The sequence below is a fragment of the Aquila chrysaetos genome, chromosome 7 (assembly GCF_900496995.4).
Source record: "Aquila chrysaetos chrysaetos chromosome 7, bAquChr1.4, whole genome shotgun sequence".
NCBI classification, from domain to species: Eukaryota; Metazoa; Chordata; class Aves; order Accipitriformes; family Accipitridae; genus Aquila; species Aquila chrysaetos.
The window spans coordinates 16,357,495-16,597,686 of NC_044010.1; the positions used below are offsets into that span (position 1 = coordinate 16,357,495).

Here is a 240,192-nt window from a genome sequence, read left to right on the forward strand (position 1 = left end):
CAAGCGTAAAAATCTGCGCGTGGGTCTTCAGTAAAAAGGAGAATTGAGGAACACCACTTTAAGATGGATAAAACAGACCCAAAGGAGTTGGCATGACCTTTCATGATAGGCCAGGTGCATCTGAGGTCAGTCTGTGGTGTTGAAGCTACATGTCAAGTGAGGAGATTTTGATGGCCAGGATTAATGGGTGTTTGTAAGGAGCCCAGGACAAAAATGGAGAGGCTGCAAATGAGAGCTTTTCAGCTAGCATGGGACTTATCAAACATGGTTTTGTGAAGTACCCAGAGGGTACACCAGCAGTACAGGCAGCCCCCACCTCAACTGGGGAGCTATTCTGCAGGAGCTGCCAGGGATGGGGCTCACAGCTGCCTGCAGCTAAGCGTGGCTGAAATTTGGTAGCAGAGCCGCAGAAGCAACGAGGGGCAGGCATCTGGGGAAGACAGGGACCTCCTTGATCTGGTTTCCTTTGCTTTCCTCTTGTCCCTCCTTGTTCAGTGGTGCAGCCTCTGGCAGACCTCCACCTCACCTCGCTGTCACTGGTGTTGGGCAGGGACCCAGGGGGTAAAGGGTATGTGGCTTTTCCTTACTGAGCCCAGCCCAGAACAGGTTAGCTGAAGAGCCATGCTGTTTCTGTTGGGATGTTTCAGCTGAACGAGTTGGGGCCCTATCTGACCTCCCAAAACAAGAAATTGAGGCAAATTACCTGGTTTCTCTCCCCCTTCTCCTCAGGTAGCCTGTATGAATTCTTAAAAATTCATGGTAACTGTTGAAGATTGAGAGAAAAGTGGTAAGAAGATAACCTATAGAAACAGTAGGGGAGAGAAACTCAAACTAGCTTGGGGCCTCACTTTTTTTTTTTTTTCTCTTTTACTCCAGAGTCAACTGTTTTGTCTAGGATCTGCTCATCCCCACCGCTGCTGAACTTCATCCTCTACTTACCGCTGGTTCTGATCCTTCTCCTGGCCCTTGTTGTCTTCTGCTTGTACTTCAAATTCGGAAAAAGCAAGAAGGGCAAGGTCACAGGAGACCAGCTGATGGAACTGCAAGGAGCTGGAGGGGTCAAGAAAACTTAGCTGATCTATAATGGCAGATGTAACTTGAAGGAGTAGAGCGGGACACCTGAGAAGGACTGAGTACTGGGAGAGGTGCTTTTTATTGTTTTGTAGTAGCTCTTGCAATGAATCCTTAAAACTGCGTGTTTACTTGCAGTGGAATGAAGTGGCTTTGAATTACTAAGCAAATAGTTTTTTCATAACAGGTGTTCCTGTCTTTTATGTTAGGTGCCCACCTATTTCACACTCTGGTCATTGTGGTATATTTGAGGTCCTTGCAGTAGTATGTGTCTTCCACTGTGGATGGAAGTGGTGTTACTCTCTACAGGTATAAGGGGAAAAAAAACAGCTCTCTTTGCACTGCAACACAAAGGTATCAAATTGCTACTCATTTTAGGCGACTTGAAAAAAATCTATGTGGTGTGCAGGCTAAAAAAAAGCGGCAGAGCTGGAAACAGAGTATTGGTGTCCAATTTAAGTCATTGCACTTGCCTTTGTCCACCCTTTGCTGGAGAAGCTCTCAGACACTGCTGTCCCCTCATTCTGGGAGCACCTGTGCCCAAAATGCATCTTCTCTGAAAGGAAATGGATCACAAAACCTGTCACAGGAATATGAGGACTGAGCAAGGCTGGCTGGGGCTGAAGAAAGTTCAAAGCAGGGGTACCATAGCCATCCACAAACACTGAATCCTGTTGACCCAGTAAGGGACTTGCATGGAGTCTTGGATCCCAGAAGGAAGAAGCGGACACCAAGCCATCTTGGAGATGAGTGTACAAAGACTTTCCAGCTCCTTCCTTTGCTGGGACTGCTGTAGAAGACAGCATCCAGCCCCTCATGCCGAAGCTGCATGGCTGGGACCTGGTATTAGACACCTCTCAATTGTACCATGTAATAAAAAAGCCATGTGTGCGCTTGCAGGGCAGCTCCTCTATGCTCTGGAATCCAACTCAGGCTCACCTTTTCAAGGCTGAGGAGCTCTGCTACCTGAAGGCTGGCTGGCTGATGCATTAGAGGAAAGGAGATTTCCATCCCATCTCTATGAGTCAAGGGATACTCAAGCCCTAATTGTGCAAAGTGGGATGTGGTCCCAGCAAGTTGTAAGGTCAGGCATCAGGGTGATGATCAAAGCACTGTCCTCAGATAAAAGCAGCTGTGTGGAAATCATGGCAGACACTTATGAACTTGCTTCCTTTGACTGGAGGGAGGGTTGGAGACACCACAGCCCCTCTAGATGAACTGTTCAAGTCCTTCACTTTCCTTACAATTAGAAAAGCTGCCTGCCCTGTATCCCGAGGAACTAGGAGGTGCTTCCTTCCCTTTCTCCTTGAAAAAACACTTTTTGCATAATTTTGAAGACTACTGCTCTTGTTTCCCTGCTCAGCCTCCTCTGTCTGCACTGGCTGGCTCCAGTTTGCTCAGCCTTTCCCTGTGGGTTATGTTTCCTGGACCTCGTGCAGCTTTTCTCTTTGTTGCCCTGACCCCAGCTGTCTCTCCTGTGGCATGAGTGCTCAGAGCCGCACGTGGGGCTCTCTGCAGAGGTTTCCTCCCCGCCTTGTGGGTTATGTCCCGTTTACATATCCCAGTAGGATGTTTGATTTTCTGTGTGCGTGTGACAACGTGGCACTGTTTGCGCTTGGCTCACAGTTGGCAGGCTCCTTTCCTGCAGATTCCCTGTCTAGCAAGTTGTTTCTCCGCTGTGTGTTCAGGCTGTTGACTTTTCCTATCTAACTGAAGCACTGTTTGCATGGGCCTGTTGAACAGCTTTCTGCACCAGTTTGCAAAAGATCCTGCTGTCTGTTTGTCTTAGTCCTGTCTCAGTAATGGTTTAATTCGTGGACCAGTTTCAGTCTGTTTTGACAGAGAAGCAGATGCTCCCAGGACATTAAACTCCTACATGTTTTGTGGAAAGTGGTAGCCGGATGAAGGAGAGGAGGCAGGCGAGCTGTCCCACCAAGGGAAGGCTGCAATGTGAGTTGCCTGACAGCCAGCCCTGAGCCAGTCATACACTGGCTGCCTGGCATCCAGCTCGTAATTAGGGGACACAGAAAGGAGATGTAGGTGTGTTAGGGTGTGAGAAAGGAAAGAAGGAACCATTTTTGACCATAAACTATTAACAATTAATCTCTGCATGTAGTTTATCTATCAATTTTGTGCTGTCCTCCTGTGTTTTTGTTTGGATTGTTTCCTTAGCTTCCCATAGGACTACTTCTTGCAGGGGAGATTAGGTAGGTCTGACATGCTCTGTTTTTGTTCAGAACAAACCAAAAAAAGTTTATTTTCTTTTTTTTCTTGCATTCTTCTAGGTGCTTGTAATTACTTTGTCCCTGCATCTCCCTGAGGATTGCAGTTAAGAAGATGCAGGTGTTCAGTTTCCCCTTCTTTTTAAAAATAATTTTGCCCTTTTCTTGTTACTCGGTTTCTCGCACTCCTCAGGTGTTACCACAGCAAACCACTAACAGATGGCTTGACAGCCCATTCTTTATGTGTCTTAGGATGAACCTCATCAAGACCAGCCTTCTGCTCAAAAATCAAACTTATTTAGGTTGCTACTCATTACCAGACTGCTGGGGTGGTGGCGTGGGACAGCCCCTACCCTGCTGCCATGGTCACGTGTGCGGGTCAGTCTCCGTAAGCTGTGCAGGCTCTGAGAGTGACCTGGTTGGGTTTGGTGCATCCCCCAAGCCCGCGCTGGCCCCTTGCTCGGCCACCTCGGCACTGCGTTGCAAGTCTGTGGAGGCATCTTTGCTGCCACCTGATCTTCATGTAAAAAACTGCAGACTCTACTGCAACACGAGATTTTTGTGTCTGGTAGACTGGGGGAAGAAAGTGGGCAGAGAGAGGGAGGTCTCCCCATCAACAGGGTGCTTTCTTCTTCTGTCCCGTTTTCGCTCAGTTAACCAGAGGCCCATGGAAGTAGCAGCTTTCTATTCACACAGGTTTAGAGGTTTTAATATAAGTTTGTAAAGCATGTCTAGGGCCTTGATAAAAGGGTCTGCAAGAAAAATGTGTGGTTTTGCAGTGGCGGGGTTTTTTCCTCTCTATTTTTTTTCTGGCTTTGGTGGGTCACTGCCAAACCTTTCGGCTATATGTTTTAAGATGTATTTTTTTCCGTGAGTGAACTTAGAAAGAGTTGTAACTTATCACAGCAAAAGCTCCAAACCAGTCCTATTTTTAAAGAGAACATTTCACTCAGCTGAGGTAAATGTATGAGAGGGAGAGAGACGTGTGTATGTGGTGGGTCAGGGGATGGTGTTGATTTTGCTGTTGGGGCTCTTGGCCACCTTCACCCACCCCCGTTGCCACCTTTTTTCCAAGTCCAGCCTCTGATGTAAATTAGAACAGCTGATAAAATATATATTTAGCTGTTACAGCCCCGTGGGGGAAAACAGTGCGATAGCGCAGACCCTGCGGCACAGCAGTGCCCCTGTTGCACCCCGTCCCCCAGATACACCCTTGCCCGGGGAACGTCCTGTGTGAGGGCAGCGTGCGGTGGGAAGGTCCAGGGTCCTTTCATAGGTTTTAAAGCAGCTTGAAGGGGCTACAGGGCAATGCAGAGCTGGCTCCGAGAAGAATTAATCCACTGGGAAGCAGTTGAATGGGGCTATAGAAACACGAGAGCTGTGTTGTGCTCTTGTGTTTCTATAGGAAGGTATGGAAACTATAAGGCAAGGGGAGAGCAGCGCTGCCTCCCAGGCAAGCCAGCACAACCTTGCAGCTTGGCAGACCCCCACTGTTCAGAAGATGGATGATGCGAGGGCAGGACGGGTGGGAATATAACCCCGGTGTTGCGTTGCCTTCCTGGAATGCTTTTATGGCACCTGCCTCTGGGCAGGAGCAAAGCCAGTGCTCAGTGACCACTGGGGCAGCTCACCCAACACGCAGTGGGACAAAGGATCACACCAGTGACTCTCACCTGAAGATGGGTGTACTGAGGACCTTTTGCTGCAAGGCTCCTCTATCCTGCGAGGTGGGAGGGTGGGTGATGAGTTAGTAGCTGTGGAGGAGCTGTGGGAAGTGGCTTGCAAGCAAGGAGGTACTTTGCATCCTCTGGCAGCCGATGGCTCAGGGTTTCCTGGCCTGCCCCACTGCCTGGGAGCAGAGGGCACAGCAGCAGCGTGCTGTCCTGTACTGCCAGGGCAAGGTTGTTGAGGAAGGTTGCCAAACTTTCAAGGAATGCTTCCAAACAAATGACTTGGATTTCTCCTGGGATGTCCCCTCTCAAGCAGCATCTCTTCATTCCTCCCTATTAAGTCTAAGTTGGTTTTGAAATTTGACATTCAGTTTTCTTCCTGTGATACAATATTTAAAAACTGGAAATAAAAGATGCAGTTTTGACATGTGCTTTGGTCTCACTTGGTGCTATTTTGCATTCCAGCTGGTTCCCGCAGCCCCTGCTTGTTTCGCGTGTCCTTCGGCCTTGGGCTTTGGCACCTAAGACAAAGCAGAACCTCTCCTAGGACTCTAAACCTTCCTTAACACCAAGAAACTGCTGTATCATATCTGCCTACTGCTGTTTTTTTGGTCCTTCTCCTCCAATCCTCTGCCTCCTCCCTCTTTTCTTCCAGCAGATATTATGGGATTACAGTGTTGTTACAAAGGGCAGGAAGAAGCAGTCCTTGCCCTAGAGCGATGCTTTCCAAGGCAGAAGCAGTACAAACCATGGGGCTCAAGGTGGGAAGGATGTGTGAGAGGTAATGTGGTATCTGGCTTGCTTTGCTACCGCAGCAAGCAGGAGGGACCAGCTCAGCGTCCTTTCAGCCAGCTGCACTCACCAGCAAAGAGGCTGGTTGTGGGACTGACAAGATTAATAGTCCCCTACCTGCTCGGGCATTTAAAAGAAAAACCCAAACCCCCAAAAATCCCTTTGTGGGCATCATTTAAACCAAACACAAACATGTTTCCCTAGCAGCTCCTATTTAGAAACGCAAACTGGAAAGTACCAGACACTACTTGCTTCTGCAATCCAGACAGGAAACAGAATACCACAAGCAACAAATTTGAGCATGTGCTCATCTGGGCTTGCTTTCATTCATTCATTCATTACATTTTTTCCTGTATGTTTCTAAGGAGAGTTATATGTTTATAAGTGATGCTGGCAGGGAGCTGAGCCCTCCTCTACAGCCAGTGCTAGCGAGCTCTCCAGGGACGCGTGGGCGCAAGCTCACTACTGCCATTGCAAACTTCTCACCTCCATCAGCAGCTTTATTTAAAAAGAATAATCCAAGCAAGGGCTATTTTGTCTTTTAATTGACACTGTGCTCATTCCCCTGCAGGCACTGGGTGCAGGTTGTGTGCCTGGGCTGCTGGGCAAAGTGAGGGGAGAGGGAAGGGAGCTGCTCCTCCGGCATCCCTGGAACCTGCCCTCATGATGGGTGCTGTCCTCAGACTCCTCCTTGGGGACCATCATGAAGGCAAAGCGTGGTGGAGGCGGCTGCGAAGCAGGGGGTGACCTGGTCTCCGGTCTTCTGCGTGCTGTTACCTGCTGCTTGTAGGGTTGGGAGGAGCATTCGTTGCTGGGACTGTCGACTAAATGTGAAAATTCACCAGCAGGAGGGAAAACATTGGTTTTATCGTTATTTTAAGTGTGAGGGAATGAATGGGTGAATGCGTGAATGCTGGGAGTAGTACGGCAAACCACGAGGGGCTGTGACTCCTCGCAGCCCCCTCATGGGATGCTAATAGGGAGGAGAGGCCCACTGTCCCATTTGAAAAAGAAGGGCCATGACCAATCGCTGTTAAATGTGACAGTAATGCCTCCTGCGGTGGCCGCAGGATAAAAGGCAGAGGCAGCCTGAACTGTAAAGATGTTTCATTTCCCTGGTAATGAAGGAGACACACTGTGGCAATGAAACCAGGGAGAAAGAGACCGTGAGATGCTAATTTCTGTTCATGCTGCCACTACCACTTTGATCTGAAGCAAATGCCCATTTTAAATTGCAAACGGATGCAAGTCAGATATCATCCAACCAGTGGCTTACAGGCTTAATGAAGTGGGATGTACACTTCTGCCTGATAATGTTAGGAGAGGCAGGCAATTCAGAGAGGAATTACTGAAGGTCTAAAGAGATGGGGAGGAAGGATGGGGATGTCACGGGGTAACTTTCACCACCATCGGTGTGGCACAAGGTCCCCGGTATTCTGTCCTTGGGAAGCTATGCCTGTGGCTAAGCCCCTAGCCCCTCTGTGCCTAGAGAGAAAGCTATCAACATACATGTCTATGTAAGGCACACATCCTGTACAGGCAATGCAAGGTCATCCTGCTCTTTGGTCTCAGAATGTGACCATCAATTTGGTGCATTCCCCAGGTGACGCAAAGGTGTGGGAGGCTAAGTAGCTCATTTTGTGCTATCATTTGGGCATTTAATTGGACTTGAACAAGACAAAACTTGTTGTGACTTGACTGATGAGGCAGTTCTGGGGCAGACTCTGGAGCCATCAAACCAGAAGCAGGGATCTGGGAGCCTGGTAGCTCGCACTGGACAACTGCATCTTCTTGAGACTCTGTTTTGGGCAAAGATCTGATCTGTTTTGAAGAATGAATGTCTACAGGGATATTTATTACACTCTTCACTAACACAAGGCTCTTGGGTCCTAGGATCAGGCCAGAGTTTGTTGTGTGTCTCATGTGGGTATTCAGAGGCTTGGATGGCTCTGCAAGTTGCTACGCTAGACTAGCCAGACGGGAAGGCTGAGGGACCTGCAGGCAGCTGGGAAGATTGAACTCTGCACCAAGCAAGGAAGAAATGGTCTGGCTATTGAAAAAGGCAGGTGTGGCTCACAAATCTAAGGTTCTTTGAAGGAGTCAGTAAGCATGTGGATGAGAAAAATTTCGTGGATGTAGTCTGTGCAGAGCTAAAAGAGTCCCCACAATGTCCATCACCGAAGGATCTTATGGAAACTAAGTAATGATGGGATAAAACTAGCAGGTCCTTGCATGGATAAACTATTTGTTAAAAATACAAAGCAGAAAAGAAAGTAAGTAGTTCCGACAGAAAAGGGAGGTCACCAGTGATGAGATCTGTGCTGCTCAACGAACACACAAATGGTCTGGAAAAGAGGATGACTACTAAGCAAAGAAAGATAATATTAAGTTAGTCAAGGCATTAGGAACAAGGGCTGGCTTTGATGAAATGCACAGGGGCATTGTGAGACTGAGTGACTGGGTAATGAAACAGCAGGTGACATTCTGTGTAGGTGACTGTAAAGTGAGACACGGTGGCAAAAAAGTCAGTCTCAGCTTCACATATAAAATGACGGGCTCTGACCTGACTGTTATCATTCGGAAGCAAGATCTTGATGTGAGAATAGCCAGATGTATGTAACATCCGCGTGGTGTTCTGAGCAGCCAAGATCGCAAACAAGAAGTTGTGAGTTATCAGGAAATATAGACTGAAACAGACAGCATCATTTTGCTGCTGTGTATACCTGCAGTGCACCCACACCTTCCATGCAGGCCATTCCTCCTCCTCCACCCTCCACTAGGCAAGATGAAGTTTTTAGATTATCCTTTCTTTTTCTACAGCATCCTCCATTCAAGGACTTCACACCATCACAGTAGCATAGTTGAGAATTTTCTCTGCTTAACAAATGAGGGAACTTAGACACAGCAGTTTGCTGTGAAACAGGCAAAGAAATCAGAAATCTGCTTTTTAAGAACATCTCTAGAGAAGGAGACAGGAGGAAAGACTGGCTCTAAAACTGAGAATCAAAGGGAAAAAAATCTCTCTGCTAGACCCAAAATAAGTTTCCATAGTAACAGATTTTTCTGAAAATGAATTACTGCAGTATGAAATGAAGATTGTGGATCTAATTCTGCAAAATATTTAAGCATGTTCTTTGCTTATCCCTATTCAGCTCAGGATGCAAGCATGTGATTTCCATGGAGGCTTATGTGCTTTATTTGATGGAGGTAGAAATAAGGATAAGCTATGTTGAATTGAGATCCGGGCTTTCTTGTGCTTCCTCGCCCCTGACAAACTTGCAACTTATTTTTTTATGACAGCATGTGTTGCTTTGCTGCTAAAAGTACAGACCCCAGCACATAGACCCCTGTGCTTCAATCTGGGAGTTCAGCACAAAGTTCCAGCAGACTCTTCCTGCTAATGGCGAGTGGAGTCAGCAGAGTGTTTACATTGCTGGGTACTTTATTGTTTCCTTAATTAACTCTTTTTCTATTTACATGCGGATTTAAATTTACATGGGATATTTATTCAGTAAATGAACGCCATGGTGATTATCAGATAATTAACTTGAGAATTGATGGCGTAAGAGGTTGAGATTTGTTCCTAATCTATCTTTTGTGCACCTCTATTTGTGGCCTATAGACATTTTAAAGATGGGATAGGTTCTTAATATCTTGCATGCTAATTGCTTTTATTGTGACTGTGTGCTGATAAATGATTTGGTTTAGTTTAAGCTATTTAAGGCTGTTTTGTGTATCTTTTTTTTTTTCTTTTTTCCCCTCTGTTGTGACTTTATGCTCAGCCAAATTAATAGGACAAATAAGGTCTGACTCAGAGTTTTATTCCCATTTGCTATACTTGGAATAGATGAAGCTTTTGTATAGCCAAGCTGCGGCTACCCATCTTCACACAAACTTTCCATGTTCTTATTCCCTCTTTATTTCACATTGGCTTTCAACTTTTTATTTGGTGAGGTGTCTATTTGTAGACCCCCCCAAGCACTTCCCAGCAGCACTATAGAGCCCCACATAATGAATTTAAGCCTACTGATGATAGCGCTTTGGGACTCTTTTTCAGATGCTGAAGAACAAATAATCCTCATGCAAATTCTATCGAGTGTTCTTGTTCCCTCCCCTGAGCCTGTGTGCCTGTCCCAGCCAAAATAAACTCTCAAGGCATTTAAACAACCCATCTTAATGTAATGTTCCACATGGAAGCTATCAACTTGCTGTTGAGTCCATATGAACAGTCCCCCCCCGCTGGTCAGCCATCAGGCACTGGGCTCTTGCACACACTGGGGTGGTGACGGTCACTGAGGTGAAGCCGGTGCTGGAGCCTGGGGGCAGCAGCTGAAACTGTCCCCTGGCACTGCTGGGCTTCGGTGTTCTGTTACAGCTGGAAACTGTTCTTTCTCAAAATTTTCTCTGGCAGGGCGATGGAAGACACGCTTCATCTCCTGGAGTTTCAGTTGTTTCTTAGTGCTTGCTGAGAGCCACACTGGCTTTGCAGGCATCCTCCCATCCTCCTCCCTGCTTTGGGACAGATTTTGTGTTTTGTCAGCGCCTGCCGTGCTGTTACCATCGAAAGCACACACTAGTGATGGCAGCAGTTATGTCTCTCCTTTGGTGGTGGTTTTCACCTCCAAGCTTTTGAAGGTATGAGGAAAGGATGCTGTCAAAGGAAATTACAACCCTCCAGCAAGACCAATGAGGGGATCTGCAGGTGCCTGACGGACAGTCTTTCTCCTCAGATGCTTTCAAATCCCTGAGGACGCCCGTGACCTATGTCAGCGTATGAAGCATTGAACAGATTTACATGGGAATAGCAACTTTTGTCACCCTTTTGCTGCCTCCTCAGCTCCGAGCAGGGCCCCTGATCCCACGTGCCCAGCAGCGAGGGCCACCCAGCACAGACGCTTAACCCTGCCCGCTCCCCAGCTGGTCTTGCCCAGGTCCCCCCTGGGAGCTATCCCAGGCCCACAAAACAAGCCGTGCTGCTGCACACACCTTCCTCCACGCTGCCGTGCACACCTTCCTCCATGCTGCAGGCGTGAGCTGGGGGTGTGCATCTCCACGCAGGCTATCTCTGCCGGCCTCTTAGCCAAGCGCATTTCTCTTCTGAGCTTGCAAAGCCTGCCGTTTGCATGCCAAATTGAAGTCATGAGAATTGAATAAAAACAATCTATTTTTAATCCAGTGTGAGATCTCTTACTCTCGGCTGTTTTTTTCGTAATTGGTTCTGTTTTCTGCTAATGATCTGAAATTCCTGCCTCGGAGTGTTACTTTGATAACCGGTGTGAAGGGATAAGATTAAGACTGTTGTTAGCAGTGGAGGCTGCAGGACATATGGGTGCTGCAGACCTGTTAGTGATAGACAGAAAGTTGTTTTGAGGCAGAGGGACAGATTGTCCGGGAATCCTGGCTTAGTAGCAATGAAAGGCTGATGAGGTAAGTAGTGCTGGGAAAATCCTGTTAGGGAAGGAAAAGAGCAGACTGGAACTGTGTGATCACAGGATGCCCGGTATTGAATATGCAGTTTCTCTACAAAATTGAATTAACTTTTGGCACAGAAATGGGCTCCTGTGCATTCTATTGCACTTGCTTCATTAGCAGGCTTGTAAGGCACTCTGAACTTTCCAGCATTTAGTAATGGATTAGGACCAGAAACTCATTCTGAACCTTTGAGGCAGTTGGTTCAGGTTTGGATCAGACATTTCCACCTCCGTCTCATTTGCAGATGCTGTGGAGCAGGATGAAGGCTTCGGGACAGCATCCCCAGATCTGGTCTCTGTTGATGTGGTGGAGGTTAGAAGCTCCAGTGTAGAAACGTTCCTTGCTGAGCTGGAGAGGAGCTATTTCTGAATTCAGGCAGGGCAGCATGGGCAATAGAGATGTGTACACACACGTATGGTGAAACCTTTGGGTAACTGTCAGCATCATCTCTCCGTCGCTGGGAGCTGGGGAGCTGCTGTGTAGCTGGAGTCTGTTTCCATGTTGGGCGTGTTTTGCAGCACTCTTTCTAAAGCACTTCCCTGGCTCTGTTTGGTCAGTGGGTGATTTGTTCCCTGTTCCTCTACAATAGGTAGATTAGCCTGATTTATTTGGGACAGGATTGGGACTGGTGATTTGTGTGCTGCTGTGGGTGTAGGAGTTGTGTGATCTCATGGTGAAGGGTGATTGCTGTGAAGCACAAGGGGACAGATTAGTATAAATGACACAAAGGAGTCTGGATCCAGCAGCTGAATGAGTATGCGGGTGGGACATCAAAAATCCTTCAGGTAAGTTCCTAAATACAGCCTCTTCCACTCCCTGCACCCTTCTGATTAGGGGCAACAAAGTGGCAGGCTTGTCTCCCTTTTTATTGTCTGCTTTTTCAGGAGGAGATGGGAGGATGACCAAGGCAACAAATTCTTCTGAAGAAGAAAAGCAGCAGTGAGGGGTCTGCAAGCAGAGACAACGCTTCTCCTATCAAGGGCACATGGTGTCTGGGCACATCGCAGTCATGGTTCCTCCTTGTAAGAGGCAGGGGAGGGGACCCTGGGAGGGATGGCTGGAGGCAGTGTCCCTGGGTAGCAGGGGAAATGCCCAGGAGAGGGGCTGCACAGGGGCCAGAAGGTGCACAGACCTGGAGGGAGGCTGGGGTCTGGAGATGGGACAGGTCTCATAGAAGCATAGAATAGCCCAGGTTGGAAGGGACCTCGAAAGATCATCTGTTCCAACCTTTCATGGGAAAGAGAGCCTAGATGAGATTATCTGGCACCCTGTCCAGTTGTGTCTTGAAAACCTCCAGCGATGAGGACTCCACCACAACCCTGGAGAGGTTGTGCCAGTGATTGATTGTTCTCACTGTAAAAAATTTATTTCTTGTATCAAGATGAAATCTCTCCTGGTGCAACCTGTACCCGTTGCCCCTTGCCTTCTCCGTGTGGCTCCTTGTGAAGAGAGAGCCTCTGTCTAGTTGTAGCTACCCTTTAGGTACCGGAAAACTGTGATGAGCTTTCTCTAGGGACAAAAGACTGAACTCCTTCAGTCTTTCCTCATAGGGCAGGTTCTCCAGCCCTTTGATCAATTTTGTGGCCCTCCTTTGGACCCTGTCCAGTCTGTCCACATCTTTTTTGAATTGTGGTGACCAGAACCGGACACAGCATGCTAGATGTGACCTGACAAGCACTGAGTGGGATGATCGCGTCTCTATCTCTGCTAGTAGTGTCCCTGTGGATGCAGCCCAGGATCCGATTTGCCTTTGTTGCTGCAGCAGTGCGCTGCCGACTCGTGTTCAGCTTGTCCATCAGGACCTCGTGGTCCTTGAGTCCCTCCATGCAACCAAAGTCAGGAGAGCCCTGGGGGGCAGATCGTTTGTCTGCAGGGTTTGTGTTTCTGCAGGGGGGGTACTACTCAACTTGGCTGGCTGCCACGCTGCAGTGCTTTGCCATCCCCCCAGGCAGAGGGCAGCTGGACACCAGCATGGGTGGCAGGGGTTGTTCATATGCTGAGGGTGGATAAAGTAATTGCAACATCGGTCAGGAAGTCTTTGATGCAACAGGAACCCCAAGGTGCTGTGATACGTGGCCTCCCCACCCCTGCAGAGCAGCAGCTTCTCCTTTCTCATGGGAAGTGCTGAGGCCTGGGGCTGGGGGAGGCCACCAGTGCCCACGCTGCGGCTCCTGCCTTGCAGATCTGCTGCCCGCCACTTCATGTTCTGTGCATACGCATCTTCCAGGCGAGGCTCTGTCCAGCTGGCATGGGCATTTGGAAAGTATTTTCTTGATGCTTGTGTGGAAACTGCTTACGTTTATTTCTGTAAAATGCCATTTTTCTTTTCAAAATCTCCATCTTCCACAGCTCTGAGTTGCAGAGCTGACCCTCAGCATCCCAAGTCTCCATATGGAGCCATCGCTTCCCTGCCTGCCTGGCTATTTCTTAGCTTTTCATGCATCATGGGAGTGAGCTGAACAAGAGCCTTCTTGTTTCTCTTGCTGCAACTCAGCACTCTGTCAGCCACAGCAAAACCGCAAGCATCTTGTCAACTTTTTGCTACTCTTGGTAAAAGCTCTGAACCTCTGTGAAAATCTAGCAGCTGCATGAGCTACAGACTCAGCAAGGTGAGCAATATCTGGCAGTAGATGAATCAGGTTGGAAAGACAACCTGGAAAATTAGAAGGGCCATACAGAGCTGTGGGAACACAGGCCTGTCCCACAGCACCTGGCAGGTTGCGGTCGAATGGGAAGCTAACTTTCTCCTCTTCTGCAGACAGAGGGGAAGCGGAGTCCATTGGACACCTATCATCTGGTGGAAGCAATGCTTGACCTCTTCTGCTAGATTTTGGGGAGTTCAACCTGTCTCATCCTCCCCACAAAGAGGTACAGTGGTGGGCAGGGAGGAGTGCCAGACTTCCACCTGAAGCCCGTTAGCTGTTATCAGCTCTGTTGGCTGTTGAATCCTGTTTTTTATTTTGCAATCCAACTCTGGGTTAGGATGAGCCTCTGTTTTTGAATCCTGTTCAGGAGGCATTGAAGAAGGGTGGCTTGGAGACCTGTGACACTGGCCCCAGAGCCATGGCCCACAGAGCAGTAAGGAGTGATCCAAGGAAGTGAGAGGCCTTGTGGGTTTTCTCGTTAAGAGACAGAGAAGGTGGCTGCAGGGAGGTCTCCAAGAAAGTCAAATTAAAAACAATGATTTGTTGCTTCAGAACGTTGAGAATCACCAAACCATGGCAACTCTGGAAGAAATCACCACGGCCTTTTGTTTTGGTGGTCAAAACCAATATTATTACCAGCAGAATCCTGCCTCATAAGCAATAGCTGGAGAGAGAAGTATCTTGCTGGCCTTGCGAGGGGCTCTGCTTGGCCCTGGAAGAGCACCTGCTCAGCTTTGAGCTCAGCAAGGTGACACTAGGCCAGGAGGGGCATGCCGCAAGATGCAGGCTCTCTCCCGCAGCGCAGCCCCTGGCTCTCACGGTGGCTCGGCTGACGTGTCTGGGCACCGGCAGCACTGCTCAGGCCACCTCCCCGGCGGGGCCTGGCGCTGCGGGGGGCTCACGGCCCCACCGCCGGGCAGACCAGCCTCAGCAGCTGCGCGTGCCGGGAGGCGAAGCGCGGCTGACCGCTGCCACGTGGAGCCGCCGGCTGCCACCGCCACCGGCTCGGTCTCTGGTGGCGTGACTTGTGGCTGTCACCTGGCAGACAGCTCAGCGCCGTGGTGGTTTTCCCACCCCCTTACCAGGCCACACGTCACACCTCTCTTAGTCACCTCTTAAAAGTTTTTACAGCAGACTGGTGGCTTGTGGGTCTCCGTTAGCCCTGCCTGCACATCATCTGGCCTCTGACGACAGGGACCCATGAGGGACCCCTTGCACCAGGACGGTGGCAGGGGACACCTTGCCTGCCCCAATTCAGCTCCTTTCGGGGGGGGTATAGGAGAGTGAGAGGCCCTGGGCAGGTGCTGTGTGGCCACTAGTCACGTTGCACAGCTGCTCCCCGTGGCTGGTCTGGCTGGTGTCTTGGAGGGAGCGGGGGCCAAGTGTGGCAATGTGCACCGGGGGGGCTACGCGTGGGATTTGGAGTCAGGAAGGCCGCCAGAGCATTTTGGCTGACCTCGGTCGGGACAGAGCTTTTCACCCAGGTATCTTGTGTTAGGTCTGAATAATGTTGCTGTGATGAAGACATCAAGATGGAGAGACTCCAGCCCTCCCCTTGGAGTCAACTACAGTGGATAATTATCTTCAAGATAAGAGCACGTGGCTTTTTTTCCTGATAGGGCTTGTCTGGCTCTAACTTTCAGCCATTGACTCCTTTACCTTTCTCCACTGAATTATTAAAGACTCTTGTTAAGGTACTAGCTTAAAGCATCTCACAAGTGTTTTTGGACAATCCAGACTAAGTTCTTCATGCCCTTTACTGGACAGCATTTTTCCCAGTCTTAGAAGATCAAAATTGGTTTACGTGTGCAGAAGCCTAGAGGTGTGAAAGCATTGATTTCCCAAGTAACCCACACCAGGAGGATTGAGTCACCTATACTTAAAAGAGAGCAATTAAGGAAACTAAAGGTGTTCTTGAAGGGCTGAATAATTCCTTCACATCAGTTTCCACTACAAAGGTGGCTCTAGAGGTGCTTACGCAGACCTTGCTCTTTTCTGGACCAAGGTGAGATAACATCAGAGACTGAGAGAGGAGGAGCTGGAACAACCAGACTGTATAAGTATCAGTAAGCTGCCAGGTCACGATGGCGTACAGCCAAGAGGTCTCAGGGAACACAAGGATGAAAGGGCTGCATCTTGAAAAGAAATGTTTCTTCTCTCATTGAAGAAAAAACCAAAACCACACACACACAAGAACCAGGCTCCCCCCCCCCCGCCCCCGAAACCCAGAAGAAAAAGCAGTGTTTGATAAGGATGGAGAATGTTGTACTCACATTTTTTAACAGCTCTTAGGATGATCTGGAGAATTACAGGCCTGTTCAACATGCATGCAAATGAATGCAATACCTAGCAAATTAGGAGAATTGGCCGTGAAGCTTACACGGGTAAGACTGCTCGGAGGTGCAACCTGCAGAGATTCTGCAAAAGGAAACCACATTTCCTGAACTCTTGCAAGTCTTTGAACAAACCAGTGAATTAGCTGAGAAAGAAGAACTGTCTGACATCATTTATTCAGCTTTTTCAGCAGGCTTTTTGCAAGGGCACGTTCAAGACGTGACTGCAGACATCCAGATAATAGTGGAGGAAGTGCCTTATCACTATGGCTCCAACACCGGCTAGGAGTTGAGCGAGTCAGCAGTGGTGGCATGGGGGATGAGGTGTCAGTGCAGCGCCTTGATCAGCCATGGTGTGGTAGCCTCTGGGACAGGGAAGAAACATGCTGAAGCTGCAGTGAAGCTTAGGTCGCTCAAGAAGGAGGAGGAGAGGTGGATGGAAGACCTGAAGGGGGAAGCGATGGATTCACTTGGAGGGTAGAAGGAAAAGGGGTTCATGGGAAGGGGTATCTATGCCAAGGATGGTGCCAGGAAGAGGTACTGAGGGGTGAAAGTCATTTTCCTCAGCATTGCATGTTTATGTCCCTGATATTGAAGATCTGGGTGTGTAGGACACCAGCAGGCTGGCAGCAGGGACAAAGCTGCTTCACTGGGTAATTTCAGGTGTCTATGTTAGACCAGACCCTGGGGGAAAGTTGAAAGAAACCCAGAATAGGTGACGATCCAAAAAGGGAGTATGTAGGAAGAAGAGAGGACCCCCTCCTTGGTAACATCTAAGTCGATAACCTCTAGGCATGGAGGACTGGGCTCTTGCTGAGCCACCGAAGCACATCTGATCAATAACTCAAAGTCCTGACTTGCACATTAGCAGAGTCAATTACCAGCTCTGCTCTCTGCTTCCTTGATTATTATTTCAGCATGTAGCAGCTGCTTCGCAAGCGTTATGGCCCATCACACTCTGAAGGGACTGAGTTAAATGCAGATTATTGACCGATGAGGCCATAAGAATGTACTGTAAAATATACAGTCATGTTCACCCATAAATCCCCATCGAGAGTGCTTTTTAAAGAAATGCCTCTTGCAGTGGGAGTGCTCTGGGTCACTGTGGAGGCCCTGAAAAATATTTTTTCCACCTGATTCCTGCCATCTCCTCTGTGGCATTGTTGTCTCTCTTGGCATTGCATCTTCATGTGAATGAGTGGTTCTCCCTCCCTCAAGCTGCTCATCAGGACCCCATGACTTCAGCAGGGATGCCTTGGTTACGGTTGATTCTGCACACAGGCGAGGTGAACTGTATTTAATGTTTCTGCTTTGGCCCTGGGTTTTCTGCTGCTTCTGAGTTTCTCAAACTGCTTCATGTTCCTCAGTTTTGGCTGAGGTTGTGGGCTTATGGTTTGAAGCAGCCTAAATTCTGGTGAGCACGAGCAGGCTAAATTGTGAGCTGTTTGAACACCAGGTAACGACAGCTTTCCCTCCTCTGCCAGTCTGATATACTGCTGGCCATCAGCCGCGTGGTTTATGGAGGCAGCCAGAAGTGCCCCAGTTGTTTTGCTTTGCAAATCTCCTCAGCTTCAGGATTCAAACCCATTTCAAGGGAAGGGGTGCGTGTCTTTATGGTTATGAATTGGGAATGCTGTGCATCTACACTGAAAACTTCGCTCTATTTAAGATGCTGGTACCTAGGCCAACAGTGATGAGGTGCTCAGCAGTTCATTAGCTCGGTGGTGCCCTTTGTCCAAAACCTTAGAGGAGTCTGGGCTCATCCCAGGCAGGTTGTTGGTCATTGCAAGCATAGCACATGCTGTGTATAAATACATGTCCCTCTTCTGCTCTAGCAGCTAGGCATTGAAGAGATCGCTGGTTTTGATCAATGCCCCCAAGCTGAGAGACCTAGTGTTTTAGCCCAGGCAGTGAAGTTTCGTGCCCTTGAAGCTGGGTCCCTGCTTCTGGCAGTCCGTTGAGGCTTCCTTAGTGCTTCTAAGGATTCTTGATCTCCTTCTCCCTGTGGTGCTCCCCTTCCAAGGACAGGAGAGGATTTCACGTGCTTGAACTGGAGCCCGAAGAGATGGCTAATTTAGAGCTTGATGCATTATGGAAGTATATATATTGATTTTTTTGGATGTTTTTTTTTCCTAAGCTTTCTCAAGTGCAGCATCCTGGCCACAGTTCTGGTTGCAAGTGTTTTTAAAACCTTTACTGTTGGAGCAACTTTGATACTCGGGGCCAAACCCTCACGAGTTCCCAGGGAGGCCTGAATCTATTGGACTGGTGCCAACAGCTGTAGGGGTGTCCTGCTGGTCACAACTCCCGGGACCTGGTGCTGAGTCCCAGCTACTGCAGCATCTTCATGTCATGCAGATAAAAGCACTACAAGAAGCAAGGGGACAGAGAATGCTCCCAGCTGTGGCAGGGACACCACAGCAACTTTGCGGACATTTCTTGGGTGTGAAGAATAAAGTTTCTGCTGTCTTCTACCCTGGCGTTTACTGCTGTGAGAGCTGCCTGTCCTTCAGAAAGGACCGTGATGGCTCACTGATGTGTGCTGGGCAGCAGAGCTGGCCAGAGGAGTAACCAGAGTTGCTTCATGTCACAGGAGGTGGAAGAGGAAGGGATGTGCTGCCCCATGGGGTAGAAGTGCCGTGAGAGTCCAGGCAGGATGGCCAGGGTCCAGGGAAGTGGGAACCCAGTTCCCAGCCTTGCTCCCCACAGTGGGGAGACTGTTCTGTTCTCAGCAGTGTCTGTGTCCAGATCTGGTCTTTTTACTTTCACAGGGGAAGGAGTCAAATGTCGCGAGGGCAGCCGACAAGGGTGCCAAGGTGGCTGAGTGTGAGACCACTGTGGGAACGGCAGCACAAGGGGAGGAGGCACGGCTGTAGAGCTTGTGACTACTTTTCCAAGGATATCTCATGTTAGGGGTAATGCTGGGTGGTCTTTCCCTGCTGTGGGCAAGGAGACCCAGCACAGACACATACTCCAGGGTACATTTGTGCTGTTGGTCTGATGCTCCCTCAGCTTGCCTTTCCCATCACAGGGAAAATTTCTATCTGTACCTCAAACATACCTTGAGCCTAAACTGATGCGGTGGTGTTATCTGCAACCTACTGACGCTCACTCTCTGTGTCTCAGGCTGGGGAGTGAAGAAAAAGGTGGTCAGGACCAGGGCAAGGGAGGCAGCAAAAATCTGAGTCAGGAATCCTGGATTTATCATAGGCCCTTTTGCAGGCCACCGCAGTAAACCCACTGGCTGGCTTGCTGGCTCATCCATAATTTGGATGGGGGTTGGCAGCTGCCACCACGTTTTGTTTCTCTCCCTCCTGGCTGGCTTATCAAGCAATGTCTCATGCTGCTCAGCAGCTCTCACTGAGGTCACCTGGACATGTGATGTTTTAGCCTTGAAGGCTAAATGCAGTGGTTGGGGGTGGGTGGCAGGAGGGCTCATCATGTGTGGCCGGGAGGCTGATGGTCATGCTGTGTGTTCGTGTCTCACCCCAGCTACCTGTAAAGCAGTTAACACAGCTGTACTGCCTGGTCCATGTCCTGTCCCTTGTCCCACCCACACTCCGCAGCATGTTGTCCCCCACTGTAAACTTTGTCCCAGGAAGGGCTGCGCACAGCAGCACACGGCATGGCCACAGACGTGCAGCTGGTGGAGCGGCTGCAATAGGATCACACCATGTCTTTGAGTGGTATGAATTCCTTGGTGTTTGCTTTCTTTAGCTCCCTTTTCATCTTATTTTGTGTTTGTGGGGGTGTTCGTTAACACACATGCTCGCCTTCAGCTGTGTCATGCACATTTAATTTCACTGCCAGGGTAAATCTCTCATATCTTCTCTGCCAGGGTAAAGGTCCCATATCAGCCCTGCATAAACTCCTCTCCTTTCCCCCTCTCTTTCACACCCTGCATATGCTTGAAACACCTTTGTTTAAATATCAGCCTGGAAAGAGAGGTTTGCTGGTGATGAAATTGGCCTCCTTATCAAGGACATCATTGCAGCGGGGCTGAACTCATCAAGGAGGAACAAAAACTTTTGGACAAGAGCATCCAGGAAAGGATTATTGTGAAGTGACCTCTGTCCCTTCAAAGACCTGAGGTATGTGGAAAAGCCAATGAGCTACTGAATTTTTTTTCTTGCTTGTCATTGTTGTAGAAGTCTAGCCAGCTTGAAGTCTCATAACTGCCTCATGCAACCCATCTGGAGATCCAGATAATATCTCCAGCACTTGTTATGTATGCACTGATGTTCATTGCTGCCTTTGCTTGCTCTAGAAATGTCAGGCTACACACGATGAGAGTCCCATGGTGTGATATGAAACCTCTACACAAACTGCGAGCAACTGAAACCACACTGCACCAGCACAGACTGTTCGTGCGACACTTCCAGTCCTGCAGCAGTTTTCAGAATGGCTTTTTCTCACTTCTCTTAAAACCTTCCATGTCCCCACATCAAAGAGTCATGGGCTAGACCTATAGCTGTCACCTGGTTAAAGTTGATGGGCACATGCCAGATCTACATCCGTTTATACACTGGTCTTCAGGTTGAGTCCTCCCACAGCTCCTCAGATGTCTCTCACTGGTCCCCTTTGGACACGTCCTTGGCTTCAGCATGGGGCAATTACCTGAATACCAAGGCAGGTATGGAATTAGATGTGGTTGCATTGGCTCTTTCAGGGATGCAGGTTAGGCTCCCATAGCCCTAACTGTGTCCTTTGATGTCTGAGGGATGTGAAAAAACTTCAGTATTTGGAAAGGAGGAGGCTGGTAGGGAATACAAATGAGGTTTGCTAAACCACAGAGGCACTGAACAGGGAGTTGTTGTTCACCCAGCCCTGCAACACAGCCACTGTGTGACACTTGCTGAAACTCCCTCACCTCTTTGGAAAAAGCATGTCTTCGTGCAGCAGGTCCTGGAGGTCTGGCCTTTGCTGGCCCCGGGGAGGCAGGCAGCACCGACAGGCTCGGGCAGGGTGAGAGGCATTTGAGGACAGCAGGCTCTGGAGTGGGGTACTTGAAGGGATGGGAAGTGCCCTCTCCCACCCTTGGCTCTGCGACGATGGGCGCTGTGGGAGGATGGTGGGGACGGACCCCAGGAGTGTTCGACCTGGTGTGCTCTCTCCCATGGCCATGGTGTGAGACCAGGCTAGACTAGCCCATCAGTGTGTCCCGGACAGGCATTTCCTGGGTGTCTAATCCCAAGAATTAAAACCTTGAGAGAAATCTCCCTCTCTCTGAGCAAAACTAAGGATTTGGAAGCTGAGAGGTAATTCTGACAGAGGGAATTATCAGGAGGTTAAGTACGTGAAATCTCACCAGTGTCCTCGATTTTTCTGCTCCTGATTTCTCTGCAATGTTCAAACTCGAGCGTGTCCTGCTGGCTGATGTCTCATCTTTTCTTGCTGCAACATGGAGGTCGTGGTTTGTCGGTGAGGGCCCCACTGGTGGCAGCGACCCAGCAAGAACTGAACAAGTTAAAGCTTCTGATTAAAAATGCCCCTGTGGGGAGGACATACCTAACCATGCCCCAGCGAGCCATAACTGCCTGGTGGCAGCCGAGCAAAGGCCAGCGTGCTGACAGGGTCTCAATCCTCTATCTGCTCACCTACATTTGTGGAAATGTAGGATATAAGTGAAGGAGACCTTAATATAGCTGAGACTGCTACCCTCTCAATCAAATTTCATTGCAACTTGAAGAGAGGGCAGTGAGTGCACACCCATGGGGATGGGCAAAACGCTCTTAGGCCTCTTTGCCGTGGAAACTGGTCTGGAAATAAACCTTGGCTGGAGTGAGGCTTCATCCAGGGATGATTTTGAGGCTGGCAGCTGCAGAGTGGCTGCTAACACCTCACAGCACTGCTGGGGTGGCACTGCCTGCTGTCAGATCCCTGCCAGACAGGCTAGTGATTGCGCTGACACACACATATGCATGCAGGCTGCAAGGAGCAGCGCAGAGAGGATGCTTTAGCTGCCCAGCACTTGGTTAGATGTGTCAGCTAGAGGAGGAGCGTGGGGAGGAGAGCCCCGGCAGCCAGAGGCACCATTGGCCCAGCCTCAGCAGAGACACAGATGTTTATAAAGCAAGGCTGAAACACCTTCAATCCTCAAATAAGCAGGAAAGTTATGCATGCTCGTGCCTGTAGGTTGCAAGGCAGGGGCAGGGGAGAGGTAAGGTGGCCACATCCCGAGGACGTGGCTGGGGGGACTGGGAACACAGAGTTGGGCTCCCTGCTGGAGGAGGAGGTTGGGATGGTGCTGCTCAGGGAGTGCTTACAGGGAGGAGAGAGGGGCACAGCTCATATGTGTATGAGAGGGCCAGGGCTGTGCACTCCCTGGCCATTCAGGCAGCAGTAACAGCTCAGGAATCAGACTGGGGAAGGTCTCCAGCATGCAAAGCCACCCGGTCCAGCTGACAGGCTTGGGAAAAGCCCTCAGAGTAGAGGGCAGGGTTTGGTGATGCAATGCCCTGTATGAGCACCTGGACTGGAGGGAAGGTGAAGGCACTTGCTAGGTGGGGGGGAAGCAAAGCTGAGTGGGCAGCTCTCTGCCGGACAGCTCCCACATTCAAGCTCAAGCAGTAAGTCTACTCCTGGGGCGCTGGGCTGTTGGTCCCAGTCCTGCTTTCCAGAGGGGCTCTGCTTGCTCAGCTCTCCCAGGCTCCAGGTCACAGTGGTGTGCCTGGAACAGTGGTGTCATGGTTTTAAATAACGTGGATGAGCTCAGCTGTTGGGCATAGATGAGAAATGGGTGGGCTCTCTACTCTGTAATTTAGAAGCTGACTTTTGTTTAGCTGTGACTGCATCACCACCAGCTGGGAGCACCAAAGCCTGTGTGGTTGTTCCTAGGTCAGCAGTTTTCTGTCCTTGCTGTGCGGCTCCCTGGGGATGCCTGTCCTGCTCTTTGGGGTCTGAGGTATGTGAGTCTGCTGGCAGTCCTGCTGACACAAGGGCATGTGCCCTCCACTGGAAAGCACTCTGGGTTCCCCAAGCAATTGGAAACCTTTAGCTTAGTGGGGAAATGCCTAGTGCTTGCTGTGTGGCATGGACCCACCCTCAGTGAGGGATGGACCCCATGTCACCCTGGGTCACGCATCAATGTATTTTTACTTAGAAGGTCTACCCAGGTCAAGCGGACTCTCTTCTCTTTTGCCCAGTGCACTGCTTTCCCCCCGCCCCCCAGCCCACAAGCCCGAGGAGGAGGAGGAGGAGGAGGAGGAGGAGGAGGAGGAGGACGGTTGAGCTGCCTGCTCCTCTGCCTGCCTGCCTGCCCACCTCTGCACCTTGGGATGCTGCATTTCCAGGCCAGCCCAGCAGTGCTGGCTATTGAGTTACCCCCTCAGGCTGTCACTGAAACACCTTGGTGTGGCTTCCCAGGCAGCTGGTCCTTGAGATGACATGGCCTCCTGCATCTTCACCAATCTCTGGCACAGTCCTGCTCAGAGAGAGGTTTGAGAGAGGATCGCTGCTGTGGGGGCCCCAGGCATCTGTGGAGAGCCTGGGGAGCCCTGCGGTCAGCAGGAAGGGTCCATTATCCCTGTGCTTGAGCACAGGAGAAAGTCTCCTAACTTGCTGAACTGCCATCAGCACTGAAACTCCCCTTCCCTGCTCTGGTGCTCCTCTGCTGGCATTCGACATGGAAATGATCCTGATTTATTCTGGAATAATAGGATGAAGTGGTGCAAAGGAAAATTTTACACTGAGGATCAAGATAAATTGCCCAGAGCAAAGTCAGCCAAGAGAAGGGAGGGGGGAAACTCCATTGCTGTGGTCACTCAGAGGACCAAACGACGCACTGGAAAATAAAATGTTGGAAACAATGGGATGCTGGCCAAGGAGTGCTGGCTGAATTAAAAGGGCTGGGTGCTGACCGTCTCACAGCCTCTGGGGTTTTACTAGCGGTTAATGCAGGGCCTCCCAAAATCTCACACCCCTACTTGTCCCCCTTGCCCCCAACTGCCAGCCAGGAGGGGGGAGGCAGGCGGCAGCTCCCGGGGCCCCCAGCGGAGCTGGAGCCGGGGCCGGGCTCCCGGAGGGTTTCTGACAGTCTGGCACCATCTGCTGGGGTTTCCCGGGAAATAAACGGGTTTTGGGGAGGAGGCTGCGCCCCGGGGTAGCAGTCTGAGGGCTGGGGACAGCGAGGCAGCAGTGGTTCCCGGGGGCTTGCCTCCACGCTGGCTCTGCTGGGGAGACAGAGATCACCCTCTCCTCCTCCTCCTGGTCTCTGCTTTGCAGTCAATGTGTCCTTGGTAGCATGGTGGCAAAGGTGACTGATGGCCCATCTTTACAGACCCGGGGCCAGCTTCCAGCTTGGGCCAACCCAGTGACACATCACTGGTTAGCCTGGTTTAGCCAAGGGGCTGGGGCCCAGCCACATGTAGCCCCTTTTGGAGAACGATGCCTGCCTTTTCTTGGACCTGGCAAGGTCAACTTTCTTGCTGCTGAGTTTCCCTTCTATCGTTTCCCTTTCTCCTGTCCCTCCTTGCCCAAAGGTGGTGGTTGCGCCTGTCCCAGTACCTGGTTTGCCGCTCAAGCACTCTTGATCTGTGCTCTGAGGCTGCGCTGGTGATGGGAAAACATCCCAGGGCCACTGGGAGGAGGGTCCTGGGATGGATGGAGGTGCGCAGAGGCAAGCGCTTTCTCTTCCAGATGAGCCCCTGTTGGGGAGTGCTGGGGCTTGCATTGCTCCCTCCAAGAGAGCTGAGAAGGAGCAGCAGCGAAGCGAGCACGTTTCGAGGCCCCTTGCTGGGCAGGTCCTGGGAGCAGCCCCCTGCCCTGCCACTTGCAGGCAGGAGGAACCCACCCCTGCCTGCGCGATCCGGCAGCATGGGTCTGGGCATGGCTGTGTTTGCGGAAGCCACCGTCATCTCCACTGCCTTCACCCTGAGGTAGCTGGGCAGCAAAGGCGGCTCCCTGTTGCAGCTACGCTGCCCCTTTCTGATTTTGTCCACAGCTCTTGGATGAAGCTGTGCCCGGTGTCAGCCCCTGCCCCATGCAAGCAATAGGCAAGAGACGTCCCAGATTCACATGAGCTTCTCCTTATTAGGGGCTCCAGCAGAGGAGGGAGAGAGGGAGGGAGATGGAGAAAGGCAGAAATCTGCCTCCAGCAAGACGGTCTGCACAAATGGACTGGCTTATAAATGAATTTATAAGTTGAAATTGGCCTATAATGAGAGAGTTACTGAGAAAAAAAGGACTGTGCACTGCAAACCACTTAGGAATCTGAGATCTCAGTGCATTAACGCAAAGCCAGAGGGGAAATGCTGGGTCCTGTGAGCAAAGGCATCACAGTTTGCTCCAAGTAGTGACGGGCAAGCTAAGGCCGGTTATGTTGCCTACCCCACAGTTCTTCACTGGCCCTGGGTGCCTTCCCCAAAAAGCATTCCCCTCCTCTGATAAAATTGCAAGAGTATTGGGCTCTTGAAACTGCCACTAAATGCTATCATGAAAAATGGTTTTATTTCAAAACAGTTTTTACTAGTAATGGTTCTAGAGTTAGTTATCCAGAAAAATATGGTAGTTTTGAGGTTTTTCTTTCTAAAAATAAAGCAGTCTCCCAAGCCCACTGCTGTGGTTGGGCTTGGTGCTTACAGGCTTCTGTTGACAGGTTGGTTAATAAATGAAGATGTGAGGGAAGAAAAGCTTTTCAATGAGGAGGCCATGTGTTCCAAGGGCTGGAATGGTAAACAAGACGTAAGCAGTGATTGAAAATATGACATCCTCCTCTCAGTACTCCCTAACACATGCAGAATCAGTTTCACCTTTAGAATTCCTTGAAACTGAAGAAGAAGTTGGTGTGCCTCCATGCATGTAACCCATGAGTTATCTGTTTGAGAAGCACACAAAGATTCAGGCTTGTCTGAGTTATGTACAGCCAGTAGGTGTGGGGAAAGTTCAGCCTATGATCTTCGTTCTCGCAACAGTAATCTGACCAACAAAGCTGTCCAGAAACGTGTTGCCTCTGATTTCATCCTCCCCCAGCAGCTAACATCCACCTTAGTGCTGCCTTTCTGAAGTGCAGGGAATAAACATTTCTCTCCAGGTACCATCCCCAGCTGTGAACACGAGGTATTCACACTATCCTGTCACTAGTTGTGCCTCACTGGTACCTACAGCCAGGGGGATGAGGGATAGAGTCCAGGCAAGTTCACCAGGACGGTCTGTGGTTCCCCTGTGTCTCCCCACTGCCTCATTCCACAGTAAATCCACTCTTTGCATGAGGGAAAGCCAACCTTCTCTTGAAAAGCTCAGTAAGCCTGGCCCCTTCCTAGCCCGACGTGCCACTGGCCTGCTCTCCTTGCCTGTGCAGAGCTACTTCTCCTTGCAGGGCTGCTGTCTCTGGGAAGCTGCTGCCTTTCCCACAGTCTGACCTGACGTTTCTCTTCCCGTATTGGGAGCATATTAGCATATTTTCTCTCCTTACTGTCACATGCAGCAATAAAATATGTTCTCAAACAATTGGCCTGGGAGCTTCCAGAGACCACTAATAGAGAGAAAAACAGCATCTATATAAAGAAAATCAGCCTCAATAGTCAGCTGGCATCGCTCAAAGCCAAAAGGCTTACAAATCTCCTCTACAATAGGGAAGAAAAATCTTAGGCAATGGGAAGAAATACCAAGCAAGGAGTAAGAGTCAGGAGGTACTGCTCTAATGTCTGTGCAAGCGATAGCCCGTGAAGATCCAGCGCAGCTCCTATGTGCAAGAGGCACTGAGTGCTCCCACTCCTGAGTGCTCCCACTCCCCAGTGCTCACTGGCACCGCTCCTGTCCCTCCACAGCACCAGGCTTGCAGGGCAGCAGCAAGCCTCCTGGCACATCTGCTGGGGCCCGTTTCCCTTGGGGGGTACAGTGTACAGACAGAGATCAGCTTTCTGGAGTCAGTTTTAAATGAGTTCTCCTGTCAGAAATGGTTGTCCAGCTCATGCAGGATAAAAGGGGACCTGGAGGACGTTAGTGTGCATTAACCCAAAAATGCACATCAAAGAGAATGCATTTGGTATCAGCCAGAAACCCAACAGAAATGTCTTTGTGGACACAAACCTCCTATCACGTGGATAGACGTGAACAACCAAATTTCTTTGGCTATTACCTCTCCTGGGAATATCTGAGATAACACTGAGGCATGATTTTTTTTTTTTTCCTAGAAGTGCAGCACATCTTTGTTTTCTGCTGAGGTCAATTAGAGCTATGGGAGATCAGAGGTTGATGAAAAATGAGTGCCTTGCTATTGTCTTGCCTCCTGAAGTAGCAATTCTTTGATTTCTGGGTTATGGTAAAGCACTTCGGAGTCACATGAAGAGCTCTTGTCTGCTCCTGCCTCTTCCCCAGGGCAAGGAGGCAACCAGCTGGCTAGAACCCCTCCTGCAGGAAGACAAAAGGATGGCAGCTGGTTTGGTTGGCCACCTTTCCTCCATCCCATTCCCTATGCAGCAGCATGTCCTAGAGGGCATGATCCTGTCAGTTGCCGGGGCTTGCTTGCCCCATGGGTGCTTGCCCCTTTCTTAGCATCTGCAGATGCAACTGGAGGCCCATGCATTGGTGCAGAAAGCACTGGTGCTGCACTGGTGTCCTGGTTTCAGCCGGGATAGAGTTAATTTCCTTTCTAGTAGCTAGTATAGTGTTATGTTTTGGATTTAGGATGAGAGGAATGTTGGTAACACACTGATGTTTTCAGTTGTTGCTGAGCAGTGTTCATACTAAGTCAAGGATTTTTCAGCTTCTCATGCCCAGCCAGCAAGAAGACTGGAGGGGCACAAGAAGCTGGGAGGGGACACAGCCAGGGCAGCTGACCCAAACTGGCCAAAGGGGTATTCCATACCATGTGATGTCATGCCCAGTATATAAACTGGGGGGATTTGGCAGGAGGGGGCGAATCACTGCTTGGGAACTAAATGGGCATTGGTCAGTGAGTGGTGAGCAATTACATTGTGCATCACTTGTTTTGTATATTCCAGTTCTTTTATTATTATCATTGTCATTTTAGTATTGTTATTATTATCATTATTATTTTCTTCCTTTCTGTCCTATTTAACTGTCTTTATCTCAACCCACGAGTTCTACTTTTTTTCAATTCTCTCCCCAATCCCACTGGGTGGGGGGGAAGTGAGTGAGCGGCTGCGTGGTGCTTAGTTGCTGGCTGGGGTTAAACCACGACAACTGGTATTTCCACTGGGTTTTTTGTACAGGAGCTAATGCCCAGGCTGACTTTCTCATTAAATGACTTGACCCCCCCGGGAGCACTGCCCCCATCTCTCCTGACTATTCTCACAAGGGCTGCCTGCTTCTCTGCAAGGCTTGTCAGTGCTGTGGCGGGGGAGGAGGGAGGGAGGGATGGAGTCGCCTCACTGCTGATGTGACTCCGCTCTCAGGGATACAGCTAGGCACTGCTCCGATCCACCTCCCGCTCTGCGGTGCAGCAGCACCTGGAAGAGCACGGTCCTCCTCCCCCCAGACACCAAGGACCAAGCAATGCTTGGCACTCAGCTTACGCCGCATTCTCCTGCTCCTCGTACTGAGGCTGCTGCGTTTTTGTCACTGGGGAGAGCCAGCCAGCTGTTTGCTGTACGACAGCGCCTGGCTGACATCCCAAAGTGTTTTGCTGCTATCTGTCCCCTCCCTACAGACAGATGAGTGGGATTATTTGGCTGAAGGAGGTTTTTCCCAGCACTGGCCTCTCTGGTGGCAGCCTTAGAAAGAGGTCGTCTGTTTGGCAGTGAAAGAAATGCACCATGTTCCCTAGCACTGGTACATCCAACAGGGCAGTCCCTTGGCTGGCATCGACCTCCCAAATTCCACCAAAATCGGAGAGGACCCTGGACTGATGCCAAGTTGGGAGCTGCCAGCTTTCTGCTCAAGGACGGATGTGGTGTGTGCTGAGGGCCTGTCACGGTGGTGCAGAGAGCTTGGTGCTCTGCCTCTGCCAGACAGGCAGGAGGTCTCCTGCGGGCAGCGGGGAGCCCCTGGCAGCTAGGGGCAGGTGGGACCCAGAACTTCTGGGGCACCCGAGAGAGGCAGGTCCCCTGCTGCTGTGCTCTGCCTCTGCCTGGCGTGAGAAAGCAAGTCGCTGGGAGGTCACTCAAACCTCAGCGGAAAAGGGGTCCCTGAAACGCCAGAGTCAGCACTGGGGGAACTAAACACTCGATAAGCATTTCTGAGAAGTTCCTCTGCTTGGTGTCGTGCAAGAAAAAAGTCTGGAGGATGTGTAAGAGGGCTGGTTTGGCTACAGCCATGTATGGAAAGCTGGAGCCCTGGCTGCTACAGTTAAACCCAAGAGACAGGAGAGAATGTCTGTGTGGTTTGGGGGCATTTTAGGCAGGTTTTGTCCTATTCTGTCTGCAAGTTTAGCGACTGCAGTATCTGCAGGCATGGAAGGAGAGCAAAGCCCTTTTCCTGCACGTACAGTGCTGGCAGGGACTGTGCTCCTCTGCGCTGGCCCCGTGAAGCGTGCCCACACCCCTCTCCAGAGAGAAAGGGGCCCCTGCGCGTCAAGAAAGAACTGACTGCATCTGCGAGCCATTGGTGGTGCATGGTCTCGGCTGGACCCCCCTCTGCTGCACGGGGTGCCAGTAGGAAACTTAACGAATGACTCCGCCTGTGAGCTGGCTTGTGTCACCTCAGCATCATGGCACGGGGGGAGCTGCCAGGGCACCAGGGCTTGGCTCCTTCCTCCTGCTTTTGCTTGCAGTGGCTGGAGGATGATACCAGCGTATGACAAGCTGATGCAAATGGCCATAGATTGGACAGGTTTCAACATGTTTTCGATGCTTCACAAATCCTCCCCTTCACCATGCTCTAGCCACAGCTGCCTGACAGGCTTGCCTTCTACAGATCCACTGAGACTTGCCCATCTCATCTTTGCCCAGGGAGCCCAAAGCATGTGACTAGAAGAAGCAGCAGACCAGTTTTTTTGCTCTCAAATGCAAATGAACAACAGCAACACTATTAGTAGCAGGCAGTCTCTCTGTGGCTTAGCTCTCCCTCGCAATCCTCCAGCTGACGCATGAGACGAACACCTGGTGAGGGATGCTGGAGGTTGGACACCTGCTTGGCCCTGCTGCAGCCTGCTCCTCTGCAGCCTTTCCCTTGCGCCACCGCTCCACAGCTTGCACCCAGAAATGGCCATAAAAATGGATAAAGATGTATTGTTTCTGTGCTGGGGACAAGAGGCAGGGCCATTTCCAGGGAGCACGCGGCACAGTCTGTCACACGTTGCTGTCTCCCCGTGCTGCACTAGCCACGTGTCAGCCTGGTTTCCCTCTGAATGACAGTGTTCAGACAACAGAGATCCAGAGGACAATTTCACCTGCTGGCAGGGTCTTTCCGGGGCTTTTTGCACAGGGTTTAGGGGCTGTACCTGCTCCTGACTGGCCAGGGCGCCTGTTAATCTCTGGAGATGTGTCCCCTTTATCTATGTTCTGCTGGCACGGTGGCAGCGTGGCTGGGCTGGGCCGTGGTGCTGTGCAGCACTGTGATGTGGGGTAAGGGCAGCGCTCTGTGTTTGCTTTTGGGGTAAAAGCAGGAAAGGGGGAAATACTGTGAAATATTGACTGCTCAAGGTTAGTTAGGTAGGACAAAGGAATCCCTGCCTCAGCTGTGGGTGCTAGGTGTGGCAGTACCCCAGCCCTTTTTTCGAAAACCCTGACCTCTCCAGCAGCCTCTGATCAAGCTAAAGGGTATTTGGGCTTGCAGCCTGATTGGGGGCAGAGCACGTGCCTGCTGATGGTTTAAAGCTGCACCAGCGGAGGTTTAGACTGGACATTAGGAAGCATTTCTTTACTGAGAAGGTGGTCAAACACTGGAACTGGCTTCCTGGGGAGATGGTTGATTCCCCAAGCCTGTCAGTGTTTAAGAGGCATTTGGACAATGCCCTTAATAAAGTGCTTTAACTTTTGGTCAGCCCTGAATTGGTCAGGCAGTTGGACTAGATGATTGTCATAGGTCCCTTTCAGCTGAAATATTCTATTCTATTCTGCTCATGCACAGAGAGAGTAATGGCTCCCTCCTGGCAGAAGGCACTCTTTTCCTGCAGTGGTCTGGGGGGGGCTCCCTGTACGCCCGATAATTAAAATAGCACCCCTGAGCTGGTGCAAGGGCTTGCTTGCTGGCCATCTCACATGGCATCCACCCCTCTCCATGGGGCAGCACCTGAGCCAGAGCTGGTGCAGAAGTGGGGCTGTGACAAGGTAAGTCACATTGCTTTTGGCTTACTGGCGTTGGAGTTCATCCTCTTTCGGTTTTGTTGATAGGTACTGTGGTTGCCAAATGCTTGCTGTGGGTGCTTGGAAAGGTGCCCTGCCCGCTCCAGCAGGTCTGGAGTGGGTAGGAAGATGCTCAAGGGTGAGAAAAAAAGCTTTAGCTAGTCAAGTGGGTCTGCCCTAAAAAAGAGCAGGTACTCTGAATACCACACAATGGGTATCAACAGGGTGAGTATGGGAAAAGGAGTTTTATTACATTTGTCACTCGCCATATTATAAATGTTTCTCACTGCTCTGCTGTTCAGGCAACTCACGGGATGCTCTAAGCAGGGCAGTCAGAGTACAGGGGAGCTTCCTCCTTGTGCTAGATGGGTTGCTTATCAGCCCCAGCTACTTCTCATCCTTCTTGTGTTGCTGTTTCTTCCCCACCTCTTTTCCTTTGGAGGAGACCAGAATTAAGGGTAGGGTTTATCAGAGCCTGCCTTTGGGAATGGTAGATTTGTAGGAAGATTCCTTATGCTGTAAAAGGTAATCACATCTAAATAGCAAAAGAAGAAGACTTAGTTCTTCCCAGCTATCACCAGGGTGAGGTCTAGGAGAGCCGACAGCCTGGGGTGAGAAAGGTGTGGAGAGGAAAAGATGGCTTCTGGAAGGAGGAATGGCCTCCTGTCTTATTTTGGCATGGCTTTTATGCTAGTGTGGAAGAGCAGGCCTTGCAGCCCCAAATCTTGACCTTGTTATTAAAGCCTAATGTACACAGCACTTCACAAAATAAGAGGATGCCCATGCTGCATTGTCAGGGATGAGGTTTGGAGGCTCCCATAGCACTGCTCCCAGGGGAGGAAGGTCTCTGTGTGTCTCTTTGCCCTTGTCCTCTGCTGAGCCCCAGAAAAAAAAAAAAACAAAACCTCCAGCAGTGGGGGAAGGCTTTCTTGCAACAGTCCTTATCCGTGGGGACCAGGATTAAGCTACAGTGCTCTGCGACTCATTTACCACACTCCACCAAACAGCCTTTGGTGGGTAATAATTTTCACTTGCTGCCGTTTTGTGTTTGGAGAATTAATTGCTTTAATAAGGAGCTTAATTAGAAGTGCAAAAGTAGGATAAACAGCAGAAATCTTGGATAAGTGCTGAAGACCATTTCCATAAAGAAAGGTGCTGCCCTAGGCCGCCCTCCCGGTAGGAAGGGGTATTGGGGCAGGGGGATTGCATCGGCATACCCTGCAGCTGTGTTTCATACTTTGCTGCTGCTTCTCCTAACAAAAGCTGCCCAGCTGAGTACTATGGTGTTGTACAGGGGGCCTGTGCCAAGGCAAGCTCTGATGAGATATTCTGTGCTGAGGCGAGATCTGATGAGATATTCTGTTTGGAAACAGCATGTTTTTGCAACACTTGTGGCAAAACAGCATTGCCAGGGAGCTCCAGCTCCCCAGAGGCTTTCCCGACAGGTCTCCATGTGCAGTCCCAAATTTTGTAATGTCCTGGGATGTTAGGACGCCGGAGCAAAAGCAGGGGCTGCAGCCCTCCCCGTGCCAGAGTGTAGTGCAAGGAGCCGCATCGCGGAGATGCACCTTTGTCACCCCTTGCCTCCAGGCTGATTTCGCAGCCTGGTCATTCCCAGAGTGAAGATGAACATTTCTGACTCCAGCTGAGTTAAAGAGTTTCAAGAACAAATGAACTCCAAGGCAGAAATAGGTTATTTTCCCTCCACCCCCTGAAGCAGCTATCAGCAAGGAAAAAAAACCCTCAATTTTCAGGGCAACTGAATCCATTTGCAAATGCATGTCAAGTTCAACAAATAGTTTGGGCTTAAATAATGGAGGGTGGCTTTTTTTCAATCTAAATGTTTTATTCCCACAGTTTCTAAACAAAACATTTCACTTTTTCATTTTGAAATAATGTTCCATTGTGAAATACAATTTTTTTTAAAAAAGCATAAAGCAAAACACAAGCCCTGAAAATGAAGTAAATGGCACTGAATTTTTGTGTCAAAAGCAAGGATTTAGCCAACCCACAGTGTTTATTTTATCCATGGTAGGTGTCAGCAAGCAAACTGGAAAATCTGCATTTCTGGACAACCTGAAATTATTCTTTTTTTCCACCCCTAACAGCGAGCTCAGAAATCAATTTTCACAGGTCCATTTTCTGAGCAGTCTCATTGCCACTGTCAAAATGATCTCTCTACTCTTATTTGTACCCAAAACGGACAGATAAAGAAGATTCCCGAAGTAGAGGTATAGAGGTGCAATTCCTCTTCCTGCGCCAGTCAAGCCCATTGGCATCGCTCTGATCTAAATAAGATGAATCTTTTTCTCCCCCTTCCCCCCAGGGCAGCTCACATTGCACGTGGTGGTGGTTGCAGGATCGCTGCCATCACCTTGCTCTCCTGTAGCACCTGAACTTCCCAGGGCCCTTATTGATTAATTAAGCCTTGCAGTGATGCCGTGAGGTACATGTAGCTCACACAGCGATTGCTTTCCCTGCTGTCAAAACCCTCATCTGTCAATTCGACGTCTTTTCTCCATTCTTTTTCTCTCTCTGCCTCACTCTGCACTTGGGCTTTTCCAGCCATGGCTGCCTGGCTCCTTTCTGCCTCCTTGGGCAAATTGGCTGATGGCATATCTATCCCATGCGGTCAGACAAATCACACTGGTGCAAATTATTTGGTCCCCTAAGCATTCCTTGATTAACTTGGCTGGCTGGCGCTGTGGGGTTGTCTCACCAGCAGACAGAGGGAGCTGATGACCCAAGTTACTTTAATTTGTGGTATCCCTTGCAAGCCTGGGGTAGCTTCTGTGGAAAACTGCCCAGGATAAATCTCTGATGGAAGCCCAGCCACCAGTGAGCTGCCGTACAGCTCTCGATCCAGTCGCCAGCAGGTCCCAGCCTGAGTGGTAGCAGGGCTTTGCTTGGACAGCCTGGGGTTTTAATTGTAGCACGCAGACCGTTCCAGCGGGTAAGTGTCAGCCGGTACCACGGTGCACTAGCCCTGCTTTACAGGGGAAGCAGCTTATGAAACCCTTTGCTGACTTCAGAATGAGCAAGAGTCCTTCCCCTTTCTCAACATTTTCCTCAGAGGCTCCCTAGCCAGCTGCGAGGGTCTAATCCTTTGCTATCGAGCGCCCGCCGCACAGCTCCTCCGCCTGCTGCTGGGGGGTGTCCACCGCCCTGCGCACTGTACAAGTGTAAATGTCCTGTCCCACGCGCAGAGGAGGGGAAAACGCGGGTCCGTGTCCTCTTCTCTTTGTTACTGACACTTAGCCATCAGCTGTCAGCAAAGGCCCCCGCATCTTCCCACCCTCTGCCTGGCTGGTTTTGTATTTGTTTCTCTTCTCCATGGTCCTCGCTGCTGGTCCCGGCAAGCATCCCTGCCCGTCTCTTACAGTAAGAGCCGCTGGCTCCCACAGGCAGAGGAGCTGAAACGATGGAAATGCAAATGCAGCTGCCAAGAGAGGGCGTTGAGGCACTGTCAGTGGCGAGGCCGGCTGTGGACGAGCCGGAGGTCCTCCACGGGCAGCCCCGGCCGGTGGCCCTGCCAGCATAGGGGCTGCTGGCCGCTGCGCTCTGAGCTGCTCCAGCACACGTGGCTGTTCGTTTTGCCTGTAATTTCTGCTCTGGAGACACAGGGAAAGAGTTGGTGCTTTTGTGAAGGGCTCAGCAGCGCTTCACAGCTAAGACAGCTGCACAGCCTGGTCTGCTGCAACATCCCACCCAAGCGGGGTATGAGAGGACCCACCTGGGCACCTGCCTACCTGCAGCTGAAATGGTGGGGAAAGATGTGCTCTCTTTCTCCATACACCCCAAACACACGTGGGTGCTCCCCGAATGCGTGTGTGGAGCAGGCTGCTGGTGGAGGGGCAGGAAGGGTGGTTGTCCTCCCATACTCCCTGCTCCCCGCTGGCTTTCTAACACTTGCAGGGAGAGTGTGGAGCGGCGTCCAGGGACAGCAGACCCAGTATGTAGGTCGATGATGATAGGTCTGGGTTCTCCTTGCCTTTCTCTCCTCCAGCCTCAGAGTCAGCGGATGTCCATGTCCTAAATTGCTCTCTGCCTGTGAGCCATGCGAGTGAATGCCTGAGGCAGCTCCCTTTCTGTGGAGGTGGGCCTCACGCCAGCTCCACCTGCACCTTCAAGGAGGAGGGCAGGAGCTGTCACCAGCCGAAGCGCCCATCCACCTCCTAGGCTCTCGTCAGCCATGCTGGTGTTGCTTCCTAATGGAGCAAAACCAGCCAGCAGCTCTTTAAGCAGCTATCTGCACCACTGAGATGAACAGCAACATTTATGGAAATGTATATATTATTTAAGGTGAAGCCAAGGTCAGCGTGTACCTCAGAGGAGAATCTCAGCCAGAGCATGAAAAGCATTTCCTGTTGATTTCTGAAATCTTTAACTGTCTTTTCCTTAAGAGAGATGCCGTATTTGAAAGTGCACATTCAAAAGTAGAGAGGCAGGCTTTGCATTTGGGGAAAGTAAGGGCCAGGGTTTGCAAAACCAACTTGTTCTGGATCCCCCAGAAAGCCACTGAGCTCTGGGGCTCTGCCTTCCTCTTTGGTAAGGGGTGACATTAATACTGACCTAGACGCTGGGGAAGAATGGTAGAGCAGGCAAATCTCTGGACTCTTGTCAGTAAATGACAATAGGCAATCACATGGTAGTATCATTTCAAATGCCAGAGTAAGGAATTTATGTTGGGAAAACTGTTCTGAGCTCATTCTTTGGATACAAGCTCTTGCTGGTTTGTAAATGGCTTTTGACCAGTGGCATATACCCACGGTGGTGTGATGTCCCCTGTGTTTGAGTGACAGCATCTGGATGTACATTTGCCTGGTGAAAATTTACTGCTTTGTTTTTTGGCCTGGTTTTCGCGTTTTGGAGGCTATGGGTGCCTGTGGGACAGAGGGAGAGAAATGTGAGCTAGACCAATGCAATGAGGAAGGAGTCAAAACAAAGGCAGCTGTATTTGTTGCAAGGAAAATGGATGGAGGCTGCGGAAAGCAATCACTGTTAGGAGCAAGAGAGTGATGGTATCCAATCAGGAGACAAGGAAAGAGCACATTTTGGAGCAGTAACTGGTGTTAGCTTCCCGTTAACCATAATAATAACTATATCCTGGAGTGATCGCTGAGTTCATTTAGACCCAGATACAATTATTGCATTGTGTGCAACAAGCACCCTCAATTTGCTGTGCAATATTGAGCTGGAGTCAGCTCCCTTATGGGCTCTGGTTTCCAGAGGCTGGGATGCTAACAAAGTGTCCTCTCGCTCTCACGTGCCATCACTCACCACGCATTCACACACATCTATATTCTCTGATAAAATCAGGGTCTTTGCAGCTAAATGCCAAGCAGTATTTCTTTCAGAAAATTCTCTGTCATCCTGGCAGCAGCCTGGGAGTCCCTCATTGTGGACTCAAAGTGCTCTGTGCTTGGAAATAAAGCAGCCTGTTTGTCCAGTCCCCAGCTCACCAGTCCCTGGTTTGGGACTGGGGCAGCTGGGCTCTGTTGCAGGTGCATTTTGGCCAGAGAGTCTCAGAAAGCATGATGCAGGGTGCTCATCAGCCATTGGAAATGCTCTCGTTAACCTCAGCAGCCTTGGTGTTGGCTCTGCCAGACACAACAGAAGCCTTTGGGAGTAATAAGGCTGACACACCCCAAACTTAAATTTGGGCAAGCTTTTTAATACCCAGCTGAAGAGATTACAGGAATGACCTACTTGTTTATATGTGGCAGATCTGTGAAACATGCAGAAGGCTTTGCTCATTAGGAGAAGCAGTCTGCAGGGTGGAGTTGCCCCAGCAGCGCCAGGGCTGCAGCCAAGTGTGCAGATTAGACAGTGCCTCCAAGGAGCTGGGCTCTTGCGTGTGTTTGGAAATTCCCCATGCTGCCCCTAATTCTTAGACAAAATGCTTTGTGCTGTGAGTCAGGGGCGGCTAATCCCAGCCTCTAAGGCCACTAGAGGTTTGCAAGCAGTTCAGGCTCATCTGCAAAGCCAGTGCTACCTTGTGCAGTGGGCCTGGGATGTACAGGCCGGGCAATGGCATGCCGTGCCCTACAAGCCACTCTGAGTGGGTTTTGTGAGTGCCGAGGCATGCACTGTAATCTGGGATCCACCACTCCTGCGTCCTGATCTTCCATATTGGCATTCATTAAAAGTGTTTTGGACACATGCAACATCCTCTCTTTTCTACTACACAGTAACTTCTGTGCGCCCTGACTCACAGCCTCAAGGTGCTCGAGTTCTGGATGACTGAATTCCTGCTCATCGCCTGGCTCCTTGGAGATGGGAAAATGCAACTTGGTACAAAGGCAACTTCCTTAAGAGAAGAGTTTGTCCGATCTTCTGGCTGAAAGTGCAAACACCTCAGGAGCATTACTATTACCCAGGGACTTACCCATATCTGGATTTTGAGGACTTCCTAAAATGGGATCCAGTGAAGGAGCTGGAAGGTGTGTTATAACTTGATGAATATGATAACTGAGGTTTTCTGTGCAGTGATCAGCCTCTCCCACAGCATGCCAGGCTGGAAGGTGCGGGAAAAGGGCATCTGTGGCTCAGGTGATGGGAGCAGGTTGCCCAGCTCATCCTGAGAGCCTTGAATATCCAGAGCCTCTTTGACAAGCAGAGCAGAGTCAGAGGTGTGATTTCCCTCTACATTCACCATTTGCTGGGGTGCTGCAAAGTGCATTGTTCATGGCTATTGCAGTGACTCTCAAACCTCTCATGGTCTTGTGACTTTAAGGAGGATGGAGACATGCAGCTGGGACCTGTCTGGAGAGATAAGTGTTCAGCTTGGTGAGTCTCTCAGCAGGGAAGGAAGGTTGGTGTGAACCCTTCATGCTGTTAGTCACCCAAAGCACGCAACCATCTGCGTGACTGTATTGACGCTTGGTCCTGGTGTCACCCAAGACACGACCCCTGTGCTGTCCTTGTTTGGGGCAGCCTGACCCCAAATTCCTCTGTGCCTGCTCTCTGTCAGGGATGGACCCCCGGCTGTCCTGTTGCTCCAATACCTCTGCGTGGGGAGATAGGACAGGCCTGCTGGTGCATGGGTGGCACCTACAAGGGTTCCTCCACGCTCTCACTGCTCCTCCTGCATCCCAGCCGAGTGAACCCAAAGCCATCCCAGCCAGCACTCAGCAGGCAGGCAGGCGGCATGGGCAAGCAACAACCCGGGGGTCACAGCAGTGCAGGTACAGCCGCTGCGTCCTTGCACCAGTGACAAGGAGAAAAAGTGTGTTGTTATAAATCTACAGCCTGGTCTTAATAGCTTTGGGCTACAGGCACGTAGATTAAATTTCAGCCCTATATTTCACGGAAGTCACACAGTGGCATGTCAAGGCGCTATAACTGAGTAGCCCTCTGATGGGGTGTTGGACATCTGGCAGGTGGACTAACTAGAGCAATGAAATAAAGCATAACAACATGTAGGCTAAAGAACAGGAGAATTTCTTAGTGGTGAGATCAGGGCTGAAAACGGCATCTTGGGGAAATGATGGAAGCTTCTCCATGATTGGGTTATTCAAAAAAAAAAAGATTGTTAGATGGTGTATATTAACCTAGTGGTGTGAAAATCGTGGCAATTTAGTCAGAAAAAAGGATGACAAAAGGGTGTGCTGTTCCATTTTCAGCAACTTTACTCTGAATGCTGTTTACTTTTCTTTGGAGAGTTAGGAGGAAGGTGGGTTTGTTATTTTTTTGTTCAGGAAGGGAAGGTTTCTTTTGTTGCTGATCCTATAGAAAAAGAGATATTTTCATTCTGAAGTTTTTTCTTGTGCACTTTCTTGTAGACACACGAGGGACTGGAGGAAGGTCACTTGCACCCCACAAGGATAACCTCCCACGACACAGGTTTAGACGCGCTCTGTGCTAGTTGTGCAAAAGGATGCCTCTGCAGTTGTCAGATGCGGGGAAGGTGAGAGGGAGAAGGGCACAGATCAGATACCCATCAGCTGGTGCATGGCGCAAGAGTGGGTACCACCTTCCTGGATGCTGCTTGTGGCAGCTTCCTTTTAGGCTGCCGTTTTCCCCATGCATGGCCGTACTGGAAAGCTGCAGCACAGCAGCAGGGCTGCTCTCTGCAGCCGTGCACAGTGGACAAGGGAAGCGCCAGCCCAGCAGTTAGGATCTCCCAGCCTTGTTCCCCTGTGAAGCCGTCCCTTAATCGCATCAGCCTTACCCCTTCCTACCTGCCCCTGTTTCTCAGATAGTCCCAGCATGGCGCTTCCCAGCCTGTGCACGGTGCTGCCTGCTGTCATCAGTTCAGCCAGGAGGAGAGGCCGGCAGCAAGCGTTTGGCCAGCGAGCAAAGGCAGCCCTTACCCTAGCGCTGGAAATGAAGGGTCTTTCTCTCCAGCAATAGCCTCCTTCAGTCCACAGCCTGCTGCAGACTCTGCTCCCCTGTGTGATGGCAGCAAGGCCAGTGGTGGGACACGAGACCTCTGGGGTGGCAGCTGGTCAGACCCAGGCGGGAAGGGGCCAGCCCCGCAGAACCTGCCGGGGCACGCGCAGTGAGTGCAGTTTTGGCCCTCTCTTTTGGACAAATGTTTTTTCCCCTCTGTGAATCCAGGGGACTGCCTGTGGGGCCATGGCGGGGCGGAGGAAGGTGCCCCTCACCCCAAGAAGCCTGTCTGGGTGTGCGTGTTGGGGGGAGCTCAGTCCTCGGTGCAAAATGATGAGCTGGTAATAAATATTCAACTTATTTAGAATTGCAAATACCAGGGGAAGGAAAACAGTAAACAAAGGGGGCCGCAATCAGCATCCTGGCTAAAAATCAGGAATGCTGAACTGCAGAAGGCGGCGAGTGGCCAGCCAGGCCTGTGCGCTAGCAATTAGACCAAATTCAAGTCTGAGAAAGCAAAAAATCAAAAGGAAGCTGCTTAAGTTAGGCTCTTAATGAGAGACAAATACACTAGAAAATACTGCCTGCTAACAGTATTCATAAGCTGCTCCCAAGATGTTTTGATTAAACCACTGTTGTCTTTCTAGTGTACTAATGGTTTTTAATCTCTCTTGATGCCTTGGGGCGAAGGGGTCTACTGATTCACAGCAGCTTGGTGAGCTAAAACTTGTCCCTGGTGAATGCATCTCTCATGCCAGAATCACGGCTTTTAATTTTTAAAAATGTGAGTTTTTAGCAAAGGGAGAACCCTTAGCATGTGAGCGGGATGTTACTGCTGTGGTGCCACGTGCCTGAATATGAAGGGAGCTCCTGTGGGAGAGAGACACGTACTTCTCCCCCTTCTCCTTGGGGTACACTGAATTACAATGCTGACACTATTTCACTGCTGGGCAAAATCTAATTGCACTCTCCTGCCTGGCCGATGTGGTGGGGAGGAGCAGGGAGCCATGTTACCTGCTGCTCCCGTGCCGACCTGCCAGAAGTGGGCACAGACCCGTAGGGGTTGCACAAGGCAAGTGGCAAAGGAAGGTCAAGCCTCATCTTGGGGGGGTTCACACCTCTCCGACAGCCATAGGGAGTGATGCTGGGGTGGTGGGTGGTGCTGGGGGACCACCGCTACCTCTTCCCTTGTGCAAGGACTGTCCTAAGTGGAGGGGTTCCGCTTTGCTTGCCAAAGCATCGGGGGCAGAGGCACCGCACGGGGAAGTGTGGGGACACAGTCGCAGCTATGCCACAGCCGGGATCGCCGTGGGAGTGAACTGCAGGTGTTTAGCACAGAGGCTTTGTGCCGATCCTTCCCCTTTATACTTCCCTTTTTGCTGACAGTTATGGGATGGACCCAAGCCTTAACAGGGCTTCTCATGTCTCAGAAGTTCGGCTTCATCTTCCCTGTGAGCATCATCTGGTTGTGCCACCCAGGTTCACAGGCAGTGTTCTGACTATTGCAGTTTTTAGTTAGGAGATGGGACATATAAGGGCTGATTTATGCTGTTTGGTGGCCTTCATGTCACACAAGACTGCTGGGAGATGAGGGCAGCGAGTTGGGTTTGATTCTTGAGGAACTGCTGTCCTTGAGCTGGGGAAGCAACCCCTTTTGTGCCCTAAAGCCGTGCTCTGGGCTTATACCAAATTCAGAGCACACCTACCTGCCTCCCAGTGGGCAGTGCCTTTTCAGTGCTCAACCTTCTACAGGGGTGTCCATACCCGCCTCCTTTTTACAGCCCCCCCCCCCCCCATTTTACGTTCAGTATACCTGGCCACCCTCCCTGCCACATTGCTCCGCTGACAGTGGGCAGTCAGGGCTCGCCACCAGCTGTGACCCCTCTTTCCCAACTCATCCCAAAGCCCACAGCCAGCTCACCGTTCCCCCTCCATGCAATTTTCTGGCTCCTCAGTTTCTTCCCCCAGCCTCACGTTAGTGGCTTTTACAGAAAAATAGCCAGGATGGGCTGGGAAGGGAGGAAAGGCTTTTCCGTCAGCAGGTATGAGGGGAAAGCTCTGCCTTGCAGGGGCTTGCCCAGCACACGGCGTGGGCTTGCCGCCTGTCTGGGCTGGGCACCAGGGAGCATCCCTGATGAGAGCAGACAGTTCCTCTGTCCTCTGGGTACAGTAGCTGCTTGTTGCTTGCGGAGGACGAAAACATATTAAAGTATGAAACTGCTGCACTAGTCATTTTCCAATTCCCCACTCGGAGAACTGGCTTCCCTGGAAAATAGGTCACTTACATAAAAAGCACCTTATTATCACACCACAGCGGTGAAGAAAGAGATGGCTCGAGAGACACTTTCATTTTGAGCCCCTGTTCCTGGGTACTTAGATATTTCTGGAAAATTGACCCTTTGGGCTGCAATTTTTCATGCTCATATTCAGCACTTAAGGTGAATTTCAGGACCTCGTTCCCTCCACTGAGCTGGATGAAGCTAGGGAAGAAAATGTATTACATCGTAACCTTTGGGAGGGCGGTCCATCCAAACTCAATACTTTCCATGGGGATTGGGGTGAGCCATTATCCCTGATTTTTTTATCAAGGGTGGGGAAGACTCCCAGAGACAAGTAGACTTGTGTCCTCCCACCTCCTCCTGCAGTAACCCCCTGCCTCCCACCCTCCCCAGATATTAATTTGCTTTTCTCCTCTAACTCATAGGTGTGCTTTGCACTCCCCAGGTTGGGAAACAGTCAGTGAAGGGCAACTGGAGGAGGAGGGATGGGGAGAAGAGTTTATGCTGAGCCTGGGGGTGTTTGAGATGTGGAAGAGGTCAAAGGGACCATAGGGACATGCCCTTGTGAGGAAGGGAGAAGGCATCCAGTTTTCATTAAAGGCACCAGAGCTGAGAGAGGGTAAATGAGTGAGTGGAGAGAAAGGGGGGACTTAATGAGGGCATATGTGTGTGGTTGGCCTTGGAGTCAGGTCTTCTTGAGAGGGAAAGGGGAGGTCTTTGGCGAACAGCTTTGGCTTGGCTCACTTCAAAGCAGTGACATTAGCAAAATGCTCAGCTCTCCTCTGAAAGAAAGAAGCTCTGGCTTTGGTGAACAGGCTGACTGATTGAGTCCAAAAGGCAATGCCCACCTCCTTGGTCCTGGGCTGGGTGCTATGTTCTGCCTCCATTTCAACTGGGAGATTCAAATGCTGTAAACCTGACAAGAGAAAGCACAGAGGATTTCCTCGGCCTCTCTATTTTAATGTTGCTGACTCCAGCCTTGGCTAGCATCTGTTTCCCCTCACTATGTTGTTCAGGCTGTGGAATAAGGCACCTTCCTGCCAGACTTGTACTCAGCTAGGCAGGCAGAAAGGGGCCAGGGTGTGAAGAAGCCCCCAGAAGAGGAGGATGAGGAGTGGGAAGTGGAAGGAGGAGCAGGATGGAGGTGGACGGGAAGGAGAGGATGCAATAATGTGGGCGGACGGGATGGGAGGACCGAGGGTAACAGCACAGTGAGAAGCTTGTGGAGAGTCCTGGAAGCCAGTGGGGGCAGATGGAGAATGGGCCAACCAAAGAGCAGGTTGCCGGCCTCCCACCCTTACCAGTGCTGCTGCCCCATCCCGAGGAGGAGCTCGCTGCACTGGCACGCTGTGGACAGCATGGATCCCATGCAGTGGGGGTCATCCCTGCCACCGACACCACTGCAAGAGGGGGGCAGAAGGCCTGGTGTCTTGGCACAGAGGAGGCGCTTCCAAAAAATATTAGTAATTACCTCCGCAGCAGCAGCAGCCAGTGAGCAGGAGTAATTTACATAGTAAGAGCTGGGAGATAGATGTGTCTTTAAACCAGATCTGTCATTCCCAGCTCTCTCCCTGTCTCTGGTGCTTTGATGTTCCTCTTTGAAGAGCTCTCCTCGCTTGGTATTCCTCGCTCCCTTGGTGCCGCTCCAGCTCTCCAAATGTTTTTCTCTGTCTTTCTGCCTGTGTGCCTTTGCTGCTGCACTGGTACGCCTGTGTCTCAGCAGGAAGGATGCAGAGTGAGTGACAGCTGGCACCCTGAAAGCCAGTGCTGGCAGGGGGCTGCAGGGAGGGAAAGCCAGCTTCGGCAGGCACCGAGGCATTTGTTCGGCATGAGATCTAATGCGCCATCAAGGAGGGCAATGTGAAAAAATAATAGCAATAACATCAAGCAGCTTTCAATCACTGCGTTGGCATCTCATGGGGGATCCGAGCATTCAACCCAAAGGTACAAAAAGAGGGAGGTGAGTGAAGGGCTGGAGCCCAGGAGTTCCTGGTTCTCCAGCCCTTCAAGGGCACCGTGGGCTTCCCAGTATTTCAGTGCGTATGGCATCTTTCGCTCCACCTGTGTCCCTGGTAGGTTCAAGTCCCTGGAAAGTGAAGGAAAGGAAGAATAGACTCATGTGAGAAAAATGTTTTTTGGGTAGTTGACGTTTTAGGACGGCTGGACGCTTGGTGAAACAGGACAGAGGCTCTTCCAAGCAGCAACAGACATCAAGAAGTCTGCCACAGCAACAAGGACCAGATGAGAGGACCCTACCTGTGAATGAGGCATAGGGGAACAGAGAGGGGCAGATGGGTTAGAAGAGGTAAGTCTGGGACGGTTTTATATATGTCAAACTAGAGGCTAAGTGTGGCATGGGAGACCATGCAACTGGGGGGGATAAGCCTGTGCTGAAACTAAGTAGCAGTAGTTTTACCAGATACTAAGGTATAGCTACTCAGGTGGGGTTTTACCTTGCGGCAACCCATGTCCCGCCCTGAGCTTTTACATCCCAGGGTGCCAGTGACTGAGGGTTTGGGTTTCTTCAGTTTAGCAAAAAGCCCTTCACAAACTGCATAAGCTAAACCAAAAAAAGGCACTCTAATACCAGAATTAGTGTCTATTCGGGTTCTTATTAAGGGATAAAAGCTGAAAGAGGTAACAGCAGTGCTTTAGTTTCACCATTTACATTGGTGAAGGGGTAAAGGAGCCTCAGTATAACTCTTCTCATGTAAAGGAGATCCCTTGTGTGTTAACTTCGTAGCCCAATGGTGTGTTACACCTCAGGATCACCTAACAGGTAAAGCTGGAGAACAAACCACTGTCACAGAAGCATGGACACATACAAATGCCCTGCTGCTGGATATCTCACCTGTAAAATATTTTGAAAGGTTTGTGCTTTTGAAATAAAAATTATTGTGGTGTATGCCCTGTACATGCAGAAATCCTGGCTCTGTCTACTACTTTTAGAGATACTTAGGTCTATGTTGCCTTTGAGAGCTGCACTTGATTTGGGCTCAAGGTCCCAGGGCCAAGAGGCGTGAAGCCGGTGTTTTGACTGCAGGGACTAAACAAGAGTTTCTGTTTCTAGTGCCGACTGGACAGTGCCAATCCAGCCCAAATACCCACCTGCCTAGGAGAGTGCGTGTCTCCTTGCATCCCTGTCAAGAGCCTCAGTCTTTTTTGGCATCACAGCCCACATTTCCAAAAGTGGGCTCTGTCTTTCTAAGGCCACTTAGAAGTATGCTAAAGATCTGCTTTTTTTTTTTTTTTTTTTTTTTTTAGTTCCTGAGACAGGACAGAGAGCTGCTTGGTAGCTTTTAAAAAATAAATGCATCCCTTGCAGACGAATTGCCCTGAACTGGAGACGGCCTTTGAAAACACTGGGCAGTATCAGGAAATGTTGTGAGCAGCCTGTAGTTTATAAGCAACGATCTCAGCCCTACACAGGGGACTTGGGAACACGGATCCCTCGGGGTGAACAGAGCCAGGTGGAGGTAGTCCATGTCTCATCTCCCTCCCCAGCCACACTCACAAGTAGGATTTTTGTTTCTGCTCTCTGATATAAGCAGCTTGAACGGTTTCACTATACCCCTGGGTTCACCAGCTTGGAGGGATAAAACCCCAGTTGCACTCTGGATGCTCTGGCTGTATTCCCTGCTGTTAGCCATGCTGCAGGGTGCCATCGTTATTTCTTAGACTCAGGTTTGTGTAGTTTGCTGGCTAAGCTGTGCTTGAAAATGCAGCAGAAGGGCTGTTTCCCCTTCTGACTCTTTCTTCTGTGCCCCTTCTGGCACAAAAACATGCTGCTTGACCACACTTGGTTAGGCACAGTACAGCCAGTCACTGTGGAGGTCACTGTAGTGGTTTGTGGAGGTGGGTGAGGAGCACAGGCGCTAAGAATCAGGAGGCTTTGAGTTCTTCGAGTTTCCTTTTTATTTTCTACATAAGGACTGTTGCAAGAAAAGGGGGTGGCGGTTGTTTAAGTGTGTGGCTGTCATCATTAGCACAAAAACCTGCCATGCTCAGAGGCTGCTTCAATCAAAAAACATGTCAGGTTTCACCCACAGGTTAGGGACCCTCCGTCTGTTGCTGGCACTGCAAATTAACTCCAGACTGGTACCCAGGGTAACCTGTTCTCCAGCAGTATAGGTATCCGCATGGCAGAGCAGCCAGTAGCAGGGGAAGTGGCCCTTGGTTTATCTTGCACAAGCCATTAGCCTCAGGAACTTGATTTTCTCTGCTGCGGTGTTGGAGCATGACGAGGGCAGAATCTGGCCTTGTGGTTTCACCCTGGAGAGCAAAGGCAAGCTGCAGCATCGATAACGCAGCATCTCCTATTTTCACCGTGACACCTTGAGGCCAAATAACATTGTCTATGTGCAGGTTTGTGTTAGGAGCAACGCTATGGCTCGTTATCTCTTTCCTTTGGGTTGCAGAAGACTAGGGAGTTGTGCTTGGTGGGAAATGAACCTCCGTGTCCTGGACTCCTGGTGCTGCCTGTGAAGCAGAAGGCTAGTCCCTTCCTGATGTGTGCCTGATGCTTCATGTGCCCACAGTCACTCACGCTCAGGTTAAGGAAAGGAGATGGCTTGCTATAAACAGGTTGGTGAGGGAAAAGGATTATCCTTCCTCTTGTGAGTATTAGTGAGTAAACGGGCTGTGAGGACTGCCAAGTAAATCTACAATTTTTAGAAAAACAAGCACTCAGACATTGTCACCTCACTTTAATCTCCTCTTGCCTTTAGTGATTATTTTGTCCTTGGCCATTGCAGACTATCTGACTAGCAATAAGTACGGCTTACTCCACTGTTCTGGCTCAACATTAACTGTTAATGATGTAAAGCTGTATTAAGCCTGAGCTACTCTGATCATCTCATTCAAAACATCCTTTGAATGCCATGGAACAAATTTTTCTGTAACAAGCTGTTGGTCAGTGGATTCATGCCTGCTGTGTCTTGCTGGTTTTGTCTTGAAAAGAAATTTTTGAGCTGAAAACTGTAGCAGTGTATGTGTTGCAGGAACAGAAAATGCCCGAGACGCACACTGACCTTCACTGCACAAAGTGTTTTCACAAAGCTTGCCTAGTCTTTAGAGGTCATCCTGCATTTTCAGTAAGGACAGAGGGCCAGGACCCCAGTTGGCATAAATCAATTCGGCCTGCCCGAGAAGGGCTGAATTCTTCAGCTGAGTATTTGCTGAATAGTTTTTGATAGAGGTCTATATAATCAGAAGTGGCACAGAGAGGGCAAGCAAGGAACATCCATTCCCTAACTGTTGTCCTTATTAAAAGGACATGTCCTTATTCTTATTAAAAGAATAAAGGGGCACCAGCTGAAGCTAGCATGCTGGATGTTCAAAGCAACAGGGAGTGATTCCTAATACAAGGCACCGTTCATCTGGGGAACTCCTTGCCACAGTATGCTATGGGTTTATGTTTATGTGGTTCAAAAAGCATTTGGACAACCTTATGGAAAAAAACCTCCTAGGGCTATTAAACACAAGAAAAACACTTTCTTGCTCAGAAAGCCCCTGAGCCGCAGGTTATGAGAAACCAGGGAGGAATACATTAAAAGGGGGATCTTGGGCTAGCCAGAGCACAGAAAAGCAGGTTAGCAAAACCAGTGTGGGCCTTCTAGTGTGTGGCAGAAAGTGACACAGTAGAAGAATAACCTTCCTGCCCTTCCAAATTTTAGGATGATTTTAAGGAGACACTGGCACCATACAGCTAAAGCAGCCAGAAATTTCTCTCCCACTCCCTGAGATGGATTACTCAGGCAAAGACCAGCTGTGTTATCAGGGGCTAGTCCCTCACAGAGACCTAGGAGAGCATCCCTGGCCACAGCGAAGATTTCTTGCAGGCTTGCTGGGGAGGTGATGAAGTTCAAGCCATCCAGACTCCCTCACTTCCTTCTGGAAGAGGACAGCAGGAGGGAGTGTTGATACAACAGTGGAGGAGAGAGGAACAGTAAGGCAACAAGTGCAATGGCAAGGCAAAGTCATCCTAGGCAGGGACTGCAAGAGGGAATGAGCCACTGGCCTGCCTGTGATCTCGCTCTCCTCCTGAGCGGAGTGTTGAGAAATCTTAGCACCCAGCGGGCCAGAAAGCAGCAGCCTGATGTTAAGGGGTGAAGAGGCAGGGCTGTGCGCAAGGACAGGCTCTACACTTATTGTCACTCTGTCATGAACTATCCAGAAATGAAGCTTCTCCTGGGGCAAAAGAAAGGTGAGAAAACAGAGGTGTTCTCTCTTCCGGAGCAGGTCCAACCACCAGATGGTGGTAAGAATTATTGTCACCATAATTAATTCCTTTTTGACATTGCTCTGGCAGATGTCCTCAGGTCTGCAGGAGCAGGGCTGTCTTAGCAGCTGCAAAGAAGTGGAGTAAGAAATAAGTGGCAGGGAGGTTTCCTTCTGTTTTGCAGGCTAGCTGAGCTTGCATGAGAAAGCATCATCTCTCAGAAGCTGAACAGACTCTTCAGTCTCTGGCCCTGCAGGCTTTCTGAGGGACAGGGACTCACTTTACCCCTGCTGTCAGTCCATCCTGGATTACCCCAAGACTGCTGAAGTTGACACTGTCATGTGAAGCAACTTATGCATTGCAACAAGGAAAGTAAGCCAAAGCAGAGCACCAATCTCATGCAAACATGACCTTGGTGTCCAGCAGCCATTTGACACTCTCCATTAAAACAACTCTACCTGCAATTAAAGTAATCTGAAGTGAGGGTTTTGAACTGCTGGACCCTAGAATTACAGCTCTGGAGGGACTAGTAAATGCATATGTTTTTCCCTTCTTGCATTCTTTTGTATCCCCCTATAAAGAAGGGTTCTGCATGAGATTGAAGGAGGGAATAAGAGGCACTTTTTGATAGTTTAACCTTTCTGTTTCTAGTGTAGCATAACTATCAACCCCCATCTCTGGATTTCTGTGTACCGCCGTGGTCCTTACTCCCTGTGCTGTGTAGTACATGGGGAGCCAGAGAGTCACATGGGCTGCGACTATAGACATTTCTGCTGGGATTTCCATTCCATGGCTCTGGTACGTCATGGGGACATGTTCTGTAATTGTGTGTTGATTTGGGGCTGGTTTCTGCTACAACCCAGACTTCTGATACAGCTGCTATAGGCCTGGAAATCCTGAGTGCACACAGCAAACTAACCTCTTCAAGGCACATACAGGAGATCAGGAGTAGTCTGGTGATCAGAGAGCCTGGCTTGGGATATGTTGGTCATCCCGTGGCAATGGCTTCTCCCTACATGTGGGCACAACTAGCTCTTGCTCTCTCTGCCGGCAGGTGCCCCTATCTGAGAGGGCTCCAACGGCTTCTGACATGCAGGAGATGTTAAGGGATGCTATGGGACTCTGAGTCTATCCAGAGTGATACTGCTCACCTTCCTGTATGTTGCCAATAGCAAAGTCTTGCCTTGGCTGAGCTATCATTATATAGGATTTCTGAGAAATGATAGGTGAGATGGATTACTGATGCTTCTTAAAAACAGCCAGTTCTTTAAAAGGGTCCAGCTTTCTAATACAGAGGATTTCACTTTTATGAATTGAATTAGGGATTTTATTTTCCCTTCCCTTCATGTAATTCCTGTTTATTATACAACCTCTCCTTATTGACGTAGTATCTTAGCTCATGCATCATTTATTGTTATCTGAACAGTTACTGGAAAGTGTCCCTGGGTAAGCTCTAGGGAGGAACGGTTGCCTCACTAATGGAGGAAAAGCCTAACTACTTCCTAAATCAATTAACCTGAAAGGCCAGAAGACATGTCCAGGCTGCTCTAAGCACGTGCACATGCTCACACTCGCACACCACAGTGGTCTCTGCTGTGGGTAGCGGTGCAGTACCCACAGACGTGCTTGTTACTCCCCGTGTGGTCCCAGCCTGCTGAACAACATTTCCTACTCAGCACGTATACATTCACTCCATACATCCCTACTGCTGCATGTGCGCTCCTAACTCACAGCTCAGCAGCTGCTGGTTCCCTGCCTGCAGCTGACCCACAGGGGATGTGTGCCTGTTCGCTAGCAGGCAGCCCAGCTTTCAGGCTCGAGCCATAAAAATTCATGCTGTTTGACTCTAGAAGTCCTCAAGGTAATGGTCACCTCATGCACGCACATATCCATATAATGTCTTTTTGTTCCTGCTCACTGCATGGAGGATAAGGCTAACTGCCTGCTGACAGACACCACTGCCATTGAAAGTAAAGGGGAATTTGGCAGAAGTCATTATTGCTAATCACTGACATTCATCCTGGGGAGAGGCAGGGGTGTTGGACTGCAGGGGAGCACATCTGAACGTAGCGCTGCCCGTTGGCAAGCCATGAGAGCGTCCAGTACTGAGCACTGGCAGAGACCAGCACAACGCCTCCGCGCTTCGGGAAGAAGTGGGGCAGGACACAGCGCGTTTGTCCCCCGAGACCCTCGTACATCCTGCAGGAGGGGGAGAGATGGCACGGATGCTGCGGTGGAAAGGGTTGAGAAGGGCAAATGGACAACGGATGAAGAAGATGCAAGAGAGAATATGGTCTGGTAAGTGGGGTGAAGTACAAAGGAAAGAGACATTGTGGGTTTTTAGAGCATAGGTTATGAACAAATTTGCAGTAAGAAAGACAGTACAGGTGCTCAGTGGAAAAGCAAGAGAAAGGGCTGAGCAGAGAAGCAGGTGGGAAAGAAGGTGACAAAATGAAGCCAAGACAGCACGCTCATCTAGAAAGGATGAAGACAAGCAGGAATTACTGGTTGGAGCTGGACTGCACAATCCTTCTTCCAAGAGAGTGTCAACACTGTGACTCCAAAGCTGGAACACCTGGAGGCTGGTGAATGAAGGGGAGCAAAGTGTTGGTGGCACGAGAAATTCTCTGTTCAGGAGGAGGAACACTGCTTGGAAGGAAAGAAAGAAAGAAAAGAGTAGAGCAAGAGTGGGATGGTGGGAGAGAGGGTGTTTGGCAGATGTTTATTCCATAGAGAATGCCATGCTAGTGGGAGAGGGAAAGTGGTTAACAGAACGGCGGCAAACTGGGGATAAGAGTGTGAGGTTGGTGCAGCCTGGAGGTGAAGAGAGAGAAGGGGAAACATGGGGTTGCATGTCTGTTGGTGTGAAAGCCAAAAGAAAGAGGACCAGGGCAGGGCAGAGAGTGAGGTGTCAGGGGCCAGCCACGGGCACTGGGGGACAAGAAGGAAATTTCCTCATGACTTTGCAGCTCTGCCATTGTACTACAAAGAAGGAAATGTAGGCTGTAACTTGTGTGTAACCTGCAGAGGCTATGTTTTCAGAAGGCAAATCTTTGAGCTACAAGTCAATCCCTGATGGGGCCCTGAGAGCTTCTCAGGAGACAGGTCTAAGCATCAGCTTTGGGTGAGTCCCAGCCCCGACACAGCCAGTGCATGAGGCTTTGGGAAGGGGACGGAGCACTGGGACTCCAGCTGGCACATCCCCTGTCACCTCCCAGGCTCTTCAGCTCAAACACCCTCCAGCAAATCCACATGCATGTGCCCAGCAAGGAATAACATGCTCTGGACCTGGTGTGTTGTGTCCTGTGACTGTGCAGTGGGCCTTGGCCAACCCCAGGAGCTCCTGGGGAAGTTCCTCTCCTTGCTACCTGTGATAGGAAGAAGGTCTCCAGCCTCATGGTGTGAGCAAAGGGGTTGCTGCAGACCAGGCTGAGAAAACCAGCAAGCCCTATTTCCAGGCTTGCGCCGCTGACTCTTGGCAGACATGAAAGGAAGCTGAATCACCGTATTATAATTTCAAGCTCCATTAAAGAAACATGGGCATGGGGATAGCAGAGGGAAGGAGAGGGCAGGGAGGGATGAAGAGAAAATTGAACAGAGCAGAGTAGCACTTGAAGGGGAAAGAAACGTTGCTCATAGGCTCAGAAGGGGGAATTGCAAACAGAGATGAGATTAAAAGGGAACCCTTGAGACCATCTCTTTAAATACAGCAAGATTCACTTACTCCATGCTGAGCCAGGCTTGTTGAATGCTGGAGGCACGGTCCCCGCTGAGGTTTGCCAGCTGATCGAGTGGTGGAAACCTGTCTCTCCCCATATACCAGCAAGTTGCCCTCTTCCACCTATGTTAGCTAGGAAGTCCCATTGCTAATAAATTTACTGCTGAGTGAGCCTAGTGGGGAAGCTTTTTACTTGACTACCCTTCAGCACTGAGCATTTTAAATGATCTTTTATCCAGGGGCATACAGTCACAGCAGACTTAGTACCGTGTGTCTGAGAGCGCAGCATGGGGGTAGCTGGGTGGAGCTTCTCTTGTGTAGGGAGGGCTGTGTTCACTTGCTGGCCCTAAAGGTAGGGAGGAGACCTACAGGTGGAAGAGGAAAAAGAGAGTCTTGAGAGCACTGCCCATGGCAGCTGATCATGGAAGAAGTTACCCCCTCTCAGAGCCGGGGACAGAGTGCATGGGGCAGCTTTGGTGCAGAGGGAAGCAAAATGTCCAACCCCATTAGCTAGATCCTGACCACTTCAGTTTGCTCAGGGGCAGCTGCAAGGACGTTCACATTGCAAGTGTTGGTCTGACTGTGACCTGGAACCAGTCTGGAAAGTCTTTGCTAGGTTCAGCCCCTTATCTCCCATAGGTATAATTTCAGCAGATTTTTTAACAGCTCACAAGGGTTGGCCAGGCTCAGGGTTTGGGTGGGAGGCAGATGCTGAATTGCTTGTTGCTGCAGTTGTCCCACAGGGGCTACAGGTTTCTTTCGTCTGCTCTGTACCCAGCTGAGGTCCTGTCTGCTGTGAGGAGTGGCAGTGCTGCTGACTAAATGAAGGCTTTAATGGCGTACAGCTGGAGAAATGATGACCCAAATGAGACCTGGTCACCAGAGATGCTCTTGTTGGTGTTTGAAGCATAGTGGTGTTCAGTCTGATGTCCTAGTCAGATTTAATGTGTGTAATGACATTCACGTTACACCAGATCTCCTCACCCCATTCAGCTGTGATTTCAGCTCTTATCCCTCCATCCCATACCTTGAATTTTTATGGCCTCACAATTGAAAGAGACTGAATTCCTTGGGACAGTGACCTGTTTCCATTTGCTCTGACAAATGCTAATAGGGCTGAATAAATAGCAAAAAGTGGTCATAATGCAACAAGGCAATCATTACTGCATTTCTTAAGCTGTTGCCTGGCGCTGCTATGTGCCGTTAGCTATCTGCCACATTATGCCTTAGGAGCTCCTGGGTCTTTGGGGTGTTTGCTTTGTGGAAATGAGAACAACTGTCGAGCTCTTCTGGCTTCGTTTTTGTCCGTACAGCCCACGTGGAGGCTTGGGAGATGGGCAGCAGCCAAGGCAGACCACGCTCTCTCCACATTCTTCTCCTTCCCCACGGCCATGCTGAGAGCCAAGCAGTTTGGCCGGGAACCCACGGGCTGACCTGCAAGAGAAGAGCTGTTCCCCACCAGCCATGCTCACCACCTTCCTTCTGCGGTGCCAGGGCAGAGAGGTGCTGCCAACCCGAGCACGAGTGCAGCTCTTCTTTGGGTTTGGGGATCCTGGCAGACTTTATGAGGTGTCTCCTTGGTTTCTGGACTGCCTTTTAATCCTGGGCATGGTGAGGGAACAGTCAGGATCTTCTGTTAATCAGAAATAAAAGCACTCGTGCTTGGCCTCTAAGGCTGGTGGATCTCAGGAGGTGCCATGTTGAGAAGTGGAAATGTTAAGGCAGTAGGAAAGACTAAAACCCACTGGGCTAGAAACTCTTTTGCATTCATAGCAGCGCTTTTCCAAGGCAGTTTAAGCACACACCTTGTTCCCAGCTGCGAGTCTCCAGCTCAATATTCCCTGCACCCAGGACAACTGTGTCCTAATCCTAACAGAGGCCCCAGGGCACTGTTGTAATGCAAATAATGATAAATAACAGTAATAATAAAACACCACCAGCACTTGTGCCAGCTCCCTAGCAATCCCAAACCACCCATAGCAAGTTTCATGTCACCCAGGTTATGTAAAGGAGCGTGAGCATTAAGACTGGAGCTGCCAGGGAGGCGACCAATTAGCCGGCGTAGCTGCCTCCTGCAGGCAGTAAATCTGCGGGCGTGCGGGTCGCTGCCGAGGCCGGCGTGCCTTCGGGCAAAGGGCTCGCCGCGCTGGCTCCCAGGGCTGCTCTGCAGGTGCCGGGTCGTAACTCAGCCCACGCTAGGGACCATGCGTGGATGGATGGCCCTGTGCCGCCACGGTGGAGAGGAGCCTGGGGAGAGCCTGGGGGGGAACGTGCCTCCCGGTGGTACCTGCACATAGGCAGAAGCATGCGGTGTAATTAAGCCACCTGTGATGAAGCACCTGTTCAAAGAGCAGTAGTGCACGCTGATGTCATTTAAAATTACTCCAGATTAAAATCTTCTATTCCTGGTTTTTTTGACAGGCAGCTCTTCACGAGGGATGTGAAGGGGGCTGCTGATATACAGCCAGGGCTGGCAGCGGTGGCTGGGTGGGCGTGGGAGAATCGAGGGGGCCTCTCTGGTGCTAATGTGAAGGCTGGAGTCAGCATGCAGCCTGGCACAGGAGCTGTGGGTGCTGTGACCTACGCTGGCCACCCGGGCTCTCCTTGGCCTTTGGCCAAGCACTCCTACCACACCGTGGTCTCTCTCGTTGGGCTGGTTGCATTTGCAGAAGGAAGCTTAGCGCAGCACCTGGTTGAGGTTGGAGGTGATGGTAGTGTCACGTGTGGAGAGCCACCTCCCAGGTATATTCCAGGAGTTTATGACTGTCAGTGGAAATATCCCACTGTGCTGCCTTTTCTTCCCTGGAGTCCCAGATCCTGATCCTGTGCTCTTCAGACCCCATCTTTTATACTGAGCTGATGAGTATACGGAGGTTGGTGTTTTTATTTGGTAGCATTTTTATATTCTACTTATCTCTGTTGCTTTTAGCCGTTGCTCTGGCTTGGCTGTCAAGCATAAAGTAATAAGAAATTGTGCTTTGGAGTCTGAGTGCCTCCTTGAGAGAAAGGGGTAGATTAAGAGAAACTAGTATCCTAAAATTTTGCCCTTTGGCCACTGAAATCTACTCTTACAGCTTTAGGCAAGTTCAGCCTTCTTCCATCTATTCAGTATAGAGCAGCAGAAGACCACAGAAGGGAGCAGACAGGTGGAGGCAATTATTAATAATCAGGCTTCTTGCTTGCAGTTTGTTATAGCCCTACTTAAAAGAACATGCAAATGGGCATACTGGGATCCACTAAACCAGCATCCTGCATTAGCTGTGGTGTACTGTCAAGGGCTAATACGAAATGCTTGGGGAAGGAGCATAGGGAGAGGGCAAAAACAGACTGATGTGTCCTCAGCTAAACCTTCCCATCTTTGGGCAATAACCAGTTCAAAGGCTTCCTGAGCAAATGGATGTGCCTAGATGCTCTACTGGAATAGCTACACATAGGTTCAGCTTCCATGAATTTGTCTAGCACCTTTGAGCCCATTCGTATTTCAGAACAAGAAACTGAATTATTTCTGCAAGGTACTATAAAATCAAAACCTGAGAAGAAGTTTCCTGCCATGGAGTGCCTACATAGTATATGGGAGAAGTAAGAGAGGACTCCAGGCAGAGGAGGAAGAAGTGCAAGAAGGCAAGAGGACTGTGCTGGTCAGCATGATATGTGGTAGCCTCAGCACAGCAGCAGCCTGGGGCTTGTGAAGTATTTTGCAGTCCTCAGGTGTGCTATAGTAGGGATTTAGAGGAGAAGGAGGAGGCAATTTTTCAGATGTTTATGGGAAGTCTTCTCCAGTGTGAGGGACAACAAGGCAGAAAGCACCAGTAAGCGTGTCTGAAAATATGACACACGAGCTGATGGAGGTAGGAGTTGGTATCTCTCTGGTGAAAGAGATGAGACGTAGGAGCAGAGGAGGTGTAGATTCCCTCTATCTCAGATATTCGGGGGAGAGGTTTTTGGAAACTGTGTGGGTGTGAGTGTCTCTCCACTCTGGAAAAGAGTCAAGTGCTTTGGGGACTGGGTAGGAGAGAACTAGAAAATCAAACTGCATCTCCTTCCACCACCACCATCACCCAAAATCATCACATCGAGGCCTCCCAGCAAAGGGAAGTGGGCTTCTGCTGTATTTTATTGTACGTGATTAAACGGGACCCTTTAAGTCTGAAATCAGGATGAGGTGTGAAACTCATTCAAATAACTGGCAAAGGAGGTATCGCGCATGTGGGCTCGAGAACAACTTGCCAGGGCCAAGGCGCTGGGGTGGCACGGCGCCAGGTTAAGGCTGGGTGGCTGGGCAGGCAGGGAGACATGTGAGCCAGGATGCCCCTGCTGAGACTCGGCTGACACCCGTTATGGGTGGGAAGAGCATGTGCCTGGAGGGGGGTTGTTCTGACTCACCCCCAGCTGCTCAGCTGTGGCCTCTTTTGTGGTCCTCTCTTGCTCCCAGGCTGGGGATTTCATTCCTGGGACCTGCCCATCAGTACCATCAGAAACCATAATGTAGTGTGATTGGTAAAATGTATCTCAGCCATCTTCCCATTCAAATGAAGAAAACACATGAAGACACAAACAAACTATATATAGAGATCTGCTGTTACCAAGATGTCTGGAAACAAGGTGCGCCCCGTGCACACCCTTGCACCAAGTGTGGTAATTGAGACGGGGAGGGCTGCGTCTATTAGAGGCAGCAAGCTGAAGGCTTTTAAGTCTCCTCTTTGACTGGGTTTCCTCCCTAGGGGCAGCCCCACTTTGCGTGCTCGGCTCCACCACAGGCTGAGGTGTAGCTGTGTGCCTTTAGGATAAAGGTAAGAGAAGACTATCAGCCCCCGGGACAGTTCGGTGTGGTTGCCCGTAGGCTGCCTGGGCACCCACAGAGTGCATGCAGCAGAGACCCTGGGTCACTTCTTTCCCTATGGTCCCTGTTTCCTAACAGTATTATTTAATTTTCCCCAGGGGCTAAAGTCCCTCTACTTATAAATAGGTGAGCCTTGCAAGGAATGTGAGTACTCAAAATACACATTTTATAACACCATTCCCAGAATTTTTGTTCTCTTACTTACCCTGGCCAAGTCTCGTGGTTTAACCCCAGCCAGCAACTAAGCACCACGCAGCCGCTCACTCACTCGTCCCCCACCCAGTGGGATGGGGGAGAAAACCAGGAAAAGAAGCAAAACCCGCGGGTTGAGATAAGAACAGAAAAGAAGAAACTAACAATGATAACAATAACACTAATAAAATGACAACAGCAATAATGAAAGGATTGGAATGTACAAATGATGCGCAGTGCAATTGCTCACCACCCGCCGACCGGCACCCAGCTAGTCCCTGAGCGGCGATTCCCCGCCCCCACTCCCCAGTTCCTATACTGGATGGGACGTCCCATGGTATGGAATACCCCGTTGGCCAGTTTGGGTCAGCTGCCCTGGCTGTGTCCTGTGCCAACTTCTTGTGCCCCTCCAGCTTTCTCGCTGGCTGGGCATGAGAAGCTGAAAGATCCTTGACATTAGTCTAAACACTACTAGCAGCAACTGAAAACATCAGTGTTATCGACATTCTTCTCATACTGAACTCAAAACATAGCACCGTACCAGCTACTAGGAAGACAGTTAACTCTATCACAGCTGAAACCAGGACACCAAGCAATTCAGGCCCCAGAGAGGTGTCCCTCTGTTCGCAAGTCTCTGCATCGCACCCCAGTCCTTTTTTTTCTGTCTGGTGAACAGCATTTTGGGGTCCCACTGGCACAGTGTGACTTGAGGAGACCTTGTGGGCTCAGGTACAGGTTTGTGCCTGGGAAGCTGTCAGCCCTGGTGAGGATCCTGGGAGCTGTGGGGGGCCCTGGGATGCCCACCTCACACAGGAGAGCTCCTGTGCTCCCACCTGAATGCAGAGAGGGGTGGGCAGCCTTGCAGTCATGGGGCTCCTGTCACATGCTGAAGTTAAAATGCCTGGAAGGACAATATAGCTGTAGCTTTTCTTTATCCTTTTTTTTTTTTTTTTTCCTTTTCCACACTTCAAATAATTCGATGTTGAATATTTAAGACTGTTTTGTTGTCTTCATTTCACCTCATCTGACCTCATGATCTTCAGGATAATTGCAGATGATGAGGAGGATGATAATATTCTGCAGTTTTACAGTGCCACTTTTCAAGGCTCCGCGAGCCCTTTAGCAATGGTTACTTGTTAATGCCTGCAAGCCATCTAAAGTACGTTAATTTATTACTCCCGCTCTGCGTATGGTGAGAAGTTGTGACTTGTTCAAGTGAGCTGGAAGGAGATGCAGGACTTGTGGGCTTGAACCACGGGGCAGGCTTCCTCCCTGGGGCAGGAAAGGGACTCTGCACTCTCTCAGCATGTAGTGTGGTTTGTATAGCTACGTGTCCTGAGAAAGGGCTCTGCCTGGAGTAATTGGCATGAGGGCACGCAGGAGGCTAGGCTAAACGGAGAGGACAGAAGGTCCCCGAGGAGCTGAAGAAAAAAGCTACAACTGTAATAGTAGATAACAAGCTCCCAGACTTTATCAACCAAAGATTTGTATCGACTGCTGTGAAAAGGATGGTGATGGAGTAGTATATGGATTAGAGATGAAGATGGTGAGTAGGAGGCTGGATGAGCTACCAGGGCTCCCACTTCGGGGGGCAAAATCCTCCACTCCTAAAATAAATGAGGTCTTCCAGTTACCAGCGTGGCCACCCCTCCAGCGCAGCCAGCTCTTGTCGGCTCCAGGGCTACAAACCCCTGACGGTGAGAGCCCCATCCCTGTGTGGGGCAAGAGGCAGGGACCACACGGCTGGGCAGGAGAGGATACCCTGGGCTGCCAGCAGCCCGAAGGGAACGGCAAGGCTGCGGGGAGAGGGCAGGCTACTCGTATTTCCTCTGGGATGCTGGAGGTGAGAGGCGCTATGCATGGGAAGAGAAGAGCAGCAAAATGGTTCCCATGACCGAGCATGGAGCGATCTGATTCTGCCCCAGCTGCGTGGCAATGATGCCTGTGCTGTGGTGTCGGAGGCTGCTGCCTACCAGGCCGCTGGTGGGGACCGGGGGGCTGCCAGCTGCGTGGCTCTCCGGGGGGCTGTATACTTGTTTTTCTTCTCTGTGACATTACATAATGTGAGGTAGAAAATGTTTGCACAGTAGCTGTATCGGTCCTTGGGGCGAGGGGGGAAAGGAAGGAGGCGGCAGATAATTTGAGGTTCTTTATTAGACCAATAAATCATTTATAATGCACTAGCTTTCAGGCTGGTCCCTTATTGCTCATGTCAGCCACAGTATGCTACATGGTGACTGAAGCTAGCAGAGCACGTGCCGCCTCCCCTAAATCAGAGGGGCAAAGGCAAGCTGCATGGGGCGGGCAAGGCACCAGTGCTGGAGGCAGGACCAGGGCTCGCTGTGCTGAGGCACGGGGGAGAGGATAGCTTGTCCTTCACGGGTCTGGGGGACAAATCCAGCACAGCTGGTGACAGGCACTTGGCCTTGCGTGAAGCATGTTGGAGTAGCCCTGGTCCCCCTGGGGTAAAGGTGAAGCATCAGGAACTAGTCATAACTGAGGGACCAAGTAGTGGCAGCGGGCACCTGAGGGCAGGCGGCATTGGGCACATCACCTAGCCTTCCCCACGTTACCTGCAAGCAGAGATAGCTGGCACGATATAGGGGTAATATACCCTAGCGCCTCTGAGCCTTGACTGGTGGGGAGCAGAGGGCAAGGCAGGTTCTCCTGGTGGCACTGCATTACAAAAGCAATGGGGGTGTTCTAGACCTGTTCTCTTTGTATTTTGGGGTTTTGGTGGAGCTTAGTCCCTGAGGTGCTCTGCGTGCCAGTGAGGTTGCTGAGGAGGAATGTCACCCAGTTGGGAAGGACTGTGCACTCACCTAGTTACAAGTGGGTGTTTTTTTGGTGGGTTGGGGGGGGGGGGGGGGGGGGGTGTGGAAGTCCCTTGTTTGCCACATTTCACAGTTGTGTCTCGTTCAATTTGAAATCATCAAGTTCTGCAAAACAACACCTTTCAATAGCCTGCCTGCATTCCCAAGTGCTTCAGAAGGCATCAGTTGGTCTAATGTTTTGACAAATGATACCCGTATCGATTTCTCCCCTCCTCCTCCTTTCCTCCTCTCTGTCCTCCCCCAGCAAAGAAACCGCTTTTGATAGCTTATCTCTGGAGCTAGGCAAACACAACAGAGGAGACAAATAAACTCTCCTTTCAGATGAGTTCACACCAGGGTGGGCTCCCAGGGCATCTGAACAAACATGCCTCCCTGTTAAGCAACCAAATGCTTTTGAAAGGGGGACTACTGAATCGGCCAAGCACATATCCTGCCAGTGTGCTGGGATTTGAAACCGCCCCCCCCAAAAAATCTGAGCGGCTTCAAAGGAACCTAATGTGGAGAGGTAAATGTAAAAATCCTAACAAATACCATTCCCTGTTATGAAATACATGTTTGGGGTGGAAGGGAATTGCATGGCACGACTGTTTCTGTGGGATCTGATTTAACTGTAAGCTCTTTAGTATGTTCTTTGCATCCTCGTGGACTGTCTGATGGAAGCAGCACCTAAAAGCAAATCATAAGGTGAGAGGGCGAGTCTTGCTGGCAAAAATTAGTAGTGTCAGGAGAGAAATATCGCACACCTAACTGACTGAATTATGCATTATGCTGCAAAATCCCTGATGTCAATACACAAATGCTATTCCTATTGTTTTGCCTGTGGTGATTGGCAGCAAAAGAATTCAAACCACATCCACACAGCAATTGTCCTGCTGTAACTAAGTCTCCCCTATCCAGGCGGGTACACTTGTGCAGGCAAAATCTACGCAGTATACTAGGTGCTTTAGGAAGAGGTTAAAAAAGGATGCTGAAAACATTTTCATATGTTCAACAATACAAAATGTTGTCAGGTTAGCCTGTACTCACTGTGGCACCTTCTCCTTTTTCTCATGGGCACTATAGGCTAGATGTTACCCCAGACCTTGGGAGGAGTAAGCGAAGAAGTCCATACCCAGGCAATGAAAGTGATTTGAGGCACACACCCCCATGGAAGGACTTTTGTCTCTCCAAACAAGATAGGAGGATGGGAAGCAGAGCCAAACAAAATGTCATCCCAATACAAAGGAGCAGTGGGGTCAGCAGTGTACCCTCTCCATGTTGCAGGACTAAGAGGACTGTGAAATTATCTGTAATAAATGGTAAGAAAATTATTATTTTAATGAACATAAGACTGTTAAAATTCCCTGCTATTAGATCTTGCTAGTGTGTTTGCAGAAGAGCAGATAAAGCTAGCAAACAGAATCTGCTTTTATTTGCTGCCTAAGTTGCCTTTGCCCTGCTATAAGAAGATATAAATCAGTTACTAATCGCATTCCCAGTTTGAGGTGCTGTGAGTGTTCATATGTTTAATCTGTCCTGAATGCTTCTAGAAAGAATTGCACTAAGGTGAGGATGTGAGTTGCACAGAATTGTCTTGCCCCTGTTAATACCTTACCTTTCATAGAATAAGGCTGTGTGAAAATCTCATTTTTTGCTTCTTCTCTTTGGTGACCAAATTAAAAATTTGCCTTGAAGAAAAGTTGGTATCTATGGTTTAAAATAACATTTTGTTTGCATTCTTTGGATGTCTCTCTCTTTCAGAACAGAACTTCATCTTGAAACACCACCTCCTCAAGATGTTTGGGAAACAACTAAACAAATCAGAAAATGTTTTACCAGTGAACTGCTGAATTAGAATAGTTGCTGCAAAATACCCCCCCCCCCCCCCGCCAAGTGGAATAACCTTTCTGCCTAAGGAATGTATCCCGTCCCAGGTTATGAGCTCCTTAAAGGATTGTGTTACAGAAGACAAAACATGGATTTGATTAGATCGAGAGTGAGACCTCAGACCCTTGTGCCACCACCGCTGCCTGCCTCCCAGGCACCTGAGCCCGAGGGGACAGGGATGCCAGGGCTCAGGGGGGAGCTGCGAGAAAACGCGGCAGCCTTTCTCTTTGGGGATGGTGGGTCTGCCTCCCGTCATCCCCACAGGGACGGCAGGACCCCTCTGCCGCTCCAGACCTGCCTCGGTGTTGGCCCTGCTCCCCACGGAGGGGAACGGCTGCCAAGATGGGGCACAAGCTGGTCCATGGTGAGGGGGCTAGGGTGTAGACAAGGTGGGAGAGCAGGGAAGGTGAGGGAAAGGAGGACTGTAGGTCTGAAGAGGAAACTAAAAGGAAAGGACAGGGAGAGTGGAAAAGATGCCCTCTTGTACCCATCCCCAGGTGCTGGGGGAGCCAAGCTAACAGAGGACAGGAGAGGGTGCTTGCTGTCCAGAGGAGTTTGGGTACCATTAGCACTGTCACACAGGCAACTTAAAACGAGCCTTCTGTTGGGAAGAAAGAGTTAAAACAATTTTGAGCCTTGCAAGACTCCCAATCTCAAACCATAGCTGTTGAAGACCAGCGGCCGAGGATTATAAAGATAAGAGCAAGGAAAACACACAAGAAGGAGCTGGTGGAGGATCAGACCACAGAGGAATAACAACTCCTCCCAGGGCGAAAAAGTAGGAGATAATCCCTGGGCCAAGGAGCATGGAAATCGCCCAGTGCCTTTGCTCGGACAGAGAGCACCGTCAGTCTCCTTTCTACCCTGAAGCTGTGAGTGTTAGCTGTTGGGACGACGCCGGAGCTAGGAGAAGCCCCTCTGGGGCTGCCCTCGCAGGGCTTGGTGCAGAAGCGGCAGTGGAGTCACTGGCCCCCCTGGCATCAGGCAGCAGCTCGCCGCCGGCGCTGCGCGGCGTGGTCGCTGCCCGCAGCGCAGGCAGCTGCGACCTGGCAGCCTCTCACGCGCGCACGTGCTCCCCGGCTGCTCCGGGTCAGAGCTGTCTCCTCTCATTTCAGCTGCTTCGCTGCACGTCAGGCACGCTGCAAGGCCAGGAAAAAATGGGGTAATCCAGGTTCACCTACCGGCTTCCCGCCTCAAACGCTCTCACTGGTCCTCAGCCATCGCTGCTTCGGTGAGCGCTCTGCCATGTCCCTGCCACTTGGCTGCCCTGGAGCTAACCAAGGGGTCCTGCTGGCTAGCAGGTCCTGCAAGTGGGCAGTGATGAGCTGAGGGCATGCTTCAGGTCTGTGTAAGCAGGAGGTGATTACAAAAAGTGGAGCTCCAGACATGGTTGTTCCTGGGCAAAGCGACCTCTGTGTTCGTGCTGGCTTCTTCCAAAAGTGCCAGTGCTGCAGGTGTGCCACTGCAGACTTTCCAGCTCATTTTTCAGTCCTTGAGCTGGACCCTGTCTTCACCTTTTGCAAGGCAGTTTTTGACTCTGTAGGCAACCTGATCTCACTGTAAGGATTTGTGCAAGGAGTCCTGTGGCTTAAATAGGCTGCAAAGTAACTGACTGCATTTAACCAGTCTAATTCAGGATCTGACTTCTGCTGTTAAAAGCTAAGGGGTTACATGGACATTCACATGGGCCAGCAAGAGAAACCTGTCAGGCTTCTCAGGATCTGGACTGACTTTCCTGTACCTTTCAGACACAACATTAAAGACTCCATTATGGAAAGCTTGGAAGATGGCTCTGAGCAGAAGCAAATCTCCAGGTCTAATCTGGCCATCTGCCACAGTCACAGTAAGGTGGAATCACTTCCCATTCCCCAGGACCTGACAGATTTGTGACTTTGATAGCTCCTGGAAAGTAAAGGAAAGCCAGATCCAGGCCTGTGCTCACGGGCAAAGGAAGAAACAACCAGAGCCGAGTTTTAGGCAGTTCAAGGAAGGAGAAGGGATGAGTGGCATAATCTGCCCTCTGCTGCAGGCTGGCATGCTCACACATGCTATTCCCTCTCCAAACTGCAGGGTGCTTGGTCCCCTTGTTTTCTCACCAGGAGAGACGAGCCCAAAGGGAGCGAGGCTTGCTGGGCTGCAAAAAGCGGGTAGTGCTGGTGGACCTGTCCTGCTGACCATGGAGACTTGTGAGATCTGCTGAGTCTGGGCCAGGAAGAGGGCAGGCACTCTGGGAAGAGGGTGCCTCATCCCTGCATCATACACCAGGAACAGCAAGGGATTTGTGCTCTAGCCCTGGAGCATCCAAGGTCTGGAGCTTTCAAGCAAGCTTAGGGTAGCAGTCCCCTCTGTTGCCTGCTAGGCACTAGTGTAGATAGAATATGTCAAAATCATGGGGCAATCCCCTGGATTTCTGACTCCATCGCTTCTTGTTAGGAGCGTTTTTTTTCTCTAGTGACAGTCACGCTACATCCAGAAATGTATGTTGTGTAGGTGAGTCAGGGGCATGGTAAATGCTGGAAGGGGCAATGTGGATGTGTTTGGGAAGAGCTGGAAAGGCCAGAATTGTGGACATAGCTGGGATGCTTTGATCCAGGTGTTTAGTGGAACAGCCCTCGGGGGCTGTCACACAAAACAGCACAGAACATAGATGCATATCGAGAGCCTTTTCCAGCAATCCCTTTGTGGAAAGGCTAAAACGATAAAATACTTCCCCGTGACTGTGATCTTGCAGCAAGGATTTGCTCTACACCACTTCTCTTTTGCAATGTGCTTTTTTTGTCTTCACAAAAGGCTTCCTTGGCAAAAGGGAGCTGCCAGCTGGCCAGATCTGGCCAAGGGGCTAATGGAAGTATTCAGCTCTACCCAGTTGCACCAGCAAAATTGTCTATTCAAAAAAAAGTCATAGTTTTGACTCTGGTTTTTCATCAGGGTTTATTACTCTAGGACCACTGCCAATATAATTTTTTTTTTTTTTTTTTTTTAGCTAAAATGAAAAAAAAATCCTAGTGTGTTCAAGTCATACACTTTGAAAGCATCCCTCATCCTGCCTGGTACCACTGCTGATTCCCCTCTCTTCACTCTTTTTGGTCCAAGTGGTCACCATCTTCTCAGTGTCACTTTCCTCCTTTCATCCCAGGAGTGGAGACAAATGGTGACTTACCCATTTCATTAAATTCTTATTTTTAAATGATGAAAGCATTTTAATTCCTGATGGCTTTAATAACATCCCTGCCTCCCTTCCTCTTTCCTTTTTTAAACCACCTCTAAACCTTGGGGATGGAACTGGCTGACAGGATTCCTTTAATTATCCTCGCTCCCAATGCTCATCTCTTCCACAGTGCCTTCAAGGGACACCACTATGAAAGGTGCTATACACACAAGCAGCACATCCAAAGTGAAGCAGAGAATAAAAACAAAATGTCAAAAAATCCACCCTTAAAGAAATTAATAACAAATACAACCAGGCGCATTTCATAGGTCCCATTAGTCAGTAGTGCTCAGATACCATGGTGATGAGCCTCCTATAAATATTTCCACAGCAGCAAAACTGTCTTAAAGGGACCACATATCAGCTCATGTGCACCTGGACAGAGCGCTTCTCCAGAGGCACCTCTTGTCCTGTCCAGACCGCATGGCTGGCACCTGAGCCACACGCCTAAGGAGGAAGGCAGCACCATCTGCTTTTCTTTTGCCTGTCACAAGCACCAAGAGCAGCACAGCCCTGGCATTATGCCCATAATTCTGCAATTTGACCCCAACACATTGCTGGGGACAAGGGTGGTCTACACTTCACTGTTCAGCAGTCTCTCAAAGCCAACAAGGCGCCAGGTGAACGCCGCATCCTTTAGGTGCAAATCCTCAGCATCACCCAGCCTGAGCCTTCACACGGCACAACCACAGACAGCAGCTTGAAGATATGGCTCGTGTGGAGCCAGATGTATGCTTGTTTATCCTCCCAGAGGCAAATGTTTGTGAAGCAGAATAACACCTGATCAGGTCGTTAGGCATTTGGGAGCTCCTGTTCACAGATCCTCCAGAACAAAAAGGAGCAGAGCAAGACGGATGGGGAGGGAGGGGAAAGAAACACGCTCAGATGTTTAGGTTGCAGCAGCCAACTTCTGCCCACGCTCCAGGAGAGCTTTGAGTTTCTTGCCCTTGATGTAACCACCACGAGAAGATTGTTTTCACAAACCGTTCTTGTCTTGAAAGCTACAACTCACACCTCAGTACCTCATCTGAGAAGAAACGCTTAACCCTGTTATTAAGCTGTGGGCAGCATCACCTGGAGGGTGATTCTTCACACACCTGCCACTGTTCAGAAATAGATGGGAAACTTCATATTGCAAAATAATTTTCAAGGGACAGCAGCTCCAGTGGAATATGCGGCATAAAAACAGACAGAAATGACCCTGTGAAAAAAAAGCTGACCTAGCCTTGACGCTGAGGGCCCAATGCACGGTTGTGCTGAGGGCCCATACAAAGGAGCTGGAAACCACTTGGAGCTGCTACCTTACAAACGTTCCCAGCAGAAAGGCTAGGGGTAGGAAGAAAAAAATGCTATTTCTTGCCTATTCTTTACTGCACCCCTTGCAGCCAGAATTGGAAAGGGGTGGGAGCATGAGTTGATTGGCCTTGTGCCCTCCCACGACAGCTGCAGCTAGTCACAAGATAAGGCAGAGAAGGGCAATGCAAAGGATATGTATATACGCCTTGGTGCCTATCTTGACTTTGTTTCTGATATAGTCCTACAAGAGCACTTGGGGTGGGGATCAAACTCTTTTGGTGGAAGTATGGCAGTAGCTGGTTGGACTTGCTATAGGATGGGTGGAGATGCAGAGACCTTCAGCCCTAATCAAGGAGCTGCTGCTCATTGATTCCATTGCTGCAGGCAAGTCTTCATCCCCTACCGCATCCTGCACTCTTTCTGGCTTTCTAGCCTGGTGTTTGATGGTAGCTCCTGAGTGTGTCCTGGGTGTATTTTGTTTCCCTTAATTACACTTTTTAAATGATGTCTTGAGGTCCTCAATAGATGGTGGCTGCCTGGGTGTGCAAGCAGTATGGAAACATAGTGCTAACCCCCAGGTGCTGGGGCATGTTGATAAGTTACTTGTCTGCCCTATTTACATAGAGGCTAATCAGCTCTCAGTGGAGTTTCTTTTTGATCCTTTGGCCTATCTCAAGGGAAGCACAGCACTAACTGACAAAATATGTATATTTTGGCTTTCAAAAACTATTACACTTTGCAACTGTCACCCAGACCTTGAGCTTTTTCGTTGCCAGGGAAACATTGCGGGAGATAACCTGATCGCAGCTGCAAACTGCATCCCTTCCTCTCCGGGTGCTCAACCTGCGCTTCCAGAAATACTCGCTCTTAGCTTGGGGTATTTCATCTTTAAAAAGCAGGGGCTTGAAAAATAAGGTTATTTACAGCCCAGAAGATATTTCTTTCTGAAATGAAACTATCTGGGAGGTCTTGTTTTTTGGGCTCAAAGCACGTGCGAGGCAGTGGTTCAGCAGCAGAGGGTTTTGTTGTGCTTCAATAATATCGGTGGCTGCTGGAGCAACCGTGACCCTGTCCAGATAATGTGGGATACAGTCAATGAGGGTTTTGTACCATGTCAGCCCCAGTTTGAAAAACTCGGGCTCTCCAGGGCCATCAGCTCAGAGCATCACAAGCTTGAGTCAGCGCTGTACCCTCCAGATAAGATAAATGGAGCCTCCTCTCTAAGACCTGCCATAAGAAGGGGTGTGCTGAGTTGTCCCAGAGGGCTTCTTGCCACAGGGGAGCCTCGTGCTGCTGTTCTCATCAGAAACATTTCTTATTCTCCCCTTATATGTTATGTGATGTGTCATCAGGTGGAGGTGGGATGTTGGAGAATCTCACTCCGATTTTCTCTCTGTGACAGCCAGGGCCAAGCGAGTAGGGAAGGCAAAAGCTCATGCTGCATTATAAGTGATGGTAGCACCAAGCATCCCTGTTTGTTTCTCCATCCCTTGAATAGGTGCAGTGCCCCTGGATGCAACTGGTGGTGAGCTTTCCGTTGGGGTCAGACCAAGGAGAAACAAGACAGCCTGGGGCTGAGCAGCCGGGGGGACGCCGGCCGTGGGTCTGCCATGTGCGCTGGCAGCAGCTCTGGTGAGGGAGAAGGGGGGACGGGCACGTGGCCCCAGGGAAGCCAGGTGTGTGTCTTCGCCTTCTGGTGTGGCAAAACAGCACTTTAAAGATGTGAGATGCAGCTCTTTTTCCTGACACTCAAAGAACAGGTTGACAAGCTGCTGTCAGGGAAATGCTGTCTAACTCCCTTTCCCCCAATAATTTCCCTGGTAAAACTGCAGTGCAGTGGAATCAAATGGTGACAGAAACCGAGGGGGAATAGATGTGTTTTTCATTTTCCTTTTCTTCCCCCCATCTGCCGCCTCAAGTGTGCTTCTTTATTGCCATGTGCACACCGGTAAATCTCACCAGTTCAAAGAAATGTTTTTAGCATTCAAATTCAACCTTTAGTGCTTCACCCTCTGCTTATGAAACAACAAAGCCTTAAAGATGCTCCCAGCTTGCATAGTATTAAAAAGGCATCTTGGCTGAAGTGGAAAATAGCATCTCATGTTTTCCTTTGGGTTACATGTGCAGAAAGCCCCTTTGCTACTGTTTTAGGTAGTGTCATGAAAAGTCCCCTCTGCTGAGGAAAGGTAAACTGTAGGTAGAGGAGGGGGAGCAGGAGGGAGAAGGCGGCTAGGATTATAAAACTACCTCGCACGCAGACAGCTTGTGTCCTGCGTTGTGCCAAAATAACTGGGAGCAGACCTGGGAGTGGGACTGGCAATGTCGGAGAGCTGCTGTGCACTTGGGCATGAGAGTGAAGTCTGGCCCTTGATGGACACATTACCATTGAAACCACCTGGGAGCCTGCTTGCCCTAGTCATTTTCCTCAGGTGGTTGACTGAGGTTCATTGATGGTTCCTCTCTTCATCTCCATAAACAGGAGAGGATTTCCTGGGTGTGCAGGGAGAGGGAAGGAGTAAGAAGGCTGCAGCTTCCCATCGGCTCTGTGCCGTGTGGCTGATGAGTCTCCTCATCACCTGATGCTGGAGTGGACTTGTGGCTCTTCCCCTCATGCAGTACTTGAGCTGTCTTTCCTCTCTAAGGAAAGTTTTAATTATTTGATTTTTGTTTGAACCTTTTACTCTAAGAGCCCATGTTTGCCAACCTAACTGCTGCCAGGCTTCAATGAGGGTCCCGGTAAGAGTTTTTAAAAGGGGCTTTCCCCACTTCTCAGTCTTTAGTCTAAGCCCAGCAGAGCAGAGGAAGAGCTACTCGCATGCCTCAGAGCTGTAGCCATGACAGGCTGGCCAGCCCTTTGTTAATATTCAAAGCAGAGTGTTTTACTGTTAGGATGGATGTAAATTGTTTTAAGACAAATCCTTGGGGTTTCATTTTGCTTTCCAAAATGTAACAGCTGCTCAGGCTATGTTTGCTCAAGAGCTGGAAACCCTACAAGGGTTTGTCCATGAGTTCTGGCTTGGGTCATTAGGATTAATCTAAGCAATTGCCTCGCCCTTTACTTCAAAGGGCTTAGGTCCATTTCACTCAGAGATGACTTTGGCCCCAAAATTTATGTATCTGCTTCTTTTGTACTTCCCATCCTCAAAGAAAAAAAAAGAAAAATCAGATGCCCTTTGGTAGAAGGGTGCCAGACTTTCTGCATAGAGGAAATAAAGCAGAGGGACTTAAAATACATTAAATGCTCCTGCTTTTTTTTTTTTTTTTTTTTTTATAAATAAGCTACAACAAATTCCTTATCACTCAGTCCTTAGGAGCTGCCTTAGCACAGTGGAAGAATTGATTGCATAAATGCCAGCTGTAACTCTCTTATTTTTGGTAACAAGGCATTACTAAAGGCAGATTAACTCAGTGCCATGCTTCAATGAGACCAGTGTCCTTTTGTCTGGGAGTGGCTTAGGAACCCTCTGCTACCTAGTTTTTGTTTGCAGTCACGTACATGGGGAGTCTAGTAGTGGTTCAAAACACACACCTGTATCGCAGCAAGAAGTCATGATGAGTGCGCACATATAGGTTAATTGTCAAGGGACACTGACTTCAAGTACCATCAGACTGTTTTCAAATGTAATCGTGACATCTAAGAGGATGATCTTTGGGAGATCAGAGAGAGGAAATTATTCTCTTGCTTTGCACATCTGAGTGCAGTTTGGCTACAGTCAAATTAGCTGTTTCAGCCTACACTGTCAGTTTGCTCTTATCTCTTTCCTCTTGTTGTATTATTAATAATAATAAAAAAAGCTAAAGGCAGCGGTAAAGACCTATCTGCGTGAGGCAGGGCTGGAGCCACCGATTGCCCGTAAGTAATTGTGGACAGTGACCATCATTTGAGCATCCCTCAAAGGGACGTGCGGGCCCTGGGGATGGCAGGAAGCTCTTTGCCACGCTGCCTGGGGGTGTTTGAAAGGCACGACCACTGGATTTGAGCTAACTCGTTTGCTTCGTCTTCCCTGCCTGCCAACCATCCCTCTCTCCCCTTGCACAGCTGCATTTAGTAATGAAGCTGGCAGCAGTAGAAAGTCACTAGAAGTAACCCAGCTGCTTCCGTCGGTTCACGGGGAGAATGACTTTGTAGCTGCTCTCAGTCAGTCCATTAATTGCACATAATAAGGCTTTTAGTGACAGAAGGATAGTTGATGGGCCTTAGCTGAAATAACAAGGGCCTGCCAAGAGCTGCGTTTCCTTTGTCAGGGAGGAGTGTGGAGGGTCCTAGGGCTGAAGTGCGGAGTTCCAGTCGTGCAGCCATAAGAGCAGTGGGAACCTGCCGATCCCTGATCCGGAGGGCGCACGGGTGGCCTGGTGCTGAGCAGGGGAGAGCAGCCCTGCACGCTGAAGCACTAGCGTGGCCGATCTGCCCGGGGTGAGCCCGTCCCTGCGTTTCCAGCTTATGCAGCAGTGCTCGCCTGGTGAAAGCCATGGGGAGCTGCCCCCCTGCCAGGGGGGCAACCGCTGGCTGCTGGCTGCACCGCCAAGTACCTGACAAGAGATGAGTTGCTCAAAAAGGGCTGGACGCGGGACCTCCCTCCCTGCGTGAAGGAGCAGGGCAGGTTGCTCAGAAATCAGTGTGGACTGGGAAGCTCAGGCTCTCTAGTTACCATGATAGTCCTGTTGGGTTTGATGGGAAAATTAGTAATGGGTTGGGGTGGATGCTGGCCCCAGCTGTCAGACGGATTCTTCAAGTGCTGCCGGTAGCCCAGAGAGGAGAAGGAGGAGGAGGTGGGGGGATGCACTTGGCGGCTGTCCCTGCAGGGAGGAGTGCGAGGAGCGTCTTTGCAAGGCAGGCTTGAGCGGGGCAGCTCAGCTCCCTCATTAATAAAGCAGCTGTTCCTGCAGCGGCAAGCCGTCTCGCCAGCCTCAGCTCCCGGTGTTATGGGGCTCCCTACACCTCATTGCCAGCTCAGCTCTGTGAGGAAGCAGGTCAAAGAGCTGTCACACGAGAGCCATGCAGCTCCTGTTGGTCTCAGTAGGGAAACAGATAGCGACAGCATGCATGCTGGCAGAAACCAGCCCGTGGAGGCACTGAGGAGCCCAGGGTGATTCCCCGCAGCCAGGGAGCAGGCGATGCGTATCTGAGCACACAAACCGCTGCTGCAGTGCCTCTCTTGCCTGCAGTGAGGGTCACCCTGTAAGGGAAGGTGTGTGTCTCCCCAAAACAGCCAACCAAACTTCACGGTGGGCATATGCAGGTGGTCCCTCAAGGCCTGCAGCTGGAGCATCTGCCTTAGTTTTTGTCTGTGCAGCCACCTGACTGGTTGGCACGTCCCTCACCTGCAAGAAGGTCTGTGCTAATGGTTGGCAGGAGGTGTTTCTTTGTCTGAATGAGCACTTGGGAATGTCAACATTTCTCCAGGCTAGTTTACTGTTCTCCTTACCTATTTATTTTGTTTTAATGTCTCAGTCCTGAGCAGTACTACTTCTTCTAGAGGATCTGGATGTTTCACAAAGGGATGTAAATATTACCCCTGCATGGAGAAACAGACACACAGCACAAATGGTTTGAGCACAGGTTTTCCAGCCCCGAACTCTCACCCCGTCCGGCAAGGTCCAGAAGGAGCAGGAGGCAGGTCTGGCACAGAAGCCCACCTGCCGCCGGGAGGGAGGGTGGGCGGGCAGCGTGCAGCTGCACAGCAGTGTGAAGGAAGAGAGGGAACAACAGTTTTCTGGGTCAGGCTACAGAGGTGGATTTTGGCTTGCATGAAAGGTCCTGGGAAATGCGGAAGACTGGCAGGTCTGCTGGCTGTGAGACCCGCATAGGTCTTTCACGCACCCCTTTGCAGTGGTTGAAGGGGACGTTACCTGTCCCTCTGCTCAGACGGGCACATCCTGGGCAGATTGGGGTAGCTGCCCCATGAGCTGAGCGATGCCGTCCGCTCTGAGGAGTGGGTGTTACTGCTACCACCTTTGTTACTATTTTTAATTAACACCTTGTCATGACTTCGCAACCTTCCCAGCAGCCCTACACCTCAGGATGTCTGGCCGAGAGCTGGCTCCCTTCCTCCCCAGGGCATCCCTGGCAGGAAGCCCAGGGCTCGGAGGCAGACGGCTCCTCCATGCCACAATATCGAAGCACACTCTTAAACAGCTGCTCCTGCCTGTGCTCGGCTCTGGTGCTGGCCTTGTCCCCTCCTGTGTCCCCCCAAGGAGAGAGGCAAGGACCTGGGCACAGCTGGCATGTCCCGCTGCTGGCAGCAAGCCTTGTGCTGATGCTTTGGCAGGGAGGAGTGGGGCAGCCTTGCTTTGCTGGTATGCTGTGCTTGTTGTAAAACTGAAGTGAAGGGAGAGGACATGGGCTGATGTCAGGTCCTGACCACCTACCCACAGCTTTTATGTTTTTGCTCTGCTTGCTTCCATCTGGAAGGAAGGCTGGAAATCTCTCCCTCTTTCTCTCTCCCCCTCTCCCTCCCTAAAGGCTTCCACTTCCCTCTTCTACTCACCTAGTCTAGACACCCTTGCTTTTATAGGATTTTTGAGGTTTTGCCTTAAGCTTTTCAAAAGCTGGAGACCTGAGGTATGCACCGCTCATAAGAGTGAGATGTTCTGTGGCTGGAGCCCATGAGTTTCGTTTCCTTTTTTGCACAGGGAAACATGCCTGCAAATCACCTCACAGCAGAGGGCCTGGGTAGATCTTAGCAGATCTTTGGTGGGATGCAGGGGAGAGAAATGTATTTATTCGCAGAAAAATGCAACTTTAGCTGGCAAATTATTTTGGTCCCTTCCAAACAAAGTGTTGCATTTGGTTTGGGTTGGTTTGTTGGTTTTGGGGGGCTTTTTTTGAAAGTTTGGGTGAAAGACGGAGATTTGTCACACTTCTGCTGGCTAGAATTAGAGGGATAGGTCTTGGCCTCACTTCCAATATGGGGAAAAAAAGAAACATCGAGCTGGCTCCTCCTAGTCTTGCACTTGACCCCCTTGACATCCTGCCTTGGCTGGACGCAGCATGTGTAGAGAGACCAGTTACATTGCAGCCATGTGGTTGGAGGCTTTGGCTTGGGAGGTAGCAATCTAGCTGGCTTTCTGGGCATGTACTGCCATCCTGGCTTTCCCACCTCTGCTGGGTAGAGGAAGAGCTCCCCCAAACACAGCAGTGGCTCAGTGAAGCCCTCAATCTCCAAACTTTGACCATGCTCCTCCCAAAAGGGAGACCAGACATGACTGTGAATCACAGCCACATGGGTATCATTTAAAAAAAAAAAAAAAAAAAAAAAAAAAAAAAAAAAAAAAAAAACCAAAAAACAGCATTCTGCCTTGGAAACCATTCCAAAAGGGCTTTGCCGCTCCTGCCCCCAGCAGCACAGACTGCTGAGCAAATGCCTGCCCCCAGGCATGCACAAGCAACCTCCTGGGTCCCCCTCACCACTCCACCTCCTGCGTGCCCAGGAGGCAGGGGAGGAGAGCACTGCACCCCCGGCTGTACACAGCATCCTCGCCCCGGTGCGTCGGGGCAACGTGCTCTCCCACACTGCTGTGTGCTACTGTACAGTCTGAGTTTAAAAAGTGAAGGCTGGCCAGAACAATGCTAAAAGCTCTGGAAATTCAGATCCTAATGCCTGTGTCTGGACTCCAGAAGTTCCTGGTGGGAGGCCCCTCGCCATAGGATAGGTCCATTACGGAGAACTAGCTCTTGGACAGGGATCACTGGAGCGAACTCCTCCGGGAAACGGCCTTAATCCAATAAGTAGCTCTTACCTCCCACACAATGCCAGACCTCTGCCCCCTTGCAGCCATGTTGCTGGAAATGCCATTATTGGGGCAGAAGGCAATGCCGATGCTCTGACAGCTCTGGTCTCAGCCAAGGGGCACAAACGGGCGAGTGAGCCTCTGGGCTTGCAGCGGCCGCACGGCCCTGGTGGCACTGAGCCGCTCCTCTGGGCAGGTCTGGGGGTGCCCCCATTAATGCCAGAGACAGACACTGCTGACCCAGGCCTTCCTTTCAGTCGCTCGTAGTATTGTCAGACCCTGAGTGTTGCAGCTGAATATTTCCAAGCCAAATGTCTGCCCCAGGCTAATTTTTTTTTTTCCTTTAAACGGAAGCTTCAGCAAAATTGGTTCAGATGTTTCTCAGAGCGAGACTAAGGAAAAATATGTTCATAAAAATTCTTGCTATGCTTGAGAAATGTAAGCGCCTCCAGCCCCAGTGGAGACCTCCAGTCAGCCCTGCACCTACTTCCCACACGGACTCGTGAAGTGATGCCCAGCTGGCCACCTCTGCTGCATGTGCTGCATGTTCCTCATGTTTTGGATACTGTGAGGTGCTGGGGTCTCCTTTGGAGGAGTACAGAGCTGTCTGAGCATATCAAGTGTTAGGTAACAAAACTCATTACCTGGGCATTTTGTACTAAAAAAACTAGTAGATATCTCTGTGTCTTAGTCTCACCCCTCTCTCCCTCTGCTCTATTTTACAGGGCTGCAGTGAAAATCAACTCATTAATATATGACGTGAATCCAGATGCTGTAAGCATGATCTCAAGAGAATAGCCCATGAAGAGATTACTCAGTTTTTGGGGAGACTACAGGACAGCATGCAGAAGGCAAGGGATACGGCCTCACTCTTGCGAATAGCAAAGTTAAACCAATGTTATACCTGCACTTGTCAGGCAGTCCCATCCAGTCCAGCACTAAGTCAGGTAGGAAACCAGGGGGGTAAAAGCATGCTAAGGAGCCCAAGTCTCTCTCCCTCTCTTTTTTTTTTTTTTTTTTTTCTCCCACCTCCAGTTTCAGTTGCTATTCTTCTAGTGAGTGAGAGGAATTCAAGCTATTTGTTCCTGGCTGCCAGACCTTAGCTTCTGGGCTGTTGTCTCTTATTTGTTTTTAGTTGCCAGGCTCCTCACAGTGATCTATTCCTTCCTGCATATTTCAGTATTCCACCCTATGGGCAATGATCTCCCCTTTGTCACCAAAATATTGCATTAGCATACCCCTAGTTTTTCTGTGCTAAGGTTGTTTAAAAAAACACGAAACAAGAAAACCAGCAGACTGAAAGGAGCTTCATCCTGTCCTCCTTTCAGCGCTGCCTGCTACCAGCTCCTTTCTAGTCCGGCTGCTACTCATCTTCCAGTGCTTGCACTAATCCTCAGCTTTGCTGGCTTAACTGTTAATTTTCCACTAGCAGACGTGTTCTGTGAAGTCCAGATAGATGAGATCTACTGCCATACCTTTGTCTAGGAAAGTATTTCACCAAAGCAGTGAGTGTCATTTGTGCAGAACATGACTTACCTATTGTAAAATCCACCTTGTGTTTGATTTTTATTTACCTTTTTCTTCCATCTAGGCCTTCCCTTCACATGAGGTATGCAAAGCTTTAGTGATTATGTGCTGCCTGTGTGCACATGTCTGTGTACCCATCACAGGGTGTTCTTCAGCCTTCTAGTACCATACTTCTTCCTCCTCCCCCACTTGCTAAATCCTTTAGAAACCTCTGCTACCAGCCCCTTGTTTTATTCTGACAGCTCCCTCTGAATTTTGGTCTGGAGCTTGTCTGGCTGTCCCCTTCGCCCAGCTAAGCCTTTCACTGGAAATGTTGATGTCCAGGTTCTCAGCCCTATTAACCTTTGCACATTTCCTCTTTCATTCCCCATCCTCCTCCTCACTGAGAACTCAACCTGGTATTTCTTTCCTTCAAGGTCAACTCTCTATTTTTGATAAACAAAATAATTTTGAGTGCTTTACATGTCTGCTGGAAAGCTTTGGGTATTTTCCCCCAGAGCACTGAGATCATTTGGTTCCTTTCTATACCCTCTTCTTCTAGCAATCTTTTCAGTGTGTTGTCACCACACTAGAGGCAGTGAGCTGGGATTTGTCTTCCTAACGTGCATCAAAGGTGTATATGACTCGCTTACTCGTTATCCCAGAGCGTACGTCCATTATCACACTCTTGCTACAGCTTTATGCTGTTAGTTCGTATTCCACCATGATCTCCAAAGCCCTTTGTAGGGCCTCTGCTTGCCAGACATGGCACCCTAGGAGTCTGCCTGGCATTCCTTATGACGGGAACATTTTTTTGTAGTAAAATGCCATTTGTTTAAGTGGGCTTTGCTCACTGAGCTGTAGAGATTGCTTTGCATGCTTGCCCTGTGCTCCTCATTGTTCATCACTTTGAATCTCTTTGTCATTTATGCACTGTAACAGCACTGAGATTTGCATTTTCTTCCCAGTGATGAAAATTCTGGAAGGTCTCAGGCCTCAAGCAGCTCCCCGAAGAACCATGCTAGAAACACTCCCATCTGAAGGTGATTCACTACTATTAGTTGTTGAGATCTGCCAGCCAGCGCTTAATCCAGTTAACGTTTATTGATATTATATACTGCTGACTTTTTAATCAGAATGTTGTGCAGTCGAATGTCAAATGCCTTACAGCAGTCCTCCCTAAAGTTGAGTTGGAGTCAGCCTTGGAGTCAAGTGGTAGGTGTGATATGTGTTAAGTAAATGTGTCATCTCATCAGAGAAGGCCCACAAACTAGCAGAGCCAGTTGTTAAACATATTCCTAACCTCTGATTTGCCATCATTTGAGACCCACCATGAAATTCTCAGGAACTTCATTCCAGTCTCGCTGGGCTTGTTGTTGCGTGTGCCCCGCACGTCCTTTGGTGCAGAAGGAGCTTTGCTGCCCTCTGAATGAAGGTTTCCCTTTCTGCGGCTTTCCTCCACGCAGTGTTAGTGTGTGGCCATCTTCAGTCAGGGAGCATACCTGATACTCAAGCCTGGGCAGTGCCCAGGGAAAATTGGATATGTGGTGTATGGTCCTCAATATCCTCTGTCTCCAAAGGCAGTTGAATGTGTAGTTATTCGTCTAATCCCCCTGCTCCTTCTGGTGTGTGCAAGGTGGAAACCTGGGCCCTGGGGGAGCAGAGAGGACACTGCAGAGCACTCAGTCCTACCGGAGATGTTCACTCATCCCCAGACTAAACCTCAGACTGATGCACCCAAGCAAACATTTCCCCTCTGAAAAGACCAGCGATGCCATGTGCTTCTCTGGTCCATGGTGGAGCCTGGAGAGACCATGCTCTGGGGGCCTGGTGATGCTCTGAGGGCCCATCCCCTCCTCTCTACATCGCCATCGAACTTGTCGTAACTCTGACGCGCTCAGCTTAAGTCGGCTGGTAATAGCATACAGTGATAAATAGTAACAGACAGGAGTTTGTCACAAACAAATGAGCCTCAACTAACCTCATTTCCTTTTTTGACAGGATAACAAGCTTAGAGGATAAATTCTCCTTTGCCAGAATTTGTTTCTCTGCTGCCAGCCACCTCGGCAATTAGCAAAACCCCATCCTTCCTCTTTGCTAACTTCCAGGCTGCTTAAAACAAAGGCAGGTTCAGACCACCCTCCTCAAGTTTTGGATTCAGTCCCACAAGCTTTTTCCCCACAGGCTGATGTAGTTGTTCCCTATCCTCCCACCCTCTCCTCTGGAGATGCTCAAACCTCCCCACAACCCGCAGCTTCCAGGAGCACCGGGATCCTGTGCTGTCAGGTACGTCGGGCTCTCCTACTCATTACCGGACTGGCTGGGTAAACTCAGGCAAACTCAGCCTGAAGTTTGAAATCTCTTGGATTTCTCTCTGGGCACAGTAGGGTAAGGTGGGAATGCTGAGCTGAGTGGCGGTGCTAGGGAGGAGATAGCCTAAACTTTGTTCGGGGAAGGCTGCAGCAAAGGAGTTGCTCAGGTGTGCATGCTCCTAACCAGGGTGGCAGTGAGCTGCTTTGGCTGGAGGTCACCCGCTGTCTCTCCTTGTGGGCCCTTGGGAATGCCTCTGCAAGGGTGCTTCATCCCATAGCTGTGGCCCCACTTTTTGGCTGCATGTTCCTTCTATAGCTTATCCAAGAGGACAGTCCAAAGTCCCTCCAGCCCTGTCTAGGACAGTGTCATTCGAAAGTCCTTCCCAATAGCCTTGACTGCCTCTGCCAGCTTAAGAGCACTAACAGGGACAGAGCTGGGAGCAGACCCAGCGGCAGCCTTCTTTCTTCCCAGGGCCAAAAGAGCTCTTGAGAACTGAGCCCAGCTCGCCGATGGCACGAGGGGCCACACGCCCTCAATCAAAGCTTTGCATTTCACATCCTCTGCTGCGGCCAGCCTGGTGCTTAGAGATACTCCAAGGTGGTTTTTGCTGGGCCAGGAGCAGGCAGTTGTACAGCACAGTACGCAGTGCCAGGGTCACGTTTCTACTCCTGGCAGCAGCTCCTCTCAGGGAGAGCAAGAACAGGGAAGTCCCTCGCTGCCAGCTAAAACTGAGAAACCCTGTCTTAGCAGGCGAACCTGTTTGGGTTTCAACAAGGAGTCTGGGAGCGCTCTGGGGCAATGCCAGGGAAGGACAGCATGGAGCCCACATTTACCTGAGACCCCGTGGCAGAACTGCTGCCTGCTGGGGTGGGGAAAGCCAGTTGGGTACATCAGCAGCAAGGAGGCTTTTTCTTATGAACCCTTGCAAGGTGTCTGAAGAGACTGCTCCCAGGGAGCTCAGCAGCACCCGTAAGTAAATTAGCAAGAGAATGATGGTGCTTGGGAACTTCACGTGTCTGTCGGGTGTCGCTTGGTTTTGACACAGCTTGTTGGTGTTGGACACTTTGGAAGTGGCTTTCCTACCCCTCTGGAAGCCATGAAGGCTCTCAGTTGTGCGCTGTGTCTCTCGTTAAAGGAGCTTTCTCTCAGCAGAACTTAGGGGGCTACTGAGAGTCCAGAAATACCCAGAAATATTTAACATACTTCACAAGAGAGGCCAGGTTTGCAGAAATCCAGGAAGACTAGTCGGTGGCTAAGGGGCTTGTAATGCTCTGCGTGTGACTCGGAGAGGTTCTCGAGTGCTCTGGACATCCAGCACCTCTAAAAAATCCAGCCACGAGATGCAGAGCAGCAGGTACACCAGTGTAATGCTCCAGTAACATCCTGTTTAGCAACAGCCTGAAAAGACCTTCTTCTCCAGGCTTCAGGTGCTGGGCATGATGCTCATCTTCTCTGGCAGCCCTTTTCACAGTACCTTCGTGCAAATAAGAGCCTGGACCCTTACCTCTTTGGTGAAAGCACCATGTAAGAGGATGTATTTAAATAATTTAAAAGCGCTTTTCTCCATTCATTGTCGTTGTGTCGTGCCCTTGCTGAGCACAGTTATGTGTGCGGTGCTAAATGGAGCCCTTTGCCAATTTCTCCCAATTGGTCAAGGGCTTGAAGAGTGAAATCAGCAGCATTCAAAATGAAGCAAAACTCTGCCAGCATTAGGTTTTGCTACAAAGTCAAATTTGCCCATGGTTTATATTGAGGATTTGTTAAGGTGTGCAACCTGGGCCCAGAGCCAAGTGGTGCTGGCAGAACAAAAATCCTCCCTGTGCCACGAAGGCATATGTTTCTGGGGCACCATTTGCAACGTGGTGGTCCCTCTGCATAAGGAAGATAGCTGGCCATTTCAACATAGGCTGACCTACTGCCTGCTTAGAGACTTACACAGCCTGCCTCTCTTTCTCCAGAAGTCCCAAACACGTATGATTCCTACTGACCCCTTTGTGGGCAAGCTGTGGGTTTGACAGGTTAGATCCATAGTTTGAGGGATTTTTATCACATTTAGTGACATCTGAAAAATGGCAGATTAAAACACAGTTCAATCTTAACCCTGTCTGCAGATTAGCATTTTAACCAAGTTCCCACTGCGCTGGATGAACTGCATCAGAGCGCCTTTCCTTATAAGAAACTACCGTTTGAGTGCAACTCTGATGCAAGAGCAGATCAATCTGCCCCTTTAGATTGTGGTTGCTCTGAAGTTTTGGACTTGTTCTGAATACAAAATTCAAAACAAAGCTTAAGAGCCTGAAAACCTGTGCGGACTGAGAATAAGGTTTGTGCAGACCCCTGCCAAGCGATAAGGCAGCTCCCCCTGGCTCTGAAAACAACTTTCCTCCCCGGCGATGCTCAGGTGTGAGGGGAAGATGGTGCTTCTGTGAAAATGCTCAGTCCTGCAGCTCTGGGTGAAGTGGAGGCTCTCGCAAAGTGCTGCGCTTGGTGTCTTTCACCTGCAGTTTTCCAGTGGGAGGGGAGGCAAATCAACAATTTGCTCAAGAAAATATCTTTACAGTTCAGCACATTGGTTATCAAATGTGTAACTACAAGATGCCGGGTCCACTGCTTGGCAGGTATCTGGGTTTTACGTGTCTCGGTTTGGATTCTGGCTCCACAGACGCAATCTGGTTTTCCCGAAGCTTTTTCCTGCTGTGTGTTTGCCTCGGGCTTAGATGGGTCGCTAGTGCTTCAGATTGCAAAAATCAGATCGGATGCTCCTATCTTTGTTTTCAAACAACAGGGACAAACTTTGCCCTTTGCAGTGCCTGCAGGGCAGCGAGTAATGAATGTTTGTGGGAATATCAGTTAGTTCTGATAATAACCTGCCCGACCTTGCTGGGGAGAATCCCTTCTGCCCTTGCAAGACAGAAGTGAGTCCCCATCTCTGTAGCTGGGAGTCACCTGCCTTCAAGGCCTTTCACAGCAGAGAGCATGGGGAGATGGTGCAGGTGGGGGAGGCTCTTCCCTGCCTGCCTGCTCTGAGGGTACAGATATGTAAGCTCTGGCAGGCTTGCCTGCTGCTCACATGCTGCTGTGAGTATAGGCATGACACTCCACAGCCTGTTAGCCTTACAGAAGTTTACCTTCACCCAGGTAAACTTCCTTGTACGGCTAGGAAAAAGTTGTGCTCTATCCTGCTGTACTGCTACCCGAGCTACCTGCTTTCAAACGTGCTCCTAGCTGGTGCCTATCTTGTTGTTCCTTCTGCTCCCCTGCTCAGCTGAATGCTGCCCTTCTCCTGGCTTTGGTGGTGCTGTCCCTTCTGCAGTGAATAGCCTCTTGTCATCCCTGCAAACATGGACCTCAAGGCCCTCAGCTTCTGGGCACAGGCTCTTCACAACGGGTCTGAGGGACTGGGGACAGCTCGGCTCCTGCCTCCATATTCACTGGGCGTACCGAGGGCTTTTTCTGCAGGAGGGGTGGGGAAAGCCATAGGTGACTGGCAAGGGTGCTCGGGCCTCGCCAGCATTGGAAAGAGCATAGCACTTGCTGGGAGAAGAGAAAAATCCAGTGTGTGCTTCCTATTTGTCTCTCAAGGCAGGGCTGCCATCCCATTACCTCTGCTACCTCTCTGCCTCTTCCACCTTCTGCATTGAGTAGTGCCTTTATGTTCACCGGATGGGTACTTCAGCATATCTCCTCATCTTCAGAGGCTGTTGGGAGGCTCCCATGGAAGGAGAGGTGTTTGCACCTGGACCCCATTTTCTCATTCTGAGTTGCTCAACATCTCCCCACTGGCAGAGAAGGTAAGAACCAGTTTCACAGACTGCACATGTTTATTTCCTACTAGCCCTTGGGCTTTAATTTTAGGATTCCCTTCAGGTACCTTGCTTTCCCTGTCCATCTCCACAGGACAATGTCACACTGCACCAGTAGCTAAGGCAAGATGAGTGACAACAGGCAACAGAGCTGGTGACCTCTCTTGTGGAGTCCCAGCCACTTGACTATCACAAAGTAGTTAATCAGATAATCAGAGCTGACACATGAACAAAATACTACCCTCCAAAAAATCCTCCCCTTGTCATCTTCCTGCATGTCTCGGTGCTCTTTGCAGTTTTCTGCCACCACACGCTGCTTGTGCGCAGCAGCCTGTATAACTGAGTACACTTCTTCTGGTATGGTTTGTCCTCTATTCTTCTTGATTAGCTCTCCCTCATTGAATCTGATTGACTCTGAGAATATTGATTTTAAATAAAGTCTTGGGGGAAGGTCTGAAGGGTTTTGCTCTGGTTTTACGCAGCAGGTTTTGAGTTCTGGTTGGGAGCCATCAAGCATTGCTGCTGTATTAAATGATGGTCAGTGATAGGAATGCAGTCACCGCTTAATACCCCAAATTGCAGCTTTTAAGTGGGCAGGGTTTGGCTTTCGGCCAGATCTCTGTGCTCCTGGCAGAATGATTCATTACCTTGTTCTGGCAAATGTATTTTCATCTGCTAGTTTAAATCTGATTTCTAGTACTCTGTGTGGTTCTCACAGCTGAGGAATTTCCTGCCCTTTATCCGTCTGTTTTCTTCCAATCTAGGCTAAAATCAATACACTTAAATAAATAAAGTCATTGGGCTCGCAAGTACCTCCTGCTGTGTCAGCAGCAGAAGTAAAGCTGGGCGACCAAAGATTAGTTAAGCCATTTTCTTCTTCTTTAAGTAAATTTGCTGTTGTTGAGGCACGCCAGACTGGCCTGGGAGAGGGCGTTTCTCTGTTTGACCACAGCAGGGAGAGTTTACCGGCCGACAGCACACCTCGGCTTCCCGTCGGTGGCAGCTGCCTCCATGGGGAAGGGTCCCTGTCCTGGTCCATGGCCACCCCTGTCCCTTAGGTTTTGGTTTGGGCATGGTTTTCTGGCATGGATGCTTTGCGATGGGGATGTTCCGCCACTGAGTTCAAGAGGATGGAGGCCACCGGGGCAGTCTTAAAGCACCTCCCAGTAGTCGCTTTCGCTTCTGCGCTTCCCCGGCAGACATGCTTTTCTGGTCTGCTTCTTTTGAGAGAGTTACACAGTGTGTGGCAGAGGGTTCTTCCCACAGCTCCAGTCGGTCCTGCAGAGGAGTATGCTGGCAGGTGCCTCCTCCACCAGGATTCACACATCCCTTCTGGGGCCAGGGGAGAAGGTGAGGATGGCATGAAATGAGGTCTTCTCTCTCCTACCTAATGCCAGGAGTTAACCTCCAAGCACTTTTAGTTCAAGAAGCAAGAAACAGATTGGGGATTTCTAGACCAAGCCTTAGGGTTTCTGTATCCTTGCTCTTGTGCATGGGGTGTGGAGAAACAGGGGTCTTGTTGGTGAGCAATGAGGTATATTCCCTGCTCTGGATTCAGTGCACTGCCATGCCATGGGCAGGGAAGACCTTGGTGCAGAGGAAGATGGATCCTCTCCCGCCTTCCTGGGCAGAGCCCCCAGTTCTCCACAGAGCCCAGTAACTCAGCTTTGCGTTCATACAAAGAAGAGCAGTGTTGTTCTTTGGCCTCTGGTACCAGCTTCCAAATCACAATGTAAGCCCTGCTCCAAAGGTCCACCCTTGACTCAAGGCAATTGTTCAGACATGTCTCTGTTCAGTAGCTGTGGTAACATTTACGGATAGAAGGAAACTTCCTTTCTACCATTTTTTGTTCATGCTGGGGTTTTTGTGTTTGTTATTTTGAAAGGAAAACTATTTTGAACTAAATTGAAAATGTTAGTGACAAACATCAAACTTTTTTATTCCTCCCCCTGCCATTTGCTGCTTAGTTTTGTGAGGAAAAACTGTTTCATAAAAACACATCCCACTTTTTCTTCCCTTATCTACCCAGCTCTGGCTGCAACTCAGTCTGTGGGAGCAAGTAGGACGTGTTACAACCCAGCGGTTCAGCACAGGCAGGGGAATGAAAGTGCAATGCCTTCCCTCCCTCTTTGCCAATACTTGCAGGGTCTGGAGATGAAAGCAATGGGGCGTGCAGAATAGGGCTCTTGGCACAGAGGTAAGCGGGATGCCACATTGCCCCTGAGATCTTGCGATTCTCTGCCATGACAGCGGGTGAGATTTCCAGAGCCTGCCATCCCTTGGTCTCTCTGGGCTGGGTTGGGATGCCCTCAGATGCCGGGAGCGGTGAGGGCACCGTGCAGGGAGTCGTGCTGTCTTTGGCAGGGCTGCCCTGGGGAGTTCCTCTGAAGGTGAGTACGGGTATCGCAAGCTGTGCCCCGAGCTGGAGAGATGCAACTGAGTGGAAAGGAGACAGGCTCTGTTTACACACAGATACCTGTGCAGCCAGCAGCGTTAGTGAGAGAAAACAGAAAAGGACATGACAGTTACACTGGGTTTTCATTAAATATTAAATGGAGTGAAGTTTTCCAGAGTGTGCTTGGGCTGTTTTCAATTGCCTGTCTGACAGCAAGAAAGAGAAGCCAAGTGGGTGAACCCGGGGTCTGGAGGTGCAGGACTTCCCACTCAGGAGCTGCGACGACAGGCATCGTTGCATGCTGGGCTGCCTGCGCAGCTCCTCTAGTTTCACCCAGAGCAGCAAGCGTCTCTGCCAGCTGTCCCAACACTGGTACGGCCCAAGGAGAAGAGTTAACTCTCGCAGGCATCCCCAGTGAGAGATCAGGGAAGGGAGACAACGGAGGTCCTAGGGCCAGAGCATCACTGGCCCAGGCTGGAGCAGCGATTGCAAGCAGCAGACACCTCCCTACTTGCCAGCTGGGGAATTAACCGCTCATGTACCCCTTTCCGCCAGGTTTAACACAGAGGAAATTTCCTGTGCATAGGTAATACTAAACAACTGCTGTAGCCCCTTTTGAGGAAAGCTTCCTTTCCTCTGCTTTCCCCCTGCTGCAGGAGCTGTGCAGCCATGACCCAGCCTGGGCACAGCCCTCCCATCCTTCCCCATGCCCACCGCTCCCCCGCTGCATAGCCTTGCCTTTCCTTGTGCAGGAGCTTAGCAGGGCAGCAAGACGAATTCTCCTAACTTGGATTGGGTTAATAAGTTAAAATGCAGAGCCTTAATCCCTGCTGCTAAATCGGAATGTAATTCAGCTTATAACCACAGCCCAATCCATGTGAATTACAATCACTTTAAATACAGCCAGGGCTAGCCGGGATTTAACATCTTCCCAAGAGATCCTGAAAATGGAAACTGGGACACAGTGCTGCTCTGGGTGAACCTGCCGTCAGAGGGAGCCGAGGCAGCAGGGCAGAGGGATTTTGTTACCTCCCAGGCTGCCTGGAGAGGAGGACCCTTGGGTGCACCCCTTGGTCAGGGCACATGGCAGGAAGACGGGTGTAAGACTCGGGCGAGAGCTTATCCCCAGGGAGGGGGGTGGAGGCTGCCAGCAAACCCACAGCACTTTTATCTTTAATTTAGGATGTTTATCTCAAGAGATTCTTCAAGCTTTAAAACAAACGTAAGGAGATCTTTGTTTGTCTGGCAGCATCTGGCCTCTGAAAGCAGGCACGTACAGTCCCAGCAGCAGGGCTGGTAGCGAGGGCTTGTTCTCTGCCTCCTTCTGCCCAACTTTAACCTCTGTTGGGATGAATCTTGCTCTCCCTTCGCCTGCTCCAAGAAACCACTAGAGAAAATGGGTCTTTCCACAGCTTGAATCAACAGTGGACACCTGGCAAGTGGTCCCATAGGTGCCTAGGAAGGTCTCTTACTGCTTTCGCTGTTATGTTATTCAGTCCTGGCTTTCACAGCTTCATTATTCAGTCCCTGTGGGGAAAGAACAATTGTTCATTGTCTCCTTGGACCGCCCTGGCCTGGGAAAGCAGAGGTTTGGAAGCCTGCATGGGAGCAGCTGAGTCCTTCTGCCACCACTGACCCAGAAGCCTTCCCAGGGAGCCTCGGGCGGTGTCTGGGAGCAGGCAAATTCAAAGACTAAGTAGAAATTGAGGGTCTTGACGGTTGCTTTTCCAAGCATTGAACTGGAAAGTCCCTGTGGGAACAAGGCATTACTCTTGTGGGCTGCCAGGCACAGATATGGAGTTCAAGGAGTTCAAGTTACTACATTGGTGGGGAGAGGTTGGAAAATAAGCCCTTCTTCCCAGACTGGTGCCTATGTTTGGACCTTTTCAGGAAGATTCTGATGGGCTTTTTTGCATCACTTTTTTTTGTGGTTTCCTTATATTTCCTCTTTTTCCAATGGTGAAAGGCTAGTGCTGTTGTGCTAATACCTAGCCAAAATGACAATTCACGGTAATTTCTCAAAGCCTGGCATGTAAAGTGCCTGGTGTATGGGGCTGGAGAGCTTGTGAGTTTTCTGTGGGTGTGATGAGGGAATGGAAATCATCTGAGTTCTTGGGAGCTTTCCCAAACCCAAGCTAGCCAGTTTTCTATGTTTAGATATGGTTTACTTAGCAGCAGTGGTAAAGCGGAGAGGAGGGCAGAGGGTTTTCAGGCGCTGGCAGAGCATAACCAGAGTATTGTGGACTGGGATAGATCAGCAGTGGTATAGCAAGGACCTCGGGGCCTCCTCCCTGAATGACCATAGGGGCTTGGTGAGAGGTGAAAGGAATGATGGAAGGGGCTTTGAATGGACTCCAGGGCATGCAGCCCTTCCTCCGTCAAGTGCAGCAGCATGCCTTGAGGATGCTGGGAGTCCCCCAGGCCTTTCTTTCAAAGCTCCCAGTTAAAAACTCCTGAAGCCTTTCTTCCATGCCATAAAGGAGGGCAGCCTACTGGGCACAGCAGGAGAAGCTGCAGAAGTGCTGAGATACCAGGATGGGTGTATGGACACCAGAGAGGAACCATGGACATCTGGATGACAGAGCAGAGATGCTCCTTCATTTGTCTGACCTGCCCAAGCAAGCAGTGGTGGGAGAGAGGCTGGAGCGCGGGTGTGGCTGGAGCAGAGTGCAAACCAAGGCAGGTATGAAGGGCTGCAGTGCCCACTCTCTGGAAGGCATTGTCTCCCAGCAGGAGTTGTCTGCAGCCACCTGCCTTAGCATAGACCCATGCCACGTAGGGAAATGTGGATCTAAGATCAGCTTCCTTCCAGGCACTGAGATTTTTGGGGTCTTAGGCCAACAATGCTTGCTGGTGCAGCCTGAGACTGCTTCTGCCCAGGCCAAGGCTGGAGCAGTGCTGGGGCCTTGGGCTAGAAGAGAGCGAACTTCCCAGCTCCTCAGGCAAACAGTGCATATGGCTCCCATCTACACTGCTCTTGGCTCCTTACAGAGATATGTGATCAGCTGATGAATCTCTTTGCCAGGCAGCTGGGCCGGCTTGGCCCCACAGTTGTTTTTCTGATGTCCTCCCTGCGTCCACCAAGATGTCCATGTGCATCATGGCCATTGCCCCTCTCAGCAGCAGGCTGGGTGTTAACCAGACTTAGAAGTAAGGAATTTTTTTTTTTTTTTTTTTTTTAAGTCATCACAATATTTTGAATTTTTCCAGGGCTTCACAATTGCATTGATAGTTTCCCCAGAGCTTTCAGAGTGCTGTGAGCATGCTTCCCCCTTCTTTTGCTGGTCTAACTGCAAAAGGGAGAGAGATACTCATCTGAGCAAGGCCAGGATGGCACTGCCTTCATTCCCAAGGCAGGGGATCACACCACTTGCCACTGGGTCTGCCTATCCATGCGCACTGCATATCTGAAAGGAAGGTCTCATCTCTCTATGGGTGAACCACTCAATGTGCTTTGAAATGAAGGTGGACCTTGTGCTGCATGAAGAGGCCAAGCTGACCCTGAAACTGGATGTTTCTTGGCTTTGGCCCATGGTGTTCCCTTTTTTACACTGGTCCCATCAGCAGGGATCTGTCTGTGGCAGGGCAGGAGGTATGACAAAGTCCTAGATGGCAGGCTGATCCATGCAGCCATCTGCCGTCATCGCTCCGTGTGATGGCTCACGGCAGAGGGATGCAATCTCTGTGCCGGTACCGGAGCAGGCACTGGGTAGCTTGAACCGACCATGCGCACCTCCTGCATGCGAGCTGGCTGCTGTGCGGGGTGCCCATGGTAATTAGGGTAGATCACTTCCCCACCTCGGCCAAGAAAGCTGTCCTCCCCCCGACGCACCCCAGCATGTGATGTCCCCGCAGCTGAGCCAGGAAGCGTAGCTGTTTCCCCTTCCAGGACAGGATGAGAGAGGGCATGCCTAGTCCTCCCAGGGGCGGCGGTATCTTTCCTCAGTCAAAACATTTGCTTTTAATGGGCATGCTGCCCTGGCTGGGGGTTCACGCTTCATGGGGAACTCCACCGTACAGGCCCTGGCAATTATTTCTTCGTGAGATTGCTGCTTCTATGCATGCCCAAGGATGCCTGGCTGGAGAACAGCTCACAGCGGCCAAAGGGCAGGTTTGGGGTTTGGTTTTTTTAATAGGCAGCTTTGCTAGGTTGCTTGCTTTAAAGCCTCTTCTTATTAGGTTTCCTCTCTGGGCAAATGTTAAAGGGCACCTTTTCCATCATGAGGCTGCCCCACCAGTGGCAGAACTCGCAGGCTGGCAGCAGGCAGGCTAGCCTTACCGAGGGCACGGTATGGCATTCCTATCATACAGCATGAAATTATCCCTTATCCCACGTGCTGCCATACACAAGTGGGTAATGACAAAATAAGGCTTCCAAGTGATTCTAACAGGGGATTACAACATCCACTCCATCCTTCATGCAGGCTGCAATACTGGGAGGACCAAGCAATTTCATGCGAAAGTCTGGCCCCAGCTGCAGTTTCTCCTGTGCTGGCAGAGCCGTGAAGGCCACCACAAAGGCTCCAGGGAGATAATCCTAAAAGAGGAAGAGGTTGGAGATAGCAGGACCACTGTGTGCTAATCCCCTCTCCCTACAGTGGAGTGACTGGAGCAGAGGGTAATGCCAGGACAGACTGAACTCCGCTCTTGCCTTCCCCAAAGACGACCTCAGGACCAGAGCTCTCTCATCAGCAACCACACTGGTCCCTGCTGATGCCAAGACATGGGTAGGTCCAAGACTGGCACAGGGCTGGCTTTGCTCTCCTCTGCTCTGGATGTACCTCTCAGCTCTGTCACCGCTCAGCACTGAGAAGCCTTTTGAGAATAACAAATAACCAAAATGCTTTGTCAGCATGGAAGCCCATCATGCCAGCAGTGGCTGTGTTTGAAATACAGAAGCAGCGCGGTTTTTGCTGAGGAACTCCCCCAGAGACAAGCAGCTCCTGCATTATTAACAACGGTGCTGATGAATCCCTATTAATGAGACGTGCTTGCTCAGCCAGCCAGCAAAGTGGCCACGGCCCTGCTGCTATCAGCCCCGCACTGCAGCGCGTGCATTTGAGAGCGAGATGACTGCTCTGGGGAGCAATTGGCAATGCTGTACTGTAAGATTTGGCTACTTTCCCTAAAATTTGCTCATGTCCTGCCAGACTTGAGCTAGGTAGACATGGAAATCCAGCATTGGTTCTCTTCTGGCAGCTGTGAAAAGGGAAATAAAAGGCTGCCTTCACAATGATACAAGCTTGTGACTAAAGAAAAAGATCTGTTCCTTGGCATGTACTCTCTGCTCTGCTCTGCTCGAGAGAGCAAGGTGGGCTGTGTACTCTAGTCTACTCTTAAATGGCTCAAACAGGGGAGTTAGTTACTTCTTTTATGGCTCAACAGATTTTGCTGTTAGGAAAATCTTTATCCAATTTTTTTTTTTTTTCTAACTCAAGTTCATCTTGCTCCATTTATCAATTCTCCTTTTGGTTTCTGGATGCAATTACTTTCCCACTGTGGTGATTATACCTCCTAGGATACTTGTACAATAGGATCTTATGCACCCTTAGCTGACATCTGGCCGGGAAAGACATCTTAAACTCTTTCAGTTTTTGCTAACTCAAACCTCCTCTGAGCTTTCCTAGCAGTATAATACTTTTCTGACAGTATAGCACATTGGATGGTATTTAGTAGCCTATGTGGATATAGAAAGACCGGTCATCCCCCAGTGCATCACATAATGCCTTCACAGTCCAGCACATCATTGCCTATTGTGCTAATGTATTGCAAGCAGTGTAATTCCCCCAGCAGTGCTGCGAAGCTATTCGAAGCTATTTTGCTCTGCACTGCAGACACTCTGATGCTTTCCAGATGTCACAGATGATGTCAAACTTCTGATGTCATTGCCTTATGCTGAATGAATCTGATAACCTAACACGTTCATGCTACAACTTTCCATCTGTTGGTGAGTTTCCCTAATGTGGACAGTGCCAACCTCCAATGTTTGTCTGTGCAAGCAGAGGGCAAAGCAAACCCTGCAGGAGCTAAGAGGGCTGGTTAAGATTGCATAGGAGTAATTGGAGTAGCTTTATTTGTTGTTTTTAAAGCAGAACTTCTTGCGAATCTTCTGAGCTGTCTGTGGAGTAGTCAGGGCAGCGAAATGAGAGAGGCAATGCTGGGAGGGCACAAAGGCTCCTGACAAAGAATTTGCTCCCCCAAATGATTGGCAAAATGAAAAGATTGAAGTTCTCTCTCCTATACTTTCCATTTTTAGGGATGTGATGAGAAGGGATGCTAAAGTAGCCTTTAGGGCCTGATTTTGGCAGCAGAGTTTTGCAAATGTCCCTCTGAGCTCACATAAAAGACAAAGAAACCCTGACAAGACATTGGAGCAGATCTTGGAGATGCCTGCAGTGCTAGGGATCAAACCCAGAGGTGCGTAGGACTGAAACAGTGGGAGGTGAGAGGGTTTGGTTTGGCATCAAGGGAGGCAGAGCTGAACTTTTGGAAGGGATCACACAAGAAGAGGTTCACTGAATGGGCTATCTGCCACCTTAAAAAGGCAAAGTCTTATCTGCATGTGAAGTGCTGCAGCCTCAGGTAAAATGTTACTAGTGTAGGAGTTGAATAGATCAGAAATGTAATAACTTAATGCAGAAACAGCATTGCTAATGCTCAGACTGCAAGAAGAGCACTGCACAAACCCTCCTGTGCTCGACCCCACCATACCGTGTGTCTCCCAAGCAGCAGTGAGTGCATCCTCAGAGCAGCCCTAGGCCAGGCAGGGACAGTCGCCGCGCAGCATGGGAGGAAGAGAGCCTGAAAAGGAGCTGGGAAGTCCCCAAGTGTGGGGTGGGGAGATGCGGGAAGCAGTCTCCTCCAAGCAGGAGACCAGCTTTCCTCCTTGCTTGCAGGCGTTGTACCTGTAATGATAGTCCATGAGACAGGTTGAGAGTCCTCTGCAGAATGGAAAGATCTTGCTAATTGGTGGCGGCAGGTTACGCTGTCTAAATTTTGCAAGCCTAATGTGCGTTGCACATTAATCATCCTAAACCAGGAATAGGTTAAAGTAAGATGAGGCCTACCACTGATCTCTGTAGCACCCCACCAGACACCTCCTCCAGTACCCCAGCTTCCTAATTACCATGCCTTTTATGCTGTGGTCATCCTGCCAGCTTTTTTCAGTGTGGCAAAGCGTCTTGAAAAGCCCCACTAAATTCCTCTTAAAAGCACCATTTCGCCAGAGGGAGCATGAGCACGGGGCCACGCTCAGGAGAGCTGGTATCTACTCCCAGCTTGGCTGCTGACCACCTGGGTAACCCGGGACACGGCCTTCACCTCTGTAACTTAGATATTGCTACCCGCAGCCTTGTGCGCCTTGTGCGGCGGGGCCGCCACCTGCCAAGGGTCACTGTTCCTCCGTCGTCCTCCCCTTCTTTTGGCCCTTATTCCCCGGGCTTTGCTCTAGGATGGTCCCTCCCCATTGGGCCAGGTCATCTTGTGGGCAAGCAACCCCGGTCCCCGGCACATCATCTGCGAGGGATGGTGCGAGGAGGTTTTTGGGGCCCGCGAGCCAGGCTGGTGCCGTTGCAGCTGGCCAGCGAGTGAGCTCCAGTCGCGCCTCGCCGGCGAGGACGGCGAGCCTGCCGAAGCAAACCTTCAAGTGACAGTGCGGAGCCCCTGTTTTCAATTAGCGTTGCTATTTCGGAAGGGAATGTCTGCGGTGCAGAGGTAACCCATAGCAACCATCTGCTGAAACGCTGTTCCTGCTGCCGGGGCTGGTTGGGGAGGGGGAGTGCGGGTGAGATGAGGGCCGAGGGCGATGCGGGGGGGGGACGTCGCAAGTATTGGGAAGGCAACATCTCCTCCCTCCGGGGCCCTCCTGCGCAGGAACGGCATGTGGTGTCCGTGAGCCCCTCCGCATCCCACGCAGCTGGATAATTTATGGGCAGCAGCAGCTCACCGTCGCTTTGTTTGCAATTTGCCTCTAAATATAGCCGCGTTTTGAAGGAGGAAGGCGAGCTCCCGCCTGCCCGTCTGCCCGCATCTCCCACTCACTAATGAGGGGTCTCTCCTCGCTGAGGACAGAAGGGGCCGCGCAGGCTGCGTCGGCTTGGCAGTGCCCACGCGGCATCTCCATCCCGCGTCCCCCGTTCGCCCTGCCTCGCTGGAAGAGGGCGGCGATGAGACCCAAGCCTCTTCGGCTGGTGGTTAAACCCCAGCCCAGCCTGGTGACAGTGTCCAGCCGAGGCTGGTGGCTTGCCTGGGTGCGCTGAGCCCAACCCCTTCCCAGAGAATCAGCTTTCTTGGGAGGATTCCCCCCCCCCCCTTTTTTTTTAGCAAAAAGTGCACTAATTGCATTAGTCCTAACAGAGGTGTGACACCAAGACTGGTGTAAAAGATGGCCTGTGGACATCACTTCAGCTAGTTAACGTGCTAAAAAAAAAAGGTTCTCATTTATCCCCCTGTCACAGATGCCAGCCTTGGCGGGGAGTGCAGCGTGGCCCAGGCCACCCACCGTGGGCAGGGGCGCAGGCTGCAGAGCACTCCGGTGGGGACAGCCAGCTGGGCACCTCCCAGCCCTGGGACGGGGCACCCTGCAGCGCCCGTGGGGCCAGGTAAGAAAACCCAGCCAGGCACTGCTCATCTGCACTTGTGCAGGTAAATGCAGGGCTCACCTTTCCAGGTTACAAGTTATACCAACCCTTGCGCTACAGGTGCCAGTGTCGCAAGCTGCAATTTTGACCAGGGCTAACACATCAAGGGTTGAACCCAACTCCAAGGCTGACGGGAAAGGAAAGGCACTGAAGTGCTGACGAGGCTTTGTAATAAGTAGCAAGCAGAAATAAGAACCTACTTATGTTTTAAACATAACATTAATTAATAAAGAAAAAGGTACACTGTAGATAATAAAAGCCCTCAGATACTAAGGAGAAAAAAAATCTCTTTCTCTTATAATTTAGAAACTGCCAGAACATGGTTCCCTAGACCTGGATAACAGCAGCTGCATGTCACATCTGGGGAGAAGACCCCTCTGCAGTGGCACGCAGACCAGCTCTGCCCCACAGAAGAGCTTCTGGAAATAGCGCGAGGATAAAAGGAAAAGGTCATTTTCAGACCGCACCACTCCATCACATCAACATTAATTCACGTTGGTCCGTTACTTTGGATGTAGCTGAATGCAATGAAAAATGACTCTGGTCCAATCTGGCAGTACACTTCAGCAAACCTATCTAATAGGTTTATTATAGTTTATTGAGCAAGTGTTAGACCAGAGTAGATCAGAACAACTGCCGAAATGCTAAACGGCCTCAGGAATGATGGCATTTGGGGAAGAATTATTGTGGCAGGATGGGTAACTCAGTGTCTAGGGCCCCATGCTACCTCCATCCCTGTCAGAAGAAATAATGGCCAAATTTCCTTCTAAGCCTCATGGCCCATTGGACTAATATATAGGGGCCAGCCTGTCCAGCACATACAGTACCTTCAGCTCCCCCAGCCTGGAGGATCCTTTCCTTTACAGCTGCTTTTTAGGAGCAGGTTATTCTCAGCATCAGAAGCCATCCTCCTGCCTCTCCTGCTACATGCTGAAGGAAATTCCCTTCTCCTGGTGCAGCAACGAATGTTACTGGGCCCCAGCCCTTGCAGGAAGATGTAGAACCTGTGTCCAGCTCTTGGGAATGCCACAATTAGCTCTGGCTGGGAAAGACTTGGAAAATACTTTACTCTTCCTGAAAAAAGATCTCTAATCCCTATTAAAAAAAAAGGGACTTGCAAATCTGCTTTATAGAGAGACCACATTTTATTACCAGATTTAATAGCAAGGTTAGTTTACTACGCCAAAATAAAGTTAAACATCCAATTACTATCTCTGGAAACAAGGTTAGGGAAAGAGAAAACAGCAGAAGGCCCCACCAACATCCTGCCTGCCAGATCCAGATTTCTTTCTGTCAATGCCCAAACCGAGGGTTTATTCTAGCAACGCTATCCCTGGCAGAGGGAAGTTTCAAGAAGCCACCCCTCCTTTCCTTACAGTCCATTATTTATGTTCCTATCTTTTCAGGAGAGTTGTAGAGTGAAAATAGAGTGCTGAAGGGTATCACTGGGGATTTTACAGGGACTTATGATGTTTCAGTGCAGGTCTCCAGAATCCCCTTATTTTATGCTAATTTAGGGTCTGTACAGAGTGGCGTTGCTTCAGCCATCCAGCATTTGTGAGACTACTAATGGAGTACTTGCCAGCTTATTTGAAAACAGATGGCTCTGCTGAGAAGAAGGACTCTGCACTCCTGATTCTTCAGCCTCTGCTTCCATCTCTTTTCAAAGTCAGTTAGTTGAAGGGTACTCATAAACTTCCATTGCACCATTCTCCAAATTACTCGTATACTGAGTTCTTCAGCATCCTACAGCAGTTTCTCTTTTGGATCCTCTGTTCCTCAGCAGAATGACTTGCAACATGCTCTCTTTAGTGGTTTCATAATAACCTGCAGAAAAATCCTGTACTTTTTTCCTGATTACAACCCCTTTCCCCCCATAATTAATGCACTATTTCTGACACCTACAACCCGAGTTACCCTATGGCATTCCCACAGAGACAGCACCAGACACATTAATGATGCCTCTGACTAATTCAGCCCCTGGCATAGGACCACCTCCCCCTTCTGTCAGGTTATAAGGAACAGAGGTTTCCCTCACATAGCACTGATGGACCAGCTGTCAGCATCAGCCCGGCGTGAGCTTCAAACTCACGGTCCCCCTCTGTGGCTGCCTCCCTTTCATGAAAGCTCTCTCTAGCATCATCCCACCTTCCCCTCTCCCCTCAGGTCCCATCTTTCTCCCAGCCTTTTCACAACTCACAGCCATGCCCCAAGTCCTCTCTAGTAGAGCATCCCAGCATTCAGTTTTCCGAAACCTAGCTGTCATACCCTCCTTTGTGCCCCCACCCCAGCAGGAATGCAGCCCCTTTCTACAGTGCACGTTACAAACACCACTGCTCTGCACCACAGCTCCCACACACCCCGTGTTGTGTCCTGGGGGCAGTCAGATACAAAGGTGGCCCCTAACGATGTGCAATGCCACCATGATGTCAAATAGGACCATGTAATGTTCACCTTCAATGGGAGACCAACGTGTGTTCCAGAGGATGGAAACAATGTTGGCACAACACCAATCTGGATCTTTCACCAACTGAACACCTGTGCATTTGGGAAATTCCTTCCTGGCTCTCCCAGTAGCAGGGATATGGTGTGCATGTGCTACCCAGGAGGATATCTCTCTGCCTTGAGAAGTTTCCACTTGAAATACACCAAGATCAGACATAGAGGTACACTAGAAGAAATGCAGAGGATTGTAGCAGCATATACACAGCCCCATAAAAATCTGAGGTAACGAATTGGCAGGACAAATTCAAATGAGATTTGTGCTCAATGATTTTTCTAAGGAGTGCTGCTTCTGCTGTTTGCAGAACTGGGGGTGCCAACGAGGGGTGTAACTGAAGTCTTTGCTTGGTGTGCCAGACCCTGGTGAGTTATTCCAGGGAAGCAAGGGAGAGGGAAGAAGGCAGGAAGAAATCAAATGTGACTATACTTTTTCCATATATGAGCATAATCGTTAATGTTACTTGAGTGATCTGTTGATAGCACAGGGCCTGATGACTTCTGGTGCAACTCTGTGTTAACAATTAAATTAAAGACCTTCCAACCTTGTCTCGTTATCCCTCATGTCAGCAGCCAAGGGTCTCCTTCCCCTCATCCCCATTTTTTTTCCTCCGGGTAAGCAGAGGAATTGCCTTCTCACCCTGTTTTAATTACATGACCCTTCCTGGAGCGGCTGTCAGAGACCATACAACTGGAATATCACCCGGCCAGCAGGCTTACAGAAAATATGTAAGTAGGTTACATGGGGGTGGGGGTAGACCACTAAACACAGCAGGACCCACTTAACAGAGCACCTGTTAGAGGAACAGAAAGTGGTAAGAGGATGAATCAGGCAGACAGAGCAATAACTGTGCGTCTTTACCCTTTCTAACAAACCCTGGCTAGGCTCAAATAGGAGCATGCGAAGCTGGGCAGTGAGGAAGGCTGGGAGAGAAGCAGCTGAGGGTGTTTTGATGCTTGCTGAGGCTACTGCTGCTAGTGACTGCTCACCAAATAAATAAATTGGAGAGCTCAGATATCCTCCTACAGTCATTGCTCTGGGCTTGCTGGCCAGCTGGCGGGCTCACGCAGCTAATACCTTTTCTACTGTTGGTGGAAAGCTTTTGCTCTGCTCCAGGAGAGCGTGGAGCAGCTTGCCCCCGACCCCATCCCTTCTGTGTGCAGAGGGGTGCTGTGCCTAGCTGGCCTCCATAGTCCCCAAAATGTTGGGGTGGAGGACCCCTGCCTGCATGTCCTGCTTCTGCACATACAGGGTGGCAGTGGATGTTGGGCCATGTGGCCCATCCATCCCTCCCCTCCTGGTGGACCTGGTCCTTGCAGCCCCAACCATGCTCTGGGCTCTGCGCTGTCTCAGTGTTTCCACTGCTGTGGCCAAACCAACTCACTTCTTCAAACAGCCTCACCTGTGTGCTGTGCCCATGGTCACTGCCTGCTCTGTCCCTCGCTGCAGCCATGACAGAGGCCAGGGCTACGTACCCACCAGCCCTCCTCCCCTAGAGCCCACCAAGAGCACGCCTCCAGGCAGAGGCTTGCCTGGTGGCTAAACCAGCCTAATGCTGCTGCTGAAACCCACCTGGCTTTCACCTGACCTGCTCAGGGCATTAGTCTAGCAGATAAAGACCCCCTCAAAAAGCAAGTGGACATTTTCCTGGGGGTTTCTTGTAGTGAAACAGGTCAAGGAAGGAGCCAAGGAGGTGCCTCTGCCAGGCAGACTGGGGAACCTGGACAGGCAACACGTGGGGGGCTTGGGCTGTTGCAGTTGCATATGCCAGAAACTGCAGCTGCTACCGGTGGCGTGCAGGTGAGAACAGATTTGGGTTTTATCCATGGCGTTGTGCCCGCTTTGAGGAGAGTGTCCCCAGGGCAGGGGACAGTGGCAGCAAGGGAGGAACAACACACCGGTTTTAGATATAGTCTCTTTTGTGAAGGCTTTCAGGGAGTTCAGGCAGATTTAATCTTTCCTCACAAAATATATTTAAATTCTAAGTTATTAAGGGTGGTGTTTTGACATTGCCCTAAACAGATTAAGGACTGCCTTATCTTTTGGAGACAGGTCCCTCTGGCCACCTGGAGAGCATCTCCAGCATTTGACTAGCCGAGTAATGTTTTCCTTTTCTTGACCCGGGGTAAAACTGCACTTGGTTATACTTCAGTATGAGGATTTTTTCATCAAAACTTGTATTTATATAATCTGTCTGCTGACAGATATACCCAAATCAAACATCTAAATAGGATTAGTGCAGGCAGCTTATTACTGGCTCTTGAGGAGGACCAGGAATTATGGTTATCAACCATAACAGTGAAGTTGGGGTGTCTGACCCCTACAACTTATTCTTGAAAAATACTATACAAATAGCTTCTGAACCAGTGAAAAGTCATTTCATATTCACTGAATAATAGAGAAAAGCACAAACTAAAATAGCCAGATCTGAATATCAGAATGTATTTTGGGTTCTTTCTTGGTGACAGGAGGACGAACATAATCATAAGCCAAATAAATGCCAATCTATATTTAACCCTCTCAGCACTCCAGCAAGACCAAACATAACTGTTTCAAGCTTTCCAAATGTAAAAAAATTGCCTTACTGCAGCAAACAATACACTCTGTTCAGTTTTGGGTCAATGTCCCCTATTGCGAGAGAAATATTCAGTGATGTCTCCTGCCCTTGGATGGGTTTTAGCTGCAAAGCCCAGTGAAACCTGTGCAAAAGCTGCCTAGATGGCTCCTGGTTTCCAAAGAGGCAGGTGGGGTGATGTGTCCAGGACTCTCCAGATCAGGCTTATGGATGGATGTGACGGTCCTGTACAATTTTGTTGCAGGGAATGTAGTGTGCAAGGGCATGGTAACAGGTATACATTTTTCCCCTCCAGATGGCTAATTCAAATTAATCCTATGGAGACAGTGACTGAAAGTACAGTTCCTACCTCCCGGTGGTTACCAGCAGCCTGTTTGAACTGTGTTGATGAGTCCCAGGGGTGTTCTTGATGGGCAGTGTCTCCATCTTTTAAAATCATCCCTACAGACAGGTGATTAGTTCCCTTACTGGCACTTTCACCTACGGAAATGAGAACTGAATGGGCTGGATGATCATTTTGCACAGTAATTTATGCATATAGTCCAATATAGTTCATACGGAGGATCTATTCCTCTCTTATAATTGGGGCAAATTCCATCTCTAGAAGCTCTTCTTCCAAGAGAGGATGAATTATCTAAGCCGTCACCTGTCTAACACCATTCAGCTGCTATTTATTTCTGACATGTTCATGTCAGTAGAAGGCTTTCCAACCTCACAGAGATATTGGGAGATTTCATTTATACAATACTGTGAGATTGTCTGATCAAAGGCATACAAGTGGAAGTCATTACTGTTATTTTCAGACATGTCTTTAATCATAGACTCTTCCTATTCATTGCAATCACTGCAATTGTAAATCAGAAGTGGGTTCCTTCACCACCTGGCCACTTGGTGCTCTTCTAATCTCTGCCTGTTGCCTGCACAGTGAGATTTCTCCTGCATCCTCTGTCCACCTCTCCGTGACGCAAACATGTTCACTAAAATTTGCTAAAAATTCACTAAAAATTCACTAAAAATTATATTGCTATGACAGCTTCACTTTATGTGGATTTGTTTCTGCAAACAGAGATGATATTGAACTTTCTGAATCTCTCCCACTAGGAAATGAGGATAACACTTGGAGCTGTCAATGCAAGGACCATTCGTGGTGCCTGACAACCTTGCTGAAATGACTGAATTATACTCCTATCAGCAGAAAGTACAAAATGAGTTGCAGTTACTTAAACAAGGGAATAGAGGAATTTGCACTTCTAACTACAGAAAGGAATAAGCTTGTTAATGCCCTGTCTTCTTGACAAAGTACATCTTTTTTCTCTGATCATGCACTGAGTCCCAGTGCTGTAGTAGCTTCAGGACAGAAGAACTGAGGTGTCTGCTTTCTGTTGTTTCCATGGGATTTGGGCACCTGATATCATGATAGAGCTGGTCTATAGTCTCTCCCCAAACCAATGCACATGCACTCCTTTTTTCTCCCATCTCTCTCTCATCTCTAAAGACTTTGGGAAGTGTGGCGAGTGAGGGTGGAGCTCCTGCAGAAAGGCCTATGTGAAGGAGGCCCACTAGACTGAGATCTCTGCCGGGGATCCTAGATCCCCTAGGGCCAAGGAAGCCCATCTACCGCACTCCTGGGTCGATGTTTTATTCCCAAAAGGTTACAAGCACACTGGATGGGGGGCTTTGCCCAGTAGCTCAGGTCAATCCATCTTGCAAATGGCAATGGAAATCTGGTTTGGTTTTGAGCATAGCGATTTGGGGTGCTGGAAACCATGCGAGTACCAAGAAAATGTTGGTGTTCCCGACTGCCTCAAGTGACAGCAAATCTCATACACCCCAACCAAGGAAGTGCTTTCATTCCAGCAGCTGCAGGTATTGACTCTGTTTCCATGTGTTTGTCTCATTTGGATTAAATCCCCTGTGTAGTAGCTGTTGCTGCTTTTATGAAGGCTAAGTTGTTTCCCAATTCCCATGCCAGGGATTCAATGGCTTGGGAGGACAGGAATGGGAGGTGGACCCTTCCCACCTGAAATCACAAATTCTAGTCTGGGCCCAGGTCATCCGAAAGTTGTTGCCACCTAGAATTTCAATCTACTTATATTTGCCCTGCATGATTAAATATTCATGCCAGGATATTCTGCCATGCACGATGAGAATATTCAATGTAACCTCACTGGAAAGACTATGTTGCAGATGTAGTCAATGTCCTGCTGCTTTCTGAAATGAATTCTGCATTTGTCAGTTGTCCAGCTTCCCTCTGGTGGATGTCAGACTAGTCCCAGATATCCACATGATCATCCCATTCCCAGAGACTAACTTTTTTACACACAAACACAAAAAAAGCCCTCCTTATATTGCCTGATAAGGCAAAGAGTGTAACGTTAAATAGCCTTCTCACTCCCAGAGGTGGGTGATCCATCTGAGAACCAAGAGACTGCTGGGGAGCAAACCCTTTGCTAAGGACCACAGCAGAGCAGCTTCTAGAGCAACTAGCTGATGGCTAATTTGCTTGGGTCTGGCAGCCTGGTGCTTTCAACAGCCTGAACTTCACTTAAAAAAATTATAGTGATTAAGTAAACACAGCTATAATGGAAATCTTTACTCTGCATATTACAAACCAAAATGGCCATGAAGGGAGCAATTATGAAATCTCAGGACTGTGGTGAGGGGAGGAATCATTTGAGCTGTGCTGTTGTTTGTTTTTGTTCATCATTTATTTCCCCTGGGAAGCTTGGCTCTGAAGCAGTCTCTTCTGCATTGAGAGATTCTTTACATTTTTAACCCAGTTTTCCATCCGGTCTTGAGCAAGATGGGAGGAAATAGAAGGGTTTTACATAAAGTCACAAGACATGATGGACTACCTTGGAGAAGGATTCCTAGATCCAGTTTCCGATTCCCATTATAAGCCCACAACACAAGTTGCACATAGATTGCTCTCTCTCTTTCTCTGTTAGTCTTCAGTGACATGACTGATTTTACAAAGACTTGAGATAGTGGTGAAGATAATGTAGGAGTGGCAATGTTAAAGGTGTACTAATGGGAACTGCAATGATGGTTGAGAGACATGGTCTTCTTCCCTTTCTGGAGATACACGTCAGTCCTAGTAGGTCTTTGGGACTTGCCTGATTCAGGAAAATTATAGTGTAAAGCAGCACCAGGCTTTCAGCTTCAGCTGATTTTTGCTGATCTTTTTTCAAGACCAGAGGGAAATTAGCTGGTGGGCTGGTCGGCTGTTAGTAGAAAATTGAGAAATGGAGAACACAGTAGAGAAACAGTTGGTGAATGATGGGATGAGTGGTAATTCCTAGGTAGCAAAAAGATTGATGCAATCCGAAAACCCAATATACTTCCCAAATGTACATAACAGTGCAAGTTCAGGAGCTGCTTCAAGAGCAGAAACCAACTCGGAGACTTTTTACTTGACTGAACAGGCTTAACCAGAGGGTCTAGCATTTCCTTTTGAGCCCTGCTAAAGCTGCAGATCTATCAGCACAGGCACTCAATGCTAGAGCCAAGTGATGTACAGACATGATAGCTAAGCAAAGCAACTGGCTATCAAATGATGATTGTTCAAGATCTCCATATGAGGACAAATATTTCTGTTAATGGCTTAGCGTGTTTCAGGAATGGAGAGCAAACCACATAGACTTGAAAGAAGGGAACAGAAATGTTTGGCAATTCCTATCACATGGCTGTATATTAGCTAAGGAAGAAAACTGCCCTGGTAACCATCCAGACTTTCCCCTGGTGCCATGGTGAGCACATCCCAGAGAGATGCTCTGTGAAAGAAAGGACAAACTTCCAGGTGAAACACACTCAATTCAGGTACAAGGCCTCAGAGCTGAGCCAGCTGGCTGCCAAGGCAGTCTGAAACAGCAGCAGTGGGTGGTGTCTAGGGAAGAAGGGACAAAGTTTGGAGGAAGAGGGAAAGAGGGCTGAAAGAAAAGACTGAGTTTGGAGGGATAGGAATAAGTATGGCAGTGTTTTGTCAGCAGGCTGCAGCTATTGCCTTGGCAAGCCAACTGAAGCAAGGGAACCTCAGCGCGCGCACACACAAAAGGAATTGTTACTATTACTCCTATTCCAGGGTGATAATCAAACACATACCTGCAGGTTGGTCTGAAACCACCTCCCCTGTTCATCCTCTCTTCTTCCAGAAGCCAATTAAGTCCTTCCCAAAGAGAGATGCTACATGAAACAGAAGCTTTTCTGAGATTGGTAATGGTTGTCACCCCAGCAATAATCATAATGAATCACACTCGGGCTCCTGTTGAGCTCATATTTTCAAAGAGATGTTGGTTCTAAATCCATTCGTTATTATTAATTAGCACAGAGTCACGTTTCATTTCCCACTTATGCGTCCAACCTGCAGAATCCTTGTGTGTCCTGTGCTAACGAACCAGATGTCTTTTACGGCTGGCACAAAATAATTAGCTAATAGTTGAGGAATACGTATCTCAAGTTAGTTAAATATTTATGCCAGACTTTTTCCATTTTGGCTCCCAGCCCTCATCTGGGGGTTGCAGTGCAATTTAGGGAGGATATGAGAAAGTTTTCACAGTTGTATGCAGCAAGCTTTAATTATATATTCTCCATATGGATGCAAATGTTTGATGTTATACAGATGTTGGCAACGAATTGACCACCAGGTACCAGAGTAGAAATAGCAAACTTCAGCAAGCAGATCAAAATCTAATTCCCTTGTTGTGACTGGATGCTCCATAATGCAACAGTCACTCTTTTGCTTCTGATCCAGCCTCTTTTGCTCAGTCAGAGACCTCTGCTGCAAAATACTTCCAGGCAAATGAATAAAAAAAAATGGCCAGGGCTGGAGACAGGGCACATGTGGCTTGGAGGTGACTGGAAGTCACGTCCTGCATCTTCCTTAGAGCTGATTTCTGGCAGCTGGAGAGGTGTCTGCCTTTCTGAGTCTTTGGATTTGTTTATAACATTCCCAGATCCCCGGGGTCCCCAGGTCTTTTGCTTTGTCTCCTGGGAGCCCTCTCTCACAGCGCTGTGCTGTAACATGCAAGAGCCAGGACTATGAGCCAGGACCATGAGCCAGGACCATGTTATGAAAAGGAGAATAGCCATGCTCGGGGATGAGACAATAACTCCGAGCTGTTGCGTGGTGTGTTTCTGCCAAGCCACTCTTGTGCAGTAGATGTTTGGTACTGTGCTGCATGAAACTGCTGAGCAGAGAAGCATGCTGCCCTGAAAGTTAGCTCCAGCAGAGACATTCACCACCCTGCTCCTGCTAGCCGCTGAAGGAGGCTGGGACCACAGAGAAGTTATCAGGGAGAATGAGGACATCCAGTGCTCCTCTGAGTTGTATGGGAGCTGGGACTCCTGGTGTTGTGCGAAATCAAGGAGCATATTCTCCCTTCTGACTCTCGGTGTCATGCGGAGATGTGTTTGTGCGTGTAGTTCCTGGTGCACCTCCCACCGAAGGAGCAGAGAATGAAGCTGGCAGACAGGGACAGAGCAGGGCTGTTAGCTGGATTTCTCCTTGCGGATATGCACAGAACATCTACTCTATTTACTACTTTATACATGAATGACATTGATATATGAGGTCCTGCTGAAGGCAGATTTTTGCTTAACTAACCTACCTCTCCCATGTCCTGACCTTCCACTCTTTCCAGTGTAGAGAGGCTTTGTTTTTGCCTGCACAGAAGCTCAGAACCCCCAAATTATCTGTAATGTCTTGAGCACATAATTATATTGAGCTAATCACTGTGATACCTAGGCACTTTCACCTTACTGTGCATTCAGTCAGGCGCAGTCCCTGAAGCAGCTTCCATGGGGATACAGTTCTGCTGAAGTTTTCATTTTCTGGAGCAGGTTTGGGCAGGGAAATGGGGGGGGGGGGGGGGGGGGGGGGGAAGGGTAGTGTGAGCTAATGCCTATGTTAGAAATAATACCAGGACAAAAAGTGCTTGTGATCAGTTCTCACATGAGTATCACGCCCTCTAATCAAGTAAGATGAGATGACTGCCTTGTGAGCTGCATCTGGGTCATGCAAAGGAGCAGCGACCCACACCTTTTCTATTTCACCTGCAACCCTTGTGCTCCTGCCTTTGAGCTTGCCCGGTTTCACAGGTAAGCAGAAATGGACTTACTCACTAGGTAGATGAAAAGACTTCTAAGAAACATGTGGGTGCTCTAGTAGATAGTGTTGTACTTCACTAAACAGAGCCCTTCCCCTTGAGTCAGGCCGTGCTTTGGCGATCCAGCTTTTACAGGCAGGCTTTTTTTTTTTTTCTGTGGGCTAAATTATGAAAACCGTGAAGGATTTCTCAAGGTTCCAGTTAAATTGCAGTTTTTGCCATTCCAATCTGCTGTTCCATCTCTGCAGGCAAAAACAACTGCATTTTCCCTGCCACTCCTTCTGTGCTGTGAAATAGCTGTCATGCTCTACCCCAGAGTTAGCTGCATTGTTGCGGGGGAAGAAATGTTTTTTCTGTCCATGCACGAAAGTGAATAGATAAATCTCTTGAGATGAAGAGGCAGTTATTTTGTCCTAAAGAGTGGGAAGTGGATGAAGGAAACAGAGAGGAGTCTACAGTGAGCTACAGCTTAAGAATCAGCGTAAGATATTTAATTCCTTGCAGAGGCAAAAGAGAGCAGTCCCACAATTTTTCTTCTCCTAGGTCAGGAACACACGAGTGACACCACAGTAACTCACTTCTTCCCTCTTGAGAGATGGCTGTAAAGGCAGCGGTTTTAACTTATTGTATTTAATAAGGAGGTGAGAGACAATAAAGCAACAAAATGAAACTTCTGCCCACAACATAGCATGAAGGGGAAAGAGGTTAGACAAAAGTCCAAATGACAAGTCTGAAAAGTGGAAAGCAGGAGTGTACTGGTTACAAAGCACTTACTCCACAGAGCTGGCCCTGAACACGACAGATGCAGTCTTTCTTTGGTTACCTACAGCTAACATCTCTCCCATTGAAGTTTTCTGCCATGGCAGAAGTGCTCTGCTCTTCACATTGCCATGCAGAACTGCTGGCACTAGGAAGGAGGAAACCAAAGTAATCTTGGCTCAGGGGTGAGATAGCCCTGCAGGGTTTAGTTCTTTGGAACCTCATTTGTATACTTTAAGATGTCCATGAGTAATTTGCAGTGCCTTGCTTGAAAGGATGCTTGTGCTGGAACACTCACTAGGGCAGGAAAGCGATGCACAGGAAGGGCTCCTTGGGTCTCAAGAACTATTCTCTGGATAAAGAGGTAGTTAAAGAGTAGGGAGTGGAAAAGCCTGGGAATGCTGATAAGGCAGCTGCTTGTTTTTCCATTGCTCTATAAGCTTTTGTAAAGGTGCAATATAGGTGTTAGCCACACCGCCCACAGCATTAGAGGCCAGATTCTCATTTGCACTGAGGCTGACTGGAAGCCTGTGCACATTTCTGCTATCCATGCTCTGCACTCAAGGGCAGAATATCTGATCTGCAGCCCCAGGATGCTAATGAAGAACTAGGAGGGGGTTTCAGTGGAGTATGTGCCTTTCCTTCTCTTCTGGAGAGTGCCTCCTCTGTTCTTTGTTAAGTTGGAAAGAGGAAAGCATGGAGGGCCAAAAAACGAGGTGAGCAAGCAGCTCTGTAGCAAAAGTTCCTAAGTAAAGGAAAAATCCTCTCTTGCAGTCTTGTGAGAATAACACACGGTGCTCTAGTTACTGGGGGCACGGGTGAAGGGAGCTAGTGAGGATGCCAGAAAAAGAGTGCAGCAGGCGTCATTGCATGGTGGTGATCTACTTTTAAGTGATACCAGAAAAACCTATTAAATATATAACCTCAGCGCCCAGAAAAATGTGTTAAGAGGTTTATTTGTGTAGTAAAAGCTTCATCTTATAAATATAGATAAGGGCTTCTTTTTTCCTTCTTCTTTTGGATGTCCTATACAGAAAACGTATTTCGACTGTAATTTCCCTTCTGGGAAGCTCTACCTAGTTATGCTGCTTTCTGTCTGGCAGGACTGCAAGGTCCATGCTCCAAATGGGATAGCTCAGTGTGATGAGTCCTTCCTAACATGTATCCCACTACATCCTGTTCCAAGCCCCATTCTGCAAAATTTTATGCACCTGCTGCACTGCAAAAGGGCTGGTAGTTTCACCGAGAAGATGCAGGACCACTGTGTGCTGAAGGTGAAGGATAGCTGTTGTTCTTTTCAGGATGTACCTGCTGCGGGGCTGCTGCTGACTGACCTGCGAGGGAGGGAAAGATACACAAAACATAGAGCAGCGGATCCCACTCTTTTAGTTTTTCCTTCTCTCTCTCAACACAGGCACTTTCATCTCAGGCCCTGCAGAGCACCTCAGGTAGAAATACTGTCATGGAGATTAAGTAAACCTGCTATCCTTCAGGTTGCCACTTTCCTTCCTCAGCGACTCTCTTGCCTCTTTGAGAGGGTAGAACAGCTCCCCAGCCTCATCTACCAACACAAGTCAACCTGTGTCTCATCTTTACATCCATCTTCTTCAGTCCAAATTAAAATTTAATTCTGTTTCTTTGTTGTTTCTTTATGGATGGCTGTCAAAAGCTCAAGCTCAGCAATGCTAACACCAGCCCACTCTTGCCCACAGCCTCCCCACTGATGCCTTCACGGTGTCCCCACACCACACCACATGACCTGCACTCAGGGCCACCATGCACCTGGTTGTTCCACCCTGGCTGCCTTGCTGTCTTCCCATCCACACAACCTTGTCTTGTATTACATTGCTGGTGTGCAGTCTTCCCTAGCCATCTGCATGCTGAACCACTCATTCAAGACTCTTGACATCTCATAGCGGCCAGCACCCTTTCCTCTGTCCTCGTCAGGGGAGCTCTGGAGACACCCCTCAGAATGATGCTGGACTTGGTCATCCCCCTCATGCTTGGCTTTTTGGCTCCCTCTCATTTGCCTTGATTTCCCATGCCTTCACAGCTCTTCAGCTGTTTCTGGGCTGCTCTTTTCCAAATGACTTGGGAGGCATGGAGGCCTGTGCCAGCCTTCCCTTCACAGTTCTTCAGACAAACATTGTTGGGTTGTACCTGTATGACCATTCTTGCCAGGGAGGAGCCCGCTGTGGACATCCACAATACTCTGTTGTCATCCCTTTTCACATCTTCTCTAAGTCCCTGTTGTGTGTGTCTACAAACAAGTAAACTAAACTGCAAATGTAGACACTCTTGTAGCTTAATCACAATGACTAACATTGCCTCATGGCTTCTGTATGCTCCTCTATCCCCATCCATCTGCTGTTGCTTTGCTTACCAATCGATAAATGCGAACCAGGGCATTTCCTCCTCCCTTCTCCGCCCTGCCTGCATGGCGGCCCCAGTCCATGCCTGTTGCTCCTAAGGGCTATGACAGCTTCCAAAATCACCCCATTCCCCAGAGACAGGGCAACTCATGTCCTGCTGGTACAAGGAAGCTTCCTCTTATGAACGTTAAGGACCATCCCATCTGTGCAAGTTGTGAAATAACACGATGACACCATGCTTGCGTTATAATGCCATTGTATTTGACTGCTGAGGTGAAAGTGGAGCTAGCTTATAACCAGGTTGCAAAACTCCTGCCTTGCTCCTTCTCGGGCGCTGTCGACGGTCTGTGACACGCTTGCAAAAATCCCATTTTGCTATATTTCTACCAGAGTGCTTTGGGTATTTTTTCTGATTGTTTTTTGCCTCAGGAGTATGATGATATCGAATCTGGTCTTTCTTGGCTTTGTCAAGGCCTCTAAAGTGAGGTCTGTCCCTGAGTCCATGCAGCCTGGTCCAAGTGCTAGTGCAGGTACTGGCAGCTCTTGCTCTTCTGGGATGGATGCTTGCCAGAAAATTCATAAAACACTGCAATGAGCATTACTTTTTCCTACTGGGGTGGTAACTAAGGTAAAGAGGGGTGCCGATTATCCCAGAGCAAGCCAGGAGGAAAGCCGAGGTTAGAGCGCAGGGGTCAAGCTGACCCCTTCCCTGCTGCCAGGGCCGGCTGTTGTGCTCCCTGGGGTGGGGGCTGGCGCTGGCAGACAGGCAGCAGATGACACTCCTTCCTCCGCTCCGGCTCCCCATTGCAGCGTTAGCTCCAGCTTGAAACGTGCGTGCGTCTGCAGAGGAATTCATACAGTACTTGAAAGAAAACAAAGCAGAGCGAACAGCTCTTCTTGAAAAGCAGCTGGTGAACTCCACTGGCTGGAGACAGAAGCCTTTTTAGGGCAAGTGAGGGTTCCCCTTCTCCCTTGGGGAAGAGAGCTCTGCTACAGCTTAGCTCTCAAGGGAGGTTAGCAAGGAAATTTGGCATATATTTTACCAGAGCAACGTTTCAGATTTTTGGTTTGCAGCCCTGCTCTAAATCACATTTCCATGTGGGCGGGTTGATCTGGATGGCTCCAGCGCTGCAGACGAAAACCTGTCCGCACTGGCCAGGGCGATTTGGCTGATAGCGAGTCAAAGTCGTCATCCCTTGGGTGTTTGTGAGGGACCGTGACCAGGTCTTGCCTCGGGGGAACCCACGACCTCAGTTCTCTCCTGCTCTGCCCCTTGAGCTGTCTTTTCCATCGGGGTAAGGTGGGAGTAAGATAATATCCCTAGGATTTGGTAACTGGCTGTATCAGGGCCAGCTTTAGTCACAGCAGTTGCTTTCAGGCAGCAAATTGCTGAGGACAGCAAATCAGCCTAGCAATAAGCATCCTACAAACCTGTTGCCTCTTCTCCCAGCTTTGCCCTGCGCCCGCCTTGTCTCCAGCGATGCAGCCGCTGCCCGGGCAGGAGGCAGAGCGTGGTGAGGGCAGCAGCAGAAGGCTGCCTGGGCTCCCTCCTCCCCATGGCCAGGGCCTCTGTGAAGAAGTGACAGCATGTGAGGGGGGCAGTGACACCAAGCAAACTTTCAGACACTGGAAGTTATTTTTCCCTCATTCTTGAGCAGCAAATATCACATCACCTGTGTGGCGGAGGAGCTCTTCTCAGCACGTGGGAGAACAGCATTGGGGAGTGAAGAATCATCACGAAACTGTGCCAGCTGTTGATGTTTCATGGGCACGTTGACCGCAGGCTCAGATGAGAGGGCTGAGGCAGCCCTGGAGCAGGGCCCCTTCACCTCCCCCAGGCATGATGGCTATGGGGGTGCAAGATGTTGTCAGGTGGGCAAGATGGAAAGCAGTGAACCAAGGTCACTGCTGCTCCATACTGAAACCAGTGGCTTTGTCCCTAACACGGCTTCTCATTTGCACAGAATTTAAGGGGGTGACGGTAAAGAGGAGGGAGAGAGAGGTATTCCTGGTTCTCCAGAAAGGGCTTTTGACTCCTTTTTGCTCTGGCGGTGTAGGTTTGCTTTTCGATCTGCAGGACTGCCTGTTCTATTGTTGTAAGGGCAGCACAGGGATGCTTAGGCAAGCTCCTACCTATAGCTCACCACAAGGAGAAGGGGCAGTGTTTGCTCTGCCAGTGCACTAATTTAAAATACCTGGCTGCAGTGCTAATGCACAAAACCTGTTGCCTCCTTCGGGAGGCTTTGGGAGCTGAAAAGTCATAGGCGATGAGTCACTTGCACTGTAGTAGAGAAGCCATTCATTGCCTACTTACGTTGCAGGCAGGTATCTGGCTGCCTGTGCTGTGTGCTTTCAGTTCAGGTTGGAAGAGAGATAGCAAAGCCTGCTGTGTTTGGGAACAGTGACCCCATGGAGGTGAGCTCCTTGGAGTGAGAGATGAAATGCTAAGGGAGAAAGAGAACAAGCTGGTGGAGGGGATGAACCAGGGAGCAAGTCTTGTAATTTAACGTTCAGTAACCTTGGTAGAAGGTGAGACTCCTGGGCTTTCGTTCCTGCTGTAATGAATATTTTAGGGTTTATATAATGATATTTAAATGTAAAATGCAAACCTGGGAGTAAGGGCATGGCATCCTGGCCTTCTCCCTCCTAGATATGTCCCAAATCACTTGGCTATTACATAAAGGTGACTAAAGCCCACAGCAAGATGCAAGCAGAATTGCTGCTATCTTCCAATATCAGCTGCTATCTTGCTGTCAGGCCAATACTGAGAGAGGTATGAATTGGCTTCAGTCACAGAAATGAAGGTGTGTACTCTGAAAACTAATGATTACATATTTCTTTCAGAGTAACAATCAAAGTGCTTATCATAGCTAACTGGATGAAAGAAATGTTTTAAGATAAATGACAGCAGCTGACAGACTGCTTTTTTTTTTTTTTTTTTGTACAGTTGCCCAGGACTGTTTAGAATGAATGCAGACACACCCAAAGAGTCTCACATTGTTAGATCAGGCCAGGAAGTAGATTTTCTTTCCTCAAAATGATTCTTTGGAAAAATGTGAAGTACAACCAGGCGCTGAAAGTCTTGTGGGATGGGATGCTAAAAGTGTATTTGGCAAATGTGGGGTTTTTTGTTTTTCTTTTTACTGCTGAAACACCCATTTTTTTGTTCGTTGCCATTGAAAAAAATTGATAATGGAAATGCCCATTTGCCCATTTTTCTATGTCACTTAAGAAAACAAAGATAAACTGCTGCTCCATCAGGAATCATGAGGCTTGGCGTCAACCTTTTAATCACTTGCCTTGCTCTGGCACATGCTCAAAGCGTGGGGAGGTCTGAATTAACCAGCAAAACATCACAAAACTGGGACTCGAGCTTGATTTTGGTAGGTAGGATGAGAAAGCAGAAAAGCAATGTGTTCATTCCTGCGTGCGCTTCAGACAGAGCCTACAGAAGCTTGGAAGGTCCCAGCAGCAGCTGCAGGTCTGGTTGGTCACAGAGCAGCCTACAGCAGCTTGCTGATGAGTATCTGGGGCCTTGCCTGTGTCATCCGTGCTTAATGAGCCCAGTCCTCTTGGAACCGAAGGGCTCTCTGCCCCCATAATTTGTGCATGCCCATGTCGGGACCAAGACATTTTACCACCGCAGTACAGAAGAATAGTCTTATGGACTGCTTTCTGCCTGCCCTTAGCGGATGAATGATGCAATAGCTGAACTCCACGAAACACAGTGTCTGAGAATTAAATCAGGAACAAATGAAGCTTTGCATTATTCTAGCTGTTCGCTCTCATGGATCCTGAAGTGTGCACCAAGTTGCACTGCCGCTCCAGCTGTGTCTGGAGGGGACATGCAGGAGGACTTCGCAGCTCTCTAGCAGGGGTTTGAAGCCAGAGCTGACCTGCAGCACTAGCCCTCTCCCCTGCACTGGTTTTGCCCGGCCTGGAAGCGAGCTGGCAGCTGGCAGGGGTGTTGGAGAAGGTGGGAGCACTGTGGATATCTAGTCAGGTAGCTGCCTCGCCTCTGGCCTTTCGTCTTCGGGAAACATCTTTGCTCTGCACATACTCCAAAGCTTGAAGCTGCTGCATGTTTCTCAGCAAAATGTTTCCCTAATGTCATTTCCCAAGCTGGTAGTGTAATGTTTTCCCTTGCAGATAGATCATAACCTCAGGCGGAGCCCAACTTCAGACATGGGGACGTTTATGAAAAAATTGGCATGCTCTTCTGTCAAGCAACAGTTAAAAGAAAATCTGCAAAGGGATTAGCTGCCATACACTCTGGGGCTTGCTGACAGATGTCCTGAAAATCTGGAAATGTGTCGATCTATCTTTACACAGGGGTTTTTTTAGTTCTCCCTCCTTCCCCCTCTCCTCATCCCTCTGCCCAGGGTACACAAATGGGAATTCCTTCACATCCACGGGGCTGCCTAGGAACTGCCTTGGTGCCATCTGCAGACTGGCATACTGGTCCTGGGGTGCAATCTAGCCTGAGCTAGACCCAAAATCTCAGTCTAGTTACAGATGCCAGCTTCCCTGAAATGGCAGCACTGCTGCTTTGTGCCAGGGCAGTTAGGATTTTCTCTCTGTTCCAACTGCAACCTCTCAGCTCATTTTAAAGGAGCTTAAATGTTGGCCATTAAATATAAATATCTTCTTTTTCCTCTGGGTGAAACTGATGTTTGAAACTTCATAGTGTAAATAAGGTCTGGAGAAAATGTTTTAGGCAATGTTTCAGTCAAACTAAATGGCTCTGGCCATTCCTCCCCACTTTAGCCCGGAGCTCTAGGTGTGTCTCCTCTAGCTTTCACAATGTGGCAGCAGGGCTTTGACCTGATTGTGACCTTCCCCCAAGCACATCTTCAGGCTTGGAGTAGCCAGAAGACCCTGAGTTCTGTGGATTGTGTTGCGTGATCTTGGGAAAATCACATAGGACAATTTTTTTTTAAAGTGCTTTCTGTTTCTGGATGGTTTGATTCTGATTGCTTGATTTGAAACGCTCAGGTGGCCTCTGAGAGGAGGGGGATGCAGATGCACGCACATGCCTCTCTGACAGATACAGCCTTTTAAAACTGTTCTCCAGCTCTGGCCAGTCACTGCCCTCGGGGACGAAGTCACTCCTGCAACTGCAGTTAAATCTCCCCCTCCTCTTTTCCCCCCCCATATGTCTTTTCCTCCCGTACAGGAAGGCAATCACTCCTCCTGACTTGCGGAGGAGTCAGGAGTCCCCTGCCTTGCTTGGTTGAGCCCAGTCCCCTTTTTGCTATACTCTGTTACTATTAGCCACGCAGGTTACCGCCTGCTCCAAAATCTAAAGGTTGCAAATCTGTCTTGGGCCTTGTTCTCTCCCCTGCCTGCTGATCAGAGCAGCAGGGTAAATACCCACTGGGTCCAGTACTTGAGGGTGTGCAGTGTTTTGTCCTGAAGAAGGACCGGCATTCTTATTTCATAATGTACGTATGTTGCATTTCTGCCAAACCTCTTTTCTCTGAGGGCCAGACAATTGTCTAACCTCACTCTTCATCTGTGGGTCACAGGAAGCCTGTGCGCATCGGGCAAGCAGCGTATTCAGAGTCTGGATGTTGACGTCACTTTGCTTCCCTAGGGCAAAGGATGCAGCTCTCGGTCTCAGCTGTTGTATTACAGCAGCCTCTGGCAGCCCAGAGGTTTGGGAGACGTCTACTTCGATGGCCCTTGGCCACGCAGCAGCCGCCCAGTCTCACCTCTCGCCCGGGCTGCAGGCGCCCGTTGGTTGCGCTTGTCCTGCTGGAAAAGGCCGGGCTGGCAGGAAGCGCCCGTGACCCGGTATGAGCGCGGAGCAGCTCAGCGGACGGCAGCACGTGGGATCGCTTCCCCTTTGCGCAGAGAGCGAGCTCCCGCTGTCCGGCCTCTACCCCTGCCTGCCGAGGCGAGCAATGGGGAAGCAAGCCTGAGCAGACTGCTGGCAGTGACCGAGCAACAAGAAAGACGGCGGCGGTGTGGGTTGCGACCTAATGTGTATATCATCAGCATTGCTTGAGTCACGCCCGTCTGCCTCCAGCTATTACAGCGATCCCGCTGCCAAAGAGCAACCGCGTGGCCCGACCAAAATGATCCGGCTGCTGCTGAGGATGGCGCTCCTGAATGACTCAGTTGTGCTGGGAGTACAAGGCAGCCCAGATCTGTCTTCCTGGAGAGCTGCTCCGCAGTAACCTTGTGCTTGAAACGGTTTTGTCTTTGAGGTGACTGTGGCATTCGTTCCCGCTCAGCCACGTGAATAAACCATGCGGACGGACAGCCGTCCAGAGGGAGTCAGAGCCCTACCGCAGGAGCTTGAAATGCTGGAGCCAAGCCTGAGGGAGGGCTGGCTGCTTTTTGAGACAGCCGCCCTGCCCAAGCCTCAGTTTCCCCACTGATGCAGAAGCAAGGCCAATGTTTTCCTCAAAAGACCAGAGAGTGTTTGTGAAGTCCTCTGAAGAAGGGCGCTCTCGTGAACGCCAAGCTATTTTTATTATTGGGGTCAGGGAGGAGAACACGCACAAAGGTGATGAAGCTTTTGAAACGCAGGTTCCCATTAATAGTCTTTAGCACACACAGTTCTTATTATAATCTAATTTGACTGGAATTGGATTAATCTTATAATGCTATAATGTCATTTCCATGGTCTTTTTATATTTTTATTGTTACTATGCATTAATGCAATACCCCGCAAGAGCTCTGAGAAGAGGATGTGAATGTTTAGTGAATATCTGATAACATTTTTGCAGGGCATTTTTATGCTCCTGTTAGGCTCATACGCTGTAAAGTCACACTGTGCCTGGAAATAGCAAGAATGCACCCAAATTCATCTTGCATTATCTTGCGACAGGCCCTGCTGGCAAAAGCAATGTATTCAGAGCCAAGAAACCAGGGGTCTGCTCCTGGCTTGTCCCTGACCTGTGCGAGGAACTCACCTGAATCATGCCACTGTTTTCCTCCCCATCTCTTCAGCTGGAGATGGAAATAATTTGTCCATATAGGAATGTAGTGGGCCCGTGGTCTATACCCCTTGCCATCTAGACCAGCTTTCTTGTATCACCAAACTTTAATGCTTCCTTTTTATTGAGTTTATCCTGAAAAAAATGCTTCTTCCTGCTTGTGCCCTGTATTTCTTAATTTGCCTTTTTTTTCTTTTGCTATTATTTATTTCTCTAGTTACACATCTTTTGAAGCATTAGAGTAAATTATCTTTATCCTGCATCCATTTAAAGATGCTGGAAGTTTACTTCAAAGTAGCCCCACAATGCTTGCTCTAAATATTCATGGACTTGTTCGTGAGGACTTATGATAGGAGACTGCATGGGAAAAATATTGAGCAAGCTGAGCAATATTACACTGGATGACATTTCAGCCCTCAAATCACCTAAGAGAAAAGGCAAATAGACTGGTATTTTCTATCAACTCTTATCATCACCTCTGTTCCTTTTCCAAGTCTCACTTGAAGGCAGTCTTGATGTAATTAAAGCTTAAGGGCCAAAGCGTGAGTTTCATTTTCAGTGCAAATACAATGCTAACCCTTTCACTCCCACGTCTCTGATTATTCTGTTCTTTGGCTCCTCTGTTCAGAGAGCACGACAAAGCTGCAAATTAAACCTCCCACTCTGAAAATGGCAGTTTAACATTATTAGCCTGCAGAAACAGAATTTGCTGGGTCACTAGGAGCTGGCTACCAATGCATCTGCCATGACGGCCACGTTGGGAAGTGAGTCCATATGGTAATACAGACAGCTTCTGACTTCTGCTGGGTACAGCTTCTAAGGACTTGGCATCTTTTATTAGATGGCTTGGGATTGTGCTTGTTTCTGCCTTTCTGTGGCACAGAAGGGCTGGGTTCCTGCATTTGTATCACCAGGACTTCATTAGGGACTGTGTGGAGGCAGAGGGGTCTCCTGCAAAGGGTCCTTGCAGGATCGGAGCACAGGAAGGGTACCTCACTCTGCTGTTGCTGTTGCTCCTGGCCACTTTTCTTATGTTTGTGAGCAAACAAGCAACTGGGGGTTTTGTCTGCGAGGACATTTGAACATCTGCGCCCTTGAGAAGGCCTTTCTCATTCATCTTTTATTTACAAACAGCATAAAACCCAGTCCCCAGTGTTGCCGTATTTATGCATTTCAGTGTTTCCTGGATGTACTTTTGATGCATTTCTGCCGTTGACACATGTAGTGTTGATTGCCTGGGCAGCATCCCAAGCGCAGCAGTGCCAACAACATCTGGCAACCTGGCATTAATACTGGCCTTGGATTCGGGTCTCGGTAACAGCGCATCGCAGCGGGACGGTCACGAGTTTCTCGAAACTTGGAAAGCCCGGCTGTTATTTTTGGTTTGCATGGAAATAAAAGGGAGCATTTATGCCCTTGCCCAAGAAGCCGCCTTTCCGAGGAGCGCCCGAGGACTCCCTTTTTCCCTCAAAACAAAGGAACCCGCTTTATCCCTGCGCTCTTCTACGACCCCGGCCTCGCCCCCGGCCTCGCAGCCCCACCCCGCGACCTTCCAAAAGCCACGCTCCGCGCCACCCTCCCCGACCCCGGTCCCAGCAGAGCCCGCACGCCGGGGCATCCCCGGCCCCCGCCCGGCTCCGCGGCCGCGCAGCGCGCCCTGCCCGCCGGCCGGGGGCTGCCCGCCTCCCTCGCCCGCCGCCGGGGGGAGCGGGCGGCGGCGGCGGGGCGGGCTGGGGGAGGAGTTTGGCGGCGCGGAGGAAGCGCCGGGCACCCCGCGGCGGCGGCGGCGGCAGCGCCGAGCGGCCGGGCGTGCGGGCGGGCAGGTGAGGGCGGCGGGCCGGGGCCAAGCCGGGGGGCGCGGCGCCCCGCTTATTTTTATAACTTTTCGGGGTGGGGTCTTTTTGTTGTCGCTTCGCGCCGCCATCCCCACCCCCTCCCGCCTTCCCCGTATTTTTTTTTTTTTCCGCGCCTCGGACGAGGCGATTTCTCCCTTTCCTCCTGCCTCTCCCCCAGGAGCCGGCGGCGCGGAGCGGAGCGGCGGGGAGCGGAGCGGCGGGGAGGGGAGGGAGGCGCGGCGGCCGCCCCGCTGCGGGGGCGATGCCCCCGCCTGCCTTGGCGCCTCCCCGTGCCGGCCCCGCCGCCTTCCCTTTGTGCCGCCGGGCCCGGCGCGACGCCTGCCCCGGGAGCCGGCGCCCCGCGGCGCTCCGCGGCGGGAGGTAAGGGCGGCCGCCGCCCCGCGCCCCGGCAGCCATGCGGACCCTGCGGCCGCAGCTGGCCTCCCTGCTCCTCCTCGGTAAGTGCTGGTCGCCGGCGCGGGTCCCCCGGGCGGGGCGGGGCGGGACGGGACCGGACCCCCGGCGGGTGCCCTCCCTCGCAGGGCTTCCGGGAGGGCCACCCCTTCCGAAAATACCCATGCCTTCCCCCGGGAGTTGTCACTGCCCGCCCTGTTCCTGCGGCCGGAGGGGGGGGAAAATAAATACATATTTGTATATAGATATATATATAAAAAATAAATCAGGGTTTCATCTCCACCTGCCATATCCCGGTGACCGTCCTCGGCGAGCCCCGGGGCGCGGCGCGGGGTCCGGCCGGAGCGGGCTGCCGGGGCGTGGGAGCGGCGGGGACGGGCAGCTTCTCCGCGCCGGGCTCCGGCGTCAACTTGGGAAGGCGAGCGGCCGGCCAGGGGCTGCTCCGTGCTGGGGTCAGGGGACGTCTCGGAGCGGAATCGTAAGGGTAGGGAGTTACGGGTCGGTGTTGAGCTTGCACAATGAAGGCAGAGCAAATGCCTGGGGTAAGGTAGGCTGCAGAAACGAAGTCCTGTTCTCGCTCTCGACGAGTGCGTTGAAATGTGGAGGGAAGACAGTCCCTGCTGTCGTAAAATGCTATTTGATTGCTTTGTGCCGTCTCTCCAAACTCCTCCTGTAGTCCCTTCTCTTTCTGCCTGCGTTTTGTACCCTGTGAACCGTTAAACGTGTTTTTGTCCCATCCCACAAGTGCCTGCCCAGGGTATGACTGTACGCAGTTCTGTAAAGTCCTTTGGGACCCCACTGGTGGGTGAGAGATGCTGTAGCAATGCAGGATCCCTTCCTACAAATTCGGGAAAAGCAGAATACAAGACAATTAAAATGCCTCTTACGTTTTTTGCGGCAGCCCGTGTGCCTGGCTTAGTACTATGAGTCGGTGGGGACGTTTGTGGAAAATACAGTACGGCACCCTCATGCTGTTTTATGCCTGTGCATGCACAGAGCAGAGCAACCTCGGAGTTGTTTTGATTTGCCTTTTCACTGGTAAGGTTTTCTGCCGCATTAATGCTATTGAAGGAAGAAGCAGCAAGGCTGGCAATTTTACTGGCTTGAGAATTGTCACATACCTGCTATACCAATCTGGAAACAACACCTTTACTTGAATTGCCATTGTGCTTCCATGTCTCCACTTTGTGTGTATGTGTGTGTGTGTGTGGTTTTTCATGCTCTCTGTCTGTCTTTAGGAAGGAGAGATGACTCTTTGAAATGGTTTTGGAGAAGGTTCAAACTTCCCCTTAACGAGTAGCTTTCTTCCTTGGATTCCCTGAAAAAAGCCATCTTAAAGCTAAGTTTATCCAGGATGACTTTGCTCCCCGAGTACAGGCAGTCTGTTGTAGCCCGCAAGATGGGTATAGGCGAACGGCAATCGCTTGCTGCCTTGTCTTCACACGCTCAATCTCTCCTGTTGAAGAACAATAACACCATTCTGGATTAAGGCTTCCTAATATGGAGCGAGCGAGCGAGCGGTTGCCTGCTCGCCGCTCCGGAGCGCGCCCGGCTGATGCGGCGGCGTAGCAGCAGAGGGCATCGTCTTGCCGAAGGCTTCCCGCGGCGGTACAGAAGTGGGACCCTCCAGGCCTGCGCTGTACACCCCGCGGCGGTGCTAACCCCGCTCCTGGCCGGCTGCCGAGGCCGCCCCGACTCTTTGCTTGGCAGAAGCTGGCTTTCTGGGTTTGACCGAAAACTGGCTTGAACGTGCCTTCATCCTCCCTGAGGGATGAGCTGCGAAGTGTCTGTCTTCTGTCACTTGGAGAATCGGTCGCTTTTCAGCGGTCCCCAAATCCTGTGGACGTATCTAGTTTGTAAAAAAAATTGTGCCGGCCTCCTTGTGTTAAATGCAAGGCTGCTTTTAAGGGGATGAAGTGTACCATGTGCATGCTGGAAGTTTGCTTTCTTTTGGTGTTTTTCACCTGGATTTCTTTAGACAGTTGATCTGCATTTGCCAGCTGCTGGTTTTAACAAAAGTGAGGATGTGTGACTGTGCCTCAAAGCCTCTAGTTGCACAGAAGTGCTTTAGGTTGCTGTTTGTAAAGCTGAGGCATCATTTGACTTGGTGGGAAAGGGGCTGGAGTAAAAAGCCTTATTTCGTAACGTAAATCTGTGACTGGCTAGAAGAGGACTGTTGGTTTCCAAACAAGTAATGTTAATGCTAGAATATATGGATAAGGTACTATGGGTTGAGTATGCAGAAAAAGAAATACAACTCAATTTTTCCTTATCCTTTTGCAAACTCATTGGAATTGCTGAAGGAGGAATTGTGGTTATGGAAGGAGCCGGTGGATGATTTAATATAATACATCAAGCATTAACTAGCTACCAGAATCCAAGTAACTGCAAAAACCAGGGTTTGAAAACCCACATCTGGCACGTGGGTGTAACATTTGTAGATATCTGCTGGTTTTTCCCCTCTTGCTGCAGTGTTTGTTGCAGGGTTCTTTAAACAAGTGGCACTTCATCACAGCAAGTACAAAACGGGAAAATAGAGCAAGTGCTGTAAATAATCCTCATGCAGCGATGAGACCATTAATACTTGTGCCAGCCAGTGCTAATCCTGTGTGTAGTTGCAAGATTTACCTTCTTTTTTTCAGGGATGCAAAGTCTGATACTCCTCATATTTATAGCGTATTATATAGGAAACGCAATAGGCTTCTGGGGAATGCTGAATTCATTCATGTCGGTGACTGGTTTATGAATAGTTCTGCTTTTGAGTCTCGTGCAGTCTCCAGAATACCACCTGTGAATGCAATTTACAGCTCTTTGTGTTCAAACATTGCATATGTATATATGTACATAGACTCATTACCCTCTTCCTCTCTCTATTTGTGCATAGTAATTGGTGATTTATTTGTGATTCCTAGAGGGGAGTAGAGCCTTCGTAAGGTCTAGAAACTGCAGCTCAGTTGTAAATGGCATGTTGGAGTGAAATAACGATGCAGAGGTGACTCTTGGAGAAAGAAGGGATGATCTTACAGGCCTGTCTCCTGGACGTGAAGGGGTGCTGGCTGGAAGCAGCATTGTGCAGTTGACTGCCACTCAAGTGTTGTGCTAGCGCACCCTCCCGCTCTTCTGCTGCCTGCCCCGGCGCAGGGGTTGAGGGGGTCAGTGGCTGACACAACAAGCCTAGATGCAATATAGCTGAAGGCTGCTTGGCTGGAGGAGAACAGACGGAGAAAACGGCAGAGTGGGTGTTTGCACACATGGGGTTTGGGGTTGTTTTTGTTTACCAAAGCTAGCGGCCCAGGAATGTTGCTGGCACCTCATCTGCTCCTCGATGCATTGTTAGCAACAGTGGCCAAGATCGTGCTTTCTCCATCTGTGTCTGCCCAAAGTCCTCTGCCGCGAGCTTTGTTTTGCAAGCCGATTTTTGTCACCCTCACCCCTGTGTTTGCTGCCTCTAGATCACCGTGGTGTGCGGTGCTGGACCTGGACCGATCCTGAGTGTGCTGGGGTGGGCTGTGGCTCTGCTGCTTTTGGAGAATGTTGGGCAGGGGCTCTGCAGATGGCCCTGGCTGTTGCCTCATTTCTGCACACGGTTCAGCCGGCTCTCTGGGTTTGCCGAGTGTGGTGGGAGGCTGCTGCGGCCATGGGTGCTGGGCTGGCAGGCTCTGCTCTTGCGCATCCCCAAATGTAATTCTTCACGGGGAGACTCCCTCCCTGCAGTCTTGGCTAGACTGCCTGACATCCTGAGGCTCCTGCAAATCCTGTTTATTTACACAGGAGGTTTTGGTTTATGCGAATTGTCGTCTTTTAGTTGACCTTCTGTCAAGTTAGATGTCTTTATTAAAGCAGTTTTTATTGTAAATCGAATGTGTACTTGGAACACTTTTACCAGACCCATTATATAAAGTGAAAGGCAGAATAAACAGCGCTGCAGACCACAGGTTGGGGGGCAGGAGAGAGAAGGTAATAGGGAAAGCATCGCTTCTGTCTTGGGAGGCTTATTGAGTTTTTTGGACCAGAAAACTGTGGGTTTTTTTTAAATTTTCTTTTAAAGTTCTTCCTTTTGGTCTCTCTTGGCTTCTTTCTTACCCCTGCATAATCAGTCATGGATTCAACTATTGACTCAAAGGTTATACAGTCTAGTATGAAGCCAGAGGTGTTTTAGTTGGTCTAACTCAAGTGAATAAGAGTGCTATAACCTGAAAGAGTGCTCCTCACTATCTGATAGTTAGCACTCTGCAGACCCTAGACAGAAACTTAGAGCACCAGGAAAATTGCCTGAGAGGAAGGGGGAAGCTTTTCGAGCACAATTCAGTTTTCTTCTTGTTGCTAGGGTTCCTCTGCTCGTTATTTGACTTGTCTACTGGTATCAAGAACGTTTAGGCCCTCCAGCCAGTGTCTGGAAAACTGCAGTATTGTGATTTGCCTTCTGGCTTTTAAGTTGCTAAATACTCCTTAATGATAACCTGCTAAATTGGTTTTGACTCCATTTTTATATTGGCATCTCTTTCCTAGTCATATAAAATCCTCTTAAGGAATAGTTCTCTGGTTGAATGTTAGGAGACATTTAGCATCTGTTTCTTATAAGCTATGGAGAGGCTAAAATGGAGCCTTTCCTGACAAAGTGGGGTTTGATCAAATTGCAAGGCAAAGAAATCGGGCTGCAGCTGCCTTCGGTGGGTCTAGGATGTCTGCGTGCATATATGTCATTTCCAGCTCTAACCTGTTGCTCACCCTGTCTCCATCAGCATACTAAGAGCATGTTTCGAATGATGTGTGTTAGTAAGCTTTTTGTCATTAGGAGGTTTAGTTAGGAAATGGCAATGAGACAAGAGGAAATCTTGCCTTTCTAGTTGCTGCTAAAGTCACATTTCAATAAGCAATTGAACATGAGCACAAAACCAGACCATCTGAGCTAAGTGACAGGAAGCTTGTCTCAAAAAGGGAGAGGCTTTGACACTGAGGACTCGTACGGTTGCTGCACAGTACTTGCGCAAACGCTAAAAAGCAGGGCTGCTCCTGAAAGGAGTTGTTCCAAGCTGGTTCCTGCCCGGCGTGGGGAGGGTGCAGGCCAGGGTGCTCACACGAGGAACTGGTTGGAGCGACTTGCTTGGTCTGAAAACTAACTTGGCAAAACCAGTAAATACATAGAGGGATTGGGGGGCTTGTCTGATTTGAAAGTAGATCCATTTTTCACATGGTCCTGCAGATGTTTATGGGGGGCCTAAGGGAAGGGGGGGTGCTGGGGAGGCAGGTGGCTGGAAGGCATAGTGAATTCATTTGGCTGGGTTACCCCAGTTTGCTGTTCATGCAGCAGGGCCTCGGTACCATGGGTCCAGGGCCTGTGACCAGTTACTCAGCCCTGCCGAATGGTTGAGGCGAGTCCAGCGTTTGACTGCAGCCACTCTGTTAACTGTTATCGGCTCCTGACAGAGGCTGCCTGCTCTGTCCTGTGTAGTGTTTAATCTGCAGTTTCTGGCTGAAGCCACTGCCTATATCCTCTATGGTTCCTTCTTTCTGATTTTACTCTGCTGCTGGTGGTTCCTCGGTGTTTCCAGGTCCATTTCCCACTCTTTTTTGGGCGATGGTCCACAGGGAAGGAAGAGGTGGCCCATTGTTAAGTGGAGAAGTGGGGAAAAGATGAGCCAAGGGAAAGCACTAGGAAGAGAAGGAAAGTGAAGAACCCAACTGATAGGAAAGATAGATGAGAACAGGCTCTAGAGGATGGATTTTACAAAATGCTGGGCCTTCCACCACACCCATAGCTTTTAAAACATCAAAGACTCCTGAGTACAAAATAAACGGAGGTAGTGAGGATCCATCCCTATTTGTTCTCTTGTTCCTGAGCAGTGTACTTACCACCCCTCTTGGGCGACTTCTCTTTTCCTACCAAGCTGTTGATTCCATTTGGGACTCAAAAAATCACCTAGCGCTTCTCCTTGTCTCTTCTGATCTTGGCAGCCGTAAGACTTTGCCAGTCCAGAAGGGTTTAGGCTGCTGCTGAAGTGCAGGAATAAGGAGATTCCTGTGCAGTTTCTGGCAACAAAGGTGTCACCATTGGGATAGCAGAAACCATTGGGATCCAGGGTGTATGCTGCAGAGCAGCGCACAGGGCAGCTGCACAGCCGTTAGCACTGTCGAGCGTTACGCTAATGCCGGTTGTTTGGTTTGGTGTCTGGGTTTTGTTTTTCTGGCCCTTGCAAAACCGCTCATCAGGGTCTGATGTGGTTGGAGGTGATTTTGATGTACAGCTGTTGTAGCACTGTTAAGTTTTGTTTTGTTTTAACTAGTGGCACCAGTCGAATCGGTATTGTTCGCCTGGTGTTCCCTACTCCACACACAAAAGTGGATAGCTTTGCTTCCCAGCAAATGTGTTCCCCTCTGGAGTCGTCATGATTACAGGGGAATAGCAGGGAATGGGTGATGCATCTGGGTTTTCTGGGGATTTTTTTTTTTTGTTTGCTTGCTTGGTGGTTGTTCCCCACCCTGCCACTGCATCCCTGATCTCTCTGCCTGAGGCACATCATCGCTTTTATGGCTTTTGGGCTTTGTACGAAAGTTGATAAGCTTTTTGAAGGGAACTGGGTGCATGGGGTGAGGTAGATGCATTTTTCTGTGGACTCTGTAGTGCTAAATGTCTGTTCTGTGTTTGAGAGGGGCTCAGCACTGACCCAGACTGCTGTGTGAAATGGATGGTTTCTGAAGCCTTTAGAGAAATGGAGGCTTGAAGATGAGATAGTGAGCCCCCAAAAAGCAAAAAAAAAATTGTTTGCCTCTCAGGGAAAGAAGGGCTCTGATCTCTCATTACAGCACAGGTATGAAAATTTGGCTGCTTAGATAAATTGAGATTTTGACTTCTTGGATTAATCTTTCTGTCTCCATTTGGCATCATCACCAGGGACATAGGAATCTGCCCAGGTTCCTCCAAATGTCTCTGAAAGCTGGACCTTTAGTAAGAGCCACAGGAAAAGGCAGGTGCTTGTTGCCCAAAGTCTTCCAGAAGCTCTTTACTACAGAAAACCGTACTGCTGGAATCTGGCACTTATTAACTCAGGTTACCCAGTACCTAGGATCTAGCCAAAGGGCTGTGGCTGGCTGCCAGGCTGAAATTACCAGCCTGGGTGTCAGGCCTTTTCGGTTACTTCTTGGTAGCTTGAAATAGGAGCTCCTAACAAGCATGTGTGCCAGCCCTTCTTCTAGTCATGTTTCTTCTTACAGCTTTGTAAAGTGTTCAAGGTAATTATAGTACTTACTAATATTTATTCCCTTCTAAGCAATTATCTGAATGTGTTTATCTCCGGTGTGCTTTCAAAGTACTCTGCCCCCTCTCACCATATCATTTCATCTCCCTGGCTCAGTGCTTTCTGCTCCCTCCCTTCTCATGCAATCCTTGGTTCTCAGCTTCTTCCACCTCCTGAATATGCTGTCAAGCTTTGCTTTCCTCTCCTGGAGGTTCCCGTACCCCGTCTTCCTACTCTGCTGTCTAATCCTATTACAGAGGAGGGATGTTTGCTCTGTCTTGCAGGGGATGATTGCTTAACTGCCCTGCCAGGTGCTAAGGCACTTTGCAATGAAGGGCATGGATACCAAGAGAAACTGGGCTGGCATTGTGCCATCTCTCAGCTTTCTGCTGACTGCTTGTGGCCTCCAGACAGTATCTTGAGAGCTCCTGCTGAAGGGTTTGACCTTTATGCCTGCAGTGTTATCCGGCGCCTACAGCAGGAGTCACAGCATGCAAATTCCAGTGCTTTCTTTTGACTTGAGATATAATTGTAGGCAAGTTGCTCTGTCTTTGCTCTCAGCTCCTTGAAGTAGAGAAAGTGGCTTAAAAGGTGTCATGGGATTTTTTTGGAGGAAAAATGCAGTGTTAGGGCTGAGGCTTTGCTTGCTGTCATTAAGCAAGCAGGCTGCTTTTTTCTTATACATGTTGGGAGCGTAGTGTAGAAGAGATTGCTATGCCCTGATTGATTTCACTCTTGGTGTTGGGAAAAGAAGAAAATTGATTTTTACTTTGAGCTCTATGGTGTTACTTACCTGCACAAGCTCTCTTGCTTATCCTACATGAATGGGACCAGCCTTTTCTTGCCACCCTATTATGCTCGTGGGGCATAGCCCACGTGACTGTAACTTGGAGCTGCTGCGAGTCATTCCAGCCATCAGTGTTAGAGCAGCACAGTTAATCTATGGGTCACTGGCGTGTAAGGAGCTGTTAGGTCTAATCAGTCCCATGCCATGAGCTAGTCAGCAGTTAAATCTAATCCAGAGTGTGTAGCTGCCAAATGCTTTAAGTCTCCATGCACTTGCTCCTTTCTGCTGTAAATAAGGCAGACTTGAACAAGATCAGCTTCAGATGCCCTGCCTGCAAGCAGGGATCAGAGATCAGCCTCGGATGCCGGTACGGCAGAGGTTGTCCAGAGTCCGAAGGGCTGCAAGGTAGGTGTAAATCTACCTGCTCGTCTTCATATGTAGATGTCAAAACACCTTCCTCTTTCTCATCTCACATAGCTTTTTCTCCCACCTGCTTCCCCTTGCCTAGATGTAAGGAGAGGTGTGTTTAGAGTTGGCTTCTCATGTACTGCCATCATCATTAGAGTGTAGAGGGACCCTGTCTGCATTCATGCATGTCTTGCCTGAGATGCCTAGTTTTTTGTTCTTTTCTTTTTTGTACTGCTCTTACACCCCATCCACTCCTTGAATTTTCCACTTGTGCCTGCATGGTTCTTCTGCAGCTGCAGGTTAACCCCCTTCCACTCCATAGGGAGGGCTTTCCCATGATGTGCTTGGAAGTACACCACCTTCTGCTGCTGAAGGTGGGAGAGGTGAGGCTAAAAACTTGCTTCCACTGCAGCTTCCTCTGCCTTTGTGGGGCAAATCATAGGAGATCATCCCATTTATCTTTTAAATGGAATAACTTTGCAAAAGTAAAGGATGAAGAATGCCAGTTGCTATGCACAGGGGTCTGCCATTGGTTTGCTTTGGCTTGGGTGCTCCCAGGGAGCTTGGCAGGGGACCCTCACTACCCTGTGAGCACCATGCAAAGGAGTGGCAGCGCTTACTGCAGCGGTGTTTTGGATTTGTGCCTGGCCCTGGTGCTCGGGCTGACTTTTTTTGCAGCCTTTGCAGGGGAGAAGGTGGCAGCGAACGTGTGGTGGGAAGGAGGTTGGTTTCCTCCTGGTGGAGGGTGGGAAGCTATCTGAGACCACCCTGAGGCGCGTGGGGTGGTGTAGGGCAGGCGAGGGGTTGGTCTTGGAGAGATCTGTCGCCTCTTCCCGGAGGCCTGCCCATGCTGGGCTGGTGGCACCCTAGTTCTGGCTCTCGTCTGGATCACAGAGCTGTGTAGTTCAGTCTGTCCCCATCTTTTGCCTGGCTTGTTTTGGGGGAGGATGTAGGGATGAGAGGGGTGAGCGTGAGGGAAGATTTACTCTGTGTCAAATACCTAATAGCTGCTCTAGCAGGTCCACGGGGATACGTTACTAAAAGCATCCTAATGATCTCAATGTAATGGGTTTGAGCCTTGGAAACAGGCTTGCTGGGAAGGGCATCCCAGGGCTTTGTGCTCGGCTTCTGGAGGACGAGGGGTCGGGGCAGGCAGCAGGAGCTGGCTCTTTGGGGTGCCAGCAGGTACCCATCCCTCTGTGAGAAGGAGCCGGAGGGGAGCCATGTGCAGGGCTTTGGCATGGCAGGGGAATGACTTGGGAAGCTTGGCCAAGCAGCAACTACTGCTGTTACCTCAGAAATGTAGATTACCAGCAATTGCAGCAGTGTGGAGGCCAACTAAATCCCTAAAGAGATGCACTCTGAGGAAAGGGTAATTTTCTTTATGGAGACATCTGGGTGTTGGTGGAAGAGAGGGAGATGCACAGAGGAGTGTGGCAGTAGCTGAGGCCAGCAGCCTCAGCCTGGCTGCTGGCAGCATGTGCGGGAGGGAGAGGTGCTGGGGAATGTGGCTCCCACCGCAGCTGCAGGAGCAGTACCCAGCTCTGCTGCTCCCATTTTTTGTAACCACTGCTGTTCCCGAGGTGGCAACATCTAGCCTCTTCCTCTGGGCACTGACAGTGGCCTGGTAAAGAGGTGGGCTGTTGCTTGCCTGCAAAAGTGATGGAAGCAAGGGTCGCATGAGAAGGGAGGGTTCATCAGTCCTGGAAGATGCCAGTGGAGCTATGAAGACCCCTGAGATAGGTGGGGGTGATGAGGATGGAGTAGAAATGAGGGTGGGAGATAGCAGGAATCCATTTTTCTGGTGGATGGATGTAAAAGAAATGCATGTACGTGATCCTAAAAGTGCTGTGGTAGAGGTTCTCTGTAGTTACTGGGGTGATCAGCATCAGTTTCTAAATTGTTCTCCATACGTGGATGTGAGTGTTGAGTGTGGGTAGGGTGAAGCAAGGCTTCTGGGGAAGTATGCTAGTGGGAGGCCAAAAATAAATTATCAAAAGAAAGAATTGAGAAATTAACAAAGCTAAACGGATGCATGCAGCTCTAAGAAAAGGGTGTCGTATTTGAAAGCATATTTTTGAAAATCCATTTGCTTAGTCATCTTACAGATAACCGCTATTTTTACCTTCTTTGCTCTGATGACACTTCGCTGTCTATATAATGGGTTTAGCATCCGCGTTCTTTTCTAGTGTACAGGGAAAATGTATCTGCTAATTTTGAGTTGGCTTTGTAGAATTGCTATACTTCCTGGCTGTGAAGTAAGTAAAATACTGTTCTTAAAACTGTTCTACAGGAGCATAGCTGGCATTATTTCCCTTCTAACCCTTTTACGTTTTTTTTAACCCATCTCCCATGTCTGCAATCAAATTTGAATAGAGAATATATTCTCTTGCCACTTCAAGTGTAATAAGGACTGTGCCCTCAACTCCCCCAAAGAGAAAAGTAGTGATGTTTGGGTTCAGCACAGTAATCTACTGGGGAATGAATACAAGATCAAGGGCATTTGCACATTTTTATTTCTGTGTGTTTGCAGGGGCTGTGGCATTGCTAGCAGGTTGCTCACAAATGGTGGCTTAGATTACCTCTCTTGCAGGCAGCAAGATTTGCATCTTGCCATTCCTATTTGATGTGCAAGTGGTGATGAGAGCTGTATACTCGCATTCAGATTTTCTGAGTAGCAGTCTGCAGTCGTTAGGGCAGTGCTTAGACCCCAGAGGCTTTTTCCCTGTTTTCATCCTGTTTCAGTAACTGTGTCTCTTGTTATCTTGTTCCTGAATATTTTCACTTGTAAGAGGAGACTGTTTGTTGCAGCTGTTAAACCTCAAATGTCTTGAATCTCCCTGAGGGAAGAGGAGGAAGAGTTCCTCAGGTTTCTGTGTAAGTAGACTATAGGAACACCTACGTGTCTTTCCCAAGTATACAGCCAGGAGGTATTATTGGTGCTGTCCTAACCAGCTGATGGATTCTGGCTGGTTCAGCCTGCAATTCCTCTCTGTCTCACTTGCTATGTTGAAGGGGTTTAGTAAGGGAGCTGGAGTTTCTTTTTTTGTTGGCATGTAATGGTATTGGACAACAAAAAGCAACTCTGGTTTCTTTTGTCAGAGCAGCGTAGCTAGGAGGTGTCAAAGGAAATTATGGATGTTTGTTTGGTCTCCTGGCTGGATATAACCATGTGGGTTTTAGTGAAATGTGCCTTGAATAAACATTGGGTAAATCTCCTAGGACGAGCACAGGCTGGAAGCCGGTGTTGGGAGCCGTGCTTATCTTCATGGCAGGATTTAAAAAAAAACGTTTGCATGAGAAAAGTTTTGCACCCTGTGTTTGCTTCCTCTTGGTTCGGTGGTTTGTGATGTTCCCCCTTATGTCCTCTTTAAAGCCAGCCGGCCAGCCTTAGGAGAGGATTATCCAGGTAAAATTCTCCAAAGCCTGTATTGCTGTCAGGGTTCCTTCCTTCCCTCTCTTTCATGGTGCCGATGGCTAACCCCGGGCCCAGGCGTGACCCATGGCCATACTAACATGCTGGGTTCAACCCCTGGACTTGCCAGAGCCCCGTGGTCCCTCCCTGGGAGACGGGCTGGGCGCCATTCGTGCCACTTCACCGGGTGGTAGTGGGTGAGTGGGCCCGGCCCCGGCAGAGAGCCAGCGAGGCTGGAGCCCACCAGAAAGCTGCCAGTGCCCCTCGTCAGCAGCTCTGTCCCAGGCAGAGACAACTTGGTGCCTTCCCTCTCGTGGCCTGGCCTGAGATGGAAATCTGAGGCAATGTGTGCCACGGTCCCCTCGCTCCCGCTGCCCCCGCAGGTCGTTCTCCCCCCTCACCGGGAGACCCAGGGGATGCCGTGGTGGCAGGAAGCCCCGGCCAGGAGCCTGGCGAGTGCCAGGTTCTTCAGGGCCTGGCAGGGAGATGGTGGCTGCGATGGGCCTGGGGGCACCTCCCCAGCCTGGAATGGCTGTGGCTTCGGGCTGTGGCTTGGGCACCGGGGGTGGCTTTTGCATGCTTTAGGACATTTACCAGGAGCGGCCACCTGCCAATGGTGCCCCAGCCTTGCCTTGTCAGCTTGTGCAGGGCGTTTAGTTTTGCCTCAGTTGTCTGGAGGTGGTATTTCACAGCTGCTGCGGGCAGGTGCTCATGAAGCTGTGCTAGTGGGTGCTTAAATGCAATTGGTGTCAACCCTTACCACTTGCAGTCCGCTGCGGTAAACTGAGGAGGAGGGACGGCATCAGCAGCTCCTTTGGACCTGCTTTTCCCAGCTTCCTGGCCCTGCCTGCCTCTCCCTCCTTTCTCCCTGTCAGTCCCCAACGGGTCTGCAGCATGTGTGGCGTTTCGGTACGGTTGCTGTATCTGTTCAACTTGCATCAGTCAGTCGCTGTTAAGGCTTATAATCAGTGTGAAATCTCTGGGGCACAGCTATTTACAGAAAAAAAAACCCCACCCTTCCAGACTTGCATCAAACAAGAGTTTTATTCTCATTAATTGAATTCCTCTAGAGTCTGATAACTTGGGCATGTTGAAATCAGATAAATAAAAAGCCTCCCTTCCTGGTAGCTATGTAAGCCTTTCCTTAACTCCCTGATCAGAGGGGACTAGGCTCTGCTAAGTAAGTAGCTGAAGATCGAAACTTCTGCATACCTCTGCTCATCAGGGAGTGTAGGCAGGAGGACGCTCAGTGTGGTGTATCAGCAGAGGAAGGGTTTACCTCACCCAACCCCCTCACCCCCTGCTTTTCTCAGTTGGCTGGGAAGGGTTTTTTTATTTAGTGACAAATGCTGTTTAGTCACCCTCAGACATGTAGTCTGTGTATGGAAACTGGGACTGTGCTTTCTCCAGGCCTTCAGATAAACCTGCAGCCCTACGAAGGGGCAAGTCTGCTCTTGCTGAAGTTGGTGTGTATCGCCTTCGGAGAATCTCTCGGGCCATGCTGCCCCGTCTCATCATGTGGGTGCCAAGATGCGTTGCTCTGGGAGGCAGGAAGGTGTTTGGACTTGTGCCCGAGGTGTGGTGTTGCTGATCTGATGCTATAATCCTGAAAATATCCAACTTGCAGTTTTTTCCAGACTCCATACATCAAATGAGACTTGTGGTCATTAAGGTCATGTCCCTTTCTCCATTGCATCTTTTGTGTGTAGTTCTTGACTTGGTGCTGAAGGCTGGGGCCTCTCTCATTCAGCAAGTGCTATTGGTTAGTCCAGGGTCCTTCCTCCTATGCCTGGATCACCCGTGCCATAATGAGATACCTGGCTTGCCAGCCTGGCTTTTGTTTGTCTTGGTTTTCAGTCAACACCACTCTCCCGCTACGGGGTCTTTCTGCTTTCCCCCTCCCTACGTGTCTCTGGTGCCACCTTTCTTCTTGCACCCTGGACTTAGATTTCCCCCCACCCCTCTTCTTTTGTCAGTATTTGTGTCCCATAGCTGTTTCCACTACTGATGCAGTGGCATCTGCCGCCACCCTCCGGGACACTTTTTCCACTGTCTCTCCCATCTCCCGGCCCCGCCATCTGCTGCCTCTGCTCCTGCTGTCATGCAGTGGTGTGAAGCTGGCATGAGTCTCCTGACCGCACTGACCTCCCTGTCTCAGAGAGCACTCGGCTCCTTCCCTCTGCCTTCTTCCTCATAAATGCTTTAACTGCTCCTGTTTTACTGAATGCTGCTAACGATATTTCCCCACCCCAGCCTGGATAGCCCCTTCTCCACCTTCAGATTTGCTCCTCAAACCTTAGCGATTTTACAAAGAGGACTGACATACAAAAAAGGGCCTGCCTTTACCTGGGGGTTTACCCTGTACTCCGTGTCCATGCTATTCACAAACGTAAACTTTATAACCCTTTTGCTTGCTTTACAGGTCCCAGCTCATTTTCCCTTGTCTCTGTCATTTGCTTTGCTACTTGTAGCCTCTATCCCTCGATACAAAGCTGCTTTATCCCCTCCTCCTTCAGCAGCTGCTCTGTCCTCCACAAACCCCATGAGATGCTCTGTCTGGAGCTCTTGCCTCCCAGCTCTCTGCCAGTTTAGTCTGTCTTTGTGATTTACTTTGCAAGGGTTTTCTTAATAGCCCCCACTGCTCTACATCTTAGTTGTGATCTAGCATTACTTCCTTGACTTAGCAATTGCCCTTGTGATAACCAGTTTTGGTTTCTTTCTGGAACTGTTTTCTCCGAGTCCTGTTGTCTTTGCCTTCTCCGGCCTCTCTGGCAGAGCTGCTATTACATCCTCATGAGTATACTCTGCGCAGCTTCAGGGTTTGGTTTTTTTGTGGCTATGAGAGGCCTATTCTGTGACACTGTACATCTCTTCCTACAGTCCCAGCCTCTTGGTAATTTTATCCACTAATAAAAATTGGACTGGTTTCTCTCTGCTGATGTTACAAGTTCACGTTTCTGTTCAAATTAAAATCTTGACCTCTGTCTCTGGCGCTTATGCACATGCATGTGTGTGCACCTGAGTCTTTCTGCTTAAGAAGTGTAAGCTGCAGCACTTCCTATCCATTTCTGCCTCTGAAATTTGTTCAGGTTTCTTTGTTGAGTGCTTATTCCCCTGAACTCTTGAATTAGTTCCTCCTCCTCTGCCCTGCCAAACGCAAGATGCTTGTCTTCTCTTTAAAAGCCCTTCTTAGCCTTGTTCTACCTTGTCTTTTCTAGCACTTCTTCCCTCTGTGTGGTTTTCGATTCCCAGCCTCTGCCTCTCATTGGGTTTCCTCAGGCTGCGTTCTCAGAGAAAGATGGCTTATCTGATCGTGCTGCCTTGTCTGCCGCCCCTTCCTGGATAACCTGGCAGCCCTTTGGCCAATTTCACGCAAATTTGAGGGGAGTAGAGAGCTTGGAGATAAACGAGTTCCTGCAAGTCTTGTGAAGAGTAGGTAGCTGAGCTGGTGTGGGGGGGGTGGCAGCGGACTGAAGGGGACTTTCTTCAAGGGCTCTAGCAATGCCTCCAAGTGACTGTGCCAGCTGTCGGAGAAGCTCCAGTGAAGCTTGCAGTCAAATCATTAGTCTCAGAGACAGCCTCCCTCCTGAAGGCATAGGAAGCTAGGCTTCATTAAGTCTCCTGCTCTTATGGTTGCTTGCTAAAAATGGTGGCTTGGAGCCCTTCATTTTCTTCTATGCAATTCAGAGTAACCTGCAGCAAGCACCTGCAGCACTGCTTCACCTGGTGCTTTGCCACAAGGCCTGTTAGAGACCCACCATCAGGGTCTCCCAGCAGATCGACACTGCCGCACTTCCTCACACGCTGCCTTGCTCTCTCCTGCTCCCCAGCCTCTCTTGACCCGTCTGCTGCCTGTCTGAAGGTGCTGTTTCACGGTATGGCTGAGCTGGTGGAATATCCCAGCTGCTAGTGAAAAGGGTTGTTTGCCCCCATCCCTGAACCCAAAAGAACAAAGCGTTCTTGCTGTCTTAGTGGAAACAAATAACTCTTTCCTTGGGTTGTTCTTCTTTCAGCTCACTACGGGGTCAAGCACGGGGAGAGGAGTGTGTATGTTGCTAGGAATAAAGTAAGTGGGAAAGCAAGACTGCTTTTTTTTCCATGGCAGCTGGTACCTAGATCAGCTTAATTGCATTGTGAAACCACATTTCTAAACTGAATTTCCTGGGATGAGGGTGTTTCTGCTGCTGTTTTCTCTGTAGGGGAGCTGGCACGGTGCAGCTGCTCTGAGTAGGTGCTTGGTGCTGAGCTAAGGTAAATAAGAGCCTATAGCAGCAGTGAATGCAGTCCTGTTGGAGTGTCCTTCACAGAATGGTTGAGGTTGCAAGGGACCTGTGGGGGTCATCTGGTCCAAGCCTCCTGCTCAAGCAGGACCACCTAGAGCAGGTTGCTCAAGATCATGTCCAGACTGCTTCTGAATATCTCCAGGGATGGAGAGTCCACAACCTCTTTGGGCAACCTGTGCCAGTGTGCAGTCACCCCTCACAAGTTTGGTTGGTTGGTTGGTTTGTTTGTTTTAAAAAAGTGTTTTCTTGCGCTTTCTAGCTTGTTGGTTGCCCCTGGTGCATGGGGTTGTTCCTCCCCAGGGAGGAGAATTGCATCTGATTGTCCCTCTTACTCGTTGGTAATAGTACTGTGTTATGAATGTGCGTAGAGAGAATCATTGTACCTTTCTCCCTCCCAGACTCGAAGCAATAGTAATGTAACAGCTTCTGTATCTCTCTTTTTTTTGTTTTCCTTTCCAAATACCAGAAAGCACCTGTCCTCCCACTTGAAATGGGAGCCTTGGTAATTTGGTGACAACTGCTGATAGTCTCTGTAACATGTCAAACTAATAAATTACAGTGTAAGAAGACGAAGAGTTCTGACATCTTAATTAGCAGTAAGAGGCAGCAGGTAGCTGAAGAATCTCTCCAGATCTGTGTCTTTTTCAGGGATGGTGTCTAACTGAATCACAGAGGTTTTGAGAGGCAGCATCTTGCTGGTGCTTAGTGAACAGAGAAGAAACTAGAAGAATTGGAGGGGGAAATAGAAACTGTCTGCTATTGTATGGCCATGCTTTGTATTCTTGTGATCCTTTATGGTGGGGTGGGAAAATTGTTTCAGAGAAATGCATGCTTTTAGCCAGTACACTTGACTTTGGGGATAACTTAATTTGCTGTTTACCTGAAAGCTCTTCCTGCTGAAGAAGAGGTACAAGATGGCAGCTTTGCCTTGCAAATTGGATGTTCTCTCATGTTAATGGCTATGGCTGAGGGGCACAAATGTTTCTTTAGCATGCCAGAAGGAAGTGGGAGAGACTGCTCTTGGCTGCATTCATTTCTAGGTATTACACTTTGTAACTATTTGCAGTTATATATGCCATGTCTACAGAACTGCGTGCTCAAAAGGAGGTGGGGAGCAGGTGCAGAGCCCATGCCAAAGGATACAGCTGGAGTGCTGGAGGAGCAATGTGCTTTGGGAGGTAGGGAGGGATGTGCAGCAGGGCAGTTTGTCATCAGCTTGTCAAACATGTCTATATCTAACAGATTATTGTTAAGTCTCTCTCCTTAGAAAGCAAATGATTTGGGGTTAAGCAATTCATAAATGGCTATTTGAGGGTGCTGATTTTGAAGTTGAAAAGAAGATGCTCTGGCCCTGCCCAGAAGAATAAGCATGCAGGTAAAGGCCCTAGGGAAAGTCAGGGTGCTGAACTCTGAAATGTCATCCTTACCAAAGTAAGGGAAAACCTGGAGTCACTCGGAGCAAGGGGAATAGAAGTAAGCCAAATAAGCAACTTCCAGGAGTATGGAAAGATGGGCCAAGATGCTGGAGTTCCTCTTTGGAGGTAAAGGGAGGCACTTGTGTGTGCTCCCTCCTTCCATTTGCTTCACATGAAGAGAGCAAGCAGCTTTGCTTTTCTTCAGGAAAAGCAAATTTGAGGAAAGGTAAGGAACCACGCTCTCCATGGATCAGAATTATTTTGAGAAACCTCTTCATGAAAGAGAGGGAATTCCTTTAATGAAAGGCTGGGTAGTAAATGCTGTTTCCTTTTGGCAGGAATAATGTGAAGGTGAGATTTGGGACTCTACATGCTTTTCTCCTGGGAGAGTATTTTAAGCATCTGGGATGTTATGAGGTGAATTACAGCAATAATAGGGGCATTCAGCTGTTTAATATTGGGAGGGATTGCAGAGCATGCAGGAAAATGAAAAAAGAAGCAACATTAAAACATTATTGACTGTGAAACAAAATGAAGTTTCTTATTGTCTGAGAGTGAGCCATCACACAGGGAATAACATTTGACAATTCTAAGAGTGACCCTGGCTGTTGAACATGTAGGACCTGAAGACTGAAGAACGATAATAAAAAGGAATACAGAGGCTGCAGGGCATAATGAACTATGTCAGAAATTTCCTGCCTAGCTTTGTCACTCGAACAATTTCATTTCCCCCCCTCCTCTTGATAGGTTGGGAACACATACCAGCTAAGAGTTAAGCTGTCTGAAATGTGTGTTGACGCTTCATAGCTTTGGTACTAGTATGACAATGCTGAATCTTTTAGAGGTCTGGAAGCAGTAGTAGAAATGCCAGGGTAAATGGTGTGTCCTTACATGCATTTTAAGAGCTGAAAGAACAGAATAAAAAACACACATAGGAATCTTGGGAGACTTCACTTTTTGTGCAGGTCTACATTAAGTCTTACAATGAGTACCTGTGGTTACAGCTTCAAAGCTCAGGCTGGGAAGGCATTAATGAAGCCATCACTGCTTTTCATTGGAAAAATATAAAAGTAGGCATTGTCTTGGGCATTCCAGCAGGCCAGTGTATATGCTGTTGTGTATTGTAGTGCTTAACCAGACCTGGAACCAGCAGTAGTGATAAAAGTCACTAGGGCATGTATTCAGTGGGCTGTAGGAAAGAAGAAACTCCTGAGGATAAGACACAAGGAGCAGTGCAAGTTAGAAGTAGTGCATGGGCAAACCAACACTTCCTGCCTGCATATTCCCAATGTAAGTATAATCTGCCAAGGAGCTTCTGCTTGCGTATTTTTTTCCCGTAATGATAAGAGTAATGATGGTATGGTATATGAAGAACATGCTGATCTGAGGGTTGGAAAAGGGCTGGGAAAGTTCTATTCTGACCTTGGAGGAAGAGAAATAGTTGATTAAATAGATTCATGGGACAGCCTCTACCTGAAGTACAGAAAAGAGTTTATAGTGCTACTGGAGCTCTCTGGCGTTCTGTGGGGTTACTCAAAACTGGTATCTCCTTTGGGGAATACAAGGATTGCAGATAAGGGATTCTTTTTCTCAGCATCTTTGCAGGAAAGTAGTCAAATTATAATAAGCACTAGGTGTGTAGCACAAAGATATTTGAGCCGCCAGCAGTCGTTTACCATTATGAATCTGAACCAGCAGGACAGTCAGCTCAGTCTTTCCCTCGTATATCAGATGTTTGTTATTCACCTTTTACATCAGGTACACCTTGATGCACTGGCTTCTTCAAAGCCCGTGTGAAGTAAGGAGGCTGAGCACCACGAGCTGCTGAGCTCAGGGACCTGTGTGCAGAACGGCTGCCCTGCCATCCTCCTCCCTTTTGTTAATATGGGGTATCGCTCTTTTCTTTGACCACAGGCATGGCTGGCTGGCTGGCTTCTGGACGCTTGGCTCCATGACTTTTCAAAGTAAAGCTATACTAGATTAAAGAGTAGTTTCAGACTTTAGTGCAGCCAAGTAACTTTAAATCTACTTTCTGAGGGAATGATTGAGAACAATAGAACTGTAAGAGCAGGGACATCTTGTGTCGTGTATCCCCTGGGGCAGGTTCATCTCCACCTATGGTATTCCTGAAGAAGGTAAATGTCAGAGGGAGCTGTACTGTGAGAGGCTTCAGACTCACAAAGCAGTCTTTCTGATGCTTCACTTTCCTTGCTTCTGGGAAGTTAAAAAACATACCTAGCCCCCATGTCCAACCTGAATCTCTGCTGTTCAAGTCCAAGCCTATTGTTTCTTGTTTTCTCAGCATCCAACATAGATAATGAATTATTCCTTCCACCTTCCAGCATTTTGAGAAGTTTAAAGTTTGTAGTAATAGAGATGATCTGTGGCTCAAGAATATGCCATTCTAAGGCAGTGTTAAAACGAGCATATTTTAACAAGCCTAATTGTAGACGCAGAGAAGTAGCAGTTAGAGGAATGTGACCTCCATATAGTATGAGGTTTGCTTAAAAAAAGAAAAATTCACAAGGGCAGATCATATTTAACACTGTGCAGCTGTAGAATACCAATGCTGTACTGGGGAAAGTAAGGAAGTCATCTGTCAATATAAGGACCAGATCTGAGAAGAACCAAAGGATAAAAAATGGCTCTGATCTTGGTGAGGGGGTTGGATGTCTGACTGGATGCATAATTATAGTAGAGGTACAAGACCTCTTTTGCAGTCAGAACTTGGGAAGCTAGTCACAGGCCAGAACAATCTATGGTGATTAAAAGAAATGTCACTTCTTTCATATTTATTGAAAACATTTTTCTTAAAAGACAGTAAACATCTGCTGTGGAAGTGAGTGGCTGTGAGATGGAGCAGCTAGCAGAGATGAGTGAAAGCAGTTGTGTTGGAAGAACAAAGAGCTTCATTGGCGGCTCCTGTCTCGTTTGCCTGTGCTTTGATATTTCCCCGCTGATTGTGATATTTCCATACCAATTATTGTATAAATTGTTCCTGGCTGACCTCTCTACTTAGCCATCCTTAGTTGGCTCAGCAGTGGGAGGAATTTGAATGAGGAATGAATAGCTGTTTGAGTCAGTTCAGGAAGGATGGTCCATGTCCTGGGAGTGGCGGGATGGTGGCAGGAGTGGAGGAGGAGGAGGATAGGGGATCAGGCACCCTTGGTAGCATGATTTAAACATCAAAGCAAAAGGGTGGGGAGGATAGGGACAGAGTTGTTCTGCAGGTGGCTCCAGCCAGCCTTTCAGTACAGTGAACTCTCTTGGCATGACAAAAAATATATCAGGCAAAATACTGTATTTTCCCAGAATGAGGCTTTACAGTAATAAGGGGGGGGGGGGGGGTTTACCACATGTTTTCTTCTGATAGCATTGTTTTTTTCCATCTGGCAGCAGGTTGCAATGTACTGAGATTGTCCCGGCTGTGACTTGTTTATGCAAAAATTAAGCTGGAACCTAATTTTTATTTGTGCACATTAACAGGAGACTTCACAGAATAGCAGGTGCATGTTGCTAGAAGATTGTCTCTGTTTTGGTGTTGCCTGTTGGGGCAGAGTCTCCCATATAGACTACATTAGTCTTCAGCCACTGAAAAGTAAGATGGCTGCTTGGGGAAGTGTTCTCAGTGGCTGGACAACGGTGAGCTTGGAAAAGACTTCTTGAAATGAAGCATCGTTTTGTGGGGTATCAGTCCCTGCTTTTTCTCTGGACTCCACAGCAGTGCTAAGTAAGGGGCTGGTCTTGGCAAGAGCCATCTCTGTCTTCCCCACGGGACAGAAGGGAGAGAGGAAGGGCCATCCTCTGGGAAGCATCATGACTGAAAAATTAATCTGAATTAAGACGGAACGTGAGCTTGGAGGATGTTAACTGTCCTGAGCAACTTGCTGGAAGCAAAAAGCCTGTGCAGGGCACGATGCTCCTGTTGTGGTGTAGGGGAATGGAAACACTGAGGAGGAGCGAGCTGCAGGGGAGCACTGCTTGCTGGGCTATGATTAACCATGTGCACCCCGTTACTTTGAAAGCGGCCAACGCACAAAGTGCTGCAGCTGAAAGGCTGCTTCTGCCTGCCCTGCTGTTCCCGGTGGCCTGCTGCCCATGTGCTGCAGGCTGTGGCATCGCCCCGCAGTGCTGCCGTCTTTGTTTGTGGTGGGCTGCAAGTGTATGGGAGGTGGAGGGAAGCAACACATTAACAGCACTGGCTAATAAAGCAACAGCACCCTTAGACTGGATGAAAACATGGTTTCCTTGTTGTAGGCACGGCATCCTTTCCTCGCCCCGCTGTCGAAGCGGGGTGCAGGTATGCCTGCTGCCTCCTGTGGCATTGGGCCAGGCTGAAGGCACCGAATGTAGCCAAAGGAAGAGTCTGCTGGCACTCACCTCGCCTCAAACTGTGCCGTGCCATGCGTTGGAGAGCAAGGGCCAGCTGGGTGGCGAGCCTGGCCTCCTGCACCGCTCTCGCCTGAGCGAGCCTCAGACCTGCGGGAGGGCAGCAGTTGCCACAGCCTGCGATGCACTTGGCGCTTCCACCCGCTCTTGAGTTGTGCGCGCCCAGAGCATCTCTTAAGCTAGGAAGCAGACACTTTAGTATAACTGCTCTTTAGCACTTGTGTCTGAATTGTCTTCATTACTGGGGACTTTCTGCCAGGTCCTGTGGTCTGCTGCAGATGCTAACTTGTCATAGCCAAATAGGATTTATGCACGCTCCCCTTCCCTTTCCTGCACACGGGTGCAGGCTCCCGCTTCAGTTCTGAGGGTGTTTTGGGTGAACCAGTTGAGCTGGCTGTGTTCAGAGCAGAGATAGCCATGCTTCTAGAGAAAAAGCTGAAATGGTGCCTTTTTTAGCTTCTGTTGTAGTATAGCCAATGCATAGTCTGCAGACCAGATGTGACCCGTATGGCTGAAGAGTAGAGACTGCAATGACACAGGTTGTGAAGAGGCGTGAGGACAGCTGTACCAGTTCAGAGTAAGGGTCCTGCACCTAGCTCAGTATGGCATCTGAAAAAGCTGTAGACAGACAGCTATGCAATTGTAGCTTGTTTTGGGAGCATCCCGAACCTGGTGTGATCTACCTATTTAGTAGTCCTCTTTCAAGTCCAACCCACATTTCAACCCATGTAAACTTTCCATATCCACAGCATTCCTCGGCAAGGAATTCCCCAGGTCTGCTATGTGTAGCTGCAAGAACTCTCACTTTTTCTAAAACTGGATCTGACCAGTTTCAGTTGACAGTCCTTGGTTTTTTACCTGAAGAGACGGTAAATGGTCAATTCTTGATCATCTTCTCCATGGCATGCATATTTGTATAGACCTTTACCAAATCCTGTCCAAGTCATCCTCGCCTGCTCCATTATTTCTTACATAGAAGCCATTCCCTAGTGTTTATCATCGTTGTTGCTCTTCTCTGACACTTTTTAAGGAGCACTTCTAAATTGGACAAACAATAGCAACAACAAAAAAAACCCCAAATGTGCTCTGTGTATTTGTGCAAGGGACGGGGAGAGGAGGGAGAGGGGTCTCTTTGGAAATGTTTTCTGTCTAATAGTTGTAGTCAAAGACACAAAGTAATTTTTAAAGGAAATTTAGGATTAGCATCATTGATTATTGACAAATACTGCTTTAGAGCTTCTGAGTGAAGGAAAACTGCTGTAAAGCTGCAGGGGTGGAAACATCCCCTCAAGCTATGTAATCCATTTGGTGTTCAGCACTGTCAGCCCTATGCTTCTGGAAGATATGGAAAATATAAAGACTTTTTTTTTAATTCCTCTCTAGTGATTAGAGACGCAGGATGATACTCCTTCCAGGAGCTCAAGTTTCTCTTTTAGATTAAAGGTCTATTGTCAGTGATAATTGATATCTAAGATACCTTAGTGGAACTTGCTGTGGTGCCTTTAGGTGTGGTGCAGGCATAACTCACACTCTCAGAGATGGGGAGAGTGTTTGTGCAAGAGGTTCCTGGTCATTCTGTCCCTAATTTTTATTTATTCTTTTGGTGTGTCAATGCTGTGGCAGAGTTTCTGTGTGCATAGCCATCCTGTCGTGGTTTAACCCCAGCCAGCAACTAAGCACCATGCGGCTGCTCTCTCTCACTCCCCCCCCCCCCCCCCCCACCCAGTGGGATGGGGGAGAAAATCGAGAAAAGTAAAACTCATGGGTTGAGATAAGAACGGTTTAATAGAACAGAAAAGAAGAAACTAATAATGATAATGATAACACTAATAAAATGACAACAGTAATAAAAGGATTGGAATGTACAAATGATGCGCAGTGCGATTGCTCACCACCTGATTGACACCCAGCTAGTCCCTGAGCAGCGATCCCCTGCCCCCACTCCCCCCAGTTCCTATACTAGATGTGACGTCCCATGGTATGGAATACCCCTTTGGCCAGTTTGGGTCAGCTGTCCTGGCTGTGTCCCGTCCCAACTTCTTGTGCCCCTCCAGCTTTCTCGCTGGCTGGGCATGAGAAGCTGAAAAATCCTTGACTTTAGACTAAACATTCCTTAGCAACAACTCAAAACATCAGTGTTATCAACATTCTTCTCATACTGAACTGAAAACAGCTCTGTACCAGCTACTAGGAAGTCAATCAACTCTATCCCAGCTGAAACCAGGACACATTCTTTCTTTCATTACACTCACCTGTCCCTTGCAGTAAGCCTTGAATCAATGTTCTCAGATGCGGTTTTACATGCCTGTTCTTCTGAAAGGGACCTGAAGGTCCACCTCCTTCCCAAAGAGTAAGTGTTCGACACTTTCTGAAATGGGGCATCTTCAAAGTGCTTCAAGTCAGGCGCCTGAAATGACCCGTCATGTCTGGAAAACCTGAGCTCTGCATGTCTCCCCATGGAAAGGTCAGATATTGCTGTAGTCAGCTGACGCTGCTGGGAGGGTGCAGATTTTGGAAAGACAAAGTGTACTCAGAAGCTGAGCTACAGCACTTCTGGGTGAGAAGCCTGGCCAGCAGGGATGCTTGATGCTCCTTTGTTGCCCGTAGATTGGAGAGGCATTGGAAGTCCTGGCTGTGATATGACAAGGGAGACGCGAATGGCTGGGTGACTCTGACATTGCATTTCTCCCTTGCCTTTCACCTGCCTTTCAGAGCTGCTTCACATAACATTGGCCATGGCCCTGGAGCCTGCTAGGCAGGCTGGCGTAGGGGAGGTGCAGGGTCTGGGTGTCTCCTGGTGCCTGAGTCCCGCACGGTCCCCTTGCTGAATGATCTTGAGTCTAATCGCCTGGCTGCACCATCCCCTCTTGCCGCTGCTGCCTTCTCTTTCCCCTACGCGCCTCCTGTCTCCCAAACGGGGCCTGGGAGATGGGTAAGCCAGCAGAAGTGTTGAGAGCTGCCTGGCTGTTGTTTGGCTTGCTCTTAGGTCAAAAGGCTGGCTACAATAGCCCTCATCTGTAGGGATAAGGATCAGGGAATGTTTCCTCCTTATTGCGGGGGATTTACTGCCTTTTGGAAAAAAAAAAAAAACAGATGCGCAAACCTATCATTTCTTATTAATTTTAAAGTAGCTCTTGGCTCTCTACCTCCTCCATATCAGCGCTTGCATTGTCAGTAAATTATATTGGATTTGCAATTAAAAGCCAGCTGTGCCAGTGAAGTACCAGCCAAATGCCACCATAACTGTCTCCTGGGCGTCCTAGGGGAGGTGTGGAGCACACAGCTCCTCCTCCAGTGAGTTCTTCTCTCACTTCAAGAGGGGAAGATAAGAGTTCAAAATTGGATCTCAGGCACATTATTTTTGTTAATCAGAATGCTTGCTTGCTAAGAAATGCAGTTCTTTTCTTGATACTGCATGTATGTGGATACAATTCCCAGAGCTTGAAAACTGCCAAACACCCTTCACCATGCAAAAAGTTAACCATTTAAGGAGAAAACTTGTAGTGGTGGATGTCTGTCTCAGGCTATTTGTTCTTCTCCTTCCCTTTCTCAATGACAATGATACATTGGAGAAGTATCTCCACTTCCGCTATGTGGCTTTTCTTAAGTGTTGAAAAGCATTTGTGCCTATCCATGTTGGAGCCGGAGTTTGCGGCCAGGCAGGGTGAAGAGCTCTGTGGATGTGCCGCTCCCTGGCCTTCTGGAGATCCACCCTGTTCAACCAACTGCTGAGCCTTTGTGTCTCACCTCTTGGAGGCTGAACAGCAACATGCTGCAAGTTGTAGCAAAGCCCCGACTGTTTTGTCTTCCTTCCATGCTGGGGCTGGGCAGGGCTTTTTCTGCACTGGCTTCTTCTGTCCCTCAGCTGCTTGGGCTCCTGGAGCCAGAACGGGAAGCAAGGAGCTCTTTAGCTCTTACCTCTCTCACTTTTGGCTGGATGAGGGAGGTGCAGCAATCCAGTGCAAGATGGAATAGGAGAGGAGGAATGTAGAAAGTGGGTCTCTTCCAAACCTGGAGCAGGACTCCAGGTTGTAGGGTTACAGGCAAGGTCCCAAAAACCACTGGCAAGGGAAGAAGGAAGCACACATTAGTTCTGGCCATGAAGGGCGGTGGGATTTCACATCTACCGAAAGGCTGCACGCATCAGGGCGCAGAGATCTGCGCTGTGGGTCCTGGAGGTCATAATCTTGCTAGTGAGCTTTGGAAGGGCCAATACGTGTCTCTGATAAAATGTTTCTCAACTGGGTAGTTGGAAAACTCCTCAAAGAACTCCTATGTAAAAAAACCAGGACTGCATTAAAAGCCTGCAAAACAAAGTTGTGCACTCAACTGAGAAATACCTGAATGAGTGTCGTGGGTACAACTTTTAATTCCTACCACTGCATGTTTGCCTTGTGGCGCAATTCTAATTGTGTCATTGTGTGCAGGTTATCTGTATGCTGTAGCAAGGCTACACGTGCATACAAAAATTGTATTATGAGCTGTCTTTAGGTGTGCAATAAAGATCTTACCCTTCCTGCTGCTTTAAAAACAGTTCACTTCAAAGGCTGTAGTATTTGCTTTGTCCTTTGGCCTTTACGGGCTGAGAGAAGAGGCTGTCTGCACCTTAGATGTGTTAGTTGTCTCTGGTGGTATCTTTCCCCAGGATGAAGAGATTGGTACAGCAAACAGAGGGGGAGTGTTTGCCTCTGTTGTTCGTCTCCCTGTTTGTTTCAAATGTGCTAGCTTTCCCTGTCGTCCCCTTAAATCACATTATTTCATAAAGAGTAAAAAGAAACATAATTTGGAGCAGCAGCGAGCTGAGCCCAAGTTAATAGTTTGAATTGCGATCCATCTGTTCAGCTGCATGGCCTGATGGATGAGCTGAACCCGTTTTTCACAATTTGTTTTAAGCTGGTAAGAACCATCTCTCCTGGCTCTGGTCCAGACTGGCTGTGGAGAAAAACTTTTTATCTGGACATCCATGTCCAGAGGGTGGGTTTGAGTCAGACATCCCTAGATGCCAGGCTACCTCTTCCACCAGCAAGTTGCTACTTTTTGAAAGGTTAAATTGTTCTCTGGACTTGAACATTGTTGTTGAAAATTAAAGAGGGGGGGGGAAACCCCAACATGCACGCGCACAGAGAGGATGACATTTGCAAACGTGATTATGCAGGACCTGCTTTAAATCGGCTTATTGCTGTTTCATGATGGCAAGCAGGCAGTCACAGAAGCCAGGGTGATTGGCCTCGCCATGTGCGCACGCTGCTGGTAACTCAATAACCAATGAACACCCACCGTGGTCTCCAGACCTGGAGCCTTTGATGTAGCAACAAACAAGATAGATTGCTGTAATTTATCAGGCCCCTGGAGGGCTGTGCTGGTAATGTGCCATGAGCCCAAGGGCCAGCCATCCATAATCTGTGTAAAAATACAGCAGATCGCAGTAGCCGTGCTGTGGGATTGTCTTTGTTCCATGTTGCACGAGTTTGCGTGTGTACAACGCGCGCTACTGGGTCTTGATTTCCAGCAGCCAGGGGCGGTAAGTCTTAGTGTAATATGCCCACTCCCTCCATTAACTTTAATTGGTTTTGTTATGTACTAAATATACTCCTTCCAAATAGACTTGGGAAGGCAGCGCCGGAAACGTGGTACTTCCCCGTATGCCTTTACAAGCGTAACAGAGAGACTGGAGAAGGCACGCTGGGTTTGGGGGAAAAAGAATGGGATTTTGTACCAGCTGAAGCCTCCGGCAGGTTTGCTGATGGAGGACGAGCGCTTGCGGCATTGCAGTTGGGTGGCCCGGAAGCCCGAGGAGAGGGAGCATAGCCTCCTGGCTTGCAGGTGGGCCTCTCTCCGGGTGGAAGACAGTCCTGGCTGGGCTGTGCCAGGACAAGAGGGAGTCGCTGCCGAACCGGGGAGCCCCAGCAGCGGCTGCCCGTGTGCAGCAGGGTGCTGCAGAGCGGCCGCGTGCCACCTCCCAGTGCCCTCCGGCAGCAACCCGTGCCTGGGGTCACGGGGTGGTGGGGTTGGAAAATAAGAGTAGCACTGAAAACAAAGCCCTGTCAGCCGGAGTTTTTGGCTTGTTGCTGTGTGGTGCAGTACCTTTTCATGCCTGGACCCTTATTGCTACCAAAGAAGGGTTTTATGTTACCTCAGCACTGCTTTTTTCATGGGGCGTTTTAAAAAAACACTTCCCTTGAGTCAGCAAGAAAGCAGCAATGTGGCCGGGGGGGTGTTGTGCCAGACCCCGATGTGCCAGCTTTAAAATGGGGTGTGAGGGCTTGCCTTGCCGAGCGCGGCCACAGAAGGGGTAGGACGGGTACGTCTTGGGGGGGAGGTGGGGGCTGCCTGTCAGGAAGTAACGCTGGGCTCCTTTCCTCCCACAGGCATGGCCTTGGCCCAGCGGCAAGTGGCGGTGCAGGAAGGACCCCTCTACCGCACGGAGGGGTCCCACATCACGCTGTGGTGCAAGGTGAGCGGCTACCAGGGCCCGGCGGAGCAGAACTTCCAGTGGTCCATCTACCTGCCCTCGGCCCCCGAGCGGGAGGTGCAGATCGTCAGCACCGTCGACCCCTCCTTCCCCTACGCCATCTACACCCAGCGTGTGCGCAGCCGGGGGATCTACGTGGAGCGGGTGCAGGGGGACGCTGTCCTGCTGCACATCACCGAGCTGCAGGACCGGGACGCCGGGGAGTACGAGTGCCACACGCCCAACACCGATGAGAGGTACTTTGGGAGTTACAGCGCCAAGATGAACCTCGTGGGTAAGCTGTCCTGCTAACGGCGTGGCTGGGGCAACGGGGTGTCTCCCAGCCAGCGTGCGGCACAAACCCACAAGCCCCCCGTGTGCAATGTAGTCCACGTAAGCTGTCAGAAAAAACACCAGTGAGGGAGAACAGGAGCAGAGAGCGGGCGGCATGGTGGTGTGAATGGCAGGAAATCAGCATATAGAGACATAGGAGATACCAAGCTTTCCCTAGTAATAAGAGAGAAGGACCCTTACAAAGAAGAGACGCCAGGCAGCATAGCTGGGCAGAGGAACTTTTGAAGCTGTGGCTGAAAGCAAGAGGGATGTGGAACTGATTTATGCAGAGAGAAGGGGGTAGGGAGGCTGCTCCAGATGGCACAAACTGCAGAGGAGAGAGCTGTGTGCCAAAGGTGGTGAAATAGCGGAGTGGGGAATAGAGGAGTGATAACGAGCGTCACAAAGGGAACAGGAGAGACGGTCCTCTTCAGGCTCGTAACAGAGGGCAGTGCTGAATGCGTCCTGAAACCAGCACACCGATCAAATTGAGCTGTCTGTAGATGAATGTGGGGGAGTTGGTTTGGTGGGTTTTTTTTGTCTGCATTAGAAAAATCGAAAACAGGTTCTTTGAAATCTGGAGTATTTCCACGGCACCTCTCTGACTGGCTGATTTGACCTTTTCAAGCTTCAGCTTGCTTTCTGTATCTCAAAATGGGATTGGATTTGAAGACTTTAACTTGGCTAATGGCAGTCAAATAGCTTCCGTCAAACTCTTTGGCTGAAGGACTCCTAAAAGAGCTCCTCCACAGCAGAAACACCCCTCTAGCAAATTCAAGCCTACAGACAGCAGGCTTGCTTTTCTTAGGAGAAGTTTGTGAGCCTGCAGGTCTCTGGTTTGGAAACCACTTCGGCATTATCCAGACGTGCTAGCCAGTCAGGGTGTTGCTGTTTCAGGCCGTGTTGACACGGGAAACCCATTGTGAAAGGAGCTGAGGTGTGGATTTAAATCACAATAGCCCTCCTCTGGGTTGTGCTTCTTGCCTCCAGCTTGTGTGCACCTTGGCTCCTTCCCTTCAGAGGTACCAGCCCAGCCAATTTCCCAGGTGAAGCCCCACGGCCTGGGTGCAGCTGCTCATTTAGGTGCCTGCTTTCCCATCTGATGTCCATGAGCAGTTGGGAGGTAGATGCCTGAATAATTTTTTCTATTTTTTTTGTAGTTCCGTGATTTGCTTCAGGTGTCCCAAGTTTGCGGTTCCCCCTTTAGTTTAAACATGACTGAGTCAGTGCTGCTGCTGTAAAGTCACTTCAGGGAGTGAAGCCCATTGAAAACCAACACCCAGTGAAAAAAGTGCCTGGGGGCAGGGTGGAGTTGTGGCAGTCGGAGTTTTCAGCTGGGTCACTCTGCCAGAGAGCTGCACCCTGTGGAAACCAGTCCCCGAGCTGGGATCCTTACAGGAGAGCCGTTAGAGCAAGTGAGAGTACCTGCGTTAGCCACTGGTATGGGATGCAGCACCACGGGATGGGGATGCAGGCGAACGTACCCAGCATGTCCGATGGCTGGGCGGCAGGGAGCTTCTCTGCCACTCTTCCCAGGGGCTGGGGAGCCAGTGCCCTCCTTGTTTTAACTGTAGTTCAGCAGCTGCTTGGGTGGCCAGCCTGGGGCTTGCTGGGTGAGATGCTTTTGCTCTGTCCCACCCTTGCCACTGGTACAAGGCATGTAAGATTTGGGACTCCATAGGCACCCATGAATAGTGCTTTGAGGACATTGGCTTTGGGGCTTACGTGTGTCCAGGATGCTCAAGAAGATTGATCTAAAGTAACTTCTAGTGGATTAGTTAAATCACGTTATGCTCCTTCATGGATGCTTGCACTCAGGATTTGGGGCCCTAATTTGGTTTAGCTTAATTCACTTCTGAAAAGTCACTTGCGAAGTGACTTAGGATCACTTGCATTTTGAGTGCGTGTATCTACGTAGGTGTTTTCTGTGGTTTAACCAAACTCTGACAGAAACTGAATTTTCCAGAGTGCCCCCTGTGATGACCTGTAGACAACAAGCCCTTACAGAGGGCCTCCCCTCTGTCTCCCGTTCATGTGAACCAGTGCTGACTTCAGCCCCGTTGGACCCTGAAGTGCTGCTGGGTAAATGGGCTCCTCTCTGCAGGGCTGGGTAGAACATGCACCCTTTTTGGTTTTGCCTGTCATTTTAGCTCTCAGCTACACGTCATGGGTTTTCAGGCCAGCTTTGTTGCTGCTGACAACATGCAAGAAGAGGTACACGGGACCTAAATGAGAGTTACTGTTCTCATTTTCTCAGAAACAGAACCAAACCTTTTTTTTTTTCTTTCATCCAGTTATAAATTTTTAATTGACTCATTAGATTGAGTGGCTCTTTTTTGGCAGCAACAAAGCCTGGAGGGAGGCAGGTTTGTTAGCATCTCTATTCTCTCTGTTTTGTGTGAAATGGATGGGTTTGGAGAAGTGTTGATCTTAGACTTGCTGCTCTGGGAGCTTTGAATTGTTGTGTCCTGTGGTTTGAGGGAAGATCTGAAGGAAGAGTCTCCCCTTTTCACCCAGGTGATACAGCCCTGTGATGGGGGAGCTTGATGGGACACTGGTGCAGCAGCATATGGGGCTGCTGTCTGCACTGGGACATCTCAGCTTGCAGCAGAGAAGCTGGGATGTGTCTTTGCTCCTGCTATCTGAGCAGGATTGAGGGCTATGTATCCAGGGCCCTGCAGCTGCTAAAAAATAGTCTTGTCAGCTTCAAAGATGTGCTGCTTGGATTTGAAAGTACACTTCTATACACCTTATGAACAGCAAGCACGGTTGGTTGTCCCTCTCCCATTTTTGGTGTCTCCACTTGAAGTTCCTTTTCGTTCATTGAGATCTTGGCCAGGATCTAGTACCACTTTGAGGACCTGATGTCTCTGATAGCCTGGAGTAAGAAGCGCTCCCCAGGCACTTTGTGGGACTCTTACCTGAATTTGAGCGTGCAGCACAAGTGCTAATCTCACTGAAGCTAGGAATGAGGCCAGTAATATGGTTCAAGGGCCTTCTGCCATGGAGAAATGTGTATCAAGGCTTAACCTTTTTCACCAGTCTTCGAGTTCCTTCAGTTGCTTCAAAAATAAGTCTTTCTGTATCTTGCTATTCCTTGTCTCCTCCTGAGCTACATCACTGGGAAGAAAGGAGTTATACCAGGGCTGCGACGTGTTAGGAGGACGAATTTAGGACACCTCAGACTGAGTTGCAGGTGCTGAGGGAGGTGGCAAAAAAAAAAAAAAAAAGTGCAGCTCTTTAGGATGTTGTGGAAGTGCAGCCTTGTGGTTGATTTATGAGAAAAGGATTAGGCCACGTACAAAGTCTCTAACTCCATAGTTTGCCTTCAGAGTTCAGTTCCCCGAGGCTGACATGAAATTGCTGAGGCTAGTTCATGCTCTTTTACTCAAGGTGTGGGGGAAGGATTTTTAGAAGATCATGTGAGTGGCCTGCCACTCATCTAACACCAGGCATGTTGCCTGAGGTAGATGTTGAGGCAGTATTTGCCATCAGAGGACAGAGAGGGACAAATCTGGAGAGCAACCCATCTTTGTTTAAATTAAGTGCGTCCTTCTCTAAGTTGACAGAGAGCCTAGATGTTAGACTTCGGCTAGGCAGCTGGTGTTGAGTGAAGTGAATTCTTCCAGTAGTGGCTGAAGACTTGGCTGCTTTTGGAAACTTCCTCTGTGGCACTCCTAAGCAACTGATGGAAATTCTGGCTTTGTGGTTTAATTGGGAAGACACTTGGGCATACTGAAGAGGGGAGTACAAAACTGGATTGATTAAATAGGATATCTGGGGACCATGCACACCTGACTGGCAATTGTATCAGGGTCCTGGCCTGCTTGTTGCTGGCTGTGAGAAGTATCTGGGCTGTTCCTATGCTTTTTGAAGAAGTTAAGGACAGCAAAGAATTTGCAGGTGAAGGAAAGCAGCATCCCAGTAACATGGCATCACCACTGGCAGGACAGCAGTAGTTTGAAGATTGTCATTAGAATTATCACTTGTCTTAATAACTCTTGAAATATGGGCAGGAGAGATTTCTGTGCAGTAATTTAAGTGGTGAAGCTGCAGGGGCGCTGTGCAATCTGAGATGCTGGTTTGCGCTTCTCATCTTATGTTGATGGGTAAATAAACTTGTGTTTTGCTGTGGGGTAGAAGTGAGCACATGGCAGTTACTTCAGAGTGCATGAGTCACTGCAAATTTGTACTCCACTATATCTCTGCAATGAGTTGTTTGTGTGCCTGTACCCTTACTTAGATAACAGCCAAGAGGCCCAGGTCTAACCTCTTCAGAAGCTTCAGACTTTTATCTCGGTGGTTTTTTTATCTGTGCTCCCAAAAACATTGAGCTCTTTTTCAGAGTAAGCGGTTTGAGGGAAGAAATCGAGCTTTGAGGTTTTTCTTAAAGAGGTAGTGATGGAGCAAGAGAAAAGGTTTCAAAGCACTTGAGGAGGTGACAGCTCTTGTACTCTTTATTTTGGGGGAAGCAGCTGTACAGCATCAATCCTAAACAAGTTAAAGCAAAAAGATGAAAGGGGTTTGGACGGGAGGAGAGACCGCAACCTCCATGGTACCGCAGAGTGGGAAGGAGCAATTTTGGTGCAGACTCGGGAAACAAGCAGCACTCAAGACACGGCTGTCTTGGTGGCAGGCAGGAGCTGCTGTGGAGCTGACACTGCCTGCAGGGATGGTCACTGGCATCTCCTTCCTGCCAGGCTTAGGTGAAACGGGGGCAGAAAGGATTTGTGCTAACTAGGTGCTATTCAGTGGCTCCCCTGTCCGCCCTCTCAGCCTGGCTACATTTCTGTTCTCTGCTATTTCTCGCTGGTCTCACCCTGCCTGTGTAGGCTGGTGCCTTGATCTCTGCCCTGTTCCCCTGGGTCCTGCCTGGCTGTGACAGCTCCCAGGGGCTAGGTGTGGTTTTTTGGCTGTCAGCCCCATTGTGGTGAAGTTTCAGCATCGTGCCAGGCTTGGGAGTGGTGGTGGGCAAGGGCACTGGTGGGATGAAGAGCCAGCTGCCTCTCTGCCTGAGGTTAGTCTGGCTGCAGCTGTGCTCAGTGGGGTCCCGTCTCCAAACACTGAGCTGCCTGCGTCACTTGCAGCTCTCTGCAGACCAGAACTCAGTCCACAGGTACTTCAGCCACGCCTTTAGGTGTGTGTCTTGTAGGGGTCCTCTGTGCTCTTGAACTGTGGCACGTAACTGCATGGCCAGCTGCAAGCCCGTGCCTGGGACGAGAAGGATAGATGTAGGGCGTATCTGAGAGGATTTGGTGGCACAGGAGGTGGAAGAAAGACTTATGCAGCCCAGACACTTAGGACTGGAAGGGAGGGAGCTGCATGTGTCTCACACAAGCATTCAAGAGAAGAAAGCAGGTCTCTCTTGTTGAACTTTCAACCAAAAATCTCCAGAATCACTCTGTGGAGAGCTAAAGGATATGTAGCAAGCAAGAAAGAAAAAAAAGAACTTTCATTAACCTGTACCAGCTGCCGCTGCTTGTTGCCAGCAGCTTTCCCTCTTCTTCAGGTGCTGCCATACGTGATCTGTCTGCACACAGAGCAGGAGAAAGTCATGTTGCGGGTTTACCATGTTTGGGAGAGCACCGTCTGCTCCTGGGGACCTGGGGGGACTCAGGGCATGAGCAGTCACTTCTGCTCACGTGGGGCACATGGACCTTGGTGGCTGCTAGATTATTCTAGCTGTCAACTGGGCTGAAGGTGGCTTTGCTTGAGGGAGGTGTCGAAGAGAGAGATGGCAGTCTTGCAGACAAGGATCTACTGGTTTTGATAGAAGTCTTTGGGGGCTCTTCTTTCTATGCTCCCTTTTTCTTCTCCTCCTGAGAGACAGAGGAAAGTGTTTGTCACCGTACACAAGCAAGCAGCTCCTGTCCTGGGGAGGCCAGACTTCTTGCAGATGAGCAACAACAGGCAAAAGTTGAAACAAGCAGTTCAGACTGCCTCAGGAGGTTGCACAGGCTCAGTCTCTGGAGGGTTTCAAGACCCAATAGGATCAAGCTCTGAGCAGCCTGGTCTGACCTTCTAGCTGACCCTGCTTAACCCTGTAGTTGCACTACAGACCCCCTGAGGTCCCTTCCACCCTGAATTGTCCTATGATCCCATGATGAACCACTTGGCTGCTGTGCAGTAGGAACCACTGTTAGGCAGCAGTTTGGAGGGAGGGTGTTTAAGGAAAGGTGTAAAATAGTATATAGTGGTGATTTCAGTGCTAAACAATGGCATAACATTGGTGATCTCAACCAGGTACAACCTATTGTACATCCCCAAATTCTTTTTTTCTGGCATAGTATTTGCATTTCGTATGTTTCTTGTTTCTTTAGAGAGGTTGCAGGAGTTTGTCTCTATTGCTCTGCTCCGGTGTACAAAGGTAGAACTTGGAGATCCTAAGCACAGATGTCCTAATCTCTCTGAGGCCATCTCAGCAGCTTTGCTACATCCGTGAAGCAAGTGTATGCTTTATTTGGCCAAGCCATCAGTTAACCAAAGTGAGTTCTAGGACTGGTGTTGTTGAAATTCCTGCTTTGTGAGTTACATTCATCTTTGCCTGTTTGGGCTGTGCTTGTTGCAGTAATTAGCTCCCCAGAGGATTAAAATGTCCTTCACTTTCAAATTACCCTTTAGCTGACATTAAAAAGAAAAAAAAAAAAGAAAAAAATTTTAAAAAATCAAATACTTTCTCCTAGGTGGTCCTTTGCAGCTAGACACAGGGTAGTTTGTTCTTACTGTCCTCCTTTACATGCCTAAATCTCTCTGTAGTAGCCTTGAAAAAAATTTGACCTATGCTGCTCTGCTTTTTCTTTCTGTTCCTGCTATGGATGGAAAGGGAATGTTTGCCTGTTAACAGGGGAGGAATGAGGAGGGGTAAACATATTTACCTCTGGCAGTTCCTATGGGCACAGCCTGGGGAATTGCACCAGCAAACCAGAGTACCCGGTTTCTGATGCTGCGGAGCAGTGGGGGGCTGCGGGCATCGGGTTCTATCACGCTGCTGACTTGCTGCGTGTCCCTGGGTATGGCGCTCTCCATCTCCCTCACCGTTTTCCAGCTGGTAAAATTAGGGATAATAGCATACAAGCCTTTCACAAAGTCTAAGCTAAATAATTGTGAAGTGCTTTGAGCTCCTCAGATAGCAGGAGTTAGAAACAAAGGCTTATGTTTCAGCTTTGCCGGGTAATGATGCTGAATAGGATTCATCTCCAGTCCTGCTTGGTCATTTCTGATGTCTTGAAAGTATAGCTGCTTAAGCTCACCCAATTTTGCCCTTGCAGAAGCCGTGAGGCTCAGAGGTACTGCCAGACTGAGCGGGCTGGTGGTCCGCAGTGCCACGGGCAGGTGTGTGGGAGCCGGGGGCAGGCAACCCTGCAGCCGGCGGCTCTGGGGCTGGCAGGAGGGGCTGCTTCCTTACAGCCTGCTGTGGCACGGGCGAGCGTGAAGCCAGTCCATAGGCTCCATGCCCCTTCCAGATTTAAAACTCCTGCTGGTTAGAGGAAGGCAGGCACTAAGACCTGTTTAAATTATAACAGATCGCTGTACCTGTCCTCGCATTGCTAGGTGAGGTTCACTCATTATTTTGTGTATCTTTATCTCATCCCCTGCTACTATATTTTCCTGCAAAACACTTCCAATTACTCCTGTTTTGTTGCAGTACGCCATCTCCTATTCTTTCCTGTTGGAATTGCTTGCCTAATTTTTAATTTCTTATTGTTGTATTACGTGACATCACTTCTTCACCTCTATCTGCGCAGGAGAAATGGAACAAATTTTAGGCAGACCATGCCTGAAAAGGTGGATAATCTATTGTATCCACTCTCTCTGTTCTTTGCTGTTGTTTTTTTTCTTCCCTCGCCTTCCTGCCCTGTCCGTCAAAACCACGGGCAGCTTGCTGGTGTGACATGTTTTGTGGGGAGGGCTCTCAGTTGTGGAACTGATTCTTTTTTGGCCTGGTCCACCTACCTGTTTCTCAAAAACCTGGTATTAGACACATTTGGGGCACATCACTGTATTCTGTATGTTTTTCCTACATTGACTCTTTTGAGGTAGAGTTACTTCTAAAAATTTAGCTAGCCTGTGGAGAAGATTTACAAGAATACGTGTCCTTATTTTATGCATGTCTGTACACTTGTACCTATGCATTGTAAGAAAAATTTTATTCTAAAATGCATTTCTAAAAATGTAAATGAATACAGCCTCAGGCAATTGCACAGCCCTCTGCTCGCAAATCTAGGCTGGTCTTTAAAATGAGCCTTCTCGCTTCCAGACTTTCTATGTCTCTTACTTCTCAGGAAGGGAGGCGCAGAAGCCTGACTTGTCTTCAGACTGTAAAGAGCTGCAGTGTTTTGCTTGGGTAGGTTTTTGTGCAGCACTGAGCCTGAATAGTAAAATCAGACCAGTCAGTTAAAATGATCTTTGAAAACTAAAGCAGTTTATCCTGCAAAAGCCTCTTTTCTGAAGGCTCGGAGTCTTGCCCTCTAGTCTGCTCTCGCTGGCTCCAGCCATGCTTGGCTCCAGTCGGGCGTCTCTCAGGTTGATGGGACTGCAGCACTCGCTCTTCTGCTGAGCCCTTTGCCTCTTTGGTGTCAGTGAGGCTGGAGGCTGCAAGGCTTGGGGTCCTCTGCTGCCCTGAAAGGAGTCACTGCAAAAGCAACACTCTGCTCAGAACACATGCCCCTTTTGCTTGTGCTGCCAGCTCTTCTCATATGCTTTGCCAGTTCCTGGTAAAATGAGGTATTTGGTAATCCTCAATGTCTTACTGATTTATAGGATGCCTCCCAGTCTGTCCCTCTGAGAAGAGCGATCGGTGGTATAGGCTGTTTGTGTATATTGCCATAATGTCTAGGTGTTACGTGCAAAGGTTTTAAACTAGGATAGAAAAATCTTTAGCTAGAGATCCTGGTGCATTTGAAGGCCAGCTCTACGACAGGTGGGTTACTTGGGACCCTAGGTTCGTATCTCCATCCTGTTCAAGAAAGTGAACTGAGCATGTGAGGGAGCTCTTTCAAGTCAAGCTCTGCTTGCTAATCATGGGCAACAAAAGGTCTTCTGGTGTTAGAAAGAGTCTGGTGCCACCTTCCATCCTGAATTTAACATTTCCTCCCAATGTGCTCTGGGCAGCCCCCCGTCTCTCTTTTTTCGCCCAGATGATGGCTTTTTCACTAAGTGCACAACTGAGAGAAGCTCTGGCAGATGAAAAAAAATACAGAGCACAAAAGGAGAGCCAGAAGGAGCTGGGCTGGGTCGGGCGAGCAGGTGGTGGAGCCAGCAGGCTGTATTATGGGATGGGCAGAGCCTGGTACCTGCCTCCTACCTCCTGCGTGCTCGGCAGCTTTCCAGGGGCTGCCTCTGGTCTTATCAACCGCCTCGCTGGAGGGTGGCTGAGGGGCACCCATCTCTTCCCACCTGTGCCTCCCCGCTTGTGACGGGTACCGTCAGGACTGAGTGGCCCGCACAGCCTGGTGACTCTGTGGCACGGGGACCTGCTCCTGGACTCACCAGCAGAGCCTGTTGGCATTTCTGGCAGCTTTGCCAGAATACCGGGTGGTGGGGGAGAGGCACGAAGTGTGCAGGTTTCTCTGTTTCTCTGCCTCCAAACAGTCTCTCAGCGTTAAATGGGGAAAGCGATAACTGTGAGCGCAGCTGGTAACATATGGCACCCGTCCCCTGCCTTAGCAATTGCTCAGTGAACTCTGAAAGTGTAATACAGTCCCTGTGGCTCCAGCCAGCTGCAGTGCTGAGAAATCCTGCAATGGAGCAGCCGTTATTCGATTACCAGCAAAAATTTCACATTCTACCTTGCCTATTTTTCCTGCTGCCTCCCTGGGGAGGTTTTTGCTGTGCTTACTCCTTCCTCCCACTCCTCTTTTTTTTTTTTTTTTTTTTTTTTTTTTTTTTTTTTTTTTTTTAAATTTCTTTTCCCTGGAGGACTGCTTTATTTGTTCCTTAGTTACAGCCCCTTAGACTTGGTTGCTCTGCATTTCTGTTGGTCTGCTGCCCTGAGAGGCAGGGCCAGCTGTTTCTGCCGTTGATGCTGATGCTTTTCTTGGGTCATCTTGGAGAACAAGTAGGTCTGGTGGTGAACGATTGAGTCCCCGTGTAGCAGAGGGGAAGCGTAGTGCCCATTGCTGAGCTAATCTGCTTCTGTGCCACAAAGCTGCGTGCTCATTGTGGTGTGGATGCGCATCTTTTTGTTGAAGAATTACAAAACAAAGTCAAACTTTATTTGGGGGCCAGTGCTCAGGCAAACTGCAGAGCAGCAGCAAACCTAGAAGCCCCTGGCAACATTACCAATCATACGTCAGATCCTTTTTGTCCTATCAGATAGGATAGCACAAAAGTTGAAAGCCCACTGCTGCCATCCGACCCCTGGGAGGGCTCAGAAGCATAAGTGGGTCCCCTCTGATCTGGGCTCCTTATCTGCTAATTTAGAGATGTTGCTATTGAGCATCCTGGGGGGGATTTCTTTCTGGTTTAAAGCATCAGATGGTCTCTGTTCTGCTTCTGCTGCCTGCTGGGGGGGGGCAGGGAAAGGAGAGCAATCCTTTGGTGCTCCAGAGGTAGGCTTTGGGTCCCAAGGCAGCCTATCCCTCCTCCTCCTCCAGCCCAAAGCCCTGGCAGGACTGGCCTTTCCCCCTTCCTCCAGCTCCTGCCAGGCAGTACAGGGTTTTGCTTCATGTGCTGAGAAAGAAGCCTGACCTGTACTGGGACAGAGCTGCCCCTCAGTAGGGAGAAGCTGAGAGGAGAAATTTTCCATCTTGATTCTGTGGCTGCCCTATTGGTTTAGCCCTATAACAGTTTTACAATCTTTATCTGATATAGGTTTAAGAGGATTTCCCTGGGCGCAGTGGGATTATTATAAGTCAGAGAGCAGTCTCCAGCTGATATTCCTTTGGCAAGTATTTATTTTAAGTGGGTTTAACAGTATTTAATTTTTTTTTTTTTTTGCATGGGTTATAAGTAAATTGTTTATGTTATCAGAGAAGTAGAGCCTGGATAAAATGAAGAAATGTATTACTGCTTTCTGGGCTGGGGGTGGTGGAAGGAAAGCAGCAGCTGGAGGTGGGGAGGAAAGAAGATAAAATAGTAATGTTGAGGGAAACATAACATTATTCCACGCAGTACTGATTAGTAATACTGCCAAACAGCTGTTTATAGATAGGAGATGTAATGGGAAGGAGAGCTGCAAGGAACGTGAGAGTGCTGCAGGCAGTGCTGGCTCATTATTTGGGGAGGGGGTGGCTTCTACCAGCCATGTATCTGCCCCCTGGGGCTACCAGAGGCTGTGCTGGGGCAGCCTCTAGGAGCATGGGGGGCTGGGGGTGCCCCATGCACCCTCTCCAGCCCTTGTGGGATGGTGCTCAGTTGGGTTTACACTAAGGCGTTCCCTCCAATTTAAGGTTTTCATGCCACCTTCAGAAAAGAAGAGCAGTGGCAACCCTTGGCATTGGGAAAGCTGTGCTTGTAGGAGAAAAGTCTCCTTCCGAGCCATGTGCAGGCTATTCCTTTATCCTCTCCCTCCCTCCAGCAGGCTTTATTGACGGCAAACAGCTCTGGGGCTGGATGTGTGTGCACACATCCAGAAGTCGTACTGGCTTAGCGAGAGCCGCCTTCTGGCTGCCCGCGTCCAGACAGCGTCCGCAGTCCTTGGAGTATTTCAGAGGATGCTAATGGGTTGGGATTAGCCGCCCCACTTGCCCTTGCCATCAACAAGAGACCTTTCTAGAGAGCCTACAAAGAAGAGCAAAGCCTGAGCTAGCCAGGCTAACCTGAACAAAGGCACTTTTGAATGCAGAGAAAAGTGTGATTTTACCCTCTGGCCCTACGGAGGCAAGAGGTGGGGCTGCTCTGCTCCCCATTTAAAATCTGAATGAGCCTCTGCCTTAAGGGATCGTCCTTTGCTGAGTTGGTACTAAATGGGCTAGATGCCCATCAGTGTCCCTGCTCTGTCCTGCTCCGGTTCCCTGACGCTGTGTTTCAAGATAATGCACCCTTTAGGGCTTTATTCCTTACTGTGTACTAGTTATCATTTTAACCTAGGGCTCTGCAAAGAAATGTTGTAGCTAGGGATGCCTGCCTTGGGAGAGTGTGTCACGGCGGGCAGGGTTTTCTGGACAGTGATGCCTCTGTCCTAGGCACGATGTGCTCTGAGCACTTAATTTTCTCAGACCCTGTCATTCTTCATTTTTAGCTACCTATTCAAGAGAGCAAGATTTTTTATAAAGCCGTTCCTTACCAAAAGCATTTCACAACTGTAACTTGTAATGCCAACTTATTGAGGGTGAGAACATTTAAAGAGACCAGGTTTTTATGGCATTGTGCTGCTGCATGGAAACTAAGAGATCGCAAAGCAGCAGGTTACTTATCAGAGGGTTAATGTGAGGCTCTTGAGCCTTGTCGGCTGAAGAATTGCATCAGCGTGCCACAGATGACCACAGGCGCTCTGGCAGTCTGTTGTCACCTTTTGAGCTCTCTCAGGTGTACCGATGCCACCTGTCCGCAGATAGGACTCCTTGCAAAACTGCAGGTGATGGTCATGCACAACGGATGGCCCACCTGGCACTGCGGCTGGAGGTGGGAGCGCTGGCACAGGAATGCTAACCTACAGGGAAGGAAAAGCTGGTGGAGAGGTGGGGTTGCCAGAGGCATGGGCCGTTCATTTGGAGAGACTCTGTGCTTCGGAGGAGCTCCCTGGCTGCGGGTGCTGGCCAGAAGGGCCATCCTGAGAGGGGCAGCCACTCTGGGACAGTGCAGAGATGCTCTACAGCCACAGGAATGCTTCCAGGCTCTTCCCTTCTGCAGCGATATCCTGGGCCAATGTGTCACTATTGAGGGATGCTGCTCAGGCCACACGTGTGCGGTGGCACTGCAGAGCTTATCTAATGAGTAAAGTTAGGAGCACTGCCCATCATCCAGAAAGCCCCGCTCAAGCTGTGCAGCAGCTGAAGCCACACGAGTGTCTGAGCGTATCCAGAGGACACGCTGGCTAGCACAGGTGGCCCTGGGGAATGAGCATTGCTTTGCATGAGGGGCTCCTGCCTCCGAGCTGGGTCCTGGGGTGTGGGGTAAGTTGAGCCGAAGATGGGGCCTTTTGGTTGCGGTGTGGTCAGGAGGAATCAAGGGGCTCCTGCCCTTGCTGGGGAAAGGGAAGGTTGTGGTCGTCCTAGTGCTGGACTAGGCAACATCAAGGGGAGCAAACAGAGAGGCATGCAAGGCAGAGAGTGAGTGGGCTGAGGGAGACTGGAGGTGAGGGAGTTAAAAACAAGGGGGGGGGGGAGAGAGCGAGCTGAAAATGGAGCAGTAAGGAAAGCAGGAACAGCAGCACTGGGAGGGCAAGAGGAGGAGGGAGGGTGAAAGTGGCAGGTGGGAACACCTTGGACAGGAGGTTTTGCGTCGTGAAGAGCAGCAGGGCGTGTAGGAGGGTGGCATCCCGGAGGTGCTGGAGCAGGGAGAGCTGCACGTGGGGATGACCGGTGAGGGAGTGTGTCTGGGGTGGAAGGAGCATCCTTGCTCCCTCCTGCAATAGGAGGAGGCCCCAAAGCTGCTGGAGACATGAGTCCCGGCCTCTCCAGCTGGCCTCCTTGTGCAGAGGCCTTGTGGGGGCTCTTCCCCCACCCTTCCCATGTATCCTTTGAGTGCCCTAGATGCTGTTTCAGGCTCTTCACTCCAGAGCAGGCAATGCGGTTTCAATTCTGTCTTCCATCAGGGCCACTGGGATGCAGTAATTACCTTTACGCTGCTGCCTCCTACCCTTTATTCCTCTCCCCTTGTGACTGGGAAGTCAGAGGCAGTGATGGTGCTTTGAGGAGCTCCTTCTGAAGTGACTTTGTGAGTCATAGGGGCTGGCAAGCGGTGGGGAAGGAGATGCTGGTGCCCAGCAGTCAGATCGTTTCGGCTCCCTTGTGTTTGTGGCCAGAGCAACGCATGCTGTGTGCACATCCTTGGAGACATGGGGCTTCTCAGATCTCATCTGTTTCAAGAGGCTCCTTCTGAGGGTCTGATGTGGATGGAGGGAAGAGGAGAGAAGGATACAGGACACCAGAGGCGTACTGGGCTGGGCAGCAGTGCAGTGGCTTTTGATCATGTCCATGGGGTCAGGCTTAGCCAGAGCCTGTTGCTGTAGATAAGTGCAGCGCCAGCTCAGAGTGCTGTATGGGTGCTGAGCAGCCCCGTGGCAGCAGTAGGATGAGTTTCTGTAGGCAGCCCTGTTGCAGACCATGGGTACAGGAAGATGAACTTGTCATCTCCTGTAGTATGTTCAGGCCACAGGATGCTCTGGTAGGGCTAACTGGATAACTGTTGACAGTTTGCACTAGTAAGATGTTTTAGATGACATGTGTGCCCCGGGAGCCACCCGAGAACCCTCCGCTCCTTGGACCTCTCCCCGAAAGGCTAGAAGGTGCTTTCCATTGCTGCTGAAGTGTAATGGGTTTGAGCCAGCCACCACAGTCCCAGTCCTGCTACTGGTCAACTGAACTGATGCCCAAAGGGCCACCCATCCTGTCCCTTATTATCTGCTGGTTGAAGTTGTCAAGACTGAAATGCAGATCCTCCTGTTGACTGCCAGGATGCAGCACTGCTGTTGAGTATTCAGGGACGCTGTCTGGAGCAGCAGGACAGCCAGCCTGCTGGTGAAACCTTTGTATGCCAGCCAGAGCAGACCCTGATTAAGCTTATGAAACCTGACAAGATCACAGCCCAAGGTGTTACTGCTGGAGGCTGCTTTACTGGGAACTGTGTTCCCACCGCACCAGCATGAACGTTAGGGATGTGTCGCTTGAAGCCGGTCATGGCACACATCTAGCCATTGAGTAGGGAGCACGTGAAAGTCTCTTACAGTTCTTAGCCTGCCAGCAGCATGCAGGAGGAGCCTCCTGCCAAAAGAGGCACTGGCTGCATCCGCCTGCAAATGAGGAGCAGCCTCTTGTTCTGTGATGGGTGATGCCCCATATCAGCTTTGAACAGGTGATCCCCTGAACAAGCAGACGCTGGCCAGGACACAGCTGCTCCACCTCTGCAGGTCCAGTGACCCCTCCAGCTTGGCTGGTGCGTGTCCCCCCCCAAAATAATCAGGCTCTGTGACCTGCAAAGGACATCCCCACAGCCCTGCTGCTCCATTAGTAGCCTGCGTCACTTTGACCCCAAGCGAGAAGCTGTTGCCCATTTGTCAGGGCATGGCAGTCGGTGCCTGAGGGTGCTGCGGGCTGCCTGCTGTACGTCTGGCAGCTGGCAGAGCAGGGGCTGGTGCACGGGGCCTTGTGGCCTGCTCACCATCAGCTAAAATAAACTCTAAAGCAATGCATCCCATGGTGCAACCTGAGTAGGAACCTACCTGGCTCACCACCTCTGCCGTAATAGCTATTGCAGGGATCTCCGTGCTGCTTGTTGTGGATCTGCATAAAATCAGAGGCTTAGATTTCCTAACAATCAGTATTTCTCATGCAGGCGCTGCCCTTGTTCCTGCTGCTCAGATTTGTGTTCGTCTGGGAGAAGCAGCAGCAGCTTCTTCAACAGACTAGCTCTTACGCCTTTGTTTCCTTCAGTCCCACAGGGTTAATCTCCTTCTTGGCACCTGATTATTTGCCGCTGCAGGGAATGCACATGGGTTTGCCGGATGCATGTTTGAAATTCTCATTTTGCTGGCTTTAATCCCCGTCTGGGAGCTGTGGTCAGGTCCCAGGGGCCAGGGGTGGATTAGTACCTGAGCCCCCACCGGGCTGGAACCTGCTCCTGAGCAGCTCTGTCGCCTCAGCCTCTCTCCATGGGTGGGTGGCTTTCAGGTATCTCCGAGGGAGGTACTGTAGTGCATGGACCACTTGCCAAACAATTATTAAGTGTTTTGTGTTCCCTGTGAGGCCGGTGAGCATCGGTATTGCCGGCTTAGCAGCAGGCCAGCTGAGAGACAGGGATGAGGGCTCCCAGGGCTGCATGGTCAGGTGAGGGACAGCTCGCTGTCTCCTGCTCCTGCCATGAGCTCCTCTCCTCCACCTCTGAAACACAGCTGGCACAAACATTGCTATACCCCTGTGAGCCACCAGCTTCTCTTCCCCTCCTGCAGCTCCAGCTCTTTGCCCAGTGCTTCTGCAGGAAGCAGTCCCCAAAACTTTTCAGGCCTGTTCTCCATGTTGCTGCCGTCTTCTGCCAGGACCCCTGGAGATGCCCACAATTGCCTTTTCAGCGTTCCTCTGCCACGCCATTGCATTGCTGCCTGGGCAGGCCTGTCACGCTGTCCCCTTCCCCTCTTCCAGCTCCCTTGCTGCTGTGGGGCAAGACCCTTCCCGGTGGAGTTCAGGGTGCTCTCTGTCCCCCCACCATACGTTACCCCTTCTCCCCCAGCCCCGTGGGAAGCAGGTCTGGTCTCCCTAGCTCCTGGCCCCCCAGTAAGTTATCCATTGGTTTTTAGGATGCTCGGTTTCCTCTTTTTTCATTCCCCCTCCCTCCAGGTGCTTTTGTCAGTGTGTAATTAGCTGGCACAGCACAGAGGCGTCGATCCCTGGGGTGTTCTCTCGCTGACATTAGCAGCAGACTGACATTAGCAGCAGACGGTGACTAAAACAAAGAGACAGCTCAGCGCGTGGTACACGCTCACTTTGTACGTCTCGTACTCCTCGCTGCTGTTGGGAGCTCAAAAGGGATCGCAGATGTGGAATAAACGGGAGCGCTTTGAACAAGTGGCACTGTAATCCCTCCCTGCCCCCGCCCCCCTACCCCCCTTTTTGCAGACATTAGTGTGATTAAAATTGCATGAGGCCACACACGGGTCTATTTTATTTTATTTATTTATTTCCTCCTGGTGAGAGACTGGTTTGAGGTCTGCCCTGTGGGAAAGCAGCCAGGGGGATGCTGGGGAATTCAGGGTGTTTTCAAAAACTTTCCCTCTGCAGAGTTTACAGCCTGCGGCTGTGGGGCTGGTTGTACTGGCGAGACCTGCTTTTCCTGCAGGACTCTAAATGTGAGCACCTTCTTCCCTGTGGAGCCTGACATGTTTGCTGGTGATGAATGGGTGTGCACCGGGCAGGTGGGGACCCCTTCCAGCACTGGTGTGGGGCAGCAGCATCTGGAAGGTTATGGTAGGCTTGCTGTAGCAAATCTTCACCCAGGGCTTTCCAGGTTACTGAGGGCATCTCCATGGCTGAGGGTGGGTGTAAACAGCCAGTTTAAGCCTAGGTGAGTGGGAATTAAATCAAAATATTGATAAAACAAAAATAGATATATTCTGTTTTCCTTTTCAGCCAGGTTTACGCACCCAGGTTGGCAAGAAGTGGTCTTCGCTACCATTTGCAGCAGCCTTCTGTCCCCTCTAGAAACAGGGAGACGACACAGAGTTAGGAGAGGACTTCGTACTCTAGTCCCATTCCACTCTGCAAACACAGTATTTTTGCTGATGCTGTGGCAGTGCTATGTCAAAACCATTATACTCCTTGATGGGCATTTATAGGACGGGCTCTGTCTTACTGCCTCACCCAGGGGCATGTACGATTCAGTTTTTGCATGTTTTCCCCTGTTTTGGAAAAGGAAAACGCTGTTTTCTTCCCTTCAGGGGGGCTTACTTTTAATGAAATGTTTGCAAAGTGCAGTGAGACTGTCCACCAAGGGCTCTGTTACACTCCAAGTGTGGTTTCTTTGTCTGCATCCTCACCATGCCCTCCTTGCGTGGTGTGCCAGGCTGGTGTGGGCCATGCTTTGCCCTCCTTGTGCCTCTGTGTTTTTGGCTGGGAGGAGCAGCGAAAGGGGCTGGCGACTCCTGCATGTGTTTATCCCAGAGCTGCATGCGGGTTTAATCTTTCTTCTTAGACGTCAGTGCGTGACACGGGGCTCTGGGGAGTTGGGCCGGGAGGAGCTGGCATCCTGGGTGCCAGCTGACTGCTCTGCCCTGAACTCCTCCATCTCGGCTGCTCTGCAGGCCGTCAGGTGGGGCTTGCAAGCCCGTGTGCTTTTGGGAAGGTGGAAATCTGGTGGGAGCCGTGCCTTGCCAGCAGGAGACGGCTTCCTTTCCTCCTCCCCTCCCTCGGGGGTGGAACGGTAGTTCATACTGTACGGAGGGAAGCGAGGTTGCGTGCAGTGGAAGTGCGCGAACCTGGCAAGTGCTCTTTGCAAGGGTTTCAAAACCCTGGTGGGTCCCCTCCGAAGGCGAGAGGAGCCCCCCGCGGCCCTTCTTATCAGCTGATGCGCAGTGTGACCGTTGCCTGGTGTCCCTTGGTACTGAGGCCAGCCTTTAGTGACACCCCCGTATCTAAGGCCCTTTAGGAGGAGGAGCGGCCCCTCCGCTTGGCGATGGGACAGAGACGTGCCCCGCAAGGGGCTGTGCCGGTGCCGCCTCCAGCGGGGCTTGCTGCAGGGCGCAGTTCCCCGGGGTTGATGGGAGCGCGGCTGCTTGCCTGCACTGTGACTGGAAATTTTAGGCCAGCCAGAAGAGGTTAGCATAACAAAGTGGCAGGTGAGAGGGAGGCATTGAATTTCAATAAACCAGCAACTGGGGAATGAAATCTCCTCGCTTATAATTCAAGCTTATAATTCAAGCGCTCTGCTCAGGCGTCCCTCGTCCCTCTCGCTTACCTTGGAGCAAATCTGCTGTAATGCATAGGAAACAGCTCAGCAACTGCAGTCCTGGCTGTCATCGAGGCGGAGGCTGAGCTTTATTAAAGACCTGCAGAGCTCTGTAAAAAAAAAAAAATATTATGATCTTCTTGGACTTAATCATTACAAGTCAAATATTTGAATAGGTAGGGGCAAGCGTTTTGCTGAAATTGGATGATCCCTTTCATATTTATGCTTGGTTACGCTTGCTCCACATGTATTTGGATGCTTGGCCGGGGGCGAGACAGAGGTGAGGGATGAAAGGGACTTAGTACAGAGGGGGAAAATGGGAGCACAGAGAGATTAGAATGGAGAAGAAAGCAAAGGAAACTACTGAAGGTTAAGAATAACAACAACAATTAGGCTGGGGGGAATGAGAAGAGGCAGAAAAATAAAGCAGGGCCTTTGAAGAAAAAGGAGATAGACAGTGAAGCCTCTTATTAAAATTTAAATGGCTGAGTCCAAAGGTAGATGAGGAACCTGCAAAGAAACAATGAAAATAATAATAAAAAAAAAGTGGAAGACAGGAAGGAAGGAAATATTTAAAAGGAAAATGAGAGGTTTTCGCAGGTGTGTATGGTTAGGCATGTCATCGGAGATGCTCCATAATCTCCTAATAATGCGATGGGTACGGGGGAGTTTGTAAAAACAAAGCTCAAACCTTGCAATTACTTTTTCAGTGAGTTTCCTGAGCATGTAAAGCTGATGGTGTCCTCCTTTTGCGGGTATCCCCGGCTGCGGGTTACAATCCAGCCTTTCCTTCCCAGGGGACTACATGCCAGGAGCTGCTGCTGCCGACAATAAACACGGCCTCTCACAGGGCATCGCTGGCTTTCACTCCAGATGCGGGGAGACTGGAGAGGCAGTGGTTCAGTGCTTGCCTGCAGTTGCACAGCCAACAAGGCGCTCCCCGCCACACAGCGAAGGAAAAGGACTTTGTTCTTACCTTGGGCAAATGCCGCCATTCTCCACCCAAAGTGCTGGGCAGCGGGAGGCTGTTTGTCATGGTTTGGTCTGTTTTGCTGTGTCCCAGTGGAGGTGGTTGGGGGTTTGGGGAAAGAGGGGACTTGGTGCCCTGCTTGTTAAGGGGGAGCCAACCTCCCGTTGGGCTACTGGGAGGATTTGTAAGATGGTCACCTCTTTTGTCCCTACTTTAGGTCCTTGGCAGTGTGAGGAGTTTCCTGGCTTGGTGAGATGCGGCTCTGATAGATGAAGATGTCAGACTGCTCTGAGGAGGTGTGACACTGATTGTACTTGTGGGTGGTCGTATCTAACCCATAGGCAAACAGGTAGAAGAGTGTGGTTGCTCCAAGCCTGCCTGGCATCTTCAGTGCTGACTGACTCCATGAGTAGCCATGCACAGCAAAATGGAGAAAGACTGAGTTCAGTGACCTTGCCTTTCCTCCTCTCCCGGTGGAGGAGTTTCTTTATGGTGTGCCTGACGCCCACCAGGGACAGTCTTGCTGCCATCCACGCTGTGCATGCGTGGATGGGGCTGTGTGTGTTGTTCCCTCCACAGAGATAACAGTTTTCAGGAGGGAGCCAGTGCTGCATAGATTAGTGGAAAGTCCTGTCTCAAAACCTATCTGAACAGTGTATTAGTCAACACCCAGGGTAAGACCACAGCAGTCACCATGATCTCTAGAGGTAGAAAGCAGATACACGACTCTTTTCCTTAAAGGAAAAAGGTTGAATCACAGGGACCTAACTGACCATAGCTTAAAATTAAAAAAGGAAGTAGGAGACTGGTGGAGGTGAAACTCAGCAAGCCAGTCACCGCTCTTAGCCCCTGTTAGACTGGACATCTGTCCCCCCCCAGCTCCACTGCTGTGCTCAGGGTGAAGGTGGTACATTGGCTGGGGACGTGGCTGCCTCTTCCCCACTCTCAGCCTGTGTTTCCAGGGTGCAAATGTCTCGTGAGCCATGGGAAAGGGCTTCTGCATCAGACCTAACTGAAGCTGCTGGAAGGTCATGCTTTCAGTGTCCCTGACGTGGTGGTGTGCACCTCAGCAGCTCTATGGGTAAAGGAGGAGCATTTGTCAGTCTCCTAGGAATTTAATCTTCACATTTTTCTCATATTGTTTTTGGGCACTCTTGGGGGTTGAATTTGCTTTGGTGGCATGAAAGGAATTGGCTTTTCACTTGCAACATGTGAGGTAGTGAGTTTTGCATTTGGCCTGTGTGTCTTTTCCACAATCCTACTATGAGGACACCCTTAAATTCCTTAAATTATCAAAGTAGACTGTATGGATTAAAGTCTGCTGCAAAACTATTTTAACAGACAAGTATAAAAGGCTGCATTAGTTTAACTGAAATCACTTTGCATGGATTTTTCTGGCATAAACCAGTCCTTAATATATCCAGAATGTCTGAGGATGATCGAGTACTCAAATAAACTTGCAATGAATTTTAAGGGGAAATAGCTTTCTGTCTCTCTTATGCTGGTTTTTTTTTTTCAGTGATGGCTAGAAGAATGAACATTTTTCTTAAACAAGGGTGGTTTTTTTTTTTTCTTTTTTAAATCACTTCCTTGCTTATTTATTTTGGGAAAGTAGTGTGCAGTGTTGCTGTAGAATTCATTTTGCTATAGAGTGTGGCATTTGGATGAACCTGCCTAGAAGAGCTGTTTGGAGCCTCAGGTGTGAGCAGAGAGTTTTCTCCCATCTCTGCCAACGGCCCACAGGCAGTGAGTCTTCCCAAGGAAGTTTTCTCCCAAATGTGCCTGTTAATAGGAACAAGCCAGGACTTGGGAGCTCTAAGAGTCTGTCTGAAGCTCCCTTCCCTTATTGCTTTCCCCATTCTCCATTCTGTGCTGTTGTGATTCCACTAGTTCTTCAGTCACCATTGAGTCTGCCAGGGCACAGGAGACCTGAATACCTAATGTGCTCAAGCAAGGGTTTTGGGAAAAAAAACCCAGAATAATTAAGGGAAGAAAAAAAAAAGTCTTTCTTGCCGTTTTAATGTAACAGAAAAAGGAACAGGCTAAAGCTCTTTCCTTCTTCCTTTTTGAAGGTTGTGTTTGCAGGAATTTAGCTGTGATCTGAGATACAATAGCCTTTAAAACTGTCCCAGTTTGTATGTCTAGGCTACAGGGGACAAAACACTGATGGGCAAGGAGGGAGGACATGTCCTAACTATGCCACAAAACAAGGCTTCTGCATCTGCCTTCAGTGGCTTTTTTGTTTGAGTGCATCCCCTGTTTTAGACAGGATAGTGTGCTGATACCAGTGGTGAGTTTGGAGGAGACTTCTTTTATAAAAGAAAGAAGAAGAAATGTGAGCAGAGGATCTAGTGAAGCTTGGTTTCCTGTGGGTTTTGCTTCATGGTTGAATTCCTAGGTATCTAATAAAGTGCAGTCATTGCTCTTCCTTGGTTGGGGTATCCCCATGGTTGCCTTTCAGGTGACTTCTTTGGTGTCTTAAGGGTTGACCAAACATTGCATTGTTCCCCACAGAGAAATATTAATATGTGGTGGGTATCTCCTCTACTTCTCCAGCTATTTCATGAAACCTGTGAAACTTAATTCTGAGACTGTTATCCAACTCTCAGTATTTGTTTGAGAGCTTTAGCCACTCTCAAAGCCATAGCCACTTGCTAAAGTTAGGTGGGAGACAGGCACACACACCCACACTGTAATTGCATACTCTCATTTCATGGGTGGGGACACACACCGTATCCTGGCTCTTCTTTCAGCTAAGGCAGAAGGGTAGTGCTTCTGCAGAGAGTGCAGCTTGAACAGCAAGCCTCATCGCCTGGGTACTAAGCTGTGCACAGGGACTGTGTTGCAGCAGACTCCCAGTCCCCATGGTGGTACTAAGAGGGGATCAGCCAGGCTCCCACACAGGCTCTGTTTGTGTGGCAGGACAAAAGCTGTTAAATGGGTTGTGGGTCCAAGCAACTGCCCTGAGTTAAATAATTAATCTGCTCTGACCATTTGCCTTTGGTGTGCTCTGCTTTTGGTAATGCATCGCTTGCATCAACTAATTGGTCATAATTCTGCAGATTCACCCATCTTGATTTCCAGTTCTACTTGCTTGTAAAAAAGCCGCTTGGATCAGATAGCTGTGAAAAGTTTATTTCCCCCACAGACCGTACAGAGCGAGGGTGATGCAAGAGTAAGTATCTTATCAGGATCCCAATATGTTCTTTATTTGCATACCATAGCTCATCTGCATGAGAGATCTTGGGCTTTCAAAATTCAGAGGTGCTTGTGAAAGAAGCCGTTATCTTTGTGCAGGAGAAGGTGAAACAGGCCCTGAGCAGGTTCAGCCTGAGGTGCAGATCAGGCAATGCTGGATGTGAAACATAGGTGGCTGAAGCAGTACAGGAAGATCTTTCCTTGTCTACTCTGGAAGCCTAAGTATCTGTAGGAGGAGGTTAACCTGAGAATGCCTACTAGCCAGAGGCTGATAACAAAAGGTAGAGATGCAAGAAGATACTGTCCAAAGGTACTGTGGTGCTGAGAAACCCATCCTGAACACTCCTGTCTTTCAGCAGTCTTGAAAGCATCTTCTTTGGGTCTTGCTCCCTTATTTTTCTTTCACAGGAGCCCAGGACATTTAGAGATCCCTTCTTCCTGTAACTGCTGAGAAGACCTTCCTTCTCCCTTCTTCCACTCAAGAGTCTTTCCAGGCTGATATGAGTTGGTGATACTTCCATTGCGCTGTGCTTTCCTCAATCTGCTGCACAGACAGCAACCAGCAGAGTATCTGCTACTGGTCCTGGGCATGCCTCTCTTGGTGTCTCAGCCAGTTAAACTCCAGAGCCTACCTCCTCCAAGGGCGTTCCCGAGAAGCAGCAGCGCAAGTGAAATGCTTCATACTGGTCATTTTGCCATTTACCTAGAGGGTAGCGAATAGCAGCTGGGAAGCTGGCAGCTTGCAGAGCCTTTTGCACTCAGATGCAATGGTGAAACAAGCACTGACTGGGAAAACTGGAGCTATCTGGAGACTTGGGGACAGCGGTGTGTCGGTTGTGCTTGGCACTCTCTCAGAGGCTTCACCAGTAGAATGCTGGAAGTGCTATAAATAAAATCCTGGATTCTGCTGGAGTCAGTGATATCGATCCTGCACTGGAGACACCATGGAAACTTCCTATTTACTAGTTTTATTTCGTGAATTATTTTCCTTACTGTTTTGAGTGGGTTTTTTAATGCACTACTTTGATACAGCGTGTGCCTTTGAGTTAATGATAGGTGCACCAAAAGCATCTTCTTATTTTAATATGAGATATATTTCCTGAATGCTTATTTTTAAATGCCCACTGGCTCCTGCAAAGGATTTGAGGTATCCTGGAAAACTTGGAGCACTGTTACCTAGAAGACCTACCCATATTTTGCAAGACTCAGACCTTCCTTTCTGACTGTAACCATCAGTGGTGTGCATCTGTGCTGCTGGCTCGGAGCGAGCCATCTTCCTATGGGGCTGCTCACCTCATGGGGGTCACTTGGTGAGCAGGACAAGCAACCAGTGGCTGTAAAGCTGGAGAAAGTGTCCATCTGTTTCTGAAATGATGTTGCCGTTCAGCATGTAGCGTGTGTCGTGGAAGACCACCTGGTGGTTTCTCTGTGGCTAACTCTGATGTCAGTTCATTGAGGTTGCGTGGAGCACTCACTGCTGGAGAAGAGCAAAACTTCCCCTGGATAGTCGTTGCACCCCCTCCACATAAGAAGGGTCTGAGGGCCATTCCAAAAACATTTGGAGTACAGTTTTTATGGCAGGAACTAACTGTTAAGTGCATCCTTTTGGCCTGTCTGTCTGGTTTAGGAGCTGCTGCCTTAGAGGTGGTGAACAAAAGGGTTTCTTCACACACCTTGCCAAGGCAGTGCAGAACTTTATGATGGAGAGCCGTCATTATTTCCATCAACTGATTATTGTTCACAGCTTTTCACACTGCCTTGACATGCCCTGTCATCTTCCTCAACTCCTTCAAATATAGTACGGTTTGTAGGGAAAAGTGATGTCCCCTTGTGTAGCTGTGTGTGGGGATGCTGCTCAAGCCTTGCAGACAGTGCCCTTTTGCAGGGAGAGCAATTTGACGGTGGCCATCTGTCATTGGGGTGATAACGAGAGAGGTTCATAGAAGTCTGCGAGAAGGTGGAAAGGGAGAAGGGGGAGAAAGGAAGGGCACTGTGTGCTTTGAAATGCCCAGATTGATGAATATAAAAATGAATACATTTATTAAAAGATTTCACTATAAAGATGCCAAGCACTCTCATGCAGAAAGTCAACCAGTTGTGCGTGCCAGACTAGCTTTTCCAGACTAGCTGATTGCTACGCTGGAGCAAGAGTACACATTTTTGCACAGTCTCAAACGTGCTTGCAAGCACAGCATTTCACCTCCCCTCTTATTCTCTGTCCCCCAATCACCGCCACCTGTACTAGAAGAAACATGGAGCATGAAGAGCTTAAAGAGGAGAGATGACCACAGCCACGTGCATAAGAGGCAAAATCACAGAAGTACAGTAGAAGAAAAACTCATCAGGAAAATAGATTTGCAGAAGTGGATGTTACCTGGTTTTATCTATGATACCTTGATCAGATGGCAGAAGTCTGTCAACTGGCTGAATTTGCATTACTCGTCTTAATTCTGCTTTCCACAGTCTCTAGCACAGGAGGAGAGCAGGTGGTCCTCGTGGTTGGAGAACTTGGACTGCATCCTGCAAGAGCCAGGCCATGCCTTTCATTCATCACAAGAGTGCCAGCTTCAGAGTAACAGTTCTGAGCTGCCAAAACCTTGTTGGAGGAAGGTAGCTTGGAAATATCCAAAAGACCCAACGTCCTTCATTCCAGCTCCCAGAAATCCCTCCAGCTCATGTGGACTTCGTGGCTCAGTAGATAGTTGTTGTCTGGTGAAGATGTATGTTTGTATAATATGTTATGAACAGTTTTTATGCCTTAAACAGGACTGATAGAGAAAGAAAATATTTCCACTGCTTTAGTTTGTATGGGGGATTTTTTTGTTCTTGGATTTCGAAACTTCTCATCTACTTATTAGCCTCCCTATGTCTTTCAGTAATCTGCATGTGAAGAAGATGCGACTCTGGTCTCTCCTTCCCTGTCTGTGCATCAGGATGCCAGCATTTTCACTTTGTCTTCCCATGGGAACTTAAGACCCAGACCTGGGCTGAACAGAAATTTGGGATGTAATAGAGAATAAAGCCTAATTCTGTGCTTCCTTCGGTGCTTGTGAGGGCTGAAATGCTCCATTCTTGTGTGTTCAGCAGGAAGGTGGTTTTTGGAGGGAATGGACTCAGATTCTCAGTTTGGGAGCCTTTAGAGTCCTTAGTTTAAAAACTGCTTCTTGCAAAAATTGTCTCCTAAGTGTGTCTTGATCTGTGTCATCTTGCCCCGGAGGCAAAAATAAATCATTGCTGCTGAGCTTAAGGAGTGACTGGCCAGAAGGGGTCGTTGGAAGCTCTGGTCCTGGGCTTTGCAGCTCTAGGGACAGGTCAGGTCCCCAAAGGCAGATGGAGAAAGGCACTTACAAGGTCTCAAATCCGTCATTATTGCATAAATGAAGGAAAAACAGCTCTCACGTGCACACCTTGACCTCCTGTGTGATCTCTGCTGAGCTCTTGAAGCAGGGGCACTAATCTCTGAAAGCAGCTCTTGCACTCTTATCTCCAGTGTTGCTCCTGGTCTTACTTGTATAGTTGAAGTAGAGGAGAATCCTCCTTGAAAATTGATTTTTGAGAAGGGCGACTCACCTGACTATAAAGCACCACAAACATCATTATAGTCCAGGGGGAATATGGCCTGAGATGCATTTTGATTGTTTTGATACTACACGACTCTCCCTGTTCAGCTCTTTGTATTGCCTGCCTGCCTAAGTGTGCTAGGTTGAATGAAATAAGGCTTTTAAAAAATTGCAGAACAGAGGATTTCCTAAGCTTCCCATTTCTATAATTTCTTAATTTCAGTTTCAGACATGTAAAACATTAAGATAGCGTTGCATGCACAGCTTCAGAGGAGCCCAGGCAGCATCAGCTTCTTGACTCCGTGTTTGCTGGGTTGGTTTTTTTGTTTGTTTGTTTGTTTCCCTGCCTGTCCTGCAGGCTCCAGGAGGCTGTGGCTTAGCAGGTTGCCCTGTGCTGGTTTAAGGCACAGCAAATTTCCATGTCCCTGCTCTTAGCTCAGGAGTGCTGTTAAGTAAAATGCATCAGGTTAACCCCCGGTGGAACAGGTGCATGGTGATGTGCTCTGCCCTCGTGTTTGCAGTGGCATAGGCTTGCCTTAAGCTGCAGTAGCTTGCTGGTGGTGCTTGGGATCAGCAAGAGAGCTAAACCCTCACGAAGGTGAGATTGTAGAAGAGGGAGGGAGACGGAGAGGGAGGGGTTTGTGGGCTGACTCACCTTGGCTTGCTGCTAGAGGTTGTTGCCTCCACAGGTGAGCGGTCGGTGTGGTGCATGGTGGTCTGCCCCCTTGGGCTGCCTGTCGTCAGGGTTTGCTCCACCAATGGTGCAGCTAATTTTTGTTTAATGAACAAATGATGACTCTCACTGCTGGGTGCCGCCTTGTCCTTTTACCACCCCTTTCTGGTTCCTCCTCTTTTTTTTTTTCTTTTAATGAGGTCACTTGAATTTTTCCATCTAAATTAGCTGTCCTAATAACCAGATGCTCCTTGGGGTGCTTTGGGACAGGGTGGGTGGAAAGAGGAGAAGGAGCTTGTTTGTGGGAGCATGCCTTCCCCTGCTCCCCGAAGCAGCTTTAGCTGAGGGCAGAGGGACAATGAGGCACAAGGAAACAGGGGCAGTGGATGTGAATGTGCTCCCGGCATCTGCCACACTGCACCCGAAGCAGTCAAGGGAAGGGGACCAGCAATTTTGGAGGACCATCCGCCACTCGTGGGAGGAGGCTTGGAGAACTGCTCTGAACAGCACAGTGCTGGCGGGGCTGGAGCCCCAGGGTAAAGCCCAGGGGGAAGGGGGAGAGGGGTTGTCCTATCTCCTGGAGCTGAAGCACTCTGAAGCAGCTGGGAAAGCTGTAGCTCCTCTGGGTCCATAAAGGACAAGCTGGAGCTGGGGCTGAGCACGTCTGTTCCCCTTGCACGCTCGCCCTGGGCGCACGAGGAAGGGGTTGCTGGGGGGGGCCACAGGGCGCCTGCTGTCAACCCCTGTGGGTTCGTGTGGGACTTGGGAAGCTGCGGGAAAGCATTGCAGCCCCATGTGCCTGGGGTGGGTGCGCTGGCTTGTAACTGCACCACCCAGCTAGGGAGTCCTGTGCAGCTCGGGTTTGGCTGGGAAGCTCCTCGAGCAGGGTGCATCGTGATCCTCTGCCGCTGCCTGGGAGGGAGCGTGGTGACAGCGAGCGGGGCAGGCTGGGTGCGTCACTAACGGAGCCTGCAGCGAGCAAGGAGAAGTTCAGGCCCCGAGTCGGAAAGCTGACCTAATTTCCAATTTTTGCATCTTCTGTCAGATTCTCTTTTTCCCTTTTCTCTGCATTAGTTAGTTTTGGTTTTTCCTGTGCCCTTTCTCACTGGCTGCTTGAACTCACCCAGTTGCTTTGGGAGATGCATTTCTATCGGCATAATCGTTCCAGCCAGTCGTTAATGTACTAACAAGGATACTATTGTAATCGGAGGATTTATTACTACTTCTGTGAAACAACTGCCATGCCGTCTTACTTAACTCTTCGGCTCCCCTCTTGCCTTCTGCCAGCAGCTGAATCAGTAACAAACTGCCCTTTTAAAAAGCTGCAAGCGTGCAAACTGGAATGCTTTCTCCATCTTAAAGGGTATGAAGAGGGGCAAGATTGTGAAATTTGATCCCTATGTTCCCTCTTTTCTCATATTTTCTACTTTTTCTTTTCTCCTCTTTTCTCCTCTTTTCTCCTCTTTTCTCCTCTTTTCTCCTCCTTTTCTCCTCTTTTCTTGCCACAGAATGCTGCAGTGATACAATTGCAAACAACTTTAGTGCTTTGCCATGTATTTCTTAATTGTGCAGCAACTGAAAGTGACTTCATAGTTCAACTTCTCATTTAAAATAAGGCTTAAAAATTTGCACAAGGATGAAAATTATATTCCAACTGCTTTTCTTTAGACCACAGTGCAAGTTCTGCTCACCCTTTCAGGAACTTGAAGTAAATTCACTGACTAATTCAGAAAAGTGTATGACTTCTAATTGTTTAAATGAATTAAAAAAGAAGTCTTTTAGCTGCCTTTCATTTAAAACTGTCTTTAACTGTCCTTATTTCCCACTGCAGGTGGGGCTTTACTGAAGGAAAGTAATCCCCAAACCAACCAGATTATTAACACTTCCTTTATGTTTTCCCCGTGATACCAGGAGCCTGTTGCTATATCTTGGTAGGCAAGGAAGAGAGGAGGGAAAATTTTGCACGGAGACCCCACACTCTCAGTCACAGTGAAAGTACATCTTGGGGTGGTAGGTTTGCCTCCTCAAATTCTGGTCTCAGGTAGGACCTTGGGCAGTGGGGGAAACTTATAAGCAGCAACAACAGGAACAAAGCTTTCCTCTGCCTGCCCCAGGCCACCTGCGAGTTTCTAGTTGGGACTTAAAAATAAGGCAAGCAAAGGACACCACCAGCAGCATGATCTGCTCAGTTTTGTCCACTTGCAAAGGTGACATTTGAGGGTCTTCATCAGTTTTGCAGCATAACACAGCATGTGTTTCCCTTTGTGCTGAAGGCATTATGCGAGCTTTTGATTGATGAGGAAGAGTGGTGTCTGGTGTGCTGCAGCAGGTATGGATTGGCATGTATAGCTAATTGCCAGGCATGAGGGCTTGAGAGGATTACATTGCTAATCTAGATATTTTTCCTGCCTTATTACCACCCCCTTCCTCCTGCCACACGCATGCACATGTAAGGAATGGAAATCGATAGCACTGTGGAGGGGGTTATAAGGAGCATGGCTCTCTGAGAGCTTGCAGTGTCTGGGAGAGGACAGGTCCTTTCCAGCTGTTTCTGTGGCATCGGGGTGGCTCTGGTGGCAGATCCTCCCTCCTTCCCTGGGGTGGCACGGGTGGCCGCAGGAGGGTTGGCAGATTGCAGAGGGTAATAGCAAAATGCTGCATCCCCGCGCCTCGTACTCCCACCCACGGTGCCGTTCATGGTGCCGTTTGGTGCCTGCCAGTGCTCATTTCTGGACTGGTGGTGCCGGCATTGTGGTTCCTCTTGAGCAGCTTGTTTCTGTATTGCACGCACAACCAGAGGGGTTGGGTAAGGAGGTTTGTGGTGCTGAGCTGGGATCCCTGCAGGGCAACAAGATGTTGCGGGGCAGATGGAAACATAACTCTTGCACTAATTCCCTGCAAAATCCAGAGCGGTATTTCTCAGCCAGAAGCAGCTGCCTAGGAGTAGGGAGTACATGTATTTGTTGATCCTAAATGGTTCACACTTAACACTTGGCAAACTTAGCTCTGTCCAGGTAGTACGAAGTGGGTGGGTGGGGACACAGGGTAGCACCATAGGTTGCCTCTAAAGAGTATCAGTGGATAAAAGCTGTAAGGAAATCCAAGGGAAGAAGAGGTTGGTGTGTTTTGCTTGTCCTACAGCTGCCCTGAAATGGTCCCACTGTGCTGGGTAGCCCGTGTAAGTTGTTTGACTCCTGAAGAGCCTGCAGTGTAAGGCTGCCATGGTGCTGAGTGATTTTCGCAGCATTGTTTTACCAGCTCAAGCTGGGGAGCCTCTGGCTCCCAGCCTGACACTCTGCCTGCATTGCTTAACAAGGAAGTGGCATCTCAGGCAGGTTTGCTGCCTTGCCTGGGAGTAGATGAAATGCTGGTAGCTCTCTGGCTTGTGTCCGGCACATAAAAGCTGTGATAGCCTACCTCTTGGAGGTGGTTGGGGTTTTGGATACACAAGGATGAACCAGAGCCAGCCTGGGGAAAAGGGAGGTGCCTTGGGTCATCTTCGTCCGTGTGGGTAGAGTTCAGCAGGGCACCAGGAGCTGCTGGAAATGGAGCTGGTCCTGGGGCTTGGAGGAGAGTATGTTGAGGTGTGCACCAAGTCCAGACCCAGGAACTCCAGTCTCTGCTCCCTGCTTGTTTTCTGGGAGACTGTAAGCCAGTTCCTTGTCCTAAAGTTAGCCTTAATTAGCTCGCCAAGTGGTCGTTGACTGCATGTTATTGAGGTGTGTGCATTTGAGGTGGATTTGGCTGGAGCTGTGCGTGCAGGCTTCCTGAGGAAGGATGCCCGTGGGCACTGCCCTGGCGAGAGGGGAGCATCTCCGGGCTCCCCTCTCCTCCTCCTCGTCCTGGCAGCAGGGCCCTGGGACTCTCCCTAGCTGGGTCCCTGACACCCTCTAGTGGCAGTATTTACATTTAATATTTCAGGAGCTTTCAAATCTTGGCGGGGGTTACGAGCACCCTGCGCTTAGCAGCCCACCTACCACTGAGTACCTATCCCAGTGTCCTCTGCAGGAACCTGTGGCTTGGGGACTAATAGGAAATGCTGTATTTCGTGCTCTTTTTTTCAGTGCTGTAACTACAAGCTCAATGCTGTCAGCTATGGCTAGGCTCAGCTGACTGGCTCAGGAGTGGCAATAGCACGACAGGTTTGCTCCCAGGAAGTGTTTTTCAGCTGCTCATCTCCCTGTCCAGCCACTCGCTGCCAAATCTAACCTTGATGCTGGGGAGAGGGGAGCTCTGCTGACACCTCCAGGAGGTCATGACAGCTGCAGGGGTGGACTTGTGTTGAGGGACAAGAAGGAAGCAAGGCTGGATGCTGGAGGAGGCGCAAGGCAGGTTGCCGGGACGGCACGTTGCAAAGAGGACCAACGGGCAGGAGCTGGGTGAGAAAGAGCGGGCAAGAGGATGTGCCCTGCAGCCTCCCTCTTGGCTCCGATTCAGGTGTGGCCCTGCTCCCCTTCACACAGTGATGACTCTCATCTAAGCTGAGCTTTGCTTTCAAGTGAAGCTCAGCTTGCAGAGTGCCCCCAGAAACCCTGGTGCTTCCTGCAGCAGGCGGCTGTGGGATGAGTGCGGGCAGCTCAGCAGCGTGATGGCTGGCAGCGGAGCCAGGGCTCCTGGGTGAATGCCATGCAGAGAGTTACTCATGTCCTGATATGCAAACTGACGTCTTTGAAGCCTGAGCAGGGTGACTGGCTTGGGAGGAGCTTCTCTTCTGATAATGCACCTCCTCACATGCGGTGTCATGCCCTGGCGAGTGCCTTTGCAGCGTTCCCTGCTTGTTTTTCTCTCCATGACTTCCGTGCCTGATCTGCTCCAGCCTGATGGGCTAAGCCGTGCCTGTAGCCCTCTTGTCGGCGCAGGCCAGCGCGGTCTGTGCTTTGGGGTGGTGCGTGAGCCCCAGCAGACCTGCGGCCCCACTGCGGGAGTCCCCGGTGCTCTGCAGCACTCAGAATGAAATGCTCGTTGAGCTTCTGAAATGAGCTGTGACTTGCTGCCACGTTCGGCTGCTTCTTGAGAACGGCATTTTCCCCTTTCTCCTACCCGCTTCCCCTCTCCCCAAGCCTGGTACCCGAAGTGCATCTTGCTGTGTAACTAAAAAAGTTGTTTGTGCCTCTTTGGCCAAGCACGAGAGTAGTGGTGCGAAGCACGGAGGCTTCCCGCTGGTCTGGCCAGCTCAGGGCTCTTGCCTGTCCCTCCCAACATCTGATCGTTCAGAAACTGGGCTTTCATTTAGCAAGCAGGTCTCCAGTCTTCCTAGTTAGGAAGGTGACACCAACCGAATCTGTACCTATGCCAGGCTGATTTAAGACAATACCCTCAAGGCTGCGTGCAACCCAAAAGGTCTTACCGATTCCTCTAACCAGTAGGATCTTGGCTGGCTTTTTTAACCAAAAGAGCAGGAGTAATGCAGCACAGCATATCAGGTGTTACCACAGTTAAATTACAGCTTTTAACAGCACACCGCTGCCTCGTGATTTTTCTTCAGGAATGCATTTTGCAATAGCTTGCCCACATGGTGTAAAAGATGCTAACCCTCCAGCCAGGTTATGACCTGGAGATACAAAGTCATGGTTCAAGCTGGCGAAATGGTGCCTGTGCCAGCCTCTAACCTGCTTGGGGAACAGCGTGGCAAATGTTTGCTTGAGGCCCAGCCTTTGGACAGACTTCCAGGCCTTACTCCTGGGGAGCGGGCAGCTCCACATCTGGCAAGCCAAGTGCTTGCCCTGTACTCGCCCCGCAGAGCCAGGCAGGCTCCCAGGGTAAGAAGGGCACTGCCTTGCCCATAGCCAGCAAGCGGCTGTGCTGCTGAACAGGGCTGGGGAGGGCACGCGGGCACCCAGTGGGGTACCCAGGTCTCTAAAATTGGGGGAAGGAGGACAGGCACGCTTTCTTCATGGACAGCTGCTTTCACCCCATAAGCTGTCATGTGGAGGCTGGTGTAGCAGGGAGCTCTGCCTTTGAAGCAGCTCAGCAGGAAAGTAACTCCAGCAAGATGATGATCAGGTTTAATTTATTTAAATAACGTAAGAAAAGTTATAAGATCCCGTGGCTGGAGGGCAAAGAGAAAGGAGCTGCGTGGCTCTGGAAATTATTCAGAAAGGTTTGAAATGAGAAATTTAAATCTCATCGTGCAGGCAGTGTGAACTGGCAAGGTTGGTTGCCGCTTTCACCACTGGTTTGGGAGTCGGAGGGAAGGGGGAAAGGTGAAGTGAGGTGGCCTCTTGGCCGTGGTCGGCCAGAGGCTATTCCGGTGGGCAGGGGGTGGGAGCCCAGTGAGGAAGATGAGGAGAAGGGAGGGAGGAGGAGATGTGGCTGTGGGCGATGGGGGCAATGGCCTCCAATGTAAATGGCCTTACCAGGTACTTTCCCTGTCAGGGGCAGTAAATTCCCTGGGTAGTGAACGCATGGTAAAAGTGAATGGCCCCATCCAGGCTGGATGCAGGAAGATTTCCCTCTCATTTACTCCATCTCGTGGCTTTTTTTCTTTCCTTTCTTCTGCTTTGACTTTTCTGCTGGCAATAATGCCAGCGATTGTCTTTCCCGCAGCTCATTGCATTCTGTAGCCGTGCCTGAATGAAGCAGATGCAGCTTTCGGCAGCTCAGCTAATTTCGTCAAACCTTCCAGTGCTGTCAATGAAACTGAACTGAGATATGTTAATTATATTCCACCGGTACGCGGTGAAACCATTGGGCATTAACAGGCTCACTTGCGCTGCCTTGTCTGCAGAGCTGGGGAGAAGGTTTGCATTCTTCTTTCCACGTGATGTTTCTTGAGACAACGAAGTCTAGAAAGGCTTCTTTTTAAGAAAGTCTATCTTCTGGCAGTAGAGCCTCTTGCTAAAATTAAGAAGCTTGCTAAAATCAAGCAAGGTTGAGGGGGGATGCAAATTTTTTTTTGTCCTGATTTTAGCAGCTGTACTTCCTCTCCTCTGGTTAATCAGCTGGAAAAGTAGCCAGCAGTTTCATTACCAAGTGCCTTGATGTGGCTGTGTCCCGGGAACAGGCACTGGGCATGTTGCAATTGCATTGCTGCCCTCAGAGGAGCCAGTTCCCTCCGAATGCAGAAACCCCTTTGTTTGGCCTGAGGAGGCCATTAAAATGTGAAAGGATGTAAACAAAGAAGAGGGGAATTGGATGTCCTGACTTTTTTATGGGGGAAGATTAAAGAAACTAAATATATTTAGCTTGGCCCCAACAGGGACCGAGGGGCGAAGACCACGGTGCAGGGCTAATGAGTGGCTGAAGGATGTGGGCAGGAGGGGGGTCACGAAGCATGCTGGGTGGCACATGATGAAGGGGATGCTGCCCGTGAAGAAATGCCTTCATGGGAATTGGATGTATTAAGCTGTGGTGCTCTGCGGCGTGGTGGAAAACCCTGTGCAGTCGCTGGGACCATTGAGCAGGAATTTAAGCACAGCACTGGAGTATGCGCTGCAGGTCGCAGTCTTTCCCATCCAAGGGCTTTGGGGACGATTCTCCTCTTTTTGGAGGCTAGATGTGAGCTAACAGGGCTTTGCTAATACTTAATGATTAATTATGACTATAAAAAGAAACCTTCCCCCTAGCTCTCCTTTAACGTGTCTGGGCTTTAGACTCAGCATTTTGGCGTTGCTAACTCTTGGGCTGTGTTTCCCCGTTCCCCTTTGCTGCAGTGATCCCTGACTCGCTGCGAGTGACAGCAGTCCCGCAGACGCTGAACAAAGTGGAGCGCGACTCCCTGGAGCTGAAGTGCGAGGTGTCTAAGAGCACAACCCAGCATAGCCATGTCTCCATCGCCTGGTACCGGCAGCGAGGCAGCGAGGCGCCCGTGGAGGTCATCTCCCTCAGCCGCGACTTCGTCCTGCGGGCTGGCAGTGCCTACGCCCAGCGGCAAGCCACGGGGGATGTTCGCTTGGACAAAGTTGGGGAGACCACCTCAAAGCTCACTATCTACAACCTCCACCCATCGGATCAGGGCGAGTTTTACTGCGAGGCGGCGGAGTGGATCCAGGACCCGGACAAGTCTTGGTACGCCATGACCCGCAAGCGTTCCCAGGGCGCCATCGTCAACGTGCAAGCCACCGGTCAGTGTCTCCTCTGCCTTTTCTCGCTTGGCTGGGTGGTGGGAGGAGGCAGAAAATGGGGCAGTGCCTTGTTAGGTGGCTGGGGCTGGGCTCCCTGTTTTGCCATGTGCCCCGCTTGGGAGGCTGCTGGCACGGTGAAGCAGGGCAAAGGAGAGCCCAAGCGCTGCCTGCGGGCAGAGCGAATGTCAGCAAAGAGCAGCAAGAGGGGTTGGGTGGCAGGCCCCATCTCCTGATGTGGTCAGTGATCTGGGGCTGACACAGGAGCTAAAACATACACCTTAAGCACTTGGTGTTAGCACAGGCAATGAGAATTTTGGTAAGTGAGGAGGTTAAGAGTGACACAGCAGAAAATAAAAATAAAAATAAAACTTTCAGCAACCGCTTCTGTGTTGCACAAGGTCCATTTGCAAGTCAAAATCTTTCTCCCAGCCCACAGCACAGGTTCCTGCTAGGGATCTAAAGACCCAGGGGAGCTCTTTCTTCTCTCCGATATACCCAAAGGCCCTGCCCCTTGACCCTGGCTGAGCAGGGTGTTAGTAGGAGTAGGCTCCAGGTCACATCCTGCAGTGCCACTGGATGCTGGTGTCACAGCAGAGCTGCTCCCAGGACTAAAGGCTGGAGGAAAGGGTTATGACTGGGGAAGCCTTGCAGCTCTTGCATGCTGGGCAGCAAGCTGTCTTTCCTGCAGCACGGCCGATCTGGGCTCTCACAGCAAAAGCAAGCCCCTAACCCTTTCACCTGTGGATGCATGTGTCCGAGAGATGCTGGCTGTGCAAGGAGTAGCAAGTTGTAAATACCTCGCACGAGGTGTGCTGGCTTTCCTGATGGGCTTTGCCATGCTGATGCAAGTTGGTCTGTCTCTCCCCAGATAAGGAGTTCAGTGTCCGGCTGGAGACAGAGAAGCGGACGTACATCGTGGGTGAGCCAGTGGAGTTTCGGTGCACCCTGGAGGCCCAGAACATCCCTGACCGCTACTTCTCCATTTCCTGGGCCTTCAACAGCTCCCTCATCGCCAGCCTGGGACCCAACGCTGTGCCAGTGCTCAACAATGAGTTTGCCCAGCGTGAGGCCCTGGGCCAGCTCAAGGTAGCCAAAGAAAGTGACAATGTTTTTGTGCTGAAGATCTACCGCCTCCGCCTTGAGGATAGTGGCAAGTACAACTGCCGGGTGACTGAACGGGAGAAGACCGTGACAGGGGACTTCATCGACAAGGAGAGCAAGCGGCCGAAGAACATCCCCATCACTGTCCTGCCGCTCAGTAAGTAGAAACTTGTCCGTCCTCTCCTGGGACCATTGCTCTACTGGGTAGCTAGCTGGCGAGGCCATGATGTGCCCACACTTCAGCGGTGGGGAAGAGGGAGGATAAGAGTTTGCATGCTGTGGAGGCAACTGGCAAGATTTTTTTTCTGATGCAAAGGTAATGATGGAGAAGGAGGGATATGCGTCAGGTTCGTAGGTGGGGAAACATGCCCCTACCTTGGTAATAACACCAAGCTGGCAGTTTTGTCCTTGAGCTGAAGGTGCATGTGACAGCCTGTGACTTGCTCCTTACACATCTCTCCTCACCTTGCTCTGCAGGGAGTTGGGTGCTCTAAAGTACTCAGCAGGTGTAATGGGGAGACCAGCTTGGCCTTGGTTTATCCTGAGAGCTGCTAGGTTCCTGCAGGCCGTTCAGTGGCTGTTGTTCAGCTGCCTTTGCAAGACAGCTGTACTGGAAGAAACCAGGGTTCATGTGCTCCTCAAGCCCTGGGTTGCTCTTCAGCATAGAGCTCTGTTGTGGTCACTGTGTGTCTGCCAGCCCTGGTGAAAACAACCCCACTGGAGGCTTGCCTGAATGCCTTTTATGTTTGTCAGACAAATGTGAGAAATAGAGAAATAACAGGGTGAGAGGAAAGGGTCCACTGACTCATTCCTTGTTTTGCTCTCTGAAACTCAGGTAGCTGTGGCATGATGAACCATGCACGTGTTGCCCAGGCTACGCTGGCAGTGGGCTTTGATCAAGCAGAGGGTAGCTGTGAGAGGATTTTGTGCGATGTTTGTCTCCTATCTCTTAGGTTTGTAGGTAAATGCAGCCCTTTCCTCTAGTTTTTTTTTTCCCTCCTCATTTCTCCAAAAGAAATTCTATTTCTTTTCTCTCCTACCAATATTTGGTCTCATTTGTTTGGCTTTGAAAATTACTCTAGCTAGAAGTCTTGCACTGGACAAATGTCTAAAATGTAGTACTTACAGGCACAGCCACCTTTCAGACAGATTTCATTCTTGCCGTTTGATAAATCACAAATGTGATGATTTTTCAAGGGTGCTAAGTGTCCATAACTCTGACGGAAGACAGCAGGAGTAACCAGCACTCAGTATCTCTGAAAAACCAGCTGTAAAGCCTTACATCTCTGGAAAGCTCAGAATAACAGGGTTTTTTGATGTTACCAAACATTGATAGCTACCTCTAGTGTCGCTAGCGATGGGAGTTTGGGAGAGCTTCTCCCAAAAGGTGTTGTAGGAATGGATGTGGCAAGATGCTGATCAGGATGACGTTGAATCGAAAAGCCCAGGGAGCTGGAAGCTTCTTTTTGGCCAAGCTGGTTGCATGCGGTGCATGTTGTAGCAACACAAATTCCCTCAAGCTTTGCTGAGATCCCATCCCGGACCTGCGACCAGAAGACGCAGCAATGTCTCATGAGCCATAGGCAGAAAGATTTTTCCTAGCTTTGGCCTACACCTGCTTTGAGTGTGCAAGTCACCAGGAGCAGCTCGCTGCCCACAAGCTGGTTTTGGATGTGGTCACGCATGAGGTTAAGACGTGCCTGGACCCAAATGCGTGGGCAGTTTCCTGCACCTGGTAGAAAGCTTCTCTGGCCGGCAGCGTCCTTCTTGCAGACTGAGAAGTGGCGAGTGTGTATGATCTCCCCTGTGTGTATGCGTTTCTCTCCGTAGAGACCAGCATCTCCTTGGAGATTATCAACAACGCCAGCAATGTCTTGGAGGGGGAGAGCCTGCGCTTTGGCTGCAATGTGCGCTCAGGCTTCGGGCCCCAAAGCCGCTTCTCCGTCGCCTGGCAGCTGGTTGACAAGCTGAACCGGCGCAGCGAAATTGTGCGTCTGGATCGGGAGGGCACCCTGCAGCCGGGCCCCTCGTACGCCGAGCGCAGCAGCTACGGGGGCATCCAGGTGGAGCAGGTCCGGCCTGGCTCCTTCACGCTGGAGATCTTCAACAGCGTCAAGGCGGACGAGGGCCACTATGAGTGCCGGGTGGCCGAGTGGACGCGGACGCTGGATGGGGAGTGGCAGATGGTTGGGGAGCGGCACGCGGGCACCCCGGTGTCCATCACTGCTCTGGGTGAGTACTCGAGGCGCGGAGGGCTGCGGGGCCGTGGTCCCTGCGTGCCCGACCCCCCCCAGGATGTGACCTCCAAATAACTGGGGCTGCTCTCGGCACTCTCATCCTTGCCCGCCAGCAAAATGGAGGTACCCGGCAGCCCGCCCGCATCTCCTGCTAGGTTGGTGCAAAATGCCTCCATTCCCCGCTGTGCGTGGGGGCAAAGTCTGAGGGGTGGCTGTGGCAGGAGCAAAGCAGGAGGTGGCTAAGGAGAGGGGCAGTGCTTCCACCATCTTCCCGAGGAGAGAGGCTGCCAGTCCCATGACGTGTCCCCCCAGCATTGGAGCCGGGCTATGGGCAGTGCAGTGGTGGTGCTCCATCGGCAGCCCGTGGGCATCAAAGCCTCCTTGCTTGCCCAGGGTAGACCTTACCTCTGCTCACCAGACCAGGAGAGCAAAACACTGGGCATCTGTTGGCCCAGCCACCAGAAATGGCGAGCATCTCTGACAGCGTCAGAAGCCTGCAGAAGATATGGGTCAGGAATGGTCCTTGCTGCCTCTGCAAGGAGGCACTGAGCTGCTGGCCCGGAACCACAACGTTGTCCATGACCAAGCTGAACTAGGACCCGAGATCATTGCGGCTGGTACTCTGCCCTGCCAAAGGGCTCCTCCATTTCAAACACAGTGAAACCACATCAGTTTAGGAGAGGGCAGGTAGGGCATTAGGCATTTTGCATGGATTGTGAATTACTTTGGTCCCACTCAGACCTTGCTGTATTAAGTCCTGGACTAGTTCCCAAAGTGCTCTGGAGGAGACTGAAGAAGGGATGACTGTTCCTATGAGGCCATTGATTTGCAGAATGCCAGGGCTATAAACAATCAGGGATCTCTATTGAAAGGTCAAGGTACGAATTTGGGGGTTTGTTGGTTTTGGGGGTTTTTTTTTGTTCTCTGCAGTATTAATCTTAAGCAAGATGTGTGAGAGACCAGACTTCAAAGTTGTATTGTATTCTGGTAAAATCTTGCTTTTTTCCTCCTTTCTTCCCCTTCACTTTTGACTTTCTTTCAGAGGCTGTTCTGTCTGGAGCTAGAAATCTTTGCTATATAGCTTCCAAAAGCAGGTAGGGACGTTAGTTTGTTAAGAACTAAAGGCAGGTTCTCATTTGGTTTCAACGGCGTCTTGATTATGAGGTCAGCAGCATTTGGCCTGCTCTAAGTCCACGTATTGGCCCTTCTCTTTACTCTGCCACTTGTCGAAGTGTTGGGTTTAAGTGTTGGTATTTTAAAATGTATTACTTTTATTCCTGTTAAAATTTAAGATGCCCAGAATTGCCCAGCAGTTCCAGAAGACGTGTTGGAGAGGCAGTTGTCCCTCTTCCACTTCTTGTCCCAGAGAAATCGCTGGCTGTCGAGCATGTTCTGTCAAGTCCTAAGAAATGTCTAAGTCCTCTTCCTATAACTAGCAAAGCTGAAATAGCTCATGAAAATTCAGTGGAGAAAATATTGAGTGTTGTTTCGTTGCTGCTGAATGTGATATTTTTTGTTCAGCATAATGTTTTTGAATTGTCCTGAGAAACTCAAATGGAAGGTGCTAAGAAAGAGCAAGAGGGGTTTATGGCTACAGAAAATTGCTAGTGAAAAAAATGCAGTAAATTTAGTGACACTCACATTTCAAGTTAAGGTCTAATCGTTTGCCAGTCTGCCAAGGTAAGAAACTGTTTAGCTGAACCAGCACAGATGATGTTCAAACGCATAAATCTATCTGCAGGGTGGTTCAGAAGCAATAGCCAGAAGAGAGATGTGCTGTTGGATGAGACCAGATGTCCCTGAACTTCTGAGGATCTCAAGTGCCTGGCAGGGACTTCAGTCCCCCTGGCTGGGAAAAGAGGGGGCAGACAGGTTGAGGGGGGGCTGCTGTGTTCTTGTAGGGAGGTCTTGCAGAAAATCTGCCCCCTTTTATGCATGGCTTCTCTCCTTTCATACCAAGTCCTGAAGGAGGAAGGGCCTTTGTGTGTTAACCTAAGTGCCATGAATGTCTTGGTCGAGTTGAGGACCTGAGAAACGCACCTGGCTTTCGCATGGCAGTCAAGAGAAGTCCCTTCATGAAGCTTCCTTGCCCAGGCCAACTGGAGATTAAACTTGATGAGGTCAGCTGGTCTTGGTGAAATTATGTTGGCTTTCTAGGGCCATTGCTGGCTCAGTGGTGCTCTGAGCTGGGCCCAGGAATGCACTTGCTGGGGTAGGAGGGCTGCTGCAGGGTCTGAAGGTAAGAGCTTATGTGGGGATGAGATGCAACAATCCTGCAGGGGAGACAGCCTGGGTCTCACTCTCCTCTCCTGGGTAATCACTGAACATTTTGCAGGAGGCTTTAATCCCAAAGATTGACCTGTTTTCTCAGTAATTACACATCCCGGAGCTCTGGCACAGTGATGCCGTGGGGCTGTGGAGGCACTTGCTGGAAGCGTTGCAGATACAGCGGTGTCTGTGCTGCAGCTGGTCTGGCCTGTGGCAGCAGCTCTGCAGGTTGCAGTGACCTCCCAGCTCATCTCTGAAAGCGTAATTTCGAGCCAGTGGCAGGCTGAGGCTCCGTGCTGATCCAGAAGACGTTCCTGTCTCTACTGGGCGCTGGCTGGGGTCTCCCCCCACAGCAGCGGCTGTGCCAGGTGCCAGGACGCTCAGCACTGCAGGGGGTGGGAGGAGAGCTGCCAGCTGGCGGGAAGGGAGCGCTTCTTGGGGATGTTACCGGTAGGAAACAAGGCCCCTGCTAAATCTGCTGGCCACACTGAAGCGATTGGAAGAGAAGAAAATATTTCTCTCTGCAGCTTGGAACAAACGAGCAATGGAAACACTCTGACCCAAAATGTAGGCCAATCAACTGGGAATATGTTATCTTCAAATTACTAATAGACTGCTGGTTTTAAACTCCCCTAAACAAAGTGCTGGGTGTAGACAAGTCAAAATATATGGACCAGCTTGCAGAGTGGTGGACATGTGAGGATAACTGCGTAAAGCTGTCCTGGAGCCGTGATCTGGAAGAGAACAAAAGCCGTGCTGTGTGAAGGAGCAACCAGCTTCTCTTTCAGTTGCCTCCATCCTGGGGTTTTGTAACCGCTGCCACCTCTCCAATGCATGAACAAAGGCTGCTACTTCTCACTTTCCTCGTCTTCCCTTCACTTGCAGCAACCAGCCACAGACCTGGGGTGGGGGATGGCGTGGGGACCCCTTGCCTGCGAGATGGATGTGAATTGCGGGGCCTGCGAGCGGTCAGGCTGGTGCTGGGTAGCTGCTCTGCGTGGTGCTGTTCCCGTGCCACTGCGCTGCTGCGTTTCCATACGGGGCTTTGGCAGCATTCAGCGCTGGCTGCTCGCCCTCCGGGTCTCAGGGGATCTCGCTCCTCTGGGCAGAAATTGAGTGCGATCCTGCTGCTGCTGCAGCCAGTGCTCATGCAGGCAGTCACCGCTACGCAGGCAGCTAAGTGTGTTTTTGCCGCTGCTTTTCGTGTCACTTTGCAATTGCAAACGAGGAGCCAACACAATGTGAGCGGCTGATTATTCCAGGCCTGCAACTGGATGACTACGCTCTAGCTTTTGCATGCTAACAGCAGGGCCTTGTTAGGCAGGTGTCTCTCAAAGCCTTTTTCTTTCTTTCTGCAGAGGCTGGCTTTGCTGTCACAGCTATCTCCCGCACCCCCGGGGTGACCTACAACGAGTCCTTCGACCTCCAGTGCATCATCAAGCCCCACTACCCATCATGGGTACCGGTGTCGGTGACGTGGCGTTTCCAGCCAGCAGGCAGCACCGAGTTTCATGACCTGGTCACTTTCACACGCGATGGTGGGGTGCAGTGGGGTGACAGGTACGCGGGTTTCCGGACCCGCACTGCCATCGAGAAGGCTGAGTCCAGCAACAACGTGCGCCTGAGCATCAGCAGGGCAAGCGACACGGAGGCCGGCAAGTACCAGTGTGTGGCTGAGCTCTGGAGGAAGAACTACAACAGCAGCTGGACGCGGCTGGCAGACAGGACCTCCAACCTGCTGGAAATCAGGGTCCTGCGGCCAGGTGAGTGCCAAGAGCGCATGAGAGGGGCTGGGGGGTGTATTGTGGGGACAGGGTACGTACCAGCGCTGTGGTGGTCCCTCCAGAATGAGGACTGCTCTTGTGGCTGCAGCTGACATCTCACACTTGCACGTGGCTCAGGAGGAACTGCTTGGCTCTTCGGCAGTGGATATGTTGGAGTTCCCTTATTCTCCTCTGTGGAACTGGGTCCTCTCATTGCTCCTCATATGCTGTTCGTGGGGTTTTCTTCTGGGAAGTGAGGTGACCGAAGCTTGGTCCAGTCTCTGGGCTGTTCTTGTGAGACGGAAGTGGCTTTTAGGTTGCCACCTCCATTCATCAGAGCAGACTAACCTGGGGAAGATAGGAGAGGGAGGGGGCAAACAGGATCAAAGAAGAGAGACGTGCTCCCACCAAAGCCTGCACGTGCACGTGCACCATAGGTGAGGTGCTGCAGTTCTTGTCTAGTAACTGGCTGCATCTCTCGTTCTGCTGGAGGCATCTTCAAAAGCAGATAGTAATCAAAGAGCCTGACTTTCCTCTCCACGAGAAGTTGAGCTCTTTCCAGCTGGAAGTCACTGAGGCCATGGGTACCCACACAGAGTGTGCAACAGCTAGGCAACAGACACCTGACTTGGCAGGGAAAGTCAGAAAACCTACAAGGTGCTTATGTTCCCTGTACAGGCAGTGGAGAGAGTTAGGTGCCTTCTGTAGGCCTTGTCACTGATATTTTGGTGGTGCCTTCTATTGTCCATGAACGGTGCAGAGATACATGGTCAGAGCAGCTCTGGACCGTCGCTGAGCTGAACGGTTTATTGCTGTCTCGGCCTTAGGGCTGGAGCTGATGTTTGGAATGAGGCTTTTAGCACCTTCTAGACTCTTGGCTCAGGTCCTTGCAGCATGGTAGTCCTCCCTTCATGTTCCTGTGCAGGAGGACTCCTTCCTAAGGTCTGTCTTCTGGCTTGGCTTTGTGTTTTTCCCCTTAGTTTTTCATACTCTCCTCCATCTTCCCCAACCCTTAGCATATCTTCAGAAAAATCAGGGCATGCTGTGAGCTCCCAGTGCCTCATGAGCTCTCCATCATCTTTCTTCCCGCTCTCCTTCCTTGCCCTCATCTCCAGGTTAATCTCCTCCATTTATCTTGATTATCCTGCCTTGTAATACATGTTTTATTACTCACAAGGTCAGGTTGGTGATGTTCATCATTTTAGCTTATTTCCCTAGATAACAGCATTGACTGGATATGGTCCCTGGAGTAATATGCTTCTTCATGGCACATCTCTATGCATGCATATGTGTGTGAGACAGAGAGAGAAAGAGAATTCCTTGCTAACAGCTTCCAGAAGAGAGCCTCTGTGTCACAGCTCAGGGTGTCGAGGGGCACATTTAAAGGACATTTAAACCGTGCTCTGGCAGCCAGTTCTTTACTGGAGCAGTAGCCATCAAGTGATGCCTTAACAGAACAAGTCGTCTAGGTCTCCATGGTTTTTATCTCTCCCTATCTCCCTGCTGCTCAACAAACTACTGCTACACAAATCTTAGCTGTCAGTCCAATGAGCCTTGCATAATGTTTGTGGTTTTATGGCTCACAAGGGGGGATGGAAGAGAAGAGAGGCACTCCTCAGAGCGTCCCCAGCACCATGGTTGCACTCTCTCTGTGTTTTGTTTCCATGTCCCAGGCAGCCTCTGAGAGCGGATGGTTGATGTTCTCCATGAATGCAATGCTGGCAGTTGTCCCAGCAACTGCTGTGGTTCCCTCTGGTTTTGCAGGCTGCAGAGGGTCATGTCATGTCGTTGCTGGGTCTTTGGCTGGATAATCTCCAGAGAGGATCCAGGATGATGTGGGAGGTGCCTTCCTCAGACACTACTGAATGAATATGCTAGAGCCCCCGCAGTCAGACCTGTGATGATGAAGCAGGTGCTGGTTTTCAGATTAATATCCAGGGCTTCTTCAGAAGAGGTCATTCAGGACCTCTGAATGATTGAACACCTGAGAGCTCTGTCAGTCTAATTCTATGTCTCTGTAGTCACCTTAATCTGAGATAACTTCAGGCTGCTATTGGGTGTCTTAGTCCTAGTTTTCTCCTTTCCCTTGCCACTAGCCATGGGTTCCTGCCTTGACCCATATGCCAGTGAGTTTGGGGTGAACTATCTCCGCTACCAATCCGCTAAGGGATGCTGTAAAGAAGGCTTGTTGGGAGGTCTTTTGGCAAATTGAGCCACTGTGTGTTTCCAGATTGTAAGTTTGTTGGGGTTCTAGTTTCTTCTTAAACCCCTGCTCCCTGTTTGTTAGAGTGACCTTTCTATTTGACAGGTTCCAGGTGCAGATGTGACAATCGATATATGTCAGCCTTTAAAGTGTGTTCAGGTGAGAAAGGTAAAATAGTGCCTGCCTGATTGCTTCATTAATCTCTTTGCTTTGTGAAATCCCACATCCTCAAGGGACAGGGTGCTGGAGCTTCTTCTGGTGTGTCGGTTTGCTGTTTCAGTGCTCAGGCTGTCTCTCCTTGGCACTCTTGCAGTGGGTGGTGTTTGTAGTTGTCATCCGTGCTGAGTGGTAACTGCAGAGGTGGCAGTGCTGGTTTTGAATTACATGTATTAATGTGGCTGCAAAGTAATTTCACCTACAGTGTTGTGGTTTAACCCCAGTCAGCAACTAAGCATCATGCAGCTGCTCGCTCACTCCCCTGCCCCCGCAGTGGGATGGGGGAGAGAATTGGAAAAAAAAAAAAGTAAAACTTGTGGGTTGAGATAAGAACAGTTAAATAGGACAGAAAGGAAGAAAATAATAATAATAACAATAATAATAATAAAATAATAATAATAAAAATAAAAGGATTGGAATATACAAAACAAGTAATGCAGAATGCAGTTGCTTACCACTCGCTGACCGATGCCCAGTCAGTTCCCGAGCAGCGATCCCCCCCCGCCCCGGCCAACTCCCCCCAGTTTATATACTGGGCATGACGTCACATGGTATGGAATACCCCTTTGGCCAGTTTGGGTCAGCTGTCCTGGCTGTGTCCCCTCCCAACTTCTTGTGCCCCTCCAGCCTTCTTGCTGGCTGGGCATGAGAAGCTGAAAAATCCTTGATTTAGTATGAATGCTACTTAGCAACAACTGAAAAGATCAGTGTGTTATCAACATTCTTCTCATCCTAAATACATAACACTATACCAGCTACTAGGAAGAAAATTAACTCTATCCCAGCCAAAAAGAGGATATACGGCTGTCTCATGGCCAACAGGTAATGTTGAGGAAACGTCAGCAGCTTGAAACACTCCAGTCCTTTCCTACTCAAAGGAAGAAATGAGCAGTATTTGAGAAATGAAACACATAGCTCCTGAAGGAGGGAGTGAATAAGGCAGGCAATGGCAGCGTTAACCCAGCTCTGAATACAGGGTCTGTGGGTGGGATGGCACAAGTGTGCTGCATGGCATCTGGAGCCAGATTTGGCCTTTTGAGTGTGACATTCCTGGCCCCTTGGGCATGAAGCCATTAAAAGGACTGGCAGTGTGAGGAAAAGCCCCATAAAGGGTGCTGGCTGTATGTGTGAGAGCTTCTAGAGAATGTAGATATCATGAGGGCATGGTGTTCGTCACTTGCTGGTGTGTGAAAACTCACCAGCAGCAGCAGTAGGATCTGAAGCTCCCTTTCATGGCCTGCTCCTCAATGTCATGCAAGCCTGCGCACCTTGGGTTGCAAAGTAGAGGGAGGGTTGTGCACAGGTAGGGGCACGCAGCCCCTGGTAGCTCGTGTGCGCTTTGCAGGGAGAGAGACCTGCACTGCTGTAGGATGAGTGCTGGGTTTTGACTTCTGTAGGCTGGGGCAGAAATCTGGGCTGGTGTGGGGGTCTGTCAGGCAGGATTGTGGACCAGACTGTCTAGATTGCTTGTGGCCATTTCATGTTCTTACAATGCAGTGCTCTCCTTTTTACTTCCATCTCTCAAGCTGCCTGTTGTTTCTTTGTTGCTGAGCTCACATTGCAGCAGAGAGGGAGGAACAATAAAAGTACGGCTCAGTTCATGCCACCTGCTTCCTTGAAGCCAAAGCTGGCAGGAGACCGTGCACAGGACTGCAAGCTAAGCTTGGAGCGAGCCCCAAGTGCAGGGGTAGAGATTTCTTCCCAACCACATCCTTGTGTTTGGGGCTCCCCTTCTGCTGCGGTATCTGGCCTGCCTCTGAAACCCCGGTTCTTTCATCCCTGAACACTGGAGCTTGCCCCGAGGGCTTACCACCCCTTTCCCTTCTAGTGACGTTGCCTTGCCCTTTGCACACTTGCACCTTTCCAGGTGGAGAAGAGCATCCTCCATGCAAGCTTTACCAGGCTGGTCTGCAAGAGGTCAGTCAGGACAGTTGTGTCCTGTGCTTGGAGGTGTGGTGACTCCCTGGCACTTGCTGATCTCTCAGGTTTTAGGGGAGGCAGAGGTGCAGGCAGTTCCTTTTGAATCCAGATGACCCTGGAAGCGTTTGGATTTGGGCTGAGCTCTCGGTGTGAGGATGCTGGCTGAGCAGTACCCCTTCGCTGCTCTCTGCCCACTTCCTCAGACAGCACAGAGGGGGAATGGTGCCTGGGCTCTGGGTCCTGCCCGAGGGAAGAAGCTAGATAGATGCATGTGGGTCAAGGGGAGACCTGAGGGCTGTGAGGCAGGCTCTGTTCCCGGCTCCTCCTTGGACCTTGCTTCTCCCTGCCGGATTTTCGGGGATGGAGCAGCTGAGACGGGAGGTGCTGTCTGGGAGCGGCATGTGTCTGTGCAGTCTGCAGGACTCAGACAAGGGTAGCAGACAGTCTCTGGCGGCACAGTGCATGATGGGGACTGTGCAGTGATCTGGGCAGGCTAGGACGTCTGGATAGGACTCTTTTGGAAAGGAGGCTTGAATAGATTTGTGCTGGTGTATTAAATTGCCATTGTCCTCGTGTCTATTACTGCACTTATCTTTCCCCTGCAGCACAAGCGATGGGGCGATTCGGCAGAGCTTTGAGAGGGCCTGGGGTCTGAGTGCTGGGGAGTCTCTCTGACAACAGCAGAACAAAAAAGCAGGGCTTTCACATAAGCAGGAGGTTGTGGCAAACCCCCCGCCCCGAGCACCCCCCTCACAGCACAGACCTGCCCATCCCGACCTGCAGGGCACCCACCTCCCCATGCCTCTGCACTCTTCCCACCCCTCCGTCCTTGCGTCCCTCGGCCAGTTCCTTCGTGACTAATCCTGGAGCAGGCACACAGGGAGAAGCTGCAATCGCCTCTATAAATCTGCTCTCTTGCTGACGGGTTTTCGACAGTAATGAACGTGGGAGGAGGGATGGGGAGGGGTGGTGGAGGATGACAACTGAGCAGACGCCAGGGATGCTGGGCTCCTTGCTGCTTTTTTACAAGCCATGCTACAGCAGATTGATTGACCTGGGAGCCGTCAAGCAAACAAGGCAGTCATGCTCTTCATTAGAGCATTAATTAGCTTCCACGGGCTCTCTAGGGGCTGCTTCGTAAAGTTTGGTTTATTAGAAGCTGTCAAGTTGAAACCATTGTGGAGGGGGAGGGTGGAGGCTCCTCAAGCTGGCCTTGGAGAAGCTGGGGGAGGCTTGTGCCTGAACCTTACTTTGAGAGCAGGGTGAGCCAGAGCTGTGCTTTCTCTGAAACCCTGTGCCCGGGTGAGCGCAGAGCACTCTGCCACTCTCCTACTGTCCACAAGAAACCACCACTGACATCAGCCTGGCTGCATTGGGCTAGCAGTGGCCAGAGGAACCTAAGGAGCAGAGAGCAGAGGTCCCTTACCTCTTTGTCCAAGCCCATCCCTGGCAGCCACAGAGAGACTACTCAGTATCCCGCTCGTCCTTCCCTCTGAAGACTCAGTGAGCAGCCAAGCAGGGGATGGTTGTGGTTGCGCAGGCTGGGGATGCTGGGAGGATGAGGAGGGGATGAGGCAGAGGAGAATTGGAAAAACAGGTTGCTCTGTGGCACGCTTAATGTTGGGAGAAGAGGACTGATTTTCAAACAATTGCAAAGACGCTGTAGAGTATAAGGAGAGGCTTTCCCTAACAAATTAAAATCAGATATTACTATTAAGTACTTTCTTCCATCTCATTTGTTAGTAAAGTCTGCATGTGAGGAAACCTGTCCTGGATGGATGTGAAAGATGCCTTTTCTACAGTGGGTGGCCAGTGCGTACTGACCAGACTCTTGAATGGAGGCTCAAACAAGTGTTTTCAAGGGCCACAAAGTGCCTACTTAAAAACCTGATACTTTTTGCTGCTGGCAGTATCCAGCAATAAAGTTAAACAAAGAAAGCTAATGAGCTGGAAACTTCCTTACAGAAGTGAAGTCTGGAAGCTTAAGTTTGCTGCTTGCTTCATCCCAGAGTGGTTTTGCTCTGTAGAATCGCACTGCTTCTCTGCTTTACAGCTGCCTGCTCCATCTGGCAAGTAGTTGTACTCAAGAAATGCTCAGGGGAGACAGGAGGCTGTTCATCAGCAGCTGCGACTGTGGCACAGAGCAGTCTCCTCCCCTGGGTGCTCGGGGACTTGCCCCTTTCCCTTCACTGCCAGTGGGGTAAGACCTGCTGTTCTGCCTCAGAGCTGCTGCTCTTTCCTATTGGCTTCCAGCACACTGAACAGACGAAATGAAGGGGTTCAGTGTTGCGTGACCCAGGGCTGTCCCCTTGCATAGACCTGCATTAGCGACCCAGCTGGAGCTCTTATTCTTTTCCAGGTAACACAGGTGAGTTTTCTTCTTCCACCTTGTACCCCTGGTAGTCTCTTACCCCTGCACGTTTGCCCTGGGGAGCTCTGTCCCCACACTTGCCAGGTCCTCTGGGACAGCTTCCCCACGTAGACTTGCTGCCACCTCCTTGGCACAGTTATTTATCCCACGCTGGCACCCCAGGGTGCTTTTTCTCTACACTTAGCCATCACACCCTGCTCCCAACATCCTCGTCCTCCCTCCATGTACCATCACTGTCACACACACCTGAGAGCCTCCTCTTATTGCTGCCACTGTGGTGCATAACATAACCTCTAGTGTTTGGGCACTGGTTTGTAAATACAGATTTGAGGTGGGGTTTCATCCATGGGCATGTATCCATGTGAGGATGCTTTCCCTGCCACACTCCAAGCAGGGCGCTTCCTGACTGGCCTTGTAAATCCAGCTGTGGTTTTGCGCTCATGGGTATCGGAGAGGTGCTCCACCACATCACTCAGCCAGGCAAATCTGGCCCAGTGCAGGTTACACATTGGTGTGAGGTTACATTGGTGCCAGCAGAGCCAAAGCATCCAGAGCAAATGCCATCTTGATCCCACAAAAAGACTGCCACGTCAAAACAAGCCCATCAGCCTGAACAGCAGGGGAGGGAGCTTGTGCTGGATGTGCTGCAGCGTTCCCAACCCCATGCTGGGGATGCTGACACTGGCCTTGCAGGGTCAGAGCTGTGATTCACCTCCCCCTGCCTTCGGTTTCCCATCTGGGATACTTGGCTCCTCTGCAGGTTTGCCCGTGAAATGTTTGTGTCAGGGCCAAGTGTGTTAAGCTGATTGCAGTCAGTTATGTTCAGGGTTTCCCTTGGGGCTTCAGCCTGGAAAATGCACCCAAGGACATAACCTGAGAAGTTGGACTTTAAATGTATGAAGCATCTTGGATGCATTTCATGAGGGTGAAGGGGGTGGGAATGCATCCTTGCACCTAGTGGGACCGTAACCTGGCTCAGCCTGCTCTGTGTGTGCCCATTGATCTTACTGGGGGCAGTCTTACTTTTCAGCCCCCTGACAAGACTGACAATGTCAGGAGACCTGGGCTGTATTCAGAATATGCTGCTCCGTTCAAATTAACTCTCTTCACGGTTACTTTTTGAGGAGCAGTTTTTTCATTTCAATTTCAAAGCACTCTCTGCTTCTCTCTTTGATACCTCCTGAGCGGTTTTCCACTCCCATTTGCAGCATGCATATACAGAACCACAGTGTCAACCTGTTTGCAGTCTGTGCACATGGAACTTCTTTGATGTTGTCTTGAACGTCTTCTCTCCACACACTTTAGCTTCTCATTGATTCCCTGTTTGCTCTCCTTGGACTAAAATACTCTACGGTGAACAGTACTTACACAAAGCTTTAGAGCTGCACAATGTCTATCCCTCATGTCCTTGAAGACTTCAAAAGCAGAGTCAGCAGAGGCAGCCCTTGGGGGAGAGGGAGCACTGGTGATAAGCGGGTTTCCAGCCAGGTGTTGACCACCATTCTCCTTCCCCAGTCCATGCATGGAGCCCCAGCCCCTTAGCTACCCCACTGGTCTCCACAAGGTGAATGGCCTTGGGGCCAGCAGGCTCAGTGCTGCAGCAGCATGATTTTTCTCTTGCTGTGCTCTCAGCCCTCCAGTCAGAGTGGTACCCAGCCCAGGTGTCTCTCCCAGCATGCCCAAGCAGCAGCTTAGGCTGTCCATCCTTGTGCATGGGACCTATACCATTTTTCTAGCTTCTGCATTGCGTGGGATGCTTCTCCTGGTTCGAGAAACTACATATTCTCCATCAGTCCTTTGCACAGCCAGACCGTGTCCTGTTTTGAGAAGAACAGTACTGAACAGCCAGGCAGAGAGACGGCCCAGCCCCAGTTACAGTAAATCCCCTGCCTCTTGCCTTCATGAGCATTGGTTCGACTGATCGTCTGGGGGTGTCTTCCACTGGTGGGACACGGCTGGCTGGACACAATGGCTTTGCTCTTCAATGCGACAGTGACCTGCATGGCCAAGTGGTGTAGCAATGCCCACGTAAAGGAAGCAACTTCAGTAAAATAAACCCAGCTATGTCTTCCCATGGTGATTTTACCTTGTAAGATTAATACCTCTGTGTCAGCAGAATAAACAAGGACAATTTTTATCTGAATGCTTTTCTAGAACTTTGGTTCATAAGGGGCTTTTGGGGTTTCTACCTGTTCTGATATTGGTCAAAGAATAAATTCCTGCCATCTGCTTCCTTACAGCAAAATGGCAGGCTCCAGACATGCTGAACCTATGGCTCAGGGTCTTTTAACATGTATACATAAAAGTTGGCTCCCAGGGCTGTCTTACTCGCTTAAATAGGCATTTGGGATGCTGTTAAAGAAAATTCCTAGAGTTTTCCCTGTCCCATATAACAGAGAAGCAGGGAGTGCAGATAATGATAGAGCTGTAGCCCATCCTGCTGTAATACTTCCTCGGTCCCTAAGAAGTTCAAGACGACAATTTCTTAAGAAATGACAGATGGCTCATTTCACTTGGTTGTTCTTCTACACAGTAGCTGAACTTGCCATTTAATTTATGGAGGCATCATCATCATCATGACCATTTAGGGTACAGGTGGAGCTGATATAGCACTTGGTTGTGCAGAAGGTGATCCTCATCCCTGACATGTGCTGCTGGCTGCATGCTCCTGTCCCATTCCTTGTGCCAGCATCGATCCCGCTGTGTGCCAGCTCATTTTACTAAAGCTGCAGAAAATTAGCCCGGTGGAAGGGAATACTTAAAGGTGAGTGGAGTGAGCTAGCTCTTGGATGGATTCAGTTAGGTTGTTCTCAGGGGACTTTTATCTTTGCACGGAGGGCAGCACTGACAACCTGGGGCTGGCAGGGCTGGTGTGGGCAGCATCCAGAGGAACTCATGATCCTGCAAGAGGTCTGTCTGGAGAGCTTGCTCTCTGGATGGCAAGAAAACAGCATTTCATACCACCCTCAGTGTCTCATCTCTCTCTGCGTAGCAGCCAGCTTTTCAGCGGTAGTCGCTGAAAATGCTCAAGTCAAATACAGTGCATGCAAAAGTCAGCCATGCACTATAAGGTGCAGCTGTACTCTTAGCGTGCACCTACACAAACTCCTCAAGTATTTTTCTGACACCCTGTTAGGAAACTCGGCCGTTAATGGCCAGCCTCCAGAATGGCATGGGAGTTTGTGTGTGGTGCTGCTGTATGTGTTATGACTTGCTCTTCGGGTACATTTAATTACTTTTTTTTCCTAATTGACAGAGCACTCCTTTGCTTGAAATCTTTCTGACAAGGAGTTGATTAAATATCTCAGTATGTTACTTTTTTTTTTCTTTATCCTCTGTGGCTGTAGCTTGGTACTGAATTTATCTTCCAGTGATCCTATCTCCATATTTTAATTTACAAGTGATCAGTGAGCCGTATATTGTTTTCTGACAGCAGGCACAACTCATACTGTAAATCTTTTATTCCTCCCTCCCCTCCTCCCTCTCCTGCAGAACTTTCACATTTATTTCAGGGTTTGGCAGGAAGGTTTCTAGTTTTAGGTTTGTGGGTCATTTTGCTTTGGGGTGTATTTGTTTCTTGCTGTCCTTCAGAGAGACGTGGTTTCTGTTTCTTGGGGAAGCTCTTGCTTTTCCCAGGCCAGCGGCATGTCCCAGCCAGTGGTCTCTGGCTTATCCATGGCTGGACGTGGAGGCTGTGGGCTTCCCAGCTTTCTCCATCCCTGCAGCTACACACACAGCCTTTTCTGTATACACTCACAGATCTATGGCTTCTGGGCTTTAAAGAGACTTTCTGGGTCACATATGCATGCTTCCCTGAGGCCCTGCTTGGTAACCTGCTAGTTTGTTAGCAGCTCCGCAGACTCCAGCGCGACACGGCTGGTAATCTCAGGCTGTCCCTTAGCTGAGCAGATGTCCTTGTCACAGCCTGCAGTCTTTGTGCCACAGCATGAGGCATGCAGCAATGGTCTTGACCCGCTATCTATGTGTTTGGTAAGTCAGCAGTCTGACTGTGCGGCTTTTGAGAAGGGGGGGGCATTGGGCTGCTTGTCAGTAGATTTGGCTGATGCAGTGCTCACCTTCTATGGGCCTGAAGCTGGTGGGGGTACAGCAGGGCAGGCAGGTCCGCCGCAGAGTTTGAGGAGAGATGCCTGTTCTGCTTTGCCACAGCCACAGCACCCTGTAGTAGCATTTTGAGTGCATCAAGCTGCGATTCCCCAAGCTGCAGTAGTAGAGTGTGCTTCAGGGCACATGCCTGTGCTTGGGGCTGAATTTTGGGCTGGGGCTGTTGGAATGGGTGATGGTCAGCATGGATGTGCACAGCTATTTAAGTGCCCAGCTCGTCTTGCTGCAGCAGCAGGCTGTGAGGCGAGGGAACATCTGCACCTGCTGGGCTGTGGACTTTGCAGCAACTTGCTGAACATACTGAAATGTGGGTCACTTGGTGGTTTATTCCTGGCCTCTTTCTGTCCCTGAGAGGAGGTGGGTCACAGCCAGCTCCTAGGTTTGCTCCTGGGGCTGGGAGCACCCCCCAGTCCGTGCTGCAGGAAGCACTATTTGCAGCATTCATACAAGGAACAGTAAATTTGGGGAGAAGTGTCGTGTAGCTGATTTTTAGCAAAAGTACTTGCAGGCAGAGTCAAGCCTCTCAAACCCCAGGGGATTGGGGGTAGCTTTTGGATGGCACCCAGGGTGATACCAGGGGACATGGCCTGGGTGGGTGAAGGCATGCCTGCTCCTTCCCGCTCCACGCAGGGCTTCTGCCCTGGCACAGCCCTCTGTGGAAGGGCTGTCACACCATCTCTCCAGGGGAGTCAGGCCGGAGAGAGCAGAGTCGGATTAACAGCCTGTCTGATTGCAAGCAGACAGTACTGACCCTGCAAGGGGGGAGGGTTGAAAAAAACGTGACCCACATCTATCTAGACTAGCAGTTATTCAGTTTGGTGGCTTGTCCAGGCACCTATCTTCTGTATACCAGAAAGTAGGAGCATGCAAAAATGAGGATTTAGCTTTATGAAATTAGTAGGCTAGAGAGGTTGCAGGAAGACCTGCAAAGATGGGAGAGCTCCAGCCGTGGATCTTTATCGCTGCCACAGACAGACATACATTCTGCTTTTGTTTGCATGTCCAACCCAGAGCAGCCCCCCTGCAACCAGGACCTGAGCAGTTTGGGGACCATAGAAACTTTTGGCATTGCTCTGAAACGAGCACTGCTGAAGGTCAGGATGGCAGGTTGGTGTTCAAAGTCGAAGCCTCTGGCCTTTTGTCTGCCCGCTTGGGAGAGGGCAGCAGCTGATCCTTCCTCAGGAAACAGTTAACGTTGTCTCTCCTTCCCATGGAGCTGCTCTCCCAGTAATTCAATCATGTCAGCCTGTTTGCAGGCAATAATTCATTGTTATAGGAACACTACAGTAAAGTGACAAGTTAATAATGGCAGTAATAATGGCAGGCAAAGTCTAATGCTATTTCCCTTTCTCCTGCTCCTGTTGCACCAGCAGCCTCCTATGTCGGCTAATGCAATTTGCAACCTCGCTAATCCAGTTTCAGGAGGAATTGTGTTCTGTTAGAATAGCAGGAGTCGAGTCGGGAGCTGTGCTGCCATGCTCCTGCCGTCTCCGGGGAGGCTGCCCTGGTGCTGGAAGTCTTTGTCTCTACTTTGCTGTGATTTCTATGCCATGGTTAAGCCCAATGAGCAAGGTCCTCCTAGGAGCGTCTCATCTTCTTCCCTCTGTGAATGCTTTTCCTCTGATGCCTCTTCTCTGAAAGGGCTCACCCATCTTTCCCTTTTGAACATTGGTTTGCTTTCAGCTAACCTGGTAAACATGAGTCACCCACCCTCGCCATGCTGAGTCAGTACATGCTGGCATGTACTTGCTTGACTCCCTAGTTCCCCATGGTCATGAACGCTGGTGTCCTTGTAACGTGTGTGGAGCTGGTGGAGGCTCTTGAGCCCTGCTTTGTGGAAGGGAGAGGGGCTGGCAGAGGGCTGAGAGTTAGTGCATGTCTAAGCCAGTGGCCAGGCAGTGACCTGCGCACAGGTCTCTTGAATCCCAGGTGAACATCACCTGGGAGGAATTTGGGCACTGAGTGCTTTTCGGGCCCTAGTGAGGGAAACGATGAGGCACCTCTGGGTTGTGACCACAGGCTGAGGCATTGGCTGAGTTTATGCCAAAAGCCTGGCCAGTGCCCTTCAGGATTGTACACTGAGGGTGCCAGGGAGAGATGTGTTCCTCATAGGAAGAGTCATCTTGGGGCTGTGCTCCTGGAAAAGAGTCTCTCCTGATTGGCCTGCTAAATCCCATGTCTGGTGTTAAACTGGGGATGGGTTCGGGTTGGGTTGGCCTCATTTCTGCTCCCCACCACCACACACACACCTCAGCACAGTGAAATCCCAATGGAGGCTTTTAAAAGTAGGACATTCCCCAGGAAAACTTTTTGCAACACTTCATCAGTTCTCTCCAGGCAAGAGTGTCTTCTGGAGGAGCTCTCTCCAGAGGGCACCAGCCTCCGAAGTGGGACACTGTCTCCCTGCTACGGTGACAGGGCTCCCCGGGGACTCTGGGCTGGTGGTGGCTGTCCTCCTGCCCACTCCTTCTGCACCATGGCCACTGGCTCCTGCGGAGCTGGCTTCTTCCCCAGCCAGCGGCCCCCTCCCCCTTCGCTGCAGAGCAGCATGCTGGGGTTTTGTATGGGGCTTTTTTAGGGGGAGGGTATCTTCCGCTGCAATTAAACATCGCCATTCCCAGGACTCAGTAATAGTGGCTCCCAGGTGGGAAGTAAACTCCTGCTGTTGTATTTTCTTGCTGCCTAGAAGGGAAGATGATGTAAGGAGTCTGAGACAGAGCATCTTTTTATCACATCATTTTTAGGTACAGATTGCAAAGTGCTTCAGTAAAGGTTAAGTGTTGTAACCCCTGCTTGATGATTAGGAAACAGAGGGGAGGGAGCCAAGTGGATTCACCATGGCAGTGAGTCAGCAAAAAAGCTGTGAATCACCTCACTGCCTCTGTCCTCCTCCTCTGATGACTGCTTTCCCTTCCCCCCAATATTTGTATAACTGTGCTTACCACATGCCAAGCTTGAGGAGACTGATTGCCTGCTTGATGGTGTGTAGAAAACCCCTACCACATATATCAGCTTGTAGAGCACCTAGCTATGTCATAGCCTGCTGTGGTTGTAAGGTGTGTCTGACCAGGTAAGGTCTGTCTGGACCCTCAGCCCAGAGGTGCAAGCTTTGAGGACCAGAGGCTGGTCCCGAGACAATGCATGTCCCTACAAATGAGTGGGGATGTTTTCCTTGGCCTGGGAAGTAGTGCAAAGGGACTGTGATGCTGGAGGATGGTCTGTGAAGTGAGGTGTCTAGTAAGTGTATCGGCTTGCTGTGGACACCGAGTGTCTTTGCCAGCCTCTCCACCCGAACAGGCATGTAAAGTCCCGTGTCCTGGCCAGGCTCCAGCGTGAGTCATCACCCATTTAACCTCCCGGAGCTCCTCCAGCCGATGCATCGGGATACCCTCAGCGGTGCGGGAGCGCATGTCACTGTGCCATCGGAGAGCTGATGTCTTCTGCCCTGGTGCAGCCTGCAGGGCCCCTGCCCGAGCACCACTGCAGAGTTTAACGCCTGCACATGTTCTTCACACAGGTTGCATGGCTTCACAGGGGCTGGGAGACCAGGCTGGCTTGAAAAAAAAAAATGAGGGTTGTAACCATGACTTGTTGCCAGTGTAAACTGAAAGCCTTAATAGCGTACGTAAGGCCAATTACAGTACATCAAGGTATGATATCCTCTTTACTGGCACCCTCCAGGGAGTCAGGAGACATTGTGGCAACAGGATTATGGTTTGCAGATGATATGCACGATAACTTCACCTAGACACATGCACCTGCTTCCATCACTAAGCAGATGTTCAGGAGGCTGTTAAGAGAACATCAGCCTCTTGCCAGCGCAGCAGAAAATGCCATGTAACCGTGCCTGCTCACATCGCTGCGCCCACCACCTTCGCTGCTTGACAGGGCTGGAGCAGCCCTGCCCTGGCACACCAAAACCCCAAGCCCTAGGGCAGACCGGATCACCTCAGCATTTGAAGGCCGAGCCCTCTCCTGGCTCTCTGCCCAGGCAAATCCCCAAGCCAGGAAAGGGAGTTTCCCCCCTGTCAGGAGGGCGAGGTTTGGCTGGCTCAGTGCCTGGGGTGTCAGTCTTCTTGCAATCTCATTCATGCGCCAGCAGCTACAATCATTTCTATGTCATGGCAGGCATCTTTAAACATGACCTGGCAAGCTGCGTGGGACGTAGAGAGACCCACTTTGCGCTGGAGTCAACTTGCCACCAGGATGGAAGGAGATGGACTCCCTAGTGTTCTATTGTACCATTACCATCACCATCACCCTGGACCACTAACTTCAGGATTTTTTTTTTTTTTCCCCTTTTTAAATAATTTTCCCAAATGCAAAATGAGCCTTTTGGATTAATTTGCGTATCTGTGAGTGGTGGCTGATGGTCATCCCTGTGGGAGAGCAGAAGTGCGAGCCACCCTGCAAAGCTTCCCATGTCTTAACCAGACTGCAGGCAGAGGATCTCTCCTCTACATGAGCAAGCAAACCAGCCTGCAGCCTGAAGGTGAAGCTGCCCCAAGGTAACCTGTGTGCCACAGTGTTTCCAACTCAGCAGTTTTAAGCCTGTGGTCTGTAAAAGCCGTGAATTATTCCTATAGGATCTGCAAAAGGTAATGAAGGAGAGGTAGGTGCGCATTTACTATGCAGGAGCCAGCGCCTGGATGGGGAAGCATTTGGTGTTCACAGATTGGAAAAGACTGAGAATTTCCTCTTTAATTCTCTGGGAAGGAAACAAAACCTGCACTTGCATCTTCTGTGGTGTGCCTCCGTTAGGAAAATAAGTCATGTTAGATGAGAAGTGCATTGGCAGAGGTGTCATTACGTATACTGATACCTCTAATCTAGATGAAACTTCACACATGGTGTTACGAACCTGTGCAAGTGCGTGCAGTCTAGCAAAGGGAAGACCTGTAATTCCCTGCCAGGGCCTGCTGCTCTGACTGGTAGCAGCAGTAGACGTGATCATCTCATCAACATTTGGGGGACTCTGTGCATGCGTGCGCAAGTTCCTGAATGCTGGCTGCAGTGGCTGCCAAGGAGGGCTTGGAGGGCTGGGGTGCATGCGTGAAATTTAAGAACTCATTTTTGCCAGAGTTAGTAAGATTTCTTGCCCATCACCCTCACCCCCACAAAAGAAGAAGTCTTCCCAAGTGTTGAATGGGAGCAGGGAGAGCTGCACAGAGGCCATCCCAGAGCACTTGGATGACCTCAGGGGTCCGTGCTGTTTGTACATAGTGAGAATTGCCGTGATTATGGTCTGGGAACAGGCCCTCACTGCTTCAGTGAAATACATCTGTTAGCCCAAACATGAGGCTTAAAATTACTCCGTGCCCATCCTCCTCATTTTTATCTCCTGGAGGTGCCACGGTGTGGGAAGAGCACTGGGAGGGATGCTTGTATCTCAGCAGCTCTGATCTGTGCGTACCCTGGCTTTGTCTCTATGTGTGTGTTGATATTGAGCAACCCCACCACACGCAGAATGTGTATATACTGCATTTTAATAGATATAGGGCTACTGACTTAACATACACATGGTTGCTATAGTAACAGAGGTTTCCTTAGTAACGGTTGCAGAAAATAAGCCAGTACCAATTAAAAATAAACTGTTTGGAAAGGGGGTTGGGGGAGAAAGGAAACTGCTGAGAATCACCTTCCCTTTTATTGGTTCATCTCCCAGGGACTTGGAAGATTGATTAATGCTTGAAATAACCTTTCTTAACCAACGGTGAGCCAAAAAGGTGAGACAAGTGTGGGTGCGGTGGCTAAGGCTGCTGTCCTGAAGCAAAACAAAGGGGAAGGAGTGTGTCTGAGGTATGGCAGAAATACAACAGGGTGATGCTAAATCTCTCCATTAGGTTGAAGTCCCTAGGGAAGAAAAACAAGGGACTGTTTCCCTCCTTCCCTCCCTCCACTGTCTGCGGGGTAACACAGCCATCGAGTCTTTATTAGCATACTGATTAAAGCCACAGGCAATCCAGGCTCCAGGGGAACATCTAATGCGTTACCAAGATGCCCATCTCAGATGCTGTGTTAGAGCAGAAAGCGTCGCTGTGGTGGGAGTTCCTGCCTCCCATGTGATGTTGTTTGCCTGTGCCCATCCTCTCCCTTGGTTCTGTTGCTCATTGCCTGTGCCAACAGGCACCCAAGACCCTGTGGCCCAAGGGAAGCTGGAAGCAAAGCAGGATGCAAAGTGAGGATCCCGTGCCTCGGTGAGAGAGAGGAGACAACATTGCTTCCTTGCAAACGCAGGATGCGTGGGATGTGTTTCCAGGGTACGGATGGGCAGAGCTCCCCTGGCAGCCTTCAGTTGTTCGTGCCTGTGGTGCCACGCTTCTGTCATGCCACTTGTGCCCAAGGTGCTCACTAGGTTTTGTTAAGAGATTTGCCGGCTGTCAGCAGAATCCTTTCACCTGGCGGCAAGACAGCATGCCCCCTTTCAGAGGGAAGCTGCCACGCAAGGAGAGGCGAAGGAGGGGAGGCGGTGGCAGAGCCGCTGGGAGGAGTGGTGTGCCTGGCCAGGAGCTGCTCCTCTCCTCGGGTCTGTAGCCAGGAGGGCTCCAGGGCACACCAAGCACAAGTGTCACAGGAGGGCACTTCGTGTCCTCCCCTGTGGATGGTAATGCCCTGGGTCAAGACTTGGGCAACAGGCACAACCTAAGCACATACAGGGGAGGCTTTATCTCCTGCTCCTGCAGGGAAAGAGGAATTGGAAACCAGTGTGTCTCTCTCCCTGCGGGGACAAGAGCTAATGACACTGCCTGCCGTGTCACCCTTGACGCTGTGCGACCACTTAGCTGCCCACATGGGAGCTGCAGTTGCACTTGGGAAGCCGAGGGAGGTGATGTGCCTGTGGCTTGTCCCAGGCTCTGCGGTCCATGGTGGACCTGGAGCCAGATCTCCTGGATGCTGCAGCAGAGCTTGCTCCCTGCTGATCCTTTCCAGTCTGGTGCTCTTTCTTCTTTTCCAGTTGTGCTTGCATTTGCTCCCCTAGCTATTGCGTGTCTGTGGGTTACGTGTCACTGAGATGGCTGGCATATGACAGCAGTAGAGTCTTGTTTAATTCACTCTTCCTGGAAATGGTTTTCTCTGGAACAGGTCAACAGCTCATTGCCCTGAGGTACAAGTGTTATGATTTCACTATGAAAAAACCCACTGAGTTTGGGTGTAGTCTTCTTGCTAGGTTTGGTGCCTCAGACCACGGTAAATTAAGAAAGGGAATCTTTTAAAGGACAAACTGTGAAGAAGCAGCCTCTTGCTGAGGGACATGGTGGGAGGATCCAGGAGTAGAGTAGGGGTGAAAGAAGAGAGAAGATTAGTTAGGAGAATAACTAAATGCCTTTGTTTTAAAGGTCCAGTGCAAGTGGGACCCAGGCAAGAGCAGCCGTGCCTATAGTTGGGGGAGGACTCTGGTCCTCCCCAGATAAGGTGAGTGTCTTTTCTGTGTTAATGTCCCACCTCTCATCATCCTTCTCTGTTCCTCCCTCGCAGTGACCAAGCTGCAGGTGAGCAAGTCGAAGCGGAGCATCACTCTGGTGGAAAACCGGCCCATCCCCCTCAACTGCTCAGTGAAATCCCAGACCAGCCCCGACTCGCACTTCGCCGTGCTGTGGTACGTCCACAAGCCCTCTGACGCCGATGGCAAGCTCATCCTGAAGACCACCCACAGCTCGGCCTTCGAGTATGGCACCTACGCAGAAGAGGAGGGTCTGCGGGGCCGGCTGCAGTTTGAGCGCTCGGCGTCGGGGGGGCTCTTCAGCCTGACAGTGCAGCGGGCGGAGGTCCGAGACAGCGGCAGCTACTACTGCCACGTGGAGGAGTGGCTGCTCAGCCCCAACCACGCCTGGTACAAGCTGGCAGAGGAGGTGTCGGGGCGGACGGAGGTCACCGTCAAGCAGCCAGGTACAACGTGCCGCGCCGGTGGGGTCCTCTTCGCATCAGCTCTCGCGCATGGCTCGTGAGCTCGCCGAGCTTTTCTGGGGCAACAGGGATCCTCTTCTCTCTGCTACAGCCTTGTCACCCCCTCTTTGCATCCTCATGCCTGCGCGTCCCTGCACGAAGAGGGATGTTCTCCCCCTTTGATGTGACCCTTCTCCACCTAGGCTGAGTTGGCGTGCATTTTGGTGTCCCCACATGAAGGTTGTCCATCCCCCACGATCTAGAATGCCACTGTATCCAGCCAGGTTTCTTTATCCTCAAGAGCATTGTGTAGCAAGAGTGTCGACTAGCGACCTACTGAGAGAGAACTGGTGTCTGCCTGCCTGGGAAAGCATTTTTATGTTTTGCACGCAGTTTAATTTTACTCCGTGCCTGTATCCTGGCAGGCGTGGGGAGCCTTGTCTCTTTTCCCTCTGCACTGTGCACGAGATGTGAGTAACGAGTTTAATGAGGTGGGGAGCTAGCTGCCAGAAAAGGAGAAATCTGCTCTGCTGGTGGTTTCCGTGGCAGCGGACATCACTGGTAAAGGTGGGCTGATGGAGGAGCTAAAGACGGCCCCCACAGGCTGGGGACAGAGCCCTCATTTTGTGCAAAGGGCAGAGGCATGGAAGCAAGCACCATCTCTGAGAGCAGCCTGGACCCCATGTGTGCTGCTGAGGCAAAGCATTGGTACTTCACAAGGAAACCTGCCGTGTCCCCACTTGCTCCGGGTGACTGTTTCTGGAGGATAAAATCTCTCAGGCAGGAGGGACACACCTGGATAGCAGGGCTCGACTAAGATGCTTAATACATTTTCTCTGTCTGGATTTGGTTGGCTGGGCACAAGCTCTGTGGATGGGGGTACAAGAGGGATATCGAGTATGGTCCCCAGCACAGCTTTGCCAGGTTGCACAGGAAGCGCAGCAGGCCACAGCATTCTGCTCACTGCCGGTCCCAGCTCCTTGTTTCTGTCTGCAGTCCCGAGATGGCTGTGGGGTGGTCAGGGAGGGGGGAGCTGTGATCTGCCCCCTGCTTTGCATCACCCACCTCTCTCTGGGAAGTACGGCGCCTGTCGCTTGCTGCAGCGGCCGTACCAGGGAAGTCCAGACTGTGCTCCTGGAAAGAAGTCATGAAGGAGTTAGGAGTGTACAACACGTCATTTCACATAAAAGAGCTAATTGCAGTCACCCCCCCACCCGGTGTATCAATGAAATTGTGGAGCGAAAACCAGGGACATTCCCAAGGCAGCAAAACACCATTTGTGACTTTGCCCTCATGCCACTTCTCGTTTTGCAGTGGTGGTTCCCTATAATCAGCTGTCCATTCTCTGCCTTGCTTTTTTCCCTTTTCCCACAACAGGAGGGCTTACTGGTTGGGGTGTGACCAAGCTACTGCTCTGCCCCAGAAAGAGGATGAGAAAAGATTGAGGTGTGACCTGCCCTCACAAGATGTCTGTGCACTTAGGACCTCCCGGGTCCTACTGGGAGATTGTGGGTTTCCAGCTCCCTGTGCTGAATGGGGCGTTGTTGGTGGGTAGCCTGAGATTTTCAGAAGACCCTAAAAACCACCAGTCCTATTTTCTTTTCCTCCTCTACATTTTTTTTTTCTCCCATCATTTTTTCCCTCCCCTTCCTTATTTCTTTCATCACACCCCAGGGTTGTGGCCATGGGGGAAGGGTTTGTAGGGAGACAAAGGACCCTTGCAGCCCTCAATCACCTTACATTTCTAATGGCCTTTTCCCATAGATAACCGCCTGCAGGTAAACCAGACCTACAAGAACATCACAGTGCTGGAGAACCAGTGGGTGACCCTGGAGTGCCTGGTGAGCAGCCGGACCAGCCCCTCGTCCCAGCTCTCGGTGGAGTGGTACGTCTGGCGGCCGGGCCACCCAGAGAAGGAGGCGGTGGTCCGGCTGAGCCGGCAAAGCACCCTGCGCTATGGGGACCTGGCAGCGCTGGGTGACCTGCGGAGCCGGCTGCACCTGGAGAGCCCATCCCCGGGTCTCTACCACCTCTCCATCCAAAATGCCACCGTGCGGGACAGCGGGGCCTATGACTGCCGCGTGGAGGAGTGGCTCCTCGACCCCAGCGACCGCTGGTACAAGCGGGCAGAGGACCTCTCCGGACTCATCACCCTCACCGTCAAGCAGCCAGGTGAGGAGGATCTTGTGCCAACAACTTTGAGCAGCGCTCTGCCCTCTTGGACTGAATGCATGAGTCACCATCTGTCTGCCATCAACAGTGGGTCAGGGCAGGGGGCAGGACCGCTGCACTACAGACCATGCTGATGCTTTCTTGCATGTCTTCTTGGGTGCACCCTTACTTTTCTGGAAGGAGCACAGGGCAAGCCCTGCAGACACAGCTAGATGGGCTTGGAATTTTGTCACCACTGCATCTGCATATTTATTTTTTCACAGCACTTTTGGCAGATTCAGTAGGATATGCTTCCAATTTTATTCACATTTTGATTGAGAATGAGATGGGAGAAGCTATCTGTGCTTCCCAGGCATGCACTCCAGGGGCAAGGTCCTTGCATGAAAAGAGGGTAGCAGAGGAGATCAAAACCCCTGCTGGTGTCCAGGCAGTTTCTCATGCTGCTGCTCCCCGTTCTGTGGGGTGTGCAGCTCCAAGGGTTCGTCTGTCGGTTGGGACGAGGGCTCAGGCTTCTTGATGGGGCAGGAGTTGGCTATGAGGAGCCTGCCTCTATATGGACAAGGGGGTACTTACAGGCTTCCTGGCCACCCTCTTGCTGGTGGTGTTGGTTCAGGCGGATCCTGCTGCCTAACACCACCGTTTTGGCCATGCCCAGACACAGGGAGGCAGGCGTCAGGGATTGCCACAGGTGCTTCTTGTTCTTTCCAGGATCTAGTGGGGAAAAAAGTGCTACAGAAGTCCAAACCAGGGAGGAAACTCCAGTTTCAAAGGATTGTGAGTAGAATAGCATAGCATAGACTAGACTAGACTTCTTCAGTTGGGAGGGACCTACAATGATCATCTAGTCCAACTGCCTGACCACTTCAGGGCTGACCAAAAATTAAAGCACGTTATTAAGGGCATTGTCCAAATGCCTCTTAAACACTGACAGGGATGGGGCACTGGCCACCTCTCTAGGAAGCCTGTTCCAGAGTTTGACCACTCTCTTGGTAAAGAAATGCGTCCTCTTGTCCAGTCTAAACCTCCCCTGGTGCAGCTTTGGACCATTCCCACGCATCCTCTCACTGGATCCCAGGGAGAAGAGATCAGCACCTCCCTCTCCACTTCCCCTCCTCAGGATGCTGCAGAGAGCAATGAGGTTGCCCCTCAGCCTCCTTTTCTCCAAACTAGACAAACCCGAAGTCCTTAGCTGCTCCTCATAGGACATGCCTTCCAGCCCTTTCACCAGCTTTGTTCCCTCCTCTGGATGCATTCAAACACCTTAACATCCTTCTTAAATTGTGGGGCCCAGAATTGCACGCAGCTCTCAAGGTGAGGCCGCACCAATGCTGAATACAGCAGGATAATCACCTCTTTTGACCGGCTGGCTATGCTGCGTTTGATGCACCCCAGGATGCAGTTTGCCCTCTTGGCTGCCAGGGCACACTGCTGAACTCATATTGAGCCTGCTGCTGACCAGCACCCCCAGACCCCTTTCTGCAGGACTGCTCTCCAGCCACTCCTCTCCCGATTTATACTTGTGCCTGGCGTTACTCTGTCCTAGGTGCAGAATCCAGGACAGAGTTATTAAATTTCATCCCATTAATCATTGTCTAATGCTCCATTCTGTCTGGATCCCTCTGCTAGGCATCTTGTCCCTTGAGAGAGTCAACAGCACCTCCCAGTTTGGTATCATTAGCAAACTTGCTAATGGTGCATTCAACTCCTGCATCCAGGTCTTTGATAAATATATTGAACAGGACTGACCCTAGAATTGACCCCTGAGAAACACTGCTGGTGACCGGTCACCAGCCACATGTAGCCCCATTCACTACAACCCTTTGAGCTCTGTCCTTCAGCCAGTTCTTCACCCAGCACACTGCTCATCTCACAGTTGGACAACTTGTCCAGAAGGATGCTGTGAGGGACAGTATGAAAAGCCTTACTAAAATCCAGAAAAACTACATCCACCACCTTCCCTTCATCCAGTAGGTGGGTGACCTTATCGTAGAAGGGTATCAAATTAATAGGACAGGACATTCCCTTTGTGAACCCATGTTGACTGTGCCTGATGATTGCATTATTCTTTAAATGCCTTTTACCCAGTGTAACTGTCTCCATAATTTTTCCAGGAACTGACATTAGACTAACAGGTCTGTAGTTCCCTGGGTCTTCCCTCATGTCCTTTTTGTAGATTGGAAGATCATTGGCTAGCTTCCAGTCAGCCGGGACCTCCCCAGGCTCCCAAGACCTTTGGTAGATGATCAAGAGGGATCCTGCCATAACATCCACTAGCTCCTTCAGTACTCTGGGATGAATCCCATCAGGCCCCATGGGCTTGTGAACATTCAGCTGATACAGCTGGTCCCTTACGGTTTCAGTGTGCACAAATGGAAAGTCACTGTTCCCACACTCGTGGTCCTCTGACTCAGGGGGAGAGCCCAAGGTCTATGAGTATTATTAGAGACTGAGGAAAAAAAAGCATTGAACGCCTCCGCTTTTTCCTCATCCCTATCAGATGGATGACCATCTTCAACAAGTATTGGTCCAATGGTTTTTTTTAGACCTCCTCTTGTTGTTAACATACTTAAAAAAGCCCTTCTTGTTATCTGACACAACACTGGCCAGTTTCAACTCTTAATTGAGCTTTGGCCTTTTGTGTCTTCTCCCTGCATATACAAACTAGAGCCCTGTAATCTTCCTGTGAAGCCTGACCTTGCTTCCAGAGATCATACAATTTCTTTTTCCTCTCAAGCTCCACAAGGAGTTCCCTGTTCAGCCAAGCTGGTCTTCTGCCTTGCTTGCTTGACTTACAACACAGTGGAATTGCCTACTCCTGTGCTTCTAAAAGGTGGTTCTTAAAGACTGACCGGCACTTGTGGACTCCTAAGCCCTCAAAAGCGGATTCCCAGGTACTCTGCTAAGGTTTTGTGTTTTAACAACAGATAAGCTGCAAAGACAATTTACCTTGGAAGATACGGATTCCCTATTTTTGAGACAAATGACTCAAGATTAAATGTCTGTCCTAAAGGCTGTAGGTCAAATAACAGTTATGGTCCTCATCTGCTGGGTACTTTCCAGCATGTAAAGCAACCACTCTGCAAGTACTGCTGTGGTGCTTTATGCCTGCCCATTTGAGCAAGGTGTCAGCTCGTAACTCTGCAACGGAGCTGGCAGAAGAGTCAAATTCTGGAAAGGTTTTAGTGGTCACTCCTGGCAGAGAAGATTTGTACCATGAAGGTGGAACTCTCTCAGGACAGCACAGCCCTTATCCGCCAGGTCCTTGCTTGGGAAACTTTGCTGGCCAAGATGGCTTGAGCAGAGACACCCCCCCGCCAGGCAATCCCTGTACCCTGCATGCCCACACGGTTGTAAGTGTAGCTCTTCATCCGGGCTGAGAATTGCCAGTCCTGATGGAGGGAGGCAATGAGAGGCAGGGGAAATCCTTGAGGCTCATTTTGAATTGTGGAAGGATGTGGAGTGGGAAGAAGAGAGGGAGTTGCAGGTGCACTAATTCAAGATAATTTTTTCCTAAAAGTGCTTTGTTGTTGTTTGTTTTTCTTTCATAGCAGCCAGTACTTAACAAAATGACTAAACTTGCTTGTGACTCATGTCTCATTAGTGAGGATCTTCATGCTCATCTTTCAGGACTATAATCATCCACAAAGGGGGAAAAAAAAACTCTCAGCACCTTCAGACAGCAGTTCTCCTCTTTCTGCTTAACCTGCTGAGGTGGGGGAGGCTTTGTGTTGGTTTTGACAAGCCATTTCCTTCCCTTCCTCCTTTTTACCTCAGTAGTCGCTGAAATCTCAGGACCTACCTCATTCCTGTTTCTGCTGAGTCTTCCCGGGGAAGATGTGAACTGAAAAGACTCGTGTTGCCTATGGCCTGAAGAGCTCTGGCCTTAATGAAGATTTTCCTTATGGGACCGTTTAAAAAGTGTAGGGCAGGTGCTGTAATGAGAAGCCCCGCTGGGCACAGCAGCCCCGCAGCTGATGAGAGCGGGGGGACAGCAGCCCCCTCCTGCAGTGATGCCCGGGTCTGCGCAAGGGAGGGCTTGCCCAGCCGTCTTCACTGGAGGAGAAAGCTCCTCTCTCTTTGGCAAGCTATCAGCTTGCCCTTCCTGCTCAGCTCCCTCATCAGAAAGGGCTTTTTAATCTTTAAATGAAAGCTTAGATCCAGACTGATTGCGATCCCTGGAGTACATGTTCCCTGGCATGATGACTAAACCAAATGTTAATTGCTCTTGAAGTCAGCCTTTAATCAAGTCATCTTAGATTCTGGCCACTGTATCTCAGTTAGGTAAAAACGTCTCTTTAGCCTTGCAGCAAGCACTAGAGGAAAAAAATGAGAGGGAGATTTTGGAAGCATCCTTGCTGTGTCTGTGCTGAGGACGTCTCCATGGAGGAACTTCTTACCTAAATAACTTCCCAAATTGCTGGAAAAAAATCCTCTCCTCTTCTGTCATACTGATTTTCAAGTCCTTTGAGCACTCTCGAAGAAATAAAAAATAAGCATGGAGTGCAATGCTCTTTGTACCGATAGCTGGGAAGTAATAGTACATTGCTCCTCAGCGCGTGCATCGAACCTCGGTATTTCCTGCCACGTTCTTGCAGCACGTCTGGATGAGCTGCAGCAGCTTTCTCCTTTCACACACATGCCCGTTAGTTGGTGCGAGGGTCCGCGCTGGCAGGGCGGTGGCACGGCACTCACAGCCAGCTCCTGTGCCGGGCGGCGTACGGTGAGGTGAGGATGCTGAGCCTGCAGGGTTGACCACAGAGGTACTTGTGGGACTTGGCAGGCCTTGTCAAGCCTTTGGGTTTCGCCCAGCACCAGGGCTGTGACGGTCTGTTTGTGCCGGGGCAGGGTGCCTTTGCTGGTAGCGTTTTGCTCAGTGCTCACCGCTCCCCTTTTGTCATCTCAGATCCCACCTTGCAGGTGGACACAGCCACCGCCAACCTCACAGTGCAGGAGAAGGAGTCCTTCCCGCTGGACTGCAGCATTCTGTCCCGCTCCAGCCCAGACTCCCACTTTGCGGTGACATGGTACAACCTGCGGGCCAAAGAGGCGGGCAGCCGCGCGGAGGAGGACGAGGACGAGGACGAGGACGAGGAGGAGGAGAGGGAGGCGGTGCTGAGCGTGGGCCCCGATGCCGTCTTCAGCCCCGAGGCCGGTCGCTGGGAGGGCCGCCTGCGGTTCCAGAGGCTCTCGGCGGTGCTCTTCCGGCTGACGGTGCTGCAGGCTGGCGGTGCTGACACCGGCAACTACTCGTGCCACGTGGAGGAGTGGCTGGCGGACCCCAACGGCCTGTGGTACCGGCTGGCAGAAGAGGAGTCAGGGACAGTCGCCGTTCACGTGCAGGATGCAGGTGAGAAGAGGCGACGACCCTCTTGGGGGCATGGCCCTGGCATCCCCTGCGTCTTTGGTTCAACCAAGATAAAAGGCCGAGCGAGTGGGACTAGGTCTCGCCGGCGCCAGGGCGAGTCTGTGGTGCCGGCGCTTTTCCACTCAGCTTGATGGCTTGTAGCCCAGCTCTTGCTTGGGCTTGAGCATCCACGCTGCACTTAGCTCTGTGCCGGGGCTGCCCGCCCCGCAGCACTTACTGCCTGCCGTCTCTGGAGTCAGTGGGGGCGGACATTGCCCCCCACTGGGGTTTAACCTTCCCATTTGGGAAACACCCTGGAAGTTGGCTTAGCTCTGCACAAGGGTCTCCTCCCAGCAGCTCTTGAACACATCGGATGGTTTAGAGGCCCCAGAGATAACGGAGGTCATGAGAGTTTTGTGGGCCCTTAAGGGAGATGCCCTGGGGTGCCACCTATGTGTACCACCACTGAGGGAATCAACGCTTTGCGAGGCTTCCCCACTTTATAAGATACCATAAAATCTGCACCAGGGAGGACTCTCTCTAGCACTCATGAAACTCTTGGGGGGATAAAGCCAAAACATGCCCTGCAATAACTTTCTTCTGCTGCTCTGTTTTCCGATACTGGTATTTTTCTCAGTGCCCCACCTCCTGCACTGACACAGATTAATGAGCATCTGGTTTTGTGTGTTTCCAAAGAAGTTTTTAGGCCCTGCGTTGCAGAGAAGCCATGAAATGTGACTGTCCTGTGTCTCTTTCCAGGCTCCACCCTGCAGTCTGTCATCTGCTCCAACGATGCCCTCTTCTATTTTGTGTTCTTCTACCCCTTCCCCATCTTTGGCATCTTGATCATCACCATCCTCCTGGTGCGGTTCAAGAGCCGAAACTCCAGCAAGAACTCGGAGGGCAAGAACGGGGTCCCCTTGCTGTGGATCAAAGAGCCTCACCTCAACTACTCGCCCACTTGCCTTGAGCCGCCGGTCCTCAGCATCCACCCAGGAACCATAGACTAAAGAGGCAGAAGCACCTGGGGGGACGTGCAGCAAGAGAGAGAAGCAGAGACACACCAGGAACCCTGAGAAACAGAGTGGGTTTTGTTGTTCTTGTTTCATTTCTTTCAATGTCTGTGCTCTTACATGGCAGCTGAGCTCTGCGGAGCGCCCAGCCAGCGGAGATGGGAAGGTCCGAGGCTTCCTCCAGCGCCTGTGGGAACGCACCCCCTCACCCGAATGGACAGAGGGTCCCTGCGCTTACTGTATATAGCAGATGTTCCTCTTGGATTAATTTTGCTCCCATCAGTTGCTGTCTTTTGGGCCATTACTTTTTTGTTGTCATTTCTTTTTCGGTCACTCAAAGAACTGTAGGCTTCCCCCGCCCTCCACACAGCGAGGAGTTCCTAGGGGGTGTTTGGTCCTGGGACGATCTCTTTGGAAGTAAATGTTATGTGTTTTCCAAAACAGACTGGTTTTCCTCCTCGGACTCGGTGCCACGGTGAAGAAGGTCTTTTCCCGAGGTGTGCTGAGCTAGCTCCTCCCTCTTCCAAAACAGATAAAGCTGGGTCCATCTCTGGAGGGGCTAGCTGGGCTATCGGGAGGTCCACCTCAAAGACTGGCTGTAGCCTCAGCATCTTCTTGCCTCCATCTTACTGTTCTTTCAGGAGGGAGCAATTCACCTTTTGGGAACGTTCACAGGTCTTGGAGAGACTGAATATTCGGTGCACTTGCGGTCAGGACAAAAGCAATTTAGTTTGTCTCTAGGAACTGAAGGGGGGGGTGGAGGGAGGACACCTGAAAGCCCTGACTTTGTTGTAGCAAAGAGGGTCCTTGTACGGTCCAGCTTACCAGAGTCATGCTCCTCCCTGGTGTCCATGCTGCCACCTCTGATGAGGCGGGTCCCCTCTGTGCCCCAGTCGCGTGGGGACGGGTGGCTGGATCCAGTCTCTGAAGACTTCAACATGACCAAAGTAATGACTCTAGGAAGGGGAAAAGGGGAAGCTCCAGGGGTTGGGTTCACGGCCCCTGGATGGTTCAGCCAAGGTTCAAGCCCAGTTGCAGCCATGCCACGCAGCGGGGACATGCAGTTCACCACCATGTGTCACGAGTTTCCCCGTGGCTTGCACTACTTCCCAGCGCAAGCTTGGACAAGGCAAGGAGCCTGCACCGCATCGGCACCCTGGGGGCTTCCCTGCCCCCATGGGCCAAGAGAAATCTTCCCCTGCGTGTGTGCGTGCATCTGCTGGTTTTTGTTTCTGGGGCTTTAGGAGGAGAAACCATTTCTCCATAAGCTCCCCCTCCTGGTAAGTCACCTGCTCTTGTCCTAGGCAGTCGCTGTGGCAGGAAATGCTGTTCTTTCTGTGAAAGATATGGCTCTCGTGAACCAAACCAGGGCTCTAGCCGTGTGGAGCACCTGAGCTCCCATACCCCGTAATGCCAAGTACCCCTGCCCTGTCCTGTGGAGGAAACCGCCTCCTCCCCCATACGCCCTAAGCGTTATGTCCGGCGGAAGAAAATAGTTGCCAAAAATGGCCTTTTGTTGTCTTCCTTGATGTCTTCCTGGCAAATCCGGCCATTTATTTTTTGCAGCATGGCTGAAGCCAACAGGGGTGGATGGGCACAGCTGCAAGACCACCCCGCCTTGTGTGAGAGAGGTGCCATACCCACAGCCGCCATCCTTTTCAGGAGGGTTGGACTGCTCTTTGTGAAGAGAAGGGGACCTCAGCAGATGCTCTGTAGCACTTGTCGGTTAGACCCTGATGCCTTGATGTTTCAGAGGTGGCAAAGCCTCAGGTGGGAGATCTGCACCGCGCATCCTTTCCCAGCTGGGAGAGGACCCACATGGCCGCGGACCATCCCGTGCCAGGGTGTTCAAAGTCAGCCACCTCTGCTTCTCCACCAGAACGGCATTGGTTTCTTCTTCCGCTGGGAAGCCCAAATTTTACTCCTCCCTCTGCAAAGTCTGCCTCCTTGGAACATAACTGCTTACTGGCCACAGTATATGCATAATATCGCACTCATGTATATATATATACATATATATATATATATATATGTGTGTGTGTGTATCAGACACCCACACACTTGTCTTCCCGTTCTGGATAAGGCGTCTGCAAAGAGAGGAGTGGGATGAGAAGTGAATGGGAATGAAGAACCTAGGTGCAAAGAGCAGCAACTGCAGCCAGTGGGTATTTTTTCGTAAATGTAGTATCTCCTGTACATACTGCTCCCGGGCAGGAACTGCAACTAATTTCCGCTTTATAGGAAAAAAGAGAAAATTAAGTCGGTGGGAGCCGTTCTTTCCTGGGAGAGTACTGTGCTGCATACAAGCCACATTCCTCCTTGACAGTGTGTCTGCCCCAGAGCAGGGTTCTGCTGGACGGCTGTCTCATGGCCCCCTCCCCCTGGCTGGAACGGGTCCCTTCCCAGCCCAGCAGTTCCTACACTGAGCCCAGGCTTTTCCGGGAAGTCTCCCCCACGGTGGTCCCTGAATCTACCTTGCCGGTGACATTTCTCCATTGCTCTGGCGTGTTGCCCAGTCTCAAACTTCTGTTTTTATAAGGCAGACTCTTCCTGTAATGAGTTTTAACACGAAGCTTTTCAAACCACTCTCTCTGCTGTAACTTTCTGTAACGAACCCAAGAAGAGAGACACCCTGTCCATGCATGATGTGGAAAAATGTTTGGGATTTTTTAAAAAAAAAACACAACAAAAACTTTGTACTATGTTGCACTAAAACATGTTTTATACAACACACCTGAGAGCTGTAGTAAACTGTGTTGAAATTGTGAATCCTATTGCTGCTGGTTTTTGTCAGATTTGGGCTTTCATTATGCTTTTATGTGCACTCCCTGCAAAAAGGTGTGCTGAACTCCCACGTTTAGGCAGCCTCTCCCACCACCCCTGTTCCCTGATGCATTAACTCTCCTCCCAGCGCAGTAGCGCATCTCCTCTCTCTTGCAGGCTGGAGCTTGCAGACACCTTGCAACCTCTGGCTCTTCATACTTCTCCTTCCCATCCCTCAATTCATCCCATAATAGAATATAACATTTAAGAGAGGCATGTCAGGTCTATTTATTGAATGGGATACACCGTTCTTGAAATTGCTCTGAAAATAGTAAGGAATTATTTCGCTGTGTCATAGTCTGGATTTGAAGAAAAAAAAACATACTTTATGGAATTATCCATAGCAAATGGTAAGCAAATGATCTTTAGTAACCTTGATGTAAGCAGAAGAATATAGTTCACTACAGAAGTTGCTTAAGTTGATGTAAAATGCAACCTGTTAATTCTCATTACCCACTTATACCTTGAATAAGGGTTTGGTCAGTAGTCTTGAACTCCCATTGACTGAAATAGGGAAGTAGTGCGATACATTCTTACCTGTATAGCAAAAGTGCTGTGACATTGTGCAAGATGCACTGCTGATGCAGCCGTAAGGTTGGGTTTGGGTTTTTTTCCACATTGATTTAAAACAAAAAATATCCTTTGCTAAAATAATTGTATGAGAAAGCTCTGTTGTCCCCAGACACAGCTGGCTGTTTGCCCCCTGCCCCCAGTAGGTCAATCTGCTATAGCCCCTGTGCTAAGGAGCAGAGGTTTTAGCTCTACAAATGCTCAGTCCTATATGGCAAGTGGTGTCCCCGGCACTCCCTGTTGACAGTACCAGGCAGTGAGCGGGTTTGCTGGGATGTATGGCTGCCAGCCCGTGTACAATCCCTGCAGTCAGGCGTGCGTTCCTGACCCCCTCTGGCATGCTCGTAAGGGCAGGATCCTGGCTTGGGGCAGCTTGAGTGGGTTTTGCTGCCTGTCCTGCTGCTGGAGCATAGCTAGCAATGCTGCAGCGAGTGCTCCTGCTCCTGACAATGTGCAGCCGCCATGCAGCAGAGGAGAGATGTCTCAGGGCTTGGCTGCTTGAGGGACCACTGTGTGCTCCCATCAAACCACCTTGTAACTGCTCCCCCCCACCCACAAAGCCCTAACTGCTAGCTCTGAAATGGCCTCCCTGGTGAAGCCAACACACACAAACAGAAAAAGGAGGCCTGGCTCTGGCTTACGTTTGTAAGCCAGTGGGTTCGCAAACCGACTTTGCAAAACCTTGAGTGAACAAGGGGCGGCAGGTGGGGTAAGCGCGCCCCTGGGGGGCCCTGCCGCCCCCCGCCTAGGCGATGTGGTACAAGTCCTTGGCCACCTGCTCCAGACGGTCCCTGTACTCCAGGTGGGCATAGAGGGAGGCGGGGACCCCCTGGAAGCCATGCATGGCCCCCCACCAGCAAGCCGCAATGGTGGCGGTGGAGTCGCTGTCCCCCCCGTGGAAGAAAGCCCGATGAGCCAGCTCTTCCCAGGAGTCCCCTGCGCCCAGCAGTGCATCGTAGGCGATCATGGGGGCATCGTGCCCGCTGCTGCCCCCCCAGCCGTCGTAGCTGAGGGAGGTGTAGAACGAGTCTCTCTCTTCCACGCCATACTTGGGGGGGAAGGTGGGCGGCGAGACCCCGCCTGATATGCCTCTCTCCGCCAGGTATTTTTCCCATTGCTCTTCAAAGTAATGCCTGCAAAACAGGAGACAGGATGGAGGGGCTGTAAGAGATATGCCATGGCAGAAGCATATACCTGAGCTGTCCGCAGACACGCCAGGCGCCAGCTGAAAACATGCCACATCAAAAGCTCGGAGAGATGGCTCAACAAAATGGTAGGTGTCTCCCATTTGTCAAACTACGGACATGATTTACAGTAAGAGGCACAGGGATGTGTTTCAGTGAGTTAGATTTCCCCTCCCTCCAGCCACATGGGAGAAGGCAGCCCAGCACCTGCTGCTGTCGCACTGCACAGGAATCACAAGGCTCAGAGCGAGAACTGAGTCATCCTCCCAAATTCAGAGTACCTCTAACCCTGTCTGTTTGTGCCCCTGCGCACAGAGCCTCACTGAATCTGCAGCCAGATTTGGTTATAACTTTCAAACTGAGCTCAGCCCTAAGCCTGGTGCTGTTTCCCAGCCCTGCTTCCCATCTTTTATCAGGTCACAGTTGCTTGAGATGACAAGTCTATGTACCTCATACTGGATCCAAAAAATGTTACAACTACATGACCCAAACACAGTTTGCCTCTTTTTTTTTTTTTTTTTTTTTTTTTTTTTTTTCTAAATAAGTTTGAGGTATTTTTCCCCTGGGGGACTTCAAAGACTTTCTGAACTGATTCGATCCCATAGCAGGCATGTGCTGCTCTAGGAGTTTACCAAAATGGGATTACTGAAGCTTAAGTATAAACAGAGCTCACCCTCTTGTACGTGCGGTTTATTTTAACAAAACCCAGTGCTGGGAGTGCAGCTCACCATTGCCCCATGTTCTCCTCCACGAAGAAGCCAGTGTCCCGTACATAAGCTTTTGCCCGCGGCAGCACCTCGATCAGCCCCTTCCCCCAGGCTTGGGGGGGGACGCCGTTCACTGCAAAAGCCGTGAAGAGGGCCGAAGCCAGGGACCCCAGGTAACCAGTGGGATGGTGGTGGGTCATTCGGCCGCTCTCGATGCTGACTTGTACTAGGGTGTCCAGCTCAGCGGGGTGACAGAAACGCAGCCCAATGCACATGGAGCGCATGGCGGCCCCGCAGCCTCCTGCCCGTGGGCTGAACGGGATCCTCCAGCCGTCTGGCCGCTCCGGATCCAGCTTCAGCACATTTTCCTTACAGGTGGCACCTGGACAGGAGCGGCAGAGCCCAAGAAAGAAAAGAAATAAACAGAAACACACATCAGTAGGAGATAGGGTCACATAGCTTGAGAACCAAGAAAAGACAGGCAAGGTAATGGGGAAGGAAGCATTACTCTGCATAAGGGATACAAGCTTCCCTTTAAAAGCATCAGTTGTCTGCTCACATACGTATCCTGCCTTAAGTTGCTGGTGCATCCTGCATGCTCCCAAGTAGACCTGAAAATTCCTGTTTGTGAAAATAATTTAGAAGTCTAGAGGGGTAAGAAACACTCCACTGCTGATTTATTTACATTGTTTATATTTACATTTCATTATGTTTATTTAATAACTTACTTACAAAATATATATACTATCTATATTAGGTATATTACGTACACATATATCTAGATATCTAGATAGACAGATATATAAATAGAACCAAAAAGGAGGTTTGGAGGATCCCTGACCCAAGGCAAGGCTAAGTACCTCTGCTTTTTTAGTTGTTTAGCCTCTTTACAAAACATTTAAAGGCAGAGACCCCACAAGCTCCCCAGGAATCTTTCCCACTGCCTCACTGATAGGAAATGTTTTCCAGATCTCCCTTGCTGCAGTTCAAGTTTATCAGAAAGCGATGAATGTAGTTATCTCCCTCACCACAACATGTCTGCATAACTGGCTTTACTACTGTACTCCTCTTCAGTAAGCTGAAGAACCACTGTACTAGGTGAGACCAAAGGTTCGTCCAGCCTACCAGCTCGTCTTCAAACACAGCCACTAACACAGAACTACAAAAAGACTATAAAAAAGGAGGTAAGTACAATATTTCCCCAAGAGGGCCCGCCTGGCTTCCAGCAGACAGAGGAGCAGAGCCTGCCTGAATCAGAAGATGGATCCAAAGTGGTGTGTTCAATAAGCCCCAGCAGACCTAGCCACCATGAGCTGTTCTCCTTAGCTTGAACCCATGCATGCCTTCAGACTCCTTTTACATCCCATGGTAGGCACGATTTTGTTATACAAAGCATTTCCTTTTGTTTTAAACTGCCATTTGACAATTTTCTTAAATTCCCCTCTAACTGTTACATTAAAAGAAATAATGACTTTTCATGCTCCACTCAATTCAAGATTGTATATACTTTGTCCCTCTTACTCAGTTTTCTCCTGCTCTGAGCTGACACCCTAGTCCAATTTTGCCTCACTTCTGGTGGGAAGCCACACCATAACTCCCCCTTGCCCACCTCCATCTCTTTCATAGTTCTGCTATTTACTTTTTAAAGAAAATACTCTGCTTCTTCCAGTGCTGCTGCTTCAGAAATTCACTTGTTAGTCCAGCACATTCATAGGATAAAGCCATCTCCACACACACAACCGAATTTCAGAGCCCAGCCAGCTTCCCCAGCCAAGACCATGAAACGTGTTTTGAGAGCTACGCCCAAATGCTTGTGTGCAAGGAAGAGGTAACAGGTTTGAAACATTAAATTATCTTTGATTCTCTTCTCCCTTGCCTTTTTCTCCTAGTCTTCTGTCCTGGCGAAATCTGAAATACTTCTTTTCCAGCAAGAAAGATAAATCAAGGGCAGGTTTCAAGCAACTTCATGTAAGTTTTAATGTGTTGGACAATGGCAAAAGTGGACTCAAAAGACTAGTCTTCTAACCACAGCGTGCCCAGTCCTCTCTGACACATAAGGTAACAGCAGCAGTTGGCATCTTCACACACCCAAAATTAGACCATTGCTCCTGTACTTTGCTGCCTAACTGGGACAGGTAGCTGATAAACTTGCAGATGCGCTGTTACTTTGAAAGTCAAACTAAATATAATCGAGTAGCAAGCAAGAAGCCTGGTCAAGAAACTTCACCTAATTCTACAATTCAATTGCCTTTGGTACAATTCAATCACCATGTTCTGGGACCTTGCTAATCGCAGCTAGGTACTGCGCTAAGTACTCTGCAGAGCTCTTCACTTCTGCACTTTCACGTATATGCTTGGCAGTAGGATTTGGTATATGGCAGTCTATTTGACCTGCACGTGGCATTTACAGCACCCGTATAACCCATATCCAAGCACAGCTTTAAGACTGGCTTCTGGACATATGCTAAAAATAAATAATGGCTGGCTGCTGCTGGGAATAAGGTCACGTGCTGGTCTAAGTGTCCTCAGTGTCTTTCTTTTCCAACAGTGTTGTTACATTATAGGCTTATTAGATCAGTGCAGGTTACAGCCCTCCGTGCAGTGTGAACAGGCGGACCAGCTCCCCACGAATGGTTGTCTCAGGCTGAAAAAGCAGCTCGGTCCTGTAGCTGTGGGGCTATTTGCCCTGCACAAGCCTGCCACTGAAATCAACTTGGAGAATGGAAATGGCCTATGCAAGTCTCCCGCACTGGAAAAAATGGGTTGCAATCAGCGCAGCCCACAATGTCAGGCCACTTTAGTTCTCATGAATTGCCTACAGTTTGACCCAGGCAGGAACCAGACCTGCTATTTCACCAGCCTCCTCCATGCCTGCTGTGCTGGCACACCATCCACTCACCACTGTCACACCCTTCCCAGTAGATGAGACCTGCTGGTTTTGCGGTGCCACACAGCCAGCCAACTGCTGGATCTATCCACATGTTCCTTACGCATCCTTCTTCCCAGTGATTTACAGAGTGAAAATTGCAGGGCCACGTTTCTCTGCTGGAAGAAGCAGCAGGCAGAGCATTTGGTCTAGGCAGCACCGGGCTCTGCCAGGACTGATCGCCACCAACCTCTAACTGAACTGCCTCGGAGTTTGTTTTTGTGATGCCTCAAAGTGGGAACGTGTTCAGGCCTCTAAATCTGCTTTTCATGTAGTTTATTAATTCAGTGCTGGCTGCTATGTATCAAAATCATTAAGAGGGATACCAGTGTAATTTCCAACTTCATGATGATTAACAGAAAATTGAGGCATTTTTTCAAAAATCTGACTATACTAAGCATTGCACTTACGACCTCTAACAGGACATTAAAAACATCTCAAACAAAGCTACATTTTTAAAAAGCTGTGCTGACTACCCTATTCATATGTTCCTGGTAAAACAGACCTTCTGCCAGGAAGACAAGGGGAAGGGGAGAGAGCAAAGAGAGTAAGGTAGCTTAAAATCAAAATTTGCATAACAAAAGCAAAACGAACTCAGTAATCTTGCTGGAACTTTGAGAAAGACATTTCTTCAGGACATGTTTGGGCAGATTGAGACTAGGCAACTCAGTCCTTGATAAAAAGTGAGATTGTTCTTGCATTAACTGTAGTCAAAAGAAAATGAGGAAGATGACAAGGCTTAAACTGTAAAGAAAGACTGGTTATTTTGCAATACAATTTGCTTGCAGCTTTAAGTCTGTGCGTGTTACTTTAGGAGATGACTACTGATAACCTGCAAATGGAAAAAATTGTGTAAAACAGTATACAACAGCTAAGACTTGTGATTTATGTAGTATTACAAGTTTTATCCTCATGCTTCTGAACAGTTAAAATACTACAACATTTGAAAGCTGATTTAGGAAGACTAACCTGAAATCATGTTGTCAGGTCTTTTTTTAAAAACAGGTTTAAAAAAACCAAAAACTGCTGTAGGAGTTTTTGAATCAGGAAATTCTGTTTTGGAAATCTACCAAATCCTGGTTAGGAATCCTTTGTACTAACAGTAAGAAACTAAAAGTAACCTGAGGAGGGTACTGGTCTAAGGAAAGAATACAAGCAAAAAGCAGTGTGTAAAGAAAGACAACCTGAAAAAGTTTCAAGCACAACTGGATGCTATTTCTGGAACAGGCTTCCACTGCACGCACTTAGACTCTTAATGAGCACAGATAATAACAGTTGTTTGGGATCAATCAATACACATAAAAAAAGTGAGTTAAACCGACCACATAGTGGTAAATAATTCCACATGGAGAGAACTTGGACCGAAAGACAGAGTTCTGAAGCAAAAGGTTTCCTGGAGAGCTGTGGAGGCAGATGTAGTTGTACGATGAAAAAAGAAGTATGTCCATGCTTGTGTTCCTTAATTAATTGGCTTTGTTATCTGCAAAGAACAATGAATTTTTGGGGCTCCAGCACATCACAAATAGCAATAATGGATGTAGGGATGAACCTGCTATTGAATTAAAACAGTGAGTTCTCTCCTGGGGCTGCATACTTGAGGGACCCTGCCGTGGCCATCTGATGACTCATAACATTGTGGGAATCCCTTTGTTACTGTGGGTTTTGGTTTTCAGGTCTGGACTCCCTTGTGTGGGCGAGCAATGTGACTTTCCCCCACTGTTCTGGGGGAATCTCTTCTCTGTTGGGTGAAAGTTGCAGCAGCAACTTTCCATTCTCAACCTTAAGGGCTGCAATTCCCCAGTGAGTACTTACTTTGGCCAGAACAGCATCACCTTGGGTTATGTTCTTGGTTAAAATCCATTTACTCTGAATGGCTGAAAGAAATTATTGACATGCAACTTCTATCATTAGGATTTATCAATATAGCATGGAGACTCCAGGCTGCAGGCAGCTTTTCAGGATGTGGATTAGGTATTCCCTTTGGTAGTACATCAGTGGGCATTAAACTGTTAAGTGTCAGTATTTAAGCTCTCCAGAGCTGAGTGCCTTTCCTGCAGCTGCAGCAGAAACATTCCAGGACACTGTTGCAAGAGCATCCCCAACAGACTTCCATTTTTTCCACATTACTTTCCCCACTTCCCCCAAAATGTTACAAGTTTAAGTGTCCATGGACCCACTAAAGAACTTGCATTTCTTTGTTTACCTAGGTAACTTGACCTTTCCTTGTCACTCCGATTAGTGTCCATAGCAAATTTACTTTAAAATTCTTCACTTCTAAATGGGAACTGCTTTGGGGCATATTGCAGCTCAGTTACTCACAGGACTGCAGCAGGTGTGCTATTAGCCTTAGCTATTAATTACTAACATTTAAATTTTAGGTTCTTCTCCTTTTCATCTCAGCTTTTAGTCACCACACTTAGATAGCTGAGGCAAAAATAGCTTCCAGGTGCTGTCTTACTGCCAGCTGTGGTTAGTCCACCTTGGCAGACCCCATCAGCTGGTGGAACTATAAGATGGTCCATTGCCAAAACAGCAGCAAGTCTCTCAGAAGTTTAACCTGCTGACTTCTGCTATCCTGGCAAGCATCATTAACACTTCCTAAATATTTTATTAATTAGGCCACTCCAACATCTGAGACTATCTGTGTTAAAGAATGCTGATAGTTTAGTTCTTCACAGGAGGAAGAAGGTAGGAGGTCACTGTGGAAAGGTAAGCAGAATAAATTCCTGCTCAAGTTTCCAACCTGGTTTACCTTGGAAATGCACAGCTCTGTCACACCACGCTCAGTGGCCCTAAGAGAACAATGCAGGATTTGGCCTTTCCCACGTTTAATGTCAAGCCAGAAAATTCCTTATATATTCTAGCCACTCCAGATAGGCATGTCTAGGCAATTTCTTTTCGATGTATAAACTCTGCATAGGATTGCTGAATGTAAGTGTTTCCTGGATACTTCATGCTGCCTGCACTAGTCAAATTAGAGGCCCAGCCTCAGTAGCTCCCATTTAAGTTTAATTCAAGCATCCAGAAGAGGCTGGGCCATAAGCGCAGAGACAGACGGGGTCCTCAGGGAAGAGTTGGGCCAGCAGGCCTGGGTGAACTAGGAACTACAGGAATATGTCGTATACAGCTTGGCTGCTGCAGCCTACCAAGGCGTCTTTCCTGAATACTGTGACACACTGCCAGTCCCAGCTGCCTGTGACGCAAACTCAGCACCATTGTGTCTATGCAGAGAAAAGAGAGATGATGGAAGTACAGGGTTCAGAAAAGGCAATTGTGGCCTGACTGTCCTGTCACAGAAAGTAGACGTACAGAGCTAGCCAGAAGTAGACTTGGGGTTCAATAAACTTAATTATTCCAAGCAAGGATCTTTGTGCCTTTAAATATATTTTATGTGTAATTTATTGCACTTCCTACGAGAAGTTCTGTATTAATTCTCTGTTTAAATGTGTTGCTTTAACACAGCATCGTAGGGTGCGCATTATACATGGCTGAATTTGCATTTTTCATCCACTGAGTGTAGGAAAAGGCACATCCCCAGCACAAATGCAAGCACCTTCCCCCGAGTTCAAGGCCAGGCCTCAAACATGCCTGTAAGAATGTTTTGTAAATGTGGGCAAAACAGTATCTTTTTCACCTAGTTCAGAGAAGCCCAAACCACTTCAGCTTGCCTTATTCTGTTCTCTTTAGTTCATCCTGAAACAGGTACTGGGTGTGGAAAACTTTTGCCTTTACACGAAATACAGTTAACACTATAAACGGCCAAAAGCAGAGCCAGGGCCTCAGCAACAAGCTGCAGGAAAGGGAGAGATGTTAGTGAGAGGACAGCCCTGCCCAGACAGTATTACGGAGGGGTTACCTGGAGCTCGGCCTTTCATGTCATTCATGCACTCCTTGTAGTTCTTTGCAATCAGGGAATAGAGATGTGCTAAACTTGTGTTTTTCCCAGCAGCTACCAGGGCTTCGGCCGTGGCCAAGTGCATCACTGTATCATCGCTGACTTTCCAACCCTGGATGCTGAAGTTGCCGAGTCCCCCCATCTCCGCCAGCTCCTTGTGGATGGCTGGGCCACTCTGCAGGAACTCCCATTGCCCATTGTAATAGCCCAGCGTGTCACCAACTGCGCTCAGCACCATCGACGCCACATAGTTTTCCATTGCCTTAGGACGAAATTTTTGCCCCAGGACTGCTTCAATGCAGAAAACACTGTGAAAAAAAAGACAGGGAGATTGAAAATAGAATCTTTCCCAGCTCAGTACAAGCCTCTACTGCAAAGCTCCAGCAGGCTGGATACCCAGCCTAGCACCTGCGTCTCCCTCGGACGATGTATTTCTTCAAAGCACGTGCTTCCCCGTGGACCTCTGGCTGCGTGCACCCACCAGTGGTAAGGGCATGGCAGCTCTCGGGCAGCCCAGCCCTGGGCCAGGGGCAGCCGGCCACGTCCTCCATCCAGGAGGACGCTGCACGTCGTGGCCGGGTCACGGACCGACAAGCAAGAGCAGGACTGCAGAAACGCGTGCGGGTTACATGACCGTACCCACATTCACCCCATTTTTGAGCGCAGCACAAGCAAGGAGGTTAGATCAGCTCCCAGCAGCTTTCGTACCCTGGGGATAACGTGAGGCCGAGCTCCTCTGTTTTCGCAGGGCCTGGCAGAGGCAATAAGCACAGGGGGCCTGGGCAGTACTTGGCCTTGCTCCACGGGCCGGCTACACCAGCGGGTGCTCATGCAGGCAGAGCCACCTATCCCAGCGGGTACTTTCAGCGATGTCCGCCCCCCCCCCAAAAAAAAAACCCCACACCACGCTGCTCCTCAGGGTTTGCTGCGCCTCACGGCGAAGCCCTCTTGCTCGGGAGAAGCGGAGGCCGGGAAGGACGGCAGGGCTGGCCGAGCCCGAGCCGGGGATCCGCGCCGGCGGCTGAGGCGTCCTCTCCCCGGCCCCAGCGGGTACTTACGCAGCCAGCCCTGCGAGCAGGGGCCGCCGGGGCCTGCCCCTCCTCGGGAGCGGCAGGCGGCTCGCCGCGGACATGCGGCTCGGCGGGGCGGACGCAGGCCGCGGCGGCCGGTGCCGGCCTGAGGCGCCTCCGCCCGGCCGCTCACCCTCCGCGGCCTCCCCCGGGGCGGCGCGACCGGCCCGGCGGCGGAGACCCCTCCTCGCCGAGCGGGAGCCGGCGCCGGCCCCGCCGAGCCCTCCAGCCGCCGGGCCCGAGGGTGCCGCTCCGCGAGGAGCCCGGCACGTCTCTCGGCGGGCCCCGCTCTCCCCCGCCCGCTGCCGCCTGGCCGCGGCCGCGCCGTCCCCTGCCGAGGGGGAGGGTTCGGTCCCCGGGCCGCGGGGCCGGGAGCTCGGGAGGGAGACGGGTGTTCCCTTTCACTGGGGGGATTGTCTCTTTCTTGGCACCCTCAGAGGCACGACAGTCAACTCGGAAATGAAGCCGCCGCGTGGAAATGAAGTCACCGCATGGAAATGAACCCTTGTATTTGATTTTAAAACAAGTAAAAATGAAAGGCGCTTTCAGCATTTCCCCTGCTTTTTCTACTGAAACCGCTCACTCGTTGCATAAGCAGCCCCCCTCCTCCTGGCTGAGCCCCAGCCTGGGTGGGAGCAGGGCCGGGTCTGCAGGCGCCGCTCAACAGCTGTGCTGGGGGGAGACCTTGGGGGGGCTTTCCCCAGCCTCCGTTTTTCTTTCCCCTCCTTTTTCAGCATTCATTCACTGCAGCCTGAGCGGAGCCTCCAGCCTTTACTGGGAGTCTTCGCCTATGCGCCTGCCCCGTCCTTCTGTGTTTTGGGGCCGTGCTCTCCCCGCGGCCCCCAGCGTGGCCCAGCTCAGCCTCCTGGTGACCCCAGCCTCTTCCAAACCAGGACCAGTCTTTGCGATGTCCAGCGGTGCCGCTTTATGTCGCGTCTCGAGGCGCTTGGTGATCCGGTTGCCTTGCTTTATCCTTTATATAAACGATGGTGGTGGTTAGGTGGCCGAGGGCGTCTAGTGAATGCGCAAGGAAGGGACAGCAGCAGGAAGCGGGAGCAAGAAACAGGATTGAGCATGGCTGGGGTTGCATTTTGCGGAGGCCGAACCATTTTACCGACCCGCCATCACTTGACATGCTGCACACCAGGTGTCCAGAGCCCCGGTTCACCCCAGAAGGTACCAGCACCTCTTACTTGAAGGGGAAAAAAAAATCCCCCCCGTGCCTATGAGAGAAAGCAGTGGTAGTTTTTGAGCTGCAGTCCTGGGGGATTTCAGGGCAATCACAAATGTAGCGTTGGGTCAGAGCTGAGTCCCTGGGGAATTTGGGGGCAAGTGAGAGCGGGGGGCTGGAGCGGGGTCCCCGGGGATTTCAGGTAGCTGAGAGCGCAGGGCTGCGCGGGAGCATCAGCAAACCCCGGCAGCTGCGGTGGTTTGGTATGCTGTGCCCATTCAGATATCTGCTGCTCCTCTGCACCCCGCTGCAAATGCGGAGTCTGAGAAGCATCTGGTAGAGAAAATAGTAAGAGAAAAGGAAGTGGGAAAAGAAGCTGCCAGAGTCTCAGCACTGCCAGTGTCTCAGCACTGCCAGCGGTGCTTGCTGACCTTTTCTGCTTCTTTGCTTTGTTTTGTTTTATAGAGGACAACTCTGAATTTACTTGGCTTGGTGCAGTGCTTAAAAGCAAAGAGGAGTTTTTCTCTCCTAAGGTTTCGGCCTGAGAGAGGGAAAACCCCTCCCACCTTTGGGTGGCTATCTGTGAGGAGCGGCTTCTGCTGCAGCCTGAAGGGCAGAGGAGCGGAGAGGAAAGTTGCACGATTCCCCCAACAGACAGGAAGATGGGAGAACGCCTCCACATCAGCACAAAATGCCTGTGGCACTGAGATCTTTGGATCTCGTCATTGTTTCCTGGTTCCTGAGCTCTTAGAGCTTCCTAAAAACTGAAACCAAGACGTGCAATGCAGTTAAGTGACATCTGAAGATGTCACAGAAAAATGTTGAGGGCTCCTCGCTGACAGACAGAGGATGATGAGCCATCAGCAGGAACCTGCAAACTTGGGGTGGGGCAAGCAGCAGTCTTCAGGCTTGGATGCATGTGTTGATCCCAAAGGGATCTCCTTGTGCGAGTCCCAAGGGATGCCCATGAGGTGGGTGAGGAGAGTGCTCTCCGTCAGGGAGCACCTCCAGCTCCGAGATGGTGCAGGGCAACATTGCCCTGACTCACCCCATGGTGCGGGGAGGAGGGCTCCCCCTTTGCAAGGATGACTTTCCGGTGCTGAGCCATGCAAAGAGTTAAAGACTCACCATGTTGCACCTTTCTGGGGTTTTTGTTGTATTTTTTTTTAATGAAAATTTAGGCTGCGGTGGACCAATGGCCAGGATATGCCTCCTGGAAAGTACCACCTTGGAGCAGCTCACTGACATGCCCCTGCCATGTGTTGGACGCTGTGGTTAGCACTTGCTTAGGCTCAGAATTTTCCTTCATATTCATCTGGAAAAAAAGGGTAATTCTTTCTGACTAAAAAAAATGTGCCTTTCTAGATGAGCCCAGGGTTGAGGGCTCCTATTTGCAGAGGCTGTGAAGGGTAGCATTGCAGCATTGGAGCTATGTACTGGTTTAGACCCTGGGGGACATTGCCTCAGGACTACGAGGCGTTCGGGCCAAGAGCTGGAAGGTGAACATTAAAAATGCACGAGGCACCCTCTTAAACATGGCAGTGCCCCTGTTCTAGATCCTACAGCTGTCCCCAAAATGGGGCTGCATGGGAACATCTAGAATTCTCATTTTTCACTTCTCCTAGTCACCTTCTCTTTGCCCCCCAGGTTCAAAGGTGACTTTCCACAGGATCTTCTGGGGCCCTCAACCATGTTCATTTTGGACCAGTGCCAACCCTTAACAGTCTCTCATTCTTTTAATAGCATTTTTTTCTCTGTAATGACAGCAGGCATTTTTTTGAGTGGGGAATATTTCTGGGCTTACCCTAATTCTCAGTCCCCAGGTGCATCTCTGTCTTTGTCACTGGCCAGTAAATAATAATACGCTGTAACAGGGGCATTCAAAACAGGGGCAGAAAATGCCACGTGAGGTCTGCTTGGGACCTGGCCGGCAGCGATTGCTGGTGAGGCAGCGCTGCATGACCCCACATGCACGTGCGAGGGAAACACTCGCCATTGCAGGATGCTCGGGGCTGCTGCGCTCACTCCGGCTGGATGTCTGCAGCAGGAGATGGGCACCCGGTGGCAGTGGGTGCTTCTGGCTCTGTGCTTCCTTCACCCGAGGCACAGCAGGGCACTTTCTGCCTTGCTGTGTCTGGCTAACCCTGGTGGGGTGGTGACCCTCACTTGTTGCCTGACTTCCCGTGGTAATGACGGGGGGGGGGGGGGGGGGTGCCTCGCCTCCCTCCGTCCTGTCCAGGAAAGCACAGCTGAAAAAGGTGGCGAGAGCCTTGGCTGCAAACACAGCCCATGCTTGGGGTAAAGCCAGTCACAGAGATGCTTTTGCCTAGACATGGGGTCATGGAGGGAGTAGCAAGAGGTTTTGAAGGGCTTGGCTGAAGCAAGTTTTGGAGATGACAGCAGAAGAGGTGCCTCTGGGCAACCAACTTGGTTTCAGGGAATACTGGACTTTGGCCTCTTATTCAAGAAACCAGACTTCATTGCAGAAGTATCCGCCTTTCTTTCCAGGCTTGCTTCCTTCCACAAACTGTCCTAGAGTGGGCCTGGCTTGCTGCCCAGGGTGAAAGGGAAATGGCGGAAAATGAGTGTGATCTGTTCATTGTGGCACCTACTACTGCCCTCAGGATGCTTCCAAAAGCCCTCTTTAACACAGATTTAAAAAGAAGAAGTAAAAAAATACACCACCACCACCACCCCCTGAGTCTAACTGCTTCAAATAACCTTAATTCTGCAGGGTAGAAGATAAGCAGGATAATTGCTTTACCACAGAAGGAGGCCCGGCAATGCCAACTTGGGACAACCAGCAAGGTCAGTGACACAGGGAACATCTCCTCGGTGAGCCGAGGGCTATGATCACCTCTCCCATGTCCGCATCTAGCAAACTAGGAACAGCAAACTCATCTTTACTGCCCCTCCATTAGGTTTATAGCTGGCATTTTGGCAAACAGGAGTGTGTGGGGACAGGGACCTCCCCAGCAGGCTGCAAGTCCTGCTTTTGAGCCTGGGGACATCAGTGAAGCAATCCCAGCTGGCTCCTGTGGACGTGGGGTTTGGCTCGACCAGTGGATCTGAGGCTCCAGAGCTGGCAAGACGGTTGCTTCTTAATGTAAATCAAGTGACATTTTCATTTTCAGTTGTGTGCCAGCGCTGGCACTGTGCTCCTCACCTGCAGAGTGAAGGCATCTTGCGGGCCTGCATTGCTGTCCTTTCTGCCACTTTCTGTAAGCTTCTGGCAGTTGCAGCTGTGTCCTTTCTGAGCATATCGGGGCAGGGGGACTGGAGGAGCCCAGTGTGTCGTGCCTGCAAGCACAAAGGCCTGTCAAGTCTGCCTTACAACCACTCTCAACTCACCTTACAGCCACTGGCAGGCTAAATTTGGAGGTTCTTGGCACTTGCCAGTTAAGATAAGCCTTAGCGGGATGTGGTGGGTTAAACATGTCCAGCTGCTTGGGGACGAGGTTTCATCATGCTACAGGTTTTGAAACAGTGGTGCTGTTCCTGCATTGTGGAAGCAGCAATATTTAAAGTGTTGAAAGTGCTTTCTGCTTTGAGAGCAGGTTTCACCTTTCTGTGTGAAAAGATACAGTCTGGGGAATATAACTGCAGTCTGTGCTGTAGAAAAGAGGTGTCAGGTGCAAGGAATATGAGAAATAGCTGCAGGAGAGGGAGTTCAGCCTTCTGGGACAGAAAGCACAGGACAACTTGAAATCCCAGCCATAGCTCTGCTGAGGATCCTGGTGTTGGAACAGCAGCAGATGTGGCCAAGCACGTGTGGTTCACACAGGCAACACATGCTTCCACACTACAGCGGTGGCAAATTAACTACTGGGCTCCTCCAAAAACTACTGCTCCTCCTCTTCCCCTCCAGCTTTCCCTCCTCCCAGCTGCATGCATCCACCTCCTGCTATGAAGGTCATCTGCCTGCAGTGTAAAGCCCATTTGGCCCTCAATCCTGCCCAAATAGAGTTAGGTGAAGGTTAGAGGTAGTGTAAAAGTAAGGGTGGGAAAGGAACTAGGCTGGGGAGTAGGGTCTCCTCTTTCTTCTGCCAGCAAGTTGCAAGTAAGTTGAAGCTGCGTAAGGAAATCACAGGTTGTGTACAGGCACGAGAGCTAAACTTAAGGGAGGAAGAGCTGGAGGCACTAGCTGAAATCTGGGGAAGCAGGTGGATGGGAATGGTGCTCAGAAATTCCTGTTAGCTTATCGGGGAGCACTTATAGCACCAGGACCTGCCAGGCTGAAGGATGACCTTCCGCAGCTTGAATGACTTAAACTGAGACTAGGCAAAATCCTAGGTATGATAGGTTAGGAAAAGCCCTGTGGTGGCTTTGAGTTATTTGATTGGGTGGTTATTTTCCACCACAGGGATTTCTCTGATGCTGGGTTGTGACCTGAGCCTTCTCTCTTGCCTTTCTTTTCTGGCTATTTCTTCACCAGTTCCCTCTAAAACACTGCTGTTCCTGGGAATGACTCCTACTTTTGGCCATACACTAAAAGAACCAAGGGGCATGAGAATTAGTGGGAAAGGGCTTAGGGACAGCAAAACATGACATTTGAAAGGTTACTTCTGCATTTGATTCTTCATGAATTGGATTTCAGAGAATTGGGAAGTGCTGGTGTGTGACAGAAGAGGAACATATGAACAAGACCACTGAATGCCCTGTTTTGCCCATTGGTCTGACAAGGCTTAAAAATATCTGCCTGCTTCCTTTCTGTACTTACGCACTTTGCATGATGCAATTCAATTTGCACATTGCCTCGATGCATGGAGAAGTCCTCCTGGAAGGAGGAGCAGGGAGGTGCTGCAAGGACGTCGACTGCTGGCCTCCCCTCTTCCGGCGTTCGCCATCACCCCGTGCACATACCCAAACCAACAGGGGAACGAAACCTTTGGAGGAGGTCACCAAAGATACCACTGTGCTGTGGTTAGGCCTCTGGTGTGTTCCCACAATGGCCCTGGTCTGGCAGAAAGGACGGGCAAGCTCTTGACAGCAATCGCTAGGCAAAGGAAGCTGCTAACTGTGACACCTCTTGCTCTTAAAACTGAGATAGCATTTGAGATCTGGGAGGTCTGTCACTGATCTGCCAGTGTGTGGCTGCACAAAGCTGCAAGACAGTGTAAGAGGATCTGGTTTGGGGAAAACAACAAACATATGTGATCGGTGATATATGTCAGACCCCATGTTGTCGAAAGTCAGTTGAAAGTTAAGAAAATCACAACTCCAGGAGACAGAGGGAGGTATGGGAATAAGGATGTTGCCTCTCTTGTAGGTCCAATATTGCTGTGGTCCATACCCCCTGCTGACAGTGGCTCTGCCCTGCCTCCGAGCAGTCACTTCTTCTTGGAGCGGAGGAGAAAAAAAACACTTGTGTTTTCATTCTGTATTGAAGACCCCTTCCCTGTGCTCCACCCCAAACCCTCAGCAGCAGGAGTGCAGGATGGCTTCTTGTTTGACATGGATGTGACAAGAGCATGAGCTCAGGGGTCAGGCTTTGTGTCAGAGCAGGCATTTGCTGGGTGTAGGAAACGTGTTGGTCTCTGGTCTGTCAAAGCGGCCATCGTGCTGGAGTAGCTGGGGAGCTGTAAGAGGCAGAGGAGTGTGAGATCTTTTTGCATGCTGTTCAGTCATCTGCTTGCACTGGGACTGGTGCTTGGGAAGTGAAATGTTGCTTATCCCATCCTCGGTCTCCAGAGCCTTCTCTTTTTTTCCACTGAATATCCCTGACATGCCAGCCACTTTGATGTAACCTAGCCATGCGTGGCTTAAGTTGTCTTGGCTGCGATAGTGAAACCTGTGAGGCCACGCTTGGACTGACACAAATGTGTCCAGCCGTAAACGAGGCTGGTATGAGGAGCTCGTAGGCACCTTCTGCTGTGGCCAGGAGGAAGCAAACCAGAAAAGCCGATTGCGCTCCTTGCTGAAAAGGCAGCGGTTGTATGTGCAGGTGGTGGTAGGGGGAAATGAGGAGCGACATAATCCCCAAGTTCAGGAACTGGCATGTGAAAACAGAGTCCAGTGGTAAGAATTTCTACCAGTGGAGAGGCATGTAGCAAAAGTTCTTGCTATCATTAAGAAACCAAGGCTGGAGAGGTATGTGAGCTGGTATCTCCAAGCAGCCAACTAGCCTGACCTCGGTAAATGGAAAATGAGATAAAGTGCAAAATAAGTTTACCAAGGCTTATCTCATGCCAGGCTATCACAGTAGGTTTATTTTGGTAAGAGAATTGACTATGTAGACAGAGGACTTCAGAAAGGCAGTCCTTACAGTGCTCCAGGCAAGGCCATTAACCTGGAGAAATAGGGGATTAATCTGAGTGTTGTAAGGATTTACCTAAGGAAAGGATGTCAGGGCATTGTGCCGCAAGGGGAGGCAAGCAAGGTGGAAAGGGGTTATTAACAATGCTCCTCAAAGGGGCGGTCTTGTTTACCCAGCAGGAAAACAAGCTCTCATCAGATTTGGTCAGGTTTGAAGGTCTAGTCACCACAGAGATTGCTCAGGCTACAGCACAAGAGCTGGTGGCACCAAGGACTGGAATAGGGTAAACGGGATGAAAGTCAGCAGCACAAAGTGCAAGCTTGCGCATGCAGAGACTAGCTGTAAGATGTTTTGCTCCCAGCTTGTCCCCTGCCATTTGGAAATTAGAGAGGAAGGGGAGTTTTGATTGATTGATGATGAGTTCTCACCACAGTGTAGCCAAGAAAAAGAAGAAGGTGACCACAAATGAGATCTCCCCAGCTGGTTTAAGGGCACCTTTGGGTGGCTATGGAGGTGCAGGGCCCCTGCAGTGCGCATGCAGGGTGGCTCTAGGCAGCCCTGCCAGGCTGACAGAGGACAGGGCAGAGACAGGCTGCAGGGAGAGCCCACTATGTGGGGAGAGACCCAAACAGCATGGCCAGCGCCCAGAGGTGTCCAGAGGCATGGCTGCTGGGTGGGAGAAGCTCCATGGCAGTGACAGCAGGGTGCTGATGCTGGAAAATGCACAGTGCCAGTGTCCCACCAGGCTGTGGGGGCAGCGAGTCCGAGCCTGCGCCTCTCCACAAGCCTGTTGCAAAGCCACGCTCACCCAACAGGGCTGGTGATGCTGGGTGTCCACTGCTCACTGTGCCACCTTACCCTGGGGTAGATCTTTCCCTTGGTAGCAGGGACAGGGCTCAGTGCTCAGGAGAGCTCCTCCAGACATGCTTGCTTCAGACACATTTCCAAAGGCAATCCTAGGGTTGCTGGTAGTGCTTGCAACCTTCTAAAGGTCCTCGCCATGGTGCAGCCACCTTCTGAAGGTTGCAAGCTTCTGAAAACCAGGCTCGGCTGTGGGATGCCAGAGAGGGAACCTGTGTGTATATGGGTGCAGGCAGCACACCTGCTGAACAGGCGAAACACAGCACCTGTCCTGCGGGATTGCTTTGTCTCTTCTTGTGGCTTTTCATGAGCATGTTTAGATCTCGGGCCTCCCCTCAGTCTTCGCCCTGTCCCAGCGCCCTAAGTGGAAGACGAGATATATTGACAAAGGAGCTGAATTCAACAGACAGGCTCACCTAGGCCTCACAGCAAGTGGATGGTGCCTCTGAAGGAAAGTACAACCAAGTAAAAGGTACCCGTGCCCCAGAGGTCTGAGGGTTTCCATCAAAAAAGTGTGATGCCCATGTAAAGGGGGAAGTCCCATGGCTCGCACTTACAGAAAATCATTCTTTTTTAGGTTCGAAGGGAAAAGAAACAAACCAAAGCTGGACACCACATTTAGGTTTGAGGTTCAAATGTTTTCAGGTTTGGTTCTTGTTTTAGGCTTTGGGAGCTTTTGGTTTTGTTTGTTTTCTCCTGAACTCCCCCTCCCACCTTCAAATGTCAACCTGGCAGGTTTCTGGAATTGAGTCCTTTTGAGCATTGCTTCCTGAAAGCCCTGAATTTGCACTTCCCATGTTGCCATCTGATTTGTGTGTACACTAGAGTGAGCTATGTCTGCGGATGCATCAGCAAGGACGGATACATCGCTGTCTCTAAATAATCAAATCTGCCAAAAAATGTTGCGTTTGGCAAGAAAACTACTCCAACATGAGGAGTGGCCAGTCCACAGGTTGCCAGCACAACCTTGCTGCAGATGGAGGTTTTGGAGGCTTTCTGTACTGATCCCTCTACTGAGCACATGTAAACTGAAACCAGCTAATGCTTTTTAACACACATATGGGCATATTTTTTCAAAAGGTTGGAAAAAGCAGGGGCCCTGACAATGCTCTTCTGTACCATTGAATTTCTTGTTCCAATGCAGAAACAAGCCAGAGCCCTGTAAGAATATACAGGCACAACCTCACAAGGACAAGGAAAAAAAGCTTCTTATTTTCTTACTGTTAGTCTTAGAAATAGATGTTTCTTTTCTTTTTTTTTTTTTTTCTGGTGGATTTTTTTAATAGATCAGTCTAAACGATACCTGGTGTATAAAATTTCATCCCAGCAGTGCTAATGCCTTTAAAAGGAAGCCTAACCACAACCAAAGCAGAGGACAACAATGCCTAGCAGCGCTGATTACAGGTAGTGTTTTCAGGTCTGCTTTTAATGGAGGGTGTAATTCTGCTCTTTGGGCATGACTCCCATTGAAATCAGTGTTGCATTATATATAAAAATCTGTGTCAGAATGGTAGTCACGCTTACAAACACTGTGCTTGTCCATATGGGGAAATTGCAGATAGGAAGCTGGGCTGCAAGATAGCAGCATGCTCATTGATTCTAATTAACTCCTCATTTACATGCTCTTAGTAGACACCAGGTGTGATCTGCCTTACTCCACTCTCAAAGACAGGAGAGGTCTGAACCAATGGTTTGGGTGAAATTATATATGACAGTCAGAGCTGGTTTAATGCCCGGCTTTTGCCAGCAGGGACCTGTCCCTTCTCTCTGCCCTCAGTCCACCAGATCCCGCTGCTGACGTTGGTTCTTGGGCTTGTCTGATATACCAGTAAATTGATGCAATGCACAAAGATGCCCAAGAAAAGCAAGTTTGTTTATTTTTTTTCTTTGTTGGGTTAGCATGTTGAACCAGATTCCGAGGGGGCACTGAGGGATAAATGTTCCAGGGTGAGATTTGTCCCTCTCTCTGATCAACTGTATGGAAGCAATTCTTGGGATTTTTGCAACCCTGCATCTTAGAAACCAAGCACTATGTGAATCAACTGTGGATTACTAAAATCAAAACACCATTCTGACAAACAAAACCCACTTACAGGTTGTCAGCCCTTAGTCATATTGACAGATTCCTCAAATTGGCAGGACAAATGCTCAGCAGACCTCATGTAGAAGGCAGATCTAAAGAGCTACTTCTCAAACATGCTACTTCATACCTTGATTCATTCCCTTTACACATGCATTTTCATATCCACACATCATCATGTTGACACACATGCTTAAACATTTACTTGCTTACGTTTGCAGCGTGTTGGTTTCTCATTGTCACTGTGGTTTTGATTAGGGCAGATTGAACTTCCATGGACCTCTGCAAAACCTCTAGGACTGAAGTCCTCAGACCTCACCTCTATATGGTCCATGCTGAAGCCAACTCAGAGCCTTACACTTTTTTCCCCGTGGATGCAAGGGCAGGCTTTTTTCCTCACGTAACACAGAGCAATACTGTCCTGTCTGGATAAGAACCAGACTGAAAATCATCTTCCCCATGATGCAGTCACTTGTGCCAAATAGCAAAATGCCTGATTAGGCAGGCTTTCCAGGGACCTGGCTGTCCTCAGCCGCACTCCAGCACTGCTGATGCCCGGAGCAGGGAGCACAGGTGCCCTGCCTGCGGGAAGAGGCAGGGCTCCAGCAGCTCTCGGAGGCAGGAGAACAGGGCAGGAAGCGCGCTGTAAATGTACACCCCGACACACCACACAGCAGCCCTCTGAGGTCAGGCAGGTAGGTCCCTTTCCAATGCTTGGGCGTTGCTGCATTTAAATGTCTTCCATGTAATAGCACAAAAAAAGGAAAACACAGCCCAGCGTGTACTCCCAAGTGCTGCATTTCAGCGGTGTCTACCAGATCGTTCACCTGGTGCGGCAGCCAGCGCTGCTGCATGTGGTGCCCTGTGGTCCCTGCTCTCGGTGCCGGGGCCACAGTGAGACTAGTCAGGACGAGGCCATCTCAGCCACAGTCATGCTTCCCCAGAGCTCCCGCGCCCTGCCAGCCTAAGCTGCTTGTGAAAACAGCACCAAGGCTCTCAGCCCCGTATGAGCGAGCCAGCAGAAGCCTATGACGCAACCAGCACAAAGAGTAACTTACAGCACGGTACAGCCAGCAACAGAGTTTGAGCCACTCATGTGCTGAAATAGCTGGTGTGAATGTTGGGAAAAAAAAAAAAAAATCAGCTCATGTCTTCTTTACAGCCTGCTACTGCCAAGGGCTGTGACTCCCTGGCAGGGAGGGCTGGCACAGCCATTGCAGGCAGCGCAGCCTGCTCTATTGAGGAGAACCAGTGTATCTGCTGCTCTGTCTTCACAAACTGGGGTGGAAACCATGGGAGATTGGGTTCTCCTTTATGAGCAGATGAACCACCTCTGCTGCAAGGGAAGAGCTTGCAGGAACCAGCCTGGGTGGGGAGAGGCAGGGGTGACTGTGAATCAGCTTGTATGCCGTGGGGCAGAGACCCACTCAGTCTTTCCTGTGTGGACCATGTGAGCACACTGGGCTCTCCTGCATGGTGGTTACAGAAACAGTAATGCCTCACAACAACAAAGTACAGTGATCGAGTGGATCCCATACAGCAGTTTGCTATGAGGGTAATTGAAGAAGGTTAATCCCAGATTATTAAGGCAACATTGTTTTTGGCAAGAAGCCCTGGTGCTTTCAGCACTAAAAATCAAACATTTGCGCAGTAATCGGAACAAAGTTACACTTGACAAACAATGTGGGTACATTTTGCATTTACCTTACTTGAATTAATTTCCCACATTTCCCCCTCTCTGTTTCTGAGTTCAGAACTTTTTTTTAACTTTATTCATCACTCCTGACTTACCATGGCACAGCAGACACACTGCCCGTGCTTTCTAACGCACCATGTCACCAAAGCACATTACCTGTCTCTGCATGGCCAGTCCAGCGCCAAGCCGTGCTGCCTTGCCCTGGGCATTGCTGGACTCTGGTCCCAGCTGGGCACTGTGCTTGTGATACTTGCCCTGTCCCCAGCACACTTTGATAGCAGTGACTCTCTGCCTTGGTCTCATGAAGGCAGAGTTTGGCCCTTCCAATTACTGATATAAGGAATCTGTGGATTTGACTAGCTGAGTGATAATGGGAAACAGAATCTGTCTGCTAGCTTGGATGTTATCTGATTGCAAAGCTCTTAGCACTCTGAAAAGCCTGCCACAGCATACAAATCACTCTTGAAGGCAAGGACTGCTGATCTCTGAGCGTGCATCACGCTGGACAGGCTGCAGAGTAACAGTGCACCAAGCCCAGAGCACCGTACAGGG

The 240,192-nt window shown here is 50.0% G+C and overlaps 3 protein-coding genes across 11 annotated transcripts in view; 2 read left to right on the forward strand and 1 right to left on the reverse strand.

Annotated features, from left to right (window-relative positions):
• LOC115343940 (immunoglobulin superfamily member 2) overlaps nt 1-5,394 on the forward strand; it is a 23,036-nt gene extending 17,642 nt beyond the window's left edge. For both annotated transcript variants that reach the window (XM_041124992.1, XM_041124993.1), the window contains one exon: nt 877-5,394. In XM_041124992.1, the coding sequence (XP_040980926.1) occupies nt 877-1,073 (197 nt within the window). In that variant the 3' untranslated portion in view covers nt 1,074-5,394. The remainder of the gene's footprint in view (nt 1-876) is intronic.
• A 110,232-nt stretch (nt 5,395-115,626) lies between these two features.
• Nucleotides 115,627-217,170, forward strand: IGSF3 (immunoglobulin superfamily member 3). Of its 5 annotated transcripts, XM_030020230.1 has the most exons (11): nt 115,628-116,114; nt 141,286-141,294; nt 144,370-144,748; nt 179,377-179,787; nt 180,656-181,045; nt 182,719-183,120; nt 186,752-187,156; nt 205,465-205,875; nt 207,637-208,044; nt 212,948-213,391; nt 214,148-217,170. In XM_030020230.1, the coding sequence occupies exons 3-11, from the start codon at nt 144,373-144,375 to the stop codon at nt 214,396-214,398; spliced, it is 3,498 nt and encodes a 1,165-aa protein (XP_029876090.1). In that variant the 5' UTR covers nt 115,628-116,114; nt 141,286-141,294; nt 144,370-144,372; the 3' UTR covers nt 214,399-217,170. The 5 variants fall into 5 exon arrangements, with proteins under 5 accessions (XP_029876091.1, XP_029876090.1, XP_029876089.1 ...); XM_030020229.2 differs by lacking the exon at nt 141,286-141,294 and having other exon boundaries at nt 144,371-144,748; XM_030020232.1 differs by lacking the exons at nt 115,628-116,114; nt 141,286-141,294; nt 144,370-144,748 and adding exons at nt 159,008-159,015; nt 161,914-161,918.
• Nucleotides 217,171-217,427: 257 nt separating this feature from the next.
• ADPRH (ADP-ribosylarginine hydrolase) lies at nt 217,428-227,928 on the reverse strand. 4 transcript variants are annotated; one of them, XM_030020237.2, is made up of 4 exons: nt 227,710-227,928; nt 226,468-226,814; nt 219,707-220,067; nt 217,428-218,927 (listed from the first exon to the last, which is right to left on the reverse strand). In XM_030020237.2, exons 2-4 carry the CDS (start codon nt 226,763-226,765, stop codon nt 218,540-218,542), a joined length of 1,047 nt encoding a protein of 348 aa, XP_029876097.1. In that variant the 5' UTR covers nt 226,766-226,814; nt 227,710-227,928; the 3' UTR covers nt 217,428-218,539. The 4 variants fall into 4 exon arrangements, with proteins under 4 accessions (XP_029876097.1, XP_029876094.1, XP_029876096.1 ...); XM_030020234.2 differs by lacking the exon at nt 227,710-227,928 and adding an exon at nt 227,565-227,693; XM_030020236.2 differs by lacking the exon at nt 227,710-227,928 and adding an exon at nt 227,409-227,668.
• Nucleotides 227,929-240,192: the final 12,264 nt, after the last annotated feature.

What these genes read in the sequence shown, in the direction of transcription:
- IGSF3 (XM_030020229.2), top strand. Translation starts at nt 116,072, where the DNA reads ATGCGGACCCTGCGGCCGCAGCTGGCCTCCCTGCTCCTCCTCG. An exon ending in CGCCAAGATGAACCTCGTGG is followed by an intron (nt 144,749 to 179,376) that starts GTAAGCTGTCCT and finishes CCTTTGCTGCAG; the next exon opens with TGATCCCTGACTCGCTGCGA. An exon ending in CATCACTGTCCTGCCGCTCA is followed by an intron (nt 181,046 to 182,718) that starts GTAAGTAGAAAC and finishes TTCTCTCCGTAG; the next exon opens with AGACCAGCATCTCCTTGGAG.
- ADPRH (XM_030020234.2), bottom strand. Translation starts at nt 227,638, where the DNA reads ATGTCCGCGGCGAGCCGCCTGCCGCTCCCGAGGAGGGGCAGGCCCCGG. An exon ending in CATGAAAGGCCGAGCTCCAG is followed by an intron (nt 220,068 to 226,467) that starts GTAACCCCTCCG and finishes GCTCCTGTCCAG; the next exon opens with GTGCCACCTGTAAGGAAAAT. An exon ending in GAGGAGAACATGGGGCAATG is followed by an intron (nt 218,928 to 219,706) that starts GTGAGCTGCACT and finishes CCTGTTTTGCAG; the next exon opens with GCATTACTTTGAAGAGCAAT.